This window comes from Lissotriton helveticus, chromosome 9 (assembly GCF_964261635.1).
Source record: "Lissotriton helveticus chromosome 9, aLisHel1.1, whole genome shotgun sequence".
NCBI classification, from domain to species: Eukaryota; Metazoa; Chordata; class Amphibia; order Caudata; family Salamandridae; genus Lissotriton; species Lissotriton helveticus.
The window spans coordinates 955,973,059-956,261,416 of NC_136070.1; the positions used below are offsets into that span (position 1 = coordinate 955,973,059).

At 46.0% G+C, this 288,358-nt stretch overlaps 1 protein-coding gene across 1 annotated transcript; it reads right to left on the reverse strand.

Annotated features, from left to right (window-relative positions):
* Positions 1–103,647: 103,647 nt before the first annotated feature.
* On the reverse strand, positions 103,648–242,781 carry LOC144782079 (toll-like receptor 7). Its single transcript, XM_078661229.1, has 2 exons — positions 242,637–242,781; positions 103,648–110,354 (listed from the first exon to the last, which is right to left on the reverse strand). Exons 1-2 carry the CDS (start codon positions 242,637–242,639, stop codon positions 107,241–107,243), a joined length of 3,117 nt encoding a protein of 1,038 aa, XP_078517355.1. The 5' UTR covers positions 242,640–242,781; the 3' UTR covers positions 103,648–107,240.
* Positions 242,782–288,358: the final 45,577 nt, after the last annotated feature.

Below are 288,358 nucleotides of genomic sequence, written 5' to 3' on the forward strand. Positions count from 1 at the left end.
CTCAGGGGACATATCCATATCCCCTGTACAGACAAGGACAGCCTGAGTGAGTGTGCCAACTAAGTTGTCAGACTCCTCAGTTCCCAAGGTTAACCCAACTAGTCCCTTGGGAGGTGCACTACCACTACTGACTGTACTAGGGGGTGCAGTTGCCTTAGGGGCTGTAGTGGTAGGAGTTTGCCCTCCTCTTTTGGTGCACTCACTAAACCAGTGAGACTTACTTTTACAGTACTGGCACCACCTTTTTGACTGGCCTTCTTGAGTCTTCTTTTTCTGCTGTGAAGCCTGACCCCCACCCTCTTTGGTTTGTTGGGGACCTGTTGAAGACTTCTGGTCATTTTGTTCACTCTTGGTATTACCCTTCTGGTCTGCTTTCTTCTGACCACCCTGGTTCTGGTTCTGCTTGATCCTTGTTCTGACCCATTTGTCTGCCTTCTTTCCCAATTCTTGGGGAGAGGTTAGATCTGAATCAACAAGGTGCTGGTGCAACAACTGGTTCTGACAGTTATTTAAAATCTGTTCTCTCATCATAAGATTATACAATCCTGTGTAATCAGTAACCTTGCTACCCAGCAACCAGCCCTCCAAAGCCTTAGTGGCACAATCCACAAAGTCAGACCAGTCCTGAGACTGAGTTTTCTGGGTGTCACTGAACAGCAACCTGTACTGTTCAGTGGTTAAACCAAACCCATCAACCAGTGTATTTTTCAGGACCTGGTAATTGTTAGCATCCTCCACTCTTGTAGTGAGGAGCTTATCTCTACCTTTGCCATCAAAGGAGAGCCACAGTATAGCTGCCCACTGACTCTGGGGAATGCACTGCACTGTGCAGGCCCTCTCCAAAGCAGCCATCCATTTCTGGATGTCATCCCCTTATTTAAAGGGGGGCACTATCTTTGTCAGGTGTTTAGTATCTAAACCCTTCTCTTTATCTCTTGGGAGATTGCTGCCACCAGTGGGGACTACCCCACTCATCTGCTGCTCTCTAGCAAAGGCAAGCTTCTCTTTGGCCAGGGCAAGTTCTTCCCTTTCAATCCTCAGATTAGCCTGTCTCATCCTTGCTTCATGCTCTATTCTCTGAGGGGAAGTCAATCTCCTCTGGGGAGAGTTCCTTCTCCTCTGAGAAGAGGCATTAGAGTGCAGAGATCTATTGGAGTCCCTAGAATGAGATCTATCTCTTCTAACTCCAAGGTTAGGCCTCATTAGGGTCAGTACTGGGGGTCCCCCAGATCCTTCCCTAAGTAGGTCTAAGTTGGCCCTAGTAAGTCTGCTGACTAACTCAGACTTCTTGTCTGCCTCATCCCCAGAGAGTTCCTCTTGATCCCCCTCCTCAACTCTGTCTTCAGTGTCAAGGAGGTCTGGATCTCCAATGGTACCCTCTAGGGCTGGCATATTCCCATCTAACTGAGAAATTTTTATTGCATCATATGTCTCTAAGAGACCTATCAGAAAGGGAATGGTGGGGTTAGACCCCTGTTTCAGTTTCCTGGAGGTACACACTTGTCTCATCTCCTGGAAACTGAGAGCTGCATATCTTGATTTGACCTGTGGAGGGTCAATAACCACAAGGGGAGTCTCAGTAGACCCTCCATGGGTAGACATGCTTTTCTAGTGAGGTGTAAGTGGTGCACTTACCTACACTATATGTTTACCTACTGATCCCTTGCTAGAGTTGTAGTTTAGGGTGTGCTAGGCCCTAGGAGCTACAACAGCTGGTTCAGTAGAACTCAGAGTATTCTAAGCTAAGTTATATGTACCTTAGTACTTATGTGATCTTTCAAATGATATTCTTAGGATACGTGTGGTAAAACAACAGCAAGTTCAAATCCCAACCGCTGCTCACCAATGTGAGAAGTTGGCCTGATATGCAGTGCTCACTATTCTAGTGATCACTATGTATCAGTCCAAACAACCCTTATTGATGATTGGTTGTAAGTCAACCTTATAGACCAGCTATCCTAGTAGCATGGATACGAGCAGTCTAAGGCTAAGTCTCTAGAGGGCGTGTTAAGCCAGCTGTTTTACCATCACATTACCCCTTGAACACCAAGTGAAAGGACACCACACAAGTTGTTATCAAAAATAAAGTATATTTATTTATAACAGGACTACCCTGGCTCTTTATGAGACAGGGAGATAAGCACACAACAAAACTCTTAAAGAATTACTGAAAGTCGCACAATTTACACAGATGCCCGAGGGGCACGAAAAACCATATACAGAAGAAGTGGAATGCGAAGTTACTAGCAGGTAAGCAATACTTTTCTAGACTGTAGAAACGCTAGGTCTACAATGCTGAACCCTTGGATTAGAAGCAGGAGGCCTAGGGACGCCGTGTGCAGAGTGGGAACTCTCACGCTTAATGCGGGAACAAGTCTATGGATACTCGCAATTGCAAAGTTACTGTTCTCGGGCGAACCCGACTAGGTGGGTCGAAAACGAGAGTGGATCCGAACACTTAGGGTGTTGGACTATGCTGGAGCACCGGAGTACTCAGTTTACCTAGCCCAGGGGCTGCGCTGCATAGGGTTCAAGTTGCGTCGGAAACCCTCGTTGAAGATCCAGGAGCCTGAAGAAAGAAGTTGCTGGCAGGCGGCCAGTGAAGAAGTTCGTGGTGATCCAAGCCTGGATCAGGGAAGAGGAAGACGAAGACCTGTAAGCAGAGGGGACCAAGTTCTGAATCACTAGCCAGTGATTTAGGTGGGCACCAGGATGGCACCGGACGAAGTCACCTCGACCAGGTGAGTGGGCGCTGCTGGGCTCTGCAGTCTCTCGGACCAGGAGGCGTTGTCGGCGACCAGGATGGAGGTGCGAGCTGTCCCACGAAGGTCTCTGCTGTCGACATCGCTGGACCCAGGATTGGGGCAACAAGTCTTGGCAAATGCAAGCCCACGCGGTGGACTTAAAATGGAGTCTGGAGTGGACCAGGAGGGTCCAGGGTGCTCCTCTTTTGGAGGGGAGCAAGGGCTAGTCTGGAGCAACCAAACCAGTGGTGTTTGTCATCGTGAAGCGTCGTAAGAGGGCCACTAGCCAACGGGCAAGTGACCGGGACAACGCGGTGAGCAGCAAAGAGCAGAAGGGCCCCACGCAGATCTCGTGGATGCAGGGGGGCTGAACTTCGGTGCTGGAGCTGCTCAGGGTCGGGGCTTCTCTTACCCCAAAGCACTCAGTCGAGGGTCACTCCGTGGTCGTGCTGGACAAGCGACGTGCAGTCTTCAAAGATGGCCGGTCCCTCGAGGTCTCGTCACACCCACGGATCACAGCTGGGCTGATGATGCAGGTTGAGGTCAGAGGTGCCAGGGAAGCCGGTTCTTGTAGTGCTGGGCAGTCTTGATCCGGAGGAGAGACTTACAGCAGACCGCGATGCTTGGTTGGTGCCTGCTGCTGCAGGGTGACTACTCCTTAGTCACAAGGGAGAAATCTTGAGAAGAGTCTTGAGGTCCTTTCGTGGAAAGTTGGTTCAGGATTCAAAGATGATCTAATTTGGAAGGGGGCCAGTTCCTACCTTTATCCTGCAAAAAGGGGCTGGCACGCGACTAAGTCCTGCCCTATGGGTGGGACTAGGAGGGGGGTGGTTACACCCCTCTCCTTTGACGGGCTTTCCCCAGATCAGGGGCTGGAGTGCCCCTGGAACTGGTTCCAGCCGGCCTATGCACAGTGAGCACCGGGGTGCCACTTGCAGTCACCTTCCTCTAAAGCCCTGCCTACCTAGGATACACAAAATCCTGTCTGGGACGGTGCTGGCACCGCCCCTGGCAGGAAACCCTTTGTCCTTGCCTCCTGTGCTGGGAGGACTCCCAGCAGCAGGAGGGCAGACTTGTGTCTCGGTGGCAGCATCCATCTTGTGGAGCTGAGGCTATGTCTGGCTTTAACCGGGGTTGTATTGTATTGTAATTGTATTGTAAGGGGTGCTTATAGAGCGCACTGACACCATGGGTTTCCTGGCGCTGGATAGACATAGAGGGTGCAGAGGGACTAACCAGATTGAGGGAAGAGCCAGGTTTTTAGGGACTTACGGAAAAGAGTAAGAGAGTTAGAGGCTTTAAGAGAAGAGGGAAAGGAGTCCCAAAGCTTGGGGGCCAGGTGTGCAAATCTCCGGCCTCCGGATCTACAAAGCTTGTAAGAAGGGGCGGTCAGAAGGTGAAGATGGGAGGATCTCAAATTCCGGGGCGGGCAGTAGGGTCTAATCAAAGATTTCACAAAGGCAGGGCAAGGCCCAGTTAGTGATTTGAAAATAAGGCAGCCGATCTTGAAAGCCGACCTTGCGGTAACGGGGAGCCAATGGAGTTTGGCCAGGAGGGGCCTGGCGGACTGCCACTTCGGGATCCCTAGGGCCAATCTCGCCGCTTGATTTTGCACCACTTGCAGTCTAGCTACCGATGTCTTAGGCAGACCGTGGTAGATTGCATTAGAAAAATCTAAGCGGGAGAGGACGAGAGCCATGATGACCTGCAGGAGGGCATCGGGTGTGAAGAGGGATGCCACTTTCCTGATCCTGCGCAGCTGGTAGATACAGGACGAGACCACCGTCCCCACCTGTGGCCCAAGGGATAAACCGGAGTCGATTATGACCCCTAGGCTCTTCACCGAGGCCACGGGGGTGGGAGAGGGACCCAATTCCGCCGGCCAGAATTGTGGCCCCCAGGAGGTGGCGCTCCTGCCGGGAAGGAGGAGCTCCGTCTTCCCGGGGTTCAATTTTAGCTGGTTATGGCCCATCCACTGGAGGATGTGGGACATGACTGCCTGAAAATTGGGAATAGCAGAAGGGGAGTTAAGAGAAAAGATGGGTTGCAGGTCGTCCGCGTAATTAAACACGCGAACGTCCCACTGCCTCAAAGAAAAAAGAAGGGGACGAAGATAAAGATTGAAAAGAAGAGGGGATAGAGAAGAGCCCTGGGGTACCCCACAGGGTGAGTGCTCCCTGGGAGCCCTGAAGGTACCCAGGCTGAGGGTCTGAGACCTGCCGGTCAAAAAAGATTTGACCCAGTCCAGCGCCAGACCCTGGATGCCCGCCTGCTCGACACGGTGGAAAAGGATGTTATGGTCCACCGTGTCGAAGGCGGCAGACAGGTCTAATAATACCAGGGCCTGGGGGGTACCCTTGTCAACCCCGTCTCTCAAGGCATCCAGCACCGCCAAGATCACAGTCTCCGTAGAGTGGCCGGGTCTGAAGCCAGCCTGGTTGGCCTCGAGGAAGTTGGAACTCTCGATAAACTGTGAGAGACAGGTGGTGACGTGGGCCTCCAGGATTTTAGAAAAGAAAGGTAAAAGAGAGATAGGACGGTAATTTGCTGGAACGGCGGGATCCGCCCCTGGCTTCTTCAAGAGGGGGACCAGAACGGCTTCCTTGAAGGAGCCAGGCACCGTGCCAGAAGAGAGAGAAGAATTTAACAGAGGGAGAATACAGTTGGGTAAGGAGTGGCAGATAGCCCGGAGTATGGACGGGGGACAGCAGTCGTCTGGGGATCCAGACTTGATGCGGGTGGCAAGAGTGGCCAAAGAAGTGGGGTCTAAGAGAGGGAATTGTGAAAATGAAGAAGAGTTGTGGGGGGGCGAAACAGAACCAGCGCCGGGAGAAGTAACTCGGATGGTGTCCTTAATCAATACAATTTTCTCGACAAAATAGGTGCTGAGAGCATTGCATGCTTCCTGTGTGGCAACCTGGGTGGGGAGCGTCCTGGGGTCGGAGGTAAATTCATTGAGGACTTTGAAGATTTCTTTGGGTTGACATGGGGCCGATAAAATTTTTCCTGATGCATAAGTTTTCTTTGCTGTAAGAATGGCAAGTTTGTACCTATTGCGGGCGGCCACCTAGGCATCTCTACTTAAGGGGTGGTAATCTCTCCTCCACTTGCGCTCGAGTTGACGGAGTTCGAGGTGGAGGGATTTGAGATGGGGGGTAAACCATTTGTGGGAGTTGCTATGCCGGGATTGGGGAAACTTGGTTAGAGGGGCAAAGATGTCGCTGGCTGTCGTAAGCCAGTCTGCTACCGACCCGTAGAGCTTATCAGTGCCAGTGTCATTAGGTAGCAAAGGACAGGTTTGGGACAGGTGGGCTAGCAGTTTGGGGGAATCGACAGCTTTCCACTTGCGAGCCATGCCGCCCTCCCGCTGGGGGACCCTAATCTGGCCAACCGCCGATATTGTGGTGTCGATCATAAAATGATCCGACCACACACAAGGTGTTATTAGTGGGTGGGAGGACTTGACCCCATGGATCCAGATATGATAGAGGATGTGGCCGCCCTTATGGGTGGCCGACCTGACCAGTTGAGTAAAATTCAGGCTCGAAAGACCCTCGAACAATTCGGAAGCATGCTGGCCAGCGTCCTCGTGCTGAAACCAATAATTAAAGTCGCCAATGATGACAGTACGGGGGGAGGAGGTAGCAATGTTGGTGAGTTGATCAATGAAAGCTGAAGGAAAAGACGGCATCGGGTGGGGGGGGCGGTAGAGTACCACGAGGGTGACTGCCCCTGCCTCCGTCCCAAGACTGAGAACCAGGGTGTCCACTTCCGGCAGGGTCATAACCGCAGAAGTAATGATCTTCAGGTCCTTGCGTATGACCGCCGCCACCCCTCCCCCAGCACGACCTCCTGAGCGGTTGGTATTTAACAGGAAGTAGTCTGGGGGCAGTGCAGCCAAGACAGGTTGCATACATGTCGTGTCCCTCTAGAAGGGTGGAATGCTAACCCCCTCGCCAGAATTGGCGAGGGGTTAGTATTCCAATTCGTATGACACCTTACTCGACATGTTTTGATAAAGCGATACCAGAGTTGGCATATAACCGCGAGGATTATAATGCACTTAAGAGTATATGGTATGAGTTATCATGGAACAGCTATTAGGACTTGGTTCCGCAAGCTGCAAACGGGCTCAGCTCATGCCAGAGCACCATTTCACCTTATCCCATGCACTCTGCCTTCAGGATTGTTAAGGCCTGCCATAGGAGTGACTGATAGGAATATAGGTGTCCATTGTAGGTTTAGATATAGGAATACTATATCTAAAGCAAAGGGTGATTACACCACCTTGCCCCAGCTGTCAAGCAGCCAGTTGTGTCTGATTTAGTTAGTCAACCCAGGGGTGGCATAATACATGCTGCAGCCCCTGGGAGACTTCTGGGTCACTCAGCCCTGGGTACAGGGACTTGGAGACGGCCCAGTGCCAATTCAGTACCTGGGTACAATTTGGAATAGAGAGAACAGCTAGGCTGTGGGTCTGATTAGCAGGCCCACAGCCAGGGAAAGTCGTAAACCAGTGAAGCAAAAAGCAAAAATCTGGGTGATCATAGGATTGCAGACCCTACTCTCCTACACTCTGTGTGAGCGCAAACAGGCTCCTCAGATCAGCAATGGTCACTGCATCTTCCACCAATGCGAAGTTCTGACGACAACCTGCCCTCTGCTCCCAACAGCGACCACACGCATCAACCATCAGCACGAAGATCCAGCAACAACTGCTCTTCAAGCCGATCTTGACCTTCTCGACTGTGTGTTGAAAAACAAACCAAAGTAACTCTTGAAACAATTTACCTAACTACAACACCCCTTGGGTAAAACTATCCAGTAGCTGTTCCCTATATGACCTTTTCATTGTATAAAAACTATGACATTTGCACATTTCTCACTTGTTAAATAGAGGCGGTTTTAAATTATAAATAGTCTACTTTCATTTTTAAAGAAAGAAGTGAACATTTCTGCACTGTGCCCCTTTATCTAAGGCAGGTGTGGGTACCACGAAGATTCACAGGTAAACAAACCATAGTTCTACACGAAAAGGGCTGGAAAAACAAGTGACATGGGAAGACTAATCATTTAAGTAAAAGCAGGAGCATGTCGGCTTATAGGAATAATAATAATGTATTCCTATAAAAAAGGGTTTCCTGAAGAACTGATGAATGTTTAAATGTTGATCGGGTTTATTTTCCAGTGGTACCCAGCTGAATGCTCCGGATTCCTACGCAGACCAGGAGTAATGGGCTGAAGACAAACTACAAATCATTCAACCCCTTTTTTGATTTTGAATTCGAAGATTTAGCCACAGGCTACGAGTAAAATAGAATGTGCTATAAAAAGAAGGGTCTCCCTTATTCGCTGTACAGCTCCAACATACCTAGGATGTCAGACACCACAGCTAGCCACGCTGCAGGGCACTGGAAAAGCCTTTTAATGAGACAGTACCAGCACTTTCAACAGGACTTTCAAACTTCTACCAGTTACTGCCTAGAAGGGAACAGCTACTTTGTTAATAAATGACTGATTCCTGACATATTTGTCAAGTCGAATATCTATGATTCTTGGGCTTATTGGTCTTTGCCGTGACAGGGATGCTGAAGGCGGGCAGTAATGAGGTTGTCTTGGCAGGGCCGCCGGTGGTTGGCAAGATAGCCGCACGGGAGTGAGGCTTTGCCAGCCGGGTTAAAGATCCGTTCAATATCTGCGGATCCTCTGACAAACGATTCCCAAAAATGACAGCGTTTTGCAGCGGAGGTGATGAGGAGCCGCCCGGAGAATCGCAGTGCTAATCATGTAGCTGAGCTGAGCGCAAAAAATGGCAGCTGGGCCAGGCCGTCATAGACTTGGAAACGGAGGTAGATGGTGAGCACTGGGGATCTGTTGCGGCGCTGCCCCTAACAGCGGAATACTGGATTGGGAGTCTGCGTGCGGATCTGGATGTCGCATGCTCCCGACCATTGCCAGGTACTGTGCGGACCAGCGCGAGATACAGGCTGTTATACAAAGTCGTGGCAGACGACTATATCGCTCTTACGCCGGAGTGAGTGGCCGGGCTGCAACCGAGTATTGTAGCGCTGAGGGTGCGTGTGCGGAGGCACCCTGATTGAGGAGACGTCATAGCTAACCAGACGGCTCTGACTTGCATGAGGCGGTGAGTGCAGCACGCCATACCGTAGACTGCAACAGCTGCGGCTCCCGGTCCCGGCATGGAGCGCAGAGCCACCCACAGGGATAATAACCCTTGCACTCTGCCCCCACTCCACATGCATGCATCATCTTTACCCCTTCGGTTGTTTCCCCTCCCGCCAAGAAAAGCCACTACACTTCTTGTCTTGTGGTGGTCATTTGTTGGCCGCAGTTTATTAGGGTTACAAGGAAACAGTTATATTTGTACTTTGCATGTTATATAATTATACATTTCCTTGTGATCATCTCTTGGCCCCTTTGGGCCGGTTCTTTGGTAGGTTGGATTTTCTTTGCGCCTCCTTTGCGCGGGGAAGGGGGTAGCCTTTGTCCCCAGAGTTAGGCCGCCTCGCTACCTTGTCCGACTTTGTTGTGCCCTGCCATCCGGCGGGGGCTGGGCTGCGAGCGCCGTCTCTGCTTGCTACCCCTTCCTTTTTGTAGCAACGAATCCCAGCCGTGAGGCATCCTAAGGTCGCTTTCCTTAGTCCACCTCACCCAGCCGTGCGGCATCTGAAGGTGAGTGGACCTATTCTGGCGCACCGCCCTCCGGTGTGCCTCCGTACCAACCGTTCTCAGCATAGCCCTTCGCCACGCCGCCAGGGAGGCTGCCGTCTTCCTGCGGCTCCCCCCTCTAAGTTCCGCTTTTTACTGACATCCCGCCAGTACCATGGCGCCCCACAGGTTGGCCCAGAAGATTCTCATGCCCTCCTCAGAGAGGTGCACCCCATCGCTGGCGTAGTACTCTGGGCGGCCCGTGTGTATCAACCCGTGACTGATTGATCCCAGGCCGTTTAACCTGCAAAACTTGCTCACTGCTAGGTTCAGCTTTTTTCTTGAATTTTCAACCCCTTTGTATGATTCCGCTCCTCTCCATTCCTTTCTACTGATTAGCTCGGACCATACTATTGTTGTGCGCCCAAAAACCCTGGACGTCTCGATTAGGTCTTTCTGTATTCCGAGGAGCAGCGCTCTCCGCCCCATCCCAGCCAGGTCGTTCCCTCCCAGGTGTATGATTAAGACGTCTGGGTGCCGGCCTGCGTCCTTGCGTAAGTCTGTGAGGGCTGCCGCCAATTGTTCCCAACGCATGCCCGACCGACCGAACCACCGGATGCATGTGTATGTCGGTCTGTCCCCTAGTGATCGCCCAGCTGTTTTCCACCACGCCTCCATTCGTCTGACAAATGAGTGGCCCACCACCCAGACTAGGTGTGGTCTGCTGCCTGTTGGAGCAATGAAAACACGGCCGGTCACTAACAAGGCTGCCTTGCGTGTCCATCGGTCATAGCAGTTGGGGGCGAACGTATGTTTTGTATGCCTGCGAGCGCCATCGTCCTACCGCTTGTATCCCGGACTCGGACATCCCATGCTGTGCTGCGGTCGTGGCTGCCCCTATCCGGAAAGAGTGGGACCCAAAGCTCCTTGGCGGCAGGCCCGCCTTGCTGATCGCCAAGCGCATTACTGCTGTGAACTGGAATTTGCTGAGGTGCGTGCCATCCCTGTGCTTGAACAGAGGCCCCTCACCCGCTGGGCGCACTGCCATGAATGCCCGCAGGCAGCACACGGCGCAGTGTCTCTGATCCTGGATACATTGTAATCTGATTAGGGCCCCTTTACCTGCCTGGTCTGTTTTTGACCGCCTTAGGACCAATTCTACTCCCTTTGCCCTGGGTGTCACGTCGCTGGCCTGAATGCAGTGCTCGGCCAGCCATTCTCTGGCTGGTGCTACTAACTCGCTGATGCGAAATGCCCCGCAGAAGGCCGTGGCGAACGCGGCCCGGAAGAGCAGCCGCTCGTACCCGTCTGTTGTTACGCCCTGTAGCGCCTCTAGTAGCACTCCCAGCCTTTCAAAGTCTATTGGGGTCTTGTGTCCACCGCCTTTCCTTCTTTCCTTCTCCACCCCTTCATTGCTGCCTTGATGTAAGGGGATGCACAAGGGTTGTGCCCTGCTGCTAGTTTTGCGTGGTGTGACACGGCAGCTAAGTGGGCCTGTGCCCATGACCTCGATTTCCCTTCCCTGTAGGCCCATCCAATGAACTGTTCCACTGCCCCCTTGGTGTCGTCGTTGTCCGCCAGGGATTGGATGCCCCCCACTCTCATCACTGTCTCTATGTATTTACTGTAGCGCTTGGCCGCCGCGGGGGCAAGGGCGTGAGTGATCAGTTCTGACAGGTCTGTTTTGCCAGCTCCCACAGCTGGACCGGGAAGGGGGTCATGTTCCTCTCTGCTTTGGATGCCAGCTCCCTGAATTTGCCCATCATGTTTCTTGAGAGTGCATCTGCTACGTCGTTCTCCACCCCTGGGACGTGCCTTGCTCGCAGTTCTATGTTGCCCTCCAGCTGCAATGTAACCAGACGCCGCATTAGTCTCAGTGTGTCTGGACACCTGGCTGACCCTCTGTTAATAGCCTGTACTACGCCCTTGTTGTCTGACCACAGTGTCAGTTTCTTGTCCTGTAGTTCCCTTTTCCAAATCACTAGCGCCACTACGATAGGGAAGAGCTCTAAAAATGTTATGTTGCCCGTTATGCCTTGCCTGTGCCAGTCACTGGGCCACTGGCCTGCGCACCATTGTTTCCTCAGAATAGCCCCAAACCCTGTGCTTCCTGATGCATCAGTGTATAGCTCAATTTGTTTGCTGGTCAGCCAGCCTTCCCTCCAAATCAGTACCCCGTTGAAATGAGCCAAGAAGGTGTCCCACATCTGCAGGTCCCTCTTCACTTGGGGCCCGAGTCGCACGTGGTGATGCCTGTGCGTAAGGCCCTGTGTCAGCTGTGTCAAACGCCTTGCAAACACCTTGCCTGCCGGTATGACCCTTGTTGCAAAATTCAGTTTCCCTATGAGCTGCTGTATGTCCCTCAATGTGGCCTTGTCTCTCCCGCATAGCTTCCTTATGGCCTGTCTGAATTCCTCTACTTTCTCGGGGGGTAGCCTGGACGTCCCTGTGACTGAGTCAAGCTCGATGCCTAGGAACACGAACTTCGTGGTTGGCCAGAGGTATCCCTTGTTCTCTAGCGAGCTGAGTGAAAGCCCCCAGTGTATCTTTGCACACGGAGGACCCCGCTGGGCCGGTAAACAGGAAGTCGTCTGGGTAATGTAGTTTCCCGCCAGCCGGGTGCCTGTCGTGCAGTGCCCACTCTATAAATGTGCTGAACAGCTCAAAGTAAGCGCAGGACACTGAGCATCCCATGGGCATTGCCTTGTCGTGATAGTATTGTCCCTCCCACTGGAAACCTAGCAAGTGGAAGCTATCTGGGTGGACTGGGAGCAGGCGGAACGCTGACTCGATATCTGCCTTTGCCATGAGGGTACCGCTGCCTGTGGTCTTTATCAGGTCTATTGCGTCGTCGATCGTGGAATACGTTACTAGGCACACCTCAGCTTCAATTCCATCGTTCACTGATCTGCCTTCTGGGAACGAGAGGTGGTGGATCAACCGGAATTGCCCTTGCTCCTTTTTTGGTACCACCCCCAGCGGTGATATGATCAGTCCCCTCCCCCGTTCGGCCAGGAGGGGGCCCTCAATCCTGCCTAATTGTCTCTCTTTCTCTATTTTCTTGGCCACCACCCCTGGGTGTTGCAATGCTGACTTCAGGTTTTTCACACAAGCGGGGGGGAGAGGGCCGTTGAAGGGGATGGGAAAGCCTTTCTCAAAGCCGTGTACTAGTGTCTCTGCGTCTGCTTTGTTGTGGTATCTATTGGCTAGCGTCCTTAATTTCTGTGTGTTAATGGGGGACCACGCTAGCGGGGGGGACCTGTTCCTCCGCCCCCTCTCGGCCCCCCTCTTGCCTCATTGAGTCTTTTTCTCTCTTTTGTCGCGTTTAGAGTCATCCTTGCGCCTACAGCTCGCTGCGGAGTGCCCTCCCCCGCACGTGGAACATGCGTGTTGGAATTTACATGCCGTCCCGTATGTACATTCCCCTGACTCAAATTTCCAGCATATCGCCGGTGGCCCGTTGGCGTGTGCCCCTCTGCCTGCGCTGGCGTACTTATGCTTCTGAAAGGGCTGAAAAGGCCTCCCTTTCCCCTTCTGAAAGGGGGTCCGAAAGGAGTGATCGCTCCTCCCCCCCCCATGTCCTGGCCTCTTTAGCTGCCATCATCTTATGGATGAAACCGGACACGTCTTCCTCGTTCCATTCTATCTCTGGGTGCGCCTGCATTTTAAGCCTGAAGTCTTTGTCATATTCTAGCCATGCGTCGCCTGGGAATTGCCGCTGTGCGTTATGTATGTTGGCTTCGTACAGCCATAGATCGGCCGCGTAGTGCGGGAACTTTTCGACTATAATGCACGCCATGACCCTGAATGCGTCTAACCAATTATCAAATGTCCGCTCTTTGCGCTCCTTCCTTCTTTCCCTCCTATCTTCCTCCTTCTTATCACATGTCGTTAAATCCAGCCCCTCTAACTGAATCTCCAGCAATGAGAATATATCTATAAACTCTTTCTTCCAGATCCTTTCTTTTACTGCTATGGGTATTAGGCTAGCCAGCCCCGTGGCTTTGGTGGTCAACGATGCCAGACCTGGCGAGGGCCGTGCGTATGTTTCAGGTAATGGACCTATTCCCGGGGGTAGGACTGTGGGTGGGGTGATGCCCCAGGCTGCCGTGGGTGACCCTGTCCCTCCCTCTGAGAGTGCTAGCCCTAAGTGGTGTTGCCTCGCTGCCCCGGGGTTGACCAAGTGCCAGGGTAACCCATTGGTCGCCCCCACCTGTGGGATTGTGGTCGCTCCTGTCAGCCCCGTTCCCTGCCCTGCGTTTGTTTGCGCCCCTTGTGCCACCGTGCCTTGCACCCCCAATTCTTTCAGTAACATTGGCGCCATGGCCCTACAACATTCCTGAATTATCACGCTAATCTGCTCACCGTTAGTAGCTGTGTCCTTGGGCCCCTGGACCGGTCCCTCCGCCGCCGTGATGGCTGCAGGTGGCTGGATCCGTCTGCCAGGTGCTTTCGTGACCTTTGCCACATCTGCGAATTTGTCTGGTACCTTCCTTCTCCTTTTTTCCGCCGGTGGTGCGCCCACGCCGCGTTGCTGGTTGCTGGTCCCCTCCCCTGGGTCGTTGTTGAGCTGTTGTTGCAACCATTCCTCCCCATGCACTGCCGCGGCTGCTCGCATCCTCCCTAGTAGGTCCTGCAGGTCATCCTGCTCTCGTTGTTTGCCCCCTTTTCTTGCCATGTGTCCTGCGCGGGGTGCTGCCGCATTATTATGCACCAAATTCCTTGTGTGTGGGGGGGCGGAGGGGGGGGGCGGGGTGCTGCCGCCAATATCCCTGCACCAAGAAATTGCCTTCGACCTGGCCCCAGGCGCCTTCTTCACGTCAGCCCGTGCTCGTTTCCTTCGTATCTAGCCTCGGTGCTGTAATGCCCTCCCGCCGCTAGGGGGCGCCGGGAGCTGTCCCCGCTCCACTCGCCGAGGGTGCTCCTCTCTCTCGCCTTTGGTTCTCTGATTTGCCTGCGGGGACCTGTATTGGAGCCGGCTGCGTGCACACGCCGGTAAGCCGGTTGAGGGGGGGTTCTTTGTCCCGCAGGGCCTGCTCTCGTACTCACGCTGACCGGGTGGGCTCCGGTCGCGTCAGGCTGCGTTGCACCAGTCGTCCGCTCGCCGGGTGGGCTCCGGTCGAGTCGTGCCTTGCCTCCTGGCCGCCCCGTCGAGTCGGGCTTCTCCTGCGCTTACCGGGTGGGCTCCGGTCACGTCCAACCGCGCCGCAGCGGTCGTCCTCTCGCCCAGCTCCCGGGTGGGCTCCGGTCGAGTTGAGTTTCCTTCTGGATTTCCCGCGCTGACCCGGGTGGGCTCCGGTCGCGTCGGCTTTTCTTGCAGACCGCCCCGCGCTGCTCTGGGGCTCGGGGCACTTGTGGTTTGAGCGCGATCCAGGTGCTTCACTTCCCAAACCCCGCGCCGGTCAGGGGGCTCCGGTTCCGCTGGGCCCTCACTGCAGGTTGCACGTTTTCCCGGGTGGGCACCGGGTCGGTCGGCAAGGTTCAGGTCCTGTAATCGCCGGGTGGGGTACGGTCGATGCAGCTGGCAGCGCGGCCGCGTTGTCCCGGGGGTAGCGTTGTCCTCAGCTAGGCTCCCGCCAGGTGTTCCGCCGAGGCCCCACGTCGTCCACAAGCTCTTCGGACCTGACAAGCTCTTCGGTCCTCCGTCGCTCTGCTCCCCCGCTCCTGGATGCTAGGAGCTTACCTGGGGGAGTCGCGCTTTTAAGCCCCCCCACTGCACTTCGGAGTTCGCGCCACATTGCTGATTGGGGGGTTTGAACCCCGCACGCCCTCCCGATTGGTCATTGCCCCGCCAGGGGGGCGGGGGGGCTGAGAGGGGGACACCTTGCCCGGTGCCGGCCTTTTCGCGCCAATCCGTGTCCCCCTCACCTTCTCTTCCGGGGGCGCCGCCGGGTTATGGCGCCGGCTTCTGAGCCCCTTCGGGGGTTCGCCTGTGCGAGAACGAGGAGGGCGCATCCCCGGGCGGGAGCGCCCCGCAGTCCCTGTCGCCGTCCCAGCCTCGCTGCTCACACTAATCATCGGCGGCTACCTGAACATAACGCAGTGGCAGATGGTGCAGCGCTACCCAGACTCGCTCCTGGAGGGTGCGGTGAGTGGCCGCACGCCCTTCCCGCTGGACGCCGATGGCCACCTCTTCTTGGACCGTCTTGGACCGTGACCGTCCTGACTCGTGCAGAAGCGGTCGCTCCTCCCTGGTCTCCTGGGTATCGTAGCGCTTTACTCCCCACTGCTGCCAAAAACGATTCTGTGCTTTGCTCGCACTGCCTTGTAATTATTTGTGCCTGCTCAGTATCTGTAGCGCTTTATTTAGTCACTGCGGCCAAGAAGTAATTGTGCATTGCTCGCATTGCTTACATATTAACTGTGCCTGTGTTTTATCGTAGCGCTCCACTGCTCGCATTACCCGCATTGCTCGCTAATTTTAATTAGTGCCTGATTGTGCCCATAGCAATATTTGACATCGTCCCCCAATCTCGTCCTGTTTGGCTTTTGTTGTTGCTGCCATTTTGTTGTTGTGCCTCCAGAGCGTCTCTCCACCCCGCTCCCGCCTCCCAGCTGCTCCCCTCTCGCTCCGCCCCCCTCCACTATCCACTTATGTCAGATGCACCTGCGCGCAGCGTTCACGTGCAGCGGAAGCGCCCCATGCGTGCCGAAGGTGCGCCAAAGGTAAACCCGTCTACGCCCGTCCGCGCCTGGACCGCGCCCAGCACCAGACCCCCTGGCCCCGGAAAAAACCCCTCCACCTGCATAACGTACGATTCCACTACCCTCTCAGCACTTAACCCAGGCCGACTCCCAAACTGCTACCATGCCGCCCCAGGACACACCCATGGACCCTTCACCTGCCACTCCTGCAAGTTCGACTGCATCAGGACCCACACCAAATCCACAAACTCCAAACAGAGCTCCGACACTAACCACCTGAAGTGCATCCTGCTCAACACCCGCTCGATCCACAGACACGCCATTGAACTGTGGAACCTACTCGACACCACATCACCGGACGTCGCCTTTCTTACAGAAACCTGGATGAACGCCTCATCAACGCCCGACATCGCCATAGCCATCCCGGACGGCTACAAAATTATCCGAAAGACCGCATCAACCAAACAGCAGGAGGCATCGCCATCGTCCATAAGAACACCATCCACATCTCGACCAGTTCCGACGACAACCTCGCAGCCGCCGAACACCTTCACTTCCAGATCCACACCGACCCCAAGACCACACTCAGAGGCACCCTCATCTACAGACCACCAGGACCCCGCACACAATTCAGCGAAGACATCACTGACTTCATCAGCCCACACGCCCTCCCCTCCGAGGAATACATCCTCCTTGGGGACCTCAACTTCCACCTGGAAAAGAACAACAACAGCAACACCACCACCCTTCTGGACAACCTCGCCAATCTCGGAATAAAACAACTTGTTGACACCCCCACCCACTATGCCGGACACACGCTCGACCCAATCTTCACCTCCAGCAAGCACATCTCCTTCAATCACACCACAGCTCTCCATTGGACGGACCACAGCTGCGTCCACTTCAACTACAAAAAGACCACGACCCACAACCAATTCCCCGCAGAAACTGGAACAAAATTACCACCGACCAACTCTTCACATCGCTTCACCAAAACGCTCCTGCCAAATCATCGAACCCAAACCAAGCTGCCACTAACCTCACACAATGGACCGCCCACAGCGCTGACGAATTAGCACCCTTGAAAAACCATCAAATCAAACAAGGTAGCAAAAAAGCCCCCTGGTTCAATGATGACCTTAAGAAATCCAAGAAGACCTGTCGCTCCATCGAGAAAGCCTGGCGTAAAAACCCAACCACTGACAACCTGGCCACCTTCAAGAACGCCACCCGCAAACACCACCAACTGATCCGAGCCACCAAGAAATCAGCATTCAAGGATCGGCTCGACAAGAACACCCACAACAGCAAGGAACTATTCAACATCGTCAAAGAGTTTACCAACCCCACCGCCGGCACCAACGTCATCACTCCCTCCCAAGACCTCTGCGACTCTCTAGCCTCGTTCTTCCACAACAAAATCACTGACATACATAACAGCTTTGGAGACCAGTCCGGAGACCAGTCCACCCCACCCACCTCCGAACCAGAACCCCCCTCCAACAACCTCTGCGCCTGGAACCCAATCACCACTGAAGACACCATCCGCCTGATGAACTCCATCCACTCAGGGTCGCCAACCGACCCATGTCCTCACCACATTTTCAACAAAGCAGACTCCATCATCGCACCCCATCTCCGAGACGTCATCAACTGCTCCCTCAACTCCGCTACCTTCCCGGAAAGCTGGAAACACGCCGAACTCAGCGCCCTCCTGAAGAAACCCACAGCAGACCCCACTGAACTTAAGAACTACCTCCCCATTTCGATCCTCCCATTCCCTGCCAAAGTCATTGAGAAAGCCGTCAACAGTCAGCTAGCCGCCTTCCTCGAATCCAACAAATCCCTTGACCCTTCACAGTCCGGCTTCCGAGCCAAACACAGCACCGAGACCGCCCTCATTGCAGCAACAGACGACATTCGAACTATACTGGACAACGGAGAAACAGCTGCCCTCATCCTACTTGACCTCTCCGCAGCCTTCGACACAGTCTATCATAGCACCCTTATACAACGCCTCAGCAACGTCGGATTACAAGGAAAAGCTTTGGACTGGATCATCTCGTTCCTCGCCGGAAGAACCCAGAGAGTCCGCCTCCCCCTTTTAGATCAGAGGCCACCAAAGTCATCTGCGGCAGACCACAAGGATCATCACTCAGTCCCACACTCTTCAACGTGTACATGAGTCCCCTCGCATCCAACGCGCGCCAACACAACCTCAACATCATCTCCTACGCAGACGACACCCAGCTGATCCTCTCCCTCACCAAAGACCCAAACACCGCCAAAACCAACCTACAAGAAGGGATGAAAGAAGTAGCCGAGTGAATGAAGAACAGCCGGTTAAAACTGAACTCAGACAAAACGGAAGTCCTCATCTTAGGTTCATCCCCCTCTGCCTGGGACGACTCATGGTGGCCACCGGCCCTAGGAAACGCACCCATACCAACGGACCACGCACGCAACCTGGGCTTCATCCTGGAATCCTACCTCTCGATGACCAGACAAGTCAACGCCGTCTCATCATCATGCTTCAACATCCTACGTATGCTCAAAAAAATCTTCTGTTGGATCCCCACCGAAACAAGAAAGACGGTCACCCATGCACTGATCACAAGCCGACTGGACTACGGAAACACCCTTTACGCCGGAACCACAGCCAAACTACAGCAAAAACTCCAACGCATCCAAAACGCCTCAGCCAGACTCATCCTAGACATCCCCCGCCAAGCTCACATTTCTGGTCACCTAAAAGAACTCCACTGGCTCCCCATCAACAAGAGAATAACGTTCCGTCTCCTCACCCACGCACACAAAGCCCTCTACGACCTAGGACCCGAATACCTCAACACACGCCTGTCCTTTTACACCCCCACCCGCCAACTACGTCCGTCCAATCAAGCCCTCGCCGCAATTCCACGCATCCAAAGATCCACCATGGGAGGGAAGATCCTTCTCCTACCTAGCGGCCAAGACCTGGAATTCTCTCCCCACCCACCTCAGCCTTACACAGGACCACCTCTCCTTCAGAAAACAACTAAAAACTTGGATATTCGATAAGTAAAGTACACCCCTCCCTCAAGCGCCTTGAGACCCTCTGGGTGAGTAGTGCGCTATAAAAATTTTATACTTGACTTGACTTGACTTGACTTGGACCGTGAGGGACTGCACTTCAGGCACGTCCTCAACTTTTGGTCATGGACAGTACAGCTATGGCTTTGGAACAGACTGCCCTCCTCCTCCTGACTCTCTTACTCATTTCCCCCTCTAGTCTACTTTCCTGTCCTGCCTTCCTTTCCCTTTATTTCTGTTCTCCCTCCTCTTCCTTCTCCTGCCCCCTGAACACCTGGCTGAGCTATGGCAAGAATTCCCTGCTCTGTAAATATGTAATATATGTAATCCTGAGTGAATTTGCAATTTGTATATATTTTTATCTCTAACCACTAGTATATGGAGTAGTCCTTTGTACTTACTACCATTCCTATGTAATTTTAGAGTTTATCTGTTTGTATCTTTTCCTTGAGTGACTTTACAACTTGTATATTTGCAATTTTTCCTGCTGATATCTCCTTTGTAACTCATGTAATCCAAAGTCCTAATGTAACGCAACTGGTTCTTTTGTAAAGCGCTCTGACACCTTCGGGTAATGTTCGCGCTATATAAAATCACAATAAATAAAAAATAAATAACAATTATGATTTGTGTACATTAGCAGCATTCTGGGGATTCACAGAAATTTTCAAGAGCACATCTGGAAGTATACATAGATTTCCATGTATGTGCCTTCTTCTCTGTACTTGCTCTTTAGGAGTAAGTATTGCAGATTTGTGCATTAGGATATAAAACCTTTTCTTCATTTTTTTTTATTTAAGAGACTTTTATGTTAACTAAACCACCTTTCCTCAAGCCCCAATGATTTCTCAATGTTCTTTTCTACTCCCAGATTCTTTAAAACAAGATCCTACGATAGTTTGCTTCTACATCTAATTCCACCAAGGTTTCTTGAATAAGGCCCTTAGTTGTACAGCTCTGCCCGTTGGGTAAACATTACAGAAGAAAATGAGCCCCCCCCCGGCACTCAGTCTACAAGCTGAGATGTATAATATCATACATACATTCTGCAAGGTAACGTTTTTCTGGTTTCAGAGGGTGAAAAAATGCAATGCAAAGGCTCTTACTGAGATAGGAATATCCCTGCAGTGCTACAAGGACGTGCAACCCCTGCCCTAAATAAGCCAGCTACAGGATATCTTGTATCCAGACAATTTTCTTTTGGCCTAACACACACAGCAAATCATGTACGCTTGGAGAGACAGAGCTTGGCTCGGTGGTCTGGAGGGGTACACCAAGTATAACCTCCTTTTGGTGTCCCTGGGCATGTCCATTATGCTGTGGTGGCACGTACTGTGGGGCAGAATTACAAGCTTCGTACGGCACATTTGCGCCGCCGTTGCGTCACTTTTGTGATGCAGCAGCGGCGCAAAGCCAGCGCCATGCTGCGGGGTATCTCCCAGATGCGTCACGTTGTAAAGCCCTGCGCCACAGGGGGGAGGCATTCCGGCGAAGGAACACCTTGGAAAAGTGGCTGAGTGAAATCTACAAGATTTCACTTAGTCACTTTCATGGTCATGCTGCGTCAAAACCCTGTGCCTGCTTGAAGCAGGCGTAAGGATTGACGCAGCATGTTAGGCTTAGGGGCACCCCGAGCCTTGCTGAAGCTGCGTCGCGCTTTCCGCTGGGGGATGCAACACGCATCTGCCCATCCGTGCACCACGGCGTGCCGCATTGTAAATGCGGCACATCAGTGGTGGCGCATGGGTGGTTTGGCGTGTCGCACCTGTTCTGGCGCATGCCTGCTGATTAGCAGAGATGCGCCAGAAGTTGTAAATCTGCCCCTGTATGTTTTCAAATTGATAGTCATAAAAAAGCCTTTTTACTGTCTATAAAGAGCGTGGTGCATACTGGCACCACTTGTTTAAAGTTCTGCTTGAAGGTAGTAACCATACCCTGTACTGAAATCCACAGTGTGTGTGTGTGTGATTGTGTGTGTATACAGTCTGGATGTGGAGGTGTCAGCAGGCCTCAATGTTAAATGTGAATGTATGCTTGACAAGAACAGTGTGATCCATTTTAAATGCCACCTATAGCCATGTCTGAACTATGGTGGCGGAGTGAGCTAAAGAACGATGATGGATTAAACCCAGATCGATTGACTGGGGTTGAGTGCTTGCAATGTTCAACACTCCTCTGTCCATCCTCCCCTTTTGATTTTGACCTGTTACAACGTAGCACAGAAGGATGTTGATTCTTAGCCTTCCAGTCCTGGAAGTGTGTTGCCACATTGCTGAGGGGACTGCTGAAGGTAGAGAAGCGTGGGTGGATCAACAGCTGCTGGAACAGAAATAAATTAGAAATTCAGTAAAAGTCCACATTTGTAAAGCGCACAATCACCCGTAAGGGTCTCTAGGCGCTGGGGGCCGTCGGGAAGATTAAGCGAGCTATTGCCCAGAGTCACATGGTGCTGGGCTAACCTGCCGCCGGAGCCGGGGATCGAACCGTGGTCCCCAGATTCCAGCGTCAGTCGCCCTGGCCGCGGCGCCACACCTCTTCCTGTAGTGACCATTTAGTGGAAGGTCTGCAGACTGTTTTTCCTAGAGCACTGCCATCAGGGCTGATAGGGAGCAGAGGTGGGTGAACCAGCAGATTCATTTCAGGTGTAAAGTAAATCTTTTAGATGGGGCCTACAGTTTAGTCTTTCCCCTGTCCCGACTCCCAAAAGGGCTGTTGACAGTCAGGTGCAGAGCTTCATAACTGATTATGCTGCTCTGCAAGACGCGCCGGCTCCACAACAGGCCGCGCACCAGGCCCACGCTCCCGTCCAGGTTGCCCAGCATGCTCCTGTTTCTCCAGGCCATGGCATTGCTGCCCCGCTGCCGCCCTTCAGCGAGCTCTCGGACCCGTCCACCACCGCGGCAAGATGGCGCTCCTGGATTGGTCGCCTTGACCACTACGTCGTCGGCGTCAGAGAGACGGATGGAAAGGTGAAGAGGTCGCTCCTCATGTGCTATGGCGGAGCTGAACTTAAAGACCTATTTGAGACGCTACCGGACAGGGGTGGTGATGACGATTATGCCCGGGCGGTTGCTGCTCTAAATCGTCATTTTGATCCTCAGATCAACCCACACTACAAGTGGTTCAAACTTCGACAGGCGCGGCAAGGAGACACGGAGACCGTCGACGTCTACTACGCCCGCCTAAGGAAACTCGCCACCTCATGTGAACTGCCGGATCAGAGACTGGAAATTTGCGCTCAGCTCATTCAAGGCTGCAAGTCTGTTCAGCTCAGGCGTCTAATTCTCCAACAACCCAGCATTTCCCTCAACAAAATACTGGTCCTCGCAAGATCTCATGGACTGTCCAATGCTCGGGCTGACTAGATGGAGGCAGCCCTGAATCGTCCTGCGGTGGTGGCACGGACACCTGCAATCAAGGAGGAGGGGGTAGACGTGATCCGCAGATGGCCTCCACAGTCGAAGGGAGGAGCGAGAACTCCGCAGACCTCCATGTGCGGCAACTGTGGAATGGATCATCCTGCATGTGGTAGATGCTCTGCGAAGGGGAAGACGTGCTCACAGTGCGGCAAGCTTAACCATTTTGCGAAAGTTTGCAGAGGCATCGGTGGACGGCGCAACAACCTCAGCTCACGCGGACTCACGCAGGGAGTGCATCAGTTGACGTTAGAAGATTGAGGACCCTGCGGTGACACGTCGCAGTCAAACTTCAATCTCGAAGACGACGATGACAATGTATTCTTTGTGTCATTCGTTGGCAGAGAAGGTTCCAGAAGACACCACCACCAATGTACGACATCACCGTTGCAGGCTCCCCGGTGCATGCCCTGATAGACACAGGGGCGTCGATCAATGTAATGGACAGCATTCAGTAGGACAAACTATTGCCTCGCCCCCCCTTCTGCCGTCCAGAGCAAAGATATACACGTATGACAGCGACGAACCACTCCCTCTGCGAGGAGTCATGGAGGTGGAAATAGCCAGCAATGGACAAAGCCTGAGAACGAGATTCCACGTCACGGAGGGAAAGAGAGGGACCCTCCTCAGCTGCCATACGGCGGAAGACTTAGAGCTGGTGTTCTTCGCCAACCAAGTGCATGAGCTACATGCACAGGAAATGCTCAAGGACTTCCCCATGCTGTTTCAAGGTTTAGGCTGCCTCAAACGGTCAGGCCTATGGCATTGAGGCACCGGAGAGTGCCATTTCACCTGTGGCCGCAGGTGGAAGAAGAATTTCAAAAGCTGTAAGACTTGGGGGTCATCAAAAAGGTGTCAGGCCCGACCCCGTGGGTTTCACCCCTCGTCATTGCCCCGAAACCGAAACAGCCAGGAGCCATTTGACTGTGCATCGACATGCGCCTACCGAACAAGGCCGTGAAGCGAGAGCGCCATCTTACACCCACGATGGATGACCTCGTCGCGGACTTAAATGGGGCCAGGTGGTTCACCAAGTTAGATCTCAACGCGGGATACCACCAACTGGAGCTTCACCCAGATAGCCGCAATATCACAACGTTTTCCACACATGTTGGTTTGCGCCGATACAAGAGGCTAAGCTACGGCGTCTCCTCAGCAGCAGAAGTTTTCAAAACGCCATATGGGAGACGCTCTCCGGACTATCTGGTGTAATCAATTTGAGCGACGACATTCTTGTGTTCTTTAAGACCCTAGAGGATCACCACACCCATCTCAGGGCCACCCTGCAATGCCTGGCAGACCATGGACTCACCCTGCACCAAGCAAAATATTCTTTCTACCAAGAGTCAGTAGACTTCTTCGGCTACATTTTCTCCAGGGACTGCGCGTTGACCAGAGAAAGGCAGAAGCCATCCGCTCAGCACCAAGGCCGACGACAGCTACGGAGGTCCAAAGTTTCTTCGGGATGGCCACATACTGTGGCCGGTTCATCCCCAACCTCGCGTCCCTCTCCGAGCCCCTTCGGGCCCTAACCAAGGCTGGACAAGCATGGATGTGGTCAGCAAAGGAAGACACGGCGTTTCAAGCAGTCAAAGATGCCCTCATCGACGACAGGGTAATGGCGTACTTCCGCCCGAACAGTCGCACTGAGGTCGTTGTCGACGCCAGCCCTGTCGGTCTCGGAGCTGTTCTCATGCAAGAGACACAATCAAGAGTTTGGGTACCCACCGCGTATGCCAGTCGGGCGCTGATAGCCACGGAAATGCAATATGCCCAAATCGAACACGAGGTACTGGTGATAAAATGGGCATGCCAACATTTCCATCTATATCTCTACGGCCATGAATTTCCGGTAATCACAGACCACAAGCCACTCGTCCCGCTGTTCACTGGAACCGCCAGGCTTGCCCCCCCCCCCCGGATAGAGAGGTGGGCCGTACAGCTGAATACGTATCGTTTTGAGTTGCACTTCCGACCTGGAGCGGACAATACGGCTGACTTCCTGTCGCGCCACCCAAACGCGACCCCACCAGCTCACATGCAAGACCATGTCGATGAGGTAGAGGAGTTCGTGCACATGGTCTCGCAGGAGGCCTGTCCTGTTGCTCTCACGCTAGAAGATGTAGGAAAGGCCACAGAGTCGGACGAGTGTCTCATGAGGGTGAAGAACACGCTGACAAATCGGAGCTGGAAACACTTCCTCGATGGCGTCAGTTCCCTCACAGCAGCGGAGCAAGCCTTTCGGCAACAATCCTGGAGAGCTCAGAGCGAACTCAGCGAAGGCCCTCACGGGGTGATACTACGGGGAACCTCGCTCATGATCCCAACAAGTCTGCAGATGGAGGTAATTCGGCTGGTGCATCAAGACCACCAAGGCGCGTCCAAGACCAAAGCCCTACTGAGAAGGAAAGTGTGGTTTCCAGGGATGGACGCTATGGTGGAGGAGGCGGTGCGCAACTTCCACTCGTGCACCATCACGAGCGGTGATCCGGTGCAACACCCCATAATCACGGAAGAACCCTGCCTAGAGCCATGGTCCAAACTGACCACCGATTTTGGTTCGTTCCCAGACGGTCAGAACACCCTCGTGCTCATAGACTCACATTCACGATTTCCTGTAGTGGAAGTCGTACCCTCAACGGCGTTCCCACATGTCAAGACAGTACTAGATCGGGCATTCGCAATGATGGGCCTGCCTGAAGAGATCCGGTCGGATAATGGGCCACCCTTCCAGGGCAGAGACTTCCAAGCCTATCTGGCATCCCATGGCATCAGGCACCGGAAGATTACCCCACAGTGGCCCCAGGCAAATGGAGAAGTCGAGTGATTCATGTGCACGCTAAACTGAGCCCTTCGGATCGGGGTAGAAAAAGGAGATGATGCGAAAGAGTGCCTCTCACAATTCCTCAGTGCAGTGGTTTCTGGACCAGGGTCAGCGGACTCGATAATTCTCTCGCCTCGGTGCCCACTCTGATCAGCGATCACACTCGGCAACTCTGGGCACTAGCTTGCCTCATCTTCACTAACGGCCCCACCAGACCGCCGGGGATGCCTGGTCTCACCCTGGAGATACCCATTAAGGGACCATCTCTCAGGGAAGCCAGGAAGGGTTTCGCAGCGGTCGAAGCGCGGAGGTACCCCTTCGGGAGTGATTCCAGCGCTATATAAGCACATAATTAATTAATTAATTAATACCGCCAAACACCACCCGGTGTGCCCCAGCACACCTGCTGTTCTGAAAAGTCCCCAGAGACTGCATGCCGGCTGGCCTGTCCTGGAGCCCCCCGGAGCTCGACCAGAATGCCACACAGGGTCGAAGGAAGCTGACAAATGACAAAGCAAGCTAAGCTCGAAGAGCCCAACCCATGAGCATTGTAGTTGGGGACAAACTGATACTAAAGGACCAGCACTCAAACTTGAAATACCGCACTGCGTATGAGCCGGAGGTGTGGGAAGTAGTCAACGTCCACGGAACCATGGTGTCGGCGGCACGAGGCACCCGAGTGGTCACCCGGAACACATCATGGTTCAAGAGAGTCCCTAGAGATCGGGGAAGCGTAGAATAGCAGGCCGAAGATACAGAGTACGAAGAAGGACCGGTCTCCGCCGAGACCTCCCAGTGCCAAAGCGAAGGGATGTCAACACAACCAAGGCCTGAGCTCGAGACAACGGATGCCAGGAAGAACACAGTGGAGGGGGAAAATATCCCCGCAGAAAATCCCGAAGAGTCGGAAGCAAGTGAGAACTCCCGGAGCCAGAAGTATGGTCTCCGGCCGAACCCGACCCCCAGTCAGAGACTGAGAGACTATGCGTGGCGCATGAATAAGATCTAAGTGCTCACCCGAGAAGAGACTATGTGTCCGAAAGATTGGAGGGATGTAATGACGGAGCCATCCGGCCCATCCACACATGCAGTCACACACACACACACCCCGAAGGCGGGCTCACCCGAGGGGATAAATAAACGGGCACGAGACCGCACGGGGTCTTCGGCCCAGAACTGCAGAGAGTGTACATGTGTCATCCATTGTAATAGTTAGGCCCGAATTCCCGGCATAGGCGCTCCCTTGCCCCTTTGACCCATGTCACCACGCACACCACTGAAGGATGAAAACAAATGGAGAAATAAACGTGTATTAACTTTGCTGATGCCTCATGCATAGCATTTTACTGTATTATTTTAACTGTGATGTAGTGTCCTTTTTGTCCTAAAAGGATGTTTTCAATAGGTAATTAGTTTAGGTCAAGCCTAGAGACAGCACACATGCGCTGCTCTACGAGACTTGTTGTGGTGGAGTAGTGAATAGAAGCCACGCCCGCTCTCCGCCCATATGGCTTGTGTCATTGTCTGTCCTAAATGCTGGCTTCTGATTCGTAAATAGGCTTGTTAGTCCCTCCTTAGTACCGCCTTCTCTTTATTTGTCACCTCCCATGGCGCCTGGCTCCTTTACTTCGGTTGTTACACGGCACGTGTTATTTAGACTTTGAGCACTATTTTCTTTAATGAGCTTCTCCTACTGCAGGCACGACATGCTTTGGTGCCTTCTTTACCCCGCCCGCCCTCCCTCCTCTTGTTTGTGCCTTCTTCCCCACCAAACCTCCCTCCCGTTGTCTGTGCCGTTTCCCGCCGCCCTCCTGTTGTGTGTGCCTTCCCCCACACCCCCTGCCCTCATGTTGTCCGTGCCTTCTCCCCTCCCTCCCTCCCATTGTCCGTGGCTTCTCTCCCCGCGCCCGCCCTGCCTCCGTTTGTCCGTGATGCCCAACCATTTGCAATACAATAGGTCTCGCATTAATGCGAGACCTATTGCATTGCAAATGCTTGTTCTTAACTAGAAGCTTGATAGTGTACAATACAATCCAGGAGGTTCTAGGAGTTCTGGGGCTCCGGGCAGGAAGGAAACATGCTAGGTCCCTCTATTATGGATATGGTGTGACATTACTTGAAGTGATATCACAGGAAGTGACATCAATTGACCATTAATCCTCTGGCATTGTTGAAGCAACTTTGCAAGAATCAACTTCCCTGTTGTGAATAACAGCAAAAAGATGAAAAACTTAAAAAAAAGATTACGCATCTTTTAAAGCTCTAAGTGGACATATATTATATTGGTCACTGGGAATTCTAGGCCCAGGTCTCAACAAAACATATATCTTTACTTAAATGTTATCTGTTTCTAGATTTTTGCATGATTAAAATTTCAAGATAGATTATTCCAGACAATACATCAGCAAGTTGGTTTCCCAGATACCCAGCTCATGATAAAGAAGCAGCACTAAAGATGATTGAGCCACAAAGATATTAAAGCAAAAATGCAAGTTCAAAATATATTATGATGGAGGATATTTTAAAATAACATATACTAAAATTAAGCGCAGGGATCTAGTGAGCTAAATCTAAGCTCTGAGACAACTACTTTTTTATTTGAAAGTCCTACCTACATTAGGCCAGGCCTAGTCAGTCAGTCAGTCAAAGCATACGTTTATTAGACTCTAGTCCTTAAACAGAGCACAATAAAACCCATGTACATATGTTTAAAAAAAATATTAAAATCAGGCCAAGCCCACAGCTGTAGCCACAATTCATCCTATCATAAACAAATCAGATTTTACGTAAAACTTCTTGCACAGACAATAAAAATCGACCCACAGTTGATACATTTTCAGGACCACAATTCACTTTACTGCCTAGGCTAGACTACCTGAGTGTGACACTCTGTGGCCATCCCAAATATACCTTGGCCCCACTAAGGGCCTCCTTGAATGCTGCAGCCAGATTGATTACTGGTACAAAAAGAAACTCTCACATATCTCCAGTCCTAAAATCCCTAAACTGGTTGCCTTATGAAGCAAGAATTCAGCTAAAGATTGCCTGCTTGACTCACAAAGCCCTCCATTTTAAGACCCCATTTTATCTGGCTCAAAAGCTTGAACATTCTGGAGGGGGAGACACTCACAAAGTGCAAGTTCACTGCTTCTGAAACCTCAGCTTTTCCACAAAAAGAGAATGAGCCACAGAGCTTTCTCACGCTCTGCTCCGAAGATGTGGAACTATCTTCCTTCGGAAGTCCACTGTATCTCTTCCATGGTTTCTTTCAAAAATGAAGTAAAAATAATCCTAATGAACAAGTACTTGCCTTAAATGGCCATGGCTCCACTCCTTACCCACCGTCCCCGGAGTGTTTATTAGTTTGGTGTTCACCTGTTAATCCCAGTGTCACCTCATATGCGCTTTTAAGTAATGTATGTTTTTCCCCCAGGACAGTATATATCTTACCCTAAATGTGATGTACTCTGATACCTTATGAGAACCTGCATGTGTTGGCATTTATAAGTAACAATGGTTCTTTCCCCCTATTATTTTCTACCCATCCAAATTGTCAAGCGCTCTGATACCCGCCTGGGTTTTGTTCCCGCTAAGCACAACTTTAAAAATAAATAAATAAAATAAGGGGCAGTCGTATTTGTTATCAAATTTGTTGGGCCTTCCTAGGGATGAGAGTGTCTTAGCCTCCAGGGAAGCAATATGTTTCTTCCACAGTAAATTGTTTAAGAACCAAATCCCCAGATATTTCTATTTACTGTCCCAATTTTAACTTTATTTATAGCCCAAGCCGACCATATCTTCTTCTTTCCTATTGGAAGCACTTTCGTCTTTTCCATACCGATTGTTAGTTTTTTCCCTACAATAATCCGAGAAGATGTCTAGTAGTCAATTTCTGTTAGATCTAAAATTAATAAATCATCTGCATGTATTTATTTATTTAAGAAGTTCTATATAGCGCTTGACTGACCCGAGGGCATCGGAGCGGTTTACAACAGTTACAATGCAGAGAATCACAAAATACAGTAATAGTGTAGGTCAATTAGCAGTGAGTTCGGTTCTGAGGCTTGCGAACATAGAGTCAAAGCTGTGAGAGGTGTCTAATTCCACGCTCTGGCTGCTCCTTTCGGTTCCCTAGGAAGCGGTCGAGGAACAGGACTTTGAGCAGGCTTTTGAATTTTGCAAAAGAGGTAGTAGTTCTGATATGGGGGTATAGAGTTCCATATTTTGGGCGCGCTCTCGACGAAGGGTCGAGCTGCAGTTTTTTGTTTTTGAGTTTTCAGCGGAATGAGTAGAAGAGAGTTCCAGCTTCTGAGGTTCCTGGTCTGACCAGCTTTTTGAGTTTGGCCGCCAAATATTTGGTTTTGACGGTGTGCAAGGATTTGTGTGTGAGGCAGGCTGTTCTGAAGCTAGCCCGCATTTCCACTGGGAGCCACTTAAGTTTTTCTGAGTGCCGAAGAAATGTGATCAAATTTCTTGATTCCCATGACCATTCTGGCCGCCACATTGAGCTTTGTTTTGAGGGGAGCAAGGTATGATTTTGCTAATCTTGTGAGGACTGCATTCCCATAGTCTAGTCTTGACAACACCAATGCTTGGGTGGTCTGTTCTAGATCATTGGGTGGGATGAAAGGCTTTATTTTGTTAAGTAGTTTTAGGTTAAGGAAGGCGCTCTTAGCTGAGTTCTTGATGTGTGAGGTCATGTCCAGTTTTGGGTCTAGCGTGATACCTAGTGATTTGACAGAGTCGGCCATGGTGAGGGTTCCGTTGAGCGCATCAATAGCTTTTAGCCATTCAGCAATTTGGGAGTTCTCCTCTTTGTTCGAGATGAGGAGAACTTCGGATTTATCAGGATTTAGTTTAAGGTGGTTGCTAGACAGCCAGCGTTGGATGTCTCTCAGTTTGTCACTGAGTCTTTGGATGTCCTTGATGGAGGTGGTTTCCAGGTAGATCTGTGTTTCGTCTGCATACAGATGGAAGCAGATTTTGGCTTTTTTGAGTAGTTTGGTGAGGGGTTCCATCTAAATGTTGAAAAGTTGCGGGAGAGCACTCATCCTTGTGGGACTCCTATGTTGACTGGATGCAGGTCGGATGCAAAGTTTTTGATTTTGATTCTTTGGGTGCGGTTGTGTAGGAAGGATAAGAACCAATCGAGGACCACCCCGTCAAGTCTGGCTCTTTCTTGGAAAGCCTTAATGAGAAGTTTGTGGTCTACCGTGTCGAAAGCTGCTGACAGGTCTAGGAGAATGAGGAGGCAGCAATGGTCTGAGTTGAGTGATTTGTGGATATCGTCGATGATGTTGAGGATCGCGCTTTCAGTGCTGCATACTTTCTTAAAGCCACACTGATGAGAGTCAAGGAGGTCGATGTTGTCCAGGTGTTGGGTTAATTGTTGGAGTACACATCTTTCTAGGATTTTGGAAAGAAGAGGAAGTTTGGAGACAGGTCTAAAGTTTTTCAAATCCTTTATGTCAAGGCCGGGTTTTTTCAGCAGTGGCGTGACTTGCCCTACTTTAAGGCAATCTGGAACAACTCCGTTTTTCAAGGAGCTGTTTATGATTGTGCACCAGTGCGGTGCTAGGGAGAGTTTCAGTTTTTTGGTCAGTTGGAGGGGTGTAGGGTCTAGGGCGTGAGAAGAGGGTTTGAGGGTGGAGATAAGTTTGACTATCTCAGCTTCTTGAATGGAGTGGAAGATTAGCCAGGATTTGTTAGGGGGTTGGGAGCATTATCAAATGCCTGCGCCATGCTGCTCTTTGTGAGGGAGGTGCTGTTGGTGTCCAGTGAGAGTTCGATCTTGGTGATCTTGTCATTAACGAAGTTGGCAAAGTTGTTGCAAAGTTCTTTGGATGCCTGTATTGCTGATGTCGTGGGCTTGGAAGATTGTTGCCTGATGATGTCATAGAGCTCCTTAGGTCTATTTTTCGCACTGTCCAGAGCGGCGCGAAAAAAAGGGTGGATTTTTTTTATCTTGATATGATTGTTGTACTTCCTGCAGGCTGTTCTGAGTTGTTCACTGAGGGTAGTAGAAGGATTATTCCTCCAGCGTCTTTCTGTGGCTCTTAGTAGTCTCCTTTTGGAGTTGGTGTTGGTGTTGAACCATAATCTGGATAGAATGGCTCTGCTTTCTTTTAGTTTCAAGGGGGCTAGTTGGTCAAGCATGGTCACCATGTTTGCACTGTAGAGCGAGGTGAGTTCGGTGGTGGTGAGATGGTCATTAGCGTTGGGGAGGAACGAGTTTATCCTTTCTTCAAGGGTGACGAGGGGGATCTGGGTGAGGTTTCTGGCATGTAATAGGCAACTTACATGTGTATCATTCAATTTGGGGCTAAATCTATTTGAATGGCTAAGTGTTTTTGGTAGATCAGCCAAGAATAAAGAAAACAGAATAGGGGCCAAAGCACACCCTTGTCTCAAGCCGTTTCTTATATCTATCCTTCTTGATAGGGATCCTTCGAGGTCTAGTTCCACCTGGGCCCAGTTGTCTCTACGTAGTTCTTGCAAAATCACATTTTGCAGGTTTATTTGCCTATAGCTTCCTGTAAGGGAGTACTTGCCTTTTTATGCCCAGGTTTAATAACCGCTCCCTTCCAACTATACGGTAAAAATCTAAAGAATTTCCCTGGAAAAGGGAATGGAGCAAGCTGGCCCACCAGGCAGGAATCTTTTTTATTATTACTGCCAGTAGATTGTCTGGGCCAGTTTCCCTGGTGAGTTTTAGCAATTCTATTGTCTTCCTAATTATTGGTGCTGGAAACCTCTCCTTTATCTCTTCATTAACATGGAATTTTACTGGAACCTGGATAATTACAGCGTCTTTGTTGTAAACCACTTCCAGGTATTCTACCCAATCATCCTGTCCCACTGAGCTTGACAATTTGCTCTGTTTTTCCTGTACCAGCCTCCAAATTTTCCTTACATTATTTGACTCTATTATCTCAAGCATTGCTTTTCAACATTCCTCTTTAAATGACTGTTTCTTACTTACTACCAGATTTTTATGTACTTTCCTTAAATCATTGAGTCGAAGTATACCCACTTTGTTTCTAGAGAACCGTACATATCTTTCAAGCTTCCTTATTCTTTTTCTTAGCAGTCTATATTCAATATCGAACCAGATAGTCCTAGCATATTTCTCTGTCTTATTTTTATCTTGCTTGTTATTGAAAGCCTTCAAATACACTTTTAGGCAAGCAGCAACCTTTTTAATGAGGTCCTCATACCAAATAATAAAATCTAAGGTAATCTTTTCAGTAATAAAATTTCCATAATTGTATCTTCAGTTGATTTAAATACTTCTCAGAGATTCTTGTCGTTAACTGTTTTGGATACCAAACCTTTACAGGGAGTACGCTCTTTTCTGGGCTGAGCCCAGACTAAAAGAGGTACTTAGAGGATGATGGTCACTACCCTCCATCTGTAGTACCTCAAAATACCTAATGAGATTGAAGGCCCAAACTTGGATGAAAACATAATCTATTGGACAGTTCTGATTACCATGCAGGAAGGTTTTTTCCTGCAAGAAGGTCTGCAAGTACACGGCCATTGAAACACACAAATCCGTTTGATATTAGAAAATCCACCAAGACGACATCCCTCCCTGTTGCATCATTTAACAGGAAACAAGCACCTTTAATGTTGAAGACAGTTCATAGATTTTCATACGTTTGGTTAGCCATCTTGGGGACCAATTTATGGTTAAAGAGCCCCATTAAAAATAGCATGTATTGCGGGTACAATGCTTCTATTTTCACCACATCATCTTTAAACGACTCCTTGTTTTCATTGTAGTTGATAAGACTTTTTGCATTCAAGTAAACATTCAGAATGATAATTTTACAATTTTTAATTTTACATGTAAATGGGTCCATCCCAAGCTAGGACTCTTTTACAGAGCGTCTTAATTTCTGACACCCTAGAGGCCATTTTAGTGGATATTAACGTTAACATCTCCCCGAGGGACTCTTTGCGACATTATTTAATGCTTCCTGGATGGGTTCTTTCAAGAATCCATTAATCTGCGGGTGTTTCACGCACAGCCATGTCCCCTGGTAGGACAAGATTGCAAACTGATAAATTAATATTTTAAAGGTTTGCTGCTTCCATATATTTCTAAACCTGTGGTATTACAAAAGAGCATGGCAATGCTGTGCTTAGATTCCCATCCGTAGTCTGCATTACTTAAATTATCCCATCTAGCCCTGAGATCCTCATCCCAGCTTATACAGTTATACCAATTTTGGACAAGGGGGATTTCCCTATTACCCTCCCATTGGAGCAGAGTAATTTATAATTATTCTTCTGTACTTTCCATTATATGCCTGAACCTAAGATGATGCCTGTTTGAATCCAAGCTAACTTGGTTTAGCTGGAGACCACCATGGCATTGCAAAAAGCCAAGCCTTGGGGAATCAAACTGGAGTAATTCCAATCTGTTGGAAAACTTTTAGTCTGTGGAAATTTTAATTCATTTTCAGCATTGAGAAGGGTATCTCTAACCAGGCCTGAGAATAGTGGGATTTTTATTACATCCTTGCCTTCTTTATTTACCAGAAAGCAAACTTGTTTCATATCATTAGTGGATATTGAAGACTTGGGCAGGAAGAAAATACCTCAAGTAAACGCGATCTAGAGGATTTAACTTCCTGCGTCTTTTCCTCCTCGTATTTTCCGGAGCTAGCTGTAAAAGTACCCATAGGGAACTTACATCCTTCCCCTTGCCTCTCTATTTCTTTTGGACATTATGGTGCCCGTATTTCGGATCCTACCAGGCTTGTTTTCTGAATCTGAAATAAATCTAACCCCAGGATTATGTCTGTCAGGATCTCTTCCCCCTTCCCTGAAGCCCTCATTTCTGGGCTTCTCTTTTGGATCCTTACATCTCTGTTGCCCTTTTGCATATTTCGCCCAACTGGTGCCCCTCTGACTGAAGCTGTGACCTGGGCCGGGTGGGACTCTTATTCTTTAGCAGCCTGAAATTCCCACCCATGTTAACTGGATCTGGGCCGACGTGTCTACCTTTGTCCTGGATGACTCATGTATGCGCCCTCCTTTCTTACATCGGTATTTTTTTTACTGATTTACAAACATTTTAATTGCATTTTTTGTTAAATTCCACACAAATGGACATACCCCGAGTCTTGAAAGCTTCTGACCCGATTTCAGGGCTGTCCCCTAACCCCCCCTCCTTCTCTTCACTTTGGTCATTGACCCCCTGGCAACTTGAGTGCTCTGTGATGCGCAGGTGTGGGGTTACAACTGGGGCTTTGTGATGGAGGACAGGATCACCCTGTATGCAGACAATGTCCTTCTATTTCTTTCCCAGTCCGTCGTGATGGGGCCCAGATAGATTCATATTCTGATCACCTTTGGCTCGGCCTCTGAATTGGATTGCGGGTTAACTCAGACAAGTCTCTCTTGGTCCCCCTAAGGGGCGATCATCAAGTTGAGGCATGACATTATGGGCTTCCCATACTTTGGGTTAGCTCTTTATAACTAGGAGTGCACTTTCTTTTTGTTTTTTATTGAGTTTTATTGCATTACACATTTGCATTTGACAATGAGCAATAGAAATCAACACAGACAGAAATAAAAAAGAAAAACAACGAACAGTGCAGAACAGTACAGCATGTATCGCATTAATACCTAGTAGCCACGCCAACGAGTACGCTGCTCATCAACAACACATCTTAGCAGGATAGTATGGACCTTACAAGACAGTATCAGGTTACCGTGCATGGTCTAACAATTATACCAGTTCTGGGTGTTCTGTTCTTCGAAGAATTTCAGATACTGGAGCCCATATATTCTTGGGTCTGGAGTAAGGGTGGGCGGCCAGCTACGCTCCGTGCACGGAGTGCACGGAGTGCCGTCTCCTACGCATTTTGCGTAGCGGGCGTAGCCAGGCGGCACTCCGCGCGCTCCGCAGACGGTGCGTAGCCGGCCGCCACCCGCCTCCCTCCCGCCCTCCCCAAATACATAAATAAAAGTAAAAAAAGCTTTTAAAAACACTTACCTTGTCTGCCTGCGTCCCCGGGGCTCCCTCTCGCCGTCCCGCGATTCGCGCCGCCATTTCGGATCCTAATGCGCATGTGCGGGCGGCCGCGCATGCGCATTTCTCATGAGGAATGCGCATGCGCGGTCGCCCGCGCATGCGCATTAGGATCCGATTCGGTGGCGGCGCGAATCGCGGGACGGCGAGAGGGAGCCCCGGGGACGCGGCAGACAAGGTAAGTGTTTTTAAAAGCTTTTTTTACTTTTATTTATGTATTTAGGGAGGGCGGGAGGGAGGCGGGCGGCGCGGAGTGGGGCTACGCGGAGTGCGCGGGTGGGCGTAGTTGTGCGCCCACTTCGCGTAGCTTCGCGGAGCCCCACTCTGCCCACTACGCCCAGGGTTAGTCTGGAGGCCTCTGGTAGTTCTTCTGCATAAATGTCCAACTGTTCTCTACAAAATCAACCATCTAGCCACTGTAGGCACAGCTTCCCCCCAATGCTTTGCTAGCAGTTTTTTTCTCTAACAGTGTAGTTACAGCCTCCAGTTTTCGGTTACACAGTTTAACGAAACCTAACAGGCACACTTTCGAGCTGCATTACACTTCTTCCATTATCATTATATTCGTCGTTACCTGAGCCCAGAAGGCATGAACAAGCTTGCAGTCCCAGGCCAGGTGCACAAAGTCGGCCATGGCAGTGCCACATCGCACACACCGGGAGTCCTCCTGCAACCCATACAACCCAACAGGTGTTTTTTAGTACGTTTGCTGAATGAATTTAAAATGGATTATTCGAAGGTTACAATCAGAAGTGAGGTGCCCTGTCAGTGTGCAGCATGCCTCCCACACTTCCCAAGCCAGTGGTACCTCTTGTATTCCATTCCAACTGTCTGGGGCTGCAGAGCTAGACACTGAATTTTCCATAAAGGATGCATTATATAGTCTTGTTCTCAGCCCCTTGTTTTCTCCAGTAGTCAGTAACACCTGCAGCGCTTTTAGCCTCTCCGGCTCATCTGGACACCCGGGATACAATGACCTTATAGCCATGCGCAGCTTAGCGTATGCAAAGCCCAGCATCACCATATAGGGTTGTGCAGCCATGAGTACATCAATTGATATAAACTGGCTTTTGGTATATAAATCTCCTAAAGTAGTCATACCTGCAATATTAAGTATTCCTAACGCCTTATGCTTGTGGGCCACCGATATGCCAGGATGCGCCACAATTGGAATAGCCAGCGCCTAAATATATTTCCTTCTCGCCCGGGCACTGAACTCTCTCCAGGCTTTAGAAGTGCTAGCTACAGGATTTATCTCCTTTCTATTAATCTCTGGCCTATTATGTAACACCATGGCAGTGAGCAAGATTGGGTGGGCATTGTCTGCTTCCACCACGAGATGTGGAAGATAGTGCTGCAGAAAATGACAATAGTGTGCGAATTGTGCCTGCGCACATGAGTAATATAATCTCAGATCCGGGGCGCCAAAGCCTCCTCTCTCATACGGCTGTGCTAAGGTGTCCCAACTGCATTTCGGCTGTTTTCCCGCCCAAACTATTGTTAGCAAACATGTTTTGAGGGTCCTGAATAATGCTTTGTTAAGTTGTATATTCATAAACAGATGAAGGAATTTAGAAAGTATTGACATCCTCACCACTGCAATTCTATCCACCAAAGACAGTGGGAGGCGTGTCCATCTGGTGACTTGCTCTGTTAATTTCGCGATAGCCCGCCCATAATTCATACTGATGACTATCTCTGGGTCTCTGTGCACCCATATACCCAAGTACCGTACAGGGTCAGTTGCCCAGGCCAATGGAAACTCCAGATCATAGCAGGTAGTGATTTGTGTGAGGTGAACAATTGTAGATTTTTCCCATTTTATTCTGAGGCCCGAATATCACTCAAACCGCACATATTCCCTTATCAGGGGTGCTAATTGTATCTCAGGTCCCCTCATATACAGATGCATATCTTCTGCATACAGGGATATGGCCAGGGGGTGCTGTCTGAACCTCAGGGCAGCTTGGGCATGGCACTGCCTGATTTTGCACACCAAAGGTTCAAGAACCAATGAGAACAACATCGGGGAGAGGGGGGAGGGGGCACCCCTGCCTAGTTCCCCAGCAAATCTCTATGGGGTCAGAGACAACCTTATTTATGCGCATCCTGGCTCCGGGTTAGTGAATAGTAGACGCACCCACTTCAAAAAGGCATCCTCATGCGCTGCAGGACCATGAACATTAATCCCCACTGTATGGAGTCGAATTCCTTTGCTGCATACTACACCGCTTTGAACTCAGTGTTTAGTTGGTGCAGTACAGCGAACAGGGTTCTCAAATTGTGTGTCGTAGGTCTTTGAGGCACAAATCCCGACTGGTCCGGGAGGACTAGACTAAGTCCAAGAAGTTGCATTCTATTGTCGATGATTTTTGCAAAAAGTTTGGTGTCTATATTTATAAGTGATAATGGCCTGTATGCTCGCAATTGGTTGCGTCTTTGTCCGGCTTCAGTAGAGTTACTATAAGGGTTCACGGAGAGTAGGGGGCAGAGCTCTAGTTTCATATGCAGTCTCGGGCAAGGCTGTCCACTTAAGTTTTATAGAACTCACTAGGTAAACCATTAACCCCACCTGCCTTCCCGTTCAGTAGTGACATGATAGCTTCCTTCACATCCTCCACCGTACAGGGCTGACTTAGATACTCCCTCAGACCTGAGGGCAGCAATCCCAGAGTGACATCGTCAAGATAATTAGCCACCTTACTATCAGCTGCCATAGACCTAGGCCCGTATAACTTAGTATAAAACTCTGTGAACACTGTAATAATGTCTGATGTTGTATAACGTGTTTTAGAAATTTGTTCTACTATTTCTACTATGTGGTCCTGCTCCTTAGGCTCCGCAAATTTGGAGGCGAGTGAGCACCCTGGTCTACCGCCCCCCCCACCCCAAAGATCCGCACCCGCCACCTTCTAGATCTATGGCACACCTCCTGCTCAGTAGTGTCTGTGTGCTCTGTAACCAATTCCTCACCTGGGCTAATAAATAATGTGTGGACGTCTGGTCATATCTGCGCTTGAGAATGCGTAGCCTGCCCCCAATGTCTTGTAACTTATTAGGGAGCGATTTCAGGATCCCTGTCTGCACCCCCATACACTCCCCTTGGATAGTGACCTTAAAGGCCTTCCACAGCGTCCCAGCCTCTTTCACCGTTTCCTCATTCTCTTGAAAGAAATGCGTAATAGCCACACCAATAGTAGTTTGGAACACTGAGTCTAATAATGACGATCGCTGCAGTTTCCATTGAAATGATGGTCTAGTGCATGTGGGCATTGCAAGCTCCAGTAGCACCGGTGCATGGTCAGACAGCATCCTGGTGAGATGTGACATGCCCACAGTCCAGGTGCACACATCCTTAGAGACCAGCCAGTAATCCAATCTAGACCATAAGCTGTGCACAGACGATATGCAAGTTCCTTCCATGGTGTTGGGGATCCTACTTCTCCATACATCAACCAGCCCCTCAGCCTCTATTATTTCCATTGCTATCTTAGCTGCTTATTTCCCATGCTATGCTGTGGTGGCTGAGCGTTCCAGTTGTGGATCCAGATAGACATTTAGATCTCTTCCCATATCACCATGCACGAAGGCAGTGAGCCTAAGCGTCTCCAAACATCATTTTAGAATGCAGGGTAATCTACATTAGAGCCATATGTATTTACAAACAGTATCTTTGTGCCACCTAAACATCCCTGTATCAGCAGGAGCCTCCCATGTTCATCAATCTCTGAGTGAGTTAGGGTAGAAGGTGTTCCTTTTTTCACTAGTACCAGCACACCCCTGGAGTATGTAGAATACGACAATGCCACCCTGACCGCCGCCCATCTCTTCCCCACAATGTGCCCAGTGTGTTTTGTGTGGTGCGTTTTCTGCATAAATGCTACTTGCATATTGTACCTGTATAGGTATGCCAGTACTTGCCATATTTTTTTGAGGTTGTTGAGACCCCGCACGTTCCATGTTAACCAATTGATTAAACCACCATGACCGTACGTTTCTGGTATTTGGTGTTTTCAACCCTTTGAGGTACTCCCCTACCCTGGAGGAGTAACACTAGAATCTTTCTCGTACATGTCATGCACTGCATCTGCATTCTGAAACAAACTTTTACCCCACCCCCCCCACCCACTTCAGCACACCCAACTGCTAAAGCCATCCCAGTTGAACCATAACTTATACAAACTTGAAACAGTTCCCCATATCTATAGTGGGGGTATACCCATCGCGGTCACAAGTGCGCTACATCTCTCCAGTTGAAGTGGGAGGTGGTCGAGTATGTTCCTTGATTCGGTATGAATGATACCAGTATTTTACTTGTAAGAATCTCCATACCACAGAGTTGGTGGCCATTCCCAGTGCTGCACTATTAATCACATAGGGTCTGCCCAGCTTCTTCACAGTTATAGGGCTTCTGCCTTCCGTATGTCGCCCTTGTCAGGCCAAGCCTATCAGGTGGTTAGTTTGCTGCCATCCCCTGTAATGTGAACATCACTCCACTACCAGTCCCGCCTGACAGTCTGCTGCCATGTATACCAGAGCTTTCCACCACAGCCGGTCAGCTTACTAGCCTTTCTACTGTTCTTCTTTCTCTGATCTTTCCTCTTGGTCCCTCTGGCTCTTCTTCAGGGATTTTATATAGTCCATAGCAGATTTTGGTGTGTTAAAAATCTAGGCCTTACCCTCTACCTCTATGCTCAGGCAGGCCGGGTACAACATTGCGTAAGTGACATGTAACTGTAACTGTTTCTTGACTGGTAAAAATCCACGCCACCCTTCCTGGACCGAGGCAGTGAAATCTGGGTAGAATGCAATATAATTTCCCTTCTAGATATTGCTCTGCTTCTCCCTCGCGAGTTGTAGGACTGCATCCAGATCCCTGTAATTAAGCAGCCTTGCAATGATCAGGCGTGGCGGAGCTCCCGGGACCGGTCTCGCCACCATTAACCTATGGGCTCTTTCCACAATTAGGACCGCTGACAAGTTCTCAGGCACTAAAATTTCCTTGAGCATTGCTTCAACGTATTGTGCCAGCCTGCCCATATTTGTAGATTCCGGCAGGCCAGTTATCCTGAGGTTGTTGCGTCGTGATCTTGCCTCTAAATCCTCATCTTTCGCTTGAATTACAGCTAGCACCTTCTCCATGTTGAGACATTTAGTAGAAACAGTTTGTAAACCATCCTCCATGCTAGATATGTCCTTTTTGCTAACCCCAGCCTAGCACCTTATTCATCCAGTTTCGCTGTTAGATGATCCAAACACAAATTGAGCGCATAGATGTTCCCATTGATTGATTGCAGACTGCTCTGCATCACTAGGAGCATGGCCTCCAGCGCTATGGGTCTCTCGCCAGGGGAGACCTGATCGGTATCTGATAATGCCTGCTGCTGTGACCTGGAAGGTTTTTCGTATGTCGAAGGTGATTCATGCCTGGTTCTTGTCTGTTTCCCCATGATGACTATGAGATATTCTTCTCCCCAGACGGTCACCCGGCCTCTATGCAATTCGTGCTAAAGGGAGCAGTTCACACATGCACTGAGGCACTCACTTTATTTATATTCTATTATTGGTGGATTTATTAAGCAGTGCCAGTCACAGTCCACTGGACGACGGCCCACTCTCGCCTGGGTCTGCTTCAGCTTCTGTGAGGCCCCAGCCCCCATGACCTTTCCGTCTTGTGTCACAGACAGGCCCAACTGTCTCTCCAGGCAATGCCTCAGCAGCGCACACAGTACCTCAAGTCAAGCTGGATTGCCACCGCAGCCCGTTCGCCCAGTTTAGCAGCTCCTGGTGGCTTCCATTTTCTTATCCGTGGCAGCCTCCTCAAGGTCAGCTCGCATCCACCATCTCCATCCCAACTCAACCTGGGCAGCTGAGTTTTGCCTCAGCACCAGTATTATTTAGATTCCACAGCTCTCAAGAGGTGATGGCATACCATTCACAGGATTATTGTCGGGTTCTGTACTCAGCTGACAGAGCTGCACTAAGAGGCAGCCATTATGCTGCGCGCCCTCTTGTGCCCCCCACCCCACTTTGGCATTTAATACAGTGACGCAAGAATTATGTCTCTTAGTCAGGATTATATTTTTCCTGACCCAAGATCTCGGGCCCCTGACCACTCTTTTGTTTTCTGTCTCTGTTTTATGCGCCCCAAGGTAGAGGCTAGCCACCATATTAACTGCCCTATCTTTTTACTAACATCGGATGCTTAAATATAAACACTGAAGATAACGCCTCAGGGGCTGGTGTCGGGACCACAATTTTTGCTATATTGCCCTCAACTGTATCATTACCAACACTTATGCCCAGACTATATAGCTCCTCCCCACCTTCCACTGGTCCTACTAGCTTGGGCATACGGACATTCATCTGTTTCAGTTCTGAAGCAATAGTTTGTAAATAAAGCTTATGCAACTTTAAAGTGTCAGTATTCGTAACTATGGCCTCAAAAATGCCCTGAAAGGTTTTTTGCATTAAGACCATAATTTCCAGCATGAATGAAGAAAAGCTTGAACCAATGTCCAGATACGTGGCCGAGTTGGTGGGGAGATCCTGATTTAATGTATTCAGCTGGCTTAACAAGGATCCCCCTGATTCGCTCCCAAAGCTAGAGATCATGACATTAAGGGCTTTTAACAGAGTTCCTCTGTCTGCTGCATCTTCTAAATCCATGATCTCTTGAGTCCAACCTGCAGTCACAGGCTTGCCAGATTAGGAGACCCCTCCCCAGACTCCCCCAGTAGCAGGCATGGTGAGGACAATAGCCTGGGCTCAAGTAGATCCACACCTATCTCAAGTAAGAGTTGGGACTCTTGAAGCTCTACCATATCCATATCCAGGAGGAAAAGGGGAGGATCTCAGGAAGCAGGGAAAGTGTTGCATGTCGATTTAGATACCGTATATAGATTTCCTAAATCATGCCCTTATATAGGTACTATTCACATTGCCCTTATTTAGGCATAGAAATCCAGCCCTTATTTAGGCATTGCTCATGCTAACCAAATACAGGCATGGTCAACTACATCTGTTCATCTTCGTCACAACGAGTTCTTGGAAAACCAGACTCTTAAGCATTTAGGACTTCCCCTTGCCTGGCTATTGATTTCTCAGAGAACTCATTTATTATGCATGAACATCTATTCCTTAGGGGTTCATTCATGCCATTCTTATGCCTGACTTGTATGTCAATACTGGCATTCCTAAACACCTTCTAGGTTTAAATATACCTTCACTTGCCTTGTCAAACTACGGTGCACAGTACGATCCAGCTGCATACTTGCATGACGCGGTTCGCCACGACAAGTTCGGAAGGAGATCAGGTTCCCAACTGACGCACTGACTAGACGCTGTCATGGTCCTCGCTGAGAATCCATCTCCAGTGTTTCTGACTCCCCTTGCGGGGTGTTAGAGATCGAGTCCTGGAAAGAGATTCCAACCTCTCTCATTCTAAGGTATAGTGCAGACTAGAACCTAGAGAAACTTTTTGCAACTCTTGGCACAACTAAACTTAAACTAAACAGCACCTATTTCTTCCCTCATACTATACTTAGGTTAGGTACACTGGGGTAGGATTATTTTAGAAGCACCAGTTGAGTATGTTAGCCTGTGTTATTTATGTATGTATTTTTATATATGTCATAGCTACAGACCATGCTATTGCAGTATTATCTTATCTTACTGCTAAATCGGTACGTATTATATTTCGCATTCTGTCTTACGATTGTAGCAGTTCATATCTCTCGCATGAGAAATAAGACTGTTCAATAAACCCTTTTATTGAAACGTCTGTCTCTCTATTTCTGTGCAACTCTGTAGAAACGAAGCATGCACGATTGACTGAGTGAAACTGTTATCTATTGTTTCCACGATTCTGAGATTGTTCTGATTCTAAAGGGAAACAATGTTGTCATGTTTATGCAGTTGTCAGAAACTAATCCCTTCTTGTTCATTCGACAAGTTTCTAGAGACCGCTGAGTTAGCTGGCACACATAAGTAATTAAGTTTGATATACTCGATAGAGGCATACTGACCTCAGTCCTATGTCAAAACTATAGTGTATATTATTCCAATGCGCAGAGCCTATCAGGGATATAGGAACTACACTACATGGCGCCCAACGGTTAGGTAAGGCACTAATTTAACGCTAAATACTGAAGTAACTTAGTCGTGATTTTCTCAGAGACCCTCTAGTCATAATACTCCATAAGACGTCTGGAATGGGTAGAGATAATATCCGCCATAGCTGAGTAGGACGAAGAATCCTACGTATTAGCTGTTTGGTTTGTTCAACGTTGAAGGATACAGTGTTTCAAAATATTGTGCACCTTATCTTTGTTCCCTTGAAACTTGCTCTGCAATTTTCATTAAACAATGTCTAATAACGACAACAACACCAAAACCGGTGGAGCTGAGGCTGACCAAGACAAAGTAGCTTTAAACTATACAGGTTTTGATGAAACCAATGAGAATGCTATAATCATTCCTATTAATTTAAGGAGAGCCATCACTCTAAAACTTATAAAACATGGTCTCACACCAAGAGGTGGTAGAGCAGTTTTTGTAATAGAGGCACATGAATCTCACCAGACAGAGGTAGTCTATTCATGGATAGTATTACCACAATCAAATCCAGTAACACATTTGTTTCACTTCTACAAAGAAGATGATCCACCAGAGGAATATATTCCTTTCGAGGATGTTGAAATTCCACTCAGATACCAGGAGCATAATCTCTGGTTTAAAGGCGCCCTAAAACATTTAAATCACATTACCAGGCTCGGTAAACTAGGTAGACCAGGAGCAACATGGCCGGTTTTAGCAGGGTACACACCACATCCTGAAATCGAAGACATGACAGATGTAGAATTACTTGCTCAACTCAAAGAGTTAATCAAAATCTACAGACAATTGGTCCAATATGTCTTGCGGACTCTCTCAGTCCAACCACCATTAGTTATTCCACAACAAACCTCTCATCAGGGGAATACACTAAAAATCACTCCACAGACTTTACACGCAGTCATGGGTAAATTGCCCACAAAACGTGAACAAATTCCGTTCTGGTTAGCTAAAACAATTACTCAAATTGAAGCGGTATTTCCTAATACCAGCCCTTATGACAAACATAGAGTTCTAACTATCTGTTTACCAATGGGGATCACACCACATCTGGAAGACTGCACCACTTGGGGCACAGTCTTTGCTGCTATCTACACTAAAACGCATGGTGTTCTGTCTATGGCGGTAATACCTGACGTCCTGTAACAGATTCAAAATGAATACGGGGCAGAGCCTGCTCTAAATTTAGGTATGAAATTACTGAAAGATTTTAACCAGGTCTCAACAATAATATTATCTAATATTAAAGGAGAAGCAGCATCAGTGGCAATGCACCAAAAATTAGGGGAATTTGATGTAACAGAACAACCAAAAGAACTAGCCAGAATATTTTTAAAATCCTATGAAGAATTAGGCAGAGACAGTTTGGGTGGGAAACCAGTTACACCACAACTGTCTGAAAGTCCTAAAAAAGGTCTTTACTGAAAGCAATCCTACCTCTTCTAAAAATAAGTGGGAAAACAGCAAACAACATTCAAAAGAGAAAGATTCTCAATCCCGAGGTAGGTCTCCTCAAAAGGAGCCCTCTGAAAGGAGGTATAACCTCAGGAATAGGGATAATTTGAGAAAACCTGACAGGTATCAAGATACTGATACACGCTCCTCTCGTACCTTTCAGATATTGTCACAGACATCCGAAAGAAGAGGCCGGTCAGACCACAAAGAGGAACGCATGAAGTCCAAAGACGATCAACACGTTCAGAAAAGCAAACTAAAACCTCAATTCACCAAAAAGGTAGCAGATCTAAAAATCAGACATGCCGAGGATTCTGCGAACACAGCTCAAGAACGGAGAATGGGCTCAGAAAATGTTGGACAGCGCAGCAGAAGTAACAATAGCTCGCCAGAACATGAAGGGACTTCTGGAGACAGTAGACTTGAATGAAGACATTGAAGTTGAAACTGCAGATACCAGGGTGTAGTGTAGTTCCTATATTCCCGATAGGCTCTGCGCGTTGGAATAATATATCTTATAGATTAGACGTGGGACTGAGCTCAACTAGGTCGAATATACTAAACTTAATTGTGTGTGTGCCAGCTAACTCAGAGGTCACTAGAAACTTCCTCGAATACAAAAGAAGGGATTAGTTTCTGACAACCGCATAAACATGACATCTTTGTTTCCCAAGAACAAGAATATATCTCTCAGAGTCGCGGAAACAATAGATAAGTATTTCACTCAGTCAATCGTGCATGCTTCGTTTCTACAGAGTCTCAGAGAAATAGTGAGACAGGCATTTTCAAAAAAAGGGTTTATTGAACAGTCTTCTTTCTCATGCAAGAGAAGTGAACTGCTACAATCTTTATGCAGACTGCAAAGTATAATGCGTACAGCGTAAACAGTAATATGAAATAATACTGTAAGAGCATTGTATGGTTTCTAAGCCATATAAAAATACATACATAAATAAGATTGACTAAAATACTCAACTGGTGCTTCTAAAATACGCCTACCCCAATGTACCTAACCTAAGTCTAGTACGCGGGAAGAAGTAAGTATTGTGTAGCATAGGTTTAGTTTTTGCCAAAAATCTACCAAAGGTTTCTCTAGGTTCCAATCAGCTCCATACCTTAGAATGAAGGAGGTCTGGTATCTCTTTCTCGGTACTCGATTTCCCAACACCCCGCAAAGGGAGCCGGAAACACTGGAGCTGGATTCTCGGCAGGAGAAAGGCAGCTTCCTGATCAGTGTGTCAGCTGGAGAGTCGGATTCCTTCTGCACTTGCTGTAGCGAGCTGCGTCGGACAACTAGGTCTTCGAACTGCTCCGAACCACTGTATCTTGCTAGAGCAAGTGTAGCTATATTTCTACCTTGAAGGTGTTTAGGAATGCCATAGTTTGACGTAAAGTAGGGTATATGAGCATCAGGAAAGAACCCCTAGGGAATAGTTGTTCTTTGTAAAGTAACTGAGTTCTTGGACAAATCAATATTCAAGCAAGAGGAAGTTCCCTAACTGCTTAAGCTGGTTTTCCAAGAAATCGTTGTGACGTTTGGTACAGGTGGAAGTAGGCATGCCTGTATTTGGGTAGCATGGGCTATGCCTAAATAAGGGCTTGATTTATATGCCTATATAAGGGCAATGGGGCACATGCATCAACCTATTTAGGAAGTGCAAACGGTGCGAATCGGTAAATTCGGCCGTTTGCGCTTCCTAAATACGTTTTTGGGATGCATGAAACAATTTTTCAAAATTCGCATTTTTTTGCATTTCCTAAAAATGCGAATGCATTTAAGGAATCACATTTGTGCGATTCCTTAAATGCAATGCATCAATTTTTTAAAAAAATGCGAATTTTGAAATAGGAAGTGCAAATTAACACGAGGTTGACCCTCCTGTTAATTTGCGAAAATATTTAAAAAAGCACAAAAATGCATTTTGGAAAGTGTCATGTTACAGACACACATGTCCTTAGGACATGTGTGTGTGAAACATGCACTTTAAAATACATTTCAGGGGTGGGGGGGGTCCTTTGGACCCCCCTCTGCACCCTTGCAATGCATCAACAAATTGCGACTTCCAAAAAAAAGAAATGCAAAACGGCATTGATTCCTATGGGCCTCTAGGCCCATAGGAATCAATGTAATGCCATTCCTTAATTGCGATTCGCAATTAAGGAATCGCAATTTCCGAAAATTAAGAAATTCTAAAAACTTTTAGGATTTCTTGATGCATAGGATTTTGCACTTCCTAAATTGCGATTCCTTAATTTTCGCAATTTAGGAAGTGCAAAATCCTACAATGATGCATGTGCCCCAATGTGAATTGTACCTATATAAGGGCATTAATCAGGAAAATTCACTCAGAACTTAAAACGCCACTCCGGATGGAGAGATACATACCAAAAAAAGTGAAAGGACTCTTTTGGGAGCAATTTTCAAAGGGTTATGATATACTTCTAGCAGAACAAGGCTGGCCACCAGAATTTGTCAGAGAGTGCCCACATGGCAAAGACATCATTATCCAAAAGAGAGTGACAGAGTGCACACCGGTTTTATCACTAGTTTGTCACTTTTGTATTTATTTGCGTGCTTGGCCCAGAATCGTGGTCTGCCCTAAACCACGTGCTTGTGAAAACATTAGGAACAATGGGGCAAACTCTCACCCCATTACCGGACGCACAGCGTTCATAGAAGCATTCCAATAATGCGACGTTTTAAACCAAGTTCGTTCCAACGTTAATTCAAAGTTTATTCAAGTTGTTCACGATATCCAGGATTTATCAAAAGTCAGATGCGAGGCATTTCATTTCATGAAGCTTTATTCGGTGCATTCAAAAGTAATGACCATAAAAGCAAGCAAGCAAAAATTTTAACAGTAGAGAAACACATGTTAAAAAATACATGAGAAATTTAAAAAATCATACTCTTCCTGAGTTGAATAGACTTACATAAAAACGTTGCAATAAAAAAACATTTGTCCGGCGAGTTCAATTCATAGATCATATTCATGGCATCCTCCACATTAAAAATAGCATATTTTTGGAAAAGTGGTTTTAAAAAGACAATCCTCAAATTCATAAATAGTGTGCAAATTAGCAAAAAGTGCTGGGTACTCTGCTTGGAGTGGCCATCAAATGGTGCAGCCGGCTGTCTCTTTAATTGTGGAAAAGCCACCAACCCATGGGCTATCCCCATCCTAAGCCTCGTCAAAACAAACCTATGGGCTGGTTTGGTTACCAGACTCAGATACGTTTGAAAGCCACCACTTTGCACATATTTATTGTACGAGGTAACCGAAGTGAGGTGTCCGCTTAGGGCATCACGTTTTTGGGCTCGGTATGCCAAGAAAATGTTTTTCAAGTCCGACTTGGAGTAGTTTCCCACAGAGCCGGGGTCTACAATGACGTTTAATCCAAATATTTTTTGAAAGCTGTCCACAATATAACCGAGCCATGATATCTTTAGAAAATAGTCCAGTTTCAGGCAGTCCACAATGATAGACCGGTTAAAAGCTCTCTCCTCTGTAGTCCAAATGGCCCTCCATAGTAATAATGGTCTTAACATAATCAGGTCGCTTAAATAAGTAACTCCGACCTCCCTATGGGTAAGATCAGTGGAGGCAGAGATGGGGACACAAAGCAATTTTTTCAAAAAGCAATTTTCTTCCCTTTGCAGGCAATCGACATTTGAATGACCCCATAACCCTGCCCCATATAAAGCAATTGAAACACTTTTCGCTTTATATATTTGTATCATATCATTAATTCTTCTATCACCAATCTTGTTTGCAAATTTAAAAATACCATAGGAACTTTTCTTCATTTTAGACCTTACATTCTGTAAATCATGGGACCAACTACCATTATGGGAGAAGATGACACCCAGATAGCAAACATTTTCCACATCCTGAACTTTCTCCCCATCAATAAAAAAGACATTGGTTTTCCTATTTCTATCTCCACATACCATCGTATGGGTTTTACTTTTATTTATGACCAGCCTCCTCTTACTAATAAAATCAGAAAACTGGTTCATTAACCGCTGCAGGCCTATCGGGGTCCTTGACAGGAGCACAGCGTTGTCTGCATATAGCAGAACAGGGACACTTGTACCACCAAACTTGGGGGCATCTGCCTGGACTGTTTTCAGGGTCTGATCAACTGCGTTTATAAATAAGGTAAACAGAAAAGGAGCTAAAACACAGCCCTGTCTTATACCACGTTTAACATCGAAGTTAGGGGTACATTCCCCCCCGACCCCAAAGCACACACAAGTTTGCATTTTATCATATAATCTAGCTAGGAAGAAAATGATAGCCTCGGGTGCTCCAAGTTCCAACAGAACTGGCCAAAGAATTGAATGGTCCACCAGATCAAATGCGCTACTCAGATCGGCAAAGCAAAGATATAAGGTACCAGGCTTACCCCTGGTATACTTTCAGATAATTAAATCTAAGTTCAGGCATTGATCAAGCGTACCACGTCCCCTTCTGAAACCGTATTGAGAATCCGACAGAATTCCCTTTTCAGCTGCCCACTCCTCCAGCCTGTACATCAGCACTCAGCTCATGATTTTTATTGAGGAGTCTAACAAGCTGATCAGGCGGTAGTTACTAGCTACAGCCTTGTCCCCTTTTTTGTAAATTGGGACAATGATAGAGTCCCCCCAAGTCGGTGGAATCCGGGTAGTAATGGCTGCGTTCAACGCCAGAGTAAGTATGGGTCCCCATAACTGCGGAACTGTTTTATACACATCCATGGGTACACCATCTGGACCCTGTGCCTTACCTCCCTTGCTCAGTTTTATACTGTATTCCACCTCAGCCAAAGAGATATCTAAGGAAACTATAGGCCAGGTGCTTAAACTATTACTTATAGAATCAGCACCTTGGAAGATGGCTGAGAAATGTGAAATCCAGGCCTCACTGCCCACATTAGAACAGGTTGGGGAACTTTATCATCACAGAGAAAAGGGGAATTAACGGTTGCCCAAAATAAGCAGTTATTTGAAGTTTCTGCAGCCTGTGTTAGGTTGTCCCATGCTTCTTGTTGCAGCGCCTTCTTCCTTCTACACAAAGCCAATTTATACTCAGACCTCAAGTGGGAAATCAAGGTTTTATCCCGGGGTTTTGCTCCCAGGGCCACTTTCAGGCGGCTTAAGGTGGAGGTGCATGTGTGATCGAACCAACCCTTTCCTTTAGGGGGCTTAGCAGATCTATTACTAGTGAAGACTTCCTCAATGATTTTGCTGATTTTGTTAAAATAGTCGATAGTATCAAGAGGAGGACTACCCACACTCAGGATCCCTTCAATTTCAGCCAAGGATTTAGAGATGATCATACTCATAACAATTGCTGATTTCTCCCCTTTCCATCTTAATCGTGTCCCATTTCGCCTATGTGGCTCAATGTCGCATGAATTTTTATTAGCCGGTTGTCTACTGTGCATACATAACTCAGTTAGCAGTACAATTCAATTGTGGTCACTAAGAGACAAATCCTGGACAACACAGATCGAAGTACTTGGCACAATACAGGAAGACACCATAACATGATCAATGAGGGAGTTAAAATTCCTTCCTGTGAAAGTGGGTATAATATGACCATCCTCATCCTTCCCTTGTTCTAGTAGCTCTAAATCATTGGTTGCCATGAGATCAATAATAGCGTGAGATTATTAATAGCGTCACCATAGGCGTTATGTGGAAAATGTGCTAAACAATTGTCGCTATTATCTAGCATTCCACATGCCCTAGAACGTGACAAAGGACAAATTGAAAGATTAAAATCACCTAACCAAATAAAGTTAAAAGAACATTTTGCTTCATAAACCAGCTTCATGAGTGCCCTTTCTAATTCGTCTATAACTAAATGACGGGAGCTATTAAAAACATTATTATAAAAATTTATGAACACCACCTCACAGCCACCCTTTTCCTTGACCCACAAAATTTGCGAGTGCGTTCCTACTGTGATATATTTAACAACTGTAAGTGGTAAGTCTACAGACAATAGAAAAAGCAAGCCACCCTTTGCTCTACCATGCCTTGATTCTGTTGCTTCTAAGCTGTAACACACAAAACCATCAACACTTAGACTACTGGTACACCACGTTTCCTGTAGACAAAGAATGTCATATGACCTAACTAAATCTGCCCAACCCGGATTCTTTTCCTTAGAGGCCCACCCTGAGACATTCCAGCTCACCATAGAAGCCCCCCTCTTGACAATGCTATTAGATGAACTGGTCCAAGTATCAGATACCTTGTCCCCATTCAGATCCGGACTGCCTTCAACTAAACCAGCACTATTGGGCGTAGAACAGTTATAGATCGGATCAAAAGTCACCAATTCGGGGGCTTTTAGACTGGTCCCTGAATCTGTCCTAACTGATCCATCCAGGTTAAGCATGGGCACTAAATCTTGATTATTGTTGATAGTAGTGGTCAGAGCCATATTCGTGGTTGCCTTGGTTTCAGTTACACCCCAACAGGTTTCTTTATTAAACTTTCCCCCCCCATTAACTAAACTAAACCCCCTAACCTTTGGCTGTCAATCATTCATGTCCAAGGAGCTTAAAACTTGAAAGCTATTAAAAGTTGGAACCTCAAAGGTCGGTTGAGGGATAGGGAAAAAGGGTCTACCGCTGGAAACAACCTGCGGTGCTTTATTCAGGTGGTCATAGAAGTACCCCAAAGGATGAACATGTACTTTGTCTGCATCAGGATTTAGTGAGGCAGCTCTAAGTAAAACAGTTGCCACGTGTTGTGGGTGTTTGAAGTTGACAATTATACAATCACCCCTGTGCACTTTCTTAGAATTGCCAATCCAGTTAACTCTCCTGGTACTAAGTATTTGGTTGAAGTAATTTAACGGAAACCCACACTGCTTGTGTAACCAGGAAACAGTTTTGTTTTTTAAGGAATCATGGGTTTCACTGTAAGATGATAAAGGGTTGGGAGTTAGCGGTGGCACATTGGTAAGAACCACCGTAAAGGGTGCAGTCAGGAGGAAGATCTATATAACTACCCCTGTAGACTGGTAATTCATTCTTACTAGCTGGTGCCACAGTGGCCTTCTTACTTTTATCAACTAGTACAGTGGCGGGCTTAGCCCTTTTATTCAGGGTCCCTAGCGGAGCTGTAACCACCCTCTTATGCTGATCCACCCTAGTAATTGATGTAACAACCTTGCTTACACCTAATAACACCCCTTGCTGGCTTGATCCAGCCTTACTAGTTATAGGCCCGCCTTCAGTAGCTGATGTATCACCTTGCTGCCTCAGTCCTACATTAATGATTGAGGCGCTCCTGTCACTAGAGCTAGGACGAGCAATGTTATCAGTGTTGACATTATGAGCTATTAAAAGATTGCTCAACCTTGTGACTTCGGCAGAAATTAGATCTATTTTATCTACCAGAGGTTTGACAATGTTTACAAACTTATCCTCAATAAAATTAGCCAACAAGTCAAGTAGTTCAGAGTTCAAATTGGCAGCACAATTCTCCATTGAAGTTCCCTTGTTGCAGACAGTCTTCTTAGGTGTAAGAACAGTTTTTTCCGTATATTGGGTCCCCCATATTTTAATTGCACTTTTCTACAGGCCCTTACTTCTCTCCTGATCTTCATGGGACGCTCAGGACTGTCAATATGGGCGTCCAATAAAAGATCATCATTAAGCACTGTGGGACACGGCTCTATATTCACAGATAATACCTCCAGGGATACTTCCAATGGCTCTGCTACCGCTACTTGGGTGGATACATCCGGTAGTACTACTTCTGGGACACATGGAAGACCAAGGATTAAATCGTCAACTGCGGCCATAGCGGGAGGGAGTTGTGCCACAGGTGGGGGTGAAGTCCCGTGCCCCAAGGATTTCCTCCTCTCGGTATTGATTTTATTAACTACCTTTACCAGATAGTTATCCAGTGTGGCCGACTGTTTAGAGTGTTTAGACATTATGTCTTGATCAGTTATGCTATAACATATGGGGTATTAGTTGTGGGCTGTAAAGTATAGAAGTATCACTTACTATGGATGGGACTTTGAACAGGCAGGGAGTATAGCCCTGCCCTGGCTCGATCTGGCCACAGACGGCCACAGACGGCCCGCCCTTTGCCCGGGCTTCGCCCCGGCCGCTCTCGCGACGCAGGGGCTGCGTCCTTTTAGCACGCCTCCTGGCGTGACATGGTGACGTGGCTCCGGCCGCTGGGGCGTCTGGGGGTTGTAGTTATGCCCGGTCGCCTCCCTCCGCACTGCGGCCGCTTAAGCTGTAGTGTGCGGCGGCGGGAGGGAGACTGGGGATACTGGTGGCGGCGATCCTCAGGGCAGAACAGCACGTTGCGAGGCATTTTGCTAGCATCACTAAAACCTCAAAAGATACAGACATGCCGAGGCCTTAATCGGTAGCTAGGAGTGTATGCCAGTAATCTTCATGAATTCTTCACGATAACCCAATGCATTTCGGGCATGTCTTGGCCCTTCGTCAGGGGTATTTCTACAATTAAAAAACAATGTTTCAATACAAAAAAGATGTATCTAAGTACATGTTTAAACGTATTGCAGAGCTAACCGTGACTATAAACCGCCACTAAATTCTAATTGATGTCTAGGTCTCCCTCCCTTATTCATCTCATGTATAGTTGCATTTATACATCCCTGTGTAATGATCTTAAGCATACCAATCGCAACGTACTGCCTCCATTTAATTTCCACGCTGATTATAACTATTCTATACGTGCGTGAATTGAGATGCTGTTATTAGAATTGATTTACAAGCAGAATCTCTTCCATCAAGTTCCGTACCTTTACAAACATCCTTCTCGTTCCCTCCCAGGTGGTTCACTAACTGTGTTTCACCCGCCATTCACTATTTAAACACCTTCATTCAAACTCCGCCCCCAGGTGACTTTTATTAACCCTGTGTTTCCCACTGCTCTTCATTTACGATATCTTGACCCTCTCCTTACAAAGTGTCCATCCACATTATTGCGTGTGTTTAAATTCACTGTTAACACTAACTAAGTAGAAACAGAGGTGGTCCTGTGGTATAATAAAAACTTATGATCTTCCTCATGATATTACACTACATCTCCCACCAAACATTACGCTCGCTATCCTAAAGTGCCTGGATCGTTTCTAAACATCAATCTAGATTTCCCCGCCCACCCTGTTGATCTAAACAACATTGATTGAAAGGTATCGTATATAGCGTGTTTTACACTAAAGAGCTGATTATTTACTGTATAATATAATCTTTATTCCGAACGTGTATATGTACAAGAGCATGGCTTCAAAAAACATCAAAATGTATTATTTAACAGTCTTAAAACGTAGTCCAGGAATCAATTTCTGAAAAATGTGTTCTTCCAATAATCTCGCAAGTGACTTCATCGTGTTCATCCATTGGTATCCTTGTCAAAGTGGGTGCTACTCGTCGAAAGGCAGACGATAGGTAATCCAAAAGAGAGTGACAGAGTGCACACCGGTTTTATCACTAGTTTGTCACTTTTGTATTTATGTGCGTTCTTGGCCCAGAATCGTGGTCTGCCCTAAACCACGTGCTTGTGAAAACATTAGGAACAATGGGGCAAACTCTCACCCCATTACCGGACGCACAGCGATCATAGAAGCATTCCAATAATGCGACGTTTTAAACCAAGTTCGTTCCAACGTTAATTCAAAGTTTATTCAAGTTGTTCACGATATCCAGGATTTATCAAAAGTCAGGTGTGAGGCATTTTGCTAGCATCACTAAAACCTCTAAAGCTACAGACATGCCGATGCCTTAATCGGTAGCTAGGAGTGTATGCCAGTAATCTTCATGAATTCTTCACGATAACCCAATGCATTTCGGGCATGTCTTGGCCCTTCGTCAGGGGTATTTCTACAATTAAAAAATAATGTTTCAATACAAAAAAGATGTATCTAAGTACATGTTTAAACGTATTGCAGAGCGATTATATCATAACCTTTTCAACGTTTTCCCGCTAACCGTGACTATAAACCGCCACTAAATTCTTAATTGATGTCTAGGTCTCCCTCCCTTATTCATCTCATGTATAGGTGCATTTATACATCCCTGTGTAATGATCTTAAACATACCAATTGCAATGTACTGCCTCCATTTAATTTCCACGCTGATTATAAATATTCTATACGTGCGTGAATTGAGATGCTGTTATTAGAATTAATTTACAAGCAGAATCTCTTCCATCAAGTTCCGTACCTTTACAAACATCCTTCTCGTTCCCTCCCAGGTGGTTCACTAACTGTGTTTCACCCGCCATTCACTATTTAAACACCTTCATTCAAACTCCGCCCCAAGGTGACTTTTATTAACCCTGTGTTTCCGATTAAGGCCTCGGCATGTCTGTAGCTTTTGAGGTTTTAGTGATGCTAGCAAAATGCCTCACACCTGACTTTTGATAAATCCTGGATATCGTGAACAACTTGAATAAACTTTGAATTAACGTTGGAACGAACTTGGTTTAAAACGTCGCATTATTGGAATGCTTCTATGATCGCTGTGCGTCCGGTAATTGGGTGAGAGTTTGCCCCATTGTTCCTAATGTTTTCACAAGCACGTGGTTTAGGGCAGACCACGATTCTGGACCAAGCACGCAAATAAATACAAAAGTGACAAACTAGTGATAAAACCGATGTGCACTCTGTCACTCTCTTTTGGATTACCTATTGTCTGCCTTTCGACGAGTAGCACCCACTTTGACAAGGATACCAATGGATGAATACGATGAAGTCACTTGCGAGACTATTGGAAGAACACATTTTTCAGAAATTGATTCCCGGACTACGTTTTAAGACTGTTAAATAATACATTTTGATGTTTTTTGAAGCCATGCTCTTGTACATATTCACGTTCGGAATAATGATTATATTATACTGAAAATAATCAGCTCTTTAGTGTAAAACACGCTATATACGATACCTTTCAATCAACGTTGTTTAGATCAACAGGGTGGGCGGGGAAATCTAGATTGATGTTTAGAAACGATCCAGGCACTTTAGGATAGCGAGCGTAATGTTTGGTGGGAGATGTAGTGTAATATCATGAGGAAGATCATAAGTTTTTATTATACCACAGGACCACCTCTGTTTCTACTTAGTTAGTGTTAACAGTGAATTTAAACACACGCAATAATGTGGATGGACACTTTGTAAGGAGAGGGTCAAGATATCGTAAATGAAGAGCAGTGGGAAACACAGGGTTAATAAAAGTCACCTTGGGGCGGAGTTTGAATGAAGGTGTTTAAATAGTGAATGGCGGGTGAAACACAGTTAGTGAACCACCTGGGAGGGAACGAGAAGGATGTTTGTAAAGGTACGGAACTTGATGGAAGAGATTCTGCTTGTAAATCAATTCTAATAACAGCATCTCAATTCACGCATGCATAGAATAAATAGTTATTATCAGCGTGGAAATTAAATGGAGGCAGTACATTGCAATTGGTATGTTTAAGATCATTACACAGGGATGTATAAATGCAACTATACATGATATGAATAAGGGATTGAGACCTAGACATCAATTAAGAATTTAGTGGCGGTTTATAGTCACGGTTAGCGGGAAAACGTTGAAAAGGTTATGATATAATCGCTCTGCAATACGTTTAAACATGTACTTAGATACATCTTTTTTGTATTGAAACATTGTTTTTTAATTGTAGAAATACCCCTGACGAAGGGCCAAGACATGCTCGAAATGCATTGGGAAATCGTGAAGAATTCATGACGATTACTGGCATACACTCCTAGCTACCGATTAAGGCCTCGGCATGTCTGTAGCTTTTGAGGTTTTAGTGATGCTAGCAAAATGCCTCGCACCTGACTTTTGATAAATCCTGGATATCGTGAACAACTTGAATAAACTTTGAATTAACGTTGGAACGAACTTGGTTTAAAACGTCGCATTATTGGAATGCTTCTATGATCCCTGTGCGTCCGGTAATGGGGTGAGAGTTTGCCCCATTGTTCCTAATGTTTTCACAAGCACGTGGTTTAGGGCAGACCACGATAAAACCGGTGTGCACTCTGTCACTCTCTTTTGGATTACCTATCGTCTGCCTTTCGACGAGTAGCACCCACTTTAACAAGGATACCAATGGATGAACACGATGAAGTCACTTGCGAGACTATTGGAAGAACACATTTTTCAGAAATTGATTCCCGGACTACGTTTTAAGACTGTTAAATAATACATTGTGATGTTTTTTTAAGCCATGCTCTTGTACATATACACGTTCGGAATAATGATTATATTATACTGTAAATAATCAGCTCTTTAGTGTAAAACACGCTATATACGATACCTTTCAATCAACGTTGTTTAGATCAACAGGGTGGGCGGGGAAATCTAGACTGATGTTTAGAAACGATCCAGGCACTTTAGGATAGCGAGCGTAATGTTTGGCGGGAGATGTAGTGTAATATCATGAGGAAGATCATAAGTTTTTATTATATCACAGGACCACCTCTGTTTCTACTTAGTTAGTGTTAACAGTGAATTTAAGCACACGCAATAATGTGGATGGACACTTTGTAAGGAGAGGGTCAAGATATCGTAAATGAAGAGCAGTGGGAAACACAGGGTTAATAAAAGTCACCTTGGGGCGGAGTTTGAATGAAGGTGTTTAAATAGTGAATGGCGGGTGAAACACAGTTAGTGAAGCACCTGGGAGGGAACGAGAAGGATGTTTGTAAAGGTACGGAACTTGATGGAAGAGATTCTGCTTGTAAATCAATTCTAATAACAGCATCTCAATTCACGCACGTATAGAATAGTTATAATCAGCGTGGAAATTAAATGGAGGCAGTACATTGCAATTGGTATATTTAAGATCATTACACAGCGATGTATAAATGCAACTATACATGAGATGAATAAGGGAGGGAGACCTAGACATCAATTAAGAATTTAGTGGCGGTTTATAGTCACGGTTAGCGGGAAAACGTTGAAAAGATTATGATATAATCGCTCTGAAATATGTTTAAACATGTACTTAGATACATCTTTTTTGTATTGAACCATTGTTTTTTAATTGTAGAAATACCCCTGACGAAGGGCCAAGACATGCCCGAAATGCATTGGGTTATCGGGAAGAATTCATGAAGATTACTGGCATACACTCCTAGCTACCGATTAAGGCCTCGGCATGTCTGTAGCTTTTGAGGTTTTAGTGATGCTAGCAAAATGCCTCGCACCTGACTTTTGATAAATCCTGGATATCGTGAACAACTTGAATAAACTTTGAATTAACGTTGGAACGAACTTGGTTTAAAACCTCGCATTATTAGAATGCTTCTATGATCGCTGTGCGTCCGGTAATGGGGTGAGAGTTTGCCCCATTGTTCCTAATGTTTTCACAAGCACGTGGTTTAGGGCAGACCACGATTCTGGGCCAAGCACGCAAATAAATACAAAAGTGACAAACTAGTGATAAAACCGGTGTGCACTCTGTCACTCTCTTTTGGATTACCTATCGTCTGCCTTTCGACGAGTAGCACCCACTTTGACAAGGATACCAATGGATGAACACGATGAAGTCACTTGCGAGACTATTGGAAGAACACATTTTTCAGAAATTGATTCCCGGACTACGTTTTAAGACTGTTAAATAATACATTTTGATGTTTTTTGAAGCCATGCTCTTGTACATATACACGTTCGGAATAATGATTATATTATACTGTAAATAATCAGCTCTTTAGTGTAAAACACGCTATATACGATACCTTTCAATCAACGTTGTTTAGATCAACAGGGTGGGTGGGGAAATCTAGATTGATGTTTAGAAACGATCCAGGCACTTTAGGATAGCGAGCGTAATGTTTGGTGGGAGATGTAGTGTAATATCATGAGGAAGATCATAAGTTTTTATTATACCACAGGACCACCTCTGTTTCTACTTCGTTAGTGTTAACAGTGAATTTATTTATTTTATTTATTTATTTTATTTATTTCGGAATTTGTAAAGCGCGAACTGTCACCATTGCAGGCATCCTGGCGCTGACAGAGTCTGAGAGTGAAACGGGAAGAGCGGCAGAAGGGAGTGAGTTAGTTGGGGAAAAGCCAAGTTTTGACCTTTTTCCTGAATGGTAGGAGTTCAGTAATGTGTCTGATCTCGACAGGGAGGGAATTCCAGAGTCCGGCCGCCGCCACCTCAAAGGATCTACCTCCTGCTCTGACTTTCCTAAATCTGGGGATGATCACCAGTTTCGCATCAGAGGAGCGTAGTTGTCTTGGAGGAGCATACCACACAAACTTGGATTGAAGAGGGGTCGGACCGGAGCCATGGAGGGCCCTAAAAACATTACAGAGGGCCTTAAACTGGATCCTCTGTCTAAGAGGGAGCCAGTGCAATTGTGCTAAGGCAGCGGAACCGTGAGATCTTCTTGGCAGCCCCAAAGCTACTTTTGCGGCCGCAGATTGAACCCTTTGGAGCCTATCCAACAAAAACTCGGGGGACCCAAGCAGGAGGGCATTGCAGTAGTCCAACCTGCTCAGAACGGTACACCTAACCACTTCAATGCGGGCCTGTGTGGGTAGGAGGGGGCAGGACTTTCCTAAGTGAGCGAAGGATGGCATAACAACAGGCTGAGGTTTTTTTAACGTGGGTCTCCATGCTAAGCTTGTGGTCAAGCATGACCCCTAGATTGCGGACAGAGTCTACAGGTTGTGCAGCGGACACTGTTTCCGGGGGCCAGAAATTGTTCGGAAACGGTCGGGGAATCCTCGAGCCAGTGTTGAAAAGCACTTCAGTTTTACCAGAATTAAACTGAAGTGAGTTGTCCTTCAGCCATCTAGATGTAACCCGCAAGCAGTTGTGTAAGGCCTCTACTGAGATAGAGTCCTCCCCTTCCAGGGAGAGGATCAACTGCGTGTCGTCGGCGTAGTTGATTGTTTTAATCCCGAAACTTTTAATAATCAATCAATCAATCAAGTCATTTATATAGCGCACTACTCACCCGTAGGGTCTCAAGGCGCTGGGAGGGGGGGGGTGCCGTTACTGCTCGAACAGCCAGGTCTTGAGCTTCTTCCTGAAGGAGAGGTGGTCTTGGGTCAGGCGCAGGTCGGACGGGAGTGAGTTCCAGGTCTTGGCAGCCAGGTGGGAGAAGGACCTTCCTCCTGTTGTCGCTCTTCGGATGCGGGGGACGGCGGCGAGGGCGTGGCTGGTTGATCTGAGGAGGCGCGTGGGAGTGTAGAAGTTGATCCTGTTGTTGAGGTAGCTCGGGCCTTGGTCGTGTAGGGCTTTGTGCGCGTGGGTGAGGAGGCGGAAGGTGATTCTCTTGTTGACCGGGAGCCAGTGCAGGTCTCTCAGGTGTCCGGAGATGTGGCTGTTTCGTGGGATGTCGAGGATGAGTCTGGCTGAGGCGTTCTGGATCCGCTGGAGTCTCTTCTGGAGCTTGGCGGTGGTTCCGGCGTAGAGGGCGTTGCCGTAGTCCAGTCGGCTAGTGACGAGGGCCTGGGTGACAGTCTTCCTGGTCTCGGTGGGGATCCACCGGAAGATCTTCCGTAGCATGCGCAGGATGTTGAAGCATGACGAGGAGACGGCGTTGACTTGTCTGGTCATGGAGAGGGAGGAGTCCAGGATGAAGCCCAGGTTGCGTGCGTGGTCCGTCGGTTTGGGTGCGGTGCCCAGGGCGGGGGGCCACCAGGAGTCGTCCCAGGCGGAGGGCGAGGAGCCCAGGATGAGGACCTCCGTCTTGTCTGAGTTCAGTTTCAGGCGGCTGGTCGTCATCCATTCGGCTACCTCTCTCATCCCTTCGTGCAGGTTGGCTCTGGCGGCGTCGGGGTCGTTGGTCAGGGAGAGGATCAGCTGGGTGTCATCGGCGTAGGAGATGATGTTCAGGTTGTGTTGGCGTGCGATGGTCGCGAGGGGGCTCATGTAGACGTTGAAGAGGGTTGGGCTCAGCGAGGATCCCTGGGGTACGCCGCAGATGACTTCGGTGGCCTCTGACTTGTACGGTGGTAGACGGACTCTCTGTGTTCTTCCGTCGAGGAAGGAGGTGATCCATTCCAGTGCCTTGTCCTGGATTCCGATGTTGCCGAGGCGCTGTACTAGGGTGCGGTGGCAGACAGTGTCGAAAGCCGCGGAGAGGTCCAGGAGGATGAGGGCCGCTGTTTCCCCGTTGTCCATCAGAGTTCGAAGGTCATCGGTGGCGGCGATGAGGGCGGTCTCGGTGCTGTGGTTCGCTCGGAAGCCAGACTGTGAGGGGTCGAGGGATCCATTCGTCTCGAGGAAGGCGGCCAGTTGTTTGTTGACGGTCTTCTCGATGACTTTGGCCGGGAACGGGAGGAGCGAGATGGGACGGTAGTTCTTGAGGTCGGTGGGGTCTGCTGTGGGTTTCTTGAGAAGGGCGCTGAGTTCGGCGTGCTTCCAGCTCTCCGGGAAGGTGGCGGTGTTGAAGGAGGTGTTGATGATGTCCCGCAGGTGGGGTGCGATGACAGCGTCGGCCTTGTTGAAGACGTGGTGAGGGCAGGGGTCGGTCGGAGATCCGGAGTGGATGGAGTTCATTGTGCGGATGGTGTCTTCGGTGCTGATCGGAGTCCAGGTGCGGAGGGTGGTGGTGGGTGGCGTTGTTGCGGTTGTGGCTTCCGTTGGTTGGTTGCTGAAGCTGTTGTGTATGTCCGCGATCTTGTTGTGGAAGTAGGACGCGAGGGAGTTGCAGAGGTCTTGCGACGGGGTGATGTCGTTGTTTGCGGCGTTAGGGTTGGAGAGCTCTTTCACGATGTTGAAGAGTTCCTTGCAGTTGTGTGCGTTGTTGTCCAGCCGGTCCTTGTATGTATTTTTCTTGGTGGCGCGGATCAGTTGGTGGTGTTTCCGGGTGGCGTGCTTGAGGGTGGTCATGTTGTCCGTGGTTGGTTCCCTTCTCCAGAATCAGTGGTCTAAGATAGACATTAAAAAGTATCGGGCTGATGGCGGAGCCCTGTGGGACTCCGTGCGTTACTGGGGAAAAGGCTGATTGAAAAGGAGGCAGAGAGACTGCCTGCTGCCTATCCTGCAGGAAAGAGTGAAACCATTGTAGAGCCGTGTCCCTCACGCCTGCCTCCAACAGCCGCCTCAGTAAGATCTTGTGGTTCACCGTATCAAAGGCGGCAGACATATCGAGCAGTATCAGAAAAGACGCCTGTCTTCTGTCTGCTCGCCTTTGAAGTTCGTCCATGGCGGTGATGAGGGCTGTTTCAGTTCCGTGGGCAGGGCGAAAACCAAATTGGTCCCCGTCAAGTAGTAGATGTTGTTCCAGATTGGTGGAGAGGGTTTTACTGACCACCCGTTCTACTATCTTGGCAGGGAACGGCAGTAATGAGATAGGCCTGAAATTTTTGGAACAATCAGGGTCAAGGGAGGGCTTTTTCAGCAAGGGGGAGACCAGAGCTCGTTTCCACTGGTCAGGGACAGAGCCAGTCAGCAGAGATTGCTGGCAGATTAAGTGGAGAGGGGGAAAGAGTTCCTCTTCAAATTCCTTCCAAATTTTAGGAGGCACCGGGTCCAGTGGAGACCCAGAAGCAATCCCTCTCGCTATCTTAGTGAAGATTTCATATGTGAGCGGTGGAAACCTGGAGAGTGATTCTACTGAGGCTATGGCGGAATCAGGTGGTCGAATTTCCGGAATGACAGGGTTTGCGTAAAGGGGAGCTTCAGTATCAGGTGGAGTGGACAACTCCTTGAGAATAAGGTCAATTTTCTCCTTGAAAAAGATGGCCAGGTTGTCGCAGAGATCTTGCGACGGGAATTTAAACACACGCAATAATGTGGATGGACACTTTGTAAGGAGAGGGTCAAGATATCGTAAATGAAGAGCAGTGGGAAACACAGGGTTAATAAAAGTCACCTTGGGGCGGAGTTTCAATGAAGGTGTTTAAATAGTGAATGGCGGCTGAAACACAGTTAGTGAACCACCTGGGAGGGAACGAGAAGGATGTTTGTAAAGGTACAAAACTTGATGGAAGAGATTCTGCTTGTAAATCAATTCTAATCATCTCAATTCACTCAGGTATAGAATAGTTATAATCAGCGTGGAAATTAAATGGAGGCAGTACATTGCAATTGGTATGTTTAAGATCATTACACAGGGATGTATAAATGCAACTATACATGAGATGAATAAGGGAGGGAGACCTAGAGATCAATTAAGAATTTAGTGGCGGTTTATAGTCACGGCTAGCGGGAAAACGTTGAAAAGGTTATGATATAATCGCTCTGCAATACGTCTAAACATGTTCTTAGATACATCTTTTTTGTATTGAAACATTGTTTTTTAATTGTAGAAATACCCCTGACGAAGGGCCAACACATGCTCGAAATGCATTGGGAAATCGTGAAGAATTCATGAAGATTACTGGCATACACTCCTAGCTACCGATTAAGGCCTCGGTATGTCTGTAGCTTTTGAGGTTTTAGTGATGCTAGCAAAATGCCTAGCACCTGACTTTTGATAAATCCTGGATATCGTGAACAACTTGAATAAACTTTGAATTAGCGTTGGAACGAACTTGGTTTAAAACGTCGCATTATTGGAATGCTTCTATGATCGCTGTGCGTCCAGTAATGGGGTGAGAGTTTGCCCCATCGTACCTAAAGACATCATTATGCCAGCCTTCTCCAACCATGTTCCAGTAAATTTAAAATATACATATGCCAGGAAATGGGCAGTTGCCCAAGCCCAAGCATTATATAAAATTAATGTAGGATGGGATGAGGAGTCACCTCACCATAAAATCCAGTTGAAGAATCAACCAACTGCACAAAGGCAGTATCCAGTTTAACAAGAAGCTAAAAAACAGGTGAGGGAGCTATTAGATCAACTTGAATACCAAGGGGTGATTGAAACATGCACCTCATCAGTGAACAATCCTTTGTTTCCTGTTTTCAAACCAGACAATACATATCATCTAGTTTTGGATAACAGACATCTAAACTCTTGTTGTAAAACATTTGCAGTGCAAAATGCACACAGTACAGCATTAATGAATAACATTGTACATAAAAAATACAAAACCACATTAGACATATCAAATGGTTTCTTTTGTCAAAACATTGCACCAGAAAGTAGGCATTTGACCGCTTTCTCAATAATGGGGACACAGCGTCAGTTTCGTTGTCTCCTTCAAGGATTCCAGAATAGTCTGGGGTTATTCTCAGCAAGGGTAACAAAGTTACTACAAACTTATGATGACGAGGCAGTGTCATATGTCGATGATATCTATCTGACAGACGATGACCTGAACAGGCACTTGAACAGGATGAACACCATTATACTGGGCTTTGCCTCTGAAGGGTATAAATTCAATTTAAAAAAAATCAAGAATGTCCCATTTCTCAATGTCCTTTTCTTAGGATATGAACAATCAACTGAAGGCAAAAGCCTGGCAGCCAACCTTTTAGAAAAGTGTGCCCTGCTCCAACCTCCCAAAACTCTGAAAAATTTACAGTTGATTCTAGGTTCCTGAATTTTGGAAGAACTTACATTCTAAACTACGCAGAAAGGGTTAAACATCTCTACGAATGAATCAAACCTGATTTTAAAACAATACATTGGACACAAAAACACACCGAAATTTTGCGTTCACTGCAAACAGACATGTTAGTAACTAAACATTTACAAACACGCGTAAACGTACGCAACTTAGTGATCTGAATCATTCCGGGTCAATATGGATACACCTACTTAACTTTTAACGAAGGTGAAAAAGTATCAATTGCATACAAATCACATTTGTACACGCAAGCAGAAATGAAATTTACATCAACAGAAAAAATTCTGACAGCAGTTCACACCACTGTAGCAAAAGAAAGAGCCCTAGCACAGGGGAAACGTATTATGGTTGTAACACCTGTAACAGCCTTAGAGGCAGTTACAAAAGCCAGCATTCCAAATGCAAAAGCTTTGCATCCGAGATGGATACAATTGGTTAATTCTCTTGCTGCAGCTGATGTTGAATACGTTTTTGATCCTTATTTGAAAACAGAAGCATTCCTGCAATACGAACAAGAATGTCCTCTGCCTACTGAAATTCTCCCTCTAGACCAGTATGAATGTATAATTTATACTGACGGATCTGCACAACCCGCTACGGGGGTAAGCAAGCTTATAGTGCAGCATGAGCGATCGTTAAAGGCCGTATGCACGATGGCAAATTCAGAACTATGGTCACAAAAACGCAATCTCTAGAAGATTGTACAGCTCAGCGAGCTGAACTACAAGCATTCATAATGGCACTTGAAAATACGGATCGCAAATTTCCCACACTTATAGTGTGCAATTCCTTCTACTGTGTACAATCTTGCAATGACAATTTACAGAATTGGCTTCAAAATGGTTTCAAAGATGCAAAAGGTGGGACAATCAAGCATAAAACGCTTTGGGAACAAGTAGTTCAGTTGCAAAACGGACTACAAAACACTCACGTGATACACACGCTGAGTCATCAATGTGATGGCGTTCACGTTGAAGAGAATTCATTGGGTGATGAAGCCGTGAAGGGGGTTGTGCAACCGGCTTCCGTAGCTGCAATCACTCGTTCAAAAACGCAAATAGACAGCACAGTGAACTAATACTGGCTGTCAATGCTACAAGCAAAGGCCATATATAAAAAACAAGTGATGCCAAGGACACCAATAACGCACTTATAATACTAGGTGAGATAGCTCAATTATCCCATCCTATGACAAATATATTATCTTGAACAAAATGAATTCTAGTATTTTTTGTAAGGCTTTCCACCTCCGCACAGAACACACAATGTATTATTTTTCTTATTTATTTATTCAATTGAATTGAAAAAGAATTGGATTTAGGCAAATATAATTTTTATGCCCATTTTCTACGTGTAAACGAACAAACACATATATATATATATACACATCACTTTTTACATAAATATATACAAACAAATATACATACATTAATCTATTGACATCTCTTTTTCAAAAGTTGTAGCCCAATTTCTTTCTAAAGGATGCTTGCTACATGTAAGCATTCCTTCTCAAGTAAGATCACCCAGACCTACACACAAGGGGTATAACAAGTCTATATCTTTTTTTAGACCTATCTTAAGTCCTTTGCCCCTTGTAAAAACAAATATTTTTTTTCACAACTTAAAATACTTTGGCTGGTGTCTCCTTTGAAAAATGTCGACGCGTTTCAGCCCTCACAGTATGGGCCTCATCAGGACGCGGGCTAGCAAGATATTCAGTCTACAGGATCAAAAAAATCATATATAACTATATACATCCTATAAATAAATATGTAAAGAGATCAGGGTTCTATATTTAATATTTACATGTATACATACTGGAACACCCCAGTAGCCTCGAAGTGGTCAGATTGCCAAGAAATCAAACCCATAGTGCCATTACTCTAAAACATGTGTGCACCCAGTGCATTTCAACTTTCAAACGATCTTCCACGTACATTATAACTGTGAATGCAGAAAAACACCCTGTGTCGTGCTTTAATAGAGAAATCACAAGTTTCAAAACCCCTTTTCTTCCACCTGTCGTCAACTGTACAATCAACCTATTTACCGTTATCTTGGCCTTCTATAGTGTATGTGTCCTCTAAGATTCTTTTATTCCGTCAGGGGAAACTAGAACGACAACACACGACACCTTTTAGATACTAAATGTGTCGTTTTTTATGTCACATACGCCCCGACTCTCAATTACGGCTCACCTGTTATTTGCGTAGCAGTCACTGTGCATTAATCCAATGCTGTTTCTCTTAATTTCACTGTGAAGTCCCTCATGTAATTAGGGTTCCCTTACATCAGTTCCCGAGCTCTTATTCACGACGCACGCTGGTAAAGCAAGAAGGAGCGGGATAAATAAATAAATAACTGACAAGTCCCAACGAGCTAAATAGCTATATTGAATGGAGTTCGCGGCTGGAACATGCCACTTACTTAGTAACGTCCGGGGCCTCTAGATATTCAATGGGCACACCGTCCTACAAACAGACGCCGGCTTGTCCTTCCATAAAGCCGTGTCCTGAATCCTCCCCTCTACGTACCTGGAAGTGACAAGAGGTGTGTGATTAATTACTGTCACGCTATAGCGTAAAGAACGATTTATTTTACTGGGCCGTAACATCCATTGGTACTCACTTGCTAATATTCGAAGAATTCCATAATGTGTACAACTTTACACAAACGCGAGCCGGCTCCTACTAGCGATCACGTGACACGCAACAACCTCTTATCTTACTCGACATTAAAAAAGGACTCTATGGACTGTTTTCATGATAGAAATAGAAAACAGAGGTTGTATAGCACTACCTAGGCTGAAAGTTATAACATTACGCTGCGAGGACCCTTGTCTTCATGTATTTATGGATATTAATGAATAGAGAATGTGGAAGACTAGAAAAAGGGGAAAATTGGGGAAAATAGAAATGTAAAATAGAAAACTTAGAGAATTACCACTTATTTTTACAAAAAGACAAGAGAATAGAAAGTAGAAACCCCAATCTGCATCTCCTTACAATCTAATAATGACAACATATGCAAAGACCTGATCTATACAATTTGTATAAAATAGAGAAAATGCATTCAATCAGCTCAAATAAAAGTTACTTCTTGGGACACAATATCAGATACAGAACAGTAACGTGGTATATTATTGAAAGATTGTACATTCAGATTAACGCCCAAATTTCATCTATGTCGTTTAGACCAATACCTGCCGTCTTGTATTTTTCTATTAGTCTAGCCTCCAACCTGTCCAACTTGATTTTGATTTCCTCCTGTTTCATCTTTCCTAGTACGCATAGGACTGTCCAAGTCATATCATTTTCTGTGTGTTGATGGATTTCGAAATGCTGCACAAGGGGGGCTCCTTGTACCTTACATTTGACCCTAGATTTATGCTGGAGGATACGTTTCTTCACAGCTTGGGTAGTTTGTCCAATATAAAATTTATTACATGGACACTTGATACAATATATCGTGTTCTTTGTATTACAGTTCGAAAAACTGTTTTGGTGATGTTTATATCCATTAATTTCAAACTCTTTCGTATCTGAAGTTAGGTTACATGCCACACAATTTTGACACCTATAGTGTCCTGTTATAGGCGGTAGATTTAGGAGTCCTCGTAAATCTTGAGGTGGAGGGTCGACTTTTCTAGTTGCTCTTACTAAGTATTGTCTTATGTTTTTGCCTTTTTTAAAGGCAAAGAGAGGCTTTTTTATTCCTAAATGTTCAATAAGCTTCCAATGTTTTTGAATAACTTTTTTTACTTTGTTAGCTTTCGGATCATACGTAAGTACGCAAGTAAGGGGAGTGTCTTTTTCTTTTCTTTTTGGCACCAAAAGCACCTCTCTAGGGGTAAACCACGCCCTTTTCAAGGCGATCTTTACTAACCGTTTAGGATAGCCTCTGGCTACTAGTTTGTCCTTCAGAATTTCTGCATTCTTAAAATATTCCTCCATTTTGCTGCAATTTCTCCTCACACGGAGAAATTGCCCATACGGCAAGTTCTCCTTGAGGGTACGGGGATGACAACTCGTAAAGTGAAGCAAAGTATTACGATCAGTACTTTTAGTGTACAAGCTTACTTCCAGGTGGCGATTATCATCTTGGATGTTGACATCCAGAAAATTCAGGTTTTTTTGGTTACTGGACATTGTGAAATTCAGTTCTTGAGTTCTTGAATTCAACCAGTTGTGGAATTCTTGCAATAGTGTGTCGCATTCCACACCATAAAAATATCGTCAATATAACGACACCAAAAACAAGCAAAGGCAGCGGTGCAGCGTTATCTAAAAAATTTCCACTCATATATAATTGATGCAAACAGCGTTCCTTTGCTTGAATCCCTGACATGGAACGTAGGACAGCTTTGATTTACGAAGCACATCTGGGAGAGGGTCTGATACATCAGGGGATCTCTAAAACAATTTTACCATTAACCCCTTCACTGCGGGGCTGTTTCCCCCGCAGTGCTGGGGGGCGGGGGAGCACGCACAGCGCCCCGGTGCTCATCACGAGCTCAGCTCGTCATGAGCCACGGCGCTTATGACGACCGCGCCTGTTTAATGGAACGCTCAGCACAGCAGGGGAATCAGCCCAGCGTGCAAGCATTCCAACGGGCATGACGAGCTCAGCTCATCATGAGCACCGGAGCGCCGTGGCTCATGACGAGCTCAGCTCGTCATGAGAACAGGAGGGGTTAAAAGAGATGTACTGGTGGCCATGGATGAATGCACATATTCACATCTTCATCATTAACTGCATAAACTGCAATAGAGATTGCAGCACAGAACGCCACCAGACACCTGACTAAAGCATAGCCAGCCCAGTACAGACACCATTGTTAGACAGCATTAGACTATCTACGTGCAGGCGTCCCTCTGGACTTATGCAGTCCCACAAACACTAAGTCAAGGTTCCTTTGGATGTGGCCTCAGCGCTCGGCTGACGCTCAAACTGTTATAAAAGATTTGCGAATCTTTATCGGCACATACGCAATAGGCACTCTACATTCTGACCAGGCCCCTGCGTTTAGCTCTTGAGCTTACAAAGATGCCATGGCCCGTTTGGGCATTGAATTGCAGTATTCTTCTCCATTCCATCCTGAGGGAAATTCTGTTGTGGAAAGAAAAAAACGGGACTTAAAGCAGTCTATAACAGCTAGGGTATTAGGTTTGGGTGATGGGTGGGCCATATATCTGTATGGGGTCCAACGTGCTTTCAACAACTTGCCAAGAAGTTCTCTAGGGGGTGTCACTCCATATGAGGTCCTATTTGGGACAAGAATGTTGGTTCCGGATCTTGATTGTCATGGAACAGTGGTGGAAAATCAGAAATTTGATATCAACGAACGTTTGGCTGTTTTACAGGACTTAAATGAAATAAGAACAAAACAAAGCAACGTGTTCCTGAAGCCAACCACCACTGTGGAAAATGCAACCGTCCCAGCAAGGCCTGGCTGGATCCCAAAGCTTGGTGATCTAGTCAGAGAAAAGACCGCGGGCAAGAAGGAATTTGGGCCTTCTTACAGACAACCAGTACCTGTCCTAGCAATCCACGGATCAAGAACGGTGTTACTGCCGTCCCTTGCTGGTAAAAAGGAAAAAAGATTTGTGTACATCAACCTGATCAAACCATACTATGTGGCCGATACTAAGCAGTAGGCAAAGTGGACTCCGACAATGTAGCAGACGCACTCCTCTAGCTACAATCCAAAAGGTTCAAACTGAGAAAGTCATCACCATTGAAGATTCTACAGTCAGAAATGAAGGACTAAGCAACAAAGCTATGGAACTCATCCCTCTTGAGACCCACATAACAGTTCGTCCTGATACACCTGTCTACAACGAAGTAACAAGTGATCAAGTGGTTCCAGCGATTTCAACAAATTCTGATGCAATTCCAACCATAGACAGAACTGTCTCTGGCTATTTCATTAACTTTGATACGTTTTCTGAGGCTCCCAGTGAACCTGAAACTACGCCAGCACAAAGAACAAGCAACAGACTTTTTTCATCTCCTGAAAAAGACCTATCTGGTTTCACCATGGATTGAACCATGGATTATTTTGGGAATACTCTTCTTTCTACTTTGTGTAGCTCTGGTAATAACTCTGGGTATGCTGATAAATGAAAGATATATTCAAATGGACACTGCAAGTCAAAGAGTGAACTTACTTCTCCAGCCACACAAATCATCCCATCGTGAACAAAGAGACTTGTCAGCAGTGAACATCACAGCCGTTCCTACACCAGATGGTATAGTTTGGGACAAAACGGAATATGACATTTTTGACACATCTGAGCTTTTGAAGATTCCACACTTATTCAAGATTTCATTAAGTGACTTTATTACCTCTAGTACCTTTTCTGATGAATGGGACTTCGAGACTGTTAATAACATGATATCTGATCTAGAAATGTCTGCAGTATTCACAGATCATGAATATTTAGAGGGTTCATCAGACTATGAACAAATGTATTGTTATAACCATTATGGTAATTTATTGCACAAATCTGCTATGCCTAGAAATGTATATATGTATAACCAATGGGAACATTGTCCTAAAGCTCCAAAGGGTAGCTCAAAAACTTTTGCAAATAAGTTTTCATATTTTTCAGGGTTCAATGTATCCAATCCAGAATCATTTTACTTTAAAAATGTGAACAAAACAGCAACGAAAAAAATGTTGACAAAAACGAAACAGATTTATTCTGCAACCTTTCTTGCCCAACTGTCTAGACAAGGTTTCGACTTCTGGAAAGACAACATTGAGACAAAAACTGTCTGGTGTACAAAAGATTGGCAAGTGCAGGGGGTAGAAGCTTTGTTTAGAGCCTGTATCATCCCTGAGCAAATTATGTTTTTGAATGACACTGTCCAACAAACGTCTTGCCTTGGGTTAGCCACGATCAAAGACATGAACACACTGACCATACGTATACCTGCTAGTAATAGCACTACACGGGGGGAGGTCGACGTATATAATATTTTGCATCACAACAGATCAGATCCAGATTGGAACAGATGGTTGCTCTGGCCCATAGACACAAATAACTGTCAAGATCGATTCCTGAACAAAACACAGGGTTTCAATAGGCCAGACCCACGATATGTTCAAAGACAGCATCCTGGGTTATGCCTTGATTGGCTACAGAAAGCTACACTACAGGATGTAAAACAACACTTATCAATACTTAAAGATGGCGCAGACCTTAGGGAATTCTTGCTAGGACCAAGAAAACCGAATCAAAAATGTTTCATATATGCCGGTATATATGCTGCATATAACAAATTATGGAAGATTACCCAAGCAGAGACACCAGAACGAATATGAGAAATTGATTGTATTAATTTAGAGAAATCTCTCTCTATAGTAGACAATGGGTTAACAACTCTTTCGTCCAGGGTATATCTTTGGACAGCATTGTGTCTTCTGCCATAGACATCATGAAGCAAGACTTGGTCATGTTGCAACATGGTCAGTCTCAATGCCGTAATTACCTGTGAGGCTGTGGACTTCGGAATCCTGCTGTGCCCTGGATTAACCTGCCGCTCGCTGTTATCTCTATCACTGGGGGACTGCTGGAGTGATTGGGGAGACCGGCTGCCAAACGTGCCTCAATTCACCCGCGGACCGCGCGCTGCCTGACCACAACAACCAGCAGGCAGCGCGGTTTTGCGAGAGGTGCCAGTCAGCAGCCCCGCCCTCCAGGGTCTTTTAAAGCCAGACCAGGCCAACGCATCGCGGGACGCCGTAATTACCTGTGAGGCTGTGGACTTCGGAATCCTGCTGTGCCCTGGATAAACCTGCCGTTCGCTGTTATCTCTATCACTGGGGGACTGCTGGAGTGATTGGGGAGACCGGCTGCCAAACACACCTCAATTCACCCGCGGACCGCGCGCTGCCTGACCACAACAACCAGCAGGCAGCGCGGTCTCGCGAGAGGTGCCAGCTAGCAGCCCCGCCCCCCAGGGTCTTTTAAAACCAGACCGGGCCAGCGCGGCGGGCCAAGGGCGGGCCCGTCCTTGCCCGTCAGTGGCCGGAGGAGGCCGGGCAGGGCCCAGTCTCTAGGTTCCGTCCCCTCTGTATTAACTTGAAGTAGCTCTTCAAAATAGGTCTGTATATCACTGTGACTCACTCCTCGAGAGGGTAAGACCTCTGCTGTTACGAACATCCAGTCACCTCCCACTGTCTAGAATGGGAAAAAGGAAACTACCTAGCCCTAAGGGAATCAGACCAACGATAGAAAAACAACAAACCCTACTAAGCTATTTAACCGGGGCGGTAGATGTTTTGGACAAACAGATTCTCTCAGTGGAGGAATCCATTGCGGGCTCCTCTTCTGGGATAAGTCAGCCACCACTCCTGAGTGAGGAATCCGTTAAATCAAATCTAGGGGAAGAGAATATCATCCTAGCAAATGGATGTATTCAAACATCCGTAGACGAGATTCAGTCAGTAGGTAGTGATTCGCCAACCCAACCCCCACAGAAAAAACAACGCAAACCTATACCACGAACTCTTGATTCTTGTAATTTTCAAAAAAATCCTGATTTATTACAGTTCACCCGGTTCCAGACGAGCCACGTACTCAACCAAATGCACCACTCACAAAGAAGCATGTAGTATCTACTAAACAATATACCAAACAAAAATCAAGTAGATAATTCAACCACCCAGTCACGCTCAGACATACAGAACTTGATAGCATTAGTCGAAAGACTTGACTCGTTTTTAAGAGTCAGGATGGACCAATTAACCACCATGGTTACTAGTATAGAAACTTTCTTACTCACTAAACCCAACGTACTGAGTTTAGGGATAAATAGCGATACTCATTCAAATACGATTGCAAACACCCAGTCGATAAATCAGAACCTATTAAAAAATGTAAGGGAGGAGACAACTAAACTACCACTAACAACGTTCAGAAATTTTCCCCTAGTTAACACACCCAAGACTCACACAAATCAAACTGGAAATACGCCAATACACATGCCACCAAGACACATTAATAATTGTTTGAACCTAACTACAGAGATTTGTCCCACAAATGCCTCCGCTCCCGCAGAAGCATAATCAAGATCATAGAATTGCCCTTACTTCCGTGGAACAAAGACCTGTTGATTCACACTTACACTTACCACCAGAGGCTACACCTTACGTGGTAATATTGGGAAATGTTCCTCCTAACAATTCTCCTCTAGAAGAACCGTGGACAGCTCTTAAAAACAAGACACTACATTGGCTTAGCAACAGGACTGGGCTTCATAGCCAACTATTCAATGAATTCAAGATGGTCAGAAGAGTCCAGTGGGTAGGGGCAAGGGAGAAGGACCTGAACGGAGAATGTATAGTTATTACATTCAGATCAGCACGCCTAGTAAGGGAGATGGTAAACATAGAGCGAATTCGTAGTTCAACTATGAACGGGATAATTACTCTCCCACTAGGCTATTTCTACCCCCCGATAAACATGAAATATGGTCCCATCCTCCCGCAAAAGTCCCATAATCCATCTCGCCTACTGCAAACAATTTCCACCTACAACAGATTTAGCGCACTGTCAACTCTGGATGAAAATGAATGACTGGCTATAGGTTTGCCCCTCACACCATTAGATAGTGAAAGAAATGTTCCCATGGAACTGATGACAGAGATGAAAAATGATACTGAAGTCCCTCCTATTCAGTCCCTTTCCATCGCACCAGATAAGGCCAGTGCAACATCCGCACCAGACCTAGGGCTGACCAACAAAAATAGAGAAGTAGAACAGCTCAATTCGAGACCAGAATCTCAAACTGACCAATTTGTGTAGAATAACAACTTAATTTCCAACATAAGTCCCAACTTAACAACGTTAGATATTATTTTCTGGAACGTGGCAGGGCTACAAACCAAAATTAAAGACAACAACTGGAGAGCATTAGTAACATCATATGATATCATAGCCCTACAGGAAACTTGGCTCTGTACCCCACTCCATCTTTTAGGGTATAAAACTTTTTTTTCAGAAGCGATTCCTTCACCCTCAGGTAGAGCAAGAGGAGGCCTTATAACCTACATATCTAACGTATTCCCACTTAATAATATTGGTATTCTGAGATTAGAACCTAATTATCAGGTGCTCATGATGACTTGTAACAAGATTTTTATCTATATAGTGGTTAACTTATACAAAAACTTGGTCACAGCTGATTTAATCGCTGTTTTAAATAACATTTCTGAACTTTTTCGAAATCTTCGTGCTAGGCACACCAATAAGTTTGTAAATTTAATATGGGGCGGTGATTTTAATTTATATCTGTGTAAAAATACTATCGCTACTAATTGTGGTATACATGATGAGCAGAGAAACAATCAAACGCACTTCATACACACGGGAGTGGGCGACCGCATGAACAAAATAATGATCATGACCGACCTGGGATGTACGAACGAACTGGTTAGTCCCCCAGTTCCCTTTTCAAGTACCTTTAATGGGCGAGGTGCTAACAGTGTTATCGATTATATATTAGTTTCTAATTGCATTACATCTAGCATAAGTAAATTTGAAACAATTGTAAATGCATATAGCGATCATTTCCCTAATAGTGTTAAATTAATTATTCCTTCTCCAGGGACAGAAAAAGCCTATTGGAGCCTTCTAGACCAGCAATCTCTTACTCTAGATAGGCTCAATGGCTTTACACTAAAATGGGGCAAGGTAGACCAAGAATTAGTATCTGCCAATGTATTAAAAAAGACACTGCCTGCCTTGTACACTTGCTTGGATCTAAATGTAGGCCCGGAGCAGGTTCTCTCTAGCTACGAGTCTATTACAAAAACAATTAGAGAGGAATTATTCTGCTCTAAGAAACAAAAAAAGCGTATTATGCAGGGATGGTTTAACACTGAATGCACCAAAGCTTACACTAGGCTCAAGGTAGCATTAGGTAAACGAATAAGGGACAGACACGAGGTTATTGAACTAAGGAAGGCCTACTACTTAGCGCAAAAGATTCGTAAAACCCAGATCAAAGAGTCCCTATGGAGTCAATTACATCAAAGCTGCTCCATGAAAGATCATACTACTTTCTGGAGAATAATTAAAGCCCCCTTTTTCAGTATAGAATCGGACGTCCCAAAACTAGAAGTAGCCGTAGACGCGGATGCTTGGGTTGAACACTTTTCAACTATTTTTAGGCAAGAAGAAAAATTAACTTTCGGCACTGTTGATCCCCCAAAGCAATCATGCTATCCTATACAGATTAACTTTACTCACATAGAAGTTATCACGGCCCTTAAAAAGTCAAAGGTTGGAAAAGCCCCCGGTCCAGATGGAGTGCCGGTGGACCTGTTTAAATACAATCTAGATCTATGGTCCCCCCTCCTGACGAGAGTTCTGGAAGCGTCTACCAGGGTTGGCCTTGTCGAGTCTTGGTCTACGTCACAGGTACTCATAGTACGGCCCGCGGGCCGTCAGCGGCCCGGCAAGCCTTCCCTGGCGGCCCGCGGACCATGAGACATTGTACCCGTGCTTTCAAAGAGTGTCTGCAAACACTCTGCTGCTCTGTGGGGGCCAGGCGATTAATTCCAGCGAGGCCAGAGTGGAGCTGCAGGGGCGCTAATAGGAGGTGAAGTACAGCAAAGCCCCATTCACATGCAAATGGTCTTTTTAAAGACCTGTGAAGTGCTCGGGTGGGGCTGTGTGTCTGTGCGCACTGGGGAAGCTGGCTGGGGAAGCTGTCTCAGCCCAGTGACAAACAGGCGGGTGACAGAGGGAGGTAGAGGGACAGAGACGGAGGAGGGAGGGAAGACAGAGACAGAGGGAGAGGGAGGGAAAGGGAGACCGAGAAATCGAGACAGAGAAAGGGAGACAGACAGAGGGAGTAGGGCGACAGAGGGAGGAGGGCGACAGAGGGAGGAGGGTGACAGAGGGAGGGAGACGGAGGGAGACGGAGTGAGAGAGATGGAGTGAGGGAAGGGAGTGAGGGGAGGGAGTGAGGGGAGGGAGTGAGGGGAGGGAGGGAGTGAGGGAAGGGAGTGAGGGGAGGGAGTGAGGGAGGGAGTGAGGGAAGGTGAGGGAGTGAGGGAAGGTGAGTGAGGGAAGGGGAGTGAGGAAAGGGAGTGAGGGAAGGGGAGGGAGTGAAGGAGGGGGTGAGGGAGGGGGTGAGGGAAGGGGAGTGAGGGAAGGGAGTGAGGGAGGGAGTGAGGGAAGGGAGTGAGGGAAGGGAGTGAGGGAAGGGGAGTGAGGGAAGGGGAGTGAGGAAGGGAGGGAAGGAGAGTGAGGGAAGGGGGAGTAAGGGAAGGGGGAGTGAGGGAAGGGGAGGGAGTGAGGGAAGGGAAGTGAGAGAAGGGAGTGAGGGAAGTGGAGGGAGTGAGGTAAGGGGAGCGAGGGAGGGAGTGAGGGAAGGGGAGTGAGGGAAGGGTAGTGAAGGAAGGGGAGTGAGGGAAGGTGAGGGAGTGAGGGAGTGAGTGAGGGAGTGAGTGAGGGAGTGAGGGAAGGGGAGTGAGGGAGGGGGGAAGGGAGTGAGGGAGGGAGTGAGGGAGGGGGTGAGGTAGGGGTGAGAGAAGGGGAGTGAGGGAGTAAGGGAAGGGGAGTGAGGGAGTAAGGGAGTAAGGGAGTAAGGGAAGGAGAGTGAGGGAAGGGGAGTGAGGGATGGGGAGGGAGGGATGGAGGGAGAGAGGGGAGTGAGGGAAGGGAGTGAGGGAGTGAGCGAAGGGGACTGAGGGAAGGGGAGTGAGGGAGGGAGAGAGGGAAGGTGTCACCTTTTTTCTCTATAGCACAGGTACTCAAAGCACGGCCCGGGGGCCATCAGCGGCCCGGCAAGCCTTCCCTGGCGGCCCGCGGACCATGAGACATCGTACCCGTGTTTTCAAAGAGTGTCTGCAAACACTTTGCTGCTCTGTGGGGGCCAGGCGATTAATTCCAGCGAGGCCAGAGTGGAGCTGCATGGGCGCTAAGAGGAGATGAAATACAGCAAAGCCCCATTCACATGCAAATGGTCTTTTTAAAGACCTGTGAAGTGCTCGGTGGGGCTGTGTGTTTGTACGCACTGGGGAAGCTGGCTGGGGAAGCTGTCTCAGCCCGGTGACAAACAGGCGGGTGACAGAGGGAGGTAGAGGGACAGAGACAGAGGGAGGGAGGGAAAGGGAGGGAAGACAGAGACTGAGGGAGAGGGAGGGAAAGGGAGACCGAGAAATAGAGACAGAGAAAGGGAGACAGACAGAGGGAGTAGGGCGACAGAGGGAGGAGGGCGACAGAGGGAAGGGAGTGAGGGGAGGGAGTGAGGGGAGGGAGTGAGGGAAGGGTAGTGAGAGAGTGAGGGAAGGGGGGGAGGGAGTGAGGGGAGAGAGTGAGGGGAGGGAGTGAGGGAGGGAGTGCGGGAAGGTGAGGGAGTGAGGGAAGGTGAGTGAGGGAAGGGGAGTGAGGAAAGGGAGTGAGGGAAGGGGAGGGAGTGAGGGAGGGAGTGAGGGAAGGGGGTGAGGGAAGGGGAGTGAGGGAGGGAGTGAGGGAAGGGGAGTGAGGGAGGGAGTGAGGGAAGGGAGTGAGGGAGGGAGTGAGGGAAGGGAGTGAGGGAAGGGAGTGAGGGAAGGGGAGTGAGGGAAGGGGAGTGAGGAAGGGAGGGAAGGAGAGTGAGGGAAATGAAGAAAATTACATATTTATATGTATTTGTGCCCCCAAGCGCTACCCTCTCACCATCTGCCATGTTGAATAAAAACCCCTGCATTACTTCACATTCAGAGGCCTTATTTCTCTGTCACCAGGCCCCTCCATGCCAGACCCTGAAAAAGGCACACGTTACATTTCTCTGCAGCACATTAGATATTTTTTTGAGCAGTAACAGAGAAAAGGCCCAGCCCAGGGTGTCTTAACAGTGTCAAACAAGGGTCGACCTGATAAAGCTGCATTCCGGGCCGAGCAGGAGGCGAGCAGAAGCCCCTCTGCAGAGATAAGGCCCAGTTTTGCTGTCGGCTCTCAGAGATAAGTGGGGCCCATGTCAAGGGAAACCTCCAAGACAATTACACAAGGGGTGGACAGGAAGGGCCAAACCAACTGCTAGTATGAAGCATCAACACTTCTACAGATGAGAGCAATCTGCATGCTGCCCCGAGCTAGAGATAAGACCAGACATGCTAGTCACTCTGACACCCAGGGCCCTCCCTGGCCAACAGAAAGGAAACAGCCTTCATGGAGAAGTCTGATAAAGTTACGCAAACAGGCATTGCGAGTTTTAGCTGACCTTGCTGCCCCCTCTATGCACCCACCCACCTATGACTCATTACAGTGAACGCCCGCCTACATGCTCATATCTTTTTCTTTCCTTCTGCTTGGAGGGCTCCTCCCTATGTATGCATAGAATGTATAAATATTGTACTCTGTGAATAAAGCTCAGAACTCTCCTGTGCCCGCTTGGCGCTGGAGCTCTCCCTTAACTCGAGTTAATGCAATAAAGCCCATTGACTCTAATACCACGGACTCTGCTCCTCATTTATGCTTGACCCTTTTGATATTTATTTATTTATAGAAATTATGATAGTGTAAATAATTTATTTACGACATAATCTGGCGCCCTGAACAGGGACGCATCCCCTTCCCCACGCGCCGGCGATGTAGGTCCGGCCCCTGCCCCCTTCTACAGCCTAGACGGACTTCAAGTGTACACGCCAGCGGGACTTCCCGCCAACTCCCTCAGGCCCACGGAGGAGACGGACTGCGACCAGACATCCACACGAGGCGGTGAGGAAGATTGCGGAGCGTCTTGACCCAGAGCCCAAGCCGTGAGAGAGCCGAGTCCGAGGTCTTCAGAGGTCCGCCATTCCTGCGCAAGCGTCAAGCGTCCGATGACCAGGTCTTCAAGTTCTGCTTCCCGGTGAGTACCACTGAGAACGCATAAAGACGGGTTCATTTAATGAACACGGTAAAGACGTGTCTCCTTCACGAGACCGGTATGGTTGTACTGTATTCCAGTACATAAGTATATGTTGTATATGTTTTGAGTTTGAAATTGTTTTAGTTAGGTTCCAGCATGCCGTAGTTTTCAAAATTGCGTAAAATAGGCACTAAAAAGGGAATATTAGAAGAGGCAGTTAATGTCCCGCCAAGAGATACTCCCGGCCATTTTATGTATAACAAACATTGCATCAGCGCTATTCTCTATTTTGACCTCTGGGTAGATTACACAAAGGATCTAGAGACGGTGCATAGATGGCCTGCGACCGGCACATGGGATTCAGAATGTATTATGAGAGTAGAGGAACAACTATGGAAAAGGAAGTCGAGGCCCTCGCAGAAAGAGGCCATTGAATTATGGCGCAAAGAGGCTAATAGGAGGGCCCTGAAAGAACTTAACAAAGCCGAGAAAAGCAGGCAAATGTCAGAACAGGCAAAAGAAAAAGAGTTACTAGAAGAGGGTGAACAGGTTCGAGTGGAACAAATGGATAGGGAAAGAAATGCTCTTGTTGCTGGTATCTACCCTGTACTCTCAGAGGAGATTGCAGAGGAAGTTCCCCAAAATGTACCCCTTAAAATTAAACCGACGGCACCAGAGGCGTTCCTTTCCGCCTACCTAGCAGAGCCACCCCCAGCCTACATAGACGCACCATTTCCCCCGCTCCCACCAGAGGCCGCGCCCCAGCCAGTCCAGGACCAACAACAGGTTTCCGGGGGTGCGGAAGGGGGGGGGGAATAAGGAAATAAAGGATGACGTTGAACTCCCTAGATGTATATATGATTTACAGCCAGGTATTACTGGTCCAATGCGCGCCATATCAATACGAGTAAGGCTGTAACACCTGGGGGTTCTCAGGGTCGGAACAGACACAGCAAATCAGGACAAGACAAGGCTCTATGCTTGGTTATTTATTGTACATACATTATTCGAAACCAATACTGTGAGAAGTCGCTGGTACTCCAGCCGGTATACGTTACCCTGTCCTCTGCAAATACGCCGGTCCCGACGTATGCCAACAGAGGGCAGAAACACAGTGGCCGACAATGCCACTCGATGTGTCTCGGGGGGGTCCGTGGTTCCAATGGTTTCTCTCACTGAGGAGACAGGGAGACACCCAGCCGGGGTCTCGACCTGAAGGGAGCAGCCGCTCGACCTCTTCCTCGCTTACAACGGGACGCTGCTTCACCTCCTGGTGATACGTCACCGTTGTCCTCACAAAACCTAATGCCAAAGACGAGAGTCACTGAGGAGACAGGGAGACACCCAGCCGGGGTCTCGACCTGAAGGGAGCAGCCGCTCGACCTCTTCCTCGCTTACAGCGGGACGCTGCAAACACCTCCGAGTGTGCGTCACCGCTGTGTTTTCCCTTGCGAGGGGACAGGCTGGGAGCGTCGGCTCACACCAACCAGTTCTCGCGTAGTTACCCCAAAGTCTCGGTTTCCTGACTCCTCGTAGTCAGCGGTGGCAAGGTTCTCCGCTTCCGAGGACACAGGCAGGCTTCCCGACTCGTCCGAGTCAGACGCAGCAAGGAAGCGTTCCTGGATGCGCACAACGAAGACACAGGACGTACAAACTAAGAACGGCCCGGGGAGACTCTCTCGACCCACCTCTGTCTTAGTCTTCGGATCCAGCGGGAGTTCGTCTCACAACGGGTACACAGGAACAGCTTGGTGGAAGGTCGAGTGGATACTACAATATCCGACACCGTTCCTCCCCCAAGTACCGCCTATATAGGCGTTCAGTAATTGCGTTATGCAACCACTACTCAATGTTGCATAACGCTCCGCCCGCATTGCTTTCTGGGACTTGAAGTCCGTTGTAGTCGCGGATGACTTTTCCCCGACGGTGCAGGGATTTCCTGACAGTACATCCTCCTTCCCTCAGCCTCTCCCCACGGGGCCTGCGCTGGAAGGGAAGCGACGATGAAACAACGAAACCAGGCGCGGTGCGTGCACCGCTTCAGCCGGCTCCCAGGACTGCTCCTCAGGTCCATATCCTTTCCAGGCTATCAGGTACCACAACTTTCCCCATCGCCATTTGGAAGCAAGGACACCAGCGACCTCATACTCTACCTCCGATTCCACCACTATTGTTCTGGGCTTCGCTTTCTTCACGTTCGATGCTGGTTTGAGCAGTGAAACATGGAACACAGGATGGATTCGCAAGGTTTGGGGTAGGCACACCTTCACATTCAATGGTCCAATGCATTTGGTGATTCTGTAAGGCCCCATGAATTTAGGATGGAAGACGCTGTGCTTACGGAACCTCATGTTCCGAGTGGATATCCAAACGTGGTCCCCCGGCCTGTATAACGGTCCAGGCCTCCTTCTCCTGTCCGCAGTAGCTTTATACCTCTGTTTAGCTTCGATCAGGAAGGCCCTGGAGCGCAACAAGATGTCATTGATGTTTGCTATCCGATCTGCTGTGGCTGGTATTTTGCTCTCTCGGTGAGGATGGATAAAGGGCAAGAACCTTGGATGTTGCCCATAGTTGTTGTAGAATGGGGATGACTTAGTCGAGCTGTGAGTGGCATTGTTATACGCTATTTCAGCGATCCAGAGCAGATCGACCCATTCTTCCTTACCCTGTTCCACAAAACAGCGTAGGTACTGCTTTAAAGTTTGGTTCAGGCGTTCCGTCTGGCCGTCCGTCTGGCGGTGGTAGCTGGTGGACATCGCGGTCTGGACGTGCAACGCCTTGCACCATGTTTTCCAGAACTGCGCCGTGAATTGCGACCCCCTATCCGAGACGATCACCTCGGGCAGGCCATGTAATCTCACCACGTTAGTTAGCAGTAACTTTGCTAGCTCTCCTGCCGTAGGGACCTTTTTGCATGCGCCATCTTGGTCAGGTAATCCACGACCACTAGTATCGCCGTCCTGCCTTGATCCTTTGGCAAACCTACCACGAAGTCCAACGATATATTCGCTCATGGTCGATTCGGGGTAGGAAGGGGACGAAGGAGCCCTTGGGTCTTGCTGTGATCCGCCTTCATGGTTGCACACGTGGTGCAGGCCTTCCCCCACATCTTAACATCCGCTCTCATGGCGGGCCACCAGAAATGGCGTCCCATGCTGGCCACCGTCTTCTCGTATCCCAAATGGGCCGCACAGGGGGAGTCATGGCACCACTCAAACGCCTGTTTTCTCAGTCTAGGCGTGGGTATCAGTAGGCATCTGCCTTTTACAGGTAGGCCGTCTCTCACCTGCCATTCCTTGTGACTGTGAAGCCACGTCCTCCAAGTGAACGACCGGATCCCTCTCTGGATCCCTTTAAGGAAGGTATCAGGTTGAATCACTCCCAACACCATCTGAGGGGGAATGATTGAATGCACAGCCTCTTGCGGAGGGTCCTTGACAGCTGATTGTCGTGACAGTGCATCTGCCTTCCGGTTTTCAGTCCCAGGACGATAGGTTATGTGGAAGTTGAACCCAGCGAAGAATATCATCCACCGCAACTGCCGAGGAGAAAGGTGTCTTGCTGCCGTCATAAACTGCAGGTTCCGATGATCGGTGTACACCGTCACCACATGCCTGGCCCCCATCAGCCAATGCCTCCACTCAGCGAAGGCGTCCTTGATCGCGAGAAGCTCTTTCTCCGCTATATGGTAGTTGCGCTCAGCGTCGTTGAGCTTGCGGGACATATACGCCACGGGGTGAAGTGATCCCGTGTCAGTGTTGCGCTGCGACAATATAGCACCTATGGCCACGTCCGAGGCGTCGGCTTCTACTACATAAGGAAGGGCCGGATCCGGGTGTGCCAACACCGGTGCTTTGCCAAAGGCGCTTTTCAAGGCTTCGAAGGCACACTGAGCTTCTTGGGACCACACGAACTCAGCCGATTTCCTGAGCAGATGTGTGATCGGTGCCACCAGCCCTGAGAAGCCGTCGATGAACCGCCTGTAGAAATTGGCGAAGCCAATAAAGCATTGGACATCCTTGACTCCTTGGGGGGTGGGCCACTCTCTCACCGCCTTGATCTTGCGTTCCGCCATCTCCTGTCCGTTCGGGCTTAGCATCACTCCCAGGAACTCTACAGATGTGACATGGAAGTCACACTTGCTGAGTTTGCAGAACAGCATGTTCTCCCTCAGCTTCTGGAGTACCGCCGAGACGTGTCTGATATGTTCTTCCTCATTGGCCGAATAAATGAGGATATCGTCTATGTATACTACGACGTATCTATCCATCTCCTCCCGAAACACCTCGTTCAGGAAATATTGAAAGGCGGCCGGTGCGTTGCACAGCCCGAACGGCATGACGAGGTACTCAAAGAGGCCAAACCAGGTCTTGAAGGTAGTTTTCCACTCGTCGCCGTCCCTCATGCGCACCAGATGGTAAGCCCCTTTTAGATCCAACTTGGTGTAAATCCTCGCCTTCTTGACCTGCTCCAGGAGAACACTTATGAGCGGTAAGGGGTAGCGGTTCTTTATGGTGATGGCATTCAACTCCCTGAAGTCCACACAGGCTCTCAGCTCCCCGTTAGCCTTCGGAATGAAGAAGAGCAGCGAGGCGGCGGTGGATTTTGACGGTCTAATGAATCCCAGCCCCAAGAGCTTATCCAGGTACCCTCGGAGATGCTCGTTTTCCGGTTCTGTCAAGGCATACAATCTGCCGCTGGGCACGTTGGCCCCTGGGACCAGATCGATCTGGCAGTCATACATCCGATGCGGAGGGAGCACCTCCGCTTTTCCTTCATCGAAGACGTCTTTGTATTTGTGATAGGCTCGGGGGAGCATAACATCCTTTTCTGCTGCCGTGGCTACTGTCTGACTTCTGCTCGGATCAGTGAAGGGTTGTTCTTGCCTCATCCCGCAGTGCAACCGGCAAAACGGGGACCTCATCTCTATGGTATGTGTAGGCCAATCCACAGCTGGGTTATGCTTCTGTAACCACGGAAGACCCAAGATGACTCCGTATTGGGGTGCCCTGATAATGTTGAAGTCTATCCTCTCCAGATGGCTCCGTCCGTACTTCATCAGGAGACCCCCTGTGTGCTGCCCTATGGGTCCGGTCACCAAACGTCTTCCGTCCACTGCGTATACGTCTTCTGGAACATCCTTGGGTATAAGCACCAGCCCCAGCCTAATTGCCTCGTTGTTGTCCATAAACATGCCTGTCGCCCCCGAATCCACCATGGCCACCACTGGTATCCACTGGTCGTGCACTCCTACATGCACCGTGATGAACAAGTGCCGTTGTCCCTGGGACACAGAATTAGACAGTGAAGGGATGTACTCGTGACTCCTAGATGCCCCTTCTTTGGTCTGGGAGTCCACTAGTTTTCCGCCGGGACGTCCAGCACCGCTGACACCGACCGGTTGTTCCTATACCGTGTGCTCTTTGGCTTGGCCGGACACTCCCTGACATAGTGCCCTTTCTTGCCGCAGTACAGACACAGCCCCTGTTTACGGCGGGATTCCTTTTCAGTTGCCGTGAGACTGGCCCTAACGGCACCAATGTCCATGGGTTCGCCCTTGGTTGAGGCAGTGGGATCAGGGCTTCCCACTGTTGAATAAATCGGAAGAGCTTTCCCTTTTCTTCTGGTGTCGCCTCTTCTTTCGCCGAGCCGGTGATCCAACCTCAATACCAGGTTGATAAGGCCCTCACATGTCTTGGGTTGTGGATCGATTTGAGCAACCACATCTTTTAGCTCGTCGCACAGCCCTTGGTGAAACAGCGCGGTTTGTTTCGCTACCGGCCACTTGGTCTCCGCCACCAGCCGGCGAAACGCATTGAGGTATTGCACCAGATCGTTGGAACCTTGTCTTAATTCCAACATCTCGCGGTCCGCGGTGTATGAGTCTGCCCTTCGGTCAAACACCTTGAGGAATTCCTCGCGAAACGCCCCCCAGTCACAGAGGATGGGGTCGTCACGGCTCACCAATGGTACAGCCCATTGTGCGGCGTTACCAGCCAAGTATGATATCAGAAAAGCCACCCTGGCTTGGCTCGTCGGAAAGGCCTTAGGCTTGCAGGACAGATGCAGGGCCACCTGCGTAAGGAACACTTGCACGGTGTTAGGATCCCCGTTGTATCTCTCCGGGGGTGCCAAGGGAACAGCAACCGGCATTTCCACCAACACCGATGGGCTCTGTGTCGTGCGGGAAGCGTCGGGCGCTAAGGGGTCTAGTTGTATGGCGTCGAGCCTAGCCCGTACATCTGCGGTTTCCTGCCTTGAGGCCGTGAGCTCTGTTTGCATAGCGGCCAATGCGGCCAAGACGTCATCCAGTGTTGCCATGTCTGGAACCGACCAGGAGACTGTTAAGGTTATGAGGTCGGATATTATGTAACACCTGGGGGTTCTCAGGGTCGGAACAGACACAGCAAATCAGGACAAGACAAGGCTCTATGCTTGGTTATTTATTGTACATACATTATTCGAAACCAATACTGTGAGAAGTCGCTGGTACTCCAGCCGGTATACGTTACCCTGTCCTCTGCAAATACGCCGGTCCCGACGTATGCCAACAGAGGGCAGAAACACATTGGCCGACAATGCCACTCGATGTGTCTCGGGGGGGGGTCCGTGGTTCCAATGGTTTCTCTCACTGAGGAGACAGGGAGACACCCAGCCGGGGTCTCGACCTGAAGGGAGCAGCCGCTCGACCTCTTCCTCGCTTACAACGGGACGCTGCTTCACCTCCTGGTGATGCGTCACCGTTGTCCTCACAATACCTAATGCCAAAGACGAGAGTCACTGAGGAGACAGGGAGACACCCAGCCGGGGTCTCGACCTGAAGGGAGCAGCCGCTCGACCTCTTCCTCGCTTACAGCGGGATGCTGCAAACACCTCCGAGTGTGCGTCACCGCTGTGTTTTCCCTTGCGAGGGGACAGGCTGGGAGCGTCGGCTCACACCAACCAGTCCTCGCGTAGTTACCCCAAAGTCTCGGTTTCCTGGCTGCTCGTAGTGAGCGGTGGCAAGGTTCTCCGCTTCCGAGGACACAGGCAGGCTTCCCGACTCGTCCGAGTCAGAAGCAGCAAGGAAGCGTTCCTGGATGCGCACAACGAAGACACAGGACGTACAAACTAAGAACGGCCCGGGGAGACTCTCTCGACCCACCTCCGTCTTAGTCTTCGGATCCAGCGGGAGTTCGTCTCACAACGGGTACACAGGAACAGCTTGGTGGAAGGTCGAGTGGATACTACAATATCCGACACCGTTCCTCCCCCAAGTACCGCCTATATAGGCGTTCAGTAATTGCGTTATGCAACCACTACTCAATGTTGCATAACGCTCCGCCCGCATTGCTTTCTGGGACTTGAAGTCCGTTGTAGTGGCGGATAACTTTTCCCCGACGGTGCAGGGATTTCCTGACAAAGGCAAGCCATCGCAGAGCTAGATGGACTGCCTGATATGAATACATATTTAGATGCCTTGTATGAGTTCATCAGAACAGGACGGAACCATGAATGTGTAGCTCAAGCTATGGAAAATAGAAAAGTAAAAGCTAAGAACAACATCCTCCGTTTTATTGTCAACTGTCTGATCAGGGAACGTGATGAGGGTGATGGGGACGTGGAGGTTAGTTTAATAGAGTGGAGCGACAGCATCAATGACGGTAAACATGATAAGGTAGCGCAGACAGAAGCAATGACGAATAAGATTAAAAAGAAAATACTAGCAATACGTAACGCCGAGAAGGAAGGCAGGGATAGTGTGTCAGAGGAAGGGGATATTAACGAGACGCCAGACAAAATGAATTTTCTGGGCATAGCACGGCACTGTAATGGCGCCAAACACCATCGACCTCAGAAAACAAGGGTTAACAAGGAAACAAACATCTCACCTGAGGATTTGTTCCAAACAACTGAAAAAGCCCTAGACCATTGGATGGACGACGAGCCACCCCTCACGCCACATGAGAGGGAGTTGGCTCGGTCGGCCACCCAGTGGGTGTCCCAACATCATGTATATAATCCCGACATAGTGGCCCAGATGTTCCTGAGCCTCCCACCACTCGAACAACGCCTGGCCAGCATCTATATGGTCCAACACTTGATCACGTTGTATGAGAGCCAATATCACCACCCTGGCAAATTATATAAAATACTGGAAAAGGTAATACTAGATAGATGGATGGAACAGGGCCCAGAACTGATTAACACCATTTTAGACTTGCGTCTCCAATATGAACAATTCCTGTCCGCCTCAATGACACCCGATCCTCGCCCCAGAGGACAGTACCCTCTGCGAGAGGTCCACCCCATAACAAAACAAGATGGCTCTGTCCAGCGGGTATATGTCTATACCCCTCTCATCAAGCTAGAAATACTGGAAATGAAGAGGTTGTTACCTTCCCATGATAAAGACCCGGGGGGTTTCACAGAGAAATAAAAGATATACTCCGCATAGGAGACTATACTTACCCTGATATCCTAAGGTTACTAAAGGTCTTGTTACCAGCAGGCATTTACGAGAAACTTAAAGAGAAAGACTGGGATGTGGGAGATAAAATGTTGAAGTGGGCAGAGTTGCAAGCTGAAGATGCAGGTAGGGCCCCGGGGGATGGCCTTGGTGAAAAAATTAAGGGGCTCCCCGAACTCCTTATGCAAATTTTACCAAGACTATTGACAACTAAAAAGGAAGACTGGGATGCAATTTCAGCCTGTAAACAGAAACCAGAGGAAGACACGAGCGATTACTACACTAGGTTGGAAAAATGCTTCGCTGTCAACAGTGGTTTAAAATACAGTAGTGAGGCCTATCCCCACCTTTTTGTGACCAAACTGGTAGATAACGCCCTTCCTCAGATTAGGAATAGAGTGCTGAAGGTTGAGAGCACTTGGCAAGCAAATAGCCCCTCACAAATGTTACAGATGTTGCAATACCACCAAAATAGAATAAGGGAAGAGCAAGAACAAGAAAAGAAGCGCATGAAGGATACAAAAATGAAGGTGCTAGTTGCCCAAACAGTACCTGCAAACACGAACAAGAATGGTACCGCACCCACTAAAGGGACCTGCAATTATTGTAAACAACAGGGTCACTTTGTAAGGGAATGCCCCGTCCTAAAGCACAATATAGCCACAGGTAAAACAAAGGAACGGCCCTATACACCCAGACAGTACAACACTCAACAGACACAAGTCCCCACCCCGCCGCAGGTCCAGACGCCCGCTGCCGCTGCACCTCAAATGTATCAGTACACGCAGTCAGACTACCCAGAATACCAATCTTTTTCATGAAACAGCCTTGAGAGGGAAGATTGCTTGCCCCTTATCCCAGTTCCTGTGGACCAAGAGGGTCCTTATGTACATGCTCGTTTGCTGGGGCAAGATAGAAAGTTTCTGATTGACACAGGGGCAAGCAGGACTACCATCAGTCATGACGAGAGGGCACCTCTCTCGGGCTCACAGAATATATCCCTGGGATTTTCTGGAAAGCCAATTGTCAACAAAGTATCAGAACCAGTCTCTTTAGGGTTGGGTCCACTGACACGTACCACAGACCTACTACTCACTAAGACATGTCCAGAAAATTTACTAGGTATAAAGACCCTAAAAGAACTGGGAGCAGTTATCTGTTGCTCACCAGAAGGAGTAAGACTGTTTTTGCGTGATTTCAGAGGGCATTTCACGGTTAGAGATTTTGATCCCAGATTTCAGGATTTCCCACAGTATCTATGGGCACAAGGTTCGACTGACGTAGGTTACATGGATATAACACCACACGAGGTCACTCTTAAGGAAGGAGTAGTCCTACCCCGAATACGACAGTACAGGATTCCACCTGAGGCTGAAACAGCCTTATTAAAAATAATTCAAGAACTCATTGAACAGGGGGTGGTGGTGGACACAGACTCGAATGTGTGTAACTCCCCCGTCCTCCCTGTTCTTAAACGCACAGACCCTCAAGCACCCCCAGTTTACAGACTAGTAGTTGACCTTCGAGAACTGAACAAATGTGTGGTCCTACAATACCCAGTGGTCCCAGACATTTCCTCATTATTTACTGCCATTGATTCTGAGGCAACATTTTTCACGGTCATTGACCTGAAGAATGCATTCTTCAGCATTCCAATACATCCTGACAGTCAATATCTTTTTGGATTCAGTTTAAAAGGACGCAGCTTTAAATTTACAAGAGCTCCCCAAGGCTTTACAGAAAGCCCAAGTGTTTACAGTCAGACATTAAAGAGACAACTTGACAGTATTAGTATGCCTACTAACACAGCATTAATACAGTACGTGGATGACATTCTCATCACAGCAAGATCAGAAACTGACTGTGAAGAGGCTTCCCTCACGGTCCTTCATTTTCTGGCGGACAAGGGGCACAAGGTGTCCCCTTCGAAGTTACAGTTCTGTGAACAGCAAGTGGCTTACTTAGGGCACTTGCTGTCCAAGGAGGGTAGGCAGCTGACGCAAGAACGAATTAAATTGATTTCCAACATTTCACAACCCAAAACACAGAAAGAAGTACGTGCATTCATTGGCCTTACTTCCTATTGCAGACAATGGATTCCCCAGTATGCCCACATAGTCAAGCCACTCATACAATTGACTACATTGGAGGCAGCCACCTCTAACGTCCTCCCTTGGACATCAGAGCACACCTTAGCATTTGAGGAACTAAAACGGGCATTATGTCAAGCGCCAGTTTTAGCCACTCCTGATTACAAGAAACACTTCACCCTGTTTGTGACAGAGCGGGATGGAACAGCACTATCTGTCCTCACACAAGACCAAGCAGGGAAACACAAGCCATGTGCTTATTTTTCTAGTACACTGGACCCTGTAGCACAGGCTCTGCCAGCATGCTTGAAATCTGTTGCGGCCACAGCTTTGGCCATAAGACAAAGTGACTCGATAGTGCTGGGACACTCCCTGACAGTACAAGTACCACACGCAGTGGAAGTTCTCCTGAATAGGACACAGACACAACACCTGACTGAAGCAAGATTGACAGGATACGAGCTGACACTATTTCAACCCCACATAGAGATTAGAAGATGTAACATACTCAACCCTGCCACTCTTTTACCCTCAAGCACAGATGACACCACACCCCATGACTGTGTGGAAGTAATAAATGTAGTGACGAAGCCAAGACAAGACTTGACAGATGTTGCACTCCCAGACCCTGACATAACGTTTTATGTAGATGGATCATGCATGAGAACAGGGGCAGGAGAATTAGTGGCAGCATACGCCGTAACTACTGACCATGAGATCATAGAGACACAAAGAATAGATATCCTGTCAGCACAAGCAGCAGAGCTCATTGCTTTGACGCAAGCCTGTAAACGAGCAAAACAGTTAAGGGTTAACATCTACACTGATTCACAATATGCGTTTGGGGTAGTTCATGACTTTGGGGTACTATGGAGGGAGAGAGGTTTACTGACCTCACACGGGGACAAGATACAGCATGGCCCTCTCATACAGGCCTTGTTAGAAGCAATACACCTACCTACAGCCATAGCGATCCTGAAATGCAAAGCACACACCAAGGCCACAGATGTCATTTCCCAAGGTAATGACCTGGCAGACCGAACTGCTAAACAGACAGCTCAGACTCCAATTGACATAACAAACTCACAGGTATTACCACTGACAAGGACTATGACAGTCAGGGATCCCTCCAAAGATGTACAAGATATACAGACCCATGCCACTCCAGATGAAATAAAGAAATGGACTGAACAAGGAGGGGTCCAGACTGACCAGGGTTGGATGACTAAAAACAAAAAGACATGGTTCCTCCCAGACTCTATGGTACAGGTGATAATAGAGACAGCACATAGCCCGGCACACTTGGGAGAGAAGGGAATGTTGGATGGCCTGCAGAATATCTGGTTTAACAAACACTTGCGAGCGGCAGCAAAGCAGAAAGTGAAGACTTGCATGATTTGTTGCCAATTTAACCCTGGAAAAGGCATCTCAGTGGAACAGGGTGGATTCCATCCCCCTGATCACCCTTTTGAGGTTCTCCAAATGGATTATATTCAAATGGACAGATGTAGAGGTCACAAGTACGTCCTGGTAGTGGTGTGTGCCCTAACCAGATGGACAGAAGCTTACCCAGTCCCAGATTATACTGCAGTTACAACAGCCAAACAGTTAGTGAGGGAGTTCTTTCCTAGATACGGGTTGCCACGTGTCATTTACTCAGACAATGGCCAGCCCTTCTCCTCTGAGCTCATGAAACAGGTGTCCCTTTTGTTGGGATATACCTGGAAGTTCCATTGTGTAAGGCATCCCCAAGCAGCAGGTTTAGTAGAGAGACATAACCAGACCCTCAAAACAAAATTAGCTAAAGTCTGTGCAGAAAAGGGCGTGGATTGGATGGCAGCCTTACCGGTTGCCCTCTTTTACATGCGCATGGTAGCTCATTCTAGAACCGCCTATCCCCATATGAGGTGGTCTTTGGAAGACCGCCGAATATGTGGGTTACACCAATGCCTAAAAGAATAACTAATGTTGACAGTACTATGCTCACAGATTACCTGGCTTCCTTGATGTCTGCACTACTCTCTTGCCGTTCGCAGGTTGCCGCTGCCTTCCCTGACAACACCCAGGTCGAGGACCATGCCATAGCCCCAGGGGACTGGGTGCTGATAAGAAATTTCGACCGGACGAGCCCTCTGGACCCCAGGTGGAAGGCACCAAAATTAGTTCTGCTGACGACGAGGACGGCCATCAAAGTCGAGGGAAGAAAGGGGTGGCTGCATGCCAGTCACTGTAAAAAATACTTTGGGACTACCGGAACATTTGCTAAAAACAAAGACAGTACAGACTTTGAGCCCCCCTTTTTTGGAAAAGACTCCCCAGCAAGAGTACACTTCCAAACTGAGATCTAGAAGGTCAGTCGATGTTTGATTGTCTAAGTCCACCCGGTGGTGAAGCGGTTGAACATGATGTCTGACTTGAATAAACTAGTGAACAGTAAAGAAAAAAGGACTAATATGAGAAAGAAATACTGCAAGCTATTACACAGCAGATGTATAGTGTCTCTGATTATTGTACTTTTTATGAGCATTGTGGTAATAAGTATTGGCTGGTTCTTACATGTTCTCTATCCACCTGCTGTCTCACAGAACGCCACCATAGTACACTCACATGTTGAGCTCCCAGTACACTAGGGGCCAGATGTAGGTGGCCAATTACCGGTCGGTAACGGCCGAATTCGGCCGTTACCGACCGGTAATTGGATTTTGAGATGTAGGGCATGCATTTACAGAATCGGTATTTTACCGAATCTGTATTTACCGATTCGGTAAAATTACCGAATCGGTAAATACAGACTCGGTAAAATACCGATTCTGTAAATGCAGATGTAGCTGGCACATGTCAGAGTGCCACAGGGCTTTAAGAATCGGTATTTTACCACCCAATCCAATTGGGTGGTAAAATACCGAATCCAGGTGTGCATGCACATGTGTGCATGCACACCTGTGCCATGTGACACACAGACATGCCCTTAGGGCATGTCTGTGTGCCACATGGCGCACATGCCTATTTTTGGGGTGCCAGAGGGTGTCAAAGTGACACCCCCTGCACCCTTGCAAAAATCGGTATTTACCGATTCTGTAGTTACAGAATCGGTATTGCCCATTGATTCCTATGGGCTGCATGGCCCATAGGAATCAATGGGCAATACCGAATCGGTATTTACAGAATCGGTAAATACCGAATCTTAATGATTCGGTATTTACCGACCCTGAAATACCTACATCTCCCCCCCCTCTATTTAACCACCTCTTAAATACCGATTCGCTATGAATCGGTATTTAATAGGTGGTAAATTAAAATTACCTACATCTGGCCCTTAGAGAACAGAAGAAATGAATTTAAGAACAATACTTTCATCACCCTTTTACAACAGCATCAACTGGCCATAAACACATCCAACTGCTGGGTGTGCGGTCTTCTTCCCCATACAGTTGCCAAAGGCATGCCTTTCATCACTCTCCCTTTTTCTTATGAAGGCTCTTGTACCGGTTGGTGGGAAACAAACAAAGCTTCCTATATGGCCAATACGGATACAAAAGTGCAGTCTCAGCTCAGATATCACCTATACATTTTATGTTGGCGAGGTGAAAAGAACAGGGCATGTGGTACCCCACTAGAGCAGGAAGCCTATGCTGACCACGGTAACAGATCTAATAAGTTATATTATCAGTATATGGACAGGAGAAAAAGATCCGTTTCACCTGTTTTTGTGGCATCAACGAAAGCCCCTTTTTGTGTCCAAAGTAAAGGAAAGATACGTTTGGGTGATAGCATCTGCAATCACACAGTCAATTTGAATGGAACAAACAATACACGGCTTATAGACGCACAGGGCACCTACTTCATATGTGGGGATAAAGGTTATACATGACTCCCACAGGGCTGGTCCGGCACTTGTTACATTGCTTTTCTCCTTCCCCCCACCTAAACTGCCCCTGCGGACTATCATGAAATTGAGCCTCTGACTGTCTATAACAGACGGCGAAGGGGGGTCATAGATACAGAAGATACAGCAGGGCAGGAGGCGGGAGAATTCTTTGCCGGAGTCATTCCATTTTGGGGTCCCATGGTAAACAGCAGGAACATCCGCCACCTCACACGAGTGGTGCAAAACACGATAGATGCAACAGCAGGTGCCCTCTCTAATCTCCCAGCCGAGGTGGTCGCGGATAGACTCATGACCCTACAAAATCGCATTGTTTTAGACATCGTTCTGGCTGACCGTGGTGGTGTATGCAGATTGATCTCCACGAATTGTTGTGTGTTTATTCCAAATAACGCACCTACGGTATACCAAGCCATTGCCAAGCTACACAAGATGTCAAGTCAGCTAGACGTGGATAAAGGAGAATGGTCCTTAAGCAACTGGTTGTGGGGATTAGTAGCAACATGGGGATGGAAAGTGTTGACTGTAGTAGGATCAATACTGTTTATCATCTTCAGTTGTTGCCTCTGCATCCAATGCGGCCCGGCCATCTGCGGTCTGTGCGCCACTGCCTGCATTCCCCGTCCACATGTGCAGAGCAGAAAAAATGAAAAGATCATGTTGCAAGAACACATTAACGGCCTGATGAAAATAGAGGTGTATTAGAGGGGTGCGCTTGGGGACAAGGAGGGAATGAAGAAAATTACATGTATATATGTATTTGTTCCTCCAAGCGCTACCCTCTCACATCTGCCATGTTGAATAAAAACCCCTGCATTACTTCACATTCAGAGGCCTTATTTCTCTGTCACCAGGCCCCTCCATGCCAGACCCTGAAAAAGGCACACGTTACATTTCTCTGCAGCACATTAGATTTTTTTGAGCAGTCACGGAGAAAAGGCCCAGCCCGGGGTGTCTTAACAGTGTCAAACAAGGGTCGACCTGATAAAGCTGCATTCCGGCCCGAGCAGGAGGCGAGCAGAAGCCCCTCTGCAGAGATAAGGCCCAGTTTTGCTGTCGGCTCTCAGAGATAAGTGGGGCCCATGTCAAGGGAAACCTCCAAGACAATTACACAAGGGGTGGACAGGAAGGGCCAAACCAACTGCTAGTATGAAGCAGCAACACTTCTACAGATGAGAGCAATCTGCATGCTGCCCCCAGCTAGAGATAAGACCAGACATGCTAGTCACTCTGACACCCAGGGCCCTCCCTGGCTAACAGAAAGGAAACAGCCTTCATGGAGAAGTCTGATAAAGTTACGCAAACAGGCATTGCGAGTTTTAGCTGACCTTGCTGCCCCCTCTATGCACCCACCCACCTATGACTCATTACAGTGAACGCCTACATGCTCATATCTTTTTCTTTCCTTCTGCTTGGAGGGCTCCTCCCTATGTATGCAAAGAATGTATAAATATTGTACTCTGTGAATAAAGCTCAGAACTCTCCTGTGCCCGCTTGGCGCTGGAGCTCTCCCTTAACTCGAGTTAATGCAATAAAGCCCATTGACTCTAATACCACGGACTCTGCTCCTCATTTATGCTTGACCCTTTTGATATTTATTTATTTATAGAAATTATGATAGTGTAAATAATTTATTTACGACAGAAGGGGGAGTAAGGGAAGGGGGAGTGAGGGAATGAGGGAAGGGGAGTGAGTGAGGGAAGGGGAGTGAGAAGGGAGTGAGGGAAGTGGAGGGAGTGAGGGAAGGGGAGTGAGTGAGGGAAGGGGAGTGAGGGAGTGAGGGAAGGGGAGTGAGGGAAGGGGAGTGAGGGAAGGTGAGGGAGTGAGTGAGGGAGGGGGTGAGGGCAGGGGTGAGGGAATGGGAGTGAGGGAGGGGGTGAGGTAGGGGGTGAGGGAAGGGAAGTGAGGGAGTAAGGGAAGGGGAGTGAGGGAGTAAGGGAAGGAGAGTGAGGGAAGGGGAGTGATGGATGGGGAGGGAGGGATGGAGGGATAGAGGGGAGTGAGGGAAGGGAGTGAGGGAGTGAGCGAAGGGGACTGAGGGAAGGGGAGTGAGGGAGAGAGAGAGGGAAGGGGAGTGTGAGAGTGAATAGGGGCAAGGGAAGGGGAGTGAAGGTGAGGGAGGGAAGGAGAGGAAAGGAGAGGAAAGGAGAGGGAAGGGAGAGGGAAGGAGAGGGAGTAAGACAGTCAGAATGAGGGAGAGATAGGGAGAGAGAGGGAGTGAGAGTGAGTGAGACAGTCAGAGTGACTGAGACAGAGGGAGACCGGGGAGGGAGAGAGGGATGGAGGGAGGGAGGCAGAGAGAGAGATAGAGGGAGGGAGTCAGAGAGAGCGAGAGAGAGAGGTGTGTATGTCGGGTCTGGTAGCTCAGTGGACAAAGGCGCCTGCTCCAGGGACCTGTGTTCACCCTCATGGTCACAGTTTTTTTTTTTTGCTCTATCCCTGCCCCCGCCCCCACCGGTGCGGCCCTCAGACACAAACCACACTGTAAATTTGGCCCCCGAGAGAAAGTTTGTGAGTACCCATGGTCTACGTCAATTCTGATCCCAATCTTTAAAAAAGGTGACCGCAACAGTCCGACCTGCTACAGACCCATTTCTCTTCTGGATACTCTCGGCAAGGTTGCTGGCCGTATTCTTTTAGACCGCCTCCAAGGTTGGGCCATAGAAAATAGCATTGTTTCGGATCTACAATACGGCTTCCATGATGGGCTGGGGACAGTTGACCAAGTTTTAAATCTCTCCCTGTTAACGGAAAAATATGTTTTAGCGACAGGAGGGTCATTGTATATGGTGTATGTTGACCTGACTGCAGCATTCGACTGCGTCAGTCACTCCAAACTGTGGGAAAAAATTTCAGAAATGGGTGTTGAACCTTCAGTGGTAAACTTTCTACGAGAACTTTACTCAAACGCTTCAGCGAGGGTGAGATACGGTGTTAACAGGGACCTCACCAAGCCTTTTAAGATAGAGAGGGGGGTCAGACAGGGATGTGTTCTGGCCCCCTTCCTATTCACTTTATACACGAATGGGCTTGAAGTAGAAATGTTAAAAGGCAGCCGAGATTTGCCAGCGATCCGTCATCGACCAATACCGGCACTACTGTACGCCGATGACGCTGTCATCCTGGCAAGAACTCCGCTCCAACTCCAGCTTTCGGTAAATAGTTATTGCAATTATATGTCCTCTCTCAACCTAAAAGTAAATATAAAAAAGACCTTTACTATGCGTGTTGGCACATACCAAAAAAAAGAAAAATAAGGACATAACTGTGAAAAACTCTATTCGAGAGACCACAACATCCTATCCCTATCTAGGGATTATGGTAGACAGCAAATTAAACTGGTCAAAAGCAATCCACACTAGAAAAATGTCCTTCCTCAGGGCCACATCAGCACTGACGGTGTTTGCGCAAAAGCTAGGAAAGAGACCTCCTGAGGAAATGCTTAAGATCTTTCAAGCGAAATGCGTCAGTGTTGCTAGTTATGGCTCTGAGGTATGGGGGTACTCTAACACAGATGAAATCCAGAAAGTTGAGAATTCCTTTCTCCGCTATCTCCTTTCCGTCCCTAAAACCACTACGACATTTGGCTGCCATTTAGAACTAGGCCTGGTTTATATCACAGACATCTTAAAGACTCAACCGATACTGATGTGGAGACGCATTTGGACCAATGAACACTGCTCACTAACTCGGGCGCTCATAGAGGACTGTATGGCATTAGACAACACTCATAAAATAGGATGGCTCAAATACTTAAAATCCTTTTTTACAGACCAGGGTCTTCTGAGTTTTTACACCCACCCAGCTACAATTGCTAAATTCTCAAAAAGGGAGCTAAAAAAGTTGTGTCTTCTCCATTTGGGGGATCTTCGTTTGGTCCAAGAAGCGGGAAAAAGCACAGTACAACATCTTTTAGCTATACAAACTACTTTCTCGCTACAGCCATATCTAAAATATAATCTGAATCAATACGAAAAATTCTTACTGACTAGATTCAGATTAGATAATTTTTACCGGCTAATTTGTTTCCCAATACAGAACGATTGGTCAAAGACCTTGCCACCTTACCCTTGTGATTCCACTGCCAATCAATCCACAATACATGTAGTTCTATTTTGCAAGCTCTATACAACGCCACGTAGACGTTGGCTAATCCCAAAACTGAGAATAATGGGGCTTCGAACTAGCCGTCCAGCCTACTTAGCTTTGCAAATGTTGGAAAATGAACTGTTTGCCAAATCCATTGTGTTTTTTTAAATTTTGTGTCAACCACCGCCCCAATCTTAATTGTGATTGATTGTTATTTTGTCTCTGTTTCTGTGATTCATTGAACCCCGTGTAAAAAATGATGAACCTACTCTCTTTTTAAATTAATTTTATAATAATATGTTTTTACTGTACTTTTATGGTTTTCTACGAAAATCGAATAAAGAAGATTTTGAATTTGAATTTGAATGTTGCAACATGTTCAGTCTCAACTACGTTCTATCATGTTATTAGGCTGGACGCTACAAAACTTGCATGCAGGCTATATGCCTTGGCGTTTAATCAACACTATGTCACTGTTTTCAGAATACAATCTCACTGATAAACAGATCAAACAGGAACAAAGGGGAGCAGACTATACGGTGCTGAGCATTGAAAAACTGGACAAATTTCCATTCACAGTGGCAGAAAAACCAGCTACTGAGTGGATAATACATGGTAAAATGACTCTGCCTATTAGAATTTTCCATTTTCAGTATTGCCTAAATCACATACCACCAGGCAAATATGAAAGGTTGGGTAAAGAATACATCAAGACATCAAGAGATTTACCACACACACACAGATGTTGGAGTGGGGGGGGGGGGCGTGAAGTGTTTCTTAGCAGTACTAACAGTGAAAACGCACTAAGCGGTTCTCTCCTTTGTCAGGGTATTAATTTACACTGAGCTTGCGATGGTTCCACTACCAACTTATCCTGTCACCAGCAAGGCTCTCTAGCTGCAGTGATTGATCCAATTTTTGAAGAAAGTATAAAGGTCCCTACTCATATGATATACAGTATACTATTACCTACCACAGTATTGAATCTAGAAAAGTGGATATCACCAATTTCTAAATGCCAACATGTGTCTATCAAAGTTAAAAACAATCTAAATACACACAAAGAAAAATTTTCTTAGGTCACGTCAGAGGAGCACTGTCGTTATTTTAAACAAAAAACTGTTAATTTTTTAAAAACATCTAGTTTTATTAAAAAAGGGGGGGAGGGGATTACCCTCTACAGTACAAATAAAAACACAATATACAGTTCATATGTAGAAAAACCAAAAAAGTCGAAGCAGCATTTCGGTGCTTTTAGGGATATATCACCTTCTTCAGGACGGTTTTTATCTCTAGTCTCAGAGGACTAGTCCTCACACTTTAAAAAAACACAAACAGATCCGCTTTATCATTTGCGCTGTTGTAGGTTCCAATTTCAAGTCAATAAGAGACCACCTGTTGATAAACAATCAGGAGTAGTGTAGAAGCTGTGTCGGGGATGGCCACCTTTTATGTCTTTACTTGAAGCTTGAAACCGTCCTGAAGAAGGTGTTATATCCCTAAAAGCACCGAAACGCTGCGTCAACTTTTTTGGTTTTTCTACTTATGAACCGTATATTGTGTTTTTATTTGTACTGTAGAGGGTAATCGCCTTCCCTCTTTTTTAATAAAACTTGATGTTTTTAAAAAATTAACAGTTTTTTGTTTACATATAACGACAGTGCTCCTCTGACGTGACCTAAGAATTTTTTTCTTTGTTTGTATTTAGATTGTTTTTAACTTCGATAGACACATGTTGGCATTTAGAAATTGGTGATATCCACTTTTCTAGATTCAATACTGTGGTAGGTAATAGTATACTGTATATCATATGAATAGGGACGTTTATACTTTCTTGATAATACACCCCGTCCCTAATTGGATTTGGGGGTACCTCCTTTTTTGTTTGATCCAATTTTTGGGCAACTTTTAAATGGAAGTTACCTCATGTTGAACGATCACAGCTACTGTTGCATGTTGCCAGGTATCCCATATTTAGTGACTGTTACATCCAGGGTCACTTGCTGTATGCAAGTATTGTTTCCACAAACCGAGACAGACAGGGAGTCGCCTTTATGGCCTTCACTGAACATCCCTTCTATACGAATTGATACTCTAAGCAGAATGAAAGCCATTCTTTTACAACAAACTGCGCCACTGACCTCGGCCAAAGAAACCTATGATCTACAAGTCGCAAGTACTTCTGCCGAGATACAATCCCTTTTGAATACAAACTGCCCTATCCATTTCTCAGAAATGTTAGGTCATATCTTAAACATGTCTGATATGAGCGGTATTTACACGTATTTAAGAACGTGTGTGCAGGACTGTTAGCACCTTTTCAAGCAGTCCTCGGAATAATTCCAAACTTCCTGCACTCTGTGTTTGGCGGGCTGCCACTACTTTTTGGACTCGTTGCAGGGATCCTATTTTTGCTCCTACTGCTTCAATACGGCAAGCCAAATAACCAGCGACACCCAATTCACTGTGGAGAGAGCTCTGCTGGAGATGAAGTGTCGTGAGCGCATCGTCGAATTAAATACCACATGGTTTCTGTCATTGAGACCAATCTGGCAAGATTGCATCGTACCTGTTCTACGCTGCCTGCTTTGCGGTGAAGAATGCATGCTAGACATCTGTCTAACACTCCCATCAGTCATGCCTACGGATGTCGATACTCTGCTGGACCCGATAATGGCCCATGCTCTGTGTTGTCCCCAGCGACTACCAATTCTGATGATGGCATTCAAACCTTCATCTGCGATTGCTTTGATCTCATTTTGGATCTGTTTGGCTGAATCGGTTTATATAAACAGCACTTGCGAACATCAAATTATGCTTAACATAAGACACTGACCCCATTTTCACCACGTAGGTTCCGTGACACAGCATCTATACACGCCAGCTGGCATGTCCCACTGCTGACATGAGGCAAGTCATTTTTTAACAATGCATAGGCTATAATCATGAATGCTTCCCTTAGCGCCGTGCTACAGTATCTTTGAAGTCACTTATGGCATTTTAATAGAGTGCACCTAGACTAAAGCTGCATGACTCACAGCTTAGTAACATTTCCCAACCTTTCTTTCATTTTTCCAGCCACATCATTCTACAACGTGGTTTTAAGTGCCATTAGTTGGCAATCACCACCGTGCTCATCTCCTACCCACAAATGGTAAGATTAGACCCTTTAATGATTAAGGCAAGTAGGGTTATTACAGTTCGAGGACACATGGATGATACTTTTTGTGTTTTACCATGTTTCAGTGTCGGACCAAGTCCTTGTCCTGGGGAGAACCCCAAAGAAAAGCAGGGTTCCGAAACGCGTAGACCCACCCCAGCTAGCTGTAACTACCCCAAACTCACTTAATAACACAGTGTACAAACAGGGCAATTAGCCTGTTGTAATTGTTTTGTTGACTAGCTATGCATGGCAGGTTGCAACGTTGTAAAGTGTAAACAGTCTGCACCGCCATTGTTTCTTTTATAAGTCAAGGACTGGTCAATTGTGTTTTTTCATGTTTTGTCACTTCATTGGTTATGTACTCGTCTAACGCTAAATGTGTTGTTATTATTGATGTTTTTTTGAACCATTATATTTACTGTTCTTCTTTGTGACATGAGGTTAATTTTGTCCGCGTGTGTCTCAAAAGCAAATGAACAAAGAAAAGGTGTAATAAAGACACCAAAACCATTGTAGGGGTCACAGCACATAGCATAGCAAATTTTGCTGGACCTATGTTTCCTCATATCTTCACTCCAATGGCTCTATCTGGTCTACTCGAGCCATATTGTATAAATGACAAGGGGCCAAATGATCACAAATGAAAGGTGCCTCTTCTCTCACAGGGATAGAAGGAGGACTAGTTACAGTGAAAACAGATTTCCTTCCATGACAGCTCAAATCCTCACCATCTTATTTGTCTGGGAGGTGCTAGTAATGGCCTAAGTTTTCCTCAAGGGCCACTGCCTCCACCACAGAGCCACAGATTTTGTATAACAACAGTTTTCAACAACAGAGCTTGAATACTTTGGTGCTGCTGCCTCCACCACAGGGCTGCAGGATATACAATGAACACGCAAGCAGTTTGGCTGGATCAGAGCTTGAGTAATGACACCGAGTGCAAATGCCTCGGACACGCAGCAGATCTCCACGGGATCTGAAAAGGGAGTGACCCGGGAGCAAGCCGGCAGCAACGGATGCATGAAACACAGCAATACAGCCAAATCAGGATCTGGGGGCTTCTAATATCCACAATACAATACCTCTTCACAGCAGGCCCTACCCGCTCCCCAAGGCAGGCCGACGCGGTTACAGACGTTCCTCCAGAACGCCTCCTGGATACAGCAGACATCATAGTTTACCTCGCCGAGCCTGGCTCTAGCTTTCTCTTCCGTCTTCTTTCAGCCTCTGTTGTCCACCTCAAGAACACCTGCACCCCCTACCTTTAGGGGAGAGTGGTGGGTAACAGTTCAGAAAATGGAAATGCGCCCGCTACTAAACAACTGTAGAGCCTCTGAAGCTCCGTCCAGCAATTAGCACGATTGTGCTTCCTGCTTCCCGAAACGTTCTGTGACGGGCATGATGAAGGCCTAGGAAAAGGGGAAAAGAGTGCTGTACAAAAAAGCATTATTATATACGGTTTTCTCTAACAGTGATTTGCCTTCTGTTTCTTTCATCCAATTCTTACATTGTTAAATTTGAAACTATAACTTTCAGAATGCAATGCTAGGTAGGATTATCCTACATAGCATTGCAAAGGGGTTCATTCAAGTGTGCCCTGATCCATACCTGCAAAGTCCCTATCAAACCCCTCAGCATCCCTAAAAAGTTCTTAAAAGTTAAAACTATTGTGCATTCAGTGAGTAACAGAGTGCATTTCCTGTTTTAAATGAGCATGACATTCAATTAATAGTTTTGAGATACATCTTCTTTCACCTGCATTGAAATAATGATTTCTCCCAGTTGTGAAGCACACCTGGCAAGCACAGATCCAGATGTAAATATCCCTAGTCAGAACGTCTATCCCATGCCTCACAGTGTTGGACCATGGCTGCGAGGAACAGGGGCGGGCAGTCAACTGCATAGGGCTGCCACGTGGCCTGTATTGTTATGACATGGCCAATATTTTTATGTTTAAGCCAGGCCGGGCTGGTATTTACATGCCAAAACAAGTAAATATATATAGAAAATAATTGAAAGGCAGTATTTTTCCCCTCGGAAATATAAAGTGAAATCAACAAATTGAAGATAAAAACATGTCAAAAGAATGTTAATGCGGTCTAGACTATTTTAAAATTGTCTTTAAAGCAAATAGAGATAGAATTGCTGTGTCACAAAGGAATACAGAAGACTTTGCATAAACAGTTTTTTGAGAATCAATTTCTGGCCCTTCCCAAAGTGCAAAACATTCACAAATGGCCAATATTTTTCTCTGAGAAAGGTGGCAACCATAGTAATTACCAGTGTCCGAAACTGGTTAAAGTATTCCACACTTCACCTTTTCCTTCTAGTCATTGAAACTCCCTAAGCCCAGATGTATACCACACATCCTATTGGGCCATTGAAAGCATTCTGCACCAAAGTATGTATGCCTAACAATGTTGAAACTGGTCTGGGTTTGCTTGTGTTCCTATTGAGAGAGCACCTGAATTGACAGCTTGGGTTGGACTGTTCTTCTCTGAGCAGGACCAAGACTAATTTGCATAATGTGGATCTCTGACACTATTGACATAGGGAACAAAAACATGGATTGGATGTTTGCACAAGTAATTACCAGTGCCTAAAATTAATTCAAACATTCCTCCCATCATAGTCTTAACAGAATTGCTTGGGTTACAACTATTTTTTATTTTTTACCTCCAGCCATATACATATATACATTTAATTAAAGTGATAAGGCAGGGGTAAATCTTAATACAATGCAGAATAATTTCAGCATGAAAGTGGGAAACCGGAAGACAACATCAATGGAGGTCACATGCTTGGTACAATAAGTTAAAAATTGCAACATTTCAATCAGTCAGTATACAACTTTATTATTTTATGTTTGTTTTTTCTTCTCTTCTAGACAACGGTGACTACTATTTTTATATCAGTTCATTATTTTAAAGAAAAAGAACCTTGTTACCCTCAATGTGATATTTATTGTATTGTATATTAAAATTTAAACTTGAGTCTGCATTAGTGTTTTCTCCATAATGCAGTCAGTTGTAACTCCATCCACATTTCTTACACATCCAGGCAAACCCATTATTCCATGGGAAGACTGTCCGAAGGCATTTGAAATCTATTTGAAAGCCATAGGAGGAATGTGTTTATAGCGAAAAGAAAATTGGCCATGCTAAATCATCACTTAGGGATGGAGGGTAAGAAAGTATTAAAGATTTAACCAAGATTTTGTAGTAAAAAATGCAAGGATGATAAGGTATCAAATATGGAAGATGAATAGGATGATGAATAAGTTTCAGCAATTAAGGCAATTTAAGAAAATTGTAAAAGCAAAATCATTGTAACTGTAGCGAGACATACATTGTTTATCTTGTCATTGTAACTGTAGCGAGACACACATTTTTTTTCTTGGGCACATTTACCAGTGGAAACGTTTGATCAACATGTGGATGTATTGCCTACCGGAGTTGCAACCTACAAATATAGAGATCGGCAAGATACATTTTTTGAGATCACTTAATTAACCTCGCGGCAGGTTTAAGGACTCAAAATTATTCTTAGGAATGAAAGAACCTTTTTTTAGAAAAGTCCATAACCTTGGCTAAACACATTGAGAGTACATAATGCTATGAGGAATTGAAAATGCATCAGGGTGTGAGCAGGAGCAAAACTGAATCTACAATGCAGAGTACATTGCAATTGTCAAATAAATCCAAGGTTAAGGCAGATGGCAAACAGAAAAGATAATTTGGAAGTGACAGGAGGACATTCTACAGATGTGGTAATGTGAAGCATATAGCAACTTCCAATAATTGTCCCGCTGCCAATGTGAAATGTTTTAAAGGTAAGAAAATAGGACATTTCTCAAGAGTTTGTAAGCAGGAGGCTAGTTTTCAAAGGCATTGTAAACATGTTGCATGATAATGTATATGGAGTTAGGAAATACCAACAGGAATCAGATTCTGAGGATGAAGTCAAAGTGTTGGTATTGAGTGATGTATCTTGTGAAATTAATACAGTGGTAATGTGTGATGCATCTGGTGAAATTAATACAGGAATAGTTAAGCCATATCACCTTCCGAAATGCATGGTGGAGGAGGCCGAAACGAAGCTGGAATGTTGTTGGCTGATTCTTGCTCACCATATACGTTAAATGATAAAGAAACATGGTGCAGACTCAATGATGGATGTAAAACAAGATTGATACAGTGGTGTGAAAGTAATGATTATTGGCGAGTTCTAATATGATTTATCTTTTAAGGGGAGGATTGCTCCCAGTCAGATATATGTTGTAGAGGAAAGAAGGATTTTTTTGGGATGGCAAGAGCAATGAGCAATCAATCAATCAATCATTTGTAATGAGCATTGGGGATAGTATTAGATCCCAATCCCAGCAAGCAGGTAAGTGTTAGCTCAGCAAGAGGGGTGTAAATGTGTGCATGAGTTTCCAAAATTCTTTGGGCGCGATCTCGGAAACCTGAAGACGTTTGTACGTAAGATCGTTTTGAAGAAAGTGGCCATACCAGTTGCACACAAAGTGCGTAGTGTGCCATTGGCTTTAAGAAGTTCCTTAAAGGAAGAATTAGACAGATTAACTGAGAGCAATAGAATTGAAGCAATAAAATCATCTGTGGTTAAGTCCAGTGGTAATAGTCTGTAAATCCATTCGCAAGATCAGGAAGAGCATTGACCTTAGATAGATCAGTATTAAAATAAGAGTGGATTGCTATCTCCTTCCCAACACTAGGTAAATGTTAGCAAGAGTTAAGGGTGCACAATATTATTCCACCCTTGATTTATCAAGTGCAAACCATCAGATACTGTTGCATCGTAAGCATTTTATTTCATTCGTCACACCAGAAGGGGCGTTCCTTTTTGCATGGATGCCTTTGAGGCTAGCTTCCGCATCAGCTGCCTTCCAACGGATATTGTAGCGATTGTTGGAAGATTTAGCATATGTGAAATTGGTTTAGGATGAAGTATTAGCGTGGGGTAAGGTCAACAGCTATGACGATTTTCTGAGAAAAGTGCTGAGGATTTTGGAGGAGGCTGGACTTACTGTAGAAATTGATAATTGCATATCTGCAGTTAAGAAGGTAGAGCATTTGGGTCATACCATGAAAAATACCATTAATGGAAGCCTTTGAGAAAGCTCTATGTCCCCAAGACCAATATATTTTTTAGGGATGGCGGAGTATAACTTTGTTTGTGGACCACTTTTTAGACAAAGTTCAACCCATGAAGAAGTTGATGAAAAAGGTCAGATGTATCACTAGTCACAGGAGTGTCAATGTGCATTTGAAGATATAAAGAAATGCATTGTGGATGCGTCAGAACTCAAAATAATTTGACTCAGGAGAACACACTGTCATAGCTACCAATGCAACCATGCACAGCTTAAGAGTTATTTTGATGCAATCGTGCAAAGGTCATGAAAGGCTGGTGGTTTCATAGAATTAATTATAGAATGTGCCAGTTTCAAGGCAATATCAAAGGATGAATGAAAGCGTCATCGGCTAGTGTATAGGTCATTAACAACTGTTAGTTATTTGTTGAGAGCATTAAATGCTGTTAATTGACCGACTGCAGTAAGCCCAAAGTGTGAGCAAATAATATGGTCAAAAGGCAATTAAAAGCAGTTTATGCTTTGGAGCCTATGAGCGAAGAATGTTATTAGAACCTGTATCCATCATTCAATCCATCATAGGCAGCACATACTGCCCTTGTCCCTGACTGCATAATATCCCTGTTCACACTCTCACTGAAATTCAAATGCAAAGAACAGTAGTTAAAATCAGCATTCTGAGCAATATGATTGCCTGAGCAAATCTCTAATTTTCCTAGAGACATAATTTTGTTTAAATCTCAGAAGCATTTAAGTGATCTCAACAGCTGCCTAGCTTTAACATTGGTAGAGATATAGACAGCCCTTTTTATAGTGTGAATATGCAAACTATGTTTGTGTATTCAACAGAAGTCCATTCATTTCCCTTATACTCCATTGCTCAAATATACAGGGCACATTGCTTACCCCACCTAAAATTTAAAATAGATTTGCAGTTTGCTGTTGAAAGCAGCTACAACGAGTCAAAAAAATAACATAGGATAAGGCATCTTCAAGTAATTTAAGGATTTTAATGCTTCATCTAACTCTGCATCTCTTATAGTAGAATTTAACAATGTTGTTTTGTGAGTCAAAATCTATAAATACTTGTATGTTACAGCTTTGATATATCATGATGTGCATTACCACTAACCATCAATGCTGCTTCTTATTTTAGAATCATACCATTTTTTGCTATCTTGTGCCAGAAGAACATGCAAGGAGTGCCAAAAATAAGGCTGAGCTTTTGGATTGCAGGGCCATTGAAGGATCGACCTCTTGCACACTCTCTTTCTGGCTTGCAGGTATTTGGACATCTTTATCCCGTTGTCTAACAGCACAAGAATAACCACATCCAGCTTCTCGTCTAGTAGCCTCTGCTGAGCTATAAAGAAGGTTTGCCTCAGTACCCCAGAAGCAAATCCATCTGCACCAAGGACGAAGATGGTCTTCTTGCTCTTGTAAACAGCATCACACAGGTTCTCAATCCTAGACTTACCAGCTACCCAGTCCCTTTCTTCTAAGCAGAGTCTAAATTGTGTGCTTCCTTTCTCTTCCAAACGAAGAACAAGCTCATTATAGACCCAATCCGTTATGGCATACTGTCGTGAGTCAAATGCAATAAATGCATCATACCCATCAATACCCGGGCATGAAGAGTAGCCTTTTCTAAGTAATGCCTTCAATATATGTGCCCCATACCAGATGTCCCATCCATAGAGTTTCTTTAAAACTGGTAAAACTGTTAGAAATACTGCTAGTGAACATGTGACCATGAATGCCAAATGGCCATATAGATCCTGGCAGGAACGAGGGTCAATGGAGAACAGATACTGTCCCCGTTTGGAATCTGGTGCATCACATTTCATACCATTTGAAACATGCTCAACTGCTATTTTTGTTTTCGTTAAAAACTGGATAAACCAGTGTGCCTCACAGGTGCACTCTAAAGGATTTCCACTCACGTCAAGTAAACTAAGGTTCTGGAGGAGGACATTTGAAAAGCTGTTTTCATTTATCAATTTGATCTTGTTATTTCTCAGGCTAAGATATTTCAGAGTGGTCAAATTGGCGAAGAACACATTGCTTAAAAATGTGATATGATTGAATTCAAGGATAAGAACAGTGAAGTTACTTCCAAAAGACACAGTTTTGTTGGGTAAATATATAAGAACATTATGGCTCAGGTCTAGGATTTCCAAGCTGGGGAGAGAACTCATCTTTTCCCAGTGGAAAATCCTCAACTTGTTATGTGTTATAAATAGCTTTTTTAAGCTGCTAGGCAGAGATTCAAGCACAGTTGGTGGGATGCTTTCCAAATTGTTATATGAAATGTCCAAAATCTCTAATTGCGTCAGGTTGGTAAAAATGTTAATGTAGGTATCCTTCCTTCCCTGCCACATTATGTTCAATCGGTTATATCTGAAGACCAATACCTTGAGTGAAGGACAGTATAGCTGTTTGGATACCCTAATGCCTATTGTATTATACGACAAGCTCAAGAACTTTAGAGAGGTCATATTTTGAAGGAAATTAAAGCTGTGACCCAAACCCTGTATCATAAACTGGAATTGGTTGGAATTAAGGTATAACACCTCCAAATGGGGAAGCTCATTAAAGCTTTTGTTGTAGTACAAGTCAAACCTGTTGTAGGCGACATCCAAGAGCTTTAGTGATGTCAAATATGAAAACTGACTTCCATTCAAGCGTTGGTTAATGTAATTATAACTAAGATTGAGGCACTCAATATCTTTCATATCTCTAAAATCCTCTGGGTCTATTCGCTTGATGTTATTGAAGGACAGATCAAGAGTCTTACTGTAGTGTTTACAAGCAGGGTAGCTAAAATAAAAAGAAGGGTGCTCATCACTATCTGTATCTCTTCTGTTATCATCCACAGAACTGTAAAATTCAGGCAGGGTAGTTTCGCGGGAAAGTCTCAGTGGTGTGTCTATCGTTTCCCTCTCTTGAGATGCCTTGCATGATGTGGAAAGCGTTAGTATGTTTTCAGACAAATCAATAAGCCGAGAATAATTGAACCTGTGAAAGAGGTTCAGGTTTACATTTTCAATGAAGTTTGTCCTGAAAGTAATGTACTGAAGGTTTGGTAGAGTTAAAAGTGGTTCAATGCCACTTTCATCAAGGTTTCTGAAGAAATATCCGTTGAGTGAAATGTATCTTAGTGAGCGCATATCCTTCATGGCATGGGAAAGAATTAGCTTTGAGAAGGTGTTCAGAGGCTTGTAGTTATAGTTTAGACTGAGATTCTGCATTTTGGGAAGTTTTGAAAAAAGTGTTCCATTTGCAATGACAAAAGCCAGGAAGTTGTCAGAAAGTTCCAAACTTTGTAAATTAGCTAAAGGCTCAAATATACTGTCTGGCAGCTCTCGTAAAGAGTTTCCTCTTAAATTCAATTCTATAAGCTGCCTAAGATTACGGAATGCATCAAGGTGGATATGAAGGGCTGAATTATTTGAACAAGGGAAGCAAGGCTGAGCAGCGTGGTCGCACCGTTGGCAGTTCCATCTCAGGTCGAGATACTTCAGGTTTGTAAGGTTGTCAAAATCTGAAGGTCTTAATTCTGGAATCTTATTTTCTGCTAAATCTAGGCTGACCAAAGTCGATGGGAGGCCCAATGGTATGCTAGTGAGGTTGTTGAATTTTAATGATAGTAGTTCCAAGGAATCTGCATCTGAGAAGAGGTCCCTGGTGAAGGTAAGAGAAGAGTAACATGGATTCTGATAGTAGCAGTTCATACCAAGATACAGAGCTTTCAGGTGAATGATTCCAGACATATTCTGATATTCCAAATTTACTATATTGTTCATCTCCAAATTTAACTCTATCAAATTGGAGGGCAGCCGAGGGATCACTGTCAAGCTATTACCTGCTAGGTGTAGAATTTGTAGGTGGTGAAGTTCTACAAAAGCATTTTGGTCAATTGTGAGCTTGCAGGGCTCTCTGTCAGGTTGTAAACTTTGAGGAGCACAGTTCCAACTTAAATTAAGGTTCTGGAGATTTGGAACTCCCAAAAATGAGTAATTCGCTATCAGAACCAGCTTATTTTTGTAGAGGTCAATCTCAATCACTTTAGGAGACTTGATAGGTGGAATTTCTTCTAAATCCCTTCGGCGGCAATTGACACAGGTGAAGTTCTTGGTATCGTCACAGGGAAAGAACCGAGGCAACGTGGCCCAGCCAATCTGCACAGTATACATCACAAGAGAAGCACGAATCAAACCTGTGATGTTCCTTTTGGAAGTCTAAAAAAAATGGAGATAACATTATTCAAGTAGCTCTAATAAACATTTAATTACAAGCAATTACAATGAAAAATAATGTTCTAATGACTTTGATATATGCATTTGACAACCTTTCAAGCCAAATGTGACAGGAGAGTGGCACAACTATATCACTTGTGCTATACTGCATGAGAATTGCATCCATAGCATCAACATAACCACCATAGCGCAGGGTAAGTCTTGGTAAGTAGATGTATAATACAGAAGAGTAATTATATACTTACACAGCAATATAGTTGTTAGGCGATGTGTGGCTGCAATACTATTATTTGTATTACGATTAGCCTTAACCCAGACAGAGAGAGCATACCTTCTAGAGTTATTGTTTTCCAGTTGTACAGGTCACTAGTCTGGAATTGTCTTTTAGGAACATTTTCTACTTCACAAAAGTAATATATATTGCATTATGTGACTCTGCTATAGTAATATAAGAATAGTTGAAGGTAACCAAGCGTCTTTTTGCAATGCTACCAACTAAATCTCACTTTGCTATCCCAAAGCAGATCAGATAATAACATTATTGAATGCATTGTTCATGACAGCTTAACCCCTTCCGCGCTCATGACGAGCTGAGCTCGTCATGAGTTGCGCCGCTCGCACGCTCATGACGAGCTCAGCTCGTCATGTAAGGCGGCTTTTTCAAAAACGCAGCGCGCAGCGTGAAAACCGCTAGCGCGCATGCGGTTAAAGAACACACCAAAGCTATACAGTTTTAGGCCCTTGTTACAAGTGTCACATTGTTCCCAATGGGCCCTGTAATAGCAGTTACTGAGCACAGTGGAATTATGAGTTCAGCGGGGATACCACTGCTCAGCAATATTCCACCTTTTATATTTACCTCCTACCAGTAGATGAATTCCCAGAGCTGAATACTGAGGAACTACATGTGGATATCTGCATGTTGTTGAATAAAAACTCATAATCTGCTGTTTCCACCCCGAAACCATGACCCTGGTAATGGTAAATTCAGGGGAGAGAAATAACAGGGAAGTTTATGGGGCACTCGTAATAGGGGCTTTAGGGTACTAAAATGGGGTGCATGAAAGGATTTATGGAGTAAATGATATCAATATTGGCCTAACCTTTGTATTGGCCCCTTATTACCTGTTCAACATGATGAACTGAGTGATGTAAACGTTAAGGGCCAGATGAGGATGGCAGAGAGACAGCCACCGACAGGCTGTCGGTGGAGGTATTACCGCCATCGGAACCATTTTTACCGCCTGCCACATTAGGGTGGCAGTCGGAAAGACCGATTGCCACGAATCCGATGGGCTCTGTGAGCCTGCCGGTGCGTTGGAGGGGAATCATATCCCTATGACAGTGGTAGTGCCTGGCAGGCACCGCTGTAGGAATTATGATGTCCCTCCCCGCCGACCATTTCAGGGCGGTTCAATCGCCATGAAAAGGCTGGCGGAAAGGGACATTGGGGGCCTGTAGCGGCCCCCCCTTAACCCCTTGGCCTTAGTTTTGGGGGGCACCTATGGTGCCCCCCTACATTTCCTTGCACCATGTGGCAGGCACCGCATGGTGACTGCCACGTAGTGCGGGCATATGTAAAGTGACCCATTTTTATATTGCGGTGTATGCTGCAGCCAGCAGCACCCGCCGCAATACAAAGTATAGGCATTACGACCGCCGCTGTGGCAGTCGCATCTTAATGCCTATGGTGGGACCGCCGACATACTGTCGGGCGGTCCCATTTCCGATAGGGTGCGGGTGGACTTTTGCCATCCTAATCAGGCCCTGGAAAGGTGGCATGCCACCAACAGGACGTTTTGCTGCTTTCCAGAAGATGGTCTAAGCCAAGAACCAGAAGAGAAACCTAAAGCTGCTGCTTCAGCCTGGAAGATCAAGAGCTGGAATGTCAGGGTGAGGAGAAGATACCCAAGGCCTTGGTGACTGAGACCTGCATGAAGGAATTTCTTAAAGTGTGAGACTACCCAGAAGACATGATTATCTGCAGCCCACCTTTTATGCATCAAATCTGAAGCATATTGATATAACAGGAATCAAACAGAACTCTTAGGTCCAAGTAGAAACTCTAATGGGTCTAAGTGTAGGGTACAAGAATGTCCAACTAGAAGAAGTAAACACCTTCCCTACTCTCTGTCCCAAAAAAACTGGTTAATAACCAGCATAGTTGGCGGTGACAGAGGTTTCCAAGCTTGATTCGTACCTTAACCTGAGCTGGGAGTCAGTGGAGCATGAACACGAGCAGGACAAGACAACACACACCTGCCTTTCGAGCAACTACACATAAACATACAAGAGAAAAAATACTACACGCCTCCCACACTTTCTACAGGGAAACACATATTTACTGTTAAAAAGATATACTCCAGCACAACTCCCGGCCTGTAAATTCTTAAATATTGATATTGAAACATACACATACAATTTCACAGGAAACATGTGAGACATCTGTAATACCAGCATGCAGTGAGGAAAATAGTAGGTACAAAAGGGGGTGGTGATGGACGGAGCATCTGAACCAATCAAACACTCACACCCAGTCAAAAGATCTGGGTTTAATCCATCACCGTTCTTTAGCCCACTCTGCCACCCCAGTTCAGACATGGCCATATGCAAATCAGTCTGACCACCCCAGTTCAGACATGGCCATATGCAAATCAGTCTTGACCCTGTACCTCATGGGAACAGTCCAGCCCGAACTGCCAAGCCATGCCTTCCCTGGACCGAAAACAAGCTTCCGAGGAGCGGTTTCTGGCATTACAGACAGTAGTGAGGAAAATAGTAAACATCACCAACAGATGAGCATCAAAATGCATCTCACACAAGGTAAAACACATAACACACTCCCCTACCCAGCGAGGTGGAGCACAATGTAACGCAACCACTACAAAATGTGGTGAAGCTAGAAACTGACACAAAACACAGTGAGTGAATCTCCCCTTGTGTGGCCAATTGCAATACATTCCACACTGCACGCCCTGACACTATTCTCAAGGACAAACTAAATGTAGTGGCCACTTCAGACATTTCAATATTGTGTGCACCCAGTAAAGAGGCACAACCCCTCACAATGTTAGATATATTGCCCATCTCTAACACTAGGCAATCAGTCTGCACATCACCAGGACACAGCTTATTATAGTGCTACATGTGTTTCTCAATTTAGACAGAACACAACCCTAACTACTTGATAGAAGGACTTGGCTCATGATAGCTATATATATGCCGTTGTCTACAGCAAAGATAGCATTCCTTCCACAGCTGGTATTCCTTTTCCTAGGACTGACCAATTCTGTTTAATATCAGACCATGAGCCAGTTTTGAAATTCCAACTAAAAGTAACCAAAGGGGTGATTTTCCTGCTGTGGGTTTCCCTTACCCTACAGAATGATTAAACAATGTAGGTTTTAGTAGATCTTGGCAATGAGTCAGGGGTCTGCGCCTTTAAATAAAACTTGGGGTGTTGTGGTGGTTTTCCAAAAACCCGCTAGATAATCTCTCAGGCATTAACACAGCTGATAGATACTAGCCATAGAAACGTATTAAGGTTTAAAGAAAGCAAAGCACTGAACTACCTAAGAAACTTAAATGGGTCCTGCACACAAAGGTATTTTTAGCTGTTAATGTAAGAGCATCTGGCATAGCTTCTATACATACTCCCCAATATATATATATATATATAGTAGTAGCTTGTTAAACCCTCATGTAGAAGAGTGTTCGAGTCTCCAATGGCGTAACGAACCTTGAGGGGGCCCCCCCTGTAGGGTACGTGAAGGGGCCCCCTCCGGACTCAATCTAGAGCTCCCCAGCAGAAGTGCGGTGCTGACGGGGCCCCCTGGAGGGTGAAGGCCCCCCCCCGCACCGCGGGAGATGCAGGGGCCTGTGTTACGCCCCTAGGCTCCATGTGCTAACAAAACAAGTCGTTTTAGTGGTAACTAAACCGCACGATCTCTACGCAAGGAGCTCAGTTACCTGGTTTTTCCACAAACAGTGAAACTATAAAGCGTGTCTAAGGCCAGAGGCCTTCAAACTGGGGGTGGGCCCATCTGCTCAGCTGTGATCATACTGTGCCAGAAATCAAAAGCAGTACAAGGCGCTCCATATACGGAACGGAGAGGGTGCTACTGGAAGGCAGTACACTATGTTCAGTCGGGTACTGTGTGATGTATGTTTATGGTATTTCTATTGCATGAACTTAGCCAAAAGGCAGTGCAGCATAATAGGAGAGAAAGCTGGGTTGTGGACTGGTATCACATTGTGATATAGTATTCTTCAAAGAGAATAGTCTTTAACTACTTTCTAAATTGGTGAAGCTTTGAGGGGGTCCTGATGGATATGGTGATGCTGAACCAGCCCTAGGCTGCATACATGGAATAGGCCTGGTGCCTTTTTTTTTGTTTTTTTATACTGGAGCTTCGGTAGGATGGGGATTATGCAATCATATTTCTTCAGGCGCTGAATCAGATGTGCTGCATTGTAGGGTGCCCTTAAGGGGAGACATTGTGGATTTTAAACAGCAATGCAGTGGGGAATTACCCACAGTCAGATGCAAGAGTACAAGGACTTGAACAGCAGTTCTTAAGTTGCTTTCTGAAAGACACAGTTTAACTTTCTTTAGAAGAGAGAGCTGGTACCAGGCCATCTTTGATTTTTTTTGGCAATGTGTTCCTTGAGGATGAGTTTGGTGTCCAGGGTGAATCCAAGCGAATTCGCATTCGGTTACAGTTGGGGTTCGAAGGCATCAAGGTTCATGTCATTGAGCCAGGTTTGTGCTGTATCTTGTTTATTGTTCTTGGCAATTAACAGGTATTATGTCTTGGTTGAGTTGAGCTTCATGTAGGCGCTGGACATCCATGTCTGGATGATGTGCAACCAGTGTTTGAGGAGTTGGATATCTGAAGCAGAGGATACTTTCAAGTAGCGGTGTGTATCATCAGCATATTGGTGAGTTTTTATGCTGTTATGCTTTTCGATGCGTCGGACGGCCCCCGGCTGTCCGACATCATGGTGGGCATGTGCGTCGGATGGCGGGGGCCGTCCCGAACTGCGCATGTGTCGTTTTTTTCCCACCGCTGTGGAATGTCCGCCGGCACAAATCGGTTAACTGTGAGTGGAGTAGTAAGCGGCTACATGTAAAGGTTAAAGATGACAGAAGATAGTTTGGAACCCTGGAGGACTGCACCGGTAATAGGGATATTTTCAGACTTCGAAGTGCTCATGCGAATAAACTGGTGTGAGCAGGAATGGTAGGAGGAGTACTAGGCTAATGGCATTTCTTCTGCACTAAACAGCATGTGCCTAATTGTAATGTGCAAATGTTGATAACACTTTGGCTTATGTGTTAATGGAAGGCCATCATCAGTGCTTAATAAGCGGTTAATGAAAATATGACTGCAGTTCATTACAAAAACCATTAAACAGGGTAACGTCTGTAGCTGTTTATAAAGGATCCGGCCAATGAGAAGAGCATTTTAAAAAGTCGACAGCAGCCTGAATCTTGACAGCAACCTGAATCTACCACTTGCAGAATATAAAACCTATTTTTTTCTTCTATACAGCAGTGCTGTATTCTTTGCATCACTTGTTAATTCCTGGGCTACATCACAAAACATTTTTAGCTGGCGCTATTACATGTCCTTAGTGGTAAGTAATACAGTGTTCGGTGCAACCACCTTTCATCACTGTGTTATGAAAACAGATTTATGGAGGTGGTTGTGTGAACAGAGTGTGTATGCGTGTGTGTGTGTGTGTGTGTGTGTGTGTGTGTGTGCAGCTGAATTCCTCAACCTAAGAAAATTATAGACCTATTATAACAAACACAGCACACAACAACATAACATAACATAAAGCAGTAAACAAAATACAACAAAGGAAGAACATAATGACCACAAAAAACAAAACTCAGTAGTTTAACAATGTACCAATACAAAACAGCATAACAACACAACACATCAACATAACACAATAATAGAGTAACGCAAAACACCAGTAGGCTGTAGTGTTATTGAGGAGCATTGTATTGACATATTTGTGTTGTGTTACGTTGTGTCATTATTCTGTTGTTTAGGAGTGTAACTGTTTTTGTGCTGTACTGTGAATTAAGTTTTTGTTTAGCCTTGTATTGTTAGGTTGTTTTGTTTTTTGTGGTGTGGTGATGGTGTGGAGTTGTGTTTTTCTGTTGCAGCATTGTTATGTGGAGAAGTGTGGCTCAATGGTTAGAGCGGCAGACCCTGATGCAGAGGTCTAGCCTGGCACCAGGATTCAATTCCCCGCCTCGGCGGGTCTTGGGCTCAAAATTCCACGGACCTGATAATTCTCGCCTCTGTGCCTATTCCAATCATGGAGTCCCACTCTGCAACTCTGGGCAATAGCTTGCTTAATCTCCACAACGGCCCCCACAACGCTAAGGATGCCTGGCCTCCACCTTGGGGGTGCCCAGGAGTGGACACCTCACAGGGAAAGCCAGGATGGGTTCCACAGCGGTATTCGTACAAGCGCCTTGAGACCCTTGCGGGTGAGTAGTGCGCTATACAAGTATCAATTTTTACATTTTTATGTCGCATTGATTACTGTTTTTGTGGTGCCCTTTCTTTTATTACTGTTGTGTTCTGTCCTGAAATTGCTTTAGCGGCATCAACAAATGTTTGTGCTCTTCAGATTTTTGGTCAATCAGAGATCATGCCTTATATCCCACTTCCAATGCTCACTTTATGTAAACCAGCCCTAATTCTAGTTCCTCTAACAAAGATGTCTGCAATTTCTACTGAAATCTGAGCTACTGGGTTTTAATTGTTTTCATTTTTGAAATGTATGTAGTTGATGTATTATGCTATCAAGAAGCGTGGCGTGGGTCTGATATTCAACTATTAGGTTTTGAGTGGGCAGGAAAACAATTAAATTCTTGTCTTCTCCAATCACCACCAACCCCCTCAGATCCAAGAATGGATAAAGAACCTAAACTCCCTAAACTGCAAGCATACCCCAGCAAACTCAGCTAAATCACTAGGGATCTCTCTGGACACAAGACTAAACATGAGCTCCCACATAAGCTCCACTACAAAAGGCGCCTTCTACAGCCCAAAACTCCTCAACAGAATCAAGCCCTTCATACCCCTCCCAATGACCAGAAATAGTTCTGTCCAGACTTGACTATGGAAACGCCACACTAACTGGGGCAGCTAAAACACACATAGCCCCCCCTGAGAGCCACCCTAAACAAAGCAGCAAGAATGGTCACAGGATCCAAGAAGCACTATCACATCACCCCTGCGTTGCAAAATTTAAAATGGCTACCAATCGAAGCATGTTGCTGTTTCAAAATGGCCTGTCTCACCCATAAAGGCCTACAAACTGTCAAAGCAGATTACCTCGCAGCCAAACTCTCTAAAGCAGGACAATCAAGAAACCTAAGAAGCTAGAAAACGCTCCTTCTAAGCCAACGCAAAAGACATTAAAAAAAAGCCCTCTCCCGCTCTTTCTCAGGTAACACCCCCAAAATCTGGAACTCTCTCCCAATTCATATCAGAACCAACCCCTCCTTCACGAGTTTCAAGAGACAGCTAAAATAATTTCTCCTCAACTGTCATCTCTATGCCTCTGGACAATAACCACCCATAGTTTCCTTCTTAATCCCCTACACATAGACAGCTCTGCTGCAAAACCCTCGATGAACCGATCCTCAACTCCCCTACTGATCTCCCTTACCCTCCCTGAAATTAACTTTTTTTTCTGTTCCTCATAATTATTGAACTGTGAAACTTCCATAATCTAGGTGTATCATTGTACTATGACTGTTTATGTATGTATGTTGTTGTAACGCGCTCTGATACCCCTCCGGTTGTGTAAGCGATATATAAAACTCCTCAAATAAAATGTTATTTTGAGAGTTTTATATAGCGCTGGCTAGACCGGGAGGTATCAGAGCGCTTTACATATGGTTCCATGGGAATTACAAAATTACATCAATTACACTTTACATCAGTTACTAGAAACATATTTCAAGAGAGTAGAAGACGATATCAATGGAGCTTAGAAGGGTAAGGGGGTAGGAGTAGATAGGATGGAGAGACGAAGGAGAGTCTGCCCAAAGTCCGGCTGGGTAGGTGATGGCCGAGGATGAAGTCCACAGCCCATCTCCTCTTTAGCTATCGGGTAGCTCCACTAGGCATCAGCCAAACAGCTCGGTCTCAACAGGAAAACAATTAAAGAGCAAAGAGGGGGGAAAAACAGATCGGGGAGAGTTGGGAATCCAAAGGAAGACAGCAGCGGAGGAGAAGACGAGACAAATGTCCGAAAACCGGCTGGGTAGGTGACGGCCAATAAGGGAGGCCTGGCCATATATATAAATAGAATAGAAACTAACACACAATTCATACAAGCCACTTGAATTGAAACCTGGCATTTAAGAGACACATTTTTAACATATATATAAACCTAGCACCAACAAAATAAAAGAAACAGCATTAGAGAGATACACAAAACAATGCAATAATTAAAATATATCCGGAAGATAGCTAGCAACAGAAGGCCAACGCAAATGAAAAGGGGGGGCCCTCGGCCCCCCCGCACGCATGGCGGCGCGGCGACCGTCTCCCCCCCTTTCCCCTCGTGTCATTCGACGGTGGGGGCGTGCCCTGGGGGCGCGGCCCACCGCCGATTGGCCGGCGCCCCTCCTGACCCGGATTCAATAGAGTGGTTCCGGGTCGGGGGGGGCGGGCGATAGGAGGGGCCACCCGGCCCCTCGGGAATAAGAGGTAGGGAGCGCCCAGGAGACCCCCTTGTCCCTGGACGCTCCCTCGCTGAACGTTGTGCCCCGCGTTCGGGGCTTCTTTGTTTTAATAATCCCGTGTTCCTTTTTTCTTCCAGGTGGTGAAACGCGGGAGCCGGTTTCCAGTACAGAAAAGGACGGTCGGGGTTCGGAGCGGTGCTGCGGGGAGAGAGCTGCGGACATCGCCAGAGGAGTATCGTGTGGCAGGGGATCGGGCATTAGCTTGCTCGGATTCAGAGGTATTCCTCGGGGGGATTGCGCATCGGCCGACCAGGCCCACGCTTGATGCGGTGCCAGCCGATCGTTGGTGAACGGAGACTGTCCCAGTATTGTCCGGACTCAGTCACAGTAATATCGGGCAATTCGGGGGAGCGTTGTAACAAGGCGCATTTGCGTGGTGCATCAAAGGGGCGCGGATTCCAGCGTGCATTTCCCGCCATCCTTTGCTAGCGCGGTTTTCTTCGGTGTGCCCCACGTTGGGTTGTGATTTGTCCCGTGTTTTCTGTGCCCTAGACCTGCCCCCCCCCCCTGCATCCGCTAATTATCTCCTCGTGCGGGCACTTTCAGCCAGCTGATGCTAGAGGAGCAATCGGGCTGAATAATTGTTGTCAAATTGCACGGACTGTGAAGAGAGGCGAAGCAGGGTCAGGCAGGGTAGGCCCTGGAAGGGAGACCTGAGTGGAGGGGAGGCAATTCTGTGTTTTCTGATGAAATCCGGTGATTTTGCATGACAGAAGTTTTACATTATTCAAGGCCACCTCTACTAGGTTAAGTGTGGGGCTATTGGCCAATGTGGGGATTTAACAACTTTGTGTTTTTAAATTACAAATAAGTGCAGCCTTGTGGGTGGTTAACAGTGGGGGTGCGAGCCTCCAAGAAGTTCAATCTTTGTGTTCTAAATTCTGCTCATGCTTTATAGTCCCCATAGTCAGTAACTGTGGTAGGCGTATTGCATTGCCTGATCTAACCTAGTAATTGCTTAATCTGTACTTAAGATTATGAGTAAATAACCGTGTAATTACGTGTATATAGTGCCCATACAGGGTGTTTTACTAGCGCACATCTGCAGTGCGATCTGTCAGGGAGGGTCAAATATTCCTCTGTATTAAGACTAGGTTTCTCCTCATCTGCTCCTACTTTTATACACGGTGTTAATATATTTCTCTATTCCAGGCTATTTTACAAACATTACCGGTACAAGTCACTCGCAGACAAGACGTGGTGGCATTCAGCACGCAACGTGGTGTGGGGCGTGAGCGCAGATCATCATCGCCGGCGAGGACACGGGACTGATCGGTAAGAGGGGTACGGGGGGCTAGCACTCATCGCTCCTGGTGGCCGCCGGGTGGGTCTACATTAGGTTTACTCACCCCTTACATAAGCGGACAAGCCGCTAGTGTTGCGGTCGCCGTTGCATGGTGCTGAAAGCCCCCTGGTGACCCTCCATCTGAAAGGTACACACAGTTGACCTGTTGGGAACTAAGAGAGTAGGCAGCGGGTGTTTTTTGGGGTAAGCGTCATGCCAGGTCCAAGGGGTGGAAAAAGGGGGTCCAACATGGAGGCTATGATGCGGGCTATGATGCGGGAGATGAGCGACATTAAGCAACAGCTAGGAAAAATTAAGGAGCGGGAAGCTCAGTTGGATGACAGAGAGGGTGATGCACCGGGCCCGTCCGGGAGACCGATCCGCAAGAGGGTGGCACCATTGCCAAGAGGGGAATTTGTCACCCCGCAAGGGAAACCTAGGTCCAAAAGACCCAAGGAGGCGGTCCCCACCCCAGGCCAAGTGGATCCGTTACCCGCCGCACCGCCCGCGGTGGTCCCACCCCCGCATGTGCCTACACCCATTGCCCCTGTGGTGCCGGTGCCGGCAGGTCAACCAGTAGACGCTGGGTCTGCTCCCGCACCGGTGCCCACAATCCCGGGGACAGGCTGGCCTCACCCGGCGCCCGCCCTGCCACCTGTGCCAGGACCACCGGGCTTAACCCCAGTGGTACCTGTTGTCCCGGGGGGTAATGTAGATTCGATGCCACCCGAATTGGTATCTCAGTTAACGGCCATGATGCCATGGCTCCAAAAAGGGGGAGCCTTCCCGAATTCTGCAGACCATGCAGCAGAGGCGGCAAGGTTTGTAGAAAAAATCAGATCGGCACCGGTCACCGACAGTGTTGCATTGCCAATATCTTCTCCCCTTGCAGGTACAAGTGTTCCCCAGACGGACGGAGTTAAGGGGCAGCCGCCCTCGGTGCCCACACCTGGTAAGGAAGTGGCATTGCCGCTCTTGGGGGACGGTGTGATACCTTCCAGGAGCGAAAATCTAGCTCAGCATGTGTCATTAGCTGTGAAAGAAATGATTTGGGCTGATAAATACGTGTACATTTATTCTTTATTGTTGGATAATAGGGAAATGGAGCAGGCAAAAGCACTAAAAGAGTGGATGCTCCCAAGTGAATGGAGGGCGCAGTGTACTAGATTCAGGGTTGAGGAAAATCTCAATAATTGGATGCAAGCATGGGCTGTATTCACTGCAATTAAAGCTGAGCGTCCTCCAGATCTACAGGCTGCATTGGCTTGCTACTCGAGCAGGATTGTGGGGTGGAGTCAACAGTATTCTGGGGAAGCATGGAAGGGTTATGATGTCAATTTTAGGAAGGCATTGGAATTCAATAGATCGTTGCCATGGGACTCGGTAGATTCCATGGCTTGGCACAAACAGTTCTCTGACACTGCACCTCCCCCTCAGTTCGGTGCGGTCAAGGTCTTCACTAGACCGCAGCAGCCCTTTCGGCCCCCCCAAACGAGTGAGGTACCTGGGAAATTTAGGGCAGGTGGGCCAGAGAAAAAAGGGGTGTGCTGGGATTTTAATAGGCGCACCTGCACAAGGGCCGCGTGTAAGTTTAGACATGCATGTTCCTCCTGTGGGCACCCCTCTCATCCAGAAACTACCTGTAGGTCCAAGCAAGGTAACACAGGACAGAGGGGTAGGGGAAAGCCACTATAAGTCAGACAGGTTACGCCCCCCCACTCCAGTGGATGTTGTGGCAATGATTCCATGGTTGAACAGATACCCTGACCACAAATCGGCCACCCTACTCCAGGAAGGTTTTTCTAAAGGTTTTAGGATCCCGGCCGGGGGATACACAGGCAGTGCGCACTGTAGAAATCAATTATCAGTCAAACACAATCCGGCTGTTGTGGCCGCCAAAATTGACAAGGAGCTTTCATTAGGCAGGATAACTGGCCCTTTTCCTGAAGTGCCAGTACCCAATTTTGTGTGTTCCCCACTGGGAGTTGTCCCCAAGAAAGAGAAGGGGCAATTCAGATTGATTCATAACCTGTCAGCACCAAAGGGGGCGTCACTGAATGATGCCATTGACGAGGGTATCTGTAGTGTTAAGTACGCCTCTTTTGATCAGGCTGTTACCTTATTGCAGGCCGCAGGACCCGGGGCGCTGATGGCGAAATCAGACATAGAATCCGCCTTCCGCCTCCTCCCAGTCCACCCGGCGGACCAGCATCTTTTAGGTTTCACCTTTAGGGATAGGTTCTACATGGACAAATGCATGCCTATGGGTTGTTCTATTTCTTGCGCCTACTTTGAGATGTTTAGTTCCTTTCTTGAATGGGCCATGAGACAAGTGACGGGCCATCAAAGGGTCATGCATTACTTAGATGATTTCCTCTTCCTCGGTACAGCGGGATCTCAGGAGTGCGCACTGGCATTGCAGGAATTTTGCGTGCTCATGCGGGCTTTTGGGGTCCCGCTTGCGCCTGGGAAGACGGTGGGCCCGACCACCTGCTTAGAATTTCTTGGCATCGAGATTGACTCAATGGAGAGATGTTTTAGACTACCTAAGGACAAGGTGTGCAAATTTAGGACATCGCTACAGTTATGCCTCCGGAAGGAGAAGGTCACTTTGCAGCAATTACAGGAGGTGGTAGGGCAATTGAATTTCGCACTAAGAATCATCCCAATGGCTCGCCCCTTCTCTCGCTCCATCGCACACGCGATGAGGGGGCTGAGGGAAAAGCACCACCGCACGCGCCTATCGTCTGAAATTCGCCAGGATATGCTTATTTGGATGGCATTCCTGGAGGATTTTAACGGTAGGGTGGTCTGGCCCGGCCCGCTCACGACATCGGCGGAGTTGGGACTATGGACTGATGCGGCCGGTAGTGTGGGCTTTGGTGCCATCCTAGGGAATAGGTGGGTCGCTCAACAATGGCCAGAAGAATGGAAAACATGGGGTCTGATCAGCAACATTGGCTTCCTTGAACTCTTCCCAATATGGGTGGCACTGATGGTTTGGCCCGAACACCTATGTAACCAATCAGTGGTGTTTTGGTCAGATAACATGACAGTGGTGGAATGTATCAATCAGCAGGGGGCGCGGTGTCCTTTCATACTTCGTCTGATCAAAGAAATTGTTCTGCGGTGCCTTAAACTGAATGCTAATTTTAGAGCCAAACATGTCCCTGGTGTTTTAAACAATGCGGCTGACTCCCTTTCTCGCTTCAAAATGCAGGTTTTCAGGGAACATCTTCCCACAGCAGACCCCTCGCCAGCACACTTCCCAGCAGTACTTTGGCAGATTGGTGCCCCAGATTACAGGACCTCGTGGTCGCTAGCCTAGCCCCCAGGACCAAGACGGCTTACGAAGGGGCGTTTCTGTCTTATTGTTCTTTCTTGGGGCCACAGTGGGAAGTGCTTTGGGCGAAGGAGGATGGGTTTGCAGCCTATTTAGAATGGATGCACAAGGAGGGGCGCTCGGTGGCAGCGGCGACCAGACATAGGGCAGCAGTATCATTCTTCGCTCAAGCTAGGGGCTTCCGGGATCCCACTAATACCTTTATGATACGTAAGGCTTTAAGGGGATGGCGCCGTATTCAGGGACACCAGAAGGATAAGAGGAAGCCCAGGGGGTTGGCCCGGCTAACAGCCTTACTGGGCACGCTGGAGACTGTTTGTAACTCGGAGTGGGAAGTGCTTCTTTTTAAGGCGGCATTCTCCCTGGCATTCTATGGGGCGCTGAGAATTAGTGAACTTGTGACAGGGTCCAAGTCTGACCTACTAGGCGGCTTGCAGAAGGCTGGGGTGACGATAAGGGGTGACACCATGTGGGTGACTATCCAGAAATCAAAGACCGACCAAGAAGCTAGGGGTCACACCATAGTTCTGCAACGGGCCCCCGCCAACCCGTGCTGCCCGGTGAGGCACGTAGAATCACTCATTGGACTATTGGTAGGTTCAGCGGGCAGGGCATTGCTCTGTCACGCCGACGGGAGCCCCTTGACCAGGTATCAATTCAGGAGAGTGTTCGAAATAGGGGTTACAAAAGCGGGTCTTGATCCTAGAGATTTTGGATCTCATTCCTTCAGGATTGGGGCAGCAACTGAGGCGGTGGCGGGGGGCCTCCCGGTGGAAAGAGTGAAGACAATTGGGAGGTGGTCTTCAGACTGCTATAAAGGTTATGTTCGGATTGACATGCTATGATTACTTGTCACTCACGCTTGGTCTCTTTCCGCTCTCTTACAGTTTCTCAGACCTGTTACGCAGGGGAGGAATTTGTCGTCGGGCACCGCCAATATTCATCGGCACGGAGCGGCGAACAGGAAACAACAAAGAACAATGTCTGGATTGTCGGTCATTCATATGTGAAGCGAGCAGAATGTGTCTTCCTGTCAGGTGACAAGAAGGAAAGGGCGGCACAACTAGGGTTGAACATCACGTTCTTTGGCAGAGGAGGGTTGTGTCTTCACGAGTTTAGGGGATTCTTCCAAGGGCTGTTAGCACGCCAGCAGTCTCCACCGTCAGTGGTGATACTTCACCTTGGGGAGAACGACTTGGCAACACTGGGCAGGCGCATCTTGATTGAGGAGATTATCTCAACAGCGGGTTGGATAGCTAGGACCTGCCCCGGGTGCACACTAGTATGGTCACAACTCATACCTCGACTTCAGTGGCGGGGGGGTCATTCGGTCAGGGCGTTGAATCACTCGGTAAAGAGGATCAACACACGGTTGGATAGGTTGTTTCGAACCCCCTTGTTACAGTCAATACCTCATGGGTGCATCTGGGGTCACAAGTATTACTTGAAGGACGGGGTTCATTTGACAGAAGAGGGTAATGTCCTATGGTCTGACAATATCTGGGCTTGGCTAGAGGGCTTTGAAAGGAGGAGTGTGTCCTTAGGCAGGGGCTAGAGGGGGAGGCCAGATCGTCGGTTAACAATACTGGCCTGTGGCGGTAAGGTCATTATCGGTGAGCACATATTTGAGGTCTGAGGGGGCGGGCATCATCCTATGGAGGTTCCCGCCCGGGAGGAGGGGCCTGCGGGCCACTCCCAGTACTCCAGGGGCAAGGTAATATGCAAAGGAGCGCGGGTAGGAGTAGTTCACGCTTTCCTTAGGCTGGTAGCCACCCCGCGCGCGTGGACTCATGACGCCACCGGCGCAGAGTAAGGGCCCTCCTTTAGTGGGTAAATGGAGTTTAGGGCGTAGACCGGGCAACTCCCGGGGTAACACTGCGCATGCGCACTTCTAGGGGGGAGGCGCAGCTTGTAGGACCTGACACCGGTAGTGACCCTGCCATATGGCCAGAAATGTACAAAAATCAAGTGTAGGATGTTTAGTTTAAGCTAGGAACAACATGTATTAGAGTTTTGTTAAGGTCAGGCTCTCAAACTTGTTGATAACAATTGTATAACTGAATGTCCTGCTGATTTTTGTATTCATTGTTGATTATGCAATTAAAACCTTTTTTAATTTCATACTTTAATAAATACGGCCGGGCGACTAGCGCCCGCCTTCCAAAAAGTAAAACACGTCTCGTGTCCACGTTCCTGGGTGTTGGGTGCCGGATTGGGGGGGAGGCGGCAGCTAGTCGCTGACCATGTGAAAAGGGGGGGCCCTCGGCCCCCCCGCACGCATGGCGGCGCGGCGACCGTCTCCCCCCCTTTCCCCTCGTGTCATTCGACGGTGGGGGCGTGCCCTGGGGGCGCGGCCCACCGCCGATTGGCCGGCGCCCCTCCTGACCCGGATTCAATAGAGTGGTTCCGGGTCGGGGGGGCGGGCGATAGGAGGGGCCACCCGGCCCCTCGGGAATAAGAGGTAGGGAGCGCCCAGGAGACCCCCTTGTCCCTGGACGCTCCCTCGCTGAACGTTGTGCCCCGCGTTCGGGGCTTCTTTGTTTCCCACCCACCATCCCTTGGTACAAAGTTTAAGCAGCGTTATGTCCGGTTTAATGATAAGTTTCAAAGGTATGGACCACGGGAGAGAGTAGGCTGTTGGTGTATTTTGTGATCTGTTGTTTAGGAATTTTTTCCCCTTTGTAGAAAAGTGATGTGTGAAGTGAACTGTATTTGAAGATATGTGTCTTTAGGCCTTTTTTCCCTTTATAGCTATACGTTGATATTGTGATTTTGAGTAACATGAGTGAACCGAATTGTAATTTTATGCCATGTGTCGTTAGGCCTTTTTTCCCTTTTAGCTATGCGTGGATACTGTTATTTATTAGCCAGTGTAGTTGTCCTTTAGAATTTTTTCCATAGGTCGTCGTATTTATTAGGTATGGGGCATGCGGTAAGGTCATTATCGGTGAGCACATATTTGAGGTCTGAGGGGGCGGGCATCATCCTATGGAGGTTCCCGCCCGGGGGGAGGGGCCTGCGGGCCACTCCCAGTACTCCAGGGGCAAGGTAATATGCAAAGGAGCGCGGGTAGGAGTAGTTCACGCTTTCCTTAGGCTGGTAGCCACCCCGCGCGCGTGGACTCATGACGCCACCGGCGCAGAGTAAGGGCCCTCCTTTAGTGGGTAAATGGAGTTTAGGGCGTAGACCGGGCAACTCCCGGGGTAACACTGCGCATGCGCACTTCTAGGGGGGAGGCGCAGCTTGTAGGACCTGACACCGGTAGTGACCCTGCCATATGGCCAGAAATGTACAAAAATCAAGTGTAGGATGTTTAGTTTAAGCTAGGAACAACATGTATTAGAGTTTTGTTAAGGTCAGGCTCTCAAACTTGTTGATAACAATTGTATAACTGAATGTCCTGCTGATTTTTGTATTCATTGTTGATTATGCAATTAAAACCTTTTTTAATTTCATACTTTAATAAATACGGCCGGGCGACTAGCGCCCGCCTTCCAAAAAGTAAAACACGTCTCGTGTCCACGTTCCTGGGTGTTGGGTGCCGGATTGGGGGGGAGGCGGCAGCTAGTCGCTGACCATGTGTAATGTCTGAGACAGATGAAGACGAATCAACATCAGTAAAGGATGTCTTATTGCACATTCTATTATTAGCAATTGGATTGGATTGGAAAAGGGGAGACAGGCAGGAAGAACGTTTCATTGAGAATCCTCACCTTTTTGGTCTGAAGATCCTCAATGGCAGATGAGGAAATGATAGAACAGAAGCCCCAACACACTAGTCAGTTTTCAGGAAAGCTACACTGAATTATTTTGTTCAAAGATTTTTATTGTTATTTTGGGATACAAAGAAGGGGGGAAGGAGGGGGTGCAGGGTATTGATGGTCGCAATAGCGAAAGTATTTACGAAACATCATAGCATGCAAGAAGAGGCCAAATATAATCATTTACTTGTAGAACTACAGATGTATCAGAAAACACAGATATTAATTTTGCATGAACCCCGCAGCAAGGGGAATGTGGAATACGGAGGGGGAGAGAGAAGACGGGAGGAGGACACCCCAAAAAGAGACAGGGATAGAGTGAGACAGAGAAAAAGAGAGAGAGAAGAGATAGGTGTCTAGATCAAAAAGCAGCTGGCATTGTGATAGGATGTAGTGTAGTGTAGCTAGGTGCCTAGAGCATGAGGTGGCTTTGTGTTAGCCTCAACGTAGAGGTTGTGGAAATTTTGGTTCAAGTAGGTTTTATTTTTTGCATGCTAAGGTGTAAACTATTCCATAGTTTTTGTGATGACAGGCTGGTATAGGCATATCAATCAACCAATTTCACTTTATTCGATCCACTTAAAACATAGATCGTAAAAGTACAAATCAGATTAAAATGAGAGATCAATAAAACAAATACCCATTACTAAAATGGTATTATATAAATTAATTAACCTCCTGGCATCTATTGTTCTCCTGTGACACAGAATCTACTGACCTGTACCAACCCAAGGACACGGGAGAAAAACTTGACAATGGTCAGGAATAAATAATACACTTTACGTTAGTTCAGGATCATAAAAACTATTAAAATATGATAAGAAAGCGACACCGCTATTCAAATTTAAGCCCCATCCCCAGAGTAGTGAGCATCCAAAACAGAACATAGTACACAAGCCAATTGGTTCAACAATTAATTCTTCGGTAACTAATAAATAGCTAAGTTAACAACGTTTTCTCCTCCTTATGTACGCCCATAGAAAAGTGCCTATCGAGAAACATATGAATGGATTGCTAAATTTTTTAAGAAAATTCAGTGCCGGTCTACATTGTCTAAAATTATATTGTCTTAAATTTGATAAAATGTATCTTTCTCTTACCTCCCTATTAATACCACAAAATAAAACTAAATGAAGATCTGACTGCTCTGATCTGTTATCACAGGGGCAGAGTGTCAGTTTAAAAAAAACTTAAACCTCCCTGCGGGGAAGCCCAACATCAGAGGGATTAAAATAATAAGGAACCTCAGTTAAACGAATCTGTGCTGTCTGTTCTCAATTTTCTCTAAATATAGATACTCTCCTTCTAATGTGGGCGAGGTCAGATGGTATAAGAATACTGTTGACTTTGCATGATTTTTTCCTGTCTATCATAAGCCGCCATCGATGAAAATTCTGCCTTTATTTCCTTCTTCGTTGTTTTTAGGCATGCTCTTGGGTGAATGAATAAATCATGTAATCCCAATGCGATCAGAGTTGAATTTACATACTGCAGCCTTAAATTTTGTGTGCATTATCTGGTTAATAATTATTTTTTCATAATAGTTCGGGTTAAATGTACTGTATCCCTCCGCCATATTGAATGCCATAACAACATCGGGGTAAGCCTTAATGTATCAGTCACATATGTTAATCCTAGTTCTAAGTGACAGGTAAAATTGAAACATGAAGTGGGGAGGGACACCATTCTCTTAAAAAATGTGTGCTCAGGTTTTTGGAGGGAAACTATGGGAACCATACCCCACTCCCCTACCCCATAAGTTGCGGCCATTATTGTCTTTGCTCTGTAAATCTTTTTTTATGGGTTCTAATGGTTTTGAACCCAATTTCTTAGCAAAGCTAGAGATGGTTACCATACTACTCTCCATCACTAGGGCCCTATTTTCCACCATATTGGACAGGTCTGGCTTTTGTCAAATGAAACCCCTAAATAAGGGAATGTAGCTACCACCTCCAGTCTACGAGGCCCTATGTAAAAGTGTGGCACTTTCTTGGAGGTGATTGCTCCTGCTATCAGGACAAAAGATTTAGATTTGTTAACCTTCAGGTACAATGATGTCTTGAAATTCACATAGGCTGTTGTCAAGCCCCCATTCTGGCAATTAAGACTGCATCGTCCGCATAGGCCAGTATTGGTAAGGTGAGCGTGTCAAAGACAGGGACGTCTGGTGTTGATCCTGTAAGTGCTGCCTCTACCCCATTTGCGTAGATTGAAAACCAAAAACGGAGCGAGTACGCATCCTTGTCTAACTCCCCATGTGATCTGAAATGTGCGAGTACATTCCTCATCTTTGCCATATCATACACATGAGGTGGACTTTGAATACAATTGGCAAATAAATGTACTATTGGTATATCGATCCCTATCCTCTCCATTATATTCCATAGTTTTAAATGACACACACAGTCAAACGCTGCAGTGAGGTCCGTAAAGGCCATAAAAGTCTGGACACCCCATAGCTCTAGTATATTTTTCTACAGTCAGGCTCAGATTCAGGCACTGGTCTATCAAACCCCTACCTCTTTGGAAGCCGGATTGGGCGGGAATCAAAATGTTCTTCTCCCTTGCCCACTCTTCCACCCTATGTAACAGTAGTCGGCCCATAAGCTTCAAGGTGCTAGCTAACAGAGAGATGGGTCAATAATTCCGGGGTTCAGCTTTATTTCCTTTCTTGTAGATCGGTACAATTATACTAGTTTTCCATGAAACTAAGGGGCCAGACTTAGCTACCGCATTAAATACATTAGTTAGTAATGGGGCCCACAATTATTATTATTATTATTATTAAATGGGTTTTGTTAAGCGCAAACTACCCGGAGGCCTCGTAGCCATCCAAAAATAGATCGATTGGGACCCCATCCAGCCCCGGAGCCGTTACCCTGCTGCATTTAACCAACCCCTTTCTTACTAATGAAAAAGTAAGACACTCTGTTTGTGCTATGGATAAACTGGAAGAATCGTTTGTAGGATTTTCCTTTCAACAAAAGATCTGCTCAAAATGATTCACCCACCCATCCTCACCCACATGGGTGTTCAAAGTATACTCCTTAATGTTTTTGAAAAAAGGGCCATTTACCAGTTTCCAGAAATCTCTACGGTGTTTGGTAATTGCTGCCTGTTACAGGTTTTCCCCGGCCTCCTCTCTCTGGGCCTTTTCCCTTGCTCCTTGGCTGCTCTATAGGCCTTACACAGAGTCTTTATCAATACTTGATCTCTGGGTTCAGCTTTCAGGGCTTTGTGCAAATCTTTAACAGATTTAGAACAGGCTTGGTCAAGCCAGCACTTTACTGGAGATTCGTTTGAGGGTTTGCTGCGAGTCAGGGTCTATTTCACTACCTCCAATATTTTCGAAAATTCTATGGTAAGGATGTCAGAGGGATACTCTGGGTCCATACAATTTAATATGTTCTCCATATTATTAGATAATATTTGAGGGACTACCTTCACCTTATCGATGTTTTCTCATTTTAATTGGTACCCATTCTTTCTACCCAAAACTTGCTTCCATATGATTTGCGTTGGTTTCATACTGGGGGACTCCACTGTCATCAATGTGTAAAGAATAGCTTGGTCACTAAAACTAGTGAATAGTATATCCACTTGTGTAATCTTACGTCCGAGAGATTCAGTAACAAGCACAAAATCAATTGTAGATTTGTACTCATTACCGGTAAAGGTCTTTGTTAAGTCTCCCGTAAGTGTATCTGCCGTATTACCTGTCTCCAGATTGCTGATGAACAGAAGTCTGTTTAGACTATTCCCGTATTCATGATGCATGAAATGGTGGATTGCGTCACCCACCGCGTCCACTAGACCACACACCATCTTCAGTGAATATTTACAAGGCTGAACATTAAAATCTCCAACTCACACAATGTTCAAATTTGTTGGTATGGCTCTGCTAATTATATTAATCTCATTGTCCAGTAAGGACACCACCATGTGCATGTTTCCAACAAAATTATTATTATGAACATTTATTAGGAGCCAATCCTGGTCACTGTTCCCCTCACATAACAAGAGAATAAAATAAGAACACGGCCTCTCAAATTTCTTGATTCTTATTAGCAAAGTGTTTGATATTGAAGTCAATAGGCCCCCTCTAGCTCTACCTGATTGAGATGGGGCTGCTTCCGTTTGAAACTAATGGTAACCATCTACAAATATTTGGTCAATGGCCCAAGTCTCCTGTAGGCATAGTATGTCCTGATTCTGCCAAACGGCCAGCCAATGCGCATTACCCACCATCGGGCCGATGCCGGCCATGTTCCAAGATGCTAACTTTAGCCACCCTTTGGATTCCCCTAAAAGCCTCTCTGGAGGATTTGTTCCTTTTGTTTTAATTACCCTAGTGGTCTCCACCACATTTTGATGTGAATCGGCTGTGGGTAGTCAATCACAGGACTCTAAGTCTGTCAGAGGGGCAAATCGATTCTCTACTCTCAGACTGAACCTCCCCATATTGCCTGAACTTACATTACCAGTAAGGGGTGATCTGGACCTGCCAGTATGGACTCTTCGGGGCTCATTGCTGAATAGAGGGGTAGGACTATAAAAATACTCCAGCAATATGACAAAGATCTGGGTCCCAAGTAGGGCAACGTTATAAACTTGTCCTAACAAGTACCTAACTAATTGTTGATCGTTAAAATTAATCACTATGCAATCCCACGTTAATTCTTTATTTGAGGAGCCCACCCCACTCTCCTTGCCATGATAATGTGTCTGGATAAACCCTGGCCTCTTCTTACCACATTACAAGCATATAAAGTTAACCAATGAAATGATTGATCCATCAGCTGCTCCGTTGATTCTCTCTGCCCCTCTCTCAACACCGTATCATTTGTCAAAACCAAAACAAACGGGTAAGCGGCAGGTGAGCGATCTAATGTCTGGTACCACTGCCTTTTGTGCCGTACCCCTCCTCCCGCTGACCTTAGGACCGCAGCCTTATATGTTTCCCCCATCATCATTCACGCTCTGGGTCACATTTGCTCTAATTTGATCCATGCCCCCCCCCTCTGCTGATTTCCCATGCTGTGCAGGAACTGGCGGGGAGTGAGTGAATGGAACAGCAGCTGGGAGCAGGACCGGCGGTATGGTTAGCTTTGATGGCATTTCCTTCCCCCCTGATATTTTCTCTAATATTTGGTGTGCATTCCTGGGATTGGCTGGGTATTTAGATCCTCGCCCCTACCCCTATAACCCCTGTTTTCCCAAGGGAGGCTATGCTTTCATCTATCCTCGTTAGTCTATGTACTAATGGCAGGAGGGTAAGAGTAACCTTATTTTCAAGTATAAGCCATCCGGCCTCATCATTCGTCGACAAGGGAAGTTTGGTAGTAGGTGTCTGATCCATACAGTTCACTCCTTCTATAGATGTCGACAGTCTCTTAAATCTCGTGTTTTTTGTATTCTTTCCACACCTTTTCCTCTTGACCACTGGTTGGATATTCGATTCAGATAGTGAAGGGGGCTCAGCTTCGAGCAAAGCCACCAGGGAACTATCTCGTGTGGTGTAAAGGGTCTCATTCCCCAGGTGAAACAATCAAGTCAGTGCAGGTATCAGGTGTAGGCAAAGTTGAGACTGCACTTCACCCGCCCTCTTCCAAAGAGAGAAGGCGCTCAGTAAGATCTAACGCTGGTGAAAGAACGTTTGAAGCACCTGATAAAAAAACATTGAGAGTATTAACTATCGCCCCCCTATTGTTCACTCGTTGCCTTCCGCTTACCATTTTCGGGCAGGCTCCTTCCAACAATATGGTGCAGATAAACCCCCTCCAAATTCACACGTTAGAGGGGTGGCCCAGCCCGGGCTCTGAAGGGCGTGGGTGGCTCGCCCTTGGCCTGGGCGCAGCCTGTGCCGCGGGGAAGTGTTGTGTCTTCTCTAGGTAAGAGTCCTGGAGGATGATGGGAGATGTGGTCCCCAGCCGTGCAGGTCTCGAACATGGCTCTCACCCCCTTTCCAGTGTCAATTTCGGCTCAACTGCGATTGTGATGACACGCTGGTGTAGGCATTAGTGGGATTGTTGTCTGCGCTTTTCATGAAGCAGACCCATGCCCACCATGTGTGGTATGAGAGGTTTTGAAAAGATTTCCATTCGCATAGAATGTTTTTGATTCCTATCATTAGTAGGAGGTCCAAGAGATTCATGTTTGATTGGTTTAGATTCAAGCTGACTCAGTGTGCCCAGGGGCCTAAGGAGATTGTATGAAAATTTAATATATCAGTGTTGAAAATTGCACTGATGGTCTTCTAAATTAGTCTCCAGAAGTTTTGGAGTTTGTCACAATAGAAAAAAACATGTGAGAGGGTACATGGGGGCTTTTGGCAGTTACAATGTGTCTGAATCTAGAAGCCCTACTCTGGGGAGTTTACCTGGAGTCCAATAAGTGTTATACAATAACTAATATTTACATTGTAGGAGGTTGGGGGAAATTTATTTATAAGGGAGTATGTCCAAATTTATTTCCATGGAAGGTCCTTTGAGGTGGAGTTAGAGGAGATGTTGTCTGGCTGAGACCATTTAGATTGAAGTTCTGACGTGATTCTTTTATTGGTGTTTGTAAAATTCAGTGACTTATAAATTGAAGATGAAGCATGAGGTGTTGAGAAACATTAACAAAGTAAGGGAATTAGGTTAGACTTGTGGGGAGTGGAGTTCTTCTTTATTATGACCTTTAATCTGAGGAAGTTGTAGAACTCAATGTTTTCAAGGTGTTGGGATTTCTGTAGTTCGGCTAATGTTATAGGAACATTTGGTGGACCTAGGTCTTTGAGGAGCAAGATATTATTAGATGACCAAGAGAACCAAGACGGAGGAGTGTTGTCTATTTTAATTTTAGCATTGTTCCAAAGGGAAGCATAATCAGAGTACTGTATTTTGTGCAGGAGCAAATTATCCAATGATTTGAGGGCTGAGGCGGTGTCCTTGGGAATCGTTTGGGAGTGCTGTAGTGAAACAGCTTTCATACTAAATAAAGAGATTAGGGCATATGGTTTTTACTAGTGCTTCCTCAAAAAGAACCCAAAGCGGGGTTTCAGGTGTTATAGGAAGTGACCACCAAGTGGCCTGTTTGATTAGAAAGGCAAGTTGGTACTTATGAAAGTTGGAGATGTTAAGGCCTCCAGAGCATTTTTTAGCTTTAATTTCTTGATTGCCCATCCTCCTCTTTTCCCTTTCTAAAGGAATTCAGAGATTTTGTTGTCAATATTTTTAAAGAAGGAATTTGAAAGTTGAACTAGGAGTATGGAGGTAACAAAGTTTATTTGTGGGGCTATCATCATTTTAATACATTCTAGGCGACCGCACCAAGTCATGAATTACAGCGACGACGTTGTCAGAGTATCTTTAATTCTCTGTCGGAGATATTCCTCATTTGGCTTCTTTGTGTCTTCCAAATTGTTTTTAAAGAGTATGCCTAGGTATTTAATTTGAGAGGCCTGCCAGTGTAGTTTGGTGTTATTCATGACGGACGGTAGAGTTAGATTGTTTAAGGATAAGACTTCGGTTTTATCCAGATTTAGGGAATAGCCTGAGACTTGGGCATAGAAGTTGGTTTCGGGCAGGACTGCTGGGATGACAGTATTGGCCTCTTGTGTGAATATGAGTACATCGTCGGCATAGGCAGCTACTTTGTAGGCAAAATTCCCAAAAGAGACACCTTTTAAGAATGTACTTGCTCTAATTGAACCAAGAAGGGGTTCAATGACTAAAACATAGAGGAGGTGTGACAGGGGGAGCCCCGTCTGACTTCTTGAGCTAGGTTTATTTGATCTAAAAGGATCACATTTATTCAGGTACGGGCTGAGAGTTGAGCATATAGGGCAAATGTTTGACGAATTAAGGTTTCACTGAGGTTGAATTTGCATAAGGCAGTTCTTAGGAAAGACCAGGAGACCTTATCAAAGGTCTTTTCTGCGTCTAGGGCCATGGCTATGGTGGGTGATATTATATTAGCTTTTTCAATGATATCGAAAGAAAAATCTGATGTTATTGGAACCATGCCTACCTTTAATGAAGCCAGTGTGTGATCTGTAAATAAGAGATGGGAGGACTTTTTCTAGTCTGGTCCAAGAATTTTTGTGTAAATTTTACAGTCCAAATTTCGGAGAGAAATGGGTCTGTTGTTCTTGACCTCTAGAGGCTCTTTCCCTTTGTTTTGAATTTCTATATTACTGGCTTAAGAGGTTGTCCCAGTGATTTTCCCTGAGTTTACAAGGTGAGTGAAAAAATATTCCAAATGTGAGATTAGAGCTTTTTTTTTTAGAGTTTTATATAGTGCGAACTAGACCCGAGACATCAGGTATCAGAGCGCTTTACATGAGCACCAGTTTCATTACTGATGGACACATTATTTTTTTGGTAGGCACAGGGAGGTTAAGTGATTTGCCCAGAATCACAGGATGTTGAGCGTCGTTGCCAAGACTCGAATACCATTCCCCAGCTTTGAGGTTGATCGCTCTAGCCGTAAGGCTACATCCTCTCCTCATCCTATCCTCCACATCTCCACATCCTCTTAGAAAGTTTTTTAGAAGCAGGCTGCGAACCCATCCGGCCAGGTGTTTTGCCTAGCTTAAGAGAGTGTATTGCTTTGCAATCTCCACACAGGAAAGAGGTTGGTTGAGGAAGGTGTGGTTAGGTTCTGAAAGAGCCGGGACCTGTATTTTCTCCAAATATTTCTCACATTGGGCTATTGTTGTAATTTTATTAGGGTTATAAAGGTTGGTATAAAAAAAATCTCAAAAGACGTTGGCTGTTTCTATCGGATCAGTGATGGTCGTTCCAGATTTGTCCTTAATACACAATATATAATTCGGACTCTTTTTAAATTATAGGTAGTTCGCTAGCATTATATTGTATTATACTTTGATCAGCCTCAGCTCTTTGCAACTGTTCAGCGTTTTGAATACAAAAAGAGATCATAAAGTAACCATCTCCCTCAGATTATTACACTGGGAGAAATCACGACCGACCTATATAAAATATGGAACAAGAACCTTAAAAAGATTGAAGTGGATGGGTAATACACATAAACAATTCAACAAATTGGAGCAAATGCTTGCTAACCTGGCAGTTTTCCATCCGGAAAACGAGCTTAACAAAACGAATATAACAAATCTGTGGGAGCAATATGAAGAGGGTATCACAAAAAAATTTGAAAAACAAAATACAATTGAAATAAAGCAAAAAACCATTTTAACAAGCGTGTTTCAATAATGAGCTCTAAAAAGGGAATAGGCAATCAGGGAACAGCCGACTAGACAAGGAACGTATGCCCCCCCCCCAGGTGTTTAGGGCGGTTTGGTACAGTCCAGAGGACTCTAGGCAGTATTTAGGCTGGGTTTGGTAGGCAGGGGCAGGGCAGCAGGTTCAAATAGTGGGACTTGAGCTGCCAGACACTATTTTGAGCTCAGATGACACAGTGGTTGGTCACCTGAGATATAGCCAGGCTTTTCATTTTGGGCAATGTTGGAGGTGTAGGGTGGAGGACACTTGGAGGAGTGTGGCTCACTGATTAGAGGGCAGACCCTGATGCAGAGGTCTGGCCCGGGACCAGGGTTCAATTCCCGACGCAGCAAGGTCCTGAGCCCAAAATGTCCACGGACTCGATAATTCTCGCCTCGGTGCCTATTCTAATCATGGGGTCCCACGCTGCAACTCTGGGCAATAGTTGCTTAATCTCCACTACGGCGGCCCACCCGCTGCGGGATGCCTGGCTTTCACCCTGGGGATACCCAGTAGGGGTTATCTCACAGGGAAAAAGCCAGGACGGGTTCCCAAGGCAAGCGCCTTGATGCCTTCGGGTGATACGTGTGCTATATAAGTCGCAATACATTTACATTTACATATTGGAAGTGTTACGCCTCATGTGGGAGGCAGGGCACGAAGACCTTTTGGTGTCGAGCACAAGGTAAGGCGGTGCTGGTAGGAGACTGGCTCGGCTGGCTCATCACGCATCAGAGAGCGTGGCAGTGGTGGTTTCCATTTGCTCACCACCACAACGGAAGGTCCACAAAGAGGGTGAGTCATTGGTAATGGAGCCCTATGACAACGTGGATCAAGCACCGTGGGTTGTTGAGGGCAGGAAAGGGTAGGGCCATGGGCTGCTGCTCCACTTATTGACGCAAGCATAAGGCAGCCCGAGGGGGCAGACAAAAGGGTGAGACCTGCAGTTCGTGAGTGCAAGGGCCATGGTGGTGGGTTCTTGAAAGGAAGCTAGTGGTAAGGGCTGAAGAGACATTATTGTAGGTGGGGCAGACATGGGGAAAGGCTTTATTGGAAATGATGGAGGTGGTGGGACGGAGGAGGATGATTCTAAGCAGCACACAGCCCATGGACGGGGGAGAAGGGGCAATTTGGAGAAGACTAAATTTGGGACAGATCCTGCTGCCTCAGCAAGTGCAGTTTGGAGGGGCACCCAGGATGCAGCACAGGGCAAAAGCAGGGAGGTCAGGAGGTGTGTTTACGAGGGCTCTCATAAGGCATCAGCTATAGTAAGTACTATGTTGGAATGGAGAGAGTGAGAAGAGGAGACCCAGGCAGTGGAAGAGGTATCAGGAGGTACATAGTGGTGTGGAGGACACATTAAGACTTGGAGCCTTGGGGTGGAAGCCATTAAAGGTGTATGTCAGGAAGAGAGGGGGGTTGCACCACCAACGCAGCCCAGACTAATAGTGCATGGTGGTATGAGAATACGAACGATGGTGAAGAGCCAGGTCCCAAAAGGCTACAGAGAGTGAAGGGAAGATTAGCGAGGAGTTAGTGCTGGATTATGATAAGAATGAAATAGAAGAAGGTGAACTGATTGAACAGGTCATGGATGGAGCAGGAGTGGAATGGCGATTGTGGTGACGGGTGAAGATTTGTAGGAGAAGGGGAACGATAAACAGACTCTACTTTTTATCTTGAAGGACTAAGCTTGTGGGAAAATGGCGGATACGGCACAGGAGAGGACAATGGAAGACAAAATGCTGGTTAGGCAGCAAGCTTTGATGTTGGAGCTGACCTTGATGCTGCTTAAGTCATTAATGGAGGTGGGGCGACCTGTTATAGTCTTCAAGGGGGTTGGGATGCAGCAAAAGCCAGTGAGAGTGCGCAAATGATCTGGGATGTTCTCCAAAGGGGTTAAGGCAGGGAGTGATGGCACAGCACAAGCAATTGATAGACAATTACGGAAGGAGTCAGTGTAGCTGACAGGGAGTGGGGATGGAGGATTTGGCTAGAGAGAAGACAACAGATAAAAAGGACAGATTGCAGAAAGGGAGAAAGAGAAGGTGGAGGAGAAAGGAATTATGGGGGAATCCGAGGCAAACAAAGGAACATGCACAATGACAGACAAGGGGAAAGATGAGACTAAATATAATGATAAAAAGGAGAGCAACAAACTGAAGGTTAAGAAGCTACCGTATATGGGGATCACAAAGCCTTTGAGGGCTCATCCTGAGGGGTCCATGAAGGAAAAGCTATGGAAGGGCGAGTACATGGAGGTATTTAAGCTTCTACACAGGGAGATAAAAGCACAGGAAGGATGAAAAGAAGAGGAGTTATTAGTAGGTGAAATGGCCAAGAGTCCCTGTTACAACTGAAAACCGGAAGCAGCATTTCTAATATACACCAGTGTCTTTTGTGAAAAATTGCCATAGCAATGCGTTGCCTTGCTTAAATACATAGATGTTATCAGCAAAGTCCACATTACATTTAGGAGTACTGGATAGGTAAGGTACAATGAGGAATGCAGGGCATGTCTAGCGGAGGATGCAGAGGTAAAATGGGGGGAGTTAGATAATGATTTGTGGCTCCACACAATTGGCCCCTCAAGACCATTCCCAATGGCCATAGTGTACCGGCCTTTTCCTTACCCAGCGAGGGGTGGGAACTGCCAATAGAGGACAGGTGGGGCAGGGTGGGAGCATGCTGGCAATTTAACAGAGACTTCTGAGGCAGGTAGGATGGTAAGTTTTGACATGAGTGCACCAAGTGTGTGGCATGGCACCTGTTATCCATTGCAGGGGGAATGCAGGGAGACCATAGGAGAGCAAGGGAGAGCCTGGGAACCATAAGGGCTAAGATGTGGCGGCAGGGAATCTCAGGAGTCTGCAGGAAAAGGCTTGTATGCCAATTAAGTTGTATCGTTAGGAATTCTGACTACAATGGTATGGAAGGACAGCTAACACAAGGAGAATGAAGAATTTCAGGATGGTTTTAAGCTTGGGTACACAGGGCTTGGGATGGTACCAAACTGATTCTATGCACCCCATAGCATATGTTGGCCTATAGTGTTGCTAGTTCCCAGTGCTACCATAAGTACCCCTGAATCTAGGAAGGTAACAAAGGAGTTGTGAAACCTCAGAACATGACAACCCTGACTCCCCAAGGAAACGTGGTAACAGATCTAGAACCCTTTCACTTAGTCACTGTGCATACCCAAAGAGATATACAAGAAGTACACAACTAGGTGTTTCAACATTTATTGAAAATTGTGAAACAAAACTTTCTTTCGTGAATGTTCAATTTCTGAGTTATTTGATCATTCCATTTCAGAGTTACATTTCACTCTATTTTCCACTTTTTCAAAATTCCAATATGCATATTAGTAACAACTCCAATGCATTTCGGCTTCACCGTAGCCTTCATCAGGGAGCATGAGTCTGCAAATGAATAAATGTATTTAATACACGAGGACTGTGTCCTTAAACAATTGTTTTTGAAAACATTCACAACCCTTACAGGGGACACCGCAGTGACCAGGGGACGTTCCCCTAATCAGGGGCACGCTTATTTGAGAATTTTTGACGTGCACAACAGAGTGCACACCCAGGAGCACGCAACAACCACAAATTACATTCATTTGGAGTGCGGGTGTATGATAATATTGTTCAATATTTATTGAAGCATTGCAACTCTTATATAAAATATATGTGCTGCAACGATTAATAAACAAACAAATAAACAAGAGTAATTAGCATCACAAAAACAGTGAAAAGGATAAACAATTCCACCATTGTACTAAAACAGTGTACATATGCTGGCATATAAGTACTGTTTCTAGTGTACTCCTACTATGCGCTCCCAAACCTAGTTGCCTAGGGTGGGAAATCTGCCAAAATCCCTTACTGTATGATCTGACTCTCCATTAATTGAGGGCAAGCATCTTCAGGGGCGTGTCTTGGTCACGTTGCGTTTTATTTATATTTTCACGACTCACAAGGAGCTGTCATCATGAGTTTTTTTATATTTCATTATTTTTTATTCCTGAATAGTCATGTTCACCAGCATCATTGATTTTTTGTGAGCGCATATCATTAGGTCATGTTTATTATAACACATTTTCACATTTCGATATTCCATTCGCTTTGTGATTCTGACACTCATGATTTTCAATCACTGTATTAGTGCATTGTGGGCTGGTAGTTTTGTCTAGCTCAGTTCAGGAAATGGAGGAGGTCACGGGGTCTTAATTAAGGACACATTGTGAAAACGCGCGAAAGGAGGCTTTAACAACAGGTGAGATGGGAGGGGAACAGCTAGTAATTACGCTGCGCAGTTTGGTGTTTCACAAGATCGAAGACATGCAGTTGAAGCCACCGACCTCGGTAGCAAGGTAAAAAGACATATTGGTTAGTGGCATAAATGATAGAACAGCAAGGGGTGTGGGGAGAGCATTACATCGGTATTCAATCTTTGATTCTTGTTATGCATATATGGGAGGGAAAGAAAATGAAACAATGGTTCTTGACTAATGTGGTTTGATTTTAGGCAGATTACAAATGTGGAGGGTTGTGGGTGAATCTTTGATGTTTAGTTGATCTGATTTATTGCAGGGGAGGTTGGGCAAAGGTAATTTAATTTGTTGGCGTACACGGTTTTTTATAAGCACAAAAATGTAGAGCTTGTGTTGTTGGGTATTTGTTTACGTGGCCCTTTCTAAATCTATTTCAGTACCCCTGACGAAGAACTAATGAAGAGTTCGAAATGCATTGGGTTTTATTCTGGCATGGTCGAAGGAATGTTGAACGCACGTGTTTATGTCTAAGCTTCTTCGCAACAAAATACATTTGAAAATGCAAATTAAAACATTCTTACATCACCTTGCTGTCTCTGGAGTGAATAATATAAAAATTGAAGAACGTGGATAACAAAGATGGTATAAAATCATTGGATTAAACATGGAGTACTTGGGTTAAATTTGAAAGTGTGGAGAATTCACGAAGAGTTTCTTCTCATCTCAGCAGTGCAACAGCTAGGGACGCAAATGTTGTTCTCTCTTTTCTTCATCACTTGGTCACAAGGTGGCCATTCCTCCTCGCAGAGGGAAATAGCTACAGCTGAGCTGGAATTCCGACAAGCAGCAGCCACACAGCGATACCAGAGTGCTCCTCTGATTTGAACATGGAAGTGCTCATGTTTATATAATATACAGATCCATGCTACCATGCCGAGACCTCAGCTAGGCGGTTGTGGTTTATTCTCGTATGACAGCTATGTCGTCTACCAGACAATCAAAAAACAACAACATTTGTGCAATTAACTTTATCCCTTGTACTAATATGTTCAAGGTGTCATGATAATATGCAGATGAAGTTCAAATGTAAGCAAATGTGGTTTCTAAGAATGATATCCCACACAGTCATGCAAGCAAATGTGTGTCAGAAGTCAACGTGTAGAAAGAAGTCATATGCAAGTAAAATGGCAGTGTTTTTTCCTGGGCCTAAACCAGCCATGTGACATACCGAGAATCTCAAATTGGTCAAGGAGCATCCCCATGTGCTTAGGGAGCAGTTGGAGAGTGAGGTACAAAAGGGCAGAATAGCAGGCTCTTTCGTCAAGTGGCCTTTGGAATGGCTGATAGTGTCACCTATTGCGGTGGTTCCAAAGAAAGAGAAAGGTCAGTTCAGACTCATTCAGCATTTATCATGGATAGAAGGCCAGTCAGTGAAGGACTATATTTCAGATGGGTTGCCACAGCCATCGACCTTTTCAACACAGTGGGGAGAAGAGTCATGCATGGCCAAGAGTATTCTGCCTGCTGACAGTGAGTCCGTCAGATTTGGAGTTATTAGTTAAACAAATGGAAGGAAAATGGTACATAGGCAATGCATTACAGATGGGTTACTCTATATCATGCGCCCGATTCAAGAGGTTTAATTCATTTTTACAATGGCTTTTCACATTTGCGACAGGACATACAACAGTGACTAATTACTTAGATGATTTATTTTTCATTAAGGAACCTGGCTCCATGGACCGCCAGTGGATGCTGGACAGTTTTAAGGAGCATATGGCGGACGTGTGAATGCCATTGGTGGCTGAAAAGGCAGCAGGACCCCTTACGTACTTACATTTTTAATTTTTGGGCACTGAAATAGATGAGGTTAAAATGGAGGCACGATTCCCTGAAGACAAAAAACTGATCATGATGACATTGATTTATACAGTGCTGGTGAAGAAAAAGGTTCTAGTGTGTGAAGTACAGGTCCAGTTGAGGCGTTTGAACTTTTGCATGCAGAGTGGTGAGGGCATATAGGACTTTTAGAAGGGGACTGCAGTTGGCTTCTCCCTGCTGACCCATAGACTGGGATTAGAGGCAGGCGTAAAAGAGGACCTGAGAACGTGGCCCTAATTTTTTAGAGGATTTAACGTTTTTGCCGGAAAGGGATAGAAGAAAAGGGAAAGTGGGATATTCAGATATTTTTATGCAGCTCGAGGGGCAGGCTATGATTTATACTAGCAAGGACACTGGAGCACAGAGCAATGGCTGGAGGAATGGAAGAACGGTGGGAAAAGTATTGCCTTTTTGGAGTTCTGTTGGAGATCAGCTCACCAATAGGAAAGTACTATTTAACATGGATAACGTAGCAGTGGTGTGTAATGTGGATCGTTAGCAGGCAAACGGCAAGGGACACTCAGGTACTGAAACTGTTGAGAGTGTTTGTGCTGGGCTGTTTGCTACATAACATTGTGTTCAGGGCAAAGCACGTTGCAGGAACAGATAATGACATAGTGGGCACTTTGTCTCGTTCGCTGTGGCAGGGATTCTGTGAGCTTGCTTAGGAAGCAGACAGGGAGAACACTCCAATACCAGGCAAGCTCTGGCAAATAGACACACAAGGATTTGGCAGTTGGTAGCAGGTTCCCTGGGGTAGTCTGCAAGGAAATCATATAGAATGGCATGGAAAGAATTTTTGAAGTCAGGGTGCGGAGGAGGGATTCTGAGGAAGAGGCGTGGTGGACACGTGATGATTTAGTATGATTAATCATGAACGTAATCGGTAAAGGTTGGTAAAGAGTTCCCATAGCAGATAGGTTGACTGATATTGCTTTCATTGGTAAGTTGCTTTGAGGATATGCCACATCTGCACGCGAGCTGGGAAAGAGTTTGTAGGAAGGCAATGGGACACAGCAGCGCAGGTCTTTAGTGTGGTCTGAGTTGGGAAAGGTGCTGAATACATTGCAAAAAATGTATAACAGCAAATGGGAGGTGGTTTTGTTTTCGAAGCTAATGTGTTGGATGTTTTGGAGTTATTTACAGTGGTTTGGTCTGGGCTGATGTAGATCTTCATGAAGAGAGCGTGGAGATCAAACTTAGACTGTCAAAGACGGGCCAAAGGGCTAGGGGGACAAGATTACAGTTGCAGGCCTACTCAGTACAAAATGTCTGCCCTGTGTATTGGGGCCATAGGTTTCATCAACAAGGTGGGGGCCAGTATACTGAAGATTTCTGACATCTAGACGGGCGAGGGTGGCAGCATTTCAGTTGTTTGTGGTGTTGAGAAAGGCCTTAACATACGTAGAGTTACCAACAACAAACTACAGGACACACTTATTTTGAATAGGGGCAGCAACGTATGCAAGTAGGTGGTTTGGTCGAGGTACAGGATAATGCAAATAAGGAAGTAGTCATCGGAGTGGTAAAAGAGATATGTCCGTCAAGGGGGTGAGATACCATGATGTGGCATATGTTTAATTTTTTGTTGTTGTTTGTTGTAGGTTCTGTTCTAGGCCCAGACCGAGAGTATATGACCAACTAGATCACAGGACATTCCTTCATGAAGCGGGCAGAAAAGCAAGCAGGAATAGAGGTATGGGATTCAAATGAGTTTTAACAAACAGGATATTCATGTGTGATGGAACAAGAAATGTGGCATGCTATGGCTGGAACAGTTGTTGAACAGGTTGATAGATAGGAACGGCTACCCAGACGTATTGGCAATCCATTTACGGGAGAACGATTTAGTGAAGGAACAAGGGTTGACGTTGATAAAGGCTATGTCTCTTGACATGAGAGAGATAAATAGGTTATGAGGAGTAACTTTTATTTTATGGTCTGAATTAACCCCTTGGAAGGGGAAAGACAGTCTGGCGAGGCCAGACATAGCCAGGTTGAATGTGAACAGGGAGTTGTGGACGTTTTGCAGAGAAGTAGGTGGAGCAGGATATTGTTTACAGAATTGCAGTTTTAGGTGCCACCGTTTTTTCAGGGAGAAGTTGTGCATCTGTCTACAATGGGGATGGACTTATGTTTGATGCAGGTACATGAAGCATTGTTGGATGCACTAGGCCTTCGGTTGTCGGCTGCAGCATAGGTGCAAATAGGCAGCGGAGTTGGTAACAGGGGACAGAAATCCCCTCAGTTGTGGTTTTTCTGTGTGATGGTGTGTCAAGATCTTTTCGTGGTTTGAAGCGGTTTTATTGTTGGGGTGGGTGAAGCAGTTTAATTGGAGGGAGAAGTAAGTTTACACTTGTAGAAAGCAGCAAGTTAAAGTTTTACTGTTCCAGGAAGTAAAGTTTGTTCAGGATGCAGAGTATAGTTCCAGTGACAGGCAGATGAGTTTGCGGAGTTGTTTGGGGGGGTGCCGGGGGGGCTACTAGGGCATGGGTAGGCCAAGCAGTACGTTAATATTCATGTATAGTGAGGAGAATAATTTTGTAAGGCAATTCACCAAGGGTTACAGAATGTTTGTGATGTGCACCTGCCTCATTAAAGTGGCCTTTTCCATGCTCCCTATTGTTAATTGTCTGTGCAGTGTTCTATCTCTCGGCTGAGGCTTGGGGGGTCAGCTCAGTCCAAAGGACTGTTAGCAGAATTTAGGGTAGGTTTGGTAGGCAAGATTGGGGTGGCAGATTCAAACAGTGGGACTTTGGGCTACCTGCCACCATTTTATGGTAAGACGACAAGGTGGCTGGTAGCCTGAGATAGGGCCAGATATTTGTTTTGGACGGTCCTCCCACCCCCGCTTTATTTGGTTTGAGGGACTCTCTTTGGAGTAGTGGTTGGTTGTATGGGCCAGGTGCACAGGGATGGGTTTGTGTATGTCTTTGTCACTGATGACCGGGTGCAGTTTGGTGGTTTGCCAATAGGTTTCATGGTTTAAAGAGATTTTATTACTGTTGAGGTAGGTGGAGCTGTTTGAAGAGGGGTGGCTTGCAGAGTGCAGGAAGTCAAAGGTTTACAGTTCTAGGATGTAAAGTTAATTCAGGATGTAGAGTATAGCTAAAGTAGCAGGCAGTCAAATTGGGGGAATTGTGGCAGGGGGGACTTTTAGAGGTAGCGGTAGGTCAAGCAGTAGGTGAATACCCATCTATAGTGAGGATGATAGTTTTGTAAGGTGACTTGCGTAGAGTTTCAAAATGTTTGTGATGTGCACCTGCCCCATTAAAGCAGCCTTTTCCACACAGGATGTCAGTTGTCTGTGTTGTGCTCTCTCGACCAAAAACTATTAGGCAGGGGAGCCAAACAAATGTTAAACAATCCATCCAACTTGGTTGTGTCACACAAAATCAAGATTATACCGAAACAGTACAGACAACAATCTGGAATTCCAGAAAGAGTGAAATGAGTCAGACTTTAGTTCAGTACACATGCTGGTCTGTGGAGGAAATGAAACTAACCATATGCCATGTAGCGTCATCAAAACATATTCAAAAGATTAACCAAAACATGTGAAGAACTTCCTGGAATTTTTCTGCTGAATGAAAACAGGAACATATTTATGAAGGAACATTATAGTGCTTTACAGAGAGAAGCATGAAAAAGACAAAAATCATGGGGGATTTCTACAGAAACATTATATGTATATTATTATTATTTTAGAAAGTTATACTTGATTGAAACATGGAATCGTCACAGAATGTAGCTGACTTGAGTGCAGAAGGTGCAGTGGCACCGGGTCAGAGAAGTTGATTGGACCCCAATTCTGGATTTTCATTTTGTTCTACAACCAGACGATATGAGGTCTATTTATCTGGCTTACTTTAGGGACTCCCTTACGCTTAATATAAGACTGAATTATATAACTTGCAAACGTACACTGAGAAAGCTATCAAACATGAATAATGAATTAATGGCTTGAGTGAATGGAAAAAAGTGCGAAGAGTAATGGCGCAGAGTTCAAACAGAACTAGAAGGTGAAGTGAAAACAAAGAAATACGAGAACTGGTCAAAATGAAAACATCTATACGAGGATTTACAAGAATGATGCCCTTATGGAGGATACTTAACACCAATCATCTGGCATACCCTGGGACTGTGCAATTTGTTAACCTGCCAGCTGTTTAAACCTCACTGATGTTTCAACTGCCCCACTCAAACCAGGCCCCCCCAACTAAGATGTGGTGATTGGTTGCTTTTCCTGTGGACATTCCGATCACTTTAGCTAGGGCAATATACAGACAAATCGAACTGAAGGCAGAGTTTGTTCCAGTTCGAGGGGACCTAGCTTGGCAGTTTGGGCTCGATGGAATCCTGTTTCCAAAGGACCAAGTCGGAATTCCATGTACCGGCCGACCTCCTATCTGAAGTGGCATACTGGGTGAAAAATGATGGCCTGAAAAGCAATGGCCAGAAAAATTGTTTAGAAGCTTCTTAGATTGAACAATGTGGGGGCAAAGACAGAACTTTGTTTGACACTGTATGGAAGTGAGGCATCAGTGACTTCCATTAGTGGAAAAGTGTGGCTCAATGGTTAGAGCGGCAGACCCTGATGCAGAGGTCTGGCCTGGGACCAGGGTTCAATACCTGCCTTGGCGGGTCTTGGGCTGAATTTCCTCGGACCTGATAATTCTCGCCTCGGTGCCTATTCTAATCATGGGTCCCACTCTGCGACTCTGGGCAATAGCTTGCTTAATCTCCACAACGGCCCCAAAAGCGCTGGGATGCCTGGTTTCACCCTGGGGGATACCCAGGAGTGGACACTCACATGGGAAAACCAGGAAGGGTTCCTAAGCGGTATACGGACAGCACCGGGACACTACCTCAGGGAAGTAGCTGTGCGCTCTATAAATACCGGTACATTTACTCATAAATACCGGTACATTAGAAGGGTCAGCAAAAGACGAACTACCTGCACTTCTTGTGTCTTAATTAAAATAGCTGTCAAAAGACCCAATGTCAGGAGGTTTCTTCCACCTGGCATGTTTTTGATTCAACAGTGCTGAGCCTGCTGTCACTTGTAGCTTCGTATTTCCATTATGTATCCGGGTTTCTACATCCCAGCAAGGTTGACATCCATGCATGCCAACAAAAACGAGTTACTGCTAAGGACTCAGTAGGACATCAAGGGTCTACAATACAAAATAATGCAATACATTGCCCCAGTCTTCTCACTGCTTAACATCTTGGAGATTAACTGAAGCGATTCTGAATGATAGCATGGCCACACGGGAATTAGGGTCAGGTGTGCAAAATTTATGTGATCTGCTTTTACGTAATTAAGGACATTTGGGAAAAATTAGATGAAATTTAACGTAATTACATAAAATGAAAATCCATCATTTAGTGGTATATTTTAGTGCTATTATATTACCAATATTTGATGCAAGGAGGCATTTTGCAAAAAATGCAATTGATGTGATCAACAGCAGCTTGTGTTACGGTTGTTTGCATTGTTCCTGCTCTCCTGTGCTATATGGTTACCACAAACGGCGGCATAATTATGGTGTCATTAGAGGAATTTTGTGTAACAAGTGTAACATGAAATTCAGAAAATTACCAGAATTATGCCTGCGTTATTAATATTTCGCCAGGACAAAGTTTAGAGCTACTATTGTAACCAACTTGGACTCTTGAATGCAACGCATGAGAATAAAATTGGTAGCTGACTTATTTTGGTTTTTATTATTTAAAAGAGAGAGATGAGTCAGACTTTAGTTCCGTTAACAAGCATGGTTTGTGAGGGAAATGAAATTAAGCACGCGCCATGCTACCTTATCAAAACTTATTCATAGGATTAATGAAAAATGTAAAGACATTTCCAGAACTCTTTTTTGAAGGAAAACAAGAACAATTTATGGAGGGACATTAGAGCGCTTTACAGAGAGAACCATAAAAAAGACAAAAAGGATGGGGCATTTGTCCGGAAATATTTTGGGTCAGATTTACAAAGATTTGACGCAACACAGCAAGACAAATGGAGAGGGCGGGAATGTGCCATATCAACTAAGTTATGATGCATTCCTGCTCTCCCTCTGCTCTGGCACATTGAGTGCAGCCTAGCACCAGCGCAGGCACCCTTGCACAATGGGGCAAGGGTGCCTGCATTACAGACAGCATTGTTTTGTGCAAGAAGGGGCACCTTCCTGCAAAAACACAACCCATTCGGGCATTTTCCTCTTTAAATGTGTGCTGCAGAATGAAGCACACATAGAAAGAGGAACTAACTCAGGGAAATAAACATATTTACCTTGTTAAATGTCACCTGGGAAAGTGTAGCACTTTGATACATTCCTAGGTTTACTAGTGTTAGTAAATATGGGAATGGGGCAAAAACCATAGGTGGATGCTTGAGAACACCCATGTGCCACCCATAGAATGCCTACTCCTTATATACTATGTCACGCAGAGCCACACAAGGTGAGTGGCAAAGTTAATCTGATTTAAGGGCTTGTGCTGCCTTGTGTAGCATTGCATGATGCAAGGGTAACGCAAGCCATTAATAAAGCTGTATAGCATTCCTATTTACAAATTACACTTGTTTGAAACATAGAATCGTAACGGGGGTGTAGCTGACATGAGTGCAGGATGTAGAGTGGCAGCAGGAAATCATGCCCGAGAGGCCAGTGCACATGAATTATGGATTTAATATATTTTTACTACTAGTCTCAGAGATATGAGGCCCATTTATTCGACTTGCTTTAGGGCACCCAATGCGCTTGCTACACCACTGAGCTGTAACTTGCAAACATATGCTGAGAATGCTATCAAATATGAATAATGAACGAATAGATTGAGTGAATGGAAAGAAGTGCCAAAAGTAATGGGATGGACTCGAAAGATACTTTGAACAGACCCAAAAGGTGCACTGCAAATGAAGAAGTATGAGAACTGGCCAAAATGAAAACGTCTTTGCAAAGATCTACAAGAATGTCGCTCTCAAGTGTGGGCACCTATCACCGATCCACTGACATAGAACCAGGACTGTGAAATCTGTTGTCCTGCCTGCTATTTGAACCTCACTGATGCTTCAACTGCACATCCTCTAATTTCACACACCCCTCCCCCGAGCCCATCAAAGTCAATTGTGGTGACTGGTTTCTACTCCAATGGACAGTCCAATTGTTTTAGCTAGGGCAATATAAAGGCACATCAAACCTGAATGCAGATTTCTTCCCGTTCGGAGGGCACCTAGCCTGAAGTTTAGGCTGGATTCAATAATCCATAAGGACCAGCCAAGTCTGATTTCCAAGCACCGACCACCATCTGAAGAGGCATACTGGGTGATAAATGATGGCTTAAAATGCACCCTGAGCGTTTGCCTGTGACAAACACGTTTGAAACCTCCCACTTGTCGCCTTTGTGTTTTCCTCTATGGAGATAATGGCTTCAATGCCCTTTTGGTTTGCTCATTTCCATGTCTACCGTTAGATCGTCTGCGAAAACGCAGCTGCGGGTGAGAGGAAAAAACTTTAATGGCCGCTTTCGCATCTGCGTGCACGTTGGTACTGGCGTGTGATGTCATTGTGAGTGCATCAGTCAAAAGACCCATCAGGGTCGACACATTTAATAACAAAAAGCAAAACAAGCATTTGCAATGCAATAGGTCTCGCATTTACACATGTTTGAGGTATTGGCATTGTAAATGACAATGCCTTTTATTTTTTTTGAAACATATATAAAACGCATTGTCATTTACAATGCCAATAGCGTAAACTCGCGTAAATGCGACACCTATTGCATTGCAAATACCTGTTAGAACTGGTGGTACTGAGTACTAGCAGGACCTGGCCCACTTAAAACCCTGGTAATACGAATGAAATGAGCAATAAATGGCGGATCGGTAGAATACTCTAGTTAGCTGCTGGGCACGCCCCAAAAATAAAAACTTAAGAAAATAAAAGATGTAAGATTAGAATTAAATGGAAACCTGTGAAGAAGAATATGCAAAACTAAATTGCCTGGAGCGAAAGCCCTAGCACTTAAGCACACTCACTTTCATCTGAATGTGTATTTATGATCACACCAAACACTCAGAGGTCAATAGCAGGGCTCGACTGGCCGTAGCGGGCACCGGGTGTTTCCCCGGTGGGCAGCCAGGGTGGGGGCTGGTTTTGGGGACAGGGGGGCCATTTTTGTTACCGGGGGTGGGCAGTTTCAGCCCCCTGCTCAGTAGAGCCATGGGATGGAGTGGGCTGACCCATTGCCTCAGACCTCATGCTGTAATGGGCAGAAAAAGCATATTATTTCACCTAAATAGATCAACGGCTGGACAGGGCTGACCCAAAGTCCCCAATATGTATGAATATGTATAACATCGTTTTGTGAATGTTTTTTATTATGAGAGCCTGCCAGATAGCTAACGCATTCAGATTGGATTAAAAAATGAGATGATTAAACATACATCTAAGTGCTACTCATAAAGTTACACACAAGTATAAAATAACAGTTGGCATGTAAATATACAGTCCCTTCTGAAAGGCCTAGCATGCATTCTCAAAGCAAATCTACATCAGAGCTTTTAGACCCCTTGCACCTGACCTCTAACCTCGCCCATAGCATTAACCATTGGCTAGAGACCATAACTAGCTTTGGGATCCTGCCACTGAGAATAGGCTTTGGCACAAGGCAACTATCTGCATTTAACCCTAAAACTACAAGTATGTACAGCACTGAAGTTGGCAAAACAATGCACCCCTCCTGAGTCGGCCTATGTTAGCTCCCAAGGATGTAGAACCACTGAACGCCCCTGCTTTCCCTGAACACCTACAAACAAGGAGAGACGGCGCACTGCTGGCGAGAGACCGGGGAGAGAGAGAGAAACCCCGGCCAAAGCCAGGTCCCAGATGGAGCTGTCTAAGTCAAGAGATGTCACTATGAAACCTCGGTGTGAGGGAGATAGTTCACTCTCACTACCACTTAGGCAGCTGAGGTTGCCCTGTTGATCTTCAGGCCAACAAGGAATACATTCGTAAGTTCCAGGATGTTGATGTAAACAAACCCGCAAATATTGAGCTACAAGAATCAAACACAGTGACAAAAAATCGTGACGCAAACGGAGCAGGATCCTAGTGTGCGCTTATTAAGAGCCGAACAAAAGCAAGGCATACGGATGCTATTCTTAAAGCGTCCAGCGCTGCAAAAATAAATATATCATTTTTTTGTTAACCCGCATTTTTTTTTAAAACACACTGGCGCCATTGCAAGCCACACATTTAAACAAGGACTAGATATTTGATGCATTCCTTTACCACGTCATTCCGACTTCCGATGTAAAAACACACTAAAACTAGCGGAAGTCAGGCAGCCTTCGTTGGGACGTGGGCGGGGCCTGCAAAGAAAAAGGAAGGAACTGCCGGGAGAACGTCCTGGAACCCTGCACGCTGAATGCTGGCTGCCGAGGGACACGCGGAAAGAGCCCGGTGAGTGGAGGGGGGGCGGGGTGTACGCGCGTGTGTCTGTGTGTGTTCATCTGTCCATTACTCAGACTCGCCACTTGTCGTGATATCTCCTCATACTCATTGAGGCCATGGGCCAACGCATCTAGAAGGTGGATCCATTTACATTCTATCAAACTGAGGGTGTTTGCAAATTTCCTGGCCCCTTGGGGTGGGGCTGATTTTCTCTATTACCACCCACCTCATGCTATCTACTGGGTGATTTTGTGAAGTAAAATGTCCCACCAGCGGTGCTCTTTGCACCTTAGATTTTATCCTACTGAAATGCTGTAGGGTGCGCATCTTGACCTTCTGGCATGGCTGTCCTACATACAGAATTCCACACAGGCATACAATTATATAGATCACATCACTACTGTTTCAGTTTGTGTGTTCCCTGAGAGTATAAGTCTGTCTTTTGTGGATGACATTTTTGGACTCTGAAGTTAGCCCACAAGCTTTGCAACTGCCACATTTCAAATGCCCAGTCAATTGTGGTAAGTTCCATAAAGTCTGTACAGGTAGTTTTGGTGGCCCGCTTAAAGACAAGCTCACCACAAATTCCTTCATGTTTTTGCCCCTCTCAAAAGAGTATATAGGTTGTCTCATCTCAAACTCATCAGCTACTAGAGTCCAGTGTCAATTGCCAATCTTGCACATCTCATTACTGCGTGAATTAAACGTAGTGACACGCTTCAACCTATCGTGGGTTATGCCCAGCATATTCTCTCTTGGGCAGAACCAAGCCCTTTTGCATGCTTTCCTAGATAGACATTTAGGGTAACCTCTTTCCATTAGGCGCCCCATTAAGTCCTCTGATTCTTTAAAGTAGGCCTGCTTATCTGAACAGTCCCTCCGAAGACGAAGGAACTGGTCAAATGGTAAGTTGTCTCTTAGGTTCCTAGGATGGTGACTTGAGTATCTTAAAAGGGTATTCATTTCACAGTCCTTTCTGATTAGTGTGGTTTACAGAGGATCTACCTCTACCTTTACAGTGATGTCCAGGAAGTCAATTTCCTCTCAACTATACTGGATGGTAAATTTGATATCCTTAGACCTGCCATTTAGCCATCTGTGGATATCAAGTAATTGTACCTCCCTATCCATCCAAATCCTCAGTACCTCGTAAATATGTCGTTGCCACAATGTTATGTGGTTTGTGTAATTTCCCCCAGCATTAAATATATGTTGGTCCTCATAATGATCCATATAGATGATCGCTAGGTCTGGCGCAAAAGTCACCCCCATCGCAACTCCTTTAGTTTGCAAAAAATAATTTCCCTGACAGTAAAATATTTTCCTGGTCATAGCTATGTCCAGCAGATCAACTAGGAATTCAGTAGGGACCTGAGCTGGATGGGGTTTTCTATTAAAAAATCCCCTAATCCCCTCCAGAGCTGGTCACTGTGGGACGTTGGTATATAGGGAAGTGATATCTATTGTTACTAAGATCTGTTCATTTTGGTCAAACGTAAGATTGTCAATCAACTTGATGGTCTATATTGTGTCTCTGGATAAGCCTAGTGGACTCTACACTGGGCTTTTTTTAAACAAAGTTTTATTGATTTTTAAGTTTGTCCACACATCATACAAAGTCATATAGTTGCATCTCTGTGCGTTAAACAGCTTTGTGGCAATAAATACAGCAGGCGATCTTGGGAACAGTATGCTAGCATGATATCTTGCCCACATTAGTACATAACTTCTTGCACATTGTTGTATTGCTGTCTCGCCCATACATAAAACACTTAACACTCACAACTGTGCTTCACCCACACCCCGCCCACTGATCCTGCTTATATACATAGTGACCCCCTCCAGAGTCAATCACCAACACTGACATAGTCCTTTGTCGTCTCACACTCAACACATTTCCGCTGGTACCCGGGGCCATGTCCCAGTCACCCGTATGCTTAGTCAACACTTCATGGATTGCCAGGCTCTGTGTCAAAGTCTATGTCCAAAGCTCTACATGCCTCTAGCACAATGTCCCAGTCGATCGCAATTGGGGTCTTACGCAACCCCCTAGCCTCTTCCCTTCGCAGTGCAGCACTCTCTGCAACCCCCATCTCGTCAGTTCGATTTGGGTGGTGTCTTGCCTTCCATCGCATGGTGATCGCTCTCACTGCCAAAAGCAGCGCCAAGTTTTCAAATCTATATTGCACCTTACAATTGGAAGTTCCCTTCCGCAGAACCAAAATACAAACCTCTACCGTAGCATCTATTGCCCTTTTTGTGATTTCCGTTGTGTGTCCTACACTGGGCTTTAAGAATAAATCCACATACTTGCATAGAGGTTTCAAAATCAAGCCACACCCAGTGACTACTGGTCTACCAGGGAGTTCTTCAAATTTTTGTGACTTTTAAGAAGCGTGTAAACAGTGGTTGTTTCTTGTTTAGAAAGTTGTATTATTAAAGTTCATTAAGATGGCCTTTTTCAAGATCCTGGCTAGCTACTCTTTTATTCAATTCAGTTATTCCCTATTTTGGGTCTGCAGTAAGTTTTTTTTATAGCTGATACCATCCATCAATTGTGAGTCAATCTCATATTTATAGTCTGATGTGTACTTGACCACTATGGCCCCTTCCTTATCCGCTGATTTTATCACTATGGTTTTGTACTGCTTTAGAGTTTTTAAAGCCTCATGTTCTTCTTTTGAAATGTTGTACTTCACATACTTTGCTTTAGAGATGAGGTTCATCGTATCTCTCATCGCCACCTGCTCAAATGCTGGTATCTTATGTGTCATCATATCAGCTGGGGTTTGTTGAACTGGATGGGGCCCTCAAGCCAGTGTTGGAGATCGTGGGTTGGTATGGTGTGTTATTAAAATGATATCTTAGATGGATTTTCTGAAAAAACTGGTGCAGTTTCATCTTTAAATTAAATGAGTTTGGAACCACCGTCGGTACAAAAGATAGTCCTTTTGATAGTACATCTTCCTCCGCTGAAGCCAGTTCATAATCAGAGAGGTTAACAATGGGATTAGTGGCTTGGGGTTTCACCATTTGTAGTACCGCCTGCGGGTCTATATATCCCGATGGTTCTCTTGTGAAAGCGCACATGCTTCCTGCCCCTGTTCCGACCTTTGCCCCATACTCATTCTTTGGGTTGACCCCTGTTCCATGGTTGACCTTCTCCCTGGGTTGGATCCACTGATCGTCTCCTAAAAAAGGAGCTGGTGCTTGATCTTGATAATTGTTATCAAAACAAGAGCTGGTCCCTGGATGGCCCATGTCACTGTCATTGCCACTGGCCACTGAGGATTCTGAGAAGGTCTTGGTTCTCCTAAAACTACCCCTTCCTCTGCTGGTGGAGTGACCCTGAGAGTCCTGGCTATAATTACTTTCTGCAAGACAGGGATATGTTATTTTTTTTAATCATGAATCCTATTGTCTCTAGCCAGTATGTTAAGTTTGTAAGCATGTGTGTTGGTGTCAAAATCTTGAATCGTCCTCTCCAGGCGTTTGAAAACTTCCTTAGCATTCACCAGTGCCTTATCCTCAAGAATTTCTTTTTTTTAAATCTTCAATCTCTTTCATCAACTTCTGCACTTGTTCTAAGGCTGTCTCTACCCCTAACACCATCCAGTGGCAAGAGTAATTCTTAGATACAAAACTAAAGTTCTATTTCAATTTTGGATTGTCTACACAAATAGCTGATTCATTCCTCACTTGCAGACCCATGGGGATAGTGTTGGATTGCAAATGTTTGGTCAGCAAATGTCCATGTAACCTTGTGCGTACTAGTTTCTTTTCTAATTTTTTTAGGTATTTACTTTCTCATTAAGTGCTAGGTCAATGGCAGCGGTAGCAGCTCCCAGAAAAACAGAGCCTGTCTGCCCCTGTATCAGTCTCTTGATCTAGTTCACACTATAAGGTAAAGTTTCTTTTTTTGACATTCCTTTTCTTGATTAAATCTTCAAAGCCACTGTGGAATTAGCAACAGTGTGGAGGATAGTATCCTACAGAACTTCAAACAGTGGCATTCTCAACCATGCAATTTAAAAACCAACTTCACCAACAATTTACTTTTAAATTATGAGTTCAGAGACCCCCAAACTCCAAATCTCTATCAGCTCCCCATGGGAAATTACACTTAAAAGATATTTCAAGGCAATCCCCATGTTACCCAATGGGAGAGATGGTCCTTGCAGTAGTGAAATTAGCAGTATTTCACTAATAGGACATGTAAAACACACAACTACACGTCCTACCTTTTAAATACACCGCTCCCTGTCCATGGAGCTGCCTTGGGGGTGTCTTGCATGTAATAAGAGAAGAGGTTTGGACCTGGCAAGTGGGTGCACTTGCCAGGTTGAAATGGCAGTTTAAAACTGCACACACAGACACTGTAGTGGCAGGTCTGAGATGTTTTAAGTGCTACTGATGTGGGTGGCACAATCGGTGCTGCAGGCCCATTAGTAGCATTTGAATTGCAAGCCCTGGGCACACCTGGTGCACTGTACTGGGGACTTATTAGTAAATCATATATGCCAATCATGGATAAACCAATCACCAATAATACTTACACAGAGAGCATATGCACTTTAGCACTCGTTAGCAGTGGTAAAGTACCCAGAGTCCTAAAGCCAATAAAAACAGGCCAGAAAAAATAGGAGGAAGAAGGCTAAAAGTTTGGGGGAAACCTTGAAAAATGGGTCAATTTTAACAATTCCATATAAATATTATATATATCTACGCAGTGAGGTAGCAAGGGCACAGTAGGCCCTTACACAACCAAATAAATTGGCTCCCCATTCCCTGGTTTGGTAGTATAAAACAGCAACTGAATGTGGTGAAGTGGGCCGGGTGGAACTTTGCTATTGATAGCTACACCCGTATCTAAATGTATTTAAATGTTACGAAAAAGTAACATTCAGTCTTAGACAGTGACCTGTATATCTAGGAATTTTCCTTGTGATAGTATAGTTAGGCAGGCGCAGGATGTTCCAGGGGCAGCTAACATTGTGATTCCTTCAGCTCCAATTTAATCCAGGGAAGACAGTTACAGCGGCTCATATTTCCAAAGTCAATACAATGTGTATCAAGGAATGACCCATTACAGATGTTGGTCTGGACTGAAAAATTCTATTCTGATTGTATATCTCTTTGCACCCCTAACATTCCTTTTGTTATCTGTAGGGGCTTACCAAACTTTTATTGTGCCTGTGAAGTTATCACAGATGCTAATTATCTAACAATAAGATTATTGGATTTTGAAAACAAAAAAACGGGAATGGGATGCTATGGAATAGTGAAGCTAAGGATGTGTGTGATTCCCTGCGTGGAACTCTGCGTGGGGAAAATTCTTGGGTGGTCAGTTGCTGCCAGGCAGTTGAGATGACTGGACAAAGAAAACTGTTGTACTTACCACTCATAGATTGAGTATCCGGGACATTCCACAAATGTAGAAGTAGGACTGCCATTTTACAGATATATATTGACTTGATTAGTTGTCTGCTGGAGGGGGCAAGATGGCGGACGCAGCAGCGTCCGAGTGAGCTGCAGGCGTAGTGCTATCGCCTATAATCGCTTTCCCACTCGCTATTCTTGCTATTCCGCTTTTTGATTTTCTACGGGGATACTGAGTGCGGGCTGTGCGGTACTGAATTTGCAGAGATTGAGTCTGTGAGGCTGTCCGGGGCTCTGAGAGTGATCGACGGAAGCAGAGAGTCCACGACTTTCAGAATTTTACCTGGGCGGACTGAAGTCATGAAGTCATGAAGCCGATGCCCCGAGCCTGAAGCGCACCTGAGCGGAGTGAGGTAGTGAAGTGCTGGGCGTGTGTGAACCCAGGCTTCTACCGAGGAGATACGCTCGGCTGGCTGGGGACGGCGAAAACGGAGGTTTCTTTGGATTTCTTTGGATTGCTATGGATGTGCGGTGTGGCGTACTGCTTTGGAGCTACGGAGCTATGGAGCAGAGTGGAATTGACCGGGATTGACACGCCCGGGGCGAGTGAGTCCTGTGGCGCTTCTTTTGGTGTTTTTTTTTCACCCACCGCTCTGAGCTGACAGAAAAGAGTGGCCTGGCGTGGAACAGTAGAGACCCGAGGGCTACTACGGAATAAAAACTATACCTGGTTAAACACGGAGTAAACTCTTGTGTCCGGGCGGTGGAGAGTACTGGGAAAGTACAGGGCATGGATTAACACGAAGCCTGAGTGACCAGTGTACGGAGACGCATTTCGAAATCCACAGTAATTATTGCGAGGGCATTTAAATTACTGTTATTGTCATTGCATTGTCATTGCTCTACTTACCTGGAATGCGGCTGGACTTGTGGTGCAGTTTTCGACGTTCCCTTCAGTGCGCTTGGCGTCTTCCAGCTGCTACCTTGGGGAGGAGCCGGTGCTCAGACTCTGGATTTGGTTGAGGTCGAGGAGGAAAACTGAGCGCAGATGATACAGCATTAGACACGGTACCAGAGCAATTCCAAGCGGCTGTGAGAGGGCGGCAGACTCGGCGCCGGCTCTATCAGGGAGGAGGAGGTAAGATGGCTCCCAAAAATCCTGCGACCGGCCCAGTATCCAAGACGCAAAAACCAAAGACCAGGGCAGCCAGGGCGACCGCCGTGGGTATCGAGCTGAGTACGGGTGGAGGCAACGCCGAAACTGGCGAGGGGGGCCTGTTACCAAATCTGGGTACTACCATAAATCAGGGGGCACATTTGGGGGCAAATAATATCTCGACCCAAGTGAACATACTCCCGGCTATTCAGACAGGCAGCACTACACATGCCGTACCGGGGGATTCTGGGACTTGCAGTTCGGGCGCGATTCCAAAAATACCTGGAATGTTTAAAAAATAGACTCAAAATATGGGAAAGGATAACTCCGTAGCTACTAGTAACCAGGAGAATGATGATACTCTTAACATTCCCCAGCATTCTAATAACCAATCAAATAACCACTCTACCACCCCCAATGAGCCTTTTGATCCACCTCCAGCAGCAAGTAGTGGCAACCTGGGACATAAAGCTGTTTCTAATGAGGGACATAAGTCGATGCCGGGTAGATCCCTATCGGCTGCAGCCTCTACTGTGACAGGTTCTATTCCTTCCTTATCTGCCACTGCAGTCCAAGTGCAAGTGCAAGAATTATCACATGGACCACCTTATACGGGCAGTACTCAGGCAGAAATGATTCCTTTGGGGGATGCAGATTCCATCGACTCGGCAGGGAATTTTTATTCAATGTCGAATTTATCAAACGCTTTGGAATCTGAGAGCCTAGACGGTGAATGGAGGGATGATGGGAGCCTGAATAGCTCAACGCAGGAACCAAGGAGCTCACTTGATGGAGAGGTCGGAGAGAGTGTAAGCCCGGACTGGGGAGGAGAGGAGAACACGGTAATGACAGTACAGGTTGATAATGAAGGGGCTCTCCGATAACTACAGATATCCGAAATGATGTGCAGCCCCCTGTAGTCACAATGGACATATTATATCAGGTCATGCTCCAACATAGAGAGGAGACAAGGGCGGAGAATTTGCGCACACAAAGCGCTGTTCGTAAGATGCAAAACAATCTAAGGCGTGTGGCCAAGTCATGAAGTGAGATGACTACCAGAGTTGTCGAGGCGGAAGGCAGGATTTCGGCAATTGAGGACACCTTAGTGCAACAAAAATCGCAGCTATCGTCTCTGGAGGGTCTGCGGGAAGAGGTTAACTGGAAACTGATTGACCTTGAAAATCGATCCAGGCGGAACAACCTTAGAATCCTGGGTATCCCCGAAGGGAGTGAGGGGGGAATGTCAGACAATTTGTTATTGAACTTTTCTCGGAGTCCTTTCCGGAACTATCTAATTGGAAATGGGAAGTGGAGCTACAAAGGGCCCATAGGTTCCCTTTTCAAAGGAGTACTAGATCTGATGCAAATATTAAACCTAGAGCTATAATGATTAGTCTAAACAACTTCTTGGCCAGAGAAGCTCTTTATGATCTGGCTAGACCGGATCGTACACGGAGGGGGAAAGGCCTGGAGTTTTTTGTTCGCCCTGACTACTGCCATGCCATTGTTCAACAGCACTGGCAATTTCACCAATTAATTCCATCTTTTCAGGCTAAGGGCGCCCACGCCTTTCTCCTTAACCCCTCTAAATTAAAAGTAATTTACAAAGAGAGGTCCTATTTTATGACATCAGAGGGGGCTGCTAAGGAGCTATTGGCTTCATTTTGATTATTATATTGATAAACTGGTCTGAAGGGCTTTTTTTCTGTCTGTATACTGTATGTTGACATGTCTTCTTCCCAATGTCTTAAAAAGGAGGTGGAGAGAGAGGGGAGGAAAAGAAAAGGGAAAAAGAAAACCTTTTTTTTTTTTTTTTCCCCTTTGCATTTTTTTTGTTTACTTATAGATAAGATGCTGGTGTGGCAACTGGGGAGGTAGAAGGGAAAGAAATAAGAAAAAAAATGTTTTCACTAATCGGTGGTGTGTTATTTATGATAACCAAAATGGTATACTATAGTGGGAGGAGAGTGGGAAGCGAATGGCGAGGCACAAGATGCTTCTCACATCATCGAGGTTAGGGACTAGTTAGTCCCTTGTGCCCCTGTTGGGTTGGGTTTCGGGGGGGGGGTTGTGTGTGGGTGGGTGGGGAGGGGAGGAACGGGGGCAAGCATGGTCAGGAAAACAGGAACGCAGAGCAATGGTGATCGGTTAGACAATTTAAATGTAAGCATGAACATTTTTGTTAGTGGTTTGATACAGATTCAAATAGATACATTGAGGGGTTCAATGTTGCTGTGTAAAAATTCTTTATTAAGATGGGAAATTTGAGGATTTGTTCTTGGAACATATGTGGTCTCAATGACAAAAAAAAAAGGGGGGTTTGTGCTCAAATAATACAGACCATGAGGATAGACCTACTAGGTCTTCAGGAAACGCACCTCACTTGAAATGACCGGCATTTATTTAATGATTTGGGGGTGCATTTATTAGGATGTACTTGTCAAGGTACCACTACAAAGGGGGTGGCGATCCTTATTAAAAGGGGCCTGGGATATCTTAAACGTTCTAAGGTTGACCAGTATGGTCGATGGATGATTTTACAGATTACAATATACGGTAAAGATTGGACAATATGTTCTATTTATGCCCCAAATTTAGATGATCCCGATATTCTGAATTTCGTAAGCTTAGAATTAGCCGATTGGCCATCTCCTTTAGTATTATGTGGGGATCTGAATATTCATATGGGGGGCGGTTTGGATATACAGCACAACTCAATATATCCTGGTCTTAAAAAAAAAATCATACAAAGCATTAAGAGGCTTGATCTTGGATTTCGGCTTGTCTGACGTGGGGTTTGTAAAACATCCTTTATCACCAGGTTATACATTCTTTTCAGCTCCGCACCAAAAGTTTGTCCGGCTTGACTATTGTTTTATAGATATAGGCCTTATTAATTATACTCTGTTTGAATTGTTTCCTAGAATAGTCTCAGACCACAACCCGGTGCTGATAGAGGTCAAATTAGAGGTAGGATCTAGTCCAGAAGTAAAATCATGGTTGTTTGATCGCAAATTGTTGGCTGACCCACTATATATTGAGTCGATGGGCAATTGGATAAAGGAGTTTTTTGAGTTTAACAGAGGAAGTGCCTCGATCCAAAATGTGTGGGACGCATTTAAAGCCGGGGTCCGTGGGCAGACACTAGCATATTCAATTAAAAAAACAAAGAGATATTCGGAACAAACTTGATTAATATTTTAAGGCAGTACAGGAATGGGAGGAGAAGTTGGTGACAGCTATGGGACTATCCCAAGACGCAGAACATATTAAAAGCACTTTAGCTATACATAAATCAAGGCTATATGAAGTATTTGCGACAAAGTTGGCTGAGCAGATGCAAATTTTCAGATCACAGGTTTATGAAGTAGGCGAAAACTCGGGTAGGATCCTGGCTAAAAAACTAAGGCAAAAGGAGGCTTATAATTCCATTAATGCAATACAGGATGAGGCAGGTCAGATATATAATAAGCCAGAAGAAATTCTAGAGGTATTTAGACAGTTCTATTCTAAGCTTTATAAGCAGGATCTCATAGGTTACACTAGTGATTCAATGGTGCATTTTATAACTGCAGATATCTCAAAACTATCTACTGCTCAGGCACATATCCTGGAATCTGATATTACCTGGGAAGAAATTGAGGAGGCCCTGATGCCTCTTCCGACTGGTAAACCCATGGGACCTGATGGTATCCCGCTGGAAATTTTCAGATTATTCAGATCGTCACTGAAATTTGATTTGGTGACTACTTTTTTGGCAGCACAGAAAGGTGCAGCGCCAGCTTCATGGAGACAATCTATAATCATGGCGTTTCTTAAAAAAGACAAACCTCCTCTCAATCCGGCCTCTTATAGGCCAATTTCGTTAATAAACGCGGACAGCAAGGTTTTTTCAAAAATTCTAGCGTCTCGAATGGCCGGGGTAATATCTTCCATAGTCTCCCGTTGGCAGCATGGGTTTATTCCCAATCGAGATACTACCGATCATGTCCGGAGGATTATTGCTCTCATGGACTGGGCACAAGGCACTAACACAGCTATAGGGATCACCCTGTTGGATGCCGAAAAGGCATTCGACAGGGTGGCTTGGCCCTACCTTTGGGATCTTTTATCCCTAAAAGGGTTTGGCTCGCGTATGATTATGGCCTTGAAAGCTCTTTATGAATCACCATGCTCTTGTATCAAACTTGGGTCAAATAAATCTAATTTGTTTTCTATCTCCCGTGGTGCACAGCAAGGCTGTCCCGTCTCTCCGCTCCTTTTCGCAGTTTATATCGATATTTATTTGAATGAATTGAATTTAGCGGTGGACATACCCCCAGTGGAGGTAGCGGGTATTAGTTATAGAGCGTTAGCCTACGCGGATGATGTGGTAGTGGTGACCACAGATATTGTAAAGGCTTTGCCAAAGATTGAGTCACTCGCCTCTCAGTTTGGTGCCTTTTCAGGCTATAAATTGAATGTGTCTAAAACACAAATATTATATGTCGGACAGCATCCCCCTTCACACCTTAATATAGTGGCTGTGGCAACTTATTTGGGAATTAAGCTCACAACCCCGATTACAGCTATTTCTGAAATAAACTTTGACCCAGTTATAAAGAAAGCTAATTCCACATTGGAACGTATTGACCATCTACATCTGTCACTACATGGGAGGAATAACGTTTTAAAGATGTTAATACTCCCAAATTGTTATATTTATTTAGATCAGTGCCCCTTGAATTCCCTCTTAGCTTTTTTAAACAACTAGAGAGGATGGCTGGGCGATTTCTATGGAGCTACAAACGCCATCGGAGAGCTTATAAAAAACTGATTCTTCCAAAGGCAAAAGGGGGGTGGGGTGTACCACACTTTATTTTTTAATATTTGGCGTCGGTATTACAGTTCATTACACCTTTAATAATAGGTGCTAAAGCTCCAATACTAGTATCGCACTCTCCGTCTATGTATGAGTTTGCTTTAGGGGTAGAGGCCCGGGGCTGCCTGCTGAAAAATGTGGAACCCAGTTATTACAAAAAAACTAAATTCAAGATTCTACATGCAGCATACCGGGCCTGGATTCTAATCCGACGTCATGTAGGGATACCACAAATCTTGAGATACACTCCTTTGGCCTCTCAATATATCTTTCCTTCTGTTTTCAGAGATCACACAATGGTGAGATGGCGTAATATTGGTATTAGTTCCCTTGGTGATCTATGGCAGGACAATGGTATGATATCCTTTACAGCCTTAAATTTAATCTTACAAACATGGATTATTTTACATATCTTCAGCTGCATAGTTTTTTGAATACCCTAACTCCTTTGGAACGTTCAGGACTTTATAAGATTCCCTTGATTGATAGTTTTTATTATAAAAAAAGGATAGGTTGCTTTTACAATTTATTATTTTCTTTGTATCCTGATGATCTACCGAATATCCAAGAAAGATGGGCTCAGAAGTTAGACACTGATAATGTTATGGTAGAGGACTCTATTCTTTTGGCTAATTCTATTTTGCTGTCAGGTAGAACTCGTACACAACATTACATGGTTCTTTGTGACCTCTACTACACGCCAGCAAAAATCTCTAAGTGGGGTAATTCCGTTGGTACACTGTGTAGCAAATGTGGAATGCCAGCTGCTGATACAGTCCACATGTTTTACTCCTGCCCTAAATTAACCCCCACAGGAAAAACAAGGGAACCCTACCCACTGAGGAACCAGGGTACGTATTTTATATCAAAGAAACAATGGTTCCAGTGGAACAATAAAAGTTTACTTGATGAAAACACAACAATGTACAATAATAATATGAAGGCTACCGAGGATGTAGGAAGGAAAAAACAAAACTCATGACACCAATGATACTAAATTAACCCCTGTTCTGCTGGCAATTCAAACCTTGCTCGGAACTCCAGTAGAATTAACTGCTGAGCTAGTATTGATAGGGGTTACTGTAGATACAGTGGCAGAAGAGAAAATAAATTTCCTATATATATCAATGGCGGTTTATCTGGGCTGTATCACTCAGGAAGGGATCAGCCCAGAACCTCGATCCTTTTTTATATGGAGGACCCGCCTTTTAGCAGTGTACAACCTAGAACATGCCATTTACAGAACAAAGGGGCGAAAAAAAAGAGCCTTAGGAGTGAAAACCTGGGCGCTGCTCCAGCGGTGGATATTGGGAGAACAAGGATAGGGGTATTTCTGGCATTTTTATACTTTAGTCTGTTAAAGTGATACAAACCGCATCTCAATGTAAAAATGTTCTGCTTTATCATGAACTATTTCTTGAAAGTCTCAGCTTTATTTGTTCGTTGTATTTTTCTCATTTTTGCAATTTTGCTTACTGTTCTTGTATATAATGCCTGTCTCAATCAGTTGTATATTATTTCCGAATTTAATGAAACATGCTTGTAACCTGACCAGCTTGCAATAAATAAAATTATTTAAAAAAATTAAAAAATATATATATATTGACTTGATTGACAGCTCACCAACATAAAAAAAACACAGACAATGTGGTACTAATGATAACTCAATGCTACATTTACACACAGTATCATCTGTATTAAATGCATTACTGTCTACTAGGGGCTGCTAATTAATTTTGCATTCGAGTATATAAAAACTTGCCTGCCTCTTTGATCAGCTGACTCTATCTGAAAACTGAAAATGTTGCTAATGCATTGACATTTGCAAATCTGGGACATCTGATTACTCTATTAACGTGCACAGCTTTTTATTTCCATGCTTCAGTTCCCGAAGTACACACAGATCTGTTAATTTACAGAGAGCTTAGAAAGGATTTGCATGCGGAAGGGTACAAGCAGCAGAGTGTGAATGCCAGGAAACCAGATTGTGAACAACCCACAAGCATAGCTGCCAAGTTTTATTATGCACACGATTAACGTTTCAATGTTTGTAGTGTACCTGAGTCACATTTGCATGCCTCATGTGTGACACTTAAGTGACACTTTACTCCATGCAGTTAGACAAGAAAACTGGTGCAAGACTAAGATCTACATTGCTATTTTTTCCTTTGAGTTTGATTACCTATAGTTGTAGATTTATACTGAAAATAGCAGAACTAACTGTGCCAGGATGCAAGGGAACATTTGACTAGATAAATTGCTATATAATAATGCACTGTAAATTATTACCTTGTGGTAGTGTAGGATTAATTAGGATATCTCACATTCTCTATAATAAATGTGGTGGTTATTTTGGTTGGGGGACTACCCACCTCAGGTAATAATCACGACCGTTGTCAGGGTGAATCCTCGGTCACTAAATTATACTGGGCACAACCCCCTCGGTAGCTATGGAACAGAGCAGACAGTCTTAACTTTGGTACTGCATGAATACACATTGCCCTAAATTAAGCCTGACAACTCTAGCTACCAGGGAGTTGAGCTCAGGTTAATTTAGTGACTCTGAGAGTTCAACCTGACAAAGGTTGTGAATATTCGTTGAGATGGGCAGTCACCACCCCGGCACCTCTAAATAATAATTATGGGGCATAGTAGCAAGAATCTCGTTAAAATTATCGCCGTTTTAGCGGCAGGAAACTGCAGCTAAAACGGCGACAATGGGCTTGCTAATATGCGTTATATAATTCCAATAAAAGCCCAGGTTAGATGTGCAGGACATCAAACTTGGGCTTCTATTGGAATTCTATAACTTATATTAGCAAGCCCATTATCGCAGTTTTAACAGCCATTTCCTGCCGCTAAAACGGCGATAATTTTAATGAGGTTCTTGCTAATATGCCCCTAAATTTCTTAAACACAAGAAAAGGGCCTAGTGCGCCTGCTCCAACACAGCCCATTATTTCTTCATCATGCTTTGTTTTGCCTTCCTACTCCACTGCTAATTTGTAGCTAAGGCAGCTTGTGACATCACTTCCTTGCGTGCCATGCCTGACATGCTCTCTGTCTTTGTGTTGTTTAATTTTGAGCCATTGGTTGTAGGTGGGGCCCATTGGCACACATTTTCGGGGACAGCAGCTATTGTTCCTCATTTGACTTTATTCAAAAAAAAGAGACCGAAAACACACAAGTGGGCAAGAATGAGGAAGAGAAAGAAGGAAAACTGTGACAAAGAGAGAAAGCAGGAACCTGCAAGAGTTAGATAAAGGGACAAGGAGTGTCAGGTGGTGGTTTAATGAGACATGAAGTAGAATGAAGACTACCCAGCCTTGGTATTTGGCACGTCCACATTCAATAGTGCCCACCACAGGCTTCAGGGTAAGACTGTGAGGCCAGGCACTTTCTCTTTTACAAAGTAAGCACTGCTTGGTCGGGGTGCATTTTTTATTTTGTCCACCTTCCTCCTGTGACCTTCTGCATGTCCGCTGGACTTGTCCCACAAACTTCTCTTTCACCCTAATATTATCACAGCCTAACCAATACAGTCCCAGTAAAACACAGCGATCACTCCTGCTAGACCCTCAGCTGTTAAAGATGTTTCAGCCCCAGGGGTGGCTCCTCCGCAATGGCGGAGGAGCGTTACCCCAATGGCTTAGAGCCAGCAGCTGAAAAATAAAACAATATTTTATAATCGTTTCATTTTTCAGCTGCTGGCTGAGCCAGCAAGTGCAGGACGGGGCGAGGCCAGGCCATAGCAAGGAGGTGGAACAAAGTGGTGTGTGCACATTTAAGTGTGCATGTCTGTTTCGCCGGCCGTCTTAGGACGGCCAAACTGACATGCGCAGTTAGGTTTCTCCAAACCACCTGTTTTGCACAGCAGAAACCGACTCCCTGTGCCTGGGTGAGCCTTAAAACAGCCTTCTCAGGCCAATCCCTGCGCTGCTCCCATGCTATTGGTAATAGCATGAGAGCAGCACAGGGATTGCACTGGGAGTCTCTGATGCTGTCCCAGTGTCTGCTGGGACCAGGAAGCAGCAGAACAACAAGGTGCATGGTGGCAGGCAGCTTCAGGTAAGTTATTATTTTTTCATTACCCCCTCCCCGGGCTCTACCCTCATGCCCCCTCCCCCATCCCACCACTTTTTGTTTGTCGGACGCTGCCGTTCTGTCTCTATCTTCGTATTTCTCCCAGGCTGCCAATTGGTTGTTATCATGTTCCTGAAATGGCCTGGCCTGTGCTCTCTCTTTCACTTTCTGAAGCCCCTCTCTGTGTGCTTCGTTGACGGCCATTACCTTTATCTTTAGAAACTTTATTCAATCTTTACAATTAGGATCATAAAAATACATAAAAAGAAATTAGTCGGAGGGGCGTGGCTAGCAGCCAAGAGAAATGGCCGCTGCTTAGAGGAGCTCTGGGGACAGGATCGCTTCCCCATTCATCCTGTAATCAATCCGCTGCCTAAATTGCACCCAGAGTCGCCACACACAGACCGGAGATGGAGTGCCGTCCGCCGATCCAATTCCGGAGCCCGGGAGTGCCCAGAATCGTGCAGGACGATCTCCGTTCGGGGAGGCCTACACGAGTCGCTCAATTGGTGCGGGCCACCCGAAGTCAGCGGTAGGCCTGACAAGATGTGAGGAGGCGGGGTACGAGGAGCCAGATCGGGAGTGCCGGAGGGGGTAAGAGGTGCACCAGCTGCCCGCCGCCACCCACAGGAGTGTACAGAGGCCCGTGAGGGGCCGCCGTGAAGGCTTGACGGCAAAGCCTCCAGCGGGGACAGGACAACGAACGGCCGATCCGGCCTGCGGCCGCCATTTTGGTGTCGCGGACGTCTGGAATTCCCGCGACCCTGAGGGGCGGTACGCGGTCCAATGCCCAGTAACGCTGCCATTTGAACCATATATAAACAATCTGCACGGGCAGCTGGCCCCTCGTGCTGCGATTCACTGCCGCATAAGAGAGAGGATTGGGGGCCCCGACTGGCATTCAAAGCGTGACACCCGAGGAGAGTTCCAGAAGTGAGGAGCTACATATGCTGCCTGGCAAAACAGCGACAACAAGGCTTTGAGTCTGACAGAGGGCAAGAACCACTCCAACAAGACTGGTCTTGGACTATCCTAAGATCCCTTGAACCCCCAGTAGTGCAGGAGCCATTTCATATATCTGCTACAGGCGGAACGCTGTACAGCTCTCATTGTACTGAACACTTGCTTTCCACCAACTGTTAGTGTGTTGCGCCTACAGAACTCAACATTGGCGTTACAGCCACCAGCAACATGAGTGGTAGGGGAACACGTGCGAACTAACAGAGCAAGTTGGACCAATATGCTTACACGAAAGACTTCCCACCGCTCCCAGACAAGGCGGACCAATCGAAGAAAGATGCAGTGGCGTCGGGGGGACCCAAGGTTACACTGGAAGACATTATGGCAGCCCTAAATAGCGTTCAGACGACGGTGGGCTCCATATCATCGGACATCACTTGCCTGCGCGCTGACTTCCACAAAATGTCGGCTAGAGTAACAGATGTCGAACAAGTGACTACATCCCTTTCAAAGGACTCTGCACTCCTAATTCAGAAAGTCACACGCTTGGAGGAGGAAAACAGAAGGATGGCGGCAAAGCTCGACGACCAGGAAGGACGTTCCCGCCGCAACAACGTTTGAGTTACGGGGATTCCGGAATCGGAAGGCGTACCTGCAATGGATTTATATGTTGAAAACTCATCAAATCGCGCTTGCAACCGAAAGGCCTTTCCGCCTTCTTCTCGGTAGAACGGGCGCACAGGGTGCCGGGTGGACGTCCAAAACCTGGAACACCACCGCGACCGGTGTTGGCCCGTATCTTCAATTTTAGAGATAGAGATGGAATATTATAAATGGCCCGGGTGGCACCACCAGTTAAGGTCCAAAACTCGGTCATCTCCTTCTTTCCAGATTATACTGCAGCGGTTACGGCAACGCGCAGGAGCTTCCTGGAGGTAAAGAAGGCACTATCAGGGGCGGCTGGTGACATTTGAAAGTGGACGGGCGTAAACTAATTTGCATATTGCACCGCAGCGATCGAGCGCAGCGCGCGAGCCCGAACCACCTTGCATCCATCCATACATCATTCATGCATCCACCCATCTATCCACCCACCCACCCTGCATCCATACATCATTCATTCATGCATCCACCCATCCATCCATCCACCCATCCATCCATCCATCATGCATCCACCCATCATGCATGCATCCATGCATGCATCCATCCATACATCATTCATGCATCCACCCATCCATCCACCCAACCATCCTGCATCCATACATCATTCATTCATGCACCCACCCATCCATCCATCCACCCATCCATCCATCATGCATCCACCCATCATGCATCCACCCATCATGCATGCATCCATGCATGCATCCATCCATACATCATTCATCCATCCATCCACCCATCCATCATGCATCCACCCATCATGCATGCATCCATGCATCCATCCATCCATACATCATTCATGCATCCACCCATCCATCCACCCACCCACCCTGCATCCATACATCATTCATTCATGCATCCACCCATCCATCATGCATCCACCCATCATGCATGCATCCATCCATACATCATTCATGCATCCACCCATCCATCCACCCAACCATCCTGCATCCATACATCATTCATTCATGCACCCACCCATCCATCCATCCATCCACCCATCCATCCATCATGCATTCATGCATCCATCCATACATCATTCATGCATCCACCCATCTATCCACCCAACCATCCTGCATCCATACATCATTCATTCATGCACCCACCCACCCATCCATCCATCCACCCATCCATCCATCATGCTTCCACCCATCATGCATGCATCCATGCATGCATCCATCCATACATCATTCATGCATCCATCCATCCATCCATCCACCCATCCATCATGCATCCACCCATCATGCATGCATCCATGCATCCATCCATGCATCCATCCATACATCCATGCATCCACCCATCCATCATTCATGCATCCACCCATCCACCCACCCTGCATCCATACATCATTCATTCATGCATCCACCCATCATGCATCCACCCATCATGCATGCATGCACCCATACATCATTCATACATCCACCCATACATCCACCCACCCTGCATCCATACATCATTCATTCATGCACCCACCCATCCATCAATCCACCCATCCATCCATCATGCATCCACCCATCATGCATCCACCCATCATGCATGCATCCATCAATACATCATTCAGGCATCCACCCATCCATCCACCCACCCACCCTGCATCCATACATCATTCATTCATGCATCCACCCATCCATCCATCATGCATTCACCCATCATGCATGCGTGCATCCATCCATACATCATTCATGCATCCACCCATACATCATTCATGCATCCACCCATCCATCCACCCACCCATCCTGCATCCATACATCATTAACACACTGAACTATCTCAAGTCATTTGTGCAAGCTAGTTTACTGGAACACCGAAAACACACACTCTTACCTTGCTGCCGGTCCCGCACACGTCACAGGCTCACAGCGCCCCTGGCCAATCCTGGCGCCAGGGGCACAGGTACCCTCTCGCCCGCAGCACGCCCATTAGGGCTCCTGATGGGCATGCGCAAAGCTGCCAAAACACAAGTGCGCATGCGTGGGCACGGGTAAAAATTCACCCTTCGTCCCCACGCATGCGTACCTGTGTTGCCGTCCGTACAATCATGTCAATGAATAAACATGACGCCCGCCCGGCGGTCTGACGTCATGTTGATTCATTGACATGATTGTCATGAGGGTAGCTGCGGGCGGCGTCGGGCAGGGAGGGCTACGCCCCCACGCCCCAATGGACGAACCGCGCCTGGGCACTATACTATACTATACTATACTGCCGTATTCCATGTTATTTCCAGCTAAATTACGTGTTGTAGTGGACGGCAAGACGTGGTTCTTCGAATCACCGGAGGAGGCCCATGACTGGTTAGAGGGATGGAGAGTGGCGGGAAAGGACGGCAAGACACCTAAAGGTAGACTGCCTCGTGGCAGACATGAAAGCCTGGAAAAGGATGAGCATACTCAAGACGACAGCAACCGCACACAGGAGAGGCCGGACACTTCTTGGCGCTATAATGACAATGGAACTATAGCTGAAGCAGACTCTGGAGCATGGGGAGCTGTTATCCTCCCTGGACTTTCCGCTCCCAAACGTGCAAGCACTGTTTACGGGGTTGGGTATTAAGCACTCTGCTCAGTTGGGGTGGCGGGCAGTTTTGAGCCCGCGGGGCAGGGAGGCAGGGAGGTGTTCGGGGAGGGTGGGAATGTTCTATGCTTATTTTTACAGTTTACTAAGGTATTCACACACGGTCAGCAATGTTGTAACACGGTTCATGGAGCATGATCCTAAATGATGGCGCCAGTGGGGTTGGGAATGTCGGGAATGTCAATGGAGAGTACACAGCGGACTGAACCTTTGAGGGAATTTCATCAGGGCATATACTGAACAGTCAGGTTAATACGGTAGTCCTAGATGAAGTTGCTCTTAGGAAGCCGTTGTGAAGAATGATCGCAGTAGGTCACAGCGTATTCCTGGGAAACGCTTGCCGCTTGGCTTCCACTATTCCATGAGGAGGAGCGGCGGAGTACGGGCACCATATCAGAGGTACCTTCCATTATAACGCGAAGACAAGGAACTACACACGCCGGTTATTACCCGGAGCCCGCAGAACGTCCTTCGCCTTGCAGTTCCCCTAAGTTATTACATATAGGGGTCTAGGATCAACTGACACCTTGACCTTCCCAAGCTGTACTTTCCGGTCAACTCGGGGGACACGAACTACCTTTCCACTCGGACCTGAGCGGCAAGCGTTTCCCAGGAATACGCTGTGACCTACTGCGATCATTCTTCACAACAGCTTCCTAAGAGCAACTTCATCTAGGACTACCGTATTAACCTGACTGTTCAGTATATGCCCTGAAGAAATTCACTAGGCACAAATGGGAATGAAACGCGTTGGCTGTGCCGTTATATGTGAAAGAAAATAAAGAATATATCTAAGAAAACAACAGAAGATCTACATATTTAATGGACTCCTTGTGTTACTGACTTCATTGAGTGCACCTCTCTACTCTTTTTTCTATTGCTTAGATATACATCCTTGGCAGCGGATGGTGAGAGTAGCAGCACCACTAAATATTTTTGAAACAGGCAAAGTTGATGTGCGAAACCTTGGTCAGCTGCTGTGCGCTTTGGTTTATTGAACCTTTGAGGGACACTGCTCCAATGCGGCCTACTCTCTCACTGCTAACATGAAATGTGAGGGGTCTAGGGAACAAAATAAAGAGAGGGATAGTTTTGCAGAGTATCAAAAGAACGGGTGCAGCAGTGATATTACTGCAAGAAACACACCTCACAGGTACAGCCAGTAAAGCGATGGATAGATGGGAATATAAAATGGTAGTACACTCAGAATTTACGTCAGGCCCCCGTGGGGTAGGTATACTAATGAAAAAGCAGTTCCCACTGATAGTGCTTAGTACTAAAACGGATGCACAAGGGAGATTTGCAGCGATCAGTACACAATGGGAGGGACGTCCCCTTAACATTGTCTCAGTCTATGTTCCCCCGGCACTGCATAATGTGGCTTTACCGGACCTCAGTGATTTCCTACTTAACCTTCCTGAGGGAGAACTCCTTATCGGTGGGGATTTTAACGCGACATTGCACGATACCCTGGACAGACTCCCGGAGAGGGTGGGTACATCTGGAGGGTCGCGCCGGCAGAGTTTTCTGGAGGCAGTGGGCCTAATAGATCTTTGGAGACTGAACCATCCTACAGAACGCCAATATACGTATCATTCCGGGGTACACAACAGCCTCACTAGGATTGATTACTTCCTAGGCTTCTTGGGGAGTCTACAGAATATAGACACTATAGAAATCAGATCCCGGGGCATCTCCGACCATTCCCCACTCTTACTTCAGTACACATATCACCAACATACACGCCGCAGGGTGTATTCAATTCACCCTTGATATTTACGTATACCTCACATTAGGAGGGAGCTTAAAAAGGGATTGACCAATATTTTAACGAGAACGTGGGCTCAGTGGCATCACCTACCACCCTTTGGGAGGCCTTTAAAACAGTGTTAAGGGGTAGAGCCATCTCTTCTATAGCGACACATAAAAAGGAGGGACAGGCGGAATTACACAGCTTGGAATCCGATCTATGTGCAGCAGAGGACTCTCACGCTAGAAATCCCACCTCCGACACGGCTGCTGAACTCAGGCGCCAACAGCTTCAACCAAGAGAACATCTCACCAAACTGTCTAAGCAACAGATACAAACCATGCACCACAAGATATATGAGGTGGGGGACAAAGCAGGGAAGTTATTAGCCTGTTAGACAGAAAAGAAAAAAGTGACAGATGGATAACACAGCTCTGAACTGAAGATGGAGACATCACAACTGACCCACACACGATAGTAGACATGCTGGCACATCACTTCCACACAATTTACACTTCCGACTCAGCCATGACCGAGGAAGAGGCACTAACTTACATCCAAGACCTATATATGCCCAAACTGACGCCGGAAGCGGCTACCGAATTAGAGAGCGACCTGACGTTAAGTGAATTGAAGGGGGCAATGGGGGCACTGCAGTCGGGTAAGGCTGTGGAACTGAACGGGATCCCGGTTGAATTATATAAAAGTGCAGCTGATCACCTGGCGCCTCACATGCTAAATATGTTCCTTGACCGTCTGGAAAGGGGTGAATTGCCCCCGGACCAGCGCACGGCCACAATCGTAGCAATTTTAAAACCCGGTAAGCCAGCGGAGAAATGTACCTCATACCGACCCATCTCCCTTATGAATGCAGAAGCCAAAATCCTGGCGAAGCTGTTGGCTAAACAATCATGCCACACCTCACAACACTCATACACCCAGACCAGTCCGGCTTTATGCCAGGTAGGAACACGGCATTGAATCTAAGGAGATTACGTGTTGGCCCGAGCGGAGTACGTGGAGGAACCAGCGGTAGTACTCTCTTTGGATGCCCTTAAGGCTTTCGACATGGTTAAGTGGCCATTCTTATTCGCGGTGTTAAAGCACTTGGGGTTTGGTCCCAACTTTATTTCATGGGTACGACTCCTCTATACCAAGCCATTGGCACATGTTACTGCTAATGGTCACATATCACATGACTTTCCCCTGGCACGGGGCATGCGCCAAGGCTGCCCGCTATCGCTGTTACTTTTTGCATTGGTCCTTGAGCCTCTGGCAGCATGGCTGCGTTGGGAGCCAACGATCAAGGGCCTTAAATGGACGGACGACTGGGAGGACCGAGTGTCCCTCTACGCCGATGACCTGCTGCTTTATGTGACCAACCCGAGACTCCATACTCTACGTGGATGTATGACGTTACAACGCAGGCTATTACAACGCCTGCCTTTACAACGCGGTTTTTACATCGCAAACCTTTACAACGCATAGCGCTTAGAGGTGCTGGATAGTGGTAAGTATAATTTTCGATTCCCAATCCAGTCCCCGTGGACACTAGGGAAGGTGTTGGATAGAAAATTAAACGTATTCCCTATCCTAGAGCGCCCCCCAGCGCAATGCGTTTTAATGGTTTGCGTTGTAATGACCGCGTAGTAATGGTAGTGCGTTGTAATAGTTTCGTTGTAAAGGTTGTTCACCACTCTACGTACTTCGTGGCCCTCCGCCACTCCTCCCTGACGACTATCCGCTTACGATAGCCGGCAGCTCATTCAGATATTTGGGGATTCATCTCACTGCCGATGCTAGGGAATTTTACACTAAAAACCTGCAACCCCCGCTAGAACGGCTTAAAAGGGTTGTGTGCCACTGGGAGACGCTGCCACTCACTTCGTTGGGAAAGGCAGCACTTTTCAAGATGATGGCACTGCCTCGCTTCCTCTACGTTCTGGAAAACACACCATATCAAGTACAACCTCCCTACTTCAAAGTTATCAAAGCACAGGTCTCCAGTCTCCTATGGGGTAACAAGCCGCCGCGCATAGCTCAGGTCAAGCTGGTGAAGGGATGGTAGGACGGTGAAATAGCGCTCCCTGATGTACAGCTCTACTACTGGGCAGTGCAGCTTAAGGTAATCAATCACTGGCTACATATCCCGCTCTCAGACCCAGCGTATAAGGCAGATAGGGCACAACTCGGCACCAGCACCATACTCTCTCCCCTCTATGATAGAAACTTGGCGCAAACAATGTTCGGCCCCCTACGGCATACGCTGATATTATGGCATGCTGCACAGACATAATTGGGGTGGAGGGGGGTAATGACGCAACTCACTCCGTTATGGGACAACAAAAAACTGGGAAAGCTTCGAAACAGTAAGGGCTTCGCCCATTGGGATGACATAGGAATATCTACAGTGGGTGACCTGTGGCAGGGTGGGGAAGTGGTGTCGTTTGAACGACTCCAGCAGTTATACGATACGGCGCCCTCTGAGCACTACAGGTGTATACAAATTAGACATGCCCTGATGTCGGTGATTCCTCCCGGCTCGGATATTCCGGAGGCATCTCCTATGGAGGATAGACTATTGACAGATTTTATACATAAGAAGGCTACATCATTCACATATTGGAAATTGATAAACAACTTGCCCGACCCCACGAGCCCGCTTAAAGCTAAGTGGGTACAGGACGTAGGGGAGATGGATGAATCTGAGTGGCAGGAAGCGTTGGCATCTCCGAGGGAGGCGGGAATACCCTCACGCCTTAGAGTAATACAATTAAAAATGTTGCACCGTTCATATTACACCAGAATAGTCTTACACAAGATGCATCGAATAGACCACCCCTTTTGTCTCAGAGGGTGTGGGGATGAAGGAACGTTCTACCACACGATCTGGGAATGTCCCAGAATAATAACATACTGGGCCCAGGTGCTGCGTACTATGTCTCAGGTGCAGGAGGTATCGCTGGTACCTGACCCACGCAGATGTTTGTTAATATATGGGAACCCAATGATCTTACACGCCATGGGCAAACTTGGGTCACGCTTGGAATAATGATAGCTAAGAGGAACATAGCACAGAAGTGGGGCGGGGTGAAGGTACCTTCCCTCTCAGCATGGAGCATAAACATTGATGAGGCTCTGATAACTGAACGGGCAGTGTTTATCAATAGAGGATGCCCCAGAAAGTGGTCTAAAATTTGTGGAGCTTGGAATGATTACAGGGGGGGGGGGGATTTGTGATCCACCTGCGGATAATGAAAGTGACGGCTCGGACCAGGATGAGGAATGATGGGTGGGGGGAGGTGGGGATGACTGGAGTGGTACTGACAGATATTCGGAGGGATAGAATTTGTATATTATTTGCAGAAATATATATTGATGTATTGAGAAATGTTCCACAAATACCAGATATACGATTGATACAACTTGCTGATGTGATGAAAACAATAAAAATGTTTTAAAAAAAAGAAATTAGTCAAAGCCAATATATAGACAGCAGTTCATTTCCAAATTCGTCCTCAATCAGCTATCAAAACAGTAAACATTTTAAGTGTCCCAAAATAGACAGTAATGAATACATCAAAACCTATAACATTTTGATTAAAATGCAGGTTACTTAAAAAATATAAATTAATCATCTAAGATCGCGATCCAGCTGCTTCCTCTTGCCCATGCACGCCCACCACTAGCGAGCCGCTGCATAGCAAACTAAAGGATCAGGCAATGACTTTAACAAATAAAATGCTACTCAGCACTGTCTCAAATTAAACTGTTTTAAAATCGGGCCAATATTTTAAAAATAAAATGCTACTCGACACTGTCTCAAATTAAACCGTTTTAAAATTAATATATTCCATGCGTTCTCTTTTATAGAAACCACAGAAAAACGTTAGGTGTAGATCAGACTGAGGCAACTTCCCGTCACAAGGCCAGTGTGATAGATCAGAGTGTTTACATTTTTTTGATGGGAAACCCAACATTAATGGGAGGAGGTTCAGAAGCAAATTAGTTAAAATAAACTTGTGTTGCGGGAACGGGATATCCACTAGATAAGAGTAGCCACCCCCTACCAGGGAAGAGACCAACTGGTAAGCAAGAACCAACTGTTTACTATAGTTCATCTCTGCTCTAAGATATTCGGCCCTCTTAATGAAGATATCCACCAGTTTTCCCCAGGATATTCTGTTGCAAGATAGTGGATCTTTAAATAAATCGATTTGACCCATATTTAGAAATGGTGATGAATGTAAACGGTGTGATGAAACAGCTGCTGATTCTATTCATATGTTTTTTGAATGCTTGAAACGTTCTCAATTTATTGCAGATGTCGAATTCATTTTAAATATTAGTTTGGGGATCACTTTAAGATTACCTGCCGAAATGGTTATTGTAGGTCTTCAAACGGATCCAATTGGAATAAGGTCAGCTGCTAAAGAAGCTTTCTTATTTATTTGTATGGCAGTTTTTCGTTTTTGCATTACTTCTCGCTGGTTACACCCTGAGCCTCCAGTTTTCAATCATTGGCACTCCAAACTGCTATCTATATATCAACTTGAACTGGCAATCTATAGATCTAAGGGTTTAAAAAGGAAAAAGTTTGGACAAAAAGTTTGGGCTCCTATCTCAAAATGGATTTAATCTGATTTGATCATATCATGGGGTTGGCCTAACGGCTAAGGCGCTGGACCTGGGGATCTGGGTTCGAGTCTCGGTAACGACGCCAAAAACCTCCTGTGATTCTGGGCAAATCACTTAATCTCCCCGTGCCAAAAAAAAAAAAATGAAAGTGTGTCCTCATGTAACGTAACTGGTGCTATGTAAAGCGCTCTGATACCTGATTCGGTTCGGGTCTAGTTCGCGCTATATAAAACTCTGCAAAAAATATCATGTGATGCCAAATGCTCTTTATAAATATATTGTTATTATTTATCCATCGATTGTATAAACAATTATGTTATGTACCATGCTCAATGTACAACTGATTTCTGAAATGAAATCAATAAAAAAAAATGTATAAAAAAAACCAAAAACAGCGAGGCGCATGAGATTAGGTTGTAATACTGCTGCATGGAGTTCTAATGTACATTTAATTGTTTATTTTTAGTTACCCCTGACGAAAGGCCCTGGAGGCCTGAAATGCATTGGGTTTTAATAAAACTGCTTTTTAATGGGGGGGGGGGGGAAAGACCCATATTTATCAATTCCCGCTCTGCGTAAGTTAGCCATCTAATTTTACCATGATTCTCCAATTTTAGGCAATCTTTGATAATATTTTGGGTTAGGTTCAAAGTGTCCCACTTCCAGATAGAGCGCCAGAGGAGAATTGGGGCCAACTTAGGGGCCGATTATGATGGCGGACGGACCTGAGTCCGTCCGCCACCATAGAGTAGGAGGGACCATCCGCAGGGGCAGCGGCGGTCCCTCCGTGCAAATTAGGATGTGACCGCCACCCTGGCGGTCACATCCTGTATTTTTAACATTGCGGCGGGTGCTGCTTGAAGCAGCACCCGCCGCAATGTTAAAAATGAAAGTTGTGCATTTGCATGCACAAAGCAGCAGGCACCTCGCGGTGCCTGCCGCTTTGTGCACGCAAATGCAGGGGGGTACCATAGGTACCCCCCATGTGCACCCCCCACCCCCCCTTCACCCACACGGGCCCCCGAAGTGAAGGTCCGTATGCTTTTCCACAGCAGAAAAGCCGCCGCAGAAAAGCATACATCTTACACCATCCTAATATGGCTGGCGGTGTCTGATAGACACCGCCAGCCATGTTAAAGCTTTTCCACCGCGGTCGGAAGGCGACCGCGGCGGAAAAGCTGCGGACAAATTCCAGGTCTTTTGAGGCTCCGCAGAGGATTTTCCGCATCCTCCGGGCCGGCGGTGGCTTCCGCCGGCCTGGAAGATGCGGAAAATCCTCCATCATAATCTGCCCCTATATCGGGTCTGTAATATAAGGTAAATCCAACTCGATGTGCACAATGTAATTCGAATAGGATTGAGTTAGGGACACCAAAGACTTAAAAAACTTGTTTTCAATAGCTTGTAAGGAGTCAATGGGGGCCGCCCCCCACACCCTTTCCCCATAGGTCGCCGCAGACTTGCTTTAGCCTGGTAAATCTTCTTGATGGGGTTTAGTGGCTTAGAGCCCAGTTTCTGTGAGAAAGCCTTAATTGCAGTTAGACTTCTCTCAAGAACCAGTGCTCTTCCCTCCACCAATTGTTGCAACGTCTGATTTTTATCAAGAAGGGCCCCCAAGTAAGGAAAGGAGTCTACTATACCAATTTTTCCCGAGTCAATGTAGAAACTAGGGGGTCCATTAGGATGACGGGCTACCGCCAGCCTGGCGGAGGCAATCCGCCCGACATCGTAATGGGACCCTCGGTATTTTGTCACGTCTGCCTGCCCCTGACGCAATTACAAAGTACTTAGTTTGATTAACTTGGAGGTCCAGTGAAACCATAAAGGACGTATAGGCTGAGATGAACTCTGGAGTCCTAACCCTGTTCGGGCAAGGAGTACAACATCATCTGCGAAGCCAGAATGGGCACTGGGAGGGAATCAACCATAGGAATATCCAGAGTTGCAGGCACAAGCGCCTTGTTACACTTTGTTCGTATAGATCGAGAAAAGGGAAGGCCCCAGGACACAGCCCTGCCTTACCCCCTTAAGATTTTAAAAGAGCGGGTACATTCCCCGTTTTTCCCATAACGCACTGATGCAGTAGCATCTGAATATAGCTGGCGTATAAAGTTGATAACCGCTGGTTCACAACCCATCTCCTCCATTATGTGCCAGAGCTTGGAGTAGGAAACACAATCAAAGGCTTGCGGGAGATCCATAAAGGCAAGATAAAGTGTCCCACCCTTTGCCCTAGTGTATATATCCAAAATCAAGGAGAGGTTAAGACACTGATCAACAGTTCCTTTTCCTCACAGAAACCCATACTGGGCTTGCATGAGGATGCTCTTCTCCTTTACCCATAACTCCAGCCTAGATTGGAGGAGCAGACCCATTAACTTTGCAGTTGTGCTAAAAGAGAAATTGGCCTATACTTCTTAGGGCTCCCCCTATCACCCTTCTTGTATATAGGAACAATTATACCAGATTTCCAAGACACTGGTGGGCCTGTCCGGACTATGTTATTGAAAACATTGTTTAGTAAGGGAACCCAAAGATCTAGGTTGTCCTGAAAGAAATCTATCGGAACCTATCTGGGCCTGGTGCTTTCCTTCGAGAACAGGCTCCCAACCCACCCCTTACCTCTCCAAGTGAGAAGGATAGCCTTTCTTGGTCAGTAGAATAGGTCATGGGAACGGATGTAGCAGGCAGAGTATTGAGAGAGAAAATACTCAGAAAGTGGGCCACCCACTTTTTTTCACCCACGTTAGTATCCAGAGAGGGCTCTCCCTTAGACTTAAAATCAGGTGAGTTAATTAATTCTCCAAACTCTCTACTATTGCCGTTTTTGGAGTCCTGCTCAAGCTTGACCCATATTTCCTCCATCAGAAATCTTTCCCTTTTCTTTCTTGCTTCTTTGTACAACTTTGGGCTGAAGAAATTTGAGCCCTGTTTAGGTTGGTTATTTAATGCTTTGTAAAGAGCCTTCCTTGCTTGTATGTATGGAGTATCAAACCAACCTTTAGTTTTCCTTGAGCTAGATTCCTCCTGACGGGTATACATCCTTTTCATTTGCTTTAAGCAGTCTTCAAAGGAAGAAACTAAGTCTACTGATGGTAATTCTTGGTCTAGCCATTTAATAATACTTTGTTGCGAATTCCATATAACATCCGGTACCAATTTATGTTTATCTATTAGAGTCCAATTTAACTGGTACACATTTATCCTGGCCAGTACAGGGGATTGCATTGTCTATTTCCCTCTACTAAACTCACACTTTCGGTGTTCACCCTGTCTATATGTGACCCTCTAATCCATAATAGAAAAGGGATAGAATTTGATGTCATAAGAGGTCTCTGCCTCTAATGGAAGTGGGCCTAGGCTATATTAAGCAGAGATGAGCTGACATGTAGATGCTAAGCTGCATATGAAGGAGCTGTATTTATTTTTAGACAAAGTAAAGAGGGAGAATTGTGTCTGAATGCTGGACTTAAATGTGTTCCTTTTTAAATAAAGTGGGAAGAAAAAGCGATTTTCATCAGGATTTTGGCATTATTTTATTGTATATGGTTTAAATGGCACTATTGCTATAAAATGTCTATCCAAAACATCTGTCTATGTTATGTTACGTGATTTGTAGAGTGCCTGGCTGCCCCAGCAATGGGGCGTCGAAGCGCTGATCCCAAGCCCAACAGAGAACAAAAAGGCAGCTAAGTTAGGGGAAGAAGTTAACTTGGAAAGAGATGTTATCTTTATAGCCTTCTGAAAAGACCCATGATCTTGGATACTTCTGATGTTGGCCGGAAGGGCATTCCCGGATTTTGGGAGCCAGGGCACGAAAAGAACGACCTCCGGCCCGCGCTCTTCTTACACGAGGAACACAAGCTAGGTGATGGTCAGAGGAGCGCAGCAGACAGTTTGGTATGTAGGGAGTGAAGAGACTGGTTAGATGTTGGGGGCTTGGGTGTTAAGGAATTTGTGATAAATACACAGAACTTTGAAATTGATTCTCTTCTCCACCGGGAGTGAATGGAGCCTCCGTGGTAGATTGGATGCTGAACATGATTTGGACTGGCCAAAGAGCATCCGATTTGTGGCATTTTGTGCCCTTTGAAGGTGATGTATTCCTGCTTTATTGGCAGCCAGATACAGAGAACTGGAATAGTAGTCCAGTCTCGAAAGTATGGTGGACTGGATGATGACCTGGCAGGTGTTGACGTCGAAGAATCAAAGCAGTGGCTTGAGTCCACGTAACAGTCCAACGCAAACACCTGACCTGTTGTAGAGTCTTTGTAATTCTTTGCCATGCACGTTACCTATTGTGAGTGCAGCAGAATTGTCTCTTTCTGCAATTTATCCTATATCACCTCTAACTGGTGTGTTGATGTTCATCCTTATGGGTAATCTTTGTAAACATAGCCCAGAACAATGATGCCAGTTTCGGGACAGCTCAATTCACCTAGCACAACAGAATCCAACTTAATCATTCAACCAAACCCAGAGCACCTAGTCCAACAAGACCCAGCCTGAAGCACAACTCCCGTAATGCCCCTTCATCCTCCCTTCTCAACAACAGTGAACTCCCAGCCCCTGTGGCATAGTGACTTTATAGCGTATTGACCTTGCCGTGCCACTGACCTCCAAGGGGCTTGAAGTCTGCTGGGGAAGGCACCACGAATTTGAGCTAGCTGAGGATTCTTGCAGTGTGAAGTTCACATATTGTTGGGCTCTTGTAAATGGACTACTGCGCAGTTTGCAGACGAACTCAAAGGAACTCTTATTTGTGTGACAACAAGGTATCAATGCGGTAATTCAGGGACAATGGCTAATTTGTATTAGCCTAACCCCTGATAAGTGGCACTTGGCGGAGATGAGTTATTCATAGTATTTAGTGCAGCGAAGTGTTTAAGACAAAAGAGTTCTATTTTTAAGATGAGCAGCAATTGTTATAAAGAGGGGGCAGTTGACATGCACGGGCTAAGGAATAGTTGAACATTTCATAGAGCTTTTAATAGTAATAGATTTTTTAAAGAAAGGATTTTCAGAAAGAATATATGGTAAATACATATAGGATACATGAATCTGGTTAAAAAAAATAGGTGTGCTTTAGAGAGGAAGTATGTGATTGCAGTTGTTTGTGGTTATTTATGAGTAATGAGTACAAATTATGAAATTAGGAAGAAGATTATATAATGACAAGACACGATAAAGACTGATAGCAGTTGGTTTTTAGCCCCAGGTTGTCTCTACGTAGTCGCTATAACTTGGACAGACCATTGACTGATTACATTCTCTCTTACGTTATTAGCAGATCAAAAATATACTTTCAGACCTGTCAGTAGCACTCAAAAGACTTTGGAGTTGTATTAATGCTGAAACTTCACAAACACTTTACTTCACCTCCTACTGATCATTTGAAACCGATAGAAGATTACAATGAAAACCTTAATACAGCTATTTCAAATTAGTTAGAGGTTCGCTCTCAGAACAAGCATTTGCAATGCAACAGGTCTCGCATTTACGAGACTTTGAACTATTAGCACTGTAAATGCTAATAGCATAAATTCTCGCGAATGCAAGCCATTTTGAATTGCAAATATTGTTTGTTTACAAGCGCTACATGCCGCACTTGCACGTAATAGAGGTCACGCCCCTTGTTTAGACAAGACAGAGCTAAAGAAAGGTGCGTGGCCTCTATTAAGTGCAAGTGAGGCATGAGGTGCGTGGAAACAACCCACAAAAAAATATTTGTAAAGCAGCAGGTGTCATATTTGCGAGAGTTTAAGCTATTGTCATTTACAATGCCAATAGCTCAAACTCCCCTAAATGAGAGACCTATGGCATTCCAAAGAAGCGGCCGCCATTGTCCCGGATGCTTGGAAAGCGAAAGTGCACTTGGCGCGCTGAGTGTTGCTGCAAAGCGCATTGTGTCTCCAGTAAGACAAAACTCACTAAAGAAATAGTGCTTGCAGACTAAATAACACAGAAGGTGTAACTACAGAAGTAACAAGCCATGAACATCAAAACTAATGAAGGTCTTTAAAACGAACACAGACAAAACTGGCAAAGCTGTTTACACAATCTGAAAGGCTCCATCAGCAGAGCATGTGAAATCACACGGAGAGTAAACATTGTACACTAGGACCTTGAAACCCTGCACCTTCGTTTCACAAAACTTAAACTGTACCGGAAACTTAACAGTAATCAACGTAACAGAGTGATTTACCTGGTTCTGACTTCAGTGTTACTTGTGATTGACACATCTTTGACTGGTGAGGAGGAGATAAGACACCTGTTTCTGTGGTGCATACATGCAGAACGTTAGTAGGACTACACGAGCACAGGACACATATATATAGGGGAACTACATTTGTCAATTGGGGTTGTACTAACTCATACCCTAATCTGTCACTTCACTGTAGAATTTAAATGTCCCTATTAGTTATGTGAATATACACTGGCACTCTTTACGGCACTTCCGCAGAGCTCATCCTGGTATATCTACACATACCCATACCCAGTACAAATGCCAACATGTACAGCAAACAGCAGCCTCTTAGAGTGTGTGTTACACTGTGCCACATTCACAAACTTGTAATCTTGTTTTCTTGATAGAAATCAACTGGCCTACAAATACCAGAATGCACATGTACATTCTGAACTAAATGCGTCACGCACACATGAATATGGGACTCTTAAGAGCTCTATATTACTGGCAACCAAGTGACCAACCCCTAAGCCATATGGCGATGTGAGCTACCCTGAGCTGTTAGATTACCAATGTAAAATAATCTACTAACCTCCTGGCATTGGCTCTCTGCATGGCTTGTAATGTCTGTATGTCAATCAGGCCCTGTTTTCACACACTTTGCTGCTGCTCAAACAGTGCTGGAATCTCTGGACTGTGGGATATTCAGATTTGTGAGGCACACTGGAAACGTATTGCCAACCATGGTCTCCTCTGCTCCCACTCCATGCAAACCTCGAGGATGGCGGGTCACAGCAGGTCATCCAGGCACTGGTGAAGTCATTAATCAGTCCAGGCCTGGTATCCTGATGCCCAATGTTCGTTCCCCTTGCCCAGCTCAGCAATTGAAGTGTGCGGCAGCGGCTTAACGCTAAATTGATGGTGCCCGACGGCAGAATATGCGAAGAGACTCACCAGTTCTTCCATATGTTACAGATTGTTTAGGCCTAGATAAATGGGGAGCCGCACAAGGTGTGAGGCCAGCAGGCACAGCCCTAAGCAGAATGCTAATAGGAGGAGTTGGGGTGCTGTGAACCATGAACACCACATGTCTGGCAGTTGTAGGCAGCAAAGCGAAAGAAAAGTTTGCGTTTTTACTTTTTCCTCACATGCCTTTACGTTACATTTGCCTGTGGTCTCACAGCCTACCTTGCCTACGTTTAGCAATGATCCAGCCCTCATCTGAAATCATCCAATAGGAGGGCAAAGACAGGCTGCATCAAGCAAGGGCATGGATGATTGGATGCGCAAACCCTGCTCTGTTTATTCACTAATTGACGAGGGCCGAGACAATCACAGAATACAAATACACACTCATAATGCCGGAACAGTAACGCGGTGGTGGGCCAGTCAGTGAAAGCGGTGAGCCAGTCTGTGGAGACATATTAGGAATTCCCTCAGCCAGTTATATTCGCAGGTATGTTTATTTTATTTTAAACACTTATCCGAACTTTTGACCGCAAAAGAAGGAATTTATACTCCCGGCCCTCTGAATTAACTGCCAGCACCGGCACAAATTAAGCACTGAAAATGTGTTTCAAACTGGGCATTTCTTACGTAGTCATTGCTCCTTATTTTTTTTAATAGGCTACTAACATCACACCAGTCCATGCACACTCCTGCCCGGTACCGTATCCCAACCACACATACAGCGCACTCCACTCCTGCACCCCAGAAATCCTCAGCCAGGCCAGGACTGCAGGTGTAGTCTTAATATCAGCACTACATCAACCGTGCAAGGGCAACCAGTCAACATGTCACATGCACAACCAGCATACCACCAGCACAGCCGCCAGCTTCTCACAAGGACAGTCAACATGTCACACACACAGCTAGCATGTTACGGGTGCAGAGAAAGCAAGTCACAGGTGTAGACACGTTACACAAAAGGGGGTTTAACCCATGCAGTCGCGGGACCTGGGCGTTATATGATATATGTGGAGGGGGTCCCCGCAAGGGAAACGTGTTATGTGCAACACACACGATCAACACTACTTTCTCAATTCTGTAAACAACAGTCAAAACAATAAAGAGAGAGGTATTGTCATTTATTTAACAATACCAATTTTCAACCAATTGTCATTAAATTAACAATACTTTTAAAGAGCCCCAGATGGGGGGAGAGGAAAGGAAGTGAAGGAGGGGGGTGTGCTCAGGGCAGTGTACAGTCAAAGAGAAATAGACATAGTCAAAAATGGATTCAATCACAGATGATATTAACATATAACTCAAACCAAATCTAACACAAGGGCCTAAATAGTTAAGGCGTGCATTGCAAGATTATTACAATAAAGACCTTCAACGGTCACACATGAAACATCAAATTTGATAAGAGGACGTGTGCCGGGAGTCCGAAGCAAGGAAACAAGAGCCGTCGACGTTTCGACCCCTGGCCGTAGGCTGAATAGGGTCCTTTAACGGGGTCTTCATCAGGACAAGTGCGGGAGGAGGAGGGGCAAGGTTGGAAGGGGCATTAATATCTGTGAAATTAAAAACAATGGATCAGATCACTAATTTTTGGAGCGTCATCTTATTTGACTGAATTCAGTTATATTAACAGAAAAATGGCCATGGGCTCAGGGCCAGTGAGGCCTCAAAGCGTGGGAAAAAGAGTAGGACCAACCTATAATCTCGGTCACAATCAGCGATATAAGTTCGCATATATACAGAGGAAAAATTTATATTTATATGGGTGGACCCTCAAGCGACTGAAGTTTGTTATAAGAAGCTCCACTCACATGATTTCTCGACCAATCAGCCGATTGGTAAGACTTTCTTGGGATACATTCCCACTCGTCAACCAACACGAGGAGTAGGGTGCAGAGCAATAAGCCCCAACTGTAAATAGATCATTTAAAAGATTAGCTCAAGCGCTGCTTGTAATGATGTCCTGAGTGGATACCAATGGAACCATCCCATTACTTACATTGAAGGAGCGAAATCAATGGCCACTTTGGGTCTGTTCACTCAAAAATCTTCTCTTCATCACACTTCCAAAATCAATGGTCGCTGAAGATGAGAAAGTGGGTTCAAAATTGTAAAAGCTGCATAAATAGCTGGATTTATCTAAGGGTATTTTAGGGGACAACACGTACATACCTTCAATTGCACATTAATCTAAGAGACAATACCTCTCTCTTTATTGTTTTGACTGTTGTTTACAGAATTGAGAAAGTAGTGTTGATCGTGTGTGTTGCACATAACACGTTTCCCTTGCGGGGACCCCCTCCACATATATCACAGGTGTAGACACAGCATGTCACGGGTGCAGACACAGCCCTCTTCTCACAAGTCAATTGAAAGCCGAGATTCAGGGGTGCAAGGACAACCAGCATCTCGCAGGTGCAGACCTAGAGAGCGCCTCACAAGTGCTGCAAAGCCTAGATCTCACAACTGTAGGCACAGGCAACATCTCAATTTCCAGCAAACCTTCACAAATGCAGAAGCAGAGAGCATCTCAAAGTGCAGAGACAGCTAGCACCTGACAGGCGCAGAGACAGCTAGCACCTGGCAGAGACAGCTAGCATCTACTAGCATCCTGCACATTGATTTATATACTTGCATAATAACGCCCAAAACCTTTAAGAGAACATCAGGCCAACGAATGTTGTTCGCAACAGCACATGAACCCATCCGCCCAACACCGGACATTTTGCAACTTGCTTTTCTATGGTGTATGCATAATTATACATTTGCCACACTTGCCCCATATCATCATCTCCTGAATATTTTTCCTTTTCTCGCAAAATTTAGCCAACCCTGCCACTTAGACTATAATAAAGTAAACAAACTAAACAGTTCACAGAAATTACCCCAGTAAGACAAGCGTCTTCAAATAGGTCGTGCCTCCAATTCTCGCAAAATTTAGCCAACCCTGCCACTTAGACTACAGTAAAGAAAAACAAACTAAACAGTTCACAGAACTCACCCCAGTAAAACAAGCGTCTTCAAATAGGTCGTGCCTCCAATTCTCGCAAAATTTAGCCAACCCTGCCACTTAGACTATAATAAAGAAAAACAAAGTAAACAGTTCACAGAACTTACCCCAGTAAAACAAGCGTCTTCAAATAGGTTGTGCCTCCAATGAATGTAGCTGATTCGCCTTCTAAAATGTTCAGTGCTGCACGTTTAAATAGAGCATGCCGCCCTAATTATGCAGCCTTTATGACTAATGAAGATTGGTGGTGGCGCCAGTAATATGCCTGCTCTATTATCACAGCATGCCGAGAGGCGCCCCACACTGCTGGAGCACTCAACTGTGCATTAATTATAGTTGAGTGCTCCAGCAGCCTGAGGCGCCTGTTGACATGCTGTGATAAGTGGGTCTCATGCTGTGATAATTGTTGCAGCGCCTGAGGAAGTGAAGACTCCTGCTGGGATAATTGGTCTTGCTGGCTGAGATGGAGACTCCTGCTGGGATAATTGGTCTTGCGGCGGAGGTGGAGACTCCTGCTGTGATAATTGGTCTTGCTGGCTGAGGTGGAGACTCCTGCTGGGATAATTGGTCTTGCGGCGCCTGAGGAAGTAGAGTTTCATGCTGGGATAATTGGTCTGGCAGCGCTTGCGGCGCCTGACGTCCAACAAACGTGCACAAGCTGCTCAACCTTGAAGCGCGTTCACAGACCTGGGTCGGCTCGTGCCCAGGTCTGTATCGGGCTCGTTCACAGCTGTGACTCCCTTGTTAGGTCTCAAGGCGGCTATAAGTCTCGTTGGCGGCAGGGCTTCGCCCTGCAACGCCAGCGAGACCTAAAAATGGTACTCTGATGATTTAAGACTTGCATAAAGGAAATGTGAAACGCTTGTACATAACTGGAGGCACTCAAAAATGTAACAGATTGCCAAATCTACAAAGAGGAATTGAAAAAATATCACAAGGCATTAAGGAGAACTAAGGATTAGTTACTCAGGAGAATAAAAGAGACTAGCAGTTCGTCAAAAGAATTGTTAAAAATATTAATAGAGCTTGCCCAGCCCAATTGCCTCTCTCGAACGATCACTACCAGAGAAGATCACTGTGAGGAAATTGGAAAGTTTTTAATGATAAAATTGAGAGCATCTTGTCATTTGATACTCAACCTTCCCTGGACGAGCTCCTGTGGTAACAATTGGGCCCACATCTGGAGAGTGTAACCCATTTGGGTTCTTTAGAAAAAATCACGGAGGAAAGAGTGACGGACCTAATATCAGAGGTCAATTCAGGATCACCTCTAGGACCCCTGCCCTCATTTTATCTATTCTGAACTAACTGCTATACTGACCCCCCTTTTTAGGTCTCGGCAACGAGAACTATTGTCGCCTAGTAAGCTAGCAAGGGAATACAGAGAGGTGCACGAGCCGACCAGGGTCTGTGGACGCACACACAGGCAGGCAGGCAGGCACGCGCCAGACACACACACAGACAGACACACGCACGCACGCACGCACGCACACACACACACACACACACACTCTCTCTGCCGCCCCCCCCCCCTCTACCCCCACTCACTGGGCTCTTTCCCTCCGCAACGGGTCAGTCACGGCAGAAGGCAGACTCGGTGTCTTCTCCGGCGATCTTCAGCTGATGTGCACGCTCACGCTGCGTCTCGTGCGCGCCCACCACGCTGTTTCGCGCCCGTTGATCCTCAGCTTGTTTACAATAGCGATCGTTTCTTCCGCTAGCACTCCGTGGCATCTCAGACGCATAGCAGGTAGCATTAGCACCTCTTGTTTTAAAATGCGTTTGTTTATCTAGGACGGACACGTTTACTGGTTGCTTGTTTGTACTCACATCCCAATATAAGCTGTTTTTAAGCATTCAAACTGCCAGTAGTTTGTGCACGTCCCACTCGTGTAGCTTTCTCATAATTTTATCTTTTGTTGGATCTGTTGTGGATTTATGTGTATATGCCGATGCGTACTCCCAGACGTTAATACTTTACAGTTGGACCAGTTTCATCGATCTACCTACCTATTCTTGTTTACATCGGGTGTTACCTTAACCTCCAGGGATGATATCCGCGACCCTTCGGAGCACGCTGCAGTGTGTGAAACTCAAGCACCAGTGCCCGCAAAGGTGTCAGTAAACTGTAACTTGGATTCTAATGGGGTGTTTTCGAACGGGTGGGTGTGGGCATTTTAGCAAAGGAATCCACACCGTGGAAGTTTATGTACAGCCGGGTGATACGTCTCAGATGAGCTCTGTCGGGTGTGCTCCCTGCTCGATGCATTAGATGCCACAGGCAGCTCGGGGCACCCTCAGCTCAGCCTCGCTCTTCCGGGCTCTGCACTTGCTGCGCACAACAGTCTCACCCTGGAGCCGAGGGGCCTGAGGCACCCAGTGCCCGCTCACCCCGTCTCTCCCTGGCCCCGGGGGCACAGAGTGCCTGCACCATGCCGGCGGCCGGGCCCCACAGAGCAGGGAAGCAGTGCACCTTCCTGGACCCACGCCGGCGGTGGGTTTCCGGCCCTGGGCCAGCCCTGTGTGGCGCAGCTCGCATTAGCTGCCTGGGAGGAGGAAGTCAAGTTTGTTTTCCTCCTGCAGGAGCCGGCGTGAGAGCAGCGCCTCAGCCAGTGCCCGCAGGGGGCCAGAAGTGTGCGGGGGTAGGGGCAGTATCGCGTGTCTGCTTTCAGCTGGAGTTAGTTGGTAAACAGAGGCGTACCCAGGGGGTCCATGGAGGCTAGCTTTTCATATCCCAGAAGATAACGCCCACTTGATGTCCATGATGTTGAAGATGGCACAGCCCCCCCTCATGTGAAGTACAGCGCTCCGTTGCTTTGTAGTTAGGGTCACGCTGTTTAACTATCAGCGCATACACACGGCACACAGCCAAGCTCTCAAATGTGTGCTTGTTGCCTACGACACACGGAAGAGCAACTTACCTCCATATGTGAATATGACTTGAAATGAGTGGTATCGAAGAAGCCTTTGCAACTGAAAGAAATACTTTTTAGCACCAGGGAATCCAGGAGTCATTAGGAATCTGAGGTAAACAGTTGAGCATGGAACAATGGTCCATGGTTAGGAAATATAATATTTTCATGAAGTCAAATGATTTTTAATCAAACAAAATAAAACCCATACATCATATTGAGGGCCCGTGCAAAAACACTGCGTTCTGTGCTCTCTGATATTTGATACACATGTGTGATAAATATGATCTTCTTGTGTAGTCAACAGTTCAGTCAATTCAAGAACAACACAGCCCGTCAGTTCAAATCACCAGTTTACAAGGGGTTGGCGTTTCGATTCCCTTCAATTTATAGGGTCGTTATGAGGACTCCAGCTATTCATTTGAGCCCAAGAGAGAATTTATGTAGAAGTTAAAAATGTTGTATTTCCTAACTAGGGTCCATTGTTTCTTGCTCAACTAAGAGAACAAGCATTTGCAATGCAATAGGTCTTGCATTTGCGAGAGTTGGAGCTATTGGCATTGTAAATGACAATGCCTTTTATTAATTTGTTTAGAAAACCTGCAAGCGAGCATAAACACGCACTTTGTATGTATAGTCCTTGCTTACCAGAAGCAAGGCTTGCAGTAAAGGAGACTGGCAGCCTTGCTTCTGATAAGCAAGGACTATAAGTACAAAATGCTTGTTTAGGCACAGCTTGCAAGTTTTTAAACGCATAAATAAAAGGCATTGTCATTTACAATGCCAATAGCTCAAACTTCGCAAATGCAAGACCTATTGCATTGCAAATGCTTGTTTTTCTTGTTAACCCATGCTTTCAACCAATCCTTGGCAGAGGCAATTTACCCAGATTCTTGGAAGCAGGTGATAATAATACCTTTGGCCAAGAAGTCAGGAGTGGATTTTCCTTTGCTCACCAACTACTGTCCCATAGCTTTGCTTCCATTCAAATCTAAGATACTGGAAAAAGAAGTGAATGGGCAGCTAACAATTTTTTTAGAAAGTAGCAATCTGCTGGATTCCTCCCAAATGGGCTTTCGAGAGAGAAACGGCATTGAGACCACCATTTTCGCTGATATCAGGTCAGTGGCTGATCAGGGCAATGCTGCCGCCCTGATCTTACTTGACCTGTCTGCTGCTTTTTACACTGTCTCGCATAGTTGATTGACCAGGAAACTCCCATCCAATTGGACTCTATTCTAAAGCCCTGAAGTGGTTTTGATCTTTCTTAAAGAATAGAACTCAAACTGTCTAGCTGAGTACTATCAGATATCGATCTCCTCCATCCAAATGCGGAGTACCTCAAGGTTTAACATTTACCTTTCCTTTCTAGCAAAGATTGTAAGGAAATAGGGCTTTAAGATCTGCTCGTATGTGGACGATACTCAGTTGGTCATCTCCATAGAGGAAAAACATGAAGAAACTCGAGGCAACGTGACCAACTGCCTCTCAGAATTTGCAGATTGGATGGCGGAGCGTTGTCTTAAACGTACTGCTGAGAAATTTGAAATATCACTATTCGGTGGTGCTCTTCGAATATGGGACTTATCCTGGTGGCCTACTTCTCCAGGCGAAGAACCACTTCCCAAGAAATCGGCAAAACATCTTCCAATGAAGACTTACTATCAATGCAGGAACAAGTTATTGCCACCTACGGAAAATGCTATGGCATCCTCAAATTACTGAAAAGACTGTTCAAGTGGTTATCGGTTGACTGGCGTAAAACGAGTTCAGGCATAGATAACCAGCAAACTGGATTATGGATATGCCCTGTGTGTGGGAATGGAGGATTATCAGGTAATCTAGAACGTGGCTGTCAAACTGATCTGTAACATGGACAGATATAGCTCAGCTTCAGCCTGCCTGGCAATCCTACATTGGCTGCCTGCAAGGAAAAGAGTTGGCTTCAAGCTTCTTTGTCATACACACAGGTCACTATATAACACTAAGGCCTGAAATTCTTGAAGACAAAGTGGAATTTTGCATTCCGGCACATGAATTGAGATCACAAAACTTGGCCCTCCCTATGGTAAAACAGATTAAAAAAAGTCAAGACAGGTGACGTTTTTTTTTCTCATCTGGAAGCAGCCTATTGGAAACACTCTTCTTTTAGACCTTAACCTGACCGAAAACAACCTATGGTTTAGGAAAAAACTAAAAACTTGAGGCAGATTTAGAAGGCACTTGCGCCACGTTTACTCCACCGTTGCGTGACGCAACGGTGGCGTAAACGTGGCGCATCCCTGTGACCCATTTACAACGTGACGCATCTTGGCAAATGCGTCACGTTGTAAAGCCCTGCGCCACATGTGGGCGTTCCGGCGCAGGGTGGGCGTTCTGGGGCAGGTGCGCCTCGCAAAAGTGCCTGCGTGAAATCTACAAGATTTCACACAGGCACTTGTGCAACGCTGCTGTGTCAATTCCTTGCGCCTGCTTGAAGCAGGCGTAAGGACTGACGCAGCACGTTAAGTATAGGGCACACCTGAGCATTGCTGGAGTCGCGATTCCAGCGATGCGCCTCCCTTACGTCACGAGATGCGTCACGCATCTGCCTACCCTTGCACCACGGCACGCCGCATTGTAAATGCGGTGCATCTGCCGTGACGCAAGGGTAGTTATGCGTGACGCATTTGTTCTGGCGCATCCCTGTTGATTTGCAGAGATGCGCCAGAACTCATAAATATGTCCCTTGGTTTTTCGAAGGATAAGTCTTTCTTACAGTTTATTCTTAAATTCTTGCAGTCCTCACAGTTGAAAATAAAGGGTGCATTCTCTGAGCTGTGATATCCCTCAAGGTATGAGTTGCTCTATATAAATACAGTAGATAAACAAGTAAATAAGATGTCTGGCAAGTTTTCTGTTAACTAGAGAGTAACAATTCTTCTAAATGGATTGTTGCCAGTCAGCGGGAGGCTCTCAACACGGCTTCACTGGTGTTTAGTGAGTTATTATTGTTCACTAGTGACTGAACTGTCTGAAACGCTGTAGCTAAGAGTTAGAATTATGACTGGTGCTCCATTGAAAATGGTAAGTAATATTGCTAATTAATACAGACAAAATTGGGAATTGAGATTATGGAGCTGGTCAATTTGCTTGGTAAGGAACAGGAGCATGCACAACACAAAAAATACCTTTTACAGGTGTTGGGCCACAGGGGGTTAACATTTCATCAAGGTTCTCCTGTGAAATATGGGTTTCATCATCATATTGACATCCCCCCACATTCTGCAGAGCTTTACTGTGAATGCGACAACGATTATCCTGTGTTGAATAAATTATGCAGGAAGGTTATCGAAATTATGCAGCAAAAACACAAATTATGCAGCATAAATGGGGGTTTGGAGGCTAACATTTATTGACAGATTGTTCTTATACAGCCAGGGTCTTGTTACCCACTATTGTCTTCTATTAAATTATGTGCTCTGGAGTGTGGACTCAATTCTGCCAAGATACGTGTGGGTCACCTGCGATGTCTGATTATTTCTGGCGCAGAGATTGAATGCCAAACCTATTGTGCTCTTCTCTACATTTGTAGACTCTCTGTTTTATTTCAATAAAGAACATTTCTTGTTCGTTTTTTCAGTTGGATCTCACTGTTTCCGTAAATTCATCTACAAGCATTCAAAGCTCACATTGTACCTCTTTCTGATAATATGCAAAGATCAACAAAGTAAAATTATGCAGTACAATCTATGTGCCTGTAGTAATTCTACAACTAATTTAATTGACCTTCGCACTCCCTGTATTCAAAAATAAACCACTAAACTAGACAATGTATTAAAAAGATGCGGGCTGCCTGGTAGAGAGGTTGCCAACCTCAATAGAAATAAAGAACTGCGCAGATGGAGAACCATCCGTATGCCAGGCGCACAGCTAAAAATAACGTATCACAGAATTATTCAATGTAGAAAACAAAAATGTTGTCAACACTATATCAATAAAGTTATACTCACACAAATCCTCAAAATGAAAAAAAGAATACCACACACCAATTTAGGTACATGACTTTTGTACTGAATTAAATAAAAAGCAGTAACAACAATTATCAATATGTACTAAATGGTATATACACAAAATCAACAATGTTTAGACAATCAAAGTCATGAAGTATTGCAAAATACAGTCGTAATTCTTGTTCAGGCCCAATGCATTTCGGGATGCAATCCCTTCTTCGGGGGCACTGTAAATATAAAGAACGAAACCACATGTGTATATAGTAACCAGAGCTTCGAAAATAAAAAAGAGAACAAGTCTGTTGAAGCCGTGGGGAGAACATTGAATATAAAAGAAGAAAATAACTCTTATAGCTATTTGACGTCAATTGTCTTGTAACCTTAAAGACCCTATATAAGAAACACCCCGAGTGTTGTGCTCGCAAAGAAAACTGTGACCGCTACAATGCTGCAAACAAACGACCTTAAATGCCAGCGATGCGCCGCCCTTACGTCGCGAGATGCGCCACGCACCTGCCTTCCCTTGCACCACATCGCGCAGCATTGTAAATGCGGTGCATCTGCCGTGACGCAAGGGTAGTTTTGCGTGACGCATTTGTTCTGGCGCATCCCTGTTGAGTTGCAGAGATGCGCCAGAACTCATAAATATGTCCCTTGGTTTTTCGAAGGATAAGTCTTTCTTAACAGTTTATTCTTAAATTCTTGCAGGCCTCACAGTTGAAAATAAAGGGAGCTTTCTTAGCGCTGTGATATCCCTCAAGGTATGAGTTGCTCTATATATATACAGTAGATAAACAAGTAAATAAGATGTCTGGCAAGTTTTCTGTTAACTAGAGAGTAATTGAGATTATGGAGCTGGTCAATTTGCTTGGTAAGGAACAGGAACATGCACAACACAAAAAATACCTTTTACAGGTTTTGGCACCACAGGAGCTTAACATTTCATCAAGGTTCTCCTGTGAAATATGGGTTTCATCATCATATTGACATCCCCCCACATTCTGCAGAGCTTTACTGTGAAGGCGACAACGATTATCCTGTGTTGAATAAATTATGCAGGAAGGTTATCGAAATTATGCAGCAAAAACACAAAATATGCAGCATAAATGGGGGTTTGGAGGCTAACATTTATTGACAGATTGTTCTTATACAGCCAGGGTCTTGTTACCCACTATTGTCTTCTATTAAATTATGTGCTCTGGAGTGTGGACTCAATTCTGCCAAGATACGTGAGAGAGCACAAGTCTGAAAAATGTATAAGTGCACCATATTTACAAGCACGTAGTTAGTTTAAACATGCTTTTGCACACGAGTGTTTTATATTTAGAAGTGAAATACACAGAGTGTCTTATATTCAGTAGTGAAGTGTATAGAATGTTTAAGTAGAGTAACAATAATCATAACTGTGTGAGATTAATGTAGAAGTGTTGGAATGAATATGAAAACCTCATGTTCTCATGTTAAAGGAATCATGTTAGAGTTGAATAGAACTCTGAAAACCAGTATATTGTGTAGGCCTTAGGGCAATTCACAGCAAATCTAAACGTGCTGCTAAAATAATGTGAGATGGGGTTAACATGGTTCTTCCACAAATGTATTATCGAATTAAGTTTGAAATATATGTTTTATAGATGTGTTGTTTTAGAAACGTATGCTAGTTAAGAATGTTGTTTAAATCAAGTTAATGTTTTAGAGTGCAGGGACTCGCTTCATGTAAATCAAGGAGGCCTGTACTGATAATGTCATCTCCTTTGATGTGCCATGTGCTCGTTAGAGGAGAAGTCGAGAGGTGTCCAGCACAGAGCTTCGAGTGTGCTTTATGACCTATAGATATGGTGGAGTCTGGAATTTGAGGCCCACTGCAGGACGGACTGTATGCAGGTGCGAGGGTCCTAATCAGCTAGAATGAAAGGGGCTTTGTTCAGTGGCGCTTGGCGCAGGCCTGTAGGAGTTTCCAGGAATTTCAGGGGGTATCGGCGCACTGGAGAAGAAGCCTGGGAACCAAGGTCAACTATAACGAGGGTCTTGAAGAGTACCATCATGGAGTTTACCGCGCAAAGATGTACCACGTGAGGGGCGTCCCAAGGGGCGTTTCTATTGGAAATGTGATTTGGTATTAGGGAAAGCGACCCGGGAGGAGGGTAGAGCAGATGATTTTGGGAGCCTAAGGAAGCGGATGGGTAGGCAGATAGGCTGATCAGGAGAGAACCCATTATCAGAGAAGAGACAAAGAGAAGTGCGTGATCTTCTTAGGAAGTCACCACGGCTGACACCTAGAGGGGTAAAGATCTTGTTAAGTAGGGATGTCACTTAGTATAGTGTAGGGACAGACTAACCTGAATTTTCTTTTCTGTAATGACTTTGAGGTTGCAACTTGTATCCATTTTGGCAACGCTCATGTTATTTGAAATTGTACTCATTATTCTGTTTTTCAGACTCAGACTATTCAAAAAGTTCATGTTCATAGTGATACCAATTTATCTTCTGAATCTCATTTTGAGAAGTTTGTATCTTCAGTTATCTTTGACTTTATATTAAATCTTTGAAACTTAAATTTGGTCAGTGGTCATTTAGAGTGGTGTAAGTTCTTAAATTGATTGACCTATTGTTAGATTGCCTTTTACTCAATGACAGGTACCAACGTTCCAGTCGACTTGGTTTGGGAGCTGGTAAAGTAACTAGTAACCAGTAATCCCGCGTTAGCAGTTGGTAGCAGAGGATGGTTATCTTCTTGAGGAAGGTAATCTAGAGAGGTTAGTTTACCCCAAGGCCCCTAGACGTCGAGAGACGAGCAGCGGAAGAATCGTGTGCCGAAAGGTGCAGACGGTGCGAGAAAAGCAGCAGTATCGGAGGAGAGTGAGTATAAAAAGGGTCATGCGTGAACAGATTGCGGTGTTTTGTGTTCTATTTGTATTGTAATGTCTTGCGGAGTTGAATGCCTGTAGTGTGAATGAGAGAAGGTTGTGAGCGCGCGCAACCTGGTGAACCGGTTACCTGGTAAACGGGTGAACTGGCAAATCTTAAGTTCAGGCCAGAGCTTAAGTGGTTTTGGGTGTATCGAACATCCAGGGTAGTTGTCGACCATAGTACGGAGGTCACGAGGTACCATTGACCGCCGTGGATCCAAGATAGGGGGAGTGTAAGAGTGAGTGTATGAGTAACGGACGCTGGTCGAAAGTTACTGCATGTGAGTAACCTTTCGGAGAAGGCGATTGTCTGGAAGTAAACGGAAAGACATTTCGCCAAGTTAAGGTGACAACTACAGAAAGACTGTGGGCGTACAGTCAAGAAAGGTGATCGCTTGGACGGAAGTAATCATTTTTCAGAGTATGAATGGGACGCGTGCATGACCGAGGAGACGAGCTGAGAAAGGAGGGGAACTGCTGCGAAGGGGGACGGGTGACGTCGGCTAGAGCCGCGCTGTGATTGAGCGGTTGGTGTGACGTTAGCTAGAGCCGCGCTCTGGTTGGGCGGCTAGAGTGACGTCGGAGGAAAGTCGCGTACGGATAGGCCAGTTAGTGAGAACGGGGCTGAGATTGGTGGAATATCATCAGGAAGTAAACAAACGCGGAGAAAGAGCGAAATCATGAAGTGTTTTAAGTGTTTGAAAGGGATTTTTAAACGAAAACAAAGTGAACATTATTATGGGGAAGAGGCTCCGCCGGAGGGTACACCAGCTCATTATATGGCAACGAATGTTGGGCTGCATACCATATTATGGATTGGGGCTTGGAATAAGCTTACGGAAGGGAATGAGGAAATGCAGTTCCCGAGGTACGGGACGTTTAAGTTAGAGGTGTTACATCGGCTAAAAGCAACCATGTCCTCATTGAAACCCTCGCCCAGACCAACACAGTTTGAGGCCCTTAATGCATGGATTAGGGCTGCACACGACAGAAATTTGAACAGGCGTCAACAAAGACTGACGCGATCGGTAAGAGCAGTGCGAGATTCTAAATGGGATGAGGAAGCAAAGCGGTGGAGGGTACAGGCTATTGAGGTGGAAAAAATGTATCCGATGAGGGAGGTGGCAGGAGGAGGAGGAAACCTCATGGAAGAAGACGAGGAAAGCGAGTCGGAGGACAATCTGATAAACAGATTGTTAATGGATAGACCACCTCCGAGAGTGGGGGTGATAGAAGATAGGGGGCTCGCAAGGGAAGATGGGAATGCCATAGAGGGGTATACACCACTCCCTATATCGGAATGGACACCTACCAAAGGTGGGGAGACACCTCAACCTAGCACAGTACAGAGTGTAGTGGGAAGGTTTGTGGTGCAGAAAACGCCAGCCACCGAAAGGGTTGAGTCCTTTGGATTGCCAGACGCTCTTCAAGTGCCTGTTACCATAGGACCTATAGTATCGATCTATAACCCAGAGAGAGATAGAGAGGAAGAACAGAGGCAATTGGATAGAGAAAGGATCGAGATGGAAAGGAGGAATAATGTGACAAATGCATGGAAGCAATTGCCAGGTTCGGTAACGTGGAACACCCCATTAGATACATCTGTAGGTCCCAACACAGGACAGGGAGGTCAGAGAGGACCGATGGACCTAGGGGGACCGCGGCCAAGGCCCTATTCAGAATTAAGAGCTGATTTGAGGGAGTGGGACGGGTCCGCAGTATCCCCGAGCAACAGGACAAGAACAGAACCAGAGTGGGAAACCAGAGGTAACGGGACTGTATCTCATTGTGGGGCCAGCGAAAGTAGTCAGGGGCGGGAAGGCCAAAGTCAGGAGAATAGAGGAGTTACACGTCCTACGGATGAGAGGGAACAGCAGGAGCAAAATAGTAGGAGTGTAGAGTGTGAGGAGATGTCCCGTCTCTGGGAGAAAGGTGGAGACCAAATGGTACAGGCTTTTCAGAATAGGTTTAGGTGCCATCATCATGTACTCGGAGAAGACGTTCAACATTGGAGAAAAGAGAACAGTGATAGGTCCCGCCATGCCTCGAGTAATCAGGAATCACAGGGAAGTAGTGAAGAAAGAGGGAGTAATGGAATATCTTACCATGCATCCCGTGAAACTAGCCAGGATGGGGAGAGAGGGGCTGTGAGGCGTGAAGGAGTGTTTCACCACCCACCTCGAGAAGATGGAAAGGCATGGGACCTAGAGAGATGGGAACAGGGGAGGACTCCCTATAACTCACCAGTACCTAAACGTAGATCTCGGAGCTGGGATGGGAGAGATGCGGATGGAGGAACTAAATTTAGTGTCTTGAAAGCTGAAATTAAGGCAAAGAGGCTCGATGTTACTAGTTTAAAATCAGATGTTGATGAGATAATAGATGGAACATTGCCTTTGGAAAGGATAGAATTGTATGAACAGGATGAGTTATTGTTCATGGCAAAGGATATTACTAGGAAAGCTAGAGCGTTTCATGAGAAACTGACTGATTTGGCAGACAGGTATGCCGTGGATTTATCTAGGACGAGGGCATTGCAGAGTAACCACAGATTACAGTACGCAGACCAGGATCTAGATGAGAAGAGAACTACTGGATTGAAAACACACATAAGAGAGCTGGTATCAGGGATAAGAGTGTGGAGAGAATTGGACAAATGGGAAGAAAGGTGGTCGAAAAAGGCCACAGTTAGACGAAGTGCAAATGTGATGACCCCCGAGGGAAGGGTAATGCATATGGAGGCATTCCCTTTGCGAGAAATATCAAACGGAAATTATGTACATGTGCCCTGGAGTAGAGGAGACTTAGCTGCATTTACCAACTCATTTCCGAAGTTAAGGGACAATCCAGTTGAGTGGTATAAGCAGGTAGAAAGGTTTGTCAAGATCTCGAAAGTATTGTGGATTGATTTGAACACGTTGTTTGACATCGTGGTCCCATCTGATTTGTGGACCCCGTGCAAGACTAGTGTTGAATGGCCAAATACTGAACCAGTGAGGGATGCTCGGACTAATGGACCGTCCGAGATTGTCATGCGAAAGTATGAAAGGGTAATAGCATGGCTGAAAGATAAGGTACCACCGCAGGATATAGATTGGGTGAAAATAGACTGAACGAGGCAGGAACCCAAGGAGACAGTTCACGAGTTTTATGAAAGATTATTGAAAACATTCAAGCAATACAGTGGACTAGATGTAATGGATCCCAAAGATATAGGGCAGTTTGTGTCAAAGTTTGTCTTGGGGTTGAGACCTGATATTTGTTTGATGATACAGCAACATTTAATCTGTTGGCAGAACAAACCACTAGATGAGATTTTACGTTATGCAAGATACTGTAGTGACGAGATAGATTCTAAAGCCAAGAATCTAAAGGAGAAATTGATGGTGGTGCAAATGCAGTCCGCTGGGAAGGGTGGCCAGCAGAAGCAGGGGATGGGACGAAAACCAAACGGTCAGAATAAGGATAATGAAGAAGGGCAGAGACCTAGGATAGACTTTGCCACTTTAAAGAAAACGACAAAGTGCCATCAGTGTCACCAGGTGGGGCATTGGCGACGCGAGTGTCCCTTTAACCCTGAAAATGGAGAGTTAGAAGTTGAAGAACAGGGTCAGGAAGTTCCTGCTCCAAAGGTGACAGCTCCAGGAAGCAAGGTGGCCAAAGGGGGGACTTCGGCTCCACGGGCCCAGTTCCCACAGCCACCAAAAGTAGCGACAGGGGGAAAGGTCTTTAAACAGATGCCTCTATTCATCGAGGAAGAAAAGTGTTACTACATTGATCCATTGACAGGACAACGTGTGAGCAGTGAAGAGGACTGTACCCTCGGGGCAGTCCTAGAGGTGGATCAAAGAGGGCCATTTGTTGAGGCAGAAGTGGCAGGGTGTCCCACAACGTTCTTGGTGGATACTGGGGCTACCCGATCAACTCTGAGGTCAGCGGTGGTTCCAGACTTGCCGATGTCAGGGGAAACAATTCAGGTGGTAGGAGTCGCAAATAAAAGGCTGACTAGTCCATTGACAGAACCAGTGTCTGTGAAGATAGGAAACCATATGAACGAGCATCAGTTTGTGGTTTGTGATTCGAGTCCGGTATGTCTGTTAGGAAGGGATTTGTTGTGCAAATTGAACTGCACCATATACTGCACCCCGCAAGGAGTGGAGGTACAGACTACCGACGATGATGCTACCTTTAAGGTGGCCAATTCAAAATCCTGTGTAGAACTGTATCCTACTCTGACAGTAGAAGATCTGCCCCAAGACTTACGAGATGCAGTGGCGTCAGAGGTATGGGATTTCACAGGAGAAGAAATAGGATTGATTAAAGGGGTAGAACCGGTAAAAATACTAGTAAAACCAAATGCCGAGTTTCCAAGAACGCCTCAATACAAATTGTCCCAGGAAACGATTGCAGGGATAAAACCTGTGATCGAGTCAATGATACAACAGGGAATACTGAAAGAAATCGTGGGTAGTCCTTGTAACTCCCCGATTATGGGTTTGCAGAAACCTAGCGGGAAATTCAGGATAGTGCAGGATTTACGAAAAATTAACAACATAGTCGTTTCATGTTGTCCCGTGGTACCGAATCCTTCAGTGATACTGTTTCAAATACCATGTCAAGCAGAATGGTTCACAGTGATAGATCTTTGCCAGGCTTTCTTTTCCATCCCATTGGATGAAGAGAGCAGATATCTTTTTGCTTTTAAAATGGAAGATCGCGTTTTAACATGGTGTCGAATCCCACAAGGATTCACAGACAGTCCATCTATCTTTAACCAGTTGTTGAAGAAGAATCTCGAAAATCTAGTACTGCCCCAGAAATCGGTTCTGGTCCAGTACATAGATGACCTACTTGTTGCGTCAGAGACAGAGGAAGCCTGTAAAGTAGACTCAATTGCCTTACTGAACCATTTAGCGGAAAATGGACATAAGGTATCTCCAAACAAGTTGCAGTATTGTCTGACAGAAGTACAGTATTTGGGACACCGGTTAGAGAAAGGAAAACGTAAGGTGTCACCAGAGAGGATTGAGGCGATAATGAAGATGAATGCGCCTACAACACAGAGGGAAGTTAGAATGTTCCTAGGAATGGTGGGTTACTGCCGACAGTGGATAGTTAACTTTTCACTGAAAGCAAAGCCCTTACAGAAACTGACGCACAAGGAGGTGAGTGATCCGGTACCATGGGACGAAGAATGCTTGGTGGCGTTCTTGCAGCTGAGGGACGATTTATGTCGTGCTCCGGCTCTGGGAATGCCCGATTACGAGAAATCATTTTCACTCTATTGCTGTGAGAGAGAGGGATGTGCTTTGTCAGTCTTGGCACAGACCCACGGAAATGCCCGTAGACCAGTTGCATATTTTTCGGCTACATTAGATCCAGTAGCCGCAGCGTTGCCCGGATGTCTCAAATCCGTTGCTGCAACGGGTGTCAGCATTGAAAGGAGCGAGAGTATTGTGATGGGACATCCAGTGGTGGTGTATGTACCACATTCAGTTGAATTTCTAATGACCAGGACGAAGACGCAGCATCTGACCAATAGTAGGCTCACGCGCTACGAGCAAGTTATTCTTGCTGCGGAGAACGTGACCCTCAGGAGATGCTCTGTCTTGAATCCTGCTACTTTAATGCCATTACCTACTGTAATAGAAGGCGAAGGATGTGAAGACCACGATTGCCTTGATGTGACTGAACTATGCACGAAACCCAGACCAGATATTGTGGATGAGCCGTTGTCTGACCCCGATGAAATTTATTTTGTTGATGGCTCATGTTTAAGAGACGATACTGGTCGGTTGAGAGCAGCTTATGCTGTTTGTACCATTACTGGAGTTGTGGAAGCCGCTTGCCTGGAAGGAGTACATTCCGCACAGGTAGCAGAAATTATTGCCCTAACTCGTGCCTGCATAGCAGGAAACGGAAAGAGAGTCACCATATACACTGACAGCCAATATGGTTTCGGTGTGGTTCATGATTTCGGGCAGTTGTGGTCTCAGAGAGGCTACATGACCTCCTCTGGTTCGCCCATTCGAAATGGAGAATTTGTGCGACTGTTGTTAGAAGCATTACAAGGTCCAGTTGACATCGCAATAGTAAAGTGTGTAGCTCATACTAAGAATACAGATTTTGTGTCACAAGGCAACAGGTACGCTGATGAGGTCGCACGTTATTGTGCGGAACAAGATTATTCTTTTTCAAAAGTGGAAATAGATGGTGCTGAAGAAAAGACAGAATTAAGTATGATGTTAGAAACTGTAGACACTTGGGAGGATTTAAGAATGATGCAGGAGAACGCACCTGAAACAGAGAAAAAGGCATGGGAGATAGCAGGTTGCGTGCGAAGTGAAATGGATTTTTGGGTTTCAGCAGATGGGAGGGCTGTGTTACCTGAAGAATTAGCTAATCCCATGGCGAGAGAAATACATGGTCCAGTACATCTAGGAAGGGATGCTATGATGAGAGTGTTTAGGCAAACTTGGTATTGCCCTAAATTTAGAATAGCAGCAGAATCAGTATGTAAGCGATGTGTTACCTGCCAACAACTGAACGTAGGCAAACGAACACCAGTCACACTGAGTCACATTGGGAGGTCGGGGGGGCCTTTCAATAGGATGCAACTAGATTTCATCGAAATGCCAAGAGTTAATCGCCTTCGGTATGTGTTGGTGATTGTATGCGTATTTTCCAGATGGGTTGAAGCGTACCCTACACGTAGGTGCGATACACTCACAGTGGCTAAATTGTTGCTCAGGGAGTTGATACCGCGCTTCGGGGTGCCTGCCTCTCTGGAATCGGACAGAGGAAAACATTTTAACAGCGAAATAGTGAAGATGTTGTGCTCCACACTGAATATCGATCAAAAACTGCATTGTAGTTATCGACCAGAAGCTTCAGGAATTGTGGAACAAGTGAACGGCACTCTGAAGAATAGATTGGCTAAAGTAGTGGCATCCACATCTTTGAGTTGGCCAGATGCTCTTCCTTTAGTGCTCATGAGCATGCGCAGCACCCCTGACAGGAGGACAGGTCTCTCTCCACACGAAATTCTGATGGGGAGGGCCATGAGACTTCCCACAGTTCCAACTGCTGCCCTATTGAATATTACAGATGATCTGATCTTGGATTATTGTAAAGGATTGTCTGACGCCATCCATTCTGTGTCCCTTCAGGTGCATGCGGCTGAAGTTCCAGCATCGAGGAACCTGTGTCATGACCTGAACCCAGGGGACTGGGTGTTGGTCAAAAAGCACGTCCGGAAGAACTGCCTAGATGTTCGCTGGCGTGGGCCCTTTCAGGTAATCCTGATCACGAACACCGCGGTGAAGTGCGGGGGGCTGCCAAATTGGATCCATGCATCCCATACTCGAAGAGTTCCAGCACCTCTAGAAGAAACAGCTCCTATCCCAGACGAAAGCCCAGAAGTGGAAGAAGAGTCGCAAGAAGGGATCGAAGCAGCTGAGGGGGTGTCGGAAGAAGTTGGGAACGCATCGGATTCAGAAGAAGAGCGAAGGCAGGACGGCAGTGAGACTGAAGACGCAACTGAAGGTGAGAGCAGCAGTGAATACGAAACAGAGACAGATCAGTACCAGAGTGATCAAGAACCGAGTGTGAGGACGAGATATAGGAGAACAAGGTGTGAGGCTGCCACTTGGCCGGGAAGAGACAGGAGGCTAAGTTTGAGGTCGGCCCAGGAAGAAACACTTGTTCCTATATCCGAAGACTCGGATCAGGAAGAAGATACCCAAGAGGGAACCGAGGAGGGCCCTAGAAGATCAAGGAGGGTGCGAGTGCCTAGTAGAAGATACTCTACTCCTGATTGGACCTACCTCGTTGCAGATGTCGGTGGGGCACAGAACCGGGAGGGTCAGGGAAGTGAACCTGATCAGAACTGACCCAATCATCACTGTACAAATACTGTTCCTGCTACCGGGGGCGGAGACTGAAAGGTTGCTGACACTCAACATCGTCTATCCTCCTCTCCTAAGCGGAATAAGAAAATTGATTTTAGAAACAGTCGAATTTCCAGTTTGCTGTTCACGATATCCAGTGTTGGAGGGAACTCTCCTTCGGTTAGAAATGCTTGAGCGAGTAGTGGAAGTTCTTGGAATGCTCATTGTTTTGGACTAACACTTTGTTGCAAAAAGACTTTTGAAAGGACTTTGAAAAATTACTGCAAGATAACCTAGCGCCGAGTGGAAGAAGAAAAATGGTAGGGGTTTCCTTTTAGCGGATGGAGAAGGGCTAGGGTTGTCTGTTTTCTACAGGACTTTAAACTGTTTTGCGGAGTAAATTGTCGGCTTCCAAGTGTTCCAAAGAGAGACATTATGTAAAAGAAAGACTTTGTTCAGAGAGAAGAAGAAGCGAATGCTGGAAGAACGTCAAGAGCTATACTGTTTGAGAACATGGAGGCTGGCAACCCGAACCGCAGGGCAAAATGTATAGTTGGCACATTGTTGGGAGTGGTGATTTCCCTGATAGTTTTAGTGGTTACTGTCTCATACATAGTGGGACACGAGAGAGATGCAACTGCAGTCAAGGAGGTCAAGGGAGTGTCAACACCGAGAACCACTATTGTTAATGATAAGGGAAACATCAATGATAAAGACAAAGCGTTGTTAGATGCAGAAATAAAAAGGTTACACACAGATGAGTCACAGGGAAATTTCAGGTCAAATGCTTATGCTAAATTGCTTTATGAGTACATTGATGTCATGGAGGCGAAGAATTGCTACGTTTGTATGCAATTACCAGCTTCTGTGGAGGAGGGTATCAGATACCATCATCTTCCATTGACATATGGAATCACATGCAGTTTGTTGTTGAGCATATTTTATGGACGAGAAGGATTTGAGTATTATTTCTCGAATTTCGACTCGACATTGCCAGAGGTCCCAAATTACAAGCATTTGAACAAGTGGGACTATTACAAAAGCGAAGACAGATTACACAAATGGTTTATTCCATGGAAAACGTTAGATACTTCACATGCTCGAAGAAATAATCTGACTTGTCAAGTGTCAGAAATTGAGAAAAAGTTTATAGGGCAGGTAGATACTAGATACAGGAGGCAGAAGATTCTAAAGGCCTCAGGACAATGGGAAACAGATTGGACCAAGGAGGAAAGGATACATCAAAGAAAGGGTAGCTTTGGTCCAATTGCTTTAGACAAGGAGAAATGGGGGAAACTGTGCATTCACAGGAGTTACTCCTATTATGAGAATTTGTATGTAGGTCAATTCAATTGTGAACATGCCTTTCAACTGGAGTATTACTCTAAGGATTTTCTGAAAGAGATGCAAGCAATTCCAAATGTATATTTTGTATGTGGAAGAAATGCCTATGTAAAGCTACCAGATAATTGGTACGGATCATGCTATCTGGCTATTGTCTTCCCTAAAATATATCATGTTGAGAATTTAGAAACGACGAAGAAAGGAATACCAACTAGAGGGAAGAGAGGGCTGGGTGCAGCAGAAGTAATTGGAGATGTATTCGGTGCTGCATTCCCTATCCTAGGAGTGATATTGAATGACATTAAGATTAGGAGGTTAGCTACAGTCGTAGATAGGCTATCTGCCAGTACTGCTAGATCATTGATGCTGGTGGAAGGTGAGATGCAATCGATTAGGGCAATGGTTCTTCAGAACCGACTTGCTTTAGATGTTCTGTTAGCTAAAGAGGGAGGAGTCTGTAAGGCTTTGAAGGTCCAGGAATGTTGCACTTACATTCCAGACAATTCAAAACCTCTAGAGAAGTATATACGAAACATCACTGCCATACACTACGAAATTGAGGATCTGACAAAGATAAACGTGTGGGAAAAAGTAGGTCATGGAATGGGTAAAGTTGGAGGTTGGTTTGCCAACTTAGGAAAGGGTATCGTTTGGTACATACTGAAACCCATCATCATAATTGTGATTTGCGTAATCACTTTGTGGGGATTGGTGCGTTTGTATCAGTGGTATAGAGCAAATAGGTTGCAGAGATCTATGAGGAAACAGGAGGAAAAGTTGACAGCGATGCAGGACACTCAATACAGGAGTCTAAAGGCATTAGAGACAATGAAAAGAGGTGGCACTGCCACGACTTCACTTTGAAGGGTTCTACATTTTGTGATGGTGTCTTAATGGTGATGACCCCTGAAGGTCATCAAAGGGGGGATTGAGAGAGCACAAGTCTGAAAAATGTATAAGTGCACCATATTTACAAGCACGTAGTTAGTTTAAACATGCTTTTGCACACGAGTGTTTTATATTTAGAAGTGAAATACACAGAGTGTCTTATATTCAGTAGTGAAGTGTATAGAATGTTTAAGTAGAGTAACAATAATCATAACTGTGTGAGATTAATGTAGAAGTGTTGGAATGAATATGAAAACCTCATGTTCTCATGTTAAAGGAATCATGTTAGAGTTGAATAGAACTCTGAAAACCAGTATATTGTGTAGGCCTTAGGGCAATTCACAGCAAATCTAAACGTGCTGCTAAAATAATGTGAGATGGGGTTAACATGGTTCTTCCACAAATGTATTATCGAATTAAGTTTGAAATATATGTTTTATAGATGTGTTGTTTTAGAAACGTATGCTAGTTAAGAATGTTGTTTAAATCAAGTTAATGTTTTAGAGTGCAGGGACTCGCTTCATGTAAATCAAGGAGGCCTGTACTGATAATGTCATCTCCTTTGATGTGCCATGTGCTCGTTAGAGGAGAAGTCGAGAGGTGTCCAGCACAGAGCTTCGAGTGTGCTTTACGACCTATAGATATGGTGGAGTCTGGAATTTGAGGCCCACTGCAGGACGGACTGTATGCAGGTGCGAGGGTCCTAATCAGCTAGAATGAAAGGGGCTTTGTTCAGTGGCGCTTGGCGCAGGCCTGTAGGAGTTTCCAGGAATTTCAGGGGGTATCGGCGCACTGGAGAAGAAGCCTGGGAACCAAGGTCAACTATAACGAGGGTCTTGAAGAGTACCATCATGGAGTTTACCGCGCAAAGATGTACCACGTGAGGGGCGTCCCAAGGGGCGTTTCTATTGGAAATGTGATTTGGTATTAGGGAAAGCGACCCGGGAGGAGGGTAGAGCAGATGATTTTGGGAGCCTAAGGAAGCGGATGGGTAGGCAGATAGGCTGATCAGGAGAGAACCCATTATCAGAGAAGAGACAAAGAGAAGTGCGTGATCTTCTTAGGAAGTCACCACGGCTGACACCTAGAGGGGTAAAGATCTTGTTAAGTAGGGATGTCACTTAGTATAGTGTAGGGACAGACTAACCTGAATTTTCTTTTCTGTAATGACTTTGAGGTTGCAACTTGTATCCATTTTGGCAACGCTCATGTTATTTGAAATTGTACTCATTATTCTGTTTTTCAGACTCAGACTATTCAAAAAGTTCATGTTCATAGTGATACCAATTTATCTTCTGAATCTCATTTTGAGAAGTTTGTATCTTCAGTTATCTTTGACTTTATATTAAATCTTTGAAACTTAAATTTGGTCAGTGGTCATTTAGAGTGGTGTAAGTTCTTAAATTGATTGACCTATTGTTAGATTGCCTTTTACTCAATGACAGGTACCAACGTTCCAGTCGACTTGGTTTGGGAGCTGGTAAAGTAACTAGTAACCAGTAATCCCGCGTTAGCATACGTGTGGGTCACCTGCGATGTCTGATTATTTCTGGTGCAGACATTGAATGCCAAACCTATTGTGCTCTTCTCTACATATGTAAACTCTCTTTGTTATTTCAACAAAGAACATTTCTTGTTCAGTCTTTACAGTTGGATCTCACTGTTTCCGTGAATTCATCTACAACCATTCAAACCTCACATTGTACCTCTTTCTGATAATATGCAAAGATCAACAAAGAAAAATGTCAAAACATTATGCAGCACAATCTCTGCGCTTGTAGTAATTCTACCACTAGTTTGGTGTGATGTAGAAGCCAGTGCATGTATATTTTAATATTTCTAAAGCTTGAACCAAGCTGGCTAGCAATAGGGCGCAGTATATGGGCATGTCTGGGAAAGGGGACAGAGGGAGGAGGAAGAAGAGCTTTCTTGAAAAGATGAGTTTTCAGTTTCTTGCTAAATTGTAGGAGGGCTGCTATCCTGAGGCCAGTAGGGATACTATTTCAGATTAGGGAACAAAGGATGAGATGGCTTGTTTATTTTTGTTTGCTCCTTCCTGCTGTGGTGCAACTGATCTTGAAGATGATCCAGGCTTTCAGTGGGGTCCATTGTTGTTCTTTCATTGCAAGGGTGAGGTCACGGTGGCTGTTTGTTTTTCAGTTTCTTGGTGTGCTGTACTGCTGTGACCAAGTGTGGTCACTGTGATGCCACTGAGCAGAAAATTGCCTCCATCTAGGTGAGAGAGGAGGACATGAACTATCCTTTTTAAGTCGACTCCTGGGATAGAAGGTTTCCCTTTTTAAGGAGAGACAGCTAGGCTTTTTGTTCTTCTAGTCAGTGTGTTAAGTGAGTGAGAGCTTCGAGTCAAGGATACATCTGGCAGACTTGGCCTGTTCTGTCAGTTCAGATGTGAAGCCTGTTAGATTTATCTGTGACCCATGACCGAATCAAATAATGTTTGCCATTGTTGGTAAACAGGAATAATTTGATCTTTGTAAGGTTTAGTCCATATTTGTATTAATTGAAGACAAGCTTTCAATCTCTTTATGTATGTTTGAGGAGATTTTCAGATAGTGTTGGTTGCCATACAAAAAAATAAAATACTTTTACGACGTATTCTACAATCTGCTTCGATAATATGAGTAATTAAAGTACACATAAAGGTACCGCTGAAATATTTAATAATGAGACGCCATTTATTAAGTAGCTTTACAACTATTCGATTTCTGCTCAATAAGAAAGATGATTGCGTGTAACTATTGGAGACCAAATAAGCCAAAGCAGTTAGTTGTGCTTGAGAGGATTCATGCAACAAATGACTGCTCACGGTGTCAGGTTTGTAACTCACCTTGATGAGTACCCTTGGATTACTGGTTTTACAGAATCAGTCCCCATACAGTGGAATTATCCGTCTTCAGTCATTGTCAAGATACCATTGTCCTCATTGCCATGTTCATTGCACGACTACATAAAGCACCATAACATAACAGTTTTTGTAACATTTAAGTAGATAGAGCTCTATAACATCAACTATATCAACATTGCTTCACTGCCATTCTACTTCACGTCTTTCTTTTTCCTCGCTTTCTTGTTGTAGCTCTACCTCACTAATCACTAATCCTTGCTTTTCTCTCTACAGCACTTTCTATCTACTCCTATCTCTGTCATTTCTGTACACTTCTCTTTTTCTTCCTCATCTACCTTTCTTTCTCGAGTCCTTCTGCATACTTTACCTTACTTCTTCTACCTCACTTCCTTGCTTTACCTCCCGTTCTCCCTCTCTTTCTGTATCTCAATGTACTCACATCACCTCTAGCTCCACTCTTTCAAATGTGGCTCTTTCTATACTCTCCCTCTCTTTTTACCTTTCATTCCCCCTCTCTCTCCCTTCCTGTCTCCCTTAGACATCTCTATACCTGTCTTTTCTATCCCCCAATTCTCATTTTGCCCTTCTCTCTACATCAGCACCTTGCAAATCTCTGTATTAATTTCCCTTCTTCGTGTCTTTCTCCCTTTAACATATGCCTCTCCCTATTTTACCTTCTATGTCACGTCTCTCCCGACCTCGGCTATTTCTTGACCTCATCTCGATGTTTAACTCCCTTCTCTATCTACTTTACCTTTCTTGTTATACAATTCTCTTTACTTCTTTGCCCTTCTCTGGTCTACTGCCCCCCATATATGTTTCTGAGCAGAGTAGGAAATAATTGTCTAACCATAGAAGTATACACGTGGAAAAAGTATAGGAGGGACAAGGCAAGTGAAAAAAATCAAATAAAAAATGATCAAGCTGCACACAAATATTTTGATGCTCCATGCTGCAGTGAAAATGCCAGTGGTAGAGGTGGATCTAACTGTGTTTTACAAGTGTTATGTATTTAAAGTTAAGTTTGAAGCTCTATGTGCACATCTCTTATTTTAATATCACACACTTTTCCACTAAACATCCACCAAAGCACCCTTACCTGTCTTTTCTACATTGAGAGGGGCAGTCTGGTTAGACACTGAATTCTCCACAAAATGTTGCAAGACAAAAACAGTGTCGATCCTAGCTCAAGAAATGACTTTACCAATGGTTGCTCAAGTAGTACCTGGCAGGAGGAGGGTGGGTGGCTTTAGCTTTTGGATACATTTGCATATCTTTTTCTGGAAGTATTATTTAATATTGTATGTTATGCTGAGGGGCTGAATCGAATGAAAATGTGTAACAAATTTAAACTTTATTCCAAATAGGAGACTCTAAATTGTGTCCTACCTGGAACCCCAAAGATCCTTAAGATGGCACTGCTTCAATCTTTTGTACCCATCTGTGTCATTTTTTACCTTGCTGCCTCCATCTTTTCAGTCCCTTACCATTCATGTTAAATAGCACAGACTGTGGCCTGGCCAGAAACGCTGGAGGCACAGCCAAGCCAATAGTTTTTTGCCTTCAAGAACCAGAGTACGTGCAGAGCTAGAGGCCCCTGCGCAGTTACACAAATAACAGTCAGATTCTATGAACGCTATCTATAAACGTGTCCATCAGTAAATAAAGGATAGTACAAATGTAATTTATTTTTCCATATATAAAAATGCTTTTCTCAACTCACCTATCATTTTGTATCAAAGTTTTGACACATAGAAAAAAACTGCTCTTGCTCTGTCTACTCTTAACCAAAAATGCAACATTTGGCTCACGCCATCATTTTCTTGCCCATTTTCATTGAACAGTTAGGGGTGGCTTATAGCCCATATCTGAGCTAAAGTGTAGTGAAACATAGTTATTTGCTTTAAATCACACAATTTAATCTGTCAGTTGTATGTGTATCTGGGAAGGGTACAGTACAAGGATGGAGCAGTACTGTGCAGTGCCTGTGTGGTTAGGACAAGTACTGGGTGTATGTATACATCACATCAGAGATATAGTGCTGTGCAGTGCATGTGCAGATAAAAGATGTGCTGAATGTATGTGTGCTTGCGTGGAGTACCATACATGAAGGGTGAAGTGTTGTGCAGCGCGCACATAGTGAGTGTGTGTGCCGGCAGTGCATGTCTTTTGAAATGACACCCTGGTGAAAGACAGAAACGCTTCAGTGCCGAACAATGTATGAGACAGAGTGTATTTGCTAAATGCATGTGTGCATGTAATGGTACAATGCATAGAAGTATTAGTACCGAACAGTGAGTCTACTGAGAGTATACACTGAGTAAATGTGCCTGCAAGGGTGCCTTGTATGGTGGATGTTGGGTTCAATTTTGGGAAGCCCTGGCTTTCCTGGTGAAAACAAGAGGAGGAGAGTTATCCCCTCAGACAGATTTGTGGATAGCTGCATTCCTGTGAGCTAAAGGTAGGAGGGGCACCGGAGGGAAAAGGAAGAAACTCCCTTTACATTCCAAAAGACTGTTCTTCGATTCAGTGTTGCATAACAATGAAGGGGCCTGGACAAATCTCAGGAAAGGAGATGGGGCTGATAAGAGAATCATAAAGAGTAGGTTTGGAGATCGGGATTTAACTTTTGATGCAAATGCATCAAAAGGTTCAAATCACTGTGGCTGACATCCAGTTGTGAACTCTGGTCAATCTCATGAATTATATTGTGGACAATCAGCTTCAGAGGTATGCCTGCTGTGACAGATCTCTTTCATGAAGGACGATGGAAAGGAACAGTCCCTACTTCAAAAGAAGCAGAACCCCAACATAATACTTCAGGGAACTAGACCCTAAATCACATTAGGTGTCTGGAAAAGGACTATAAGAAGGGTAAGTTAAGTCCCCAAAAATGTGCCATCTGCCAATCAGCCAGACGGTCGTGTGAGAAAGGGAAGCACTGCAAGACTTCTGCCTGTGATCAGGACTGGCAAGCAAGGCCTGCTCGTCTCACTGCTGGGTGAGGAGACATCACCCAGGGAAACCAAGACCACCTAGCCTGGAGCACGGTGCCTGCCTGCTTGCCAAGACTAGTGTGCTCTGTGAGGAAGAGGAGAGCGTTGAAGAGAGCGAGGTCTAGTGGGGAGCCCTACTATGAGGATTCCCTGTGCAAGTTGTGAGGATTCAGCTGTGCACTGATGGGGTCGTAGTCCGTGTGAAAAGAATGTTTTCGGCGACGCCCATATCAATCAATCAATCAAGAAATTTGTATAGCGCGCTACTCACCAGGGGGTCTCAAGGCGCTTGGGGGAGGGGGGTCCGCTACTGCTCGAACAGCCAAGTCTTAAGTTGCTTCCTGAAGGAGAGGTGGTCTTGGGTCAGACGGAGGTGGATGGGGAGGGACTTCCACGTCTTGGCTGCCAGGTAGGAGAGGATCTTCCTCCCATGGTGGCTCTTCGAATGCGTGGAACGGCGGCGAGGGCGTGGCTGGTCGATCGCAGCTGTCGGGTGGGAGTGTAGAAGGTCAGGCGGTTGTTGAGGTATCTGGGGCCCAGGTCGTGGAGGGCCTTGTGTGCTTGGGTGAGGAGTCGGAACGTGATTCTCTTACTGAGATTGCCGCTGTAGTCTTAGCCATGTGTTCAGCACTGTGGGGTGACTTCCTATGCCAGAGGGGGCCCCTGTAAAGTACCATTTCAAGGCGTGCCAAGACTTGAGACTGTCTGGGCCAAGGCACTGAGGCACCGCGCCAACCCTGTATGTCAGGATGGACTGCCAGTACCAACACTGACAAAGGATTCAGGCTGCCGCCTGAAGGAGAGACAGAGGCTATGACTTGTGGGTTGGACCCGCACTGTGAGGGAACTGCCCCTGACTCACTGCGGAGGACTGCTGGAGACACTATGGACGATGTTGCATCCTCACTGGCTCCAGCCGACAGCACATCTAAGGAGAGAGCCTGAACTGCTGGGTGCTGCCATGAGGGTCAAGAGGCTGACTTCTCCGAACTGAGCAGGACTTGTGGGTGCATGTTGAAGGCACCCGCTGCATTGATGAACTCTTCCATGCTGCGAGAGCAGGTAAAATGTGAACCAAGCCATTTAAGCCCCGGGAATCACTGCTAATTGTGCTATGGCACCAAATATACTTTTGACTAAATTTCTATAGAGTCAAAGGGAGAACTCTTGAGTACAGCCTAACAGTTTGCATTCCATGAATGCGGCTGCAACTGAATGGGGAATAACCCTAAACACGTGACACGGAGGGTGAGACAGGGATTTTCCTGATAAATACTAGAACCTCGACCTCAAGGGGGATTGTGTTGTTTATTCTGAATGTCGTACTTCTTTGCATGTGTACAGTTAGGAATACAATACTATTTTAATTATAAAAGCAAGTATTTGGCTAGAAATTGATTTATTGTTCGTACTGTGTGCACTTTGAGTTTAAAGTCATGTTCACTAACCTTATCTACATGCCACCGAGGGAAACTTGACTGCTCAACCACAGCTACCACTGAGAGTCAAGTACAGAAGGGGTACTTAGTCCAGCTTCTCAGGACCCATAGTTGGGGGGCCCTGGGACAGCAGGAGTAAACAGCTCAACCACCACGGTTGGGCCCAGTAACTCCTTTGTGAAGTTGGGGCCCTCCTGAATGGGTTCCGACAGTTAGTAACCACTCTCTGGTCAACCACCTTTATTTCATATTGTTCCCACCCAGGATCCTCTAGTATGCCTGCTATTCCCACACCAAAGTACTTCACACCACACCTTGTCTGTCACACGCTGTCTGTAAATGCAAGGCTCTCAAGTAGCCTCATTTCATACGTGACACAGTCAGCTAAAGCTGTCTGCCCTTATATTCCTAACACCGTACAATAAGTCCCAGAATACAAAGTATTATCCAAAAGCCAGGAAAGCCTGAAAAAGGCACACTTGACAGGAATGTAAATGGCCTGACAAACTACACTGACACAACACTCACTACCATGAAAGCGACTCCTGACATCCAGCCACTGCCCAGCCTCTTCATCTTCTCAACAGCTAATTCATTCTTTAATATTGTATTATAGTATATAATTTATATAACCCTTAATAAACCCAAATGAGGCAGCAAAGTGATTCAATTCACTTCAGGTTCTTTCCTCCCCTTTGGACAGCATGGTTGGTAACTTGTGCATTGAAGTTTGGCCTTATAGTACGTTCTTCTCAATGCCTCCTTTTTCAGCCATTTGACCTCTCCCGCTCATTCCTCTAAAACCTAACTGGTTGCCTTTCAAGAAAGTGTATCTCTTAGTGTGTTTGCTACATAGAGCAGGCAGATGTGGTGAAATATGAAGACTTCTCTGCAGGCAAACTGCTTGTGAAAGGTTAAAGTAACTGGAGCATAGTAACTCATACACAACCTTTCAGATGCAATTGCCGGGCTAGAGATATCACAATTTGACATGAGACAGAAAACTTAACAAGGTAGGGTCTCTGAAGCCTTGTAACACCTATGAGTACTGTTTGTCGCAGGTAATCACTGTACACTCTTTTTCTGTCTGCTAAATTCTATGGAGAGACTCCTTGCTATAAAGAAATCCAAAGGGAAGTGTCATGTAGATTATCAATGTTGTTCCACCTTTTATACCACTCAAAATCATGTGCACTTACTTATGTTTTTACTTAACATAGCATTGCTTTTGTTTGGTAACAGTTAAAACAAAGTAAAGCAATTGCAAACAGTTGCCAGTTTCCCTCCTGATTGGGAAGTGTTGGCAATAGTTCTTACAACTCCATTATCCTTTGCTGATGGGCAAAAGCACATAAGGTACAAATAATAGCTCAGTTGTGCTATAGCTCTTCCAAGCAGTATAATTATTACTTTTGACCTGTAAGTATATCAATTGCAATTTTTCATACTTACCTTTATCCCTTGTGTCAGTACCTCAACGTTTGCCAAATTACAGTTCTGAGGCTCAGGTAGGTGAAATGATTTGCCAGGAATCACAGAAATTATAGCAACAGCATTCAATGCATGTCGCTTTATGTAAGTCAGCATCATAACCACTAACTAAACAGAGCCAGAACTGCAGCTGGCATACATAGCAACACATAAAGCCACCTCACCAGTTCTACGCCAACATCATTTTAATACCACTTCTTGATAATTATGGGACCTGTGGAGGTTTCCAGTCGAAGGTAAGACCCCATACTGCAACATTCCTGTAAGCGGGGTGCACCGCAGACAGCCTGGGCACTTTGGAACAAATTTGTTAACAATTTACACTGATGCAGAGCCACCAAAAGTGATGTAAACCAGCGCAAAGTCTTGATTTGGTATTAACTTTCCAGCAAAAACCTTTTTTTTGCATGGGAAAGTTGCCTAAAGTAAGCAAAGTAGAGTTTTGTGTTCCTTAGTACTACTTTGCTTCAAGGGAGCATCCCATGGATGTTACATGGGCATTCTCATACTACCAACCATGGATTTAAATTTCTGTCTACTAAGAATGGTACTTGACAACAAAGGGAGAGGTAGGGAGAAGGAGACACTCTCTCAGTCCCCAATCAATTGCGTATAAACAAGAAAAGAGAGGTCAGATCAATCACTCGCTCAGGCTAAGTGAGATTTCTAGAAACCACAAATTAAGGAGACAAAACAAGGTTACCACACCCGGTTTGGGTGGTAAAGAAAGCCCTCACACACTGACCTGGTCAGTGTCATGCTTCATCATCGGGCCCCACCAAAAGAGGCCGAATGCCTCTTTGGTGTGCTACGACGCCAGAAAGACTGCGGAGCTGGTTTGTGTGTGGAGGGCGTGTTCTAGTTTACAGTGAAGAATTAAAAGTGCCTAAAAAAAAAGGGTATCAAAAACAAATTTTAATGAATGATCCCTAAGGCACACAGCAAAGAGTATTATGTGTCTGTATTTTAAAGCCAAGGTTCAGGGTTGGTTAGATACAGAAAATACTCAAATATCTCATAGTCAACATGTTTCAGCCATAAGGGTGGTTATTACCAAGGCATTCGTCAGGACTAAACCCCGGCGGTATGGGCTCTCTAATCACCCACCCTAACCTGGGGACGTGAAAGTGAAAGTTACAAAAGTGAAAAAAGTGCGTAAAAATGTGGATAGAGTAAAATACTCATTCCAAAAAAATACTCCGTAAATTTGGAGTGTCACAGCACTTTCAAAAGGGGCGCTACTAGCACCATGGGTCTCGGGAGGGGGTCGGAGCGACCTGGCACATCGCCCTCAACGCTCACGACCCGCTGCAAACCTAGTTGGTGCCTCAATACCGGGGACCGATGATGAAGCATGACACTGACCAGGTCAGTGTGTGAGGGCTTTCTTTACCACCCAAACCGGGTGTGGTAACCTTGTTTTGTCTCCTTAATTTGTGGTTTCTAGAAATCTCACTTACTAAGAATGGTAGACAGGGCTCTGCATCAACAAATGACTCCTCCTTGAGATATGCGCAAATTAGAAAATAAATCCTCAAACCTTTGCAAGTGTGCTGCACTGTACAGCTCATATTAAAAGTGGATTTTTTTTTAAGTGTTAGCCCATTATTTTCTACTTAAATGTAACTCTTCCAGTACAAAATCTATGCTTGACATCACACACACCACCTCTGGACTATGGTACAAAGTTTTGTGCATGGTGCTAGGCATCCTTAACATGCAACAGCGCTTGATAAGAGAGTAGCAATGTCATATCTAGCAGAAATGGCATGCATGCTCTCTCCCACTCACGCAAAACAGCACAGCAACTTTGCTTGCAGAGCTGCGTTGTGTGAATTACTATTACTAGTAAATTTGCCCCTTCTTCTGTCTCCCACTGCGTGCACTTTGGTGCTGTTATCTGCAGGTGCCTGGCATTTCCCTCCCTATCTGCTTTTAATGCCGAGTAACAACACCTTGGGACAAATGTATTAAATTATAGTGCATCTGAGTGCTGCAACCAAAGTTGCTGCACTCTTGCACTAGGGAGAGAAAGCAGCGCAGAGAGATGTTTAATCTAATTGGGCTACTGCTCTCTTCCCCTGAGCTGTCATACAAACTGACAGCCTAGTACCATGCACACACCTTTGCACTATTGCACCTTTGGTTTCAAACTCCTCATCCACACATACAAAGCAGTACACAACACAGGCCCTGACTACTTGAAAATTGTATTCCACCAACCAGCCAAACACCTCTGCTCAGCCGAACTCCTACTGACACTCATTCAACTTATACGCAAACAAAGCCAAAGATCGAGCCTTCTGTTATGTTGCTCCTTCTCCTATGTTGCTCCCAAAGTGTATAACAACCTCCCACTACACATCAGAGCCTCCTCTTCTGTTGACCTCTGCAAGAAACTGAAGGCTTGGCTCTTGAAGTAACCCATTCTGACCATGGTGCGTACACCTGGTTACTGAAAGTGGTTGATAGACAGTTCTACCAATATCCATACCATAACATAGGTGTGTTTGATGTCTAGCCTAGGCTTTGTACTGGAAAGATAACTTTCTAGTAACAAATACTATGGTTAGACAATTTGTTTTAACATTCCACACATTGCATGTGTGCTGCAGAATGCAGCTCACATGCAATGTGCGTAGCTCACAAACCAAAACATTTCTCCTCCTTTACCCCTCCCTCAAGCAGGTTTTGTTTTTTGACACAAAACCTGGTCAGACAATCTTTGTAGCTCTGTCTTTGCTTTTAAACTATGGTTAGTAATGTTGGAGCACCCAAGTGCCACTCATTGAATGTCAAGTTAAGGCAATATAGGGTAAAGCAGAGCATAGTGCTGTTTGCACTACTATAGGGACCACTTTACAGCACAAAAAAACGGTTTTGAGCAGAAGAGTAAGCCTGAGGCCGTGCAAAGTATTAGAAGATTCTGCCCCCTTGCTTTAGGCCTCAGCCTGAGCCCCTTCAATCAAGTCAAGATAAGGAGGGAACATATCTGGACATGTCTGAGGTCTAGGTAATGAGCTATGTCTTCACTTTCTATCATAGCTGAAGGACTGAGAAGGCAGCTCTGATGCACAGGAGGAAGTACTTCTAGGCCTTGGGAGTGAGGTATGAGAAGGAGCAGCTACCGGCTCTGTGGATCTAAGGGATTTGAGGGTGCAGGAGACAAGTTGTTCGTAGGTTTCTGGTCAGAGTGAGGACTTTGAAGTGGTAGTTGAGATAAGCAGGGTCTAGGTTGTGCAAGGCTTTCAAAATGTGGGTGAGGAGCATAAAGACTGCATTTGTGGACAGGGAGTCAGTGGAGCTCTTTAAAGAGTGGGGTAATGTATGTGGGGTGCAAAGCTAAGTGTGAACCTGATCACTGCGTTTTGTGTGATCTAAAGTCTTCTGATCAGTTTGGCAGTGAAGCCGTCATAGAGTGCAGTGATGCCGACAAGTGTTGCAAAAATATCACATTAACAGTGTTTTTCCCCCAGAACCTGAAGAAATGTTTGCTTGAAAAATTTGCAGGAGTCAAGTTTTCCAGTTAGCGAGAAAGAGGAGACAATACTACAACTGGGAAAAAATAATTCTGCGCTATTGGAATTTTCCCATTTGGTATTACCCTACAGGATTTCACTGAGCGGTATTACCTCCAGGATCACTCTGGTTCTCACATAGTTCATTCTGAACTGAGCCATTTTTCTCTTTTCAATAAGATTACATAAAACATAAATTGCTGCAAAAGTCACAATTTTCTCACAGAGATTAAAAACTTTGAGAGGTTACTACATTTTGCAAACAACATTGCAAAGGTTGCAAATGAATACGTAAATCAGAAAATAAAAATGAGATGATGTTCAAAATTTTAGGAAAGGAAGTTTAAGACTCTTTCTCCATTAAGGGGTAACAGGGGCTCTAACAAACATTTATAGAAATGGCTTTGACATGGATGTCGATTCACAAAATGCCAGGGTTAGCGAAAGTGGCACCACACACTGTTTGACCGTAATGATGACACAAGAAGTGACATCATATGACCTATCACTCCCAAATATTCCATGAAGTGATGTCACATTAACTGAGGACGTCCCAAAACCTGACATTGTTGAAGTTCTGTGTTAATTGTATGCTTAAAAGACCAAAACAATACAGAAACATGCCTATTTAAGATACCACCTTTCTTAGGGTTTTGACATGATCTTTGGAAGTGAAGTGATGGGGATTAAAACTCCCAGTGAATTGTAGCAAACAAGCAAAGTGAATGCGACAAGTCTCTGTGAACAAATTGGGATGAAATAGTAAATTATAACGATTTTTCACGTACGTTTGACTAATATCCATAGGGCCTCATAGGGCACTCATCAAATAATCAAGGCTTTCATGGTGTGCCAAGCCAATGAAACCTGATGCGCACCAGGAGTTGATCCCATTTTTTTCAAAATGTGCTATGGGTGCCGCCATATGTCGAAAAAGTTCTCCATTGTCCATGGCCTAGCATTTTGTCATGGATTCCTCTATATGCCATGGGTGCCCCTTGTGCCAAGATTTACTTCTAGTATGTCAAGGCTAGCATTTTGTCATGGTTGCCCCCTCCTATATGCCAGAGTTTTCCTCCCCTATAAGAAGAATTACCTCCAATGTGCTAACAAAATTTCTGCCAACGGTACCCCCATGCCTGCATTTCTTCACGTTTGCAATCACCAGCATTGTCCCATTTGCCAAGAATGACCTCTAGTATGCCAGAACCAGTAAATTACGAATGGTGCCCCTTATGCCAAAGACCACCTCCAGTATGGCAGTGCCAGTATTTTGTCACAGGTGCCTGTCATACTAAGAATTGCATCTAGTATACCAGTGCCAGTATTATGTCATGGGTGTCTCTATAAACTAAGAATTCCCACTTGTATACCAGGTCCAATGGTAGAATTGCAAGCACAACACCACATTCATATCACACTCACTTACATTAATTCACTCACTCACATTAATTGATTCATTTGCATTCTCTTGCACTCACAGTCACTCATTCATTCGCTCAATTGCACTCATACTCTTACATTGACTCACAGATACTCCATTGCACTCAACTCACTCACTGTCACTAATTCTTACTCATTTACTCACTCTCCATCACATTCACTCTTATTCTCACTCATACTTACTCACACTCACTTATAATATCTTACTCTAATTCTAACGTATTCTCATTCTGACTCACACATTCCTACAGATATTCATTGCCACTCATTCTTTTTAAGACCAAGGGTGTGTACTGGCGCCTACTCTGTTCACCCTATATAGCAATGGATCGATTGAAACACTATTTGACTGCAGAGGCGACCCCCCCCACCAAAGCTAGCTGGGCAATCAGTGGTATCTCTGCTTCTGCAGATGATTCCCTACATATTTCCAGGACCCCGATGAGGCTCTGAAATTCATTGGATCGCTTTTTAGCATCTTGTAGGGAATTTGGGCAAGAAATAAACATCATAAAAACTAAATTCATGGCATTTAATCCACACAAGTCATTTAAGGGCACGTTCCAAATGGCCAATATCCAATTGGAACAGGTGAAGCAATTTGATTATTTGGGGGTCAGGTTGACAAATGTATTATCATGGGCCCCACAAATTGCAAAGAGCCAACTATCACTCCAACATGTAAGTTCTGCATTAATAAAAAAACTGAAAATGTCAATCTATAGGCCCGTTGCCCCAGTTATCAACGTCTAGCAAGCCAAGGGTGTTGGAGCCACAGTATATGGCGCAGAGTTATGGGGTCAGAATAATGTAGTGGCTATTGAAAAAACTGAGAATGTTTTTATGAGCGCAGTTTTGGAACTTCCCCGAAATGCCCCTTTGACTCCCATGCACCTGGATTTGGGCCTTAAAAATGTAGAAAATGTGATTGCTCTTAGACCCCTTGCTTTCTGGATTCGAGTATGGTCAAATACTTTACCACTTCCCCTTAGACAATTAGTGCTTGATACGAACACATTGGATATCAAAGGGAATATCCCATGGCTAAAGTACATAAAGAGCTGGATGTACAAACTGGGTATGAGTGAGCTCAGGAGGAACCCTGAGAATATTGAGAAAAAATTCCAGATTAATCTAAAAAATAGGTATTGTGATCACGTGAATGAACTATGGTTAAAAGGGGTAAATATCAGGGAATTACAAGGAGGTTTATGCTTTCCCTGGGGCTAAAAGTCAATAAGAGCAAGACGTATGTTATGCATTTTGGTCCCAAGGTGAAGAAACCCAAATCCATCTATATCGATCAAGTCAGATTGGAGCGTGCTAGGCAATATCCTTATTTAGGCATTTTAATGGATGATCAGTTAGATTGGAAATCAGGAGTTGTTAGTAAAAAAATGCTTTTTCAAAGAGCAACTGCAGCTCTTGTTTCATTCTCTAGAAAGTTGGGTAAACCGGCCCCAAAAGAATTGCTCAAAATCTACCATGCTAAATGCCACAGCATAGCAATCTATGGTGCTGGCGTTTGGGGCTACGCTTCTGTTGACGGTTTACAACTGGTCCAAAATGGGTTCCTAAAATACATCTTAGCACTCCCTCATAGTGCTCCAATTTACGGTGCCCATGTTGAGCTCGGTATCGATTTCATTACTGATAACATTAGATGCCAGCCGATTCTTCTATGGCACCGTATTTGGACCAAACCCCAATGCCATTTAACTCGCTCCCTACTACAAGACTGTTTATCCCTGGTGAAATGGAAAAAAATCCCATGGCTTTTATACGTTTTCAACTTTCTAACAGACTTGAATTGTGTTTCCTATTTTTCTGAGCCATCGACTCTGTTAGACATCAGTAGAAAGGCGTTGAAAGCTCTCTGTTTAACTCATCTGAGAGACCTCCGCCTTCTAAATGAAGTTTCCAAGCCAACAAATGTACAAATACTGAAGGTTCAAACCACCCCAGGTATCCAGCCTTATTTTTTTTCAAAACCAGATTTTATTGACATTTTCAAATATGGATTGCGAAAACATTCACAGCGCTCCAGACACTGGAGAGGCTGTAAGCACAGAACCAAGAATCATAATGGCCGCAATCTGCAGTTAACCTACATAGGATGTATTGCTTTTAACCTCCCGGATCCCTCCCTCCAACACCCCAACAACCCCCCACCCGGTTCCCACCCCTGTCCCGTTCACGATGGTCACCAGTAACGAAGAAAACATGAGCTGTACAGAAGCATGTGTTCACTCTCACTCCCGCCCCGGTACACATGGCTGTTGGTCCACTAATGAGTCCTGCTGCAGTGGCGGCTCCAGCCACAGTCCCCTATATTCTGCCCACCTCTTCCATATTTTATAATGTTTTCTGGGGCAGCCCCGGGCCTCAAAGACGGGGCGTTCCAGTCCCATACAATAGTCCAAGCCCCGTTTCCAGACTCCAATCGGGGGCGCCCCCGGATCCTTCCAGGCGCGGGCCACATCCCGCTTAGCGACTGTAAGGCCCAAAAGCAAGAGGTGCCGCTTATAGACGTTGCCGCCCACCTGCTCCAAGACATGTAGAAGGCCCAGCTGCGACGTGCGCGGGAGCTGCCAGCCCAGAACCTCATCCAAGCAGTCCCAAACACGCTTCCAATAGCGGATCCTTCCAGGCGCGGGCCACATCCCGCTTAGCGACTGTAAGGCCCAAAAGCAAGAGGTGCCGCTTATAGACGTTGCCGCCCACCTGCTCCAAGACATGTAGAAGGCCCAGCTGCGCCGTGCGCGGGAGCTGCCAGCCCAGAACCTCATCCAAGCAGTCCCAAACACGCTTCCAATAGCGGGCAAGAACCCCACAGGACCATACTGTGTGCAGAAACGTGCCCATCTCCCTTCCACATCTCAAACAGTCAGGGGAGGCAATCAATCCAGCCCGCCACAGCCTCTCTCTCGTGTAATACGCTCTGTGTAAGTATTTAAATTGGATAAAACGCAGCCGCACGGCGACAGCCGCCTCCCTCGGGGCCACAAGAGCCTCCCTCCACCCGTCCTCATCAATCTCACCAACATCACTCTCCCATTTAGACCGCAGGCCATCTAAGGAGGACGCACAGTGTGTGACAAGGGACTGGTATATGCTCGAAATCTTCTTCTCCGTCAATTCACCCATGAACAGTTTAGCCTCTATAGGACTAAATTCCGGGAGGGAGTCCAACCCCTCCAACGCGGGGGAGATAGCATGACGGAACTGCAGATATCGGAAGAACTGGGTGCTCGGCATTTCAAATTCATCTCTCAGTTCCTGGAAGGACTTCAGGGTCGTGCCCTTCATAACGAGTCCCAACGCCGAGATGCCTATCAGGTCCCAACCTCGAAACCCTGATAGGGTCGACAAGGCCGGCAGGCGGCCATTCTGCCACAGCGGGGTCTCCCCCGTCAGCTTATTCCACCACCCCATACGACCAAGCGCTCGACGCCAGACCTGAAAGACAGTCTGCGTAACTACCGGAAGCTTCTTCCTTTTCCCGGCTGAGTAGAGGAGCGTGTGTAGGGTGTCGGGTTCCATTAAGTACCTCTCCAAGCCGTATGTCGGGTCGCCTCGATCCCCATACCACCATTCATTAAGTATCAGGAGATGGGATGCCTGATAGTAGGATAGAATGTCTGACGACGCCAGGCCACCGCAGTACGTGGACAAGAAGCAGGTGCGCAGGGCCACGCGCACCGCAACCTCCAGCCCAGAGGAAGCGGCCCAGGGCCGAATTGACCTGGCGGAACCACTGTGGCGAAACAGGATATGGGTGGTTCTGTAGTTGATAAAGTAAGCGTGGGAGGGCGACCATCTTAAAGATGGCCGAGCGGCCATAGAGATTCAAGGGCATATGGGACCACTTCTTCATGTCCGATCGGACTCGGTCCCAGACCGGAACAACATTACGCTCCCATGATACCCCAGGGATGTCGGTCAGGAACACCCCTAGGTATTTAAGGCCTCCCGTCGCTATTTGGAGAGCCGAGGCCCAGGCACCGGGAGCCATCCCTCCGCCTAGGGTCCATAGAACAGACTTCCTCACATTGAGATGCAGCCCTGACACCTCGCCAAACACTCTCATGATCTCCAGGACCCTGGGGGGGCGTGGCCAAGCACGAGATGTGAGAAGACGTGCCCGGGCTGAGCTCCGTGTGAGGCTCCCCTACCACGGGCCTTTTATCCTTCATTTCTGGGGGTACCGGGCCCAAACTCAAACCGAGTGCACCCGGGACCCTGTTCCTCCTCCAGGACGATTTTCAGGCGAATCGACGCGCCTGACCCTCCGACCGGCGGCGGCCCCGGCAGCTGGCCGCCCAGGGCGCACTTCCGGTCGGCGACCCCAGTCACCTGAGGCCGGGGATCGGGCCTTGTGAGGTAGGCCGCGGCACATGTGGCCTCTGCGACGCAATTGACCAGGGAACAGAGACCAAGTCCTACACACCGAACGCTCCCCAGCGACCCGGCCACACCGGAGCCCCAGGCACTAACAAACAGTTTGCCGACAGGGCCAACGGCGACCCATGGACACAGCCCACCCTGCCAGCCACTTCTAGGGACGACCCGCCGAGCTCCGTGTGCACCAAGGAGTGAGTGCATGAGACTGTTTGGAGACCCGCATTGGCGCCATTGCCCCTAGGCCCTGGCGGCCTGAACCGGACGCTGAGTGACCCAGTCCCCTGGACCCCCTTGCCCACCCATCGCCCCGACACGGGCTCGGCCGAGGGGAGCAACCCGCGCCACGGAACCCAACACACCCGACGACCCAGCCACTCGTGGGCCCCGGGAGCTGCCAGTGACCAGGCCGCACCGGCCCGTGGCGGGCAGTGACGCCAGCCCGCCTCGACCACCAGCATTGGAGCCGCCCAGCCGGACTTGGCGGGAACCAGAGGATCACCGGGCCGACTGTTGCGGGGCCCACACAGACACCGTCTCCCCTGGGCCCAGCCGACCACCACCGGAGGCCACACGGCCCTACCCCTCTGGGCCCCTGCGGCCGTCCACCACCTGGATGCCGTCGCTGGTCGGCGCCGGGCCTGTCTGACACCGTGGGGTCCAGGCCACGCCACGCGCAAGCTGGAACCACGTTGCACTGACCCCCCGACGGTCGGCCCGACCCTGGGGGAATCTCCCGGCTGGCGCGGGAGCAGACATTGAGCACACACCGCCTATATCGGACCACCGCTGGGCTACGCAGGTCCCCACGTGGCGCTTGGTGGCGTCTGGCGCCGCCCGCCGAGGTGCGCCTTCCCAGGCCCTGAGGACGGACGCAGTCGGAGAGACCTGGTGACCCGACCTGGCAGGCCAACACATAGCGCAACCGAGAGGCAATTGCAATACGGGCATTCCCGGCATGGACTGGCACACCTTGGGGGATCTCATACCAGCCACTCCACGATCACCTCGTCCTCCCCGGGCGATGCCATGATGCAAAATCCTGAGGCCCTGCGGTGAGGCAGTCCCCACCCCCCCCCCCCCCCCACCCACGGACCGCGCGCCATCTACCACGGGTGACACAGAGAGCCTGACTGAGAGACTCACACACACGAGTCCCAACACTGTACATTGCGAGAGCATACTCGCCTGGCTGCCCAGCTGCAAAGACCACCCACATGTCAGGGGGGACCAGGGCGAAGACTGGCGCCGGGGGACCGCCGGGCAAAGGAAAAATGGTGAAGACCACAGAAGCTGACCACACTGCCTCCAAACTGGACACTATGCTGGCAGCCATGGAGCGCCTGGAGGAGTCCATGCAGCTGACCCGTACGTCACTAGAGAACAGGATTGACAAGGTGGCTGTGGACCTGACACTCCTCCGAGCAGACCACAAGAAACTGTCCGACCGCACAACGTCTCTAGAACATGCGATGGCGGAGACCACACCCAAGCTGGCACAGACGGACAAACACGTCCAAGACCTGCTCAACCGAGTGGAGTTCCTTGAGGATAGAGCGGAGGACGCGGAGGGACGGGCCAGAAGGAACAACGTGGGCATAGTAGGTCTGCCGGAACGATGGGAACGGAGAGAGACGGCGGAGCACATGGAGACCTGGCTCAGAGGGCTACTGCCAGAGGGCACACTGTCGCCACACTTTGTAGTGGAAAGGGCACACAGAGTACCATCCCGCCCGCCCCCAGAGGGCTCCAACCCGAGACCAATGCTCATGCGAGTGTTGAACTACCGCGATCGGGACGCCATCCTCCGCGAAACGCGGAAACTGTCAAACATACAGGTGGACAACGCCAAAGTGATGTTCTTCCCTGATTACACCATACAGGTCCAACGGCGACGCCAGTCCTTCCTCGCGGTGAAGCAGCGGCTCAGACACCTGGCTCTCAAGTACTCATTGCTATTCCCGGCGCGACTCAGAGTGGTGGCGCTAGACAAGACCCACTTTTTCGACACCCCAGAGGCGGCAACGGTCTGGTTGGATTCAGGAGTGGACACGGATCCCAGACCCGCACCAATGGAGCAACGCCGGAACCGAGGTACGCGCAGGCGGAGACAACGACGCAACTCGAGGGCCAAGTCCCCGGCTGTGGAAGCAGAAATCGGCCCCACCCCGGAGCAAATGCAGAATGAACAACTGGAGGCCGTCCGCATAACAGCAGAGATCAGCGGGTCACAATCGCCTATCCTGATTTCCAACGCCAGCCCACGATCACGCGGGAGCGAGGACGACGACTACATGTACGGATTGCCAGATGACTCGAACCCGGGGGGCCTGCCAGACGTCACGCCCCAAACATCTGATCTGATAGCATGAGAAATCCTCCCCAGCCTAGCTCCGGCTAGACCACTGCAACTAACATAACGGAATGGCCAGCTTGCCTCCGAGGATGGCCCGATCGGGGGTCCACACCAGCGCCCCTGACGACCCCGACAGACATGAACGCCCCCACCCTCGGGGTCTGTACTCTACTCTCTAACCCCCATCTACCGGGCTGCAGCGGAGTCGCAGTGGCACCGGGAGGAGAGTTGGAGCTGTTTCACTGGATGGCCACCGGGACCATATCATTGAAGGGGTGGACGGACCCCTGGAGGTGAGTGCCCCCCCCCCGGGGAGAATGTGAGATGTGGTCCCGCCATGGGACTGACTGTCCAGGTCCAGTGACATTGGGAACTCCGACCTGTCTGCGGACACTGACACTGACTCCTGGTGCCCTTATGGCCCAATACCCGTGGAGGGGAGCCGCCACGGCTCTCTTGGCGTAACGAACTACCTTGTTCTATCCAAGTGCTGTATTTAGTCATCCCCCCATTGAACTCACGGATTGATTGAGCTCGAAAGAGCGTTTGGGCGGCGACACGTTTTGTTGTTGCCCTTTTGGTATTATGTTTATGTTCAGGTTCTTCATTTTGAGACTAGTGTTGACACTGAAATGCAACAGCGTGCATCCTTGGGTCTGTGGGAGAGGGCGAGGGGATAAAATGTTCATTACTTGCTGCTGCTGTGCGGGTGTGGGCGGGGCGGGTTGGGGGCCGGGGGGGGGGGGATGGGTACCTGGGCGCAATGAATACCATGATGGCTACGATTACATTTTGTACCTGGAATGTTAGAGGCATGCACACACCCTCACGTAGATACCAGGTGTACTCATATCTTAAAAGACATCAGATCCAGATTGCACTACTGCAGGAGACGCACCTGGTCGCTGCCGAGGTAGCCGCGCTTCGCCGTAGGTGGAGGGGACAGATAATAGCCACCACCTTTTCAGCATTTGCGCGAGGGACCCTGATCTGGGTTCGGCCCGGGGTTCCGTTTGCACTGACACACAGCACTATTGACACTGAGGGGCGCTATGTCTTCATGCAGGGCAGACTAGATGGGCAACAGATTGTCATAGCCTCCATATACGCACCTAATGTAGACCAGGGGAAATTTTTCACGCGGTTATCGGCGGTAATTGCGACCTGGCCAGACGTACCCCTGATGATAGGCGGGGATTACAACTGCGTGTTAGATGCCTCCCTTGACCGCTCGTCCCCCCCAGCGGCACTCGCCCCAGTGCAGACAACCTCCAGGGCCCTACTTGACTGGGCAACACAGTGGAACTTACGAGATGCCTGGGGCGTCAGAAACCCCACCGCCCGGGTGTATTCCTACTACTCGGGAGCCCACTCCTTACATGTCAGGTTGGACAGGTACATGATCTCCCGTGACCTGATTCCCTCCGTGACAGACACTGACTACCTGGGACGGACGCACTCGGACCATAACCCACACTCGCTGGTCTATGGATGGAAGCGCCCGCGTCCACCCGTACCTACTTGGCGCTTGCAACCGGATCTCCTGCTTGACACCACATTCCGAGAGGAGATATCCGGGAAGATCTTACAATATTTCGAGGACAATACTGACTCGACCTCCTCCCCGAGGACCGAGTGGGACGCCTTCAAGGCGGTGGCCCGGGGTAGCTGCCTCGGCGTGCAGGCGGGCCTACGTAGACAAGTGGAGAGAGAATTGACGCGGGCGGAGGAGGAACTGTTAGATAGGGAACGGGAGGCAACGGGAGGAGATGATTCCCGCCTGGTCTCGGCTAGGGCAGACCACGCTGTATTGATGGAGCGCCTAAAGAACATTAACTTCGCAGCACACTCCGCGCGCACCCACAGCGCAGGTGACAAGCCCGGCAGATTACTGTCGTGGTTGGTGCGGCAAGACACACAATCCGCGTCGGTCCTATCAATCCGTACTGCCCAGGGCGTTGAGGTTTACACCCAGGCGCAGATCCATGAAGCGTTTACATCGCATTACAAATCCTTGTACAGCACACGGCTGCGGGCCACAGTGGTGGAGATCACAGACTACCTAGCGACACTGCAGCTCCCGACTGCCACCGCTGCCCAACAAGCAGAGCTGGGTGCCGCACTCACCGGCGAGGAGCTGCGGGAGGTGATTTTCTCCCTCTCCAATTGCAAGGCGCCGGGCCCTGACGGACTCCCGGCGGAATTCTATAAAGCCTACTCGCTGGTGTTGATACCGTAACTGCTGAAAATGTATAAGGCGGCGTCGGAGGATGCTGAACTTCCGGCGTCCCTAAATGCAGCTAACGTGGTCTCCCTGCTGAAACCGGGTAGAGAAGCGAACGAACTCGGCTCATACAGGCCGTTGGCGCTCCTCAACACCGATTATAAAATACTTGCAGAGGCGCTGGCCCGGAGGCTTGCACCACTGATCCCCGCTCTGGTGCACTCTGATCAGAATGGCTTCGTACCCACCCGGAGCACGTCCTACAATCTACGCCGCTTTTTCAGAGTCCAGCGATATGCAATCCCGACCTGGCCACGCTCGGGATGCATCGTGCTTGATCTGGAAAAAGCGTTCGACTCGGTGGAGTGGCCATATCTCCTCCGAGTTCTCGAGAAGTACGAGCTGGGCGACGCCTACGTCCAGATGGTGGAACTCCTCTATCGAGCACCCGAGGTCCGGGTCCGGACTGGACGGTTGTTCTCCGACAGGATCCGCATCGGGAGAGGTACCAGACAGGGCTGCCCTCTCTCCCCTATATTATTCGCCTTGGCGATGGAACCACTGGCGGAAATGCTCCGTGTCTCCGGAATCGCCTGGGGCATCCCACTGGCGGATGGCACCCACTCGGTGTCTCTGTATGCCGACGATTTATTGCTATATGTTAGGGACCTCACGCGCATCCCAACGGCGATCACGGACATCTTTCGGACATTTGGAGACATGTCAGGGCTCCACGTTAACTGGGCCAAGTCGGGAGCCTATGCATTCGATGGCGAGATGCCACAGTGTGTTGTGCGCATGATGGGTGAGACGCTCCGATGGCACCCGACGGTATTCCGGTACCTAGGGATCTTAATTTATCGGGACCCAGTGGATCTCCTGGAGGGAAACCTAGTGAGAGCGATATCCTCGCTTACGGCCCAGGTCACGTTTTGGAACTCCCTCCCACTGAATGTGCCGGCAAGAGTGGCTCTAACCAAGATGATAATGCTTCCCCGGCTCCTCTATTATTATACTAACCTGCCAGTGTATGTGCCGGCGAGCATATTTAAGGGATTGGAAACCCTCACCAGACGCCTCATTTGGAATAAGGGGAGACCCCGGGTGGCACTGAAGACCCTATACGCAGCCACAGATGCCGGAGGCTTAGCGGTTCCCGATCAGGAGCTCTATTACTTAGCAGCACAGCTGCAATGGGTCGCCTACTGGCTGAGCGGTAAGAATCTGATAGACACGGCCACCGCCGACACCATCCTATCTCCCGTACAGGTAATAACGCTCTTCCACCCCCTAACACAGGGCCGACCCCCCACGCAGGTGCATGTGGCGGTAGCAAAACGGTGCTTCGCACGGAGCCTCAAGCTCACCAAACATACGGTGCCCTATGCTCCGAACCTACCTCTGCTGGGGACGCCCTTGGGCGCTGACACGTTGTCCTCAACCGAGCTGCGCAGCTGGACTGCGGCAGGCTTGGACGACCTGAGCGGCCTGTATAGCGACGGAGAGCTACTGCCCTTCGAGGCCTTGGCCGCGGACACAGAGCTGCCAGTGGGTCAATTCCTGGCACACGCCAGACTCCTGCATGAGTTGACGAAGGCATGGGGTGATCTTAGCCATGAGCCACCCACTCACTTGCTCGTCCAGTACTTACATGTGATGGGCGACGGGTCCCACATTGTGCATTGGCTTGCACAAGCCCTACACAGTCATACTCAATTTTCCTCTCGGAGACTGAGGGACAAATGGGCGAACGACCGAGGCACAGACTGGACGGACAAAGAGTGGGCCGCTATATTAGCAGGCGCCAGAGTTGTCCCCCGCAATGCGCGATTTAAAATTATCCAATATTACATCATCCACCGCGCATATCTATCTCCGGATAAGCTGAATCGCTACTTTGGACTCACTACATCGGCGTGTCCCAGATGTGGCCTCCTGGACTCCGACTTCCTACATGCACTCTGGAGCTGCGCTCATCTCACCCCGTACTGGTCGGCGGTCACGGACATGCTGACGGCAGCGACGGGTGTCACCCTCCCCAAGACGTGGGAAGCATGCCTATTGGGACTCTACAAGAGAACCAAGCAGACTAAACTACGGGAGCGTTTTTGGGACTTGGGCCTCATTACGGCCAAACGCCTTATCACCAGACGATGGAAAGGCGCTGCCCCGCCACGCCCTGCGGACTGGCGCCGCTCTCTTGGCAACTGGGCTTGCGCGGAGAGTGTGTCTCTACACAGGGAGGAAACCGCTGGCCTACGGAAATACCCGATAGCCCAAGACTGGGATGCTACCCTAATCGCTTATCACCGAGCGTGCGCCCAGGCCGGCATTGAGTGCCGTCCCGACACGGAATAGAAGGGGCCCAATCACTAGCTACCCACACCTGGCACGGGCTCCGCCGCCACCCCCCTCCCCCCCCCTGCCTTTCACCGCCACCTCCCCCCCTCGCCCTACAGCCGCAGCGACACCGCCTCTCCATTTGTCCCCGCCCCCGCGCGACCCACACAGGATGCACCACACACAGCTAGAGTTTTAGATACACTACCACCCACGCAAATGCAAGTCCAACAGTTATTGAAATGTTTCTCCCCTCCCCTTGTATTATGCTCCCCCGTTATATCTTTTGGTTGACACAGAGGCTGTTCATACTGTACTCATGATACTGCTGGGTCCCCCCTCCCTGTTCACGTCTCGCATGAAACAGGCTGGATGCGTCCGTGGTCAGGGAACAGACACCCAGCGACCCATACGACAGCAGAGGGTATGACACCGCCTCTACCCGCTACCGCACTGGTCAGGGAACTCGACTCCGAACAATGACTGTTGGCTCTCGTGACCATGCTGGTCCTTCTGCAGCGCTATGACCTGCGAGCGATGCATCATGAGACATTTCCTGGTACCGTCACTTATGGACTACTGCACTTCCATCAGCTAATGTTTATTTTCACTCATGTATAACCGCAATGTCACAATGTACTATTTGCTAAGTGCCGTTTGAGACAATAATGCATTGTTATGACGCTGTATAAATAACTACTGACTTATCTGTGAAACTAAATAAAGTTTGGGACCGTTGGTCTTAAAAAAAAAAAAAAATGATCTCCAGGACCCTGGGGCCCGATCTGTCGAGGTCCGTAAGAAAAAACAGGACATCATCCGCGTATAACGCGATGCGGTCCAACGGTCCCGCTTCCCACTCGAAGCCTCTCATCTGCGCATCGATTCTCACCCAAGCCGCAAGGGGTTCCATTGCGAGAGCAAATAAGTACGGCGAGAGCGGGCAGCCCTTGCCGGGTGCCCCTTCCGATGGCGAATGCGTCGGAAATTGCGCCTGCCACCCGCACAGACGCCGTCAGATCCGTATATAGTAGTCGCACATACGAAAGGAAGTGAGGTCCAAGATTCAAGCGAGGCAGGAGCGCTTGCAGGTACGACCAGCTCAGGGAATCAAAGGCCCTATCTATGTCGGCTAAGAGGAGCGCCCCCTGGGAGCCAGTGGCGTTCATCATTTCCAGAGCAACTTGGGCCCGCCTAATGTTGTGCCTAGTGGCCCTGTGGGGCATGAAACCAGCCTGGTCTGGGTGGACCAGAGTGGTAATGAGAGGCAGGAGACGATTGGCCAGTGCCTTCGCCAGGATCTTCGCCTCTATATTCAGAAGAGAGATAGGGCGATAAGAGTCGTGTCTATCCGGCGGCCTCCCCGGCTTACAAAACACCACTATCTCTGCATGTCTCGAGTCCTGCGGCATCCGACCTCGCTCCCTTGCTGCGTCCAACGCCTTCTTGAAGCGGGGCCCTAACTGGGGGTGGTATTTCCTTACAAACTCGCACGGGAAACCGTTCGGCCCAGGGGCCTTTCCGGCATTCAGCTCGCCCAATGCCCTATCCAGTTCTTCCGCGGACAGAGGAAGCTCCAGATCCACCCGCTCCTCATCGGAGACCCCCCGCGGCGGGAGATCCGCCAGAAATTTGTCTACCTCCGCCGCCAGCAGGGAATCCCTGGGGGCGTACTGCGTCTCATAGTAACGCGTGAAACTGGCAGCCACGGCCCCAGGGTCGGTGAAAGGGGTCCCAGCGTCATTCATCAGTGCAGGCATTGTGTGCGCCTGGAGCGCCCCCTGGCATAGCCTGTACAGCATAGAGCTGGATTTATCCCCCCACTGATATATTCTACTCTGCGTGGCTAGCCACATAGTGCGCGACTCCTCAAGTAACATAGAGGCAGCATCATTCTGCGCCTGCAGGAGCCGTCGCGTATCCTCCTCCGCCCCCGTCTCCGTAGACCGCGCCTCGAGAGTGCGGACGCGATCCTCCGCCTTCTCCAAGTCTTCCTTCCGAGTTTTACGGGCCCTCGCGCACCAGGCTATGTCCACACCTCTGAGCGTTGGCTTCATAGCTTCCCACAGGGTCACCGCATCCATGTCGGGACCCTCATTCTCCTCCCAGTAGTGAGCTATAGCTGCACGCATGTGGGATTGATAATCCTCCCGTTGTAAATGCCAGGTGGATAGGCGCCATCGAAACGGCTGGCGCCGCCTGTCTAGAAGGATGTCAACCGTAATCGGGGAGTGGTCCGAAAGCCCCCTGGGCAAAATAGCGGTCGATGCCACCCTTCCCATGACGGCGCGCGGGACAAACAGATAATCTAGCCGCGAGAATGAGCGATGTACAGCCGACACGTATGTGAATTCTCTACTGTGCGGGTGTTGGCAGCGCCAGGCATCCATCCATCCCATACCACCGACCATATCACTCAGTTTCGTAGGTGCAGCCGCCAGCGGTCCGCCATCAGGCCTAAAGCGATCCACAGAGCCATCCATTACATCATTCCAGTCTCCGCCAATCACCGACAATACATCCGGCACCTCAGCCCAGACCATAAACAGCTTCTCCACTAGAGACCATTGCAATGGGGGGGGAGCATACACACTACCAAACACCACTTGTTCCTCACCGATCATTCCCTTAATGATGACATACCTCCCTTGGGCGTCAATCCATTGCGAGGAATGGGTATAAGCAACCCTACGATGGACCAAGATTGCCACCCCCCGGGACCCCCGGACAAACCCTGCGTGAAACACCTGGTGATACCCATAGCGTTGCAGACTCAGCGTCTTCGTACCTAGCAGATGGGTTTCCTGTAGTAAAAGGACGTCTGCTTTTTCCCGCTTCCCCTGACGTAGCACAGCCCCACGCTTGATTTTGTCGATAATGCCCCTCACATTCCAACTTACAACTTTCAACGCAGCCCTAGAGGGCTCCAAAGTACGACCTCTAGCCGCCATGAAAAGCATCTGGGCGCAGCCGCCCGGGCATAGGAGAGCACACCTGCTCAAATGACAAGAATCGAACCTGGCGAACCATCGTGCGTGAACAAGTTACCCCTGTGGACCCAAACATTGTGCATCCCCCCTCCCCCAGCCCCCAGACCCAACCCCAACTCAACATCCCGCATCCCAACCACCCCCCTCCCCCATACCTCAACAACATTGAAGTACCTGTCGCGGCGCAGGCGCGCCCCAACCCTCAACGGGGGGTCAGCGGCCACCCACTCCAATGGATCCCCATAAGTCTCTTCCCCAACTGTCCCAACTACCCACCCAAGTAATCGACTCCCCTCCCCAACATCTCCCACTGAAGTAGGAGGCAAAGCCCCTATAGAAGGGCTAACCGAACCCCCCCTACCCCCCACACCGCCACACAACTGTTAGGATATCCAGCAAACAGCAATGACACAGTTCTGGCAGCAAGCAGCTGTCCAAACAGACCTAGGAAAGCCCTACTCCCAGCGGGAGTTTGTAATCAGCACACGTTGAGTCAGTCCCCTGAGGTACCACCGTCCTTGCCAGAGTGGTCTGAGTCTGCAGGCGCGCCTTCCCGCCTCCCACCCCGTGAAGGGGAGCGTTTACGTGACCTTGACCGTCTATTTCTTCTGCCTTTGACAACGGGATCCTCACGCTCCGGCGACGGGCCCCTCGAGTGGCCCGGGTTCAGTCCCGGCTGGTCGTGCGGCCGGACCCTTACTGTCTCATCCGTCCACTTAAAGACATCCTCTGGAGTGTCAAAGAAGTGAGTCCGTGACTGGAATATTACCCGCAGGCGGGCCGGATAAAGAAGAGAGTACTGGATCTTCAGGCCTCGCAGCTTTGCCTTGGCTGCGATAAACGAGTAGCGCTGTTGTTGCACAATCCTGGTATAATCCGGGAAGATCATTATCTTCTGATTTTCAAATAAAAGCGAGTCTTTGGACCGTGCTTCCCGTAGGATAGTGTCCCTGTCGATGAAGTTTAGGATCCTTGCGATCACTGGTCTGGGCCGCTCCCCCGCCGGCGGTTTCTGCGTCAGGGCCCTATGTGCCCACTCAATCACAAAACATCGTGACAGCACCTCAGGGGGAAGCCAGGACTCCAGCCATTGGGACAAGAATTGCTCCATGTTGCCCTTCTCGCAGCCTTCCGGGAAGCCCACGAAACGCAGGTTGTTTCTGCGCGCCCGCCCTTCCGCGTCCTCCACGCGGAGCGCAAGGCCTCGCTGAACGTTTTCCATCGCCGCCATTTTTCGCTTCAGGGTCACGACGTCGTCTTCCACCTCCGATATTCGGGATTCGGCTTCAGTAATGCGCACCACGGCGTTCCTCAAATCCTGACGCAGGAGGGTCACGTCCGCGCCAACCGCCCCGATCTTGGCGTCCAGCATGTCTCTGGACTGGGTGATTGCCGCCATCAGAGCCGCGTTGTCAGGGCCCGAGCCATGGCCCCCGCCCGAGGCACCCGATGCCCCACTCGTTCCGGTAAATTTATCCAGGGTCCCTTGCTTAGCGGATCCGCTGCCGCCCCCTCCTCTGGTCATGGCCACAGCACCCCAAGGTCCGACAAATGTCCGAGCAGTTGCGACCAGCCTCTGGGCCCACCTCAGCACCCCGGACCACAGTCACGCACTCACCGCAGGATGGACACCTGGCCCACAAGTCCTCAAGCACTGTCCGCCACCAGGGGGGGAATAAAGGGCCAGGGGGGAGGAGGGGGCTTTCTTCTTATCGTCACCCGCGCTCCACTAGATCGTCTGGAGAGAACGTGTGCACTGCAGTGCACCGGCCGGGCCCAGTCTCTGCTCCGCCTTACCCCACCGGTACTCCAGACACCAGCGGGGGGTCCCGTGAGGCCACTCCCGTCCACACCGCAAACCACCACCTGTAGTCAGTCGGGGAGCCCCCCCGCTCTGTCGACCAGCTGTCTCGGGCACTCACCGGCGGCTCTCAGGCCCAACCAGGATATTGTCCAGCCAGGCACCCCCACCGGTCTTCTCAGGATCGCCCCTGCTGCTGCTCCAGCCGGTCTCGCCGCCTCCGCACTGCCTCTGCTGTCGTTGTTGGAGACCCCGAAAATCGAGGCCCCGGTCTCTCGGCCCCGATGTAGGCCGCGTCGCTCTCCAGCTGCCTCCTGACGCCAGAACGATGCACCCACCACAGCTGGAGGGTCCATCCAGCAGCTCCTCGTTCCGCCAGTTAGGAGAGCCCCGCCAGCCCCGAGGAAGCGGGTGTCAGCTGGCCGGCGCAAAGACCCCCCGGCCGGGGAGCGCCAAACTCGAGGTCCCGGCTTTCCCTCGGGGACAAGGCCGCAGACTGCTGCCGCTGCTTTCGGCTCTGCCAACGATCCGGGAGCACCGAAGGGCACACCGGATGACACCTACTGCCCTCCGCAACTCTCACCGGCGGTGTGGGTGACTAAACGGGTCCGGAAGCCAGGATAATTAAGCGGATAAAGAACGGGCCGGTGGGAGCTCTAACAAGCTGCGTCCACCATCTCCGCCCGCGTAGCCACGCCCCCTATCCAGCCTTATTTAAAAAAATTTCTGACTAACCATGAAAAATTTGTCTTAACGAGGTTTCGTTTTAATTCCTTTTTCCGCCTTGTTACCTTCCCCAAGGTGCATAATTGGTCACATGATTTGTCAAAATGTCCGTGCGATGGTGTATCAACACAGTCGACTATCCATCTTATTTTGTTTTGTTATTATTATGATCACATCCGTAAACGCTGGATCACCCCACTTCTTCGTAAAATGGGGCTGAGAACTTGCCGCCCAGCCTACCTTGCCCTCCAGATGTTAGACACTCCATATGTGGCTAAATGTGTAGCTCTTTTTTTAAAATCGTGTTTGAGAATGCGATCCAATATAGGGCTTTCCTTAGTTTGATGTGTTGTTATATCGCAGTTTTTTGTTTTTTTTTGTGATCGCTTTGTAACTGCTCTTTTTTATACTATGTCATAAATATTAATTTGTTCTTTATAACTGTATTATGAATATGTGTTTTTATATTGATTATTCGATATTGCAAATGTACTTTTTATGATTTAACAATATGTTAATCGAATAAAAGTTTTTGAAATGAAAATGAAACAAGGAGGTTTCTAGATTTTAAAGATAATATGTATCAAGAGAAGTTTTTGAATAGTATAGAACTGCTGTTAGCGAAGTCCTTGTTTGTAAAATTCAGATATGGTATTCTGCCAGTAAATTAAGTTTGCAGTAAGTGGAAGGGTGCTAAAATTTTGCCCACTTGCCCCACATGTGTCGCTTAATCATGAAAATGACGAACATTTCCTATTCTTCTCCCCCATGTATACTGAGATCAGAAGAACATGGCTAATTCCAATATGTCGTATTTTATCAGTGAATCTTTTAAAACATATGATTTGATTCCTCAAAAGTGATTGCACAGAGTGGCTAGTCTTCTTCACCCTGTCCAGATATTTGCTGTATGCCTGGAGATTTAGAAACATGAAGAGGAAACTCCCTATAAAACAATGAAAATGACTTTCTGCTGCAATGAATTGTGTGTGATTTTAAATTTTATTTACACAACGAACATTATGTTCTAAAATGTTTAACAGTTTATATAGTATTAAGAATCCTAAAACAATGAATCAACTAATAAGACCCCACAGTTTGTTTCGTTTCGTTTTCGTTTCAAAGCTTTATTCGGTTTGTCAATAACAACCATATAACAGCCGCGGTGGGTAGTAGGAGTTTCTGCGAGGCGGTGACGTGGGGAGGGGGGAGGGGCAGGGTGGGGGGAAGTAATGTATGGATTTCGGAGTTTAACAGGTAAGTAAACATATAAATAACAGAAACTCCTACTACTGACCGCGGCTGCCATATAAGCATCTTATTAAAATACAAAACTATTATTACCAGCCCACATTAAACTCTCAAATATTTGCTAAACAGCATGAGTAACTTTATATGCGACATAGACCAGTTGAATTTCGTTCAAAATCGCAAAAAAGAGCAAAGTGCTATCAATTTTATATTATGTACAAATTTCGCAATAAAGTACAATATGCAATCAATTTACATTTCGTGCTAATTTGTGCAAAAAGTGCCAAGTGCTATCAATTTTACATTATATGCAAATTTCACAATAAAATATCATATGCATTCAGTTTACATTTTGTGCAAATTTTGCAAAAAGTGCAATGTACCATTGATAATGAATTAAATATGCAACTAGTACATGGCAACCCAAGTTAATCGCATAAATTATGGAATATAAGTCACATGTACAGAACCTGTCTCCCAGAATTCCATAAAGTGCCTATGTGCTATCTTGGTTATTTAATGCATGACATATAAATGTGCATACTCAAAAGTTGATAGATTTCCTAGCAGCTATGCATTTTAAAATATAGGATGCAACGTATAAGCATATGTCTGGACCTTCCAGAGAAAACATTAACTTCATAGCATTTTTAGTAGATCGTACATTATATTTTAAAAAGATAGGTTTCAGATAAAACTTCCTTAAAAATTAATAAAATTTGCAAAATATTAAAAAGTGAAAACAGCTTTGGTTGGATATGTTATCACATGGGCATACAGAATTGGAACTTTTCACAGTTCATTAGGAAGTGTAAATGTTATAGCAAATTTTAAAAAAACGTTATTCCCGGATGTATTGCACATGCTTTTTTAATCGAGCCTAATATTATTGCACATGATATTAATGTGGTCAATCACTGTGGATCTTAACCAGAGGAGTTGTTTAGTATTAGTCCACCTTTTAAATTGTTTTTAGCTAACCGTAAGTGGATAATTATATGTCATAGGATCATTACCATCATTATTGTAATTCACAGGTTTCTTAATTGTCTGTTGTGATCGATAGTAAAATTATTGTTTATGTCTGTGAATTTGACTGAGCTTTTATGCTTTATGTTAAAAAACGAATAAAGATATTATTACTCACTTATCTGCACTCAACTCACTCACTGTTACCAGTTCTTACTCATTCACACACTCTCTCTGCACTCAACTCACTCACTGTTACTAGTTCTTACTGATTCGCTCACTCTCCATCACATTCACTCTTATTCTCACACATACTTACTCACTCTTACTTGGTCTCTTACTCTAATTCTAACATATTCTCATTCTGACTCACACATTCCGACAGATATTCATTGCCACGCATTCTTTTTAACACTCCACATTAATTCTTGCTCATTCATTCTCACTAACACTCTCCCACACTTGCAGTCACTCTTACTCATTCTCACTCACTGACACCCAAAGTCACTAATTTTCACTCGCAACATTTCACTAACTCGCTCATTTTCTCTTACATGTTTAAGCATATAGATATACATGCTCACACATACACACTCTGTCACTATCAAACTCTGACCCGCAAGTATGCACACAAGATACACTTGAAAGCATTTTTTTACTTACCTTTGCTGCCAGCGAAGGTTTCGTCCCATGTCCTGGTCCTCCATTACTTATTATGCTAATAGTGAATAATAGTCTATTATTCGCTGTTGCTATAATACATAATGGGCATAAAAGCCCAGCTGCCCCTGCCTTCTTGCTTTTCACTGATTTTGCCACCTCTAAAACCAGGAAGGGGTTGCAAAGCCAGTGACAGGGGCTTGTACATGCTGGTCCCGACCTCCAGAAGGGGGCTGGAGCTCCATGCAGCAGTCTTCCTACGACTTGGGTCCAAAGAAAAGTGTGTTTATACACTTTATCTAAAGGCTGCTGTCATCCTTGTATACCTTTTTCTTTGTTTTTCTTTTCACGGCGCTCTTTAATCTACCCTCCCTAGCTCCCTCACCTTCCTTCCGCTCTCAAATGATCAAACTCATAGAAAATCAAAGAGGAGGGGTGGAAGAGGGCGCCATATTTGGTTTCACCTGGGGCACTCTCTGAGCAAAGGCCAGCTCTGGCCGGGGGTCGTAAAGGGCGAGTCAATGGCCATCTCCATTAGTCTATAAGAATTAAATATACAAGTGCATCAAGTCTTTTAATGCTTGAAGTTGGGAAATTAAGACTCAACAATACTTGCCATCTTCCGTTCGAAGCACAGTCTTTCTTTCGTTTCTTTCCCTCTAAACAGTTTGCAGGCTGCGCACACGCTGAAGGCTGGGACAGTACCCACACACAGCTCGAGCCCCTCACCGTCGAATGCTTCTCTGCCGCTCCACAGACAGACTGCTGAAGAAGAACAGGAACAGGGAACAAAAAAAAGACAAACACAATTTCCTGCTGAGTTGAGAACAGATTTCACTTCTCTAATGTATTAAGGAAACGGTTAATATTCAGTTAATGGGTTGGCACTGTAGCAAGCATTTGCAATGCAATAGGTCTCGCATTAGGAAAGTTTGAGCTATTGGTATTGTAAATGACACATTTTTTATTTGTGTTGGTTTTGAAAATAGCGAAATTAATAGCTTTGTCATTTACAATGCCAATAGTTTTACCTTTCGCAAATGTGACACCTATAGCATTTGTAAAGCAATATGTGTTGTATTTACGTGACTTAAATGTATTGATATTACAAATAACAATGGCTGTAATTTTCTTTAAAATAATTAATACTTAAATAAAAGCTATTTTAATTTATAATGGCAATAGCTTAAACTTTTGAAAATAACTTTTGTGAAGATTATGTTCAGTGTATTTTATTGTGACGAAAATCCAAGAACAGAAGTGAAATATTAACATCTTTTTGTGACATTTGTAATAAAGCTTGAAGCATTGAGAGAACATATTTGAACCAGTTGTTGTTGAATGGTTGCACAGATTGATGCTGTGGTGGAGCTGAGTGATATTGTGGTGGCGACGAGTGATGCTGTGGCATTCAGTGATACTCTGGAAGCGCATAGTGATGGTATGGTGCCCCTGAGTGATGCTGTGGTGGTGCTGAGTGATGCTGTGGTGATGCGATAGATAGAGTGCGATAGATAGAGCGAGGGCAGATGTGGTGGTGGACGTGGTGGTGGTGGACATGGTGTTGGTGGACGTGGTGGTTGTGGACATGGTGGTGAACCTTGTGGTGGTGGTGGAGGATGTGGTGGTGGTGGATGTGGTGGTGGTGGTAGTGGAGGTGGGTGTGGTGGATGTGGTGGTGGTGGACATGGTGGTGGTAGACATAGTGGTGGTGGATGTGGGGGTGGTGGAGGATGTGGTGGTGGTGGACATGGTGTTGGTGGAGGTGGGTGTGGTGGTGGTGGACATGGTGGTGGACATGGTGGTGGTGGACGTAGTGGTGGTGGATGTGGTGGTGGACGTGGTGGTGGGTGTGGTGGTGGTGGACGTGGTGGTGGTGGTTGTGGACGTGGTGGTGATGGATGTGGTGGTGATGGAGGTGGTGGACATGGTGGTGGTGGACATGGTGGTGGATGTGGTGGTGGTGGATGTGGTGGTGGTGGTGCATGTGGTTGTGCACCTGGTGGTGGTGGTGGTTGGTGTGGTGGTGGTGGACGTGGTGGTGGTGGTGGTGAATGTGGTGGTGGACATGGTGGTGGTGGTGGTGGACATGGTGGACACGGTGGTGGTGGATGTGGTGGTGGTGGTGGAGGTGGTGATTTTGGACGTGGTGGTGGTGGACATGGTGGTGGTGGACGTGGTGGTGGTGGTGGATGTGGTGGTGGACATGGTGGTGGTGGTGGACATGGTGGACGCGGTGGTGTTGGATGCAGTGGTGTTGGATGTGGTAGTGCCCAATGTTCAGGTGGGATCTGGCCCCTTCACTCAATAATAGTTGTGTTTACACAACAGAGCTGCCGGTTGCTCCGTCAGTTGTTGTCAAGGATTGTTTGGGTTTAGAAACCGGTTCTGCAGCACTTCAAACAAGGATATTGTGTTGCGTAATTAAATACTTATAAGGTCCCAAAGGCGAGACCTATTGGCTATGCCAATGCTTGTTTTTATTGCTGTTGCAGGCTTTTTAAATGTTTTAGTCGGTACTCAAAAGGCACACCAAACCTATTAGCTTTGCCGGTGCTTACTGCTTCTACCTTGCAAGTCATCCCAAGAACAAACTCCTGGTCTACCTCACTTGTTTGTCTGAACATGACACTAACAGGTACTTTGATGCCTTTTGGTCTTTTTTGAGACAGGCTTTATTAACTTCCAGCTGTAAGATGCATGCATTACATGGAATCTGAAAGTCGCTTGGGGCCACGTTTTGAGAGTCCTATTCCAGAAGTTGCGGGGCTGATTGCTGGGGACTCAGATCTGCTGCTCACATTACACCTAGTACTAATGCTCGGGTTTGAAAAACAAATGTAAATAAAAAAAACAGAAACGCAAGTTGCTGTCAAAAAAGTGCACTTTCATCGTGGCCTCACTGTTTGGGTAAACGCAGTCATCTAAAGGTGCTGCATCAATCAACACTGGGCGCAAAATGACGATTATCTGCAGATAAGCCAAGTGTCACATCTGCACTATGAAAGAAAAAACGCCACACCTACCTTCTCATCGTGTACGGTTTGGGGTTCCAGCACAATCACACCTGAGGATCTCTCCCCCCAAAGTGAAGGGCTCATCATCAATTAAGGGGCCTCGACGGCGGAACAGAGGGTTGCCACGTTCTCGAGTAATACTTTAAGTGAACCTTGAAAAGCACGGGGCTAATGGCGGGTGCGCCTATCGGAGCAGCTGTCTCCACTGCAATTTATCAGCTCTTATCAGTGCTGTTTGTTTAGCAAGATTAATGCCCCTGCAGCACACAGGTATTCATTCCCAGCTGAAGTGCTCGAAGCACACTGAGCTCTTCAACTCTGGATTCTAGTGGTGGTGCTGACCAGAGCATCACCGATAAACCCCTCTACGAAAACAAGCCTCTGGGGTTTCATGGTGGTCAATCAACATGAGGAAGGAGGGTGGAAAGACAAAGGAGAGCAGAAGAAGGGCTGAGAGAAAGGGTGATACGAGGGTATCTGAAATAATGGAGGACGGAGGAGGATTAAAAGGCTGTGAGTGGGAGGAGGGCGGGGTAAAAAAATAGTGGGTTGAAAGAGAGGGACTGCACCTACGCGCTCTCTAAGAGTGCATTACAAAAAGTAAAACAAGCATTACCTGCCCAAATTAAAAAGAACAAGTAAATATTTTGTCATTTTTCTGTAATATCTGATCACATTAGAAAACATGGCCTGTGGCTCCATCTAGTGGTGAAGCAGCATAAGACGCCTCATGCGAACGGGAGTTGTGAGGGAAAGTGAAAGAGATTGCGCGTGCTTGTGCGCGTGAGAGTAAGCTGGTCGCCCTTTGGAAGCACTTCCAAAAGCCAGTTTACTAAATGTCTCGCTGACAGCGCATGCGCGCTGGATCAGCGAGACCTAAAAATGTGGGGTGGAGGATGGCAGGTGCAAGGGATTTTCCCCTGTTAGGATGACCTCGAAAATAATCCCTTTATAATTCCTTCATTTTACTAATTGAAGTGCGGTTGGAACGAACCAATGGAATAATATTTTGTGTGACATCCTCTGAATCTTATTTTTAAAGAATCAATTCTACCGCTGTTTGTTTCAAAAACACCGAAGAGGGGTTGGTCCGAGCAGCACTCGGAACAGCCGCTGCTTTGGGAACTCGGTGCATAGGCGCTAGAAGTAGGGGCGCTGGAGGATGCTGCAGCTCCCTCGGAATAACCATGATGGAGTACCGAAGGCGAATGAGCGTTAAAGATGACTTTAAATGTTGTTTTTATCATGTCACATTTGCTGTGCGTTCAAAGTCAAGTCAAATGTCATTCTAGTCTTCTGGCAAATTGATGCTTATTCTATTAGCATGTAGACTGGTTATGGTCTGGCTTGACAGCGCAGCCGTCACCAGACAATTATGTGAGCATTACTAGAGTGAGACTTTGGCTCCGCCCACATGTGGAGAACCAGGAGTACATGTTTTGGTTGGGTAGAAATTACGTACTTCCACAAAAAAGTGCTTGCCCTTCACACAGATGTGATCATTTGTTTATTTATAGAGCTGGCGGAGGTTGAACTTTCAGGGGTACACATGACATTGTAATCATATTAAATTGTCTCAGATAACTGGATAATTTATGGTGTTTTTTCTCTGGCAGCAGCACAGATGGGGTGAGGGCAGTCATTAACCTACATGGATGTTTAGGTTTGGCTTGCCAGTGCATTCGTAAGTCGACCTATTGGCATTGCCAATGCTTGTGTTGACTTTTCTTGGTAATGCACAAATGACAAATATTTCTGAAACCCTATTTCCACACATTATGGTTTGTGTGCTATATAGTTTTATTAGTAAAACTATGTCCGTGCAATTAAGCTGACATTTCAATGGATATATATGTTGGCTGTGAATTAAAATGTGCTACCACACCATGCTTTAGTAATATACTTGTGACAGCGTCCTCCTAAATGCAACACCAGCTACATACTACAGCCATACCACTCTCCTGCTGAGTGGGTGTGGCTCATTTGCGACACTGGTTCTATGTGTGATGCTTGGAGGTTTCAGAAGCCCTATGAGTTCAGTGATGTAGCCTTGATTTCAGCAGCCCCGTCTGAAAACTGTTCAAGCACCTCTGCTCTCCTGGATGATCCTTATCCCTCACTCTTCTGGCTACTAGCCTGCCTGACACTCTCTAGCCATGGAGGAACCTGATGTGGAGATGCAGGAGTATCTATAGTCTTGGAAATCAAGTGGCTCGATGTATTGAAGGCAGTGAAGGGAGGTTAACCAGTTTAATTGTGTGCCAAGATGGTGGTCACTGCATGAAGTATGCTGCTGTTTCCCGCCATATCCTGTGAGAGAGAGGTGCAGGAGAGGCCTGATAACAGACATCTGATGTTCCTTCCATGCTGGAGTGGCGCATCCAACTCTTCATGGGTGGTAAGCTGCAGCATGAACGAGGGCTTCACACATGAAGGCAGTGACCGTTCGTGGGGGAACTCCCCCAGTGGAGCAGCATTTCCTGGGCTTCCATCCTGGATTATACCATCTTATGATGTCATGAAATAATGATATGAAGGTCAGCCGTATTGATGAATGGACAGTATTGTTTTGGGCCGAATGTACGCGGTCAATGTGATACTATTTTGTTTTGTTTTGATGTCAGGCTCAACAAGTAGCCTAAGATTCCGGGATAGATTTGTGGTGTAGAAGACACCAGAGCTGTAATTTTCTGACCAGTGATTGTGGGAGTCGTGAGGGGTCATCGACAAGCCCACTGAGATAGGGAACATGTGTGAGAGAGCTTGAGAGAGACATGTGGGAAGCTAGTGCACAATGGCCGACCACAGCGATTCGAGTGATCAATACAGGTCATGGGTCACTGGGAGTGTGAGCGGATTTGAGAGAGTGGATCCTATCAGTTATTTGTATGACTGCCCGGCCGTTCGTGGGCAAACAGTTTGAGGTGGCTGTCCGGTCGTTTCACCAGCACTCCTGCCGGTCTTGTGGACTGACCATCGGTTAGTTAATTTCTTTATAGTGGGTAACATGAAACCCCTGATTAGTACCCCTAGACAGCTAGGATCTGCGTCTCGGCCATTTCACAGAGTGACTCCAGAAATGCTGTCACAGGCATTGCGTGAACATCCTTGCCCTTTTACAGGGGTTCTGGAGAGGGACTTGGAGTCTTTGCAGTCCTGGCTGGTAGATAGGCTGAACGATCTGGCCCCTTTGAGGGCTCCTCGTGCTTTGCCCAAGCGGGTATCTGCTCCGTGGTTCACTGGTGCGCTGCTTGCGTCCCGCAAGCAGTGCAAGGTGGCGGAAAGGGCCTGGAGGGCTAAGTACGATCCTGCTGCCAGACTTGAATACAAAGCCTTGATTAAAATCTACCACCGGGATATTCTCCTGGAGAAGAAAAGCTACTTTGCGAGGAGGATCGAGGATGCCTCGAACTCCTGCAAAGAGATTTTTACAATTGTCAGGGAATTTACTGCCCCTCGGTCGAATGCGAGTCAGTCTGCTTTTACTGAGATGTGGGCATTGGACCTGGAATGTTTCTTTACTACAAAGATCAAGTTAATTCAGGATTCATTTCCACCACGGCCGGTCATTGCTTTCGTGTGTTCTGAGGATGGTCCTGTTTCATAGGTGTCTCCAGGGCCTGTTCTATCTGATTTCCCGCCTATTTTGAATGCTTCGTCATTGTCGTTTTTGGCCAATCTTAAATCTGGCTCGCCTCTCGATCCATGGCCGGCCAAATTTTTGGCGAAGATGGCGGAAGTGGTTAACCCGCTGGTCAACCCCCTTTTGAATCTTTCTTTGAGTCAAGGTGTGGTTCCGTCGGCGTGGAAACAGGCCATGGTTATTCCCCTCATTAAGAAGCCCGGTTTGACTCCCGAGGTTTTAGCCAATTATAGACCTATTTCCCTACTCCCTGCACTGGCTAAGACCCTGGAGAAGCACGTTCATAACGTCCTTTCTAATTTTCTGGAATCACATGACTTGCTACATTCCACCCAATCGGGCTTTCGTCCGAATCTTAGCACGGAGACGGCACTACTGGAGGTCTCCGAGGTTATCAAGGAGACATTGGACCTGGGCGGCAGAGCTATGCTGATTATGCTGGATTTGTCGGCGGCCTTTGACACCGTTCCCCATGAGGATCTGTTGGTCAGACTCTATGAAATCGGTCTGAGGGGGACGGTGCTCAGCTGGTTTACTTCCTTCCTGGCTGGCCGTCGACAAACGGTCTGGGCCTCCTCTAGCTCTGCTGAGATGCCGCCATTGGGAGTCGGAGTCCTGCAGGGCTCTGTATTGAGCCCGACTCTTTTTAACATCTTTATGACCCCTCTGGCGGCTCTTGCCGAGTCTTTTGGGGCCCAGATCGTATCCTATGCAGATGACACCCAGCTGCTCTTTACCTGCCGGAAAGGAGAGGATTTTGATGGAGAGAGCATACGTGAGTGCTTGAGTGCTGTTTTTAAGTGGCTCCAACTGAACAGCCTCAAGTGCAACTCAGACAAATCAGAGGTGCTCTTCTTCGGTTGTCAATCCGATCCAGACTGGCAGGTATGGTGGCTGGCTGGCATGTCTCCTCCGGGGCGATCGTCGCAGCTAGTTAAGAACTTGGGGATCAAGATCGATAATGGTCTGACCCTAAGATCACAGGTCCTTGCCCTTACGGGCACCTGCTTCGGTCTGCTTCGTATGCTCCGGAAGTTTTTCCCTCTGCTCTCCAAGGACCACAGGAGGGTTACGGTACAGGCCTTGATTGGTTCAAGATTGGACTACTCAAACGTTTTGTATCTTGGCCTGCCGGAATATCTCCTGCAACGTATGCAGGTGGTCCAGAATGCGGCCGCGCGTGCCATTTTTGGCCTGCATATGCGAGCTAGAGTCTCTGGCTTATTGCAGTCGCTCCACTGGCTGCCTATTCACCAGAGGATAGCTTTTAAAGCCTTAACGCTCGCTCATAAGGCCTTCTATGCAACAGGGGCTAAATACCTGCAGAAGAGGCTCTTTGCCTACCGTCCTCTTCGATCCTTGAGGTCCGAGTCCTTGTTCTTGGCCACTGTCCCTCGTGTGAGGAAGGCACGCATGGGAGGTCGCTCCTTTAAGCTCCGGGCCCCTCAACTTTGGAACTCTTTGCCCCTGACTTTACGGAGCACTCCAAATCTGTTGGCTTTCAGGAAGGGCCTGAAAACCTGGCTCTTTGCCTCCTAGATCCCTGTTTTCGCGGACCTGTTTTTTTTAATCTGTTTGTTGTGTTTAGCGTTTCAGCTTGTCATTAAAGCGCCGGGACACTCTTTTGAGTAGCCGAGCGCTATAAAAGATACAAATAACATAACATAACATAACATAACATAACATAACATAACGGACAGACATTTGTCAGTGGTGAGGCAAACAATTACTTGTGAGACTGTCCGGTCGTTTCGTGGACAGACAGTTGGTTATGTGACTGCCCGGTCAGTTGGTGGACAGACAGTTACTTGTTTCTATAAATGAGGTGTGTGAATGTGTAAGGAAAGGATTTTAAAGGGGGGTGAACTGCTGAGTGAGGAGAAGTGATGTCAGAGTGTGCAGTGCTGTGATAGGTCAGTTGGTGTAAAGCTGTGCTGGGATTGGTGGATTTTCATTAGGAAGAAGAAGTAAAAACAAAAACATTTTGTGGGTGTAAGAGTTGATTCAACCATGCGATGCTTAGGGTGTTCCATGACCTTTGTAGGGGAGATAGAGGGATAGTGACTCGAGTGGGTGAGGAAGCACCACCGAGGACACCCCAGCACATTATGTAGGACTCCATACCATAGTTTGGCTTCAAAATTGGCATAAGTTCATTGAGAAGGAGGGAGATTTGGCTTTTCCATGTTATGGTTCATTTAGATTATATGTGTTGTACCAGGTGAGGGGAGTGATGACTTCTTTGCGACCTCCACCTAGACCGACACAGATTGAGGCACAGGATGCATGGATAAGAGCAGCACATGCAAGGAAAAGGGACCGCAGTCAGGAAAGAGTGAAAAAGTCAAGAAGGGTGCTCCAAGATGCACAATGGGATGCATTGTTGAAGAAATGGAGAGTAGATACCATAGAGGGAGCGAGGCTATTCCCACTGTTAGTGAAGGTAGGAGACGCCGAGAAGAGGAAGGAAGAAGAAGATGATAGTGACACGGCGAGCGCTTGCGGAAGGAACAGGAGAACCACAGACGAGTCCTAGTGCGAGAGTAGTGGGACAGATGTCGACAGGAACAGAGGGAATAGGAAAGCAACCATCAAGGAGTACAGAGATGAGTGGAGCTAAAATTGTTACACGGTTACCGGAAGCCCTTACGGTACCGATCACCATTGGTCCCATAGTGTCAGTATACAACCTAGGTCAAGCAGAAAACAGTAGTCATGCTCAGTTACTGCAGACTCTACTAGAGGGCACACTGAGTCTAGATCGGTAATATCAGTGTTGTTGGCATATTCACGTTCAGACTTGAGAATGTGGGAACCCCCAGTTAGAGGTCCCATGGGGAGAGTGCCAGAAGAAGGAATTGACCAAGGAATTTCTGGGAGTCAAAATGTCCCACGGACCATGGTGGAAGGGAGTCACCAAGGATATCAGAGCAGTGAAAGTGGAGAGCTAAGCAGTAAATCGAGTCAGGGAATGATTAAGGCTGCTATAGGGGCCAAAGTTCTAGATATGGTGAGGTTGAAGGCAGAAGCGGATGAAATGATAAGTGGAAATTTACCTCTGGAAAGGATGGAACTTTATGAACAAGATGAGCTGTTGTTTGTGGCAAAGGATGTGACTTGAAGGCAAAGAAAGCTCATGAGAAACTGACAGAATTAGCACGAAGGTGTGAGGTAGACTTGTTCAAGATGAAGAAGTTACAGGGAAGCCATAGGCTAAATTATAGTGATCAGGAATTGGAGGAGAAAAGAGTTATAGGGTTGAAAACGCACATTCGATAATTGATTGTAGGAATACGTGCATGGAGCATGATTGACAAGTGGGAAGAGAGGTGGCTCAAGAAAAAGAGTGTAAAAAAGGGCATAGGTGATACGCCTCCTCCAGGAGGAGGAACAGCAGTAGAGGCTTAACTATTGTGAGAGGTACCGAGTTGAGGGTATGTGCCTTAGAGTAGGGGTGATTTGGCAGTGTTCACAAATGATTTTCCTGGCTGAGGGAAAAACCTGTTGAATGGTACAAGCAAGTCCATCGCTTTGTCAAGCTTTCAAAAGTGTTGTGGATTGATTTGAATACATTGTTTGGCATTGTAGTACCAAGTGACTTAGGGTCAACTTGTAAAATTGCTGTTGAATGGCCGACTTCAGAACCAGAGCGAGAGCCTGTTACACATGGTCCTTCACCTGTGGTTATGAAAAAGTTTGAGCAGGTAATCAAATGGTTACAGTCTAAAATTTCGCCACAAGATATTTACTAGGTAAAAATAGATTGAACTAGCCAAGAACCCAAGGAATCAGTTCATGCTTATTACGAAAGGCTCTTACAAGCCTTCAAGCAGTATAGTGGATTAGACACACTAGATTCCAAAGATGGGACAGTTCATCTCCAAATTCATCTTAGGTTTCAGATAAGCGATTACCTTTATGATCCAACAGCATCTGATCTGTTGGCAGAACAAATTTGTGGATGAAACTCTACGGTATGCCAGGTACTGTAGTGATGAAGTAGACTCAAAGCATAAGAAGCACAAGGATAAGCTGATGCTAGGTCCAGAGGAGGAATGCAGAAAGGGTGGGCCAAGCACAGCCAAACAGAGGAACATTGGGACGAAGGCAGGGAAACATTCAGGGAGGGGCCCAAAATGTGTCAGGTCAAGGAAGGCGGAAACCTGTAAATCCCAAGATAGGGATGGATGTTCGTACTCTGAAGAAGACTACTGTAATCCTGGAGCATTCTTGGAGGTAGACCAGAGAGGACCGTATGTGGAGGCAGATGTTGACGGTCAATCCATCCCCTTTTTGATGGATACTGGTGCTACCCGTTCTACTGTAAGATCGGCAGCAGTCCCAAACCTACCCCTCTCTGGACTATCGATCCAAGTTGTAGGAGCTGCAAATAAGAGAATGACCAATCCACTGATAGATGAGATACCTGTGAGAATAGGAACCTTTCATGATCGATACCAATTTGAATTTGTGGTGTGCGATTCTAGTACGGTCTGCTTATTGAGTCGGGATCTCTTATGTAAATTGAACTGTACAATCTATTGCACACCCAAAGGAGTGGAGTTGCAGACTAATGATGATGACATTGTGTTCAAACTAGCGAACCAGAATCTCTGCATAGAGATGTTCCCTGTGTTGACAGTCAAGGACTTACCACTCGACTTGAGAGAATATGTCTCTCTGGAAGTATGGGATTTCACAGGGGAAGAGATAGGATTGATCAAGGGGGTTGAGCCAGTTAAGATTCAGATCAAGCCAAACACTGAGTTCTCAAGCACAACTCAGTACAATCTGATGCCGGAAACGGTGGCAGGGATCAAGCCAGTGATTGAGTCCATGATCAAGCTGGGAATTTCAAGGGAGGTAATAAGGAGCCAATGCAATTCTCCTATAATGGGACTGCAGAACCCGAGTGGGAAGTTCAGGATCATGCAGGACCTGCGAAAGGTCAACACGACAGTAGTTCCATGTTGTCCTGTGGTATCGACTCCATCAGTGATCTTATTTCAGATACCATGTGAAGCTGAGTGATTCACGATGATTGATCTATGTCAGGCATACTTTTCCAAACCCTTGTACGAGGGAAGCCTATTTTTATTTGCTTTCCGTCTGGAGAATCGTATGTTAACAAGGTGACGTACCCCACAAGGGTATACAAAGAGTCCATCGATTTTCAATTAGATTTTGAAGAATCTTGAGGGTCCCGTACTGCCACAGAATTCAGTTCTTGTGCAGTATATTGATGACCACTTGATTGCGTCCAAAACAGAAGATGCTTACAGAATTGATACTGTTGCCTTGTTAAATCATCTAACTAAGAACGAACACAAGGTGTCCCCGAGTAAGCTACAGTACTGTCTGACTGAGGTTCAGTATTTGAGTCATTGAATTGAGAAAGGCAAGAGGAAGGTGTCACAGGACTGCATTGAGGCAATCATGAACATGACTGCGCCTACTACTCAGAAGGGAGTTAGGATGTTTCTAGGAATGGTTAGGTACTGCCGTCAGTGGATTCCCAAATTTTCTTTGAAGGCGAAACCTCTGCAGAGATTGACACACAAGGAAGTAAGTGAGTGATTCGGTACCATGGGACAATGACTGTTTGGTCACCTTCTTGGAGCTGAGAGAAAGCCTTTGTCGCGCTCCAGCTCTAGGAATGCCTGATTACAACAAGTCCTTCACACTGTTTTTGCAGTGAGCAAGAGGGTTGCACACTGTCAGTACTCACACAGACTCATGGAGCTGTCTGTAGACCAGTTGCCTACTTCTCAGCTACCTTAGATCCGGTAGCTTCAGCATTGCCCAGATGTCTCAAATCCGTTGCTGCAAAAGGCATCAGCATTGAAAGGTGTGAAGGTATTGTGATGGGTCACCCTCTTACTGTATATGTTCCACACTCAGTTGAGCTGAGATGTTCCGTTTTGAATCCTGCTCCTTTAATGCCTTTACAAAATGTTGATAATGAAGATTGTGAGGACCATGACTGTCTCGATGGGACTGAACTTTGCAGCATACCGAGACCTGCCATTGTCGATAAACCCCTGCCCCAATCTGATGAGATTTTTTTGTAGATGGTTCATGCTTAAGAGACAATGTGGGTCATCTGAGAGTTGCGGAAGCTGCTTGTTTACAGGGTGTATAGCCGCACAAGTGGCTGAAATCATTGCTTTGACACGTGCCTGCTTGGTTGCTGATCAAATCTGAGTCACCATTTAAGCGCCTGCAGGGAGAAGTGTCAGAGCAGGAGGAAGATGGTTGGAATAAAGCAGGTTATGAGAAAAGAGATGATGGTATTTGTGTTTCAGCCGATGTTCGAGCAATCCACGGTTTTGTGCGTTTGCTGAAGCAGTGTGTCACAGATGTGTTACGTGTCAGCAAATTAATGCTGGAAAAAAGACTGTGGTTGCATTGAGTCAGATTGGGAGATTGGCGGACCCTTCAATAGGATCCAGCTTGATTTTATTGAAATGCCCAAGTGCAATGGATTTAGGTACATGTTGGTTGTGGTGTTTGTTTTCCCATGGTGGTTGGAAGCTTATCCAACAAGGAGTTGTGATAGTCTCACAGTAGCAAAATTGTTGCTTAGGGAACTCATACCACGGTTCGGGTTTCAAACCTCATTGGAGTCGGATAGAGGAACACATTTCCATAGTGAGATTATGAAGATGCTTTGTGCTGCTTTACAAGTTGATCAGAGACTGCATTGTAGCTACAGGCCTTAGTCATCTGGAATTGTGGAGAAGATAAATAGAACTCTCAAGATGCGAATGTCAAAAGTGTGTTCATCTACGTCTCTGAAATAGCCTGATGCATTGCCCTTGATGTTGACGAGTGTCCGTAGTATCCCCGACAGGAAGACAGGTCTCTCGCCTCACGAGATCTTGATGGGGAGGGCGATGCGGTTGCCTGCAGTGCCGTCCACAGCCTTGATAAACATCACAAATAATTTGATCCTTGATTATTGCAAAGGACTAGCTGACGTGGTCCATTCTGTGTCTCACCAGGTTGAAGCTGTGACTGCCCCGACTTTGAAGGACCTGTGCCATGACTTGTGCCCGGGTTACTGGGTAGTCATTCGCAAGCATGTGAGGAAGGGTTGCCTTGACGCCCGCTGGAAAGGTCCATATCAAGTGATCTTGGTGTGAAATACAGCTGTGAAGTACATACTCGCAGAGTTTCAGGACTCTCGGAAGAAACCACTCTTCTCCCAGAAGAAAATCCAGCTGTGGTTGGGAGACCACAGGAGGGGACAAGCCAAGCTGTGAGGGTTGCGGACAAAGCTGGTTGCCCACCAGAGCAAGCTGAGGGGGGTCACGCTACACAAGTCCCAGGTATTGACTCTGAGGGAGACGGTAATGTTGCGAGTGGTGTAGAGTCAGACTCAGCTGAAAGAACTGGTGCTTAAAGTCGTTGGGTGCATAGGAGAAGAGCAGAGCTTGCAGAGGAATCGTGGCCTAGGAGACAAAGGAGATTAAATCTGAGATTGGCACCTGAAAGAGATCTTGCTCCTGTGTCGGAAACATCTGAATTGGAGCTAAGAGACTCAGAACAAGCACAAGAGAACCCAAGAAGGTTGAGAAGAGCAGAGCAAGAGGGCCTTGTCAGAGGTACGCTGCCCCAGAGTTGACTTATCTGGTCACAAATGCTGGGAGCAGTGGGGACCTGGAGGCTGAGGTCTTCACGAGTGGTCAGCAGGACCCCAGAACTGAAAATCGATATTGAGCAGATACTCCCTGGTCAGGAAATAGAGAGGGTGTTGATGGTGACAGTACCAAGACCTCCGTCTTGAGTAGAGTGCGAGTTCTGATTCTGCAAGATTTATTCTTTCCAACTTTTAGATATTAGCCACCAGCTCAGGAAATTGAAGCTATTTGTTTTGAAATTTTGCAGACTGTTGATTGAACTGTGAACTGTAAATAAGGCTTGCTTTTAAAAGAAGATAACCTAGGCCCGAGTGGAAGAAGAGTACATTTAGGGACTTTTCGTAAAAGAAGAAAGTGGGCTAAGAAAGTCTTTTTGAACTGTTTAAATAAAGGAGCAACGAACTGTAATTAATTTCCAGAACTTCAACTAACTGTTTTTGAACAGATTAACAGCAAGCAGAGGCAGAGAAAGAGACTTAGTATTAATCCTCTTGCTGCGCTAAACTGACATTTGAAAATGGAGTCTGGAAACTCGAATCGTAATTCTAAGTGTGTTATAGGTACACTCATAGTAGGAGTGATAATAGTAATAGCAGTAGTTATTATTGTGGCTGTAACATTTTCACATGATGCAGAAGTTGAAGGGGTGGAATTGAAGGGGACGTCTACACCTGTTACTTCTAGCACAAAATAGGGTATTGAGATTGTTTGGGGTAAAACTAGACAATGGGGGGAGACCTAGTCTTATCAAAAAACAAAGGAATTTATTATTTTTGTTGGTACTAGCTGCTAGACGTGAGATTTGCATGAAATGGGTTAATTCTCTTCCCCCTACGGTAGAAGAATGGCTGAACTCAGCCCTTAGAATAAATTTAATGGATAGAGCTGGACCACACAGTAAAAGATTGGAATTTTGGAATAACTGGGAACAGTACTGGGCAGAGAAACTGTAACAAACCATAACTCGGAAACCTGTTGAAGTCCAATGATTAAGCGCAGTAATAGTTTTGGGTGTTGGTTAAAGAGCTTTCACTTATGAAAAGACTGGGCAAGCCTCGTAAGAGATGCTTAATAGGCCGTTAGGATACCCCCACGTAGGATAAAGAATGATCCAAGTGCAGAGGAAGGGCCATGGAAGGTACAGACACACAAGAAAAGCTCTCTTTAAACGGTTACTTTTGCTATAAACACTCTATTTCTCGAAACTCTGCATGATGAGGACTAAAATAATTTTTTTAAAAAGAGGGTATCGTAGAAGCTGAAAAAGCTATGCTAGATCAGACTAGTTGTATGTTACACGTAGATTTGTCTAAAGGTGATTATACCCTTAATGCTTATGTGTAGCAGCTATATGAATATGTGAACACAATGGATGTAAGAGATTCCTATGTGTGTATGCAATTGCCTGCGTCTGAGGAGGAAGGTCTTCGTTATCGCCATCTTCCTTTGACATATGGTATTTATTACATGTAGTTTGTTGATTATTATGTTCTACGGTAAGGGTCATTATGAGTATTACTTTTCCAGTTATGATGTGGTGATTTCAGAAGTCACACCTTATAAGCACCTGAATAAGTATGATTATTACAAGCAGGAAGATAGAGTGGGAAAGTTTTATATACTTACGGTCACATTAGATACAGATTATGCACATCGTCACAATTTAACATGTATGTTAACTGACATAGAAAAGAAATTTGTAGAGCAAGTAGAAGATAGACATAGGCAGTTGTCAGTGAAACTTAGTAGTAGAGAGGGGAAAACTGCATGGACCAAGGAGGAATTAGCACATAAGGCGAGGGGGAGTTCTGCTCCAATTGCTTTAGATGTTGAGCAGAGAGGAAAGCTTTGCATCAGACACGTACAGATATACTATGATAATATCTTTGTAGGACAGAGTGTATGTGATCACATCTTTAATTTTGAGGCCACTCCGAAGAACTTCTTGAAGGATGCGGTGCAAGTGGTGCCAAATGTGTATTTTGTGTGTGGGTAAAATGCCTAGATGCAATTGCCACTGAAGTGGTATGGTACATGTTATGTGGCTGCTGTGTTTGCCAAGATCTATCCTGTAGAGGATTTAGGATCCTTGGAAGGTGGATTACATCATAGAGAGAAACGAGATACTAGTACAGGGGAGATTGTCGGAGATGTATTTGGTGCAATGATACCAAGTCTGGGTGTAGTTCTGAATGACAATAAGATTAGAAGATTATCAACTATTGTGGATAAGTTGTCAGCAAATACAGCTCAGTCTTTGTTGGTTGTAGGTGGAGAGATGGTGTGGATAAGAGCTATGGTGATGCATAACCGCCTTGCTTTGGATGTTTTGCTAGCAAAAGAGGGCGGAGGCGGTAAAATGTTGAGGGTCCAACAGTGCAGTACTTATATACCTGATAACAGCAAAGATCTGAAGAAGTATATAAGTAATATCACTGAAATTCACCACGAGGTGCATGATTTGGCTACAGAGGGTGTTTGGGACAAGGTTGGAAATGGTTTTAGAAAAATTGGAAGTTGGTTTGCCAACCTCGGAAAGGGAACTCTTGGTTACATCTTGAAATCCATCGTCATAGTTGTGGTTTGTGTGATCATCTTGTTGGGATTGGTGAAAGCCTACAAGTGGCATAAGGCAGGCCAGGCTGAGATCTGTTATAGAGCATGAAAGGAGAATCTAGAGACTGCAGGACAGTCACTATGAGAATCTCAAGAGCCTGGAGAAGTTCCGAATGGGAAGACTGGCTACAACTTCTGTTTAGGTTGGTTCTTTCTCCAGGGAGTTGTGTTTTTTTTACGATGACACTAGTAATCAGAGGGGGGGGATGATGGAGCACAGTGGTACTCTTTTCATTTGTAGGGGTGCATCATTATCATGGATAGTTCGCATCCACATATATTAATTTGTCGTGATAACATTTGGTTATTAGATTGAGTAATAACATTTGAAAGTGTAATGATAGAAATGTTCGTGCCATGCAAAGAAATAACATGGCATTTGTGTTCTGAATAATGTAATCTTTAGTAGTTGCCTGCATTTCCCTAACAAAGTTGCTCATATGTGATGTAATGCATTTGATTTAAATGTGCACCATATTAATGTTTGCACGTAGATGTGACTAATTGTGCTTAATGTGTAGGATTTCATAAGTTGCTTGAAATTAAAAATGCATTTGATGTGCCTATGTAAAGTGATGTAGGAAGGCCTAAATGAAATTTTCACTTATGCGTGTATTTGAAGGGCCTATGTGTTTCTCTCTTATGTAGGCCTGAAATGTATTTCCCTGGAAGCTCTCAGGCTAGCCTGCTTGGTAAATTTCATGTACATGCTGATATTGTTCTGTTCTCACGTTTCTGTTGCTGGTGGAGAAAGTCGTCTTTGTTAGTTAGAATACCGTCTTTTGTTGTAGGAGAGTTAGGCTAGGAGCGCTGATAATTGGAAGAAGGTGTTCAATCAATTCAATCAATTGTAAGCTTTATTCGGTTTTAAAAACACAAACCATAAAAACATCCTAAGATCATAAAACTTTGTACATCACAAAGTACTAAAAATTCATTAAAAATGCCAATTCATGTATAAAAAACAAACAGCAGTTTACCGCCTGCAAGCTTTGTAAACAGAATATCTAATTAAGGATTTTTCTATCTATAACTTAATTAATTTTTTTTGTTACAGTAGTGTTTGACATCTTAATATTTAATAATATGGTACAAGAAATATGGAATAAAGTGCAAAGTACAAAGGCATATATTTTAACCACAAATAAGTATACATCATTTGTCATATTATGTCCCAGTTTCTTCATAGACCAGTGCTTTGAGATATGAATTATTGTGTCTTATTTTAATTGCCTTCTGAATGAAGATCGCCACGGCATTACAGACTTTAACGTTACCTAGACTGCAGATATATTCAAAAGCGGGTCTGTATAAAAATAACCTCTCCTTTAAGAACAGAGGTTGTAAAAGACACTTCCTAAGCTCCCTATAAAAGTTACAAAACAAAATAAAATGTAACGTCTGGTTTGATTTTCCATCACAGGGGCCCATTTTTGGAAAAGCTATTAAAAAGTGAGCCAGACCCATACGCAATCTTATAAGGTAAAATCTGCGTGTTGTGTTTGTAACCTGCAGTAAAAAATCTTGTGTCCCAGTCCCAAAAGTTCTCTCACAGTAATCCTTTGTCAAGGGATTCACATTAGCATCTACTTCCCTCAACCAGTTACGTGAGTCCACCAAACTTCTTTTTAATGCTTTTTTTTATCATATTCAAGTATTTGGGAGGGATTGTTTAGGTCAACATCCTCGACACATTCCTTTAAAAGATTTCTCGTATATATTAACCAAGGGATTTTATTCCCATGGTCAAGGGCACTACAGTCTCTGATTGCCTCTTGTGTAAACCTTGCACCCTCTTTGCTCCATATCCCGTATCAAGTATTTAAACTTACGGTACTTATAAAATCACTAATGTACGGTGCCCCAAGTTCTTTATGTACACTGTATGTAGGGCTGGAGTTTGGTACAGCAAGCAATCTTCGTAAGAAGTTATTTTCTTGGGTTTGGAGAGATGAACAATTTGCCGCCCCCCAAAGTGCTGCTCCGTAACAAATTCCATTTACACATTTACTACTATATAAAGTCATGATTTCCCTAATAGGTTTATTTCCAATCTTTTTTTTGAAACCTAAAGACTGCCTCTGGTAAGCTTTAATTTGCATTGCTCAATCTGGGTTCTCCAATGTCCTTGTGCATTGTAAACTAACCCCAGATATACAAATGAGTTTGTTTCTTTAATAGGAACACTATTTACATGGTGAATCTTTGTTTTTGATTTCCCTTGTCCACACACCATCGAGAAGGTTGTATTCAAATGTAATGCAAGGTCCCTATCCTGCATATATTCAGCAAACTTTTCAATCAGGGACTGTAAGCCATTCGCAGTTCTTGATAGAAGAACTGCGTCATCCGCATAGAGTAAAACTGGAACGGAGCGTTTACCTACTCTTGGGGTATCAGCATTTACATTTTGTAACTCTGCATCCACTCCGTTTACAGATAGGGAAAATAAAAGGGGGGCAAGGATACAGCCCTGTCTAATTCCCCGAGTTACCCTAAAACTCGATGTACAACCCCGTAACGCACTCTAGTACTCAGACGACTATACAATTGTGAAAGATAATTCACGATGTCATTTGAGGCCCCCATGTTAATCAATGTTTCCCATAATTTCGAGTGATTTACTAGGTCAAAGGCACATGTGAGGTCAATAAAACAAAGATGTAAATGACCCTTTTTCACAATTCTGTATTTGGAAATAAGAAGGTGTAAATGTATGCACTGTTCTATTGTCCCAATCTCCCTTCTGAAGCCATATTGTGTTTCAGTAAGGATTTTGTTCTCCCCTGCCCACAATTCCAATCTCTCCAGCAATATCCTACCCATTACTTTAGATGTTGTGTCAAGAAGGGAGATTGGAAGATAACATTTGGGGGTCATTCCTATTTCCTTTTTTAAAGATTGGGACAATGATACTTTCTGTCCATGTTCTTGGGATCAAACCTTCAGCAATACTGTTGAACACATTTTGTAACAACGGATCCCATAGGCCCACATTCTGTTTGAAGATGTTTATAGGGACACCATCAACACCAGGTGCCTTTCCATTAGCACATTTTTCTAAGGCAGAAGTGACTTCATTTACAGTAATGGGGTCTAAATTAACGTTATCAAAATTTATGAAGATATTATCGTCTGATTCAGAAGAATATATTGTGTCACTATGAATTGTTAATACAGAAATTTCATTTTCTGAGTTAAAAACCTTCATAAAATGGTTAATCCACTCTTGGGGTTGTACTAAGCTTTCAATCTTTACAGCACTATTGTCTTTAAAATATGGATGGTTTATCGTTTTCCAAAAAAGAGAGAAGTCCCTAGTATTTGCTGCCTGGAAGAAGGCGTTCTTTCTCACTGAGGGAGGCTTGAGAATTAAGGTCTTCGAGCCAGGAGCTGGAGTGCGACACTGCATGGAAAATCACTTATGAGAAGTGTTCAGCGAAATGAGGTGATCTGTGGGCGTGGTCTACGTTTCATTGTTTGCCCCAACCCAGTGTCCCTGGGTTGGTGCAGGAGAGGAGGTGAGGAGATCGGAGGAGAGAGAAGGAGCATCTTAGAACGAGCTCTGTAGTGTTGGCTACTTGACCCATACAACATGAGTGTATTTCTTTGGAAGACTTCACGCGCTGACACCTTTTGCTGATCTTGCCTGGGGAATGCTAAGTAGGGATGTCACGGTAGTGGTAGTGTAGGGACAGATTAATGTTTTTTTATTCCTTCACCACAGATGAAGACTGATCTTGACGTGGGGGCAATCATTGCCTGCGTTTTGTTTCTGGAAATTGGCATTCTATTTATGATTCATCATATGAAACTAGCCAGCATATTTAGATTTGGATTAGTTCCTATGTACTTCTACAACCTCGTCATGAGGTGCTTGTATATCCAGTTGTTTTTGGCCTTGTAATAAAACCATTAACTTGAATTTTGGAGTCTGTGATCTTTCAGAGTCATGGTTCTTAAAAATTGTAGTCTGCTTTAATGAGTTATTTCTCCCCTCTACACTTCTCAGCAGGTAACAATGGTCCATCGGCCAGGAGTTCCACAATAAATTTGTAGGAAGGAACTCTGCCTTATCTAGTTTATATTTCAAAGGGAAGAATATATTGAATTTAATGATTTTCCTGATTTTTCCTTTTACCTCTCTTGGAACAAAAATACTGGCCAGGCCGGTACAGTGCTAGTCAGGTGGTAAACGTAGGACAGGGGCAATCTTAGTCACCAATCTGAAAATGTTAGCCGGTATCACAAAGAAATCAACACCAAGTTCTATGGTGCAGGTTTCCCAGAATAACTTGGATACAAGCACCAATTGTGGCCAGGAATTCTTCTTCTGCACCATACAATCACAAGCTCTAGTCCCATGAATAGGGCTTGCCAATACTAACCTGGTATTATGTTATGTTTCCAGAATTTATCAAGCGCACATACACCAAGTAGATTCATGGCCCTAGAGAGGGGTTGGGGGAGCTGATCTATTATTGGGTATTTCCTCCTGGTTATCCCTGTTTCTGGGGACTTTTCTGGTCTCATATACCATCTTCACTGAGCAGGTAGAAAGTTGGAGAAGTTATACAATGTGGGTCAGGTGATGCGGTGGTGGGGCATTGCACACTTCCACCATGATGTGAACCAAGATGCCTTCATCAAACCTGCAGGTAGTTTGCGAAGTGCTGATTTAGATTCAATTTTAGATTGAATTACTTTGATTGAAACCGTTTCTGAGGAATGGGCTGAGATATGTGTTTTTAAGGTAGACTTCTCCCCGGAACAGCTGGAAGGGTGCCTTTGTTTATCCATATTGATAACTTTATTTCGGTCAATGACCATAAAAGCACAGATAAAATATGTACATACAATAAAATACATAAATAATTAGGAACCAGTAGTAAAACGTTATTAAACAGTCTGTTATCAAAAAAGTGAAAATTAAGTTTCAATTAATCAGGGTAGACCTTCTCCGCCACATACCGTGCAAAAAGCGGGAGACCGAGAATACAATTATGGGAGAAGTATCATATTTTAAAATTCTAACAGCTTGGGCACAGTGTTTTAGTCCCAGGGTCCTGCATAATGGTACCAACCAGGCTCTCTGAATTGTGCTATAGGCCGATCAAAAAAACAAAACATGGGCAGTGTCTTCTTTGCTATTGTTACAGGCAGGGCAAGTTCCCTCCTCTTGGCCTGCCCATTTGCAGGTCAAAGACCCAAGTGGCAGGCTGCCGTGCCTGAATTGTGTGTATAATTTTCTTGCTAAGGGAGGTTCAATTTGGTCCAAGAATTCCTCCCTCCTAGGCAGAAGTTTTACCTGCAGAAATTCCGAGGACATCCTGCCCATGTTTGGCAGGCGATGCAACACGCTTAGGTTGTAGTGCCTCAGACAGGTCAGCAGGTCAGTTCTCCGCACCACAGGGCAACTTTCCGCCGGGGACTCCCATATTTGGGGCATTCCTATTCGATGGGCAGTAGTTTTAATGTGAAGCAACCATGGTACTTTCTTACTCTTCAAAGACCCCCAGACAGCAGCGAACTCAGCTCTATAGTCCGCAAGCTCAGGTACTGTCCAGAGCCTTCTCCAATACAGGAGGGGTCGGGCCGCTACTAGTTCAGAGATGGGCTCCATGCCTAGGTCGAATGTCAAGGGTAAGAGCGGGGTACTTTGGGGTAGGCCAATCGTATTTCTCATAAAGGCCCGTTCAACCCTCAGAAGGCTTATTATACTTGAATGTCCCCAAAGTTCAGCACCGTAGGCTACCGCAGGTCTAGCTTGGGCACTATAAATTTCAAGCACTGGGGAGACTGGCTTATAATGCGTTGTTCGGTGGAACTTACCAATGCCCCCTGATATCTGTGCGAGCTTTAGGGTAGATTTGGCTACCTGGGGGCCCCAGCCAAAATCCTCAGTCAAAGTGACCCCCAGGTATACAAAAGTTCTCACCCTTTCGAGCGGGATACCATTTAACGTAGGGCTAGGGCGGGTGCGTTTCGTGGGACCAAAGATCATACATTTTGTTTTTTCTAAATTAATCTCGAGTCCCCGCGAGGCGCAGAATGAAACGAACCCGTCCAAGACCCTCTGGATGCCTGTTGATGTTCGCGACAACAATAAGGTGTCGTCTGCGAACATCAGAGCAGGCACCCTCCCTGACGCCAACCAAGGGGCGTCACTATCCCTGACTCTATTTAGTTCCCCCACCAGACCGTTTATATAAAGACTAAAGAGGGTGGGGGCCAGGGCGCAGCCCTGACGTACGCCTCTGGAGACTGGGAAGCGTGCGGATAATTCCCCGTTCTTCCCGCACCTCACCCGGGCATAGTTCCCTTCGTGTAACCGCTTCAGGACCTCCAAAAGGTAGAGAGGAAGGCCAAGATCTTTTAAGGCCCTCCAAAGACTCTCCCTCGGCACGAGGTCGAAAGCAGCCCGCAAGTCAACGAAGACCAAGTAGAGGCTGCCACCCTCAATACTTATGGTCTTCCAATAGAGGACCTGAAGCCTGAAAAGTTGGTCCGTGGTTGAGATCCCAGATCTAAAGCCAGCCTGAAGGGTAGTCATTACTTCCTTTTCCTCCGCCCATCCCAATATTCTGTCCAGCAGTATCCGGCCCATAAGTTTCTGGGCAGTGTCCAGAAGACTTATGGGTCTATAGTTTGACGGCTCGAGGGGTGACCCCTTCTTAAAAATTGGGACAATTTCGGCCCCCGCCCATGTGTCAGGAATCTTAGCCCCCTGCAGGACTGCGTTAAATAATACAGTTAAGTATGGAGCCCATATCTTTGGCTGGGAACGGAAGAGATCACCTGGTACCCTGTCAAGGCCTGGCGCCTTGTTAGGAAGTTGTCTACTAATCACAGTCTCCACCTCCTTGGCCGAGATACTCTCCCCACTTCTCGAGGCCGTCCTCTTCTCAGTGTCGCTGTGTTCTAGCTGGTATCCCGTGCCCGAGGCACCCCGCAGTCGACACTCGTGCGGGGGGTCTTGGGCAGGAGAATTCCAGGAGTTACCTTCAGACTCTGGAGTCCCGGACCTGTCTAGATGGTCACTTTGGCCGATCACAGGGCCAGTGTAGAGTGCAGAGAAATGCATCTCCCACGTTGAGGGGGGTATATTAGGTAAAGAGGTCCCCCCACCATCGTTTGTACCAGAATTTACTAGTGCCCAGAATAGTTTTGAATCTTTGGTCGCAAGGGCACCTCTAAGTGCTTCCCACCTATCTTTTTCCCACTCTCTTTTGCCCCTAGTCAGCTCCTTGTTGTAGATCTGTCTAGCTGCCCTAATGTTCTGTCCATCTTTAGCCTTAATTGCCGCAAGGAGCTTCTTTTCCGAGTTCCTACACGCATCATTGAACCAGGGGTGTGTTTTTGGAACATACTTCTTAATTCTACTTATAGGATAGAACACATCCCCTAGAGCCTCAACCAGCTGTTTGTGCGTATCTAGCGCCTGCTGCCAACTAGGCGAGACACCCATCTGTTCTATAAAAGGGATAGCAAGCTGGTAGATTTTGGCAAGTTTCACGGTTGAGTCTACAAGGTGGGGCCACTTAACCCTCCTTCTGTTGTTGGTCAGCATAAGGGGAAGTGTTATCAAGGCAGGTATGTGTTCAGAAGTGGTTAATCCAAATGACCCTGGTTTAAAAGTTACTACCAGGGCATTGTGATCACTGTCCTGTCTTTGGATTACCCTGAATTCTTTCAGCCTATCCCAGTTTTTTGCATCCACCATTAAATAATCAATGATGGTAGTTTTATTCGCCCGATTAAAAGTTGCCATTGCTGGGCGGTCAGGTTCCAATCTCCCATTGCACGCCCGCAGAGATGTCGCAAGGGAGAAGCTTTTTATTTGGAGCACAAGAGGTGTCCACGCCCTGACGGGGGCAATGTTCGGGTCCGGGATATGCCATAGTGCATCTACCTCATCTTGATCACCCAGTTCTATACTGCCCAAAGGTTTGAATTGGCAGTTAAAGTCCCCTCCAAGGAATATTGAAATAGAGGGGTCTAGCCCTTGGATAATAGAGTTCAGGGCTCTAAATGTAGCCGATTCCTGGCCATTCCTAGATGGCCTAGAATAGATGTTTATTATTGCTACTTGTGGACGGCCTGGGGGTTGTATTAGGATACACTGAATGTCCGGGGATTTTGTTTGGATCTTGGTAGCTTGGATTCCCAGGTGAGTTCCTATCCAGATTGATAGCCCGCCTGATGGGCGGCCTCTGCCTGTAGATACTGCCAGGGTATCAAATGTTGCAAAGGTCGGGCTTGAGCTCTCTTCTAGTGCCCATGTCTCTTGCATCAGGCAGATGTCATGTGCTGCCATGAAGGTAACCCACTCGGGAGTAAGCAGCTTATTTTTTAACCCGGCAATATTCCAGGAAACTACCTTCAAACAGCCTTCCTCTGAGCCTATTCGTCCTTCAGCTCCCCTAATCTCCCTGGTACAGATCCTTCTCCTTTCTAGGTTAACAGTTTCTGGGGCTTCCTTCAGCATTTGGGGCAGAATATTCTCATTTGGTACCCCTGTGCTTCTGAATTCTGCATTTCTGGCCTCTAGGTGTGGGGTTTCACCTTGAGTTAGTCAATCTACATCTTCCAGGGCACTGAACCTATTCCAGTGTGGCTGTATCGGGGGTAGTAGACCATAGGAAAACATGTCCTGCCTAAACACCTCCCCATTTGTAGTTCTATGTCGTATGGAAGGGCCCTCCCTATTAGTGTGTATGGGTCTTGTACGACAAGGTTCCAGTCTGGGGGTGGGATAAAAGTACGAGAGGTGCATAGGGCATATTTGCGTGTCTGCACTATAGTGCGGGGCATTGCAAATATACCCTACAGCAGAGACATCCCTGAAATTCAGGATTATCACATCACCGGCTACAGTCTTTGGGCTCCTCCCAATCCAGCCCACTCTTCTTGCTGACAGAATTTCCCCCGAGACGTTCCCCGGAAGGGGTCTGTTTACTCTGAGCCACTGTATACACTTATTTTTCAGCTCAGACTCCCTTTCTCTTTTCGCCTCGATTAACGGTGGCACTCCTACGAGTGCCACCACATAGGATTGAGCATCGGGGGGTAGATTAATTGTTGGCAGTTGTCGGGGAAAGGTTCTAGATGTTTGACCTTGTTTTGTTGGTGAACTAGCACTGATCATCACCTTGTCGCCCTCTTTTGACTTTGGGTAGTCTTTCTCATTAGATTTTGGCATGTTACCTGCTACTTGGGAATACTGTTTTTGAGGGTTGGCCCTTGGCAGGTGTTGGGGCGGGGCGTGTGTGGCCTTCTGGGAAATTGGTGTGGCAGCAGCGTTAGTGGTCTTTATTGGGGTGTTATTACTTCCCACTACACTGTTTGTTAGAACGCTTTTGCACGATGTATCAATAGCTTGAGGCACAGAGTTTGTCGCTTGTTTAGCAGTCTCAGAAGGCCCGCCCCCTTTTGAGTTAGTGGCAGCAATAAGTTTATCAATTTTTGAGACCAAGGGCTTGAGCTGGGCAACAATAGACCGCTCCAGGGAAGCTTGAAGGTCGGCAACCATGTTTGTGACCCAGCATGGTATTCCTAGTGTTTGACCATTCGTGCTGGTAGTCGGTGTCACCAGGTCATGGTTTGCCGATTTATTACCGCCCACTTTATGTATAGTATTTCCTCTCTTTTTCCTCACGTACGGTTTACGTGCAGCTATCCTTTTCTCCAAAGGAGGGGGCGATAAAATAATTGGTAGCTCCTGGATAACTATGGGGGTCTCATCGGGCAACTGGCTACAGGGCAAGTCAACAAAAGATGGAGCCAGAAATGAGTTGGTGTCCAAGACATCAATCGTGATATCTGAAGTGTCTTTTCCCAAAGTTTGCATGCCTAACGTGGGGGTTATCGATAGCCTCCTCTCTGTGTTCTCAATTGCGTTTACCACTACACCAATAGTCTGTTGCAGCATTTTATCGATGGCTGTCAGGGTTGGTAGAGGTTGTGGATTGGCTGCCGACAGCTTAGTGTGAGATCGTGTCGCAGGGGTTATAGTTTTAGTTCCCCGTCTATTCTTTTTGAGAGTGGAATATTTCAAAAACAGTGACAACTGGGATGCGTCAGAAGTCGGGTGCCCCACCTCAAGGTCTCCCGCTGGGCTGGTCAAGCAATATGCAAATAGTATAGAAGACGGTTATGGCCAAAAAGAAACGGTGCTTTAATGATCTTACGTAGATGGTGAAAGGGGGGTGTCCCGTCCCGTCCTCTTCCGTCCCCTGACGGCCACAGACGGCCCGCCCTTTGCCCGGGCTTCGCTCGGCATCCCGCTTGGCGTCCCGCTACGCGCCCAGTGTGGTGTCTAAGTGGTCAGCGTAGAGGGCGGGGGCGCGGCTTCCAGGGGGCGCGGCCAAGATCACTGTGGCTGAGCAGGGACTCCTGGACTACCGAGTCCCTGCCTGTCGCCACCCTTTGCAGCACACCAGTAGCTCCTCCTCTCGTCCCTGGACCTGGGAAGCGCCAGCACCAGCCCCTCGCCTCTCACCGCGCTGCGGCACCCGCGAAGCGGGTGCGGCGAGTGGTAGCGGTTTCCTTAGGCGGTACCCCTCGTGCGTGAGGGATAAAGGGCAGTCCAACGGCAGCAACTGCAGGTCAGCTCTCCCACCTTGGGCTTTGGGTCGTTTGAAGATAAGGCTCAGCTGGGCGGGGGGCGCGGCTTCCAGGGGGCGCGGCCAAGATCACTGTGGCTGAGCAGGGACTCCTGGACTACCGAGTCCCTGCCTGTCGCCACCCTTTGCAGCACACCAGTAGCTCCTCCTCTCGTCCCTGGACCCGGGAAGCACCAGCACCAGCCCCTCGCCTCTCACCGCGCTGCGGCACCCGCGAAGCGGGTGCGGCGCGTGGTAGCGGTTTCCTTAGGCGGTACCCCTCGTGCGTGAGGGATAAAGGGCAGTCCAACGGCAGCAACTGCAGGTCAGCTCTCCCACCTTGGGCTTTGGGTCGTTTGAAGATAAGGCTCAGCTGGGCGGGGGGCGCGGCTTCCAGGGGGCGCGGCCAAGATCACTGTGGCTGAGCAGGGACTCCTGGACTACCGAGTCCCTGCCTGTCGCCACCCTTTGCAGCACACCAGTAGCTCCTCCTCTCCTCCCTGGACCCGGGAAGCGCCAGCACCAGCCCCTCGCCTCTCACCACGCTGCGGCACCCGCGAAGCGGGTGCGGCGAGTGGTAGCGGTTTCCTTAGGCGGTACCCCTCGTGCGTGAGGGATAAAGGGCAGTCCAACGGCAGCAACTGCAGGTCAGCTCTCCCACCTTGGGCTTTGGGTCGTTTGAAGATAAGGCTCAGCTGGGCGGGGGGCGCGGCTTCAAGGGGGCGCGGCCAAGATCACTGTGGCTGAGCAGGGACTCCTGGACTACCGAGTCCCTGCCTGTCTCCACCCTTTGCAGCACACCAGTAGCTCCTCCTCTCGTCCCTGGACCCGGGAAGCGCCAGCACCATCCCCTCGCCTCTCACCGCGCTGCGGCACCCGCGAAGCGGGTGCGGCGAGTGGTAGCGGTTTCCTTAGGCGGTACCCCTCGTGCGTGAGGGATAAAGGGCAGTCCAACGGCAGCAACTGCAGGTCAGCTCTCCCACCTTGGGCTTTGGGTCGTTTGAAGATAAGGCTCAGCTGGGCGGGGGGCGCGGCTTCCAGGGGGCGCGGCCAAGATCACTGTGGCTGAGCAGGGACTCCTGGACTACCGAGTCCCTGCCTGTCGCCACCCTTTGCAGCACACCAGTAGCTCCTCCTCTCGTCCCTGGACCCGGGATGCGCCAGCACCAGCCCCTCGCCTCTCACCGCGCTGCGGCACCCGCGAAGCGGGTGCGGCGAGTGGTAGCGGTTTCCTTAGGCGGTACCCCTCGTGCGTGAGGGATAAAGGGCAGTCCAACTGCAGCAACTGCAGGTCAGCTCTCCCACCTTGGGCTTTGGGTCGTTTGAAGATAAGGCTCAGCTGGGCGGGGGGCGCGGCTTCCAGGGGGCGCGGCCAAGATCACTGTGGCTGAGCAGGGACTCCTGGACTACCGAGTCCCTGCCTGTCGCCACCCTTTGCAGCACACCAGTAGCTCCTCCTCTCGTCCCTGGACCCGGGAAGCGCCAGCACCAGCCCCTCGCCTCTCACCGCGCTGCGGCACCCGCGAAGCGGGTGCGGCGAGTGGTAGCGGTTTCCTTAGGCGGTACCCCTCGTGCGTGAGGGATAAAGGGCAGTCCAACGGCAGCAACTGCAGGTCAGCTATCCCGGCTCCATAGGACCATTTAGTCATAAGCTTATGGAACTCATTGGGATCCTGGTACTATCCTCAAAAAACGTTATTTTACTTGGTGACTTCAATGTCCATATGAATGATCCTTTTAATTTAGAGGCAGAACAACACCATACTGATCTTACTTCTTTAGGTCTTAAACAAATTGTTAATGCCCCACTCATATTTCAGGTCATACATTAGACTTGATCTTAACTAACACCCCTCTCCCTGGCTTTTTGTGTGGACTGACCACTTACTAATTAACTTCCACATCTCGTTGGCACATATAGCTGAACATCGTAATAATCCACCCAAGCCAAACTTTAGCAGACAATGGCATAACGTTTCCCGCGGCACCTTTACTAAGGAATATATCACTCCAAACACATAGAAGGCAGAAGATATGCAGGAAGTGCTTGATATATTCCATACATCTTTTAATACAGCCACTGACAACCTGACTCCAATGAAAACATATTTTTCACCCAGGCAAACTCCCCATGCTCCTTGGTACACTTCTGAATTATGCAAGGAGAAACACCAATGTAGAAAATCGGAAAGACTCTGGCGAGCAGCCCAGAAACCTGGCGACCAAGAAGCCTATATTACATTTTTAGCACACTATCATGGAAATTTCAGAAAAGCACGAAAAATCTATATTAATCAGCAACTTGACAAAGCTGGAAACTCCTCTAAGGAACTTTTCAAAACTCTAAATTCTTTCATCAATCCCCAGGCTTGCATAACAAACAGTCTTCCTTCACAAATGCTTTTTGATGCTATAGCAGACCATCTGGAGGATAAAGTAAACCTGATTTATAAAAATCTTTCGAGCTTGATATACTGCATTAATCCGGAACCTATATGCACCCCTGCAAAGGCCACCAACATCTGCACTTTATGGTTTAAATATTTTTATTGAAGTAAATTCCAAGCATTGTATACTAGCAAAAGAGCAGTGCAACCGATTGGGCCACGCAGGGCTCCAGTGCAAACAAATGACATATGAGATTACAAGATAAAACAATCCAGAGAAATGAGAACAGAAAAACAGCCCCCACCCTAACCCAGAAGTAGAGAGAAGGGAAAAAGAAAGGGAGTAGGATAGCGCTCTCCCCCACTAACATCTGCACTTTAGAGAAGTTTGCCCCTCTCAATCTGGAATCTGCCCAAATAGCCTTGATAGCTGTAAAATCAGGTTCTCCTTCGGATCCCATCCCAGCCAAGATAGCAGCAATGCTATCTAATCAGCTGGCGCCTACGATATGATTATTAATAAATCTTTCACTAAGCATGGGCAAAATTCCAGCAGAATGGAAAGCCATCCAGGTCATTCCTATTCGGAAGACAACAAACCTTCATGCTACAGATATATCTAACTATTGCTTCTTCCCCTGATAAGTAAAATAATAGAAAGTCATATCAATAAACAATTGATAGAGTGCCTTGAGTCCAACAAGATCTTGGATTCATCTCAGTCAGATTTTAGACCAATGCATAGGACAGAAACCGCACTCTTAGCATTTACTGACCATATTAGATGCTGCCTAGTCAAAAATCAGCCGTCTATGCTTGTACTATTAGATTTGTCAGCTGCCTTTGATACGATATATCACTCAAGATTGATACAGAGACTACGAGAGATAGGCATACAGGACTCAGAGCTACAATTGGTTCAGAAATGTTCTGTCCTATCATACTCAGACCATCAACTTGCAACCGTTTAAATCACATACCATGGTAATCAATAAGGGAGTGCCCCAGGGCTCTTGTTGGAGCCCACACTGTTTAATATATATGACCCACCTCGCAGATATTATAAGAGGTCATGGGTTCACACCTCTCTCATATGCAGACGACACTCAACTTTTGTTGTCTTTCGAGAAAGATCTGTCTGCAACGAGAGACCACTTTATGAATGGGATGAAAGCTATCACGGCCTGGATGACAAAATATTTGCTCCAGTTAAACAGTGATAAAACAGAAATCATGCTTTTCAGTGCTGCACAACTGTTATGGTCCCCTGAGTGGTGGCCATCCGAATTGGGAGGGCCACCTGTTCCCAAATCCTTAGTGAAAAACCTGGGCATACACTTAGACTGAATCTAACTATGAAAGATCAGGTGATAGCTCCCACTGTCACCTGCTTCCATGTTATGAGAACATTTCCTATGCTTCCACTTGCAGTGCGCAAGACCCTAATCGAAGCACTGGTTATTAGTAGCCTGTACTATGGCAATGCTCTTATTGCTGCGGACAAATCCTTCTTGGATAAACTCGAGGCGGGTCAGAATACAGCATTGCGCCTAATTCATAATCTGCCAGCAAGATCTGCCTCAGTTCCTTTTCTGTGCTCACTTCATTGGCTGCCGGTGAGAAACAGAATTATCTTCAAAATCTGCTGCCTAGTTCACAAAGCACTTAATGGCGAGGGACTTAGCTATCTGATGGAGAACCCATTCCCTATCGACTAGTAAGGTCTCTAAGATCTATGAACAAGTCTCTACTCACTGTCCCACGAAACAAGAAAATTCGCTTTGAGGCAGAGCATTCTCATTTCTAGCTCCCTATCATTGGAACAAACTTCCCATTCACATACGAGAATGCACTGTTAACATTGTAACTTTAGGAAACTATTGAAAACAAAACTGTTTTAGTATAAATGTCCACTCCCAACATTACTCTCTCCTGCGACGAGATATCCCTTCGGGGATGATTCATGGTCATTGCAAATAATTCTAATAATAATAAAAATAAAAAAGAACTTTTATGTCTGCAAATTCTGAAACAGTTCATTGAGGGCCACATGTATGTAGGTTTTATTTTGCGAGTTCCTAATAGAGAATTTTTGAGATTCACTATTAGGAAATTGCAAACACTAATGTACAAATGTGTGTAAAGCAATCGATTTAACCTAGATCTGTGACTGAGGATGAATGTTTGATTTGTTCAGTATTCCGGCCATCATCAGTTTTTTTTGCATTTGTCACCCTAAGTGGGAAGGGTATGCCCGAACGTGGGTCCCGTGCTCGCTACGTCACCAGATTCAAGCTAGGCTGACTGATGAGGGGTGTTACCCTGAAATCGGTCCCAGGATTCTTGTTTCTGGTCCAAGGAGGACATGGCCGTGCAGTTCGGGCTGGACTGTTCCCATGGGAAGCAGAATCAAGACTGATTTGCATATGGGTGGGTCTAAACTGGAATGGTGTGGAGTGCAAAAAACGATGGCTGTAACCCAGATCTGTGACTTGGGGTGAATGTTTGATTTGTTCAGCATTCTATCCATAATCTGTTCTTTTTGCATGTGTTGCCCAAAGTGGGAAGGGTATGCCGAGACGTGGGTCCAGTGCTCGCTATGCTACCAGATTCAAGTTAGCCTGGCTGATGAGGGGTGTTACAGTGAAACCGGTCCCGGGATGCTTGTTTCTGTTCCAGGGAGGACATGGCCTGGCGGTTCGGGATGGACTGTCCCCAAGGGGAGCAGGGTCAAGACCGATTTGCATATGGCTGTGTCTAAACTGGAATGGCGTAGCATGCACAAAAATAATTGATTTAACCCAAATCTGTGACTGGGGATGAATGTTTGATTTGTTCAGCATTCCGTCCATCATCTATTCTTTTTGCATTTGTCGCCTAAGGTGTAATGGTCAAGACTGATTTGTATATGGCTTGGTCTAAACTGGAATGGCGTGGCATGCACAAAATGCTGGATTTAACCCAGATCTAGGACTGGGGGTGATTGTTTGATTTGTTCAGTGTTCTGTCCATTATCTGTTCTTTTTGCATTTGTTGCCCTAAGTAGGAAGGGAATGCCCAGACGTGGGTCCCATGCTCGCTATGCCACCAGATTCAAGCTAGCCTGGCTGATGAGGGGTGATACCCCAAAACCAGTCCCAGGATGTTTGTTTCTGTGGTCTGGCAATTCAGGCTGAACTGTCCGAATGGGGAGCAGGGTCAAGACTGATCTGCATATTGATGGGTCTAAACTGGAATGGCGTGGCGTGCAAAAAAATAATGGACTTAACTCAGATCTGGGACTGAGTGTGAATGTTTTATTTTTTCAGCATTCCGTCCATCATCTGTTCTTTTTGCATTTGTCGTCCTAAGTGGGATGGGTCAAGACTGATTTTCATTTGGCTGTGTTTAACCTAGAATGGCGTGGTGTACAAAAAAGACGATGTAATTACCCCAGAACTGTGACTGGGGTTAAATGATTGATATTATATGTTGAAGGGATCCCGGAACAAATGCGCATCATAACCATCTATGGGAGCCATCATTTAGCAAGATGGGGAATTTTCTCTTTTTTTCTTTCTTATGAGGACTGTACTCATCAGCTAAAGATGTACATGAAGTTCAGCATCTGTATTATGTCCTGCTGGAATTTCTGTACCCATCATGATTACTAATTTATTTTGTTTCTTCTTTTCTCAATTCTTGCTCCCTGTTTCCTGCTCTAAAGTTTTTCGGTATATTCTTTGTTCCAAAATAACCAAAACCTTTCAGGGAGCAACCACGCACATTCTCGAAATGGTTAGCCATTGGATAACTCATATCTCCCTTTTTAATAGCCATCATGTGTTGTAATATTCATAGTTTCAGTTTGTTAATAGTGCTGCCCATGTAGTATCTATTGCAGATGCATCTAAGTGCTTATACTATGAATTCAGTCTTGCAAGAAATTTTTCCTTGCATTGATCTTTCTCCATCTAATGTTGGAAATATTTTCCGATTGGTCCAAACTGGCAAGGTCTACATGAACTACATTTTGTGAGGCCTTTTATGTAGTCAATAATACTGCAGCCCCTACAGAGGAGCTGTCCCCCAGTGCACAGCCTAAAAGATCCAATGAATTGGTTCAATCCAATATATCAAGATGAAAATCTTTGGAACATACAGCAGTTGGTTGTCATCTGTTTAATGACCATCAGTCTGTTTTGACATTCATTGTTCGTATTTCAACTGCTTCACAATGTTATTCACAGAAATAATTTTTAATGGCTTAACTTCTTTTTTCCGTTGGATAGAGTGCCTATGCTCCTGTCTTTTTTCTGACTCTTACACTGGCATCCTGTAATTCACATGTCAGGTAGCCCCTTTCAACAAATCTTTCTATCATTCCTCTTATTTGTTTTGCCATTTGTTCTTCTGTTGAGCAGAGTCTTCTTGCTTGTAGCATTTGGCTATATGGAATACTTCATTTCAATGCCGCCGGCTGCACGCTATTGGCATATAAGACCGATTTAGTGGCCGTGACTTTTCTGTGGAAAATGTTGACCTCATTATTATTCAAGGTTAATTCCACCAGTTCTGTTATCTCCACATTCCAAAAAATAAGTAAGTCGTCTATAAAACGAGACCAGAGCATGACATTTTCCAAGTAAACATTGTTGTCCTCTCTCCAGGACACCTCCTTCTCCGACCATCCCATGAATAAATTTGCGAAGGTGGGGGCACAGGATGTGCCCTTGACTGTGCCCTGTGGCTGGAGTTAGAACTGTCCATTAATCGTGAGGCCCTATTCCGACATGTTCATCGCCATTTGAGTGTGTTCCAAGTGCTCTATTGGTCTGTCTCTGAGAAAGTGCTTGCATGGCGTAATACCATGCTTATGATTGATGGATGTGTAGAGGGAAACCACGTCAAGAGTCAGCATGACATACTCAGTTCTCCATGCACTTCCATCCAACTTTTGCAGGAAGTCAGTCGAGTCCCTTAAGTATGAAGGTAGAGATGTGACATAAGATTGTAAAACAAATCTAGGAATCTTGCAAAGTTTTGCATTAGTGAGCCTATGGAGCTCACTATTGGCCTACCAGGTGGAACTTCTATATTCTTGGGAATCTTTGGTAAGAAAGAAATGGTAGCCATTTTGGTGTGTTCAGTTTTTAGATAGATAAATTCCTGCCATTCCAATAAGTTTTCGTCATGCCTTACTTGGAGCTTCATATGGAATTCTTTTTCCATCTCCTTCAAAGGACTTGATAAGAGGCGTTGGTAGTGTGCCGTATTGTTCAGTTGTCTCATTGCCTCCTTCAAATACAATTCCCGGTCCATTGAGATTATGTTACCTCCCTTATCAGAAGGTTTTATGATATGGGAAGGGTCTTTTTACAAGATGATGATGTCCTGCCAATCTTTCTGAGAGAAGTTTTCCTGGTACATATACCAATAACATGAAATATTTTTTTTAAAAACCATTTAAAATAAAATAAAAAAGTAAACAACATAAATGTCTTACAATTTTATAAAAATATTTTACACATTAAAACATTAATAATTATAATTATTATAATAGTAAACAAGCAAAACCAAAATAATATAAATTGTAATATAAAATAAATTATATAATTGAATAAAAATAAATAATAATAATAATAATATAATATACTATTCCCACTTCAATTCATACATATTCTTCTACTAAAGGTGTATTAAATGTACTACTCCCACTTCATGCAACACAACAGTTATAAAATGTACTATTCCCACTCCAGTCAGTGGAACAGTAGGGAAAGTGTTGGATTACGGAGAAGTACATTTTACTATTCCTACTCTAGTCATGGAACAGTAAGGAAAGTGTTGGATTGAAGAGGGGTAAAATTTACTAGTCCCACTCCTTTCAGTGTAACAGTGGAGAAGGTGCTGGATTGCGGTGGGTAAAATTTACTATTCCCACACATGCAACTATGGCTACATCTGGCAGTGGGGGTGGCAAAGTGCAATATTGCAAGAGCATGGGGAGCGACAGCACCCCCAACATTGGATGAGTGGGAATGCTACATGGTTTGGTGCTGGCAAGCAGAGTTAATGATCTATAAAAGTAGAGGATGCCCCAAGAAAGGAGAGAAAATCTGGGGGGCATGGCGGGCATATAGAGGTCTATATTAGAGAGAATTAGAAAGAAGATAGAAGAGACCACTCGACTCAATTGTATCAATCATTATGTTTTCTGTACTTAGGTAAAATGATGAGGTTATAATTGTAATTGTAAGGAAAACTGTGACCATGCTATTATTGCTTATTGTTGTACAGATGTTGCAAGTTTCATTAAGATAAAAAAGATTATTAAAAAAAAATAGAAAACAATTACTATTCCCACTCCAGTCATGGAACAGTAAGGAAAGTGTTGGAATGTGGAGGGGTAAAATGTACTATTCGCACTCCATTCAGTGTAACAGTAGGGAAAGTGTTGGATTTCAGAGGGGTAACATTTACTATTCCCACTCCAGTCAGTGCAACATTAGGTAAAGTGTTGGATAACAAAGGGGTAAAATGTACTATTCACACTCCAGTCAGTGACACAGTAGGGAAAGTGTTGGATTGTGAAGGGGACAAATTTACTATTCCCACTCCAATGAGTGCAACAGTAGGGAAAGTGTTAGATTGCGGAGGGGTCAAATGTACTATTCCCACCAAAGTCAGTGCAACAGTAGGGAAAGTGTTGGATTGTGGAGGGGTCAAATCTACTATTCCCACTCCAGTCAGTGCAACAGTAGGGAAAGTGCTAGATTGCGGAGGAGTAATATGTACTATTCCCACTCCAATGAGTGCAACAGTAGCGAAAGTGTTGGATTGCGAAGAGGTACAATGTACCAGTCCCACTCCAGTCAGTGCAGCAGTAGGGAAAGTGTTGGATTGTGGAAGGGTTAAATTAACTATTCCCACTCCAGTCAGTGCAACATTAGAAACAAACACATTCTCTTCAACACAATAAAATAATTGCCAAACCATAGTAAACAAATACAAATATAAATATGTAAAAAAAAGACAAATACATTTTATATTAAAAATTAAATAAAATAAATGCATAGGAAAATGTTAAATACATACCATAAATAACTACAAATATAATTAAAATGATGATGTTTTCCTTTAAATAAATAATTTTATTTAAAAATTGACAAAAAAATATTCATTAGATAATTTTATTTTAGTTACTTCCCACCATATACCCCTATAATTGTATGCACCCATGTGGTAATGTTACACCAAAGGATTAGAATGTATGCTTGCAAAGTAATCATTTTTTTGTGCCTTTTGAATGAAAATGAGTTTATGAATTGAGTTACTTGGGCAGATTCACAAAGGCATGTATGGGTATGTGAAGCAGAACTACAGAAGAACTACTTCACAGACACATAAATGCCAGTGTTAATCGAACAAAATTTCCAGCTCCCAGTTAGTAAAGGTGCAACGAGGGCACAATCCTACCTATTTGTACCAACTGTAAATTAATATTCCCTGAAAATTTCCAGTTTATTCCCATGTATGTGTTTTGAGGCAGATTTACAAAGGCATGTAAGGGTACATGATGGAGAAGAAGTATTTCAGGTACTCATAAATACCTTTGTGACTTAACCCTTTTAAAAATGGGTTAAAATGCAACTACATGTACTCTGTTCAAAATAAAATTATTTAGAAGTCTGTGCACGTTTTGTGGGAGATCCAAAAGGAAGAATCTAGAAAATTAAGCAATAAATAGAAAGAGAAGTTTGAAATCTCCAAAAAGAATTTCTGTTTTCTGGCTTTTCGCACCAAACTATTTATTTTGAATGAGAGAGCTATAAGCAAATAGAGTCCCCTTTCACAAATCTACTCCAATGCTGAAATGTACTTTTGAAGCCTACCAAGATGATCATGTATTCAGAATATAAAATGCACTAAATTTGAATCGACTAAGAAGTTGGCAAGTTTGAGGAAACTGGTGTATGAAGGGAGTTTTGGACTTAACTGGGGAAGATTCTTTTAAGCTATTTTTGGAATTTTGGGAGAATATTATGCAACAAATTACTGAACCCACCCACATTCACTCCCATTTTTCAAATAGCAAGTTTTAAATGTGCATTAACAGGAAACAGTACAATTAAAATGCAAATGTTGCTCTGTTTCTGTAGCTGATTTATAGGTAATACTTTAAATGCAACACTCCAGTTCTGGGAACTGATAAGTCTCACTTTTGGCACAAACAGAGTGTTAGACCTATGTTTTTTCATTAGAACGCTGTAATAACGATACAGTAGACCACGGTAAAATCAACTGATTTCTGAGATCTGCTCTTTGATTCATGTTTCCTTAGCCTTGCTGATGTTAACTGTACCAACTGTAAATTAATATTCCCTGAAAATTTCCAGTTTATTCCCATTTATGTGCTTTGAGGCAGATTTACAAAGGCATGTAGGGGGACATGATGGAGATGAAGTATTTCAGGTACTCATAAATACCTTTGTGACTTAACCCTTTTATAAATGGGTTAAAATGCAACTACATGTACTCTATTCAAAATAAAATTATTTAGAAGTCTGTGCACGTTTTATGGGAGATCCAAAAGGAAGAATCTAGAAAATTAAGCTATAAATACAAAGAGAAGTTTGAAATCTCCAAAAAGAATTTCTGTTTTGTGGCTTTTCGCACCAAACTATTTATTTTAAATGAGAGAGCTATAAGCAAATAGAGTCCACGTTCACAATTCTACTCCAATGCTGAAATGTACCTTTGAAGCCTACCAAGATGATCATGTATTCAGAATATAAAATGCACTAAATTTGAATCGACTAAGAAGTTGGCAAGTTTGAGGAAACTGGTGTGTGAAGGGAGTTTTGGACTTAACTGGGGAAGATTCTTTTAAGCTATTTTGGGAATTTTGGGAGAATATTATGCAACAAATTACTGAACCCACCCACATTCACTCCCATTTTTCAAATAGCAAGTTTTAAATGTGCATTTACAGGAAACAGTACAATTAAAATGCAAATGTTGCTCTGTTTCTGTAGCTGATTTATAGGTAATACTGTAAATGCAACACTCCAGTTCTGGGAACTGATAAGTCTCACTTTTGGCACAAACAGAGTGTTAGACCTATGTTTTTTCTTTAGAATGCTGTAATAACGATACAGTAGACCACTGTAAAATCAACTGATTTCTGAGATCTGTTCTTTGATTCATATGTTTCCTTAGCCTTGCTGATGTTATCTGGGCAAATTAAAGAGATGGGGGCAGATCACAACAGCGGTTATGATTATGTGTAAGTGTACTTAGAAATGCAATTCAGAAAAGTGCACGCATAAATGTACACCAACGCCAGTATTATCTCTCTTATGCAGAGTTTTCGAACAAGGGTGTGGGGATCCACATACATGCAGCACTAAAGTTTAGCTGGGAATTTGGGAGTAGCAAAGATGGGTGACTGAAAGATTGGAAATAACTACAACAAAGTGTAGGGAGAAAAGGGAAATTTTAAGAAGAGTCACAGAAAGGGCATACACATACAAAAGCATTTTATTTAGAGTATGGCGGATGCCACCCCCCACTACTCTTTCCACCAAACTCTAATCATGCCCTTAGTCATTTGCTTACAAAAAGGTTACAAATTCTTCTACTCACATAGTACTACAGCAAAGACAGGCTGAAATCTATCTCTGCTGAGCAAAGGAGTAACTCAGACAACACACACAGCACTCACATGTACTGCAAAGGAACTACATAGAGGATAATGGAGGCAAGGTGTAATCTTACCAGAACAATGGAAAACATCAAGTACAATAACAAATATTGTGAGATAACAAAATACATGGCAGACAACCATTGTTGTAAACATGTTAAAAAAGTTACAAGGATAAGAAAAATGTAATTTAAAACAATTTAAATCAAGACATTGCAGACACCCATAAACACCACATCGTAATAATGTAAACATAATGGATACACATAACTAGAAAGTGTCAGATATTTCAATTATTAATGAATACACATGACTCATCTCAGTTCTAACACTTCTCTACACACTCTCAAAGACAGATCATAACACACTCCATTTCACGAAACATATACAGGGACATACAGTTTACTGTGGCTTGTGTCTGGCTCTACAATATGTCGCAGCACAATGGGTAGAGGTCAGGGTTTGGGCTGCATTCATGTGCTGCCACATATAATGATTATCAGGTGTGTGTTATTTTCCTCACTACCGTTTGCTTACCGTTTCCAGTTCGTAATTCTACGTTGCTTAAGGGGAAGAGCTCCACTTACTGCATATAAACACTATTATGGCAAAGATTTGTCGTATTTTGCATTCTACTTGCCCCCCATGTAAACAGATGGCGATATGTACTCTTGCTACTGGGCATAAATCTCCTGCCACTGTTTGTGAAGTGCATCTAGGCAGAGATTTGCACCCAGGATAAGGTGTGATTCTCTTTGGTCAGAAATCACTTGACATAAAATGATCTTTCTGGTTTACACCCACCATTCTGATTCTACAAAATATGCACCCTTCTTTAAGCTTTCTGGGCAACCATGAATAAGGTCCATAAAAAAATGAGATAAACTCGTTCTACACATAAAACCCCATGAGAAGATCATGGGTGGGTAGCACTTAGGTGGAGTGTAAAAGGGGGAAAAATGTTCACAGCGGGAAGAAAGTGTTTAGTTTGTAAGATTCAAATCCAAGTAACTATAATGAGCAGGTGTCAGATGGCAGGTTTTTCGTTTTTTTTATGGTTAGTAGTGCTTGTGGGGGGGAGATCAACATATGACCTTAATAATGTTACGTGATGGAATAAAAATGTGTACACTAAATGTGTCAGGTCTTAATAATTGGGCAAAGCGACAAAAAGTGGCAGCGGAAATTCGACATATTCGGCCTGATTTACTTTGTATCCAGGAGACGCATATACCCTGGCCTAATCGAGGGTTATTGAAAGATTTGGGATTTTAATTATTATCTGCTTCGGGTCAGTTGGGTATGACTCGGGGGTAGTCATTTTAGCTAGTAGTAACTCTGTGAATATTGGTCGGGGCTTGGCTGATAAATCCGGCCGGTGGGCTATTGTTGAGTGTGGGGTTGAGGGTTATTACTTTACGCTTTGCACTATTTATGGGTCTAATTTGGATGATCTTGGGATTTTGGTTGATTTAAATACAGAATTAGCTACATGGCCATCCCCCTTGGTAATATGTGGGGACATCAACATTAACCTGACTAATCAGGCCCTATTGGAAGGCCCCCAGAAATATGTTGGACGGAAACCTAAAGTTTTTAAAGCACTTTATGATCTAACAAGGGATCACGGCTTAGTGGATGTTTGGGGTAAAATAAAAGGACAAGATTTGGGGTTTACTTTTTACTCACATCCACATAAAAAATTTGTAAGGTTAGATTACTTTTTTACATCCACTTTTTCGTTAACTGGTGCATCTATTCATGTATTTCCGAGGATCTCCTCTGATCATGCCCCTGTTGTTTTAGAATTAATGGTACCTAGGGTTAGGCGGCCCTGTAACTCTTTCTCATTTGATAGGAAACTTTGTTTAAATAAAGAATTTAAGGAACATATGGGATATTGGATTAAAGATTTTTTTTAAAAATAATAACATGTCTGTCTGCACCCATTACTATTATTTGGGACTCTTTTAAGGCCTGTTTTCGGGGGGGAAGTTCTCAGTTTTAGTTTACACTTGCAGAAAAAACGAAAGCTGGAGTTGGCTGGATATTATGGGGCTCTGAGAGTGGCGGAAGGCGCTCTAACTACAGGGATCATTGTAGGTAAGCAGGATATCTCTGAGCTAGTGAACACTGTGGCTAAATGCCACGCAAGGGTTTTGGGTGTTTGGAGTGAAGAGAATGCCAGGAAATATCTTACTTCGAAACAACAAATTCATGAATTTGGGGAGACTATTGGAAGATCATTGGCATTGCGACTTCGAATGCAGGGATCTGCTAGAACCATTCAAGCAATGAAAGATCAGAATGGGGTGTTACATTCTGATCCTAAACTGATACTTTCTATTTTTCAGCAGTTTTATTCTACCCGTTATACTCATCAGGGAGCTCCGAATGGGGGTGTAAATGTACCGGTGTGGGAAGAATTGGCACATTTAGATCCTCTTTTGGCAGAGCAACTTGACTCTCCGATCTCTATGAAAGAATTAGAAATGGCCGTAAAAAGTTTAGCTCTAGGAAAAGCGGCAGGACCTGATAGGATACCCGTGGAGGTGTATAGGTTGTTTTTTCCTTTGATTAAAGATGAGATGCTGAAGGTTTTACAGGTAGCACAGTCTGGGCAACCATCTAAATCTTGGTCAGAAGCTACAATTGCAGATTTCTGTAAAAAGGGTAAACCTCCGGAGTTGGTTGGATCCTATTGTCCAATTTCCTTATTAAATTGTGACAATAAAATCTACTCTAAAATTCTGGCCAACCGACTTTCCACAGTTATCTCCTCTTTGGTATCCCTAAACCAACATGGTTTTATTCCGCATTGTGGAACCACTGAACATATTAATAAAGTAGTCACATTGTTTGATATTGCTAGTACTGAAAAAAGGGATTTAGCGCTGATCTTATTGGACGCAAAAAAAGCGTTTGATCGCGTGGAGTGGGGATATCTGTAGCAATTGATGGATCGAAGCGGTTTCGCAGGAAAATGTATACGAGCGACACAAGCTTTGTATGAAGCTCCTAGTGCTAAGATTTCCGCAATGGGTTTGTTATCGGAGGTGGTGCCCATAACCCGTGGTACTCGCCAAGGCTGCCCCTGTTCGCGCCTATTATTTGCCCTTTATATAAATCCTTTAATAGAACAACTATCGTATAATGTCCGTATTTCTCCTTTTTTGGTTCATGATTATCAATGTTCTGTTTTCGCATACGCAGATGACATAGCTGTGACTACCGTGGACCCCGCTGGTGCAATGTATGAAATCGAGCGGTTCGCAACAGAGTTTGGGGTGATGGCAGGCTATAAGCTCAATGTGTCTAAAACACAAATCTTGTGTTCTGACAGTATTCAATGGAGGGATGAGCGAGTAATTAAAGAGGTGACATACTTGGGTATGCAAATACGATCTTCTATGTCCGAACTGATGGAAGTAAATTGGAATTTACTGATTGGTAATATTAAAAATTATTCTTTGGACAGATGGGGGCGGTTAAATTTTACAATAATAGGGCGTTGTAACATCATTAAAATGAAGGTTTTACCTAAAGCTCTTTATTTATTTCGCTCATTACCTTTGGAGGTTACAAATGTAAGACTACAAAATCTCCAATCAATCTGTGGGAAATTTATTTGGAGTCCCGGTAGGCCTTTATGACGTTACCGAGAGAGAGAGAGGGGGTCTAGCCGTTCCGGATTTCGCCTTGTATTTTTATACATGTTTTTCTTGAAAATGCGATTATTACTTACTGGGGAAGGTGCCATCAGTAGGGCTAATTCACCAACTATTTTTGAAATTCTTATGGGTCCTATTGTTAAACAATGTTTATTTAGGGTAGTAGATGGCAGATATTTTAAACGAACGCGATTTAAGGTCTTGATTAGTGCCTATAAAGTGTGGAAACTAATGCAGATGGCGATAACAATGAGGAAAATTTCATACTACACGCCCTTGCATGCAGTGAAGATTTTACCTGGTATATTTCAGGATAACATTGCCTTAACTTGGATGAAAAAAGGTATCAGGATATTAGGTGATTTCTACCCTACTGATGGGGTGTGTAAATCTTTTGATGATTTGGTTTTACAGTACGGTATCCCCAGAGCACAATTTTTTAAATATTTGCAGATTAGGGATTTTTTGTATCGGACTAACTTTAATACGAAACCTCATTCTCTTATCGAAATGGTTAGACGACAATCTAGAATCGGAGTAGTATATCAGTTATTATTAGCCAATAGACCTGATGATCTGAATAATATATAACATAAAATGGTCAAGGGAGAGGCAGATATTAGGGTCCAGAAACGTATTGCAGCTTCTAGGGAAATACTAATGTCCGCGAATCTGAAGGCCCAATTTTTTAAGTCCATCTTTGATTTATATTATACCCCCACACGCATGGCTAAATGGGGGCCTAAGTTTGATGGCAAGTGTTTTCGTTGTGGGGAGGGTAGTGCGGATAGCATTCATATTTATTTAAATGCGATACATTGTTTAGATTTATAACTGACATAGTAAAGTTTTTGTCTTTGGTTATGAATGTACGTTTGACTATCACACCTGCCATGATGCTAATTGGGATGGGGTCTGAAAGTAATATGGGTAATTCACTTTATGTTCATCGACAGCTTATTTTCTTTTCCATGACTGTTGTACGTTTATGTATTACCGCTGAATGGCTTCAGATAGATCCACCTGTGTTTGAAATGTGGCGTGCGAAAATGTATAATTTTTGTAAACTAGAATGGGGTCTGTTTGCTGTTAAAGGAGCAAAGAAACGCAAGATTGGTTTAAGTATTTGGGGTGCTTTTAGGGATTACTTTGAAGGGTGATCTATCGATTGACGTATTTATCTATTTATGTATTCATTTGCAATTAATGTATTTTTTGAGTAAATTTCATATCGTCTTTTTTGTATTCTTGCTGCTGTGAATTTATAAAGAAAAAAAAAGAGAAGATCAACATTTTTGTCACTGCGAGCAAGTGCCACATTTCCCAATAATAATATCTGAATGGCAAAACACATATAAAAACATTGTGATGAAAACCTGCTACCTTTTATATTTGCTCCTTCACTATAATGACCCTCAAAAATAGTAAAACACTCATGCAAATCAAAAGATTGTTAAGTTAGATGTAGAAGAAAAAATGGCAGGTGCCTTATTGAATATTCCACCTAGATAGTACCTGGAAAACAGATCTTACAGCAATATTGTGAAAAACAAAGGTCGGATTTTGCTTATGGAATTTAAAAAATACAAATAAGGATGGATTCTCTGCCAGGAAGGTGATTTAGTTCAATATTAGTAAGGACTCACAGCACTTGAATACCACAAGACTGTCTCTCGAAGAGGCTGACCCTAGTGTGAGGTGTACACAATACAATTACTTAATAACTTCCCTCCTGCATCTTTGTAACTCTTAAATGTATTCTGTATAATGCAATCCAGTTGATTTCATGTGTCCTTTTCTTTATCTGCCGGCCCATATTTCTTCATTATTACTGCAGAACTGAAACGACGTAATCCCGGTGTTACTAATAAAATATGCATTTGGATTCAACCATCGCCAAAAAACAATGCCTGAGTTAATGCAGCTCGTTTTATAACTATGCTCTGGCTTGTTTGAATTAGGCATTGTGAAAAAAAGTCAGGTCTTAATATATAAATAGTATATGACTTCTGAAACGTATGTGTTTGTGCTTTAAAGAGCTACGCGTAAAACACCTATGCAATGAATATCAATTTTCCAGTCTTTTTTTCTAAAGAGATGGCAGAATTTTGTTGTCATTCAAACAACTGACCATGTAAATCAGAATTTCTTTTAATAACTTTTATAGTAATTTCCACCCATATTCCCTTTCGTAAAGGAAAACATTTCCCCCACTTTACTTTAAAGAGTAGGGTGCGTGGCACAACTCTGAGTGGAGCTCACAGTCGGAGGCAGGCAGACATAAGGCCAAGCGTGCATGTTTGCAACACTAGATCATGCATGGGACTGCACTGCATCATACATAACTATTTTGGTTAGTATTTACTGCTGCAAAAATATAATGCTTCTGGGAGAACGACAAGGCTGTGTTGAAATATTTCATGACAGGATCCTCAAAATTACTTTTCAAACCTTTCACATTTTAGGCAATGTTTTGTAAAATGCATTAATTTGTTATTGTGTTTGTTTTTCAGAAATGTCTAGAGGATCCGGTATAACCTTAGACCGGCTCGCTTCACCTACTCAGTGAAGTTCATGTTGGGGTTTCCTCCCCACCACTTTCAAATTTCACCAGCCACATGTGTCCCCGCCACGTCAAATAGTCAATAGGATCACTCAAAAATCTGTTTGATTGAATAATTCGAATAATTCTTTGCAAATAAGACTCACCTGAAAGTATTTTCCATTGAAAAGCTTACTTATCTCTCTGGGAATGTTTAGAGGATTGACAGTAAGTATTGTAAAACAAAAAGGTAAAGCACTAAGGGCCTGATTATGATGTCAGTTGGAGTTGCCTTCGACCGACATCGTTGTGTCTTTGGATCAACCGACTTCTGGTCGGTGGTCCTGACACCGCAATTACAATGCAGCTACTCATGGTGCAGTCACACACTCCCATTTCTCCATGGGAGCTTGGGCTGAGGTCGGACACCGGCTGCAGCACAACCTTCCATAAAGCAATGGGAGTTTTTGTAAATCCCTGCACCCTGTGGCAGGCACCTCATGGTGCCTGCCGCAGGGATTTACAGGTTT